At 40.9% G+C, this 288358-nt stretch overlaps 13 protein-coding genes across 74 annotated transcripts in view; 5 read left to right on the forward strand and 8 right to left on the reverse strand.

Moving 5' to 3' along the window:
• Positions 1-103, reverse strand: part of gbx1 (gastrulation brain homeobox 1) — a 2576-nt gene extending 2473 nt beyond the window's left edge. Inside the window, exon 1 of the mRNA XM_035170688.2 lies at positions 1-103. This exon is cut by the window's left edge and continues 695 nt beyond it. The gene's annotated coding sequence lies outside the window, so the exon portion shown is untranslated.
• A 1849-nt stretch (positions 104-1952) lies between these two features.
• On the reverse strand, positions 1953-7359 carry asb10 (ankyrin repeat and SOCS box containing 10). 2 transcript variants are annotated; one of them, XM_035170607.2, is made up of 5 exons: positions 6890-7359; positions 5492-5759; positions 3782-4286; positions 3142-3255; positions 1953-2669 (listed from the first exon to the last, which is right to left on the reverse strand). In XM_035170607.2, the coding sequence occupies exons 1-5, from the start codon at positions 7212-7214 to the stop codon at positions 2484-2486; spliced, it is 1398 nt and encodes a 465-aa protein (XP_035026498.1). In that variant the 5' UTR covers positions 7215-7359; the 3' UTR covers positions 1953-2483. The 2 variants fall into 2 exon arrangements, with proteins under 2 accessions (XP_035026498.1, XP_035026499.1); XM_035170608.2 differs by lacking the exon at positions 6890-7359 and adding an exon at positions 5961-6861.
• Positions 7360-12483: 5124 nt separating this feature from the next.
• On the reverse strand, positions 12484-13108 carry zgc:92591 (uncharacterized protein LOC436997 homolog). Its single transcript, XM_035171395.1, has 2 exons — positions 12883-13108; positions 12484-12805 (listed from the first exon to the last, which is right to left on the reverse strand). The coding sequence occupies exons 1-2, from the start codon at positions 12994-12996 to the stop codon at positions 12569-12571; spliced, it is 351 nt and encodes a 116-aa protein (XP_035027286.1). The 5' UTR covers positions 12997-13108; the 3' UTR covers positions 12484-12568.
• A 3415-nt stretch (positions 13109-16523) lies between these two features.
• On the forward strand, positions 16524-106135 carry asic1c (acid-sensing (proton-gated) ion channel 1c). 9 transcript variants are annotated; one of them, XM_047342062.1, is made up of 12 exons: positions 20547-20980; positions 21239-22178; positions 91691-91841; positions 96092-96219; positions 98065-98215; positions 98324-98380; positions 98814-98967; positions 99187-99278; positions 99649-99728; positions 100222-100293; positions 102733-102785; positions 103775-105265. In XM_047342062.1, the coding sequence occupies exons 2-12, from the start codon at positions 21624-21626 to the stop codon at positions 103851-103853; spliced, it is 1572 nt and encodes a 523-aa protein (XP_047198018.1). In that variant the 5' UTR covers positions 20547-20980; positions 21239-21623; the 3' UTR covers positions 103854-105265. The 9 variants fall into 9 exon arrangements, with proteins under 9 accessions (XP_035027277.1, XP_047198018.1, XP_047198017.1 ...); XM_047342061.1 differs by lacking the exon at positions 96092-96219 and adding an exon at positions 92971-93098 and having other exon boundaries at positions 20552-20980; XM_035171384.2 differs by lacking the exons at positions 96092-96219; positions 102733-102785; positions 103775-105265 and adding exons at positions 92971-93098; positions 105506-106135 and having other exon boundaries at positions 20556-20980; positions 21239-21417; positions 21504-22178.
• Positions 106136-107671: 1536 nt separating this feature from the next.
• On the reverse strand, positions 107672-114106 carry cdk5 (cyclin-dependent kinase 5). The gene is made up of 12 exons (XM_035171266.2): positions 113895-114106; positions 113483-113571; positions 113315-113382; positions 113152-113212; positions 113018-113074; positions 112757-112852; positions 112484-112558; positions 111159-111255; positions 110585-110654; positions 110379-110439; positions 110200-110280; positions 107672-109949 (listed from the first exon to the last, which is right to left on the reverse strand). The coding sequence occupies exons 1-12, from the start codon at positions 113929-113931 to the stop codon at positions 109863-109865; spliced, it is 879 nt and encodes a 292-aa protein (XP_035027157.1). The 5' UTR covers positions 113932-114106; the 3' UTR covers positions 107672-109862.
• Positions 114107-114488: 382 nt separating this feature from the next.
• abcb8 (ATP-binding cassette, sub-family B (MDR/TAP), member 8) lies at positions 114489-120409 on the reverse strand. Its single transcript, XM_035171265.2, has 16 exons — positions 119363-120409; positions 118225-118555; positions 117987-118142; positions 117753-117847; positions 117533-117638; positions 117259-117420; positions 116870-116955; positions 116648-116745; positions 116430-116535; positions 116303-116336; positions 116068-116204; positions 115873-115967; positions 115654-115787; positions 115364-115511; positions 115031-115281; positions 114489-114879 (listed from the first exon to the last, which is right to left on the reverse strand). The coding sequence occupies exons 1-16, from the start codon at positions 119464-119466 to the stop codon at positions 114796-114798; spliced, it is 2127 nt and encodes a 708-aa protein (XP_035027156.1). The 5' UTR covers positions 119467-120409; the 3' UTR covers positions 114489-114795.
• A 658-nt stretch (positions 120410-121067) lies between these two features.
• atg9b (autophagy related 9B) lies at positions 121068-131593 on the forward strand. Its single transcript, XM_035171264.2, has 14 exons — positions 121068-121781; positions 121966-122009; positions 122348-122412; positions 123119-123289; positions 124963-125104; positions 125228-125976; positions 126418-126571; positions 126762-126941; positions 127071-127316; positions 127468-127706; positions 127814-127907; positions 128116-128200; positions 128425-128597; positions 128738-131593. Exons 1-13 carry the CDS (start codon positions 121673-121675, stop codon positions 128577-128579), a joined length of 2433 nt encoding a protein of 810 aa, XP_035027155.1. The 5' UTR covers positions 121068-121672; the 3' UTR covers positions 128580-128597; positions 128738-131593.
• A 4995-nt stretch (positions 131594-136588) lies between these two features.
• Positions 136589-190695, forward strand: obscnb (obscurin, cytoskeletal calmodulin and titin-interacting RhoGEF b). 50 transcript variants are annotated; one of them, XM_035170981.2, is made up of 90 exons: positions 136589-136884; positions 138605-139688; positions 142177-142446; positions 142602-142862; positions 143196-143501; positions 143590-143856; positions 144035-144141; positions 144503-144671; positions 145159-145434; positions 145522-145803; positions 146012-146287; positions 146393-146668; positions 146775-147056; positions 147769-148062; positions 148453-148734; positions 148903-149178; positions 149261-149533; positions 149614-149880; positions 149974-150243; positions 150337-150603; positions 150785-151051; positions 151188-151300; positions 151378-151531; positions 151640-151801; positions 151885-151989; positions 152992-153258; positions 154526-154795; positions 154896-155162; positions 155584-155850; positions 156003-156269; positions 156361-156630; positions 156720-156989; positions 157221-157487; positions 158370-158636; positions 158732-158998; positions 159348-159614; positions 159814-160080; positions 160278-160544; positions 160714-160980; positions 161179-161445; positions 161643-161909; positions 162116-162382; positions 163034-163108; positions 163673-163720; positions 164161-164256; positions 164904-164975; positions 165990-166070; positions 166982-167248; positions 167357-167623; positions 168637-168903; positions 169404-169673; positions 170502-170771; positions 171139-171417; positions 171851-172108; positions 172288-172554; positions 172657-172929; positions 174820-175086; positions 175304-175579; positions 175701-175973; positions 176314-176604; positions 176733-176762; positions 177210-177239; positions 177389-178732; positions 178847-179128; positions 179390-179471; positions 179587-179708; positions 179790-179987; positions 180118-180150; positions 180247-180345; positions 180470-180688; positions 180815-180848; positions 180936-180988; positions 181095-181193; positions 182265-182321; positions 183345-183484; positions 184184-184384; positions 184487-184563; positions 184650-184820; positions 184955-185114; positions 185393-185509; positions 185630-185794; positions 185888-186046; positions 186133-186310; positions 186460-186573; positions 186667-186834; positions 187086-187188; positions 187305-187434; positions 187584-187677; positions 187833-187875; positions 188339-190695. In XM_035170981.2, the coding sequence occupies exons 2-90, from the start codon at positions 138614-138616 to the stop codon at positions 189429-189431; spliced, it is 20817 nt and encodes a 6938-aa protein (XP_035026872.2). In that variant the 5' UTR covers positions 136589-136884; positions 138605-138613; the 3' UTR covers positions 189432-190695. The 50 variants fall into 50 exon arrangements, with proteins under 50 accessions (XP_035026872.2, XP_035026873.2, XP_035026874.2 ...); XM_035170982.2 differs by having other exon boundaries at positions 170505-170771; XM_035170983.2 differs by having other exon boundaries at positions 148906-149178.
• A 49-nt stretch (positions 190696-190744) lies between these two features.
• On the reverse strand, positions 190745-196920 carry guk1a (guanylate kinase 1a). Its single transcript, XM_035171038.2, has 7 exons — positions 196781-196920; positions 193299-193412; positions 193048-193089; positions 192710-192945; positions 192430-192514; positions 192246-192331; positions 190745-191921 (listed from the first exon to the last, which is right to left on the reverse strand). Exons 1-7 carry the CDS (start codon positions 196812-196814, stop codon positions 191883-191885), a joined length of 636 nt encoding a protein of 211 aa, XP_035026929.1. The 5' UTR covers positions 196815-196920; the 3' UTR covers positions 190745-191882.
• On the forward strand, positions 196871-201086 carry c11h1orf35 (chromosome 11 C1orf35 homolog). Of its 4 annotated transcripts, none has more exons than XM_035171034.2 (9): positions 196871-197006; positions 197223-197504; positions 198456-198606; positions 198696-198741; positions 198849-198931; positions 199044-199116; positions 199289-199368; positions 199502-199627; positions 200222-201086. In XM_035171034.2, exons 2-9 carry the CDS (start codon positions 197408-197410, stop codon positions 200475-200477), a joined length of 912 nt encoding a protein of 303 aa, XP_035026925.1. In that variant the 5' UTR covers positions 196871-197006; positions 197223-197407; the 3' UTR covers positions 200478-201086. The 4 variants fall into 4 exon arrangements, with proteins under 4 accessions (XP_035026925.1, XP_035026927.1, XP_035026928.1 ...); XM_035171036.2 differs by having other exon boundaries at positions 196914-197006; positions 197210-197504; XM_035171037.2 differs by having other exon boundaries at positions 196919-197057; positions 197210-197504.
• A 1086-nt stretch (positions 201087-202172) lies between these two features.
• On the reverse strand, positions 202173-206564 carry arf1 (ADP-ribosylation factor 1). Its single transcript, XM_035171039.2, has 5 exons — positions 206415-206564; positions 204755-204931; positions 204493-204603; positions 204229-204353; positions 202173-203501 (listed from the first exon to the last, which is right to left on the reverse strand). Exons 2-5 carry the CDS (start codon positions 204894-204896, stop codon positions 203340-203342), a joined length of 540 nt encoding a protein of 179 aa, XP_035026930.1. The 5' UTR covers positions 204897-204931; positions 206415-206564; the 3' UTR covers positions 202173-203339.
• Positions 206565-219975: 13411 nt separating this feature from the next.
• On the reverse strand, positions 219976-232898 carry wnt3a (wingless-type MMTV integration site family, member 3A). The gene is given in 5 exon segments (XM_035170563.2): positions 219976-221908; positions 221994-222259; positions 227229-227470; positions 232776-232864; positions 232866-232898. Coding segments are annotated over 5 exon segments (1110 nt in total). The 3' UTR covers positions 219976-221428.
• A 10816-nt stretch (positions 232899-243714) lies between these two features.
• On the forward strand, positions 243715-263716 carry wnt9a (wingless-type MMTV integration site family, member 9A). The gene is made up of 4 exons (XM_035171065.2): positions 243715-243866; positions 255749-256008; positions 256128-256390; positions 259223-263716. The coding sequence occupies exons 1-4, from the start codon at positions 243775-243777 to the stop codon at positions 259799-259801; spliced, it is 1194 nt and encodes a 397-aa protein (XP_035026956.2). The 5' UTR covers positions 243715-243774; the 3' UTR covers positions 259802-263716.
• The last annotated feature ends 24642 nt before the right edge of the window (positions 263717-288358 follow it).

Genomic DNA, 288358 nt, shown 5'->3' on the forward strand with positions numbered 1-288358 from the left:
ACACACGCTCTCCCCTCTCTTGTCTATCTGCCTCCCACACCTCCGCCCCTCTCCGCTGCACCGCGTGTGTGCGTAATGTGTGAGCGCAGAGAGAGAGAGAGAGAGAGAGGGAGAGAGAGAGGGCGAGGGAGAGAGGGAGACAGCGCATTGGTTATAATCCGCAATACAAGAGGGATGAAAAGGGGGAGTTTCCCTGGGGGCTCATCCATCTTCCTCAAATTACGCTTCATTTCCTTATTCAGCCTCTGACTTTTTGGCCGTCTTGAGAGGCGGTAGTTTCCCAGTGGAGACCAAATAGACGGGTCGCACCCCTCCTCACCCATCCTCCTCCCCCCTTTTTTTAAAAGCCAGGTTTCACCATTGACTTGCAAAAAAAAAGAAAAGAAAGAAAACTGGTGTGAGAGACTGCTCCAGCCCTTCCCCTTCTATAATCGTTGACCACACCAACCCAATCAGCTATTATTAATTTTGATTGATGATAAGTAATTACTCTGGATGCGAGGGGACGGCGTAAAACAACGGTGGCTTTTGTTGGAATATTGGGGCCGATGGGCATCAGAGTCAGGAGAGGAGGAGAGAGGAGGAGAGAGGAGGAGAGAGGGGGTGAGAGGCAGATGTTTCTCCGCTCTCTGTCCTATGCTCCCCGGCTAAAAACAATACGTTTCGGGCCTCAGGGGAGGGGAGAGAGAAAAAAGAGAAGTTGCTGCAACAATTGTTCCCAGGAGAGAGATACTCTGCGAGAAATTAGATCCACATAAAAGGCGTTAACGCAGAGGTCAACTGCAGCGTGGACAGGGACACTGCGGGGCCAAAGTCAAATTTAAATGAATTTCCACTTTGTTTCAACTCTTTTAAAACACCCATTACCCATCAGCTGCCAATTAAACCCCGCAACAATTCAATTAACACAATTTCTCCTCTTTTTGGAGGAAGAATTATTCAAACCCCTCACGTGTAGGAAAAAGGGTAAAATCACTTTTCTCCTTTTTCTTTGAGCACTGCTTTTAATCGCAGATCATTTCACCTTTTAAATGGCCATGGGGGCTGATGATGATTGGCCCTATTGAGGCCTGGGTGCCCGAGCTCTCCAGCCGCTCGTCTGATTGCACGAGGACACAAACATATCACCAGCGGCTCTGATTAGCTCTGGAGGACCGGGCTAATTCTCATAATTGCGGGTGACTCCGGCTTCGGCAGCAGCTCCTGTCTCTGATCCACCGAAACCATTCACCCAGCTCCTCTGGCTCCAGTGTCTCATGTTGCACTGCTGATCATCTGCTGTCATTTAAACCATTTCACTCGTGGCTTTTGTCATTTTCAACTGGAATTAACACTGAAAGAGGATTCATATGTGGATAATTTTCCCTCACATGCGTAATGAGTGATGATCAATCAGAAGAATGTTCTCATAGAAACATCTTAAGTGTTAAAATATTCTAATTTAAAGGATTTATATAAACATGAGGCCTTAAAACAAACCAAATAATAAATAATTTTATAATAATCTTAATTCGTACAAAACAAATTTAAACAGATTATAATCCGAAATTCACTTTTTTCCCAAATTATGAGAGATTAGAAATATAGATGTAGATTAACTGTCTTATTTTCTCAATTAAGTTTGAAATGTTTTTTTTAAATCAAATAATATATATAGATAAGAGATTATTTGACAAAGCATCACAATCTTCCCAAGACATAACTATTTTACGATGCTCAAACTTTATATCACTTTTCTAACCGTAAATCTTGCTTTCATACAAGAGCTCATTTTCATTAATTTTTTTAAACATATTTTAATCTTGATTTCTTTTTTTTTTCCTCCATAAAAGGGATGAATGACGACCAGTGAACATTAAAGAGCAGATTACAAACAGAAGAAGCTTGAGAGACGATGGAGAGAACATATATTGCACCAGAAAAAAGAAAAGAAAAGAAGTGTGACTAGATTATTTAGTCAGGATGGAATATTTTATTTTAAACCTGCATGGCCTTCCTTACTTTGATACAAAACACCACAATCACAATCATATCGGTGGTGATAACAATAATTATTTATGCAAATATTTGATGCCAGTCCCCCATTTAAAAACACATCATTACTCTGTGTATTAGCATTAAACTATATTAATTATATGTATAAAATAAAAGCATGTTAGTCTCCTTACTATCAAGAGCAGAAGTAAAAACAAAAAAAATTGTGATCACACAATAAATAAAATATAAAACAGTTGCATGCTCGTTACAGTCAACTCAAGGCTATAGCTCCCTCTTCTGGTGCAAAGTGAAACACGTAGCTGTGCTGAAAGGCTGATCTGGAATAAAGGTGAGACAAACAAGCAGCTGCTCACATGGCACAGAAATAATTATTGAGTATTGATGCTGTAGTTTCTAGTGATGAGTGAGTTTAATGCTTTTGTGAATGCCCCCGCTCTTCTCAGCAGCCTCAGCAGCTGGAACTCTAACACAGAGCTTCTCTCCTCTCAGTGCACGTAGCCTCTGTACTCCAGGAGCAGGTAGTTCTTGATGAAGGTGGGGAGGTCAAGTTTGGGGACCACCCTGTGCACTCGGCCCTCCAGGAAGGTCCTGAGTCTGCAGCGTGCAAAGTGCTGCAGGGAGCGGGGGGTCAGCGCCAAGGAGAAGAGGGACTCATAGAAGTCCTTGTGCCCCTGATTGGAAAGGAACACAAATTAAATCAGGGTGATTATGGGCCGAACACTGATGGTATTTGTTTCAGCAAACAGTAAACCAATGTATTTCAAAAAATAAATAAGTTAGGCCGACTAATTGAATAAACATTCACTGGGCCATTCATCAATATTAGCCCTTTGCAAATGTCAAGTTATTTGGGTCGTGTGTTTACTTCCTAAAAAGTACTGTATCTTTTTTGATCATCTGCTTTTTTATATATATATATATAACTTAAATGTTATTTTTTGAACCGCTAGATGGGGGGCAACGTCAAATTTACGAGCTGTTAAATTATCAAAATAATGGAATTAGATTTTGTAGTGAAATAATTTTTTGCTTGGCCCACGAAAATCTGCAAAAAGTAGAAAACTTCAAATCGGAAAAAAATTGTCTTAAAACACACACATTGGTTAAACTCCACTGGTCACTCAGCCATTTTAAAGCATTTACCTTTAACACCTCTGTAGAAACAGACTCAACCCAGGTGTCAGTGACTTTGAGGCGGCTGTAGGCGTTCAGAAGGACCTCGATGGTGCGTGGAGATTGGCAGCAGTGCTTCAGAACCTGCACAGAAACACCAGAGCAAAGCAACACGAGCACACAACCGTCATTTAAGTTGTTGAGTGAGCTTGTGACTCCATAGAACTGAAGAAATAAAGTAATTAAACACTTGTGAAATGAACAGATTGGTCTTCCCTCCAGGGGTTTAACTGGAAATTATGCAATTAGTGCTAATTAATCTCCTATTAACACTTGCCTAATTAGGAACCATGCATTTTGTCTCGTGCACGTGGGTTCACTGATAGTTGTAGTCTGTTTCCCGCAGAGAGTGCAACACTTCATGTTGTGTCCTGAAATGGGAGGTTTGACTGTGGAGAAGTCTGGATTGTTGCAAAGGAACAGTTTAGTGTTTCAAGACTCCTACTCAAGGTGTCACATGTGCAGCACTCGCTAATTATGCAAAATGGGCCACCTTGATGAGCAGTTGGTTCAGACTGCTACAGCCCAATCTGGAACACGTTAGTACATGCGTGTGCACACATTTTATCCTCTGGTACTTTTGGATAACGTGCAGATTTTCACTTCCTACCAAGGGCAGAGCTCCAGGCCACACCCGAATAGAACCGTGGTTGAGCAGAGCGCGGACGATCCTCTCGGGCTCATGGGAAAGCTTGTAGCACACCACCTTCAGGATGTTGTGCATGGGGGCCTCACCACCGTAGTCCATGTCGTTAACGCAGGCCCCGTTGGCCAGGAGCAGATCAACTATGTCTGGATTTGCATGCTTGCAGGCCATGTGCAAAGGACTGCGTTTGTCCTGGTCCATCGTGTGGACGTCAGCCCCGGCTCCCTGCAGCATCTGGCACACCTCGAAGTAACGCTTGAGGTCCTGCTCCTCCTGGGGCTGAGAACAAGCAGCGTTCAGGGGCGTGAGACCCTCCTCGTTCTGTTTGTCCACAGCTGCTCCGTAGCGCAGGTAGAGCTCAGTGTGGTCGGAGAGGCCGAACCTGGCTGCCACATGTAAGGGAGTGTTTTCTTCTTCCAGACTGCGTCCATTGATTGCTGCACCGTACTGAAGGAGATATTTGGCACATCTGCAAGAAATACAGAACCTTGTTTGGCCATTGAGCACAAGTCGTGTTCCCACATTACGATTAGATCAGTGGCTCCCACATTTTTTATCTGACGCACCCTGGAAGAAATATCAGATGACCTCAAGTAGCCTATCCCTTCATCACCTCCCATTGTGCTCCAAATGTGCTCATTAAAATTAATTTCAAACTCATTTCACAGAATCCAATTATTATTTTTTGTCTGTAGGTTTGATTAGATTGTTTTTGTAATAAATGCACTCGAGCTCAGTCCAGGACACTGAGGAGTTCTGCTGCTACAGCCTGACTGGGCCCGATACGACCATGACTGTATGTGGGCCAAATTTTCAAGCATGTTGTGGTTCACTGACTTTAAGTTTCACAATGTCCTTTTGTAAAATAAATTTGTAATAAAAGCAAACTTGCTCAATTAAATAAACTCAGGGGTTCCACAGTTATAAGAGTCTGGTGAGGCCAGTGGCTTATAGTGGCCCCCGTTAGATAATGTAACAAAATCTTAGGATAAAATGCTATATAGTTGACATTCTATCCTCTGAGCTGTTGACTGCACATAAAGATTGACGACATGATGGCTTCCAAGAAATATGCCAAACCATATTTATCACCACCTAGTGGCTGGCTGCAATACAATTCATGAAACCCAGCCTCCTCCATGTCAGTGGATGGGACATGGACCATAGCTTGTTTTTAATTAATTTGTTAATTCTATAAAAACAGTGTGAAACGCCATCATTGACAGCTGAGACTGACCCGAGATTGGCCGTGCGTGTGTAAAGGTGGGACCTCGATACTTCAGCTCCACACCATGATCGTTACTGAGGAGACTCTGGCTCCATATGACATCACCAGCACAAGATGGCGCCACCGATATCCGGGATATTTTTGGCTTCATTTTTGTACAATGGAAGGAAGTGGAGATGTGTCGTCCATCTTTATGTACAGTCTACGATGATTTAGCATTTTCACTTTTGCCGTAATTGTCAATTGTGCCAATAGTGGTCGCTGTTGAGCAGAGGTTACACACAAAGTCTTGCTTTAAGCTGTTATACATGTCTCCTGTTGGTGGGAGGTGTTCCTGTTGTAGCTGGTAGCTATAATGGTCATTGTGTCAACATGTAGAAATTTGTCATGCTGTTCGTATCTCTCCACAAATAGTGGCCCACACTTTCTAGTTTCACTCCACTTACTCGAGAGATTCTGAGGTTGTGCAAATGTGCAGAGGCATGAGACCATCGTCGGAGACAGCGTTGGCGTTAGCGCCGTGGATGAGCAGCAGTTTGGTGCACTCCGGCTGGCAGTTTTCACAGGACTCGTGCAGAGCAGTCGTGCCGCCGGGCGCTAGGTCTACGTTGGCCCCACGCTGCAGCAGTAGTTTCAGGCAGTCAGTGAACCCTCGACCAGCTGTGATGTGAAGCGGCGTGGTCAGTTCCTGCTCGTAGGTCAGCGACCACAGTCCTGCCAGCAAGGACGACAATTTGGATAAAGTTACCGCTGAGTTGCAAGAGCTCTGGTTCTCTTAGCTGTAGAATATTCTGCACAGTCACAACGTTTCAAAGTCTTTACGATAATATAGTAGCCTATGCCCCATCAGAATGTCAACACCTCCCCCTGTGCACAGTGATCATAGCAGTGAAATCAGAACAGTGGAAATCCTACTCAGGCCTCTGTAGTTAAATCTGAAGTTCTTCCATTCCTCTATGTTGCGGGTGTCATAAACAGCATCAATGAGGTGGTCGTACTCGTCATCGTCCACGATACTGAGAATCGTCAGCTCATCGCCCACGAGTAGAGAGTTCCAGAACTGCAGGATACAACCTGTGGCTTTGGCTGTGGCGATCACGTCACTGCGGTAGGACTTAGTTTTGTGCCACTTAACCGGAGGAGCCACATAAGCCATAATGGAGCCGACCAGCTTGATTCTTTTTAAACTTGATTTCTCCAGGAGGAATAAAGCACTTGTGGAGGTTGTTTGTGTATACAGGGCTATTTCAGGGGGGTGTTATGTGATATTTCATTTGACCCCCCTGGACCTTGCCAGTGCAACGGCATGGGAGCCAATGACCGGTGCATTACGTACCACCTGCTCAGTGATTCAGCAAATCCACTGAAGTCCACTGACTTGAATGTTGAATTCAAGGAACTCAGAAGTGACACATTCCATTTACAAATAGGAAAGTATAAGTGAAATGCATGATTGTTGCATTTAATATTGATTCATGTTGTGTCCTCCATTGAATATTGCATGTGACAACAGACTCAAAGCAATGTGGATTCTATAAATACTGCCTCGTGCTCTGTTTCTATAAACATTGCATCGCTGTGTCTGTAAATTCTGCCTGAGGGTGAGCTGCACCACTGACATGTTTCATGTAGCTGCATATTAAAAATCATTTCAAAGCCTCTCTATTTCTATTAACAACACAGAAACAGTCTGTTAAAGAAGGAGTTTGAATAAAAAGTGCTTTTTACATTTCTAAATTTTGGATGCTAACCTCCAGGAGATGCAATAAAGCTATTATCTGTGCTGTGCCACATCCTATGAATTCCTTAATTAATTCCCAATGAAGACAGATGTTGTCTCCTACCTTCCCCTCTGGCGACCCAGTGCATGTCCCCTCCCTGTGGCTCAATGATGAGGTTTGCTGTGGATCCTCTGGGAAAGAGTTGCCGCATGGCCTCCAAGTCTCCTGTGTACAGAGCATTCTGAACCACCAAGTCGTGGCACATCGCCGGTGGGAGAGCAGAGCTGGACCTCAGCAGCACCCGGTCTCTGGCCTCCTTCTTCCACATGTAGCTACTGAGCTGATGGGAGGCCATCTGCCTCTTGTACTTGTGTCTCTCGAGCATGTCCTCGTCAAGTTCAAGAGAACGCAAGGCCATGGGCGTGAAGACAAAGCTGCCTCTCGACATGCTGAGTCTCTCAAACAGAGCAGACTGATGTGTGTATGATAAAGCGAGGCCTGTCTCTGTGTAGCTCTCGTTGTTTCACTCTCTCTGGTTAATGTCCACTATGTGCCTGCCGGCTGTTCGCAGGGTTGGTTCACAGAGTTGTTTTGATATTCGGTATGAGACCCTCCCTGCAGTGTGACAAGTAATGCTATTTTTATGTCTCACATGCAGCCACTGGAGCCTCGTGTGTTTGCCTCCAGCAAAGTTACAGCCATGAAGTGTCTCTGTGAGGCTGCAGGAATCAAATGAGCTGAATAAACTCCTGTTCTGCACCTTTACAGTTGTCTAAATTACACGGTGTCTTATGAGACAAAACCTTAATGTGCTGAAAGTGGGGAGTTTTCTTACTATTTTCTCTTATGTTGAAGTAGTGCTTATTCCTGATGTATTTAATGCATGCTCATTTCTCATAGTCTCAGTGTGCTGAGCAGAAATTTTCCAAATAAAGGTTCAAGTAATTGGATTTTAAAAACCTTTTCCAGCACGGCTTTAATTTTCATACTAAATAACAAAAAGTTATAGCTGACCTTAACAATTTGGATAACTTTTAATGTCAAATTTTGCCCTGACATGTTTCTTTGTGGAAAACAGGGCAAATAAAAATCCCGTATTTGTGAGCCCCATATGAGTATGGGTTTGCAAAATGTATTTTTCTGCTCAGTATCCTTAATGGATTTTATGTATCCACATGGCTCCCTGCATTAGAGCATTAGGCTGAATGACTGGCAACCGCTGTGTCACTCTGCCCCACGTGTAGCGTTCTGATGGCGGAGGGACAGCGCATAATTAAGCCTCTTAAGCCTACTTCTGATGGCATCTGACAAACATCGCTTTCTGACTGATGGGCCGCCATTTTCAAGAGCTGGTGGAAATTCTACCCAACAGGAAAACAGATCGTACAGCCCAGCATCATGGTTCACAATGATAAGCTTTGAGATTTTGGAGGAGTGAACTTGATTTGATATCGTTGTCTATTAAAATTTGATGCATCTCGTATGTTACGGCCTGAGTCCATCATGCAACCTCTGCAGAAAACAATGTGTGCACCACAGGTGGAGAAGTACATGATATTTGTGCAGAGCTTTTTTTTTTAACCTCCCATCCCATTTGGAAACACAGAAGCATCGCTGCATCTCATCTATACCTTAATGACTGTTCTGGTATGGAAATCAAGGTCATTTATTTTATGTTACAGTTTGGTAATAGATGCCACATTAAACTGAAGGCGAGTAAGAGTTTCAACTTTGAAAACACACATTACCAGAGAGAGACTAGGAATATTGTTTTTGCGGCTGGAGTACATCCTTTTAAATGATATACATAATGAGTTTATAATATGCATCTGGGCTACCTCCTCTCTACTTTGATGTCTTCCAAATGGCCCGGGTGTCATCAGCAGAACATGTAGGCACTTTCCCGCCTCATTGACTCCCAAATGTATTTTAAATATCATTCCTGGTAACGCAATTATTTAAAACGCTGAACTAAACACTTACTAATGGGGAAAAAGACAGCGACTTCGATAAATTCATTTCTCAAATGGTGGGCATTCATGTTTCTTGTTTTTTCTTTTTTCCGTCTTCTTCTCCGTGAAGCGGAGGCAACTCTGATGACAACAAAAAACATCAGCGGCAGTAACAGCCCCTGGCCTCGCAGCTCCCCGCGGACATATTGAATCAGTGGTTTCCTCACATTACCCACCAGTAGCTGTCTCTCTTAAGGTTTCCCACATTGTGGTCAACTGCCTCCGCCTCCGAAAGGCAGCGAGAGGCCGGACATCAGCAACAGCCCTGATGAGAGTGAGCCACTTCATTTATGCAATCATAGGCAATTAGTTCCCTCTGATTATGTGCCTCTTAATGCTGTTTTGAGTACTGTGGCACACAGTAATACAGAAAGAGATTAAACTATAGCCCTCCCTCCACACTGAGCAGTCGTTTAATATACTGAGAACATAATGAAATGTACACAGTAATTACAGTAATATTAAATGCTAATGGGTTCGCAATTGGATCTGCTGTTAGTTTAAGACTGAGTCAGAGCAACTCAAAGAAAGTCTAAGTTTGGAAAGAGCATCGCCGTGGCGTCAGAACATGCAATTATCCATCAGGTGTTTCTTATTCTAAAGATTTGTGTGTTATTTTATATTACTCCAATCAGAGGAAGTGAGATTATTATCTGGCATAGTGGCAGTTCTGTTCCTGAAGGAGAGCAATTAATTACACTCTTCAGCTCTCATATGTAGGGAGTAAGACAGAAATAGGGTCAAAAGTTTTTCTTCTTCAAGTGGTAGAATAACCAGGATGTCACCATGGAAACATGATGAGAAATAATCAACATGCTTTAATTGGCTGGTGACATTTTCTAAAGAGAAGATGGAGGCTGCGTTTATGCATTTGCCTTCTGGTCCTGATCGTCTACGGCTTATTCAAATGCTCTTAATGTCCCCCTGCCTGTTTGGGCCGTGCAGACACATTGAGGTAGACACACACAGTCTTTAAGTCTGCCTGGCCATTAAAGAGCCTGTGATAGCCAATCATCTCTGCTTTATTTCCCATATATGTATATGGGCTTAGAATGGTGCCATGTTTGCAAATCTTCCTCAGCTCTCATCACAATGCTCGATGCTCGGCGGAGAATCCAAATGAATTTATAGGGCCCTGAATTGAACAGTAGCTCCAAAGTATTCAGCGGAAGCATGATTACTTTTTCTCTACCATTTCAGCCCTTAGCCCACCACCTATAATGCATCGTATGGGTCTTTCCAGATTCCAATTGTCTCTCAATGCACTGATCACCACGCAAATAGCCCCCTGTTTCATCATGACAATTGAGAGGTTCATATTTCAACCTAATAGTCTTGTATAACTTTAACCATCTATCACAACCTCATTTCATTGCGGTCGCAGTTAATACGCGCTTCCCTGCCAAGTGGAACATTTTCTAATGATGCACTCTCACACGAAAACAAGGCAAAGGCAGGCCGGCTTCCGCATCACTCACTAATGCACCCATCCATAATATGTTCATAGCAGCCTGATGAAACAAGGAGACGGCGACGACTGCCAGTGTGGGCACGGGCATGAGAGGGGATACGGGGAAGGGTGCAGGATGCAAAACCTATAAATGGACGTGATAATCGAGATCAAGTCACTGCCATCAAAGACTGTATCACCCCCATAATAACATCTGTAGATTTCATATCATTACAGAGAATGCTGGGAAACATCTAAAACGGGCATCTCAACAATAACAGCCAAGGGTTGGAGTCGCATCCCAGTAGATTGTTCGAGTGATCCTGGCTTTGGAGGATGATGATACAACAGCAGGTTTTACAACTTCAAGCTATACATACATGCATTAGACTACGGCCCTAATGGTCGTATGTAAAGCTTGAAATAAACACCGTCCTAATTAGAGAGACCTTTATCAGTGCCTCCATTTTATGCAGATTGGACTGGTGCAAACGCTTGTGTCATTATCCTGTAATCACGTACTATTCAGCTGACAGTGCCATCTTTTAAAAACCTGATTAGGATCCACAACAAGGACACAATGTTGAATTATTTCCCCTGACAGTTTATAAATACGTAAATTTTAAAAGCTAACTGAATAATGGATCTTGTTGAGTTTGAATGCTTCAGAGGTGAAAGAGATTACGCTTTAAAAAACAGTGCATGCTGGTGTTTTTTAATTTAATTACAAGTGTACTAAACAACTTGTAGTCTATCTCTACATGGGATAAATGATGGTGAGTCAGAGCTCCTTCTTCTTCTTTTTCCCAAAGCACAAAAAACAAACTTTGATCAACTGGGTTTTTATTTTACAACCATTATCCACTTTGTTCTCAAGATATTTTCTAAAGTCAAATGTTGATCTCCTCCTTTCTCACTCTGCGTCAGACATAACCCCAAAAAAAGCTTTCAACCGAAAAGTAAAATGCTGCCTATATTGATTCATTAGTATTAACAATCTAATACATCCACGTGTAAAAATAATAATATGCCAGTCACTGGAACATTTAACTACAAAATTAGCATTTGGAATTAAGTGTCTTTTCAAAACGGACTCAAATAGTAAATCGAATCAAGTATTTTACTTGTAATGGAGTAATTTAAAAATGTTCTACATCTGTATTTGAGTACCATATTATATGAAGAGGATCATATTCAGGAGATGTTAAAACTCTGATCAACACTTACCCACCTGTTTAATCCCACACCTGTCAGGGTGAGGGTGGAGGATAAAGTGCACACAAGTGAGACAGGTATGATTCAAAACTATTTTCCTGCAACAGTAAGAGAGTTTGTCCCCTCACACACACGAAAAAGTGTTTTGGGTCTGTATATTATTTCAATATGGTTTATTTAGGAAGGCTTGTGATGAATATTCAGTACAGGTTGTACAATATGTAGTGATGGAGCTACAGCTATTGTGATAATTTTATGTTATGCTGGCAACTTATAGGATCAACCATTAAAATGTAAAAACATGTTAAACTAATAATTAAATATTTTTGACATATGGGAATGCATCTAAGAGGGGATAGAGGATTGATTTGAAACTAATTTTAAATCAATTTTATGAGTCATCAAAAACATTGAATTCAAGTGTTCTGGCAGTCAGAGAACATATGTTAAAGCTAGATTTTATTTCATAATAGTAATATGAATGCAACTAGAGCTGGAGGTTATGGCCAAAAATTTGTTTAAGATAAAAAATTTAATTTCAGTCAATGCTGATAATTATCACGATAAATGTTACTTTATTTCTTTTAAGTTAAGAATGTTTTTCCCCCTTAGTGAAGGTTCTAGTTTTATTCTTCCTTTGCAGAAAATGACAAACATTTGATAAACAGCAAAACATTTTACAAATCAAAACCCCATCAATAATCTCACTGTGCTTATACAAGAAATAAGACTCTTGCATGTTAACATTATTCTGCAATAATATGTCTGTGCTCAGCCCTAAATGCAGTTATGACCAAAATGTATGTTGATTATTTTAAGAAGTTAATTGAGTGTTCAGAAAAAAAATTAATTGCCAGAACATTTCCATTGAAACTACAGAGGCTACATCTGTTTGAGGTCATTTATTGTGCAAAATGATCATTTAAACTTCCTGTATTTATGAAACATGTGCAATCACCCCATCTAGCGGCCAACACCGGGCCTGATAATCACTCAAATAAAAAAACTGATCCAAAATAAATGAAAGGATGATAAACAAGTGAAGATTTTGTGCGTTTATTGAAATCAAACCATCGCAGAGTCAGTGCCGCGCGGCCCCGGAGCCTCCGCGGGGATGAACCGCGCTCACTTGGAGCTGGTGTACTTGGTGACCGCCTTGGTGCCCTCGGACACGGCGTGCTTGGCCAGCTCCCCCGGCAGCAGCAGCCGGACGGCGGTCTGCACCTCCCGGCTGGTGATGGTGGAGCGCTTGTTGTACTGGGCCAGCCGGGACGCCTCGGTGGCGATGCGCTCGAACAGGTCGTTGACGAAGGAGTTCATGATGCTCATGGCCCGGCTGGAGATGCCCGTGTCCGGGTGAACCTTGGAGGACAGGACACGGTCGTTGTTAGTTCATTTCGGGGATAAAGGAAGCGGCGGCGCCTCCTTCCTCCACCCACCTGTTTCAAAACTTTGTAGATGTACATGGCGTAAGTCTCCCGTCGTTTGGCTTTTCTCTTGGTCTTTTTCTCCCCGGTGCCTTTGCCTTTCTTCTTGGGCAAATCGTTAGTCATGTTTGGAAACTGTTTGAAATGAGGCTCGCCGTGTAAAGCGACTGTATCCGGTTGGTTTCAGGAGTGAAAATCCTTCGTCTCCGGAAACGGGCGGGTGTTTAAGTAGTGGCGCTAATCAGTGATTTCATTCACCTGCGGATTGTTAGCGGGGAGCTAACTCCATGTTAGCACGAAGCTAATACATCATCAACCACTAAGGTGAGAGTTGTATCCACGTGGGTTGTGTTGTTTCTTATACTTGTGGAACCACAACCCAACAGACATTTTAAAAGAAGGCCACAGGCCGGAAAGCTTTGTGTAGACGATAGTTATTGTGTTTGTGCGTTAATTCTGTACCTTAATACCCAAATTCACGCAATGTATCCAAGTGCTTTGATCTACCATGACCTGGATGACTGAGCATCTCCACAGACATATAATATCGTAATTTAGTGATGGTATTAGGATTTAGAATTATCAGTGTGGTAAAAATATTGATCTACGTCTGTGTATAGGCATGATTGTTATGATAATATACGTGAATATGTACCTTGCATCTTTTTTGTGTATCTCTTTTAACATGACGTCCTCCCAACCAATCATGTCGGTGGAGTGTGAAGCTTGAACTATGTTTTTTTTCTTCCACGTAGCTAAATAAGTAGACGGTGTCTTATGTATTGTTAATTTGTTTAGGTATGATTTTGGTACAAAAAACGGCCTCAGTCACGATACATCAACATTTCCTATTGGGCAAGGCTACCTATAATAGCATAAATATCAGTACGACAAAAGTTCAGTATACATCTATATATTGCTTATGCATTGTTGACAGTGAGGAGGTAACACCTAATGTCATTGTTGCCATGTCACGCAGCCCCAAGTTGGTAAACAGATTGGAACACGAGTCACAGATGTCAACCCTTATAAATCAATTAATATAATTTTACATTCAGCTCTAAATAGCAGCTTTCAATGTCAGCTTGTGTAATGTAAGACTTTTGTCACTTGTAAACTGCATGTCCACATCTCACTAAGCTCCTAACATACCTTTCGGCTAATACAGCTGTTTTTATCATTAACTGTGCTTACGTTTAAATGATTTATATGCCTCTCACACTTCAGCCGTTTTCATAGCTCTTTGCTATCATTCCAATATTTGGCTGATGAGTCAGAGTGTTATCTAAAATGTTAAAACCTAATTTAAATCACAACTCATTCTCAGCTGTTAATCATAAAATAACTAATTAAAACCAAACTTATTAGAAAATTGAGCACTCGGACAATTAACAGGGTGATAAGAATTTCCTAAAACGACCATCTTTTAAAAAATGGATTTGATGTGTACTTTGAGTTTTTAGTTTGGTCCATGTCCTGTACTGCAGTCAGCCACCAGGTGGGGATCAAGGCACTTTGTCTTCACTCTTACGGAGCAGTCATGTTGTCCATCTTATAAACAGTCAGGCACAAGGACCCTGACACTGAAGCAGCTAAAAGGATTTCAGCCATTTTGTAAATTTTTTATTTACACCTGTACTTTTCCTGATGTGACATGTCTGCCATGAAAAGGGAAATGCAATCCTGTATAGTCCAATTATAAATGGAGATTATACTTCTAGAGCTCACACCGTTGCACATAATAATGGTGCCCACTGGGGGGCACACTAGTACCAGCTTTAAATGCTGCATTAAAGGTGGAGTGGCGCACTTGCTGCAGATTCCACTTTACTTACACAGGCCACATCTCTGTAGCTTGTAGGTCACGGAATAATCTTACTTTTAAATACACTTGTGAGCAACCCTGGTAGTCACATGTAGTGTTTAGCTAAGATGTAACACTGCACTGTTTTCAGATTGATTAATTTACACTGAGGCAATATCGATTAAAAATGTATGCTACGGACTATGAGGCTGAATTAAAACAGATACATCCCCCACAATCCCAGGCACAAAGGCCCCAAAAGCCCCAGGTTCATTTAGTCTGATTTAGTGTGGAGCTGTCACAGGAAATGCAGATGGGTTTAGGGAATTTGCAATATTAATGTCTGGCCTTGAAGAACATAGACCATCACCGTGTTATATTCCTGTTTTACTTTCAACATTGCATGTACTTGGAGAACTATTTTGTGTCTAAACTAATATTTGACAGTTGTATTTAAGATTTCTGCTAATTATTGGGTTTTAGAACCATCGACAAAGTATCATTTGGGAATATTCTCAACACATCCTTGAGATTTTATACACAATTTGCAATAACTCGGTATCAATATTTGAAAAGGTGAGCCGAAGATAGGCGTTGCTCTGAGTCCAGGTGCATCTGTTCTCTTGGTGTGTTCCACACAATATATTTCAGTTTTAGTTGATGTTTTATGGCGTCCGATTGTGGAAAGGGGGCTCTTTGTTTATTTAGTAGTGGTATGTGCATCTCTTAGAACTGTGTTCGACCTTGCACTATTGTGTTTTGGAACATCCTGACCAATTTAAGATTTTCATGCTGATAATTAGGATAAACATGTTTCGGCTCTAGGCCTTTGTTATCTGATTTCAATCTAAACATCTAAGTAAATTGGCACTCAGCGTGTGATGTTGTGGTATTTTAGTATAATAGCAAATATGTTCCCCCCGTTATTTGTGTGCTAACCAATCTGTTTTACTGCTGCATAACCAATTACCCCAAGGCTTTGATGGAGTTGATTTTAAAACATGCCAGGATATACTGTTTTTGACCATATATGTTGTTTTATCTTAAAGCCAATGCTTTTACCTTTAATACTCCATTAAGTTCTTCAGACTGTATTGGGCATTAACACAGTTGTATCTGCTCTGAACATGCCACTCAGGCTCTACTTTTGCGATGCTTCCACACAATAATCTTGGGATGTGTGAATTTGAGGAAGTTGCTGCAACATCAGTCTCTAGTTGGCTGTTTAGGCTGTTGAGTGGGAAGTAGATTGACAGCAGTGATAGGACCCTAACACCTGAGAGCTTGTAGCACCGGAGCTTTGCAATAACAGCTTCATCGTGAAAATATATTTTGGTTTAAAATGACGCCGGACTTGGAATTGAAAACCTCAGCTGCTAAAATGTGTTTTTATTTTTAAAACTCAGTGTGAAGAGACACATGTCTGCCATGTATCACACACAATAGAAACACAAACAACATTTTTAATGCACAACAGGGAAGAAACACACTATTTGTTTTTGCTTCACAAACTTGGCCTGTAGCACCTTACAGACCCTCTCCTGTGCATCTTGATAAGAAATGGGAAGGTTTCTGTTGATCAATGACACAGCAGTGTTACGATTTATGTGGGTAATTGGTGCCAAATCTCCATTGCCACTTCTTTGTTCAGGGTTTCAGACTTGTTCTGTCCCTCTCAATTCCGTCCCCCATAAGTGCACAGCAGATATTGAGCAATGCATTACAAATGAATAAGCCCTTATCTCAGACAACATTTATGCAAGGTCGTTTGCAGCCACTGCCACAAACAGTGAATAGCAGCCATTGGTTGAGTGTATTGTGAAGGCCATCTTCTTCTCTGTTGTCTGGCAGATTTGTGCTGTTTGGCTGTTTCATCTGTGAAGAGAAGATGGGAAAAAAAGGTGAGTGTGTGTGCACATCTGCTACCTCGATACGTCTGTGTGACAGCCACAGAAAGAGAAAAATGTTGGCTGTTCTGTTTATCACAGCCTTTTATATTGACATATTGCTTAAGGCTATGAGGTGTGTGTGTTGTTTTTTGTGTGGGGGATTTGTGGCTTGATATAGCAAAAGCTTAGCTTGATACCTGCAGTGATTACTCCGTAGCTGGCGAATACATAAGTTGTGTCATGGGCTTGTACACAAAGTTTGTGAACGTCTATGCAAACAGGCAAATACCATTGCGAACATAAAAGCTTTTTACTAAAATGTGCCTATTTGATTATTTATTTAGTCAAACATTATCATCATTTCCCCCTGTAATTCAAAGGAACTGTTAAATCTGCTTGTGCTGAACGTTGTATATTGGAAAACACTGTGGCTGGAGGCTGGGAGAGTTATAAAGAGTCAATTCAATTCAGTTTTATTTGTATTGCGCCAAATCACAACATACATTACCTCAAAGCACTCTACAGAGTAAGGTCGAGACCTCATGATATTATAGAGCCAAACCTGACAATTTCCCCCCCCCCCAATGAGGAAGCAGGCGACTGTGGAGAGAGAAAAATCCCCATTTAACAGGAAGAGACCTCCGAAGCAGACTCAGGGTGGGCGGCCATCTGCCTCTGCTGGTTGGGGTGAAAGCAGAGAAACGCAGGAGAGAGAGAAGACAGGGAGATCAGGGACAGTTGTGTAACTGTTGTGTTGAAGCACTGTCACACTAATTTTTATAATGATGATGGTAATACCAATACCTATACCTGTGGTAGGGGTAATGGTGTAACTGTATTTATAATAATGTTGAGTGAGAGTGGATCCTGCAGAATGAGGGCAGGGAGAGAAGACAGAGGATAAACGCAAGAGAAAACACAAGTAAATGCACAAGCCCTCCAGACAGATACAAGTCCTCTGCTTCACACTTGAAGTCTGATTTGTTTATCCAGTTGTGTTTCTTGTTCCATTCATGTTGGCTCTGCTCCATCCAGCGCTGTCTGCTTCTCCTCTAACTTCATGATGTATGTGCTTATAAATGTCAATTGCTTTTCTGCTGTGTTCAGTTCCTAACAGGGTAATCTGTCCTGTCTGGCTCTTTCCAAATCTGCATAACATGGACATCACAGTTGCTTAACACTATAGTTAATGCCCAAGATCATTAAGAATCACATGTAGAGAGAGAGGCAACATTAATAAATTAAAATTACTTGTCCAATCAGGTTAGATTTTGCCAAAACATCTTTGTTGACAGCAGGAATAACAGACATTTTATAAAATTTAGGATCCCAGTTAATATTTTATACATCAGCCTTTTATCAGATTAAGTAAATTCTGTCTAAACTAAACATTTCTTTGTCAAGTGTCTCAATTATAGTTTTGTGAATTAATAGATAGCACATTTCTTTGGATCTTTAATAGCTCAAGTTTAGCAAAAATATGTTAGTGCTGTATTAGGTAGGTCGTGTTTTTAAAGGAAGCAGAAACTTCTCGCTCACGTCTCAGCTGCATTAGGATAAAAAAAATCCTATACATTTTGTTGCATAACCTATATAGTTATGTGCTTTGACAAACATATCTAGCCTGAGGCTGGTCTGCCACCATGAGTAATTGCAGAATGAAGAAGAAACGGACTATTCTAAAAGCCATATGTGTTTTAGTTGTGGAATTTCTCAGAACATTAGCTTCTAGTCAAAAATCTAATTCAAAGGCCCCAAAAAGAGAGAGTGCAGTGCTTAGCAGCGCCTCAAATGTTACCCCTCCTGATTAATATTCCCTGCATTATGCTGTGCATTCTACCATCCACTTGAAAGCCAATTACTGTTGAAAAGTCCACCACTTTCATCCTGCAATCTGCAACAACAGGCATGCCAGCCAATATGAATTTGGAATTTAAGTTTCCTAATCTTTTACACAGGATGTTACCCAAATATAAAGAGCATGCACATAATTGCTGCATGAAGAGTATTTGCATTCTATTACTGTGCACGGAAATTGAATGTGAAATGCAGATTTGTACAACGGCCGTGATAGAGATCACTATAATTTATCAAGATGTGAATAAATGTTTGTTGGAATGTTTGTTTCACTGTAGACAGTTTCAGCTATTTATCACAATCTAGTTTTTATTGAGGTTTTAAATCACTGCAGTCACAGGATTTCTGGTTTTTCCTCATTGAAATAACCTTAGTTCTCATGGGGCTCTATTATGGACACTTTAAAGGTCCAACGTGTAAGATTTAGGTAAAAGGGATCTATTGGCAGAAATGGAATAAAGAGTAATCCTAGTTATGTTTTCACTAGTGTGTGATAATCTAAATTGTTGTTTTCTTTATATTTTAAATACTTTATATTGACATCAGGAGCGGGTCCTCTCTACGGAGGCTGGCTTTTTTTCTTCAGTTGTCCAAACTGGTCAAACTAAACACCTTTTGCGTTTTTATGACAACTGAAGGCTACCACAGGTTCTCTTTCATGTTTGAAAGGGGAGGGTGAGTTGAGGGTTATTCAGCAACTTCACTACTAGATGTCAATAAATTCTACACACTGAACCGTTAAGTCAGGAAAGAATCAACATCCACCACACCCCTCAAACTCGTCTAGTCTCTGGAGATGAGACATGATTGCAGCTGTCGACTTGTATACAGTGTGTTTTTCAGGTATCCTGCGCGTGTTGTTCTCAACAACCGTCTACAACATAGCCTTAAGTGTCCCTGCACATGTTATTTACAGTAACAGTAAACCATATTGACTTATGTGGCACCATTTATGACTGAAGACATTAAAACCCGGTGAAGGTCTCATATGTTAAATGGGCACAGCATCATCCATCACTGTTGTGATGTGTATTTTTTTTTTGGCACATTAAACATTATCAGTCAAGACTGTGGATACAAAGGAGCGCAGCTGAATTTAATACATTTTAAAGTATAAGAGGGGAGAGGCCAGCCTTTAAACATCTTAATTGAATCAGACATTTTGACGAGCGGTACTGGATATAGTTAACGTGTCATGATGTCATTATAGTGACTTAAGTGACTTGTTGTTGGTGGATGAAGCAAAAAAAATGGCTCTTGACGTTTTGAAATGGCAGAACCTCGGACATTTATCTGATCGACCTGTTCCAACATTCCCTTTCAGGTAAAAATATTGTTATAGGAGGATTGAAAACCACAATAGTCACATCAGGCATCATATTGCATTTCCCCCACTGGACCTCTTTTAGATTGCCTCCTGACTGTGGCAATGTTGACATTGTGTGCTTGACATTTCTCAGATGTTTATGGATAAAACATTTCTTTTGTAATTTTGCCAATTGCAAGTCTCTATAGTGTGGTGGGTAATGGTTGCTATGGTCCCTGTGCTTGGTTACTAGGACAGAATATTGATTCAATCCTCAAGGGCTGTGGTCATATCAGTCCCCCTATTGTTATGATAATAAGATGTCCCCGGGTAGCCAATGAGTGATAATCTTGTTTGGTCCGGGGAGAAATGAAAAGGTTTCTCAGAATGGTGCGGTGAACTTTTAACCCCAATAAAATCCCAAACTCCATTAGTGGTCAAGCCTTAAACTCTCTCACACACGCAGCGAATCAAATCGTAGGAACGTGTGATCACTTGGACCCACAGAACATTTTGAATATTTCACATATGTGGTCACATGAAAATGCAAAAAATACAGGTCTGAAATCAGATGGTTTATTCATGAAATATAATAATGAATTAATATAATATATATTGGCTTTCTTTAATCTCTCTAATGAAATGGTTAAAACGTGGAAATATCTGGATCTCCTTTATGTCAGCACAATAAACACGCAACCTGTGGCATTTCTTGTATGTGAGCACACAAGACGACAGAGGCTGTAGGAGCGATTAGAGAATAATAACACAGTGAAGGTGGTGTCCAGATTGAGAGACTTCGCCTGTGAGCACAGACACACAAGCAAAGCAGCCATTCAGCAGTGGGATGGATCCTGACTACTAAAGAGGAGAGAGGGAGACTGAAAGAGCGAGAGAGAGAGCAAGAAATGGGGGAGTGGTGGGAGAGAGAGAGAGGAAGCGAAAGAGAGAGTGAAAGGCTCCACACGGCAGAATATAAATCTGTATGTTAACAGGACTAAAGCTGGAGGTCTGGAAGCGGCTTTAGTGGTTATGCTAGTAGGGGGTGGACATTAACCATCAAGAGGTGGTCTTCCCCATTAACTGAGGATCTGTGCAAATAAGGAAGTGGGACCCGTGGAAGCTGCGAACGCCGGTTGTCAAGCACAGTGGTGGGTTGGTCGGAGGTCCGTGACCCTCTCATTTTCATTTCTGGAAGAAAAGAGAAGCGCAAAAGAGACACGAGACAAAAAGGAAGGTGCCAGCAAGAGACCAGTGAGCCATTTCTCTCTTTATTACCTCCATTCACAAAACCATTGCATACCATTATCACAGCGATGTAGAGGCATTCTCTCCGATTGGAGGAGGAAGGGTCCCATTGACTGCTTAGGCTTAGCACCTCTCTCAAAACGCTAGCCCTTTTCATTGCAGTCTCCCCCCTCATCTGTCGCCTCTATCCTTACGTCTGCTGTTCCCTCTGTTCTTCTCTCTTCTCTTGTCCCTTGTATTCTTGTCCCTTTTCACACCACTCAGGAATCAGGAGGCATTGCGTTTTGGTAGAAGTGGGTGTTTCTGGAGCTGTCATTGTGTTTGGTGCTGCTACAAAGGACAGCTGAGCAGAGAGTGAGAGAGACAGCTTTGGAGATAAAAAAGCCGCCTGAAAGAAAAGAGGGGGACCTAGGACTACAGGAGCCGCTGACAACCTCTGGAAGGTGAATGGTGATGAAAAGAAAACTGTTACACAGACTGACAACCATTTTAAGGTAGCTATTTATTGACACCATTACCACCTCTTTAGGGAATAAAGAAGCAGCGTGGCAAACCAACACTGCCAGTTGGATTCTGCTATTGCTGTTGCTAAGCAAAGCCACTAACCTGAAGTTCTTGGAGAGACAGTGTTGATCATCACTCTACAGCCATGAAAGGAAGCTCAGAGGAAAGCATTGAAAGCACCAGGCCTTCAAACCTGCAAGCTTTCGCTAACATGTCCACCCTACATGGCATGAGTCACATATTCGCCTATGGACACATGACATTCCGCCGGTTCCTTTGGACTCTTTCTTTCCTGGGCTCTCTGGGCTTGTTGATGCTCGTCTGCATGGATCGAGTGTCCTATTACCTGGAGTATCCTCACGTCACCAAGCTGGACGAGGTGGCTGCGACGAACCTCACCTTCCCAGCAGTTACCTTCTGTAACCTCAACGAGTTCCGCTTCTCCAAAATCACCAGGAATGACCTCTATCATGTGGGAGAGCTGCTGGCCCTCCTCAACAATAACTACCAAATAGCCAACCCACACTTGGCTGAGCCCGAGGTTCTGGCTGCCCTTAAGGATAAAGCAAACTTTCAGAACTTCAAACCCAAGCTGTTCAACATGACTGATTTCTATAACCGCACAGGTCATGACATCGGTGAAATGCTACTGCAGTGCACCTTTCGAGGGGAGGATTGCTACCCAGTGAATTTCAGCACAGTAAGTAATCCCTCTTATCTTAACATGCTGTAATTCTGCATAGTGTGTGTGTTCACATGATCTCACACTGAGATTTAATGCTGCATGTGCAATATATTTGAAACAGCAGCCTGGCTTTAATGCAGTGGATACTCTGATGAAGTCCAGTGTTAATGCTGTGGTTATTTCTGAAGTCATAGTGTTGTCAGCAGTTAGAGCAGCTGATTGTTGGTGCTGTTGCATTGTGCGCTTTAGTCCATGCTTGTGCTGTGCTGAGAGTAAGTAGTGAACAAAACTTGTGATAAGGGTAAGGTCCTGAGATAAAATGCAGCAAAGTTTATCCCCTTTTTGCCATTACTTACTTGCTCAGTGATCTGGAGCTGCTTGACTGCCAGAAAGAAGGAAATTGTGTGTGTGTGTGTGTGTGTGTGTGTGTGTGTGTGTGTGTGTGTGTGTGTGTGTGTGTGTGTGTGTGTGTGTGTGTGTGTGTGTGTGTGTGTGTGTGTGTGTGTGTGTGTGTGTGTGTGTCCTTCTATCTAGATGGAACACTGAGGTCCAATGGATAGTTTAATCATGCACACAAGTCTTTGTTTTGGCAAATCTTTCATATGCTTCTGTAACATAGGTCAAATTGAGGTTGCTAACTGATTGTAGCTTTGTCATGATGATGGTGTCACTGCACTGTCTCTTGTCGTTACTCTCACCCATTGTTTATGCTAATCTTTTAAATATCCATCATGCTCTACATTATATTGTGGAAAATTAATTTCTTACCAAACACTAGAAACAGTGTAATGTCCGTTGTGCATTTTAAAGTCTGAACAAGACTGAAAACTCTGTGTACGCACCATGTCACTATCTAACAAGCACACAGACAGTCTTCATTGACTACACAGTATATGAATGATGCCCATCAAGCTCTAAATATTGTTTTGACATGTGTCAATCGTAAATCCTATAAAGACATTTAAAATGGTTGCTAACACATAACCAATTAATTTAAACAGACACAGCATCATGAACTCACCCCCTCGGTTATTTAATGAGTTGTTTTGAAGCAATAAAATAAATTGGATAAAGCAGAAAGGTAGTTCCAGGTGACATACCCCCTTAAAGATCACAACACAACCAATTACTGCTGCTGCATTATAATGTATACTGTGTGGCTGTATATTCTTAAAACAGGGAGTATATGTAAGCCTTAACGTAAAGGATGGTGTTAGTTTGTGTTTGGACTCAAGCAGATCCTATTAGAGTAAAATTCTTAGACCTTTAAAAATTAAGTGCCACAGTTAAATTTGCACAATAATTTCATGGCTCTTGTGATAGCATTGCTCTTGTTATCAATTGATCGTAGTTTATCTGAAATGTATGTGTATCATGACTGTGCTGCAATGGGTTTTCCTGTCAGTCCTGTGCTCTTTGTTTTCATGTAGGAACCAACTTTGATTGCTTTCATTACTCTTAACCTATTTTATTGAAGTGGAATACAGACTCTAAGAGCAGCAGGCAAAGCTCTCCTCATCTCTGTTTGTGTTGTATAACATTTTATTAAAACGAGAAGGCTGCACTTTATTACGATTGGTTAATCTCGCTGTGTCTGTGTCCTATATCCCATCTCTTTAAATGGTGGAGAAACACCTAACTTACTTACCTCTCAATTGAGTCTATCCACACTGAAAAGTCGGATTTATTATCTTTGTTGTATCTTTAATAAACTCTGAAAGAAACGCCTGCAGATGAGCAGTTTTGAGTGACTGACTCTACAATATTCAGAATTAATCAAAGCTGCCCTTTGCGTTGATTAAACACTAATTTAAGGTTTACTTTTTGATCTAATTCCTTTTCAATTTGCATCAAAAGTATTGTTACATGTTTGTTTCCAAGCAGCAGTAAAGGGCAACTAGAGAAACAAATCATTCCAGGGAAGCAATTGATGTCGCATTGCTTGGTTGCATCAAACGAGCCAGCAGCAAGGAAAATGAATGAACTTAGTGATGCTGTATGTTGTTTTCTTTTGTTGGGCAAATTTGTCGGTACAGAAAAACGGTGACCTTTCACCTGACCAAGAGTTGCTGGAGTCAGAGTTGAACATTCTTGTTCTTACTCATCCGTCACTGTGTTTAGTGGTTTGGATGGAGTGGTTAAAGCAGTGCCACACCGCACAGTGTTGTGCTCCCAGTGGGCAGAAATGTGCTTGTCAGGGCTTGGACGAGTGCCAGGACGCCAAACCCATCAGGCTGAGTGTTTGGTGCTGTATCTGATAATAATCTCATACTAACAGCAAACACTGTGGCTTGCTCACTAAAAACAGTAACTGAGTTCATAACCTGCTTCAATGGGGAAAAAATCCATCTGTGCGGCTGTTTTATTAGAAATCAAGACACGTATCTAATATACCAGGTTGTATGTGGTTGACTTTATCTACCGATACGTGCTTATGTTGTTTTCCGCTCCAAACACAGAGTCGGTATTGACCGCCAGAATACTGATATTTAGAAAACTACTGAAGGAAATGTTCAATTATTCAAATTCCCCCACAGATATGTTGAGAGGATGATTTACAATGCAAAGGACTGTGGGAGTGATGAGCTTTGACCTTGAATAAATGAAGGAAGAATTCCATTAAGTCTGGGTTATGATGCAGTTGAGAAACAAAAGCATTCAGAATGTTTTGCATTGTAATGGGTGGTTGGGCAAGGGGAGAATGGCAATTTGTGTTTTCAATGCCATTAAACATTTGAATCCATTTTAATGACTTTAAGGGGCATATGTTTATTATTAGTATCATGAAAAATACTGTTTTTTTTTGTGGCCTCTGCAAGTTCAATTTTGTACCACCAGTTGAAATTTCAAATACCCTTTTCAGACATTGGCATCTTAACATCCTGTTAGTTCTTATGTCAGTATCAGCAGCCAGTTCAGTATTTATCTTTTTATAATATTCTGGACCTTAAACCAGTTGACTGATTCCTGTGCTTAAAATACTTCCACAGTGAGCTTACTCTTCAGAATAATGAAACCCATTTAACACAGTCTCTTTGATGAAGAGTCTGAAGTGAAACAAAGTTCAAGTCTTCGGTTTCTTTCCCTCCTTATTACATTGGTAATCCTGAAACCTCCACTAAAGACTTTTCTATTTAAAGACTTGTAGTAGGATGAAACAGATTTTGATTTTGACATGTTGGCACTATATCAGCAAGTAGAAAGACAGTCCCAGCAGTCCCCTTAATTTCAATCAAGCTGCACCAAATTTGAATATCCATGAACTATTTTTTGGGAAGTTGGTAAAAGCTCAATTTAGTGGGTTCTCCCCCTGACCTATAATATCCTTCCATCATGTTTTGTGGTAATCCGTCCAGTAGTTTTTGTGTAATGCTGCTAACAGACAAACAAAAGCAGATGAAAACATTACCTCCTTGGCAAAGGTAATATGTATATGGAGGCATATCCACATGAATAGATTCATTTGACTTGGTTGTTTGTATTACTTGGTGTTCCCTGTCAGAATCCTCCACACTGGGCCTCTGATAGACAGCATGATAGCCTATGACTAACACTGTATATAAATGGCACCTCGGTCAATGATAGACCACAGCAAGTGAACAAGAGGTTGATTATCATAATCTGATAGTTCAGATACAGTGCTCCATTCTTAAGTCTTGACAGGTCACACATCCCCCTGGGCTACATTTCTGTCCATTTCTTACAGAGTGTATAAAATCAGCATTCATCATCACATTTTGCTGAACCTCTGTCTAAGATGTGAGTTGTCTTTCATCTCATCATCCAGATGACAGCAGGTGCCAAGGGGATGAGACGTAGCTACAGTCGAGACGACACAGACTGACACAATAGCCGTTATCAGACATGAACTCTGGAAAATGTCCAATTTTCTATGGAAATTTCGACAGACTTTTCCTGTTGGGTCTGGACAATGTGCCGACTTATCCTTTCATATATTCAGAATGCAGCAAGAGATTGTCTGGGTTAGATTCAAAACAACAATTTTCAAGATTATTCAGGTGAGGGGTGGCGTCTGTGGAAATCACAGGTTTTAGTTTAAAACACATCAACACCATCATTTGACCTTATCTCCAATCTCTCTCGAATCTTGTTGTCTCTAAATTGACATCTTCTTCTTCGGTGTTAATGTGCAACACCCTTTTCATCCTGAGATATTCATATTCTTTTTTGCCTTTTTGCGTCGCTTGTGGTGAATTTTTCAGTCCTAATCCTGTTGTAGTCTCACATGGGCTCACTTGGACATTCTCAGACGTTTTCACTAGGGGGCTTGCATGAAAACCTACAGAGAATGTCCACATCAGCTGAATCTGACATTTGCGTTATAACATACAGCCCCTCATGATAATATAAGGAGATTATCTGGAGTTCGGTACGTGTCTGAAAGCCGCTTGTGTAACACGCTGAATCTGAACTTTGGAGACTCTGAAGGAACTGATGCTGGACGATATATTTCTGAGGCCATGATATTGTTGGCTCGTCACAGCTACTGTATGTCAGCAGTGTTTGTATATGTTGGCTGATTTGCAATAGAGTGCATAGTGCAGTAAAACATGCTTCAGGTAATTTTATGACTCATAATTTTATTGTTTGTCAAGCAGGTCCATTTGTTTACAACACTGCAGCAACTGAGTTGGCGGAGTAAAATATCACAGTGCAGCAGATGGTGATGCAGATTCTTTTTAATAATAGGTATAATGATCAACTGCAACACAGCCTGTAAAAAAAGGATTGTGTTAGTTGATAAATATCAAACTGTCTCACCGAGGACATGTTGACTTTATTAGAGATTTAAATAATAACTGCACATGTGCATATTTGCACCAAAGTATATAAAGTAGTTTCCTTTATAAAATTGATGTATTAACATTTTTTAATAATTATAATTTCAATCTTAAATTTCATACTAGTTTTTAATTCAATTTTAAGAGTATGCTTCATTGCATTTCTAGACACATTGATTCTGTATGAAACAGACATCATTAGCATTCACTAGCAGTTGTGCGACTGGCTATTTCACTATTTGATTAAATGCTGCAATATCAAGATAAAAATGTTATATCAGTCAATATCAATAATCATCATTATAAATATCACATTATTATTTATTTTAGGTTTAAAGAGCAGAGAATAACAAAGACTTAATAAAAAGCAAAACATTTAAAAAATCTTTGGCAGAGGAATTTCCTTACTGTGCTTGCACAATGCATAAGCATTATATTGGTATGTTTATGACTTATGTTACATTGGTATCGATGAAAATTACATTGTGATAATTATTGATCCTGTTTTATCCCCCAGCCGCTCACTTTGAACTGCATAGTGGGGTGATTTTGATTTGATGTATGTTCATATACTGTGTGCATTACCTCTGTCATTACTTATTGTCATAAGACCCATCATATTATTTTTGTAGTCTGTAGCTTTTTCCTAAAAAATCTTCATCATTCATTGTTGTTAGGACCTTTTTTTTAAACCTTAATATTGGTGTTGGCTGCCAAAATCCAGCATAGGTCACGGTCTTACTGATTCACAAGCTCAGACTTCTGTTTTCATATCTTCTTACCACATTGGGAGACACACAGATGTTCTGTATGAGTGGATTAATCAAGATTACCTTTACCCCTGACACTGGAGTCTTGTGAACACTTACATCATAATTTCAGAGAGCATCTAAAAACACTTCACAAAGCTAATTACCATGAAATTTAGCAGTGTTAAAACACCAAATCCACAGACGGCTCCAACAGCTACTGTGCGAACCTATTGTTAAGTGTATTCGTAGGCTGTGGAACAATAAAACCTGTTCCCACTACCAAGTAGAGTCTTTTAATCTGCATCATTAAGCTGATCGGTTTGAGTTTAAATAATAAGTTTATATATCCACACTGTGCCACTCAACAACAGCAATTGATATGTGAACATTGTAGTGGGGAGCAACATTGGGAACTGTCAGGGACGAAGAAAATAAGATGCTCCACTGAATAATGTTACATGAGTTTTTCTAGAGGTGATAAGTTGTGAGAAGAATGTAGCAGACGTACTCTGTATAAACTTAGGAGCAGAGGGAGATGGGGAAAACAGGGAGCATGGGCAGCAAGATAAATGTATACTACAAATACAGCTCGGGTGCAATACATTTTTGTAATGACCAGTCTCAGGGGGTGCACACACGCAAATGTATTAGGAGCCATTTCTTAAATAGGAAATGTCAGCACCAATTAAATATATTCGGTAAAACGTGGTCATCATAGAGATCCTTTTGGTCAGATATTCATATATTGTTTGATGAGCCTTCTGTATAAGTCTTTACTCTCGTTTTGCTTCAATTTCCATTACTATCTTTCCTCTAGTGAAGCCATGCGAAACCAGCTAGCCCCTTACCGGTGGTCTCATCACGTTCCGATGGGGAGTCACTGTACTGTACCATCCAATCTGCCCCCAGGCCCAGTAGCACTGCTCAGAGGACGTATTCTAATCTCTTATCTTGAAAATGCATTAATGGCTGAAGCTCTTGGCAAGTGACCACCACCACCATGTGCTACTGGGGAAATGATTGCAATAGTTTAGACAGCTTTGGACAATGTTGGCAAGATAAACAGAAAAATAGTGTTTAAGCTTTTTTCAATAGGTCATTAGCCTATACCATATATGCAAATATGTTTTCTTTTTACTTTATCAGGGTTTTCACTTCACCTACAGGGAATGTGTCTTTGTAATGTGGCACAACAATAGGCAAGTTAAAATAGAGCTACAGCGAGGGGAGATCAGGATACCTAGAAACAGTCATAAATACAGAATATTTCATGAATAAAAATGCAGGCTATAATAAAAATGTAACTGGCACGCTGCCGCCAGTGAGCAAGACTTAGACGGCAACGCAAGATTGACAAGGATAAATCAGGCCTTCCTGGTTGTAAAGACAGTGATCGACAGGAAGAATACATTCCAGATAAGGGAGACACCCCAGCAGTATTAGCATCAGATGAGAGAGAGACCACAGTGCACCCCACAGCCTCACTGTCAGGTGACAGAGAGCCCAGAGTGCTCCCTGCAGTATTAGCATCAAGAAGAGCCTGGTGTGACCCAGACAGCTTCCACTGTTTGAATGTACTCAATGCAATGATCTCCATAATGTTACCAATGTTACAGTAGTGTCGTACATTTGAAATGATACGTATATGCATTATAAATTAAAAAAAAAAAGCCTGCTCTTTGCTGCAGGAAAGGGGCCCACTCTGTTATTTTTGCTTTCTGCGTCATGCATGTTAGTCGGCAGCTGCTCGCAGGATTTTTAAATTGAAACAGGGGAAACATAGCTGAGGCCCATTACTTAGAGCATGACAAAGATGTATAGAGAGAGATCTCTGCTTGTGTGGTAAACAATGGCATGAGCCTGTTTTTCTCTGCCATAGTTTCTTTTCCATGCATCAAACCTGATCTAAAAATAAATGCATGATACCTTGGAAAAAGAAAGGATCTAAGTGAAGAAAAGATGCCATTATATTTGAGGCATGGAGTTCATTAATGTTCAGCTTGAACACAGGCAGGAGTGTAGCTGCGCTTTATATATTGTATGTACCCACCACTGTGAAGGGTGATTTTTGTGTTTCAAATCCAGAGATTTATATGATTTTTCCTCTTGTAGAGAAAGGCTGCAACCAATCATGTTGGATTTTTTTGTATAACTAACCTAAGACATTCATTGATTTTAGCATTTAAGACAGTATCTCCTTCCAAGCTGAGGCAAAAGTACGTTCTTCAGGATGAAGTCAAAGACCAATGTCCATTCTTGTGCTATCGATCCATCAATTTCAATCTTTGTACAAGGTTATCACATAAATATATAACACTGCTAGCAGGCTAATCATCCAAGGCCACAAAATTAACCAGAGACTGTACCCATTTACCACGACACCACTACAATACAGACTACAGGTGAAACTAGACTCACATTCAGTAGAGTGCATACCTCACTTCAGAAGTTTTTGCATTATCCTGCTAAAACCCAACCCAACAAACAAACGTCAAAAACAAAAACTTCCTCGGCAGAGGTAATAGTTCAGGGAAATTTGTGACTGCAGCCTGAAGCACTTTGAAAGTAAAACATCAGTGTAATACAACAGAGTAGAGAAGAAATTAAAGGGCATGAGTGTAAATATTTCAGGCTTCGTTATTTTATTAATAATTATTTTGTGATCTAGGCTTATCAAGCTTGCTGGTTAGAAATATTAAGTTTGGTTTAGCATCTCCCAATCACTTTAATATTTATATCTGATAAACATAAATCTACATTATTAAACAACGTTGCAGAGACTGATAGTTCATATGAACATGACACTTTCTGTCTCATAACCCAGCAGTATTTCTTTTGCATGATTTCACATATTTGACTGAGTTAAGGTTCAATTTGCGGAAAGCTGAAACTGTTCAACTTGACTTCAGCCTTTGTCATTTTCCCTCAACCTAAAGTGACTCCTCTCGTCTACATTCCAGTCAGTGCGTCTCCAATGGGCCTAATCTCTGCCTGAGATTGCCTTACGTCACCACTCACATTTATAATCAGCAGATAACAACATTAGTCATTACAGCTGACTGCTGCCGCAGCCAAATGGTGAGGTCTCCTGGTTTATCCTTAAAGGATCCCTATAGGGACCGCTGCTGCCTTGCAGTAATCAAAAGTTAGTTTGCAAAAAGCAATTCCTGACGGGATTTATAATGTGTGTGATGAGGATCAGCTACTGCATTATAGTTTTGTGTTTATTATAATGATCATGAAAGGAAAGTTCTGTTCTGATTATTATGATTCAGACCTTGGTCAGAAATAGAGGTCTGTATTAGACAATCAACATTGCACAAATTATCACAGCAGGGGTAACTACAGCAATAGCAGCACTCTCACCATTCATAAAAACTCAAACTCATATTCGTAGCAGAGTGGATCAGGAGAAAACCAATGATGCACAGATACACAGATAAAAGGCATTTGTGGGAATGCCCAGAGCTAGTTTCAACCAGTCAATACATTTTTTATTGATTTGAATTTGGCACCAAGTAGCTGATGGAAATCGGACCCTCTGTGTATTTTGTATTGTGTATTCTTCCATTCTTCAAAAAGTCACCATTTATCTCCATTAAATCACTGGAAACGGCACAATAAGTATCTCACTGGTTCATTATCTGGAATGCGGGTCCAAGGACAGAGGGTGTTGCATGAGGTACAGACTGTAAATCTCTGAGGGGAATTTGTGATCTGTCATTACTGCTTTTTGTAAAGAAAATTCCCTTGATGTTGCTGACAGGGGTTGTGTCTTGAGGAAGACCCTGGGAGGTCAGAACTGCTTCATGCTTTAAAGCATTAATTCAGACTAATACAACATTTCTTTTTGCTCTGCCCATTCTGTGAGTTCAAACAGAATGTGAACTGAATATTAGTGGTGGCAGGATTGCTACAGATTCAGTACAAACATGATCAGTGGAGAATTCATTGAACTGATGGGAAGACTCTAATGTGGGAGTGGACAACGTTTCAGCTGAGTGATTAATTCATAAAACCCCTTGTCCCAAGGCTTAAATTATTTTAAACTGAAAACCTCATACTGGAAGAAAAGGCCAACCTAGTTTGATTTATGTTCTTGACTTGCAAGTATAGAAAAATAAACACAAGAATATGTTGCTTTTATAAAACAAGTACCTCTATATTTTTTTGGGTGTTGCTTGGACACAATAAGCATTTTACCTTCTGTTTGCATGAGCGCTTTTTCCATTAAAGTACAGCAGCACAACGAGGAAGCCCAAATGAATATGTCTCTGAATAAATGGATTCTGCCCTCCTGCATGTTCAGAATGTTTATTAATTTCCACTAAATCTGCCCCAGAGCTTGAAAACAGGCGACTCCTTTAGTCCCTTACATTTTAGTCCATCGAGCCACTAATCGCACAGACAGAGTTGGGCTGGAAAATAATTTCACTTGTCATTACCTTGATTGTGACCTGCGTCGCACCATCAAAAATAGGACTGCGGTGCTTAACTCATTTGCATTCACGCGCCACAGTGGTTCATTTATCTTCACCAAGACTTGATTAATTTATATGACGGCCAAATTGTCAACATGTCCCTCTGTGTTGTAAAAGCCCTGTTTACGACAGAAGGTAACACTGCTCTGGTTTGGTTAAAATCTTTCCACTGACACAAGTGTTGAAGTAATAATAAACAGAGAATTAGGATAAGTAGATTATTTATATTATTTATTATTAGTAATAGAGATATTAAATGTTTTTTTCTTCTTCTAATAATGATGAAAAAATTCTAAAGTGGCTTTTGCTTTGATATATTGATGATATGAGATAGCTTGCAGTTTTGAATTACTGTTCTTAATGAAATTAACCTTGAAGTGATTGGTATGTGGCTCTGAGCTTTCCTCTGGCTCATTTTTTCTTCATTATACCCACTTAGTTTGCTGTCGGTGCATAATGTGGTCTCTCGTGATTTTTCCATTCCATTTGTCCTGCAATAACCATGGTCAATACTATTATGATTCAAAATCCTTTAATTTGTGGTTCATGCTAAATCCTGAATATCCCTTTTACTTCACACATGGGCTTCATTTGAATAGCAGCATTATATCCCTTTATTCTTATTCTACATTGCACAGTGTTACATTTTGAATGGCGTCATCTGGGCTCCTTTTCACAATGTCAGCTGAAATATGTCGAGTGATGCACAGAAGGTCTATGGCCCTGAAACACTTGTGAAAATCCAATCTTACATTGCAATGGCACAAATAGGCCTTGAAACATGTTTATTTCTACACACTGTTATTGTCTGCGGTTGCAGTATATGGTGCAGTTACAGACACAAAGCTGTTAGATGATATGATAGCCTGCAGTCAGTGGCCAGACAAAAGGTCACACCTCTGCCACGAGAGAAACAAACCACCTCACCCTTCTCTCCTTCTGTGTTTGTAACCCTCTGAGCTCCATTTGATTTTTTTTCATTTGAACACTGATGCAGGGAGAGATTTTAGTCAAATGTTTGACCTGTATTTATTTATTTTAACCTGATTTATAAATGGAATGGTCCTTGCTCTTTTCCAGGAATACAGTATGTACGATCACAGCTTCAAGTGTGCATTATTTAACATTTCAGAATTTGAGTTCACCTGTTGATTTTTAGTGGTTAGTGTCATTGCTATTTTCTTAAACCCAGAGCTGAAAATACAGATTATTTGCATTATCGGCCAATCTGGAGATTAATCAATCACGTATTTGTCATATAAAAAATCATCACAATTTCCCAAAGCTCACGTTGACATACTCATTTTGCTTATTTGGTCCCATCAGCCTTTCAAAACTCAAAGGTATTAATTTTTATGTCATCGAAGACAAAAGAAACCTGGAAATAGTCACATTTGATTAGCTGTAATTTTTTCAGCTGAAAAGAAATTAGTTCAGAGATGAAGGAAGAAAAGAAAATTAAATCTTCACTTTGACATCATTGAACAAGTTTTAAGTTTTAATAATGCAGATGGAAAGGAGAGATGCGCTAACGATTATTTGAAAATTAAAATAACTCTAAAGTACCTCTTTCCCAGTTGATCCATTTTCAACAATCCATCACCTGCAAATGCAATGAATTTTCTATTTGAGTCAGTGGGCCTTGCTGATAACATTTTATCTTGGATTCATTCTTACTTAATTGATTGCAGTTTTTGTCAGGTTATGTGCTTATGTATCACAGACCCATGGTATTGAATATGGCATTCCTCAAGGAAGCGTTGGAAACATTATTAACCATCGGGCCAACTACTCTTTGTATGCTAATGTCACACAACGATTTACCTCTGATTCCCCAAAAGACCCCAGTCCAAACCAAAAGCAGCCAGGGAAAATCTACACTCTATATACTTGGACTTGATCTTAGCAAACAAGTTAAACTCAATGTCAGAACTTTTTTTCAATTCATAAACAAATCCTTAAATACTCATTCACACTTTTATCATTAGCTAATACGACTATTATAATTCCTTTTAACAGGATAACTTGTAAAAATTATTAGAAAACTAGAGTTAGGTTCAAATGCTGCAGCCAAAGTCTTAACTAAAACATAGAAATTGAATCACATTACCACATTGCACTGGCCACCTGTATCATTCAGAACTAATTTTGAAGTCCTTTTACTTGTCTATAAAGGTTTAACTGGCTTTTCTCCTGCCTACATTAGAGGTTTTATTTCATTTAATGTTAGAGCCACATCACTGAGGTCCTCCATTGTTTTTCTTTTAAATGTCCCTTGTGTGGCCTAAACAGTGGAACACGCAGAGACTTGATATTTGACAAGCTCTTTTGTTTTTTTCAAAAGGAAAATGAATCATCATCAGTCTGGCTTTGGAGTAATGTTGATTTAGAGTAATTATGGAATAATATTATAGCTTTTGCTTAAGATTTTTACTATCAATGACTTTCTTTTATTAGTTTCTGTTTTTCAACCCTACTACATGAAGCTTTTTGACTTATATTATGACTCAACTGAAGTTGTTGCTGATTTATCTTCTGTCATGTTGCCGATAAATCGACAAATTATTTCAGTGCCAAAAAGATATTGACTAAACATGAAAGCAAATACAAACTGTGAATAATTATTATTACAGCTTTCAGCAGTGTCTTTGTGAAATGTATTATCTCCTGATTCAACCCTTCCCCCTGCGTGTTTTAATCTCTCCCCATCCTGGTAACTCTAATATTTCAAAGGATGTAGCCATGGGGAAAGTTGTTGCATTGACTAGGAAGTACAGTGTCTGGCCTTTGAAAATTCATTAGATCATAATTATTTTTGTCTTCCTTTATTGGATCCAGCAAAGGTCTTATTACACACCAGTTAAACAACTGATTTTCCACATCGAATAGACCATCATGCTGCATCTGCTGCAGTGCATTAAACTATTTGAACGATTGAGTATCGGAAGTTTAGTAACAGATTATGTCTGAGTTTTCATAAGATATATTAGCAATAAATTAAAAACTGTTACATTCATATTTCCCATGCTCTCTGCAATGATATAAGTGGCCTCAAAACCTAAAATTACTCATCAAATCATTGTTTAACCACAGATGATAACCTGCATTTGTTAAACCTTATTTCTCTGACCATTATGCTAAACCTGTTTTCTCTATTTAAATCTAGCCCCTTGCTACCACGGGCCAGTCTGTTGCCATGGCAGTTGTCTGTGAGGCATGCTCCTATGCTGTTATCACGAATTGCATTACTCTATGTTCAGCACAATTACCCGACTCATCTAACCAGCTTTTAAGGTGCAGCAGCACTGCTCCTGTGGTTCACGTCCACCCAGTATCTCATGTTTTCTTTCCCCCTGTGTTTGCTCTCGAGAGCCGCTCTGTGCAGAGGACGCATCATTTGACTATGGTGACAGCAAAATGACATCTCATTTCCATGCCGATCAATGTATTGGATCAGTAAACATAACGACATACTAAAGGAGACACTCCTCACCTAAGATAATCGATATGTGAGGAAAGTTAATTAGTTTTGGCTTAGATATTTAAAGAGAATCATAAAAGTGCAGAGTCTTAAAGGGTAATTTCACTCAAATTATATGTTTCAGTAATATTTATACAATATTCAAGTATTACATGTATACATTTTTTTTATCCTACTATATAGCATTAATAAATTTCACTTTTGGAAATAAACTTGTCTTACTTAAACTCTCTTAATGATGGGGAAGACAACAATTCCCATGATCCCACGCTGCTTCACGTCATCAGACTATAGGTCTTTTGTTATTGATTTGATTTAGAGACCCCTAGGGGCAGAAGTTGCATATTATATGTATTTAAGTGGCACATCCTTTGTTTTGCCCAACTAGACACTGAAGTTGTTTGCACTGGATGAAGTTATATGCAGGGCTGTCACTTTTACCTGGATCCTGAAAGGATGAGAAAACCTGCTTAGAGAGGGTAAATGTGTTTAGGTTAGTATCCAGTATAGTTGCTCTGTAGAATTATGTCTTCTTGCACAAATGATTTTTCTCTTGCACGTTTTGTGTAGAACTTTTCAAGGGGTTACATTTATACTTCGCCACATTCAATTATGTGTTTTTACTTTTTTGAAGAAGTGACAGCCCCAGTCTGTAATTTATCACCGCTTGAGGTAACAACATAGGTTGTTGCTAAAGTTTCCTGTGTCCACTTGTTTGTTGATAGATCCAAATCATGACAGATGTAAGTTTCACCTTATTAGCCTTTCCTTTGTGGTTTGAAAGAGATGCTTGGTATTACTATACACCCTCCTGAGACTCATTATGTCTGTGGGACTGGAGGATACAAAATAATGGTTTCACTGGGGACAGGATTCTCACCAGATCCACATCTTTGGGAATGTAAAGCTTCCTTCTCTGTGTGAGTGTGTGCTTGTTTGTTGTGTTGTGTTAAGGTGCGGTTGCAGTGTGGACCCTGAAGTTGAAAGTGTGTGTTTTTATGTATGGTCACCCCCTTCACAAATTGCCAAAGCGACTGTCGTCATGGTTATCAAATGTGACTCAGGCTGGTTTTACAGTTTGGTGTAACGCTACTTTACAATGACTTTTTGAAGTCGACATGCCACCTGTGGATTTTAATGGAGGGCAGTTGAATCGGACATTGTGTTCGAACAGAGCACAGCCAGACATGCACTGTAGGTGTTGTGAATGTGCTCACTCAGTTTGCACTCCTGAGTCAGGCACTATCTGTATCACCAAACCATCGCCAATCTAAAGATGTGCTGTGGTTTTCAACAATAAATGAGGGCCATAACTTACACTAAGTGAGCTGGAGGGGTTATAGGGAGGACAAAGACAGAAACCACAAACCTGCAAGAGATAGTGGAAAACAATCACGCAGTTTGCACAGCACTGTATTGTTATCTGTACTGTAATTGTAATGACCTTACCTGAGTTGTGTTGTTCTGATTCCGGCGAGCAGGAGTGGTGACTCATCTCGTTTGCATTTTCTGTAACTTTGCTTATCTCAAAGTGTCTCAATTCCACAGCAGAGTTCATACCTTCCTCTCTCCCGCCTCTGCCTCTGCGGATTAGTAAACCTTTGCTGCTGCTGATTCATACTTTGTCCAACACAACACAATCCACAGCTCATTTGATCAGACATTTTTTTATAGAGTATAATGTCATATTAAATGACACATATATACCTGTATTGCGTTTTCTTTGTCTACTGGAAAGATCTGTGTGCGTTCTCTGTGTTTGTTTAACCTGTTGTGTCAGTATCTGCTCAAATTTACCCCAGTTGTAAATTCCTATGATTTGAATTGCATTGTTTTGAAAAGTCTTTTCATAAGAGCTGTGATTATTTAGGTGCCTCAGAATACAGTAATTACTGAGATAACATAGCACTGCACTTAGAATGGCCTCTTTGCATTTTACAAATGCAGCCGTCAGATAATTTATGTACCCGAGAAAGCCAAAGGAATCTCTGTTTCTCTCTCGCTCTGTCCTCATCTCTGCCTCATCCCCTTTTTTGTTTCATCTCCATCTTCCTCTCCGTCTCTGCCTCCCTCTCATATCTCCTGATATTAGGAGTCTATTAAAAAAAGCTCCTTTGGTAGATAAACTAGCATTCTCTAATGGCTGGTTTTAGACGACATGTTCCCCTGATGTAGTCTCTTGATGATGCCACGATTGTTGAGATTCTTTTGAATTCACGTTTTTTTCTGTTTTATGCTGCGAAACTGTGAAGTTCAGTCAGGAGCATGTTACGCTGCTGTTGCATTGATGTTAGTGTCTCCATATGTCAATGTTGCACCGCTCTCCAGAGCCAGAGGAGATGGGTTTCTCTTCCGTGGGTCGTGGGAAGGCTCTCTGCAGACAAGTCAATGTCTCACTCACTCTGCTTAGTCAGGCCTAACACGCTGGAGGCAGATCACTCTCCGCCTGCATATAAATTAAAGCAGATAGCCTTGTCCATGCTTTATTATCTGCTGTGCTGCTGAGCGCTGTTTCAAACTTCGCACTGAGAGGTGGTGCTTGTTTCACGGAGGCTAATGACGAGAGCATCGACCTTATTCACATGCTTTAAGCTGCGGATGAGTAACGACCACCGTCATGAATTTAAGGGAAGCGCAAATGAATAATCAGTGATTCTTTGCTGTTCTTTTTTTGTAACATCTGCGAAGCAAAACCTTTGTTTACAATCGCGACTTAAGGAACTGCACATGTGTGTCACATTTTGAAAAGATTGAGCAAATTGTGACTCACTGTCCTCTTACCAAAGGCTTTTGCTTTCAACAGATATTTTTTTGGGGTCTTTGCTTTACCCATTACATGATCGCTGGCTTAGTCATTTAGTAATTAGCACTCCTAGCATCCTGTGTACAGTGTGGCCCACATGTATTTGGATGGTGACACATTTTCACTTGTGTTTTTCTGTACTCCTGCATATTGGATTGGGGATAAAAACAATATGAGGTTACAGTGCTGACTGCATCTTTAAGGGCGGAGGGTATCTATCTTAATATTGTGTGAACAGTGAGAACTAGTAGACCTTTTCATACACACTACCATGATTTTAGGGTCATGAAGTCAGTTTCAGTAATCTTACCAAGAGTGAGTCTTCAGAGAGATGTCTAAATTCATCTGGTTCACACTATTGTTGTGTACAACAGATGAACACTTGACACTATTGTGATGAATTCTGGGAAAATACTTTTTTTCTTAAACCAAAAAACATGACTGACAAAGGAACTGCATCAAACCATTTCACTCTCTTTCACTCCAGCATAAAATGTTTGCCTCCTGGCACAATTCAGTTACGAGGACGTTTTACTGGGAACACAAACTTGTACCTTTAGCCGAGCTGAGATGCTGTGGCGTCTTAATCTGCCACGGCTCAGTACCTCTGCTAACTCATCAGTCAGGGTCACAGTAGTTTACTTGTACAAAACAAAAGACTGATGATGTCCTCACTGCTGTATATTTCTAACCTCTTACTGTGGCCTGTGAAAACTCATTGCTTTGAGGCATCATTGCTTTGTGAAACTGTTTCTATATTTCACAGCGAGCACCAACAGGTTTATTTTTCAAGTGTAAAATGCCCTGCTTAGTTTGGTCATAAAAAAAGAGATCCATACAGTACAACAAAAAATTGTCACCTTCGGAATAGACTTTCTTGCGTTCGTCCAAATCGTTCTTGTGCGTTTCTTTAAAATTCTCAGCAGTACGTAGTTTGGAAGTGTTCTGTAACCTCTGCATGTCCTGCAACAGCAACGTCTTATCTGCTCCATGCATTTCTTGGGTCTGTGTTTGGGTTCGCTAATCTAAATTGCTGGTGGAGAAGCTAATGCAAGGGTTTAAGATGCAGAGTAGAAAATCAGCCGTGGCTCTTTCATTATCCTGATGAACTCATTATGGCTCTGATAATTGTCCTCTGTTGAGACAACAGATTGGAAGTCTTTGGCAAGTCATATGTCACTTTCTACATTTCAGTATGTGCTAATTTATGAAACATTTTAATATTCTGCAACTGCATGGCTACCGTTTTTGCCACAGTGATTATTATTTTAATTTCCAAGCAATCTAATTGGCATTTTGTCACTGGAGATGCTGTTGTGATTACAGTTTCATTAAGGCTGGTCTCATCTGTAAGATCGTCCTCCCTTCTCTCACACATTACAACAGAAAAGAATGAATTCATTGATTAGGTAGTTGAACCAGAGAGATGGAACATGTGACAAGCTTAGCTGGATCCATGGGAATCTCGCCACATGAAGTTTTGGGAACAACAGTTGTGCCAGTGATTCGGATCAGATTGGAGATTTTCAGGACATACCACACATGGAAGGGTTAAGAGTGCTCCATGCTGGTTTGGAAAGATTCTGTCTGCTGAATAAATCCTCAAAGGAAGCAAACAGAATGTCCTCTAGCATTGAAATCACTGTCAGGAATAGAAAATGAGTTGCAGGCCGGTAGTGCATGGATACAGCTTGTTATGCACTATTATTGGCATGCATTTCTTTTGAGACCTATTCTACATGTTTTTTTCTAACATTTCATGAAAGACATTTCTGCTTGAATAGGGGTCTCAGCAGGGGTGATGCTCACTGAAACTGCTGTTCCTCCTAATTTGCCAGGTTACATCCTCCCTCATTTAGTCTTGTCACAGACTATCTTTGCTTCACTCATGTCTTCTACCTCCCTCCCCTACAGCCCAATCTCATTTTCCAGACCAATTTCCTTTCTCGACTCATGAAGGCAGTGGCTGTCTGACACCTAAACATCGCTTTGAACTTTGTATTACACTTTTCAGACCGAAAATCTGGAAATGATGTGGAAAGTTGGGTCCAGACATATCCGAAGTTTGTCTTTTCACATATGAAAAACACTCTGACATCTTCTGGAAATCTTACTGGGGGGCTGGAGGGAAAAGTTATGGAAAATGCGCAGAGCAACTGACTCAGACATTTGCGCTCTCACGTATAGTCCCTCTGGAAAATATCAAGAAAATTAGAATATTATCAGATGCTGCTGTCAGACATACACTGCAAAGAACATTTCAATCAATTCATTCTAAAAGTCTTCTGTAGGTCTCAGAACAGTGTGTTTGGTGGAGATACTTTAGCGTTGGTGCGTCTTTGATACTCTGTTGTTTTTGCTCTGCATTTCCTAGTCAGTTAGTATCCCCAATAATGTGATGTAGTTTTCCTTTTGGTTTTTCCTTGTCGCCTCTGTTTAGACATTGTTATTGCTAAGTGTTCATTCTAAGTAACACTTGCTGCTTGTAACATCTGTCACATGCTGGGGAACAGAGGTTTTTTTCCCTGGAGCACCTACTTGTTTAGAAAGCTGGGTTTTGGGACCTGTATCAACAAACTATTATCCAGGAACATTAACAGGGGAATATAATTTCAGACCCATCAACAAAATTACTAGCCATCTAAAACAAAAAAATGTAATTATGACATCTTGTTAAAATCTAAAATCAAAGGACCGAAACTTCATATTTCTGAAGTTCAGCTTCCTCCCTGCAGGCTTGGTAATAGTCCCACATGCCACAGGCATGTTCTGGCAGAATGGTGCTCGTCTTGTACAAGGGGGCGAGAAACGGCTCCCTCAGCCAGCAGGATAACATTCTCCTCCCCTCCAGTCTCACAAAACCACCTCCTGCCAAGAGCCTCCTACTGCACCGCCACCTGGTCTTGTGTTGTATGTCTAGTCCCAGCCAGCGAGCCGTCCATAAGGCAGCCAGGCTTCCTTATCAAGCTGTAGTCCCACCATCAGACCTCGGCGAGGACCCTGGCACCCACTTGTATGAATAGCCGAGCATCAGAGCCAAGTGTTCAGCTCATTCTCTTTGTTTAGCTGTGATTAAATTACAGGATTTAATAAAGCAGAAAATTGTTTGACTTTTTAATAACATCCTCACAAATGTGTTGGCCATTTCAGGTCGTCATTGATTGAAAGCTTTGTACATATTGAGATGGACAACATTTTAGATGAAAACGCTGCTACATAATTCCTAAACCTGACATCCAGTAGTTAAAAATGAATGAAATTTTGTGTTGATACAGCGACCTTCTGTTGGCTCCTGAAATCCTTTACTAAACAAAGGCATAAAAGTCAATTGCACGCTTTTGATACAGGAGGCCTGATCCACACAGGGACAAGACATTAAGTTATTCAGTATGAGGAGGGCTGGGGCTGACCTTTTTTAAATGGAATTTTCCCTAAGAGCAGTCGCCAGTGACCAAATTTAAGTCTTCAATCTTGTAAATGTAAACTCTGACATTCAGAGCCCCCACGTTTATCTCATTGATTCAGCAAACGTCAGGCACCAAGGCATTGCGACTAAATTCCCTGCTCTCCTCCCTTACGCCTAAAATTGTTCTCCTATTTTTAGGTGCGTGTGTGAATACAAATCCTATGTGATATTTAAACAGTCATAGCATTTGCCTAAATCAAACAGTAATTGCCCAAAGGAGTTTGCCTTCGATGGCAGCATGTTAAAAGCGTGCCGTTGATTAGTGTTTGTAATTTGCCCTGCTGTCTTTGGTGAGAGCAGCACATTAGCCGTATGCTCAGAGGTGACAAGTCTGCCGCCAGGTTCTTTAGCACAAACTCCTGTCCTGCCAACTGTTGCTGAATATTTAGAATTTATTTACAGAGAATCTCATTAACATTAAAAGGCTGAACCTGTTGTGACTAATGCTACTCAATGTCTAATCATTTATTAATCAAAGTTGTTATCAATTATTAAAATGAAAATTCCCATCTGCAGTCATTAGGTCACAGTAATCCAAAGTGAATGAAATAATGCCGACAGGGAAGCAGCAGTAGAAGAAATCCGTGTTAAATTCATGTCTAAATTTGATTTTGATGGTCGGAGTCATGAGTTGACTTTCCAGTTCACTGTGTGATATGATGTTTTTATTCCACTGAATAATACAAAACATAACTGGCAGTTAAGCTCACTGGAGTTGGTGAAGGTCACTGTCTAACTAATACAATAAAGCAGACATATATTTCTTTATGAATTGATGGTATATTTTTCTTTTTCATTTGCAATTGTTAGAAACTGGAAACATGTTACAGACCTTTGCCTTGCTTGAAGAAACAGATGTTGGTCTACGAGATCTGGAGCAAGAGAGCTGTGTGTGCTTACTGGTAGAAAGTACAATTTAAGTATAGATATTCCAAAAAGTATTCTACACCCACTACTTCAGTTACTAATTTGCAGATTCAGGTCATTAATACAAAATATAACGTATAAATACAGGAATTCAACATTTTCCATCCAGTCAACAAACATGATAGTGAACAAAATCAAGTTTTTGAATTATTTTTGATCACTCGCTTCGATAGATTTACATTCCCTTTTTAAAAAATCTGTAAACAGAGTTGTTGCAGGTAACTCTGCAGTCTGCATGACAGATTACAGGTTAAGCTGCCCTGCAGTATATAAGGTATACTGCTGGGTAGCTCACATTAATATAAAGTATACTGCTGGGTAATAATGTCTCTGCATGGGTTGTAATTTCTCTCAGGCAGATATGAGTGTGCAGCTGGGTGAAGACCCACATGTTACTCCATAGTTTTCACTCTACCAAGCGTCCTTGCAAGAAGGCGTGATGAGTCACACGCTTCTCCTCCCAGTCCAGACTGTGTGCTATGTTAAACGAAGTGAATCTGCACATTCATGTCAAGGCAGAAAAATGTAGGGCACACTCAGCTAATTTCTCGTGGCTTTGTGCCACTGGGGATGGGCCCTGCCCAGGGAGCACCACTCCTTACTGGGGAAACAAAGAATACACACAATCCGTCATGGAGCCACTGCATGTGATTGGCTCTCTAGCCAGCCTCAGCTGGATCTGAGCGCTGAACGCGTACGTCTTTGATTAATAGAGGTGCCGGGTGTCTAATAAAGGTCTTTATGTACCTCACATTTCAGGCAAAATCACATGAGATGCAACTGTCTTTTTTATTTCTTATTAGCTCTATGAATAGAATGACCACATGGGGTGGATTTGAAGGTGACTCATCTTATACCTTTATTAAGCTCACTAATCTATTAGTAACTGTTCTATTTTTACTCCCGATGAGCTTAAACTGCAAACACAACTGCATTGTCACAGAAATCAATATCTGGCTGAATCCATTTTGCCCTCAAGCGTCTGCCATGTATTCAGAAATCGAAGATCAGTCGTAGACCCCCACCAGTGAGAGAATCCCAGAGCACTTCACTGGATCTGCGTCCTGTTGTTCATGAACAGTGTCAGACAGAGAGCAACATGAGTGAGCAAATGACAAGGCAGCTGCATTGTCCCTTTGTTCATTACTGAAACACAAACATAGTGCACAGAGCTGCTGGAGCTTTTTTATCTCCAAGTCTCTCGCTATATTGCAGCAGTGTGGACCGGTGTTGAACATATGTTATTGCTTGAGCCGCTGCAGGTGGGATTAGGAAGAGAATTAAAATTAAAATAGCAAAGGGGATACAAGAGCAGAGAGAAAGGAAAAAAAAAAAACGAGCATTAGTGATTACATTTGGAACTGTGGTGATTGCAGCACAATTGTTTGTGTGTGTGTGTGTGTGTTTGTGTTTGTGTGTGCAGAATGATACTCATAGCGTAGTGTTGCTGAAGTGTATGATGCTACACACTCTCTCATCCTGCTGTGGTGCAGTGAAGATATTTATGAGAGGTTGTGACACACCCAGATGCAGTAATGGTTGCATCTGTTCTGTCAGCCTGACCTCGGGGTTCGCTCTGTTTACCGAGCGCCCAGACGTTCTTTAAGTCGGTGACCTGGCTGTGTCAGGAGGCTCTTTGTTTGGATTTCAGGAAGGTTCCTGTGACCGCTGCAGGGCTGCTCTGTGACTGAGGCGATTTCATGATCAAGTGCTAATATTTCATGGGTATTTGCTGGCCACTGCACTGGACGGACCTTTTGATGATTGTACAACTACCGACAGATGGCTTGAATAATATGTAAATATGGCAGCGCCTGTGCATGTTGACACCGGTTAAAAACGGAACGCTTCATTGTACAGCTGTGTTTTTTCATTACGGAACTCCACTGTGCTCCTTTTTTTCCATGCATACAGTATTTGTGTGAATGTTGTCATTTCAACTATCGCACTCCCCAAGGTGAGAGTTTCAAGGGACATAAAAGGGCAGAGTGTAGCGGCCTCTGTTGTTGATGGATGAGCAAAGGGATTTAGTTCCCCCATAAATCTTTTTTATCAATAGTATCTGTGTAACCGAATATTTCCACAGTATTTGTCACAAATTTGCACTGGGTTAAAGAGTCAAGTCCATTGCATATTAACTCACTTAATTGCTTTTTCACAGTCAAATACCGACTCTAAGTACACAGCAGTGGAGGAGGTGACCTCTCCTGTGGGGCCAATAAGTCGTCAGTGCACTTGTGCTCGCTGCTTTCCTCAAGTCAAGGTCTCAAGATTCTCAAGCAATCCTGAAAGCAGTTGATAGGCTGTTATACGAAACCCAGTCTACCTACAACATGTGTTACTCTAAAAGCTTTTCTCTGTGTGAGTCGACAGAGGTTTCTATCTGCTCCTGATTGTTGTGTTTGCAGCCGTCAGGCACTGAGACTATGGATTTGATGCCTTCAAGGACATGAAAAGACTTGCAAACCACTCAGGTGTACAGTCATGTCATATTATGGCACAGCAGTGGAATCTATTGTACCTTCAGCCAGTTGTTTTTCTGAGTTTATTACTGAGCTACAACACAGACTTCCAGAGCTTTCTTCCCTGTCTGTTTTTTGGCAGGAAACCGAAGTGACCGCCTCACCTTTTTGCAGGATGATGATGAGTTATTTTCTTTATTCTTGCTAAAATACTTTGAGCACAGACCAAGGGTGAATGAATGCTACACTGCAGAGCTACACATGTTTGAATCAATTAATTTCATAACCAGTAAGAATTATGTTCCCCTTTGAGAGCTCTAGCTTCTGTAAAGCAGATATATTACCAGCCACGGTCTTTGTTTAAGTTAATGTTTTTCACTCTGCAAAAATATTTTGTCAGCAATCTTAAAATGTGGAGTGCAGACTTGGGCAGCAGTTAGCCCAGCAGGGTGCTCGGCTAATTGCAGCCAAAGAGAATAGTGTACGAGCTCAAAGTTGTTACACTTTTGCTGACGTACAAGATGAAGTGGTAACGCATGATCACACGGGAGTGGGATAGCTCACTGCTGCTGTCACTGCATTGATGTAGATGGATGAGGAGGGAGAGAACGAGGTACAGTAAACACAGAGAGAGACAAACAGACAGGCGGAGACAGACCTATGTACAGATACTGTCTGTCACTCAGGAGGAGGTAGTTCACTGCTTGTACATGGAAAAACTAATAACTAACACTGACAGTCGATCGTGCCAGGGGAGTTCATCTAGGTCTAGTTGATGGAGGCAGTTTAAAAGAAAAATGCTTTTTTAAAACAAATCTCAGGCTGTGTGGGGGGGAAGAAATATGAGACAAGGGGTGAGGGAGCGTTCACCGTCTTGTGTTCCTGTAAAGTGAGCACTTTGTCTATACACTGATTCTGACTGCAATGATGCAGAAGGTAGATTGTCCAGCAATGTAAAACACTGTCTATCGGATAGGATACAGGGGTGGACTAATATACTCTGTAGGCGATTTGCAGGAGGATGAGGGGGGATGCCATCCCCTCTCAGTTTTACTGTCCTCGGCAGGCAAGCTGGATTCAGCTCCTGTAGATACTGCTTAGCAAATCGCTTACTGAATATACATTTGAAAAATGAATTAAAGCACTATTACTATGGAAAAACACATGCAATCAGAGTACCAAATAAAAACAACATATTTTTAATGCTGATTACATCACGTCTGTTAAATTCCCTGAATTAAAGGGAGCTCTCTTTCTGTTGACTTGAAAGTTTTGTCTTCCTTTTGTTCAGGGACATTTTTCTTTTGCTTAACCAAAATAGATTTTACTTTCAAGTTAGATGGGAATGAGATCCATGCTTGTGCAATCATGTGAGGCAAATATATATATATATATTTGCAACATATTTTGTTTTTAAAAAAGATGAAAAGAGTACAATTTGATTCACAGGCAGGTCTGTCTTTAAACAAAGCCATTCTCTAGATCATCCTTTCAGATGTCTCTGTGATATTACTGTATTTATTCTCTGCTGGTGGTTTGAAACGCATCAGGAAATCGATGTCTCTTGTGGCAGCCAATTTCATTGCCACTTGTACCTTCTTACTATTCCTCTTCAGGACAGGACTGTCTCCTGCGCTCCCAGTCAAAACTGCTGAGAGGGCTGCTTCACATTTTAGTTTAGGATGTTTCTGTGAAGTCATCGACTGCAGACCAGCAACTATGGAAATACAGAGGTTTAGTTGTTGTTTTGTTGACGTCCTGTCAGGAAATTAAAAAAGCTTAATAAGAAACGGTTTTCATTTTGTATTTATATTACTTTTCTCCTCTTAGCACCAGATTGACAGCTGACAGAGATTTGTCTGCATGTGCGTGGGGATCTATTAAGTGTGTGAGGGGTTATTTCAGCTTCTGAGAACTTTTACTTGTGTGCAGAATTTTGAGAAATAATTCTGAGGGAAATCTGGTTTTTCCGGGGCTCGTTCCCTGTCCACCCTTGAGTCCAGATTTTATGAAACTTGGAGCCTTGAATTGCTTTTAGTGGATAAAATATGACCATCAGTCAGCCCGAGGCATTCAGCAAGTTTAGATAAAGCCAAGTGGAATATTGACTGAGCCTCAGAAAACAACACAGGTATTAAAACACTTGAATCTTTTAATGTCTCCCTAGGCTGAAGTTTTCCAGCGTGGTCCCGATGAGACAGAGTGGCAGTTACTCAGCTGACAACATGCTGTAGTTTAAAAGGTCGTGTTTGTAGACTGACTGAGTTTTGTTTATCCTCTTTAACTAAATGAACAGCTGACAGGGAGGAGTAAGACTGGACTGAGCTCATTATTAATGCATACAGATTTCACAGGGGCATTATTAACAACCACGGCCAATTCACACACTAACGCTGCTGTGCCAAGGAAAAATTGACGTCAGTATATATTGTTATTTTCTGCAATGTTTTTTTTTCATGGAGATATTCCAACACATTTGACTTAACAGCATTTAAGAATTGATTGTACAATAATAAAATGCATTGCTGTTGCCTGTTGGTCTATAGCCTAACTATCAGGATCATCTAATCTGCCAATGTAAGGCTCTGTGTAAACAGCAGCGATTCTGCTAGAAAGACTGAATTCAGGCTACACCTTGGAAAAACTTTCATAACCCATTCATCTGCCAGTTATTTAATGTCCATAAGATATCAGAATATTCACATCATATGCTGCTTTCAGACAAGCAATGAACTCCGGACAATCTCCTGTAATAATCCAGAGAGGCTGGATGTGAGACACGTACATTTCAGAGTCAGTTGCTCTGGATAATCTCTCCAGTTTCTCCTCGGAGCTCAATATCCAGAGAATGTGAGAGTGAACCTATTTGAGAATCCAGCAGAAAAATGTCGGAAGAATTCACAGCGAGTGAGTGACGACGTTTCTAAAATGTCAACGAGATTTGAGAGCTTTTGACGAAAAGGGCCACCGGAGGTGTCGGTGTGCTGTAAACACAAACACTTGATATCTGCAGTGGAATTTATACTTCATGTCCTGCACAACCCAGGCGCCACCCCTCACCTGAACGCGCCGGACAGTGTCCTGCTGTGCTCCTCATATGGTGAAAGGCAAACTCCGGAGAATATCCAGAGCCAGTTGTTTGGACATTTTCTGGAGTTCACATCTAAAAACAGCTCATGTTCTGCAGCTAAAGATAGGTTTTCAAACTGATGGTCTTGTTCAACCAACAGTTTAAAACATAGACTGTATATAAAAAAGGTCTAAAACCACAAAAACATTTGGTGCACAATACAAAGTATTCTCATTTGAGAAAGTGGAACTGAGCAGTTAATTATTTCAGTTTCAGAGTTGCTGCATCATTGCTGAGTTCTCTGAGTCTGATGAACCTGTTAAAAACGGTCTGTTTGGTGCTTTATATATTTTCTATTAATAACTTGTTGGGTAGATGTCATTCTGGTGGGGGAGTGCAGCAGTGGAGAGGGGAGGAGGGTTGCAGAGTTCTGCTGCTTGCGATTTATTTACATCAGTTGTGCTGCGTTTCTACAGGACAATCACTTGCTGTTTTCCCTGGACACAATTACGAGCAGTGGAGCATGGCCGTCTTCATACAGATACAGATATGAATTGTTTACTCTGCTGTGCACTGTATTATTAACCTCGGAGGGGCTGCATTCATTAATTATCATTCACTCGAGCTGATAAGTTTCAGCAGTGAAGTTTCATGGTGCAGGAGGTCAACTCATTCGGTTGTAGCCAGAGAGAAAAGGGTCACGCCCAAAACCCAGAGGAGCATAAAAGGGGAAATGAGAAAACTGATCTCTGTGACAATTTCCAGGATCTTTTAACTGTTCTGAGGTTTGGACAATGTTGAAAGGTCAAATTCAGTCGGTGGAAGAGCAAGTAAATGTTGTGTGTACACACAGACTGACAGTGACACACAGAAACACATTCCAATGCATGCACTTATCCACCCACTCCTTTGTACACACAGCGATACACACAAATACACAATGCAACACAGCCTCCCACGCACATATGCACGTAGCATAGAAATTATAACACGCACGCACACACACTCACACCACGAACCATGTTACGTCCCGAGCATTTTAGAAAAATCCAACCTGTCTTTTAAGCCAGCGCATCAGAGAGGATTTTGAACCTTCCCTGAGTTAAAAGGAAGCTCGGCTGGTCTTAGCAAACTAAAAGAGGGAATTCATTTAGCATTCAGGCCCATTCTGTCATTATCTCCTTTAATTATTTCATGAGGCTTTGCTGCTGTGCATGCATGTGCAAGAACGACAGAGGGTAAGGGATATATGCTGTAAACCCTCTTATGGTTGAAGTTGGTTAAATTTGAGGCCAAATGTTCAACAGTATGAACTCAGACCTCCCTAGTGAGCATTTCCTTTGTTTCTTGTAGGAAGGACAAGGTTTTCCAGTTGCATAATTAAAGTATGCTGGGGAATCACAGTTATTATTGAACTGGTATTGATAAAATCTCTATGCTCAGGGGCATCACGCTCCTTCATATTCCCACATAAACCCATTATGGGTTTGAATGCACTGCTTCTAAGGCTTTTATGTAGCTTGTTAATATACAACACTAACCAAATGGCATGTCTTCATTTCCGACATAGTATTCATGCAATATTACATCCAAGCTGGCTACATTTGTACTGAACATGAAGCAACTGGCATCATATTCTGAATGTCTCCATTTATTATTTTGCTGCATGTGCTATGTATTGACTAAAAGCTGGTGCTGACCAATCAGAGATCACTGTTCCTTTTCATATCGGTGATATCATTACTGACTAAATTCTAATATTGTTAAGTTTAAAAAAAACAACAAATTAAAGTGTGACAGCCGACCATTATGGAGTTTAAACTCTCAACAGCCGGACTATCACCTGCTACATGTCCAGTTAACTCAATTGGCAGGTGGACTTTTTGCTTTTTCCTCATTATGTTGTTACCATCTCATTCAGGCCTATAGAGTCATTAGCTCCCCCTTGTGTACAGTTTCCTTCAATGCCCATAATTTAAATTTTCCATCAAAGACTTTTAGAGGACCATGTGCACAGAGAAATCCATGTAATATAATATTACTGCTGGACCTCCCAGCGTTATCTAACTCCTACATTTGGGCACTTTGTTAACTTTGGTCTGCTGAGTATAAAGTCCCTCTCCAACAAATCTTTTATTTGTCATGATTTAACCTCCAAACTTTACTTTTTTATGATATGCTATTGATATTTGTATGAAACCTAGATTGATCTAGGTGACTCTGCCCGACTGATAGAATCCTCTCCTCCGGCTTCTCTATTTTCCACTGTCACAGGTTTTCTGGTAGAGCGGGAGGATTTTCAGTCATTTAGAACAACTCTAACTGCTCGTTGAACTGAAGATTTTAATCTACACAGTACACACCTCCTTAATCTACAGACCAGCTTAATCCATGTCTGGCTTTCTTGAACAATCAACATTTGATTCTGAGTCTGCAACACATTTCACAGCTTTTCTGTCCTCTTCAGTCAACATTGACTTACATCAAGATGTTGACACAGTTTCAAAAGATTTTAATAATTCTTGTACCCAAATATTGGACAAAAATGCTCTATTTGAGCTGAAAGAACCCAGTAGAGTTTCCTTGCTAAAGATAAGCTACAGCATACATGCCCCAAAGAGGGACTGTCGTAGAGCAGAGCGGAAGTGAGAAGCCTCTAAATTGACAGTGCACCTTGATATTTTAAGACGCCGTGAAGACTTTTAAACGCAGAGGTTAAAGAAACCAGAGCATTATATGTTTCAGACCTTATCAGGAAGAACAGACAAGACTCAAGGACTTTGTTCAATGTTATTAATCGTGCCACAGAGGCTCCTCCAAATGTCAACATTGACTCCTCCCCCGAGATGTGTGAAGAATTTTTAACCTTGTTTGTCAACACAATTTCAAGAATCAGACTGAACATTGTCCCTCCTGCACAGGACACGTTTTCTTTGTTCCGCCCACTTTTAGTTCTTTGGAAAATATCTATGGATGATAACTCAGAGGCCTGTGACCACATTCCAGATAGATCCCCTTTGTAATCAATATCTCACTGTTGACTGGTTCTGTGCCTGTTTATTTTGAGAATTGAGCAATTTCATAACTGCCCGTTCTCTCCAAGGTTTTTGAAAAAAGTTGTTTTTGAAGAATTTACACCTTTTTTACAGGAATGAACTCCCTCAGATATTTCAGGGCCGACAACTATACAGTGACAGCTCTCATTGCTGCTGATGCTCTGTCAAGATTACCTATGGGGTTCTTCAGGGTCCTGTCCTCGGACCTCTCTCGTTAATATTTTACACGGTACCCCTTGGGCCTGTCATCCACAAGTATAATGTCAGTTTCCATTACTATGCAGATGACACACTATTGTATCTGTCTTGTAACTTCAATGGGCCCCAATCAGTTTAATATTCTCAAGGACTGCATCCTTGACTGATAATTCCGGATAGCTCAAAATGTCAAACCCAATAGTCTCTCTAGCATCGTCTCGTTTTTATCCAGTGAGAGTTCTATAGAGTGTCATATTCTTTCATTTTCTCTCATTTGGACTGCTGTAATTTTCTCCTCACATGTCTGAGCCAACATGACTATACATAAATTACAGCTGGGATGTCATTCCATTTGTTAGCCTTTGTTGGCATTTCCTAGAAAGTCCAGCTCTTAGTTATCAGTCAGGTGCCTCAAAGGTCCAAGGCTTAGACAGTGTTTCCACAAATATGTCCATGGTCCATGGTTTTATCCTCTTATGAGAAATATAAAAAAAAACACTTCACTATCATTTATAATTTATATTTCCTTGCACGAAAAGTAAGTCATATTTAAATAACAGTTCAACTTAAATGCTGAGGGTTGGCAAAAATAAATAATCTGAAATCACTTTGGAACAGTTTGAGCAGAGCAGATAGGCATCCTGATCTACTGTTTGGAGCCCCTCAGACATTTTGAGATTTTCAGCACAAAAGCTACAATGCTACTTCACTGTGAAACAACACTTAAAAAGCAGAGCGGTGGGCAGCAATTGCGAGTGAAAACCTGCTCTGCAGCAGTCCGAACATCAGAAAAAGGCCCCGTGTAGCCTGCTGGTTTGATTGGACTTCTTTATTTTTGGCTTCATAATTTACCTCCAGCTCTCTGCAGAACAAACAACATATGCAGCTCACGTCTCCTTAACCAATCTATCCCCCACATTTGGCATGAAGCCCTCCACTCTTCTTCACTGTGTCTTCTTTTCCCAAATGAGTGCACACACAGTAGCTGCTGTGAGCTGCATCTTTCTCAAGCTGCATTTTAGCTCAGTGTAGCTCATTTTCAATGTGCTTTGTCCTTCACATATAGACATTTTTAGTTGTGTTTTGGGTTATTTCAGCTTCGTTTGACACTGTAGACCTCAAATGTTGATGATAAAATGCTGATTAGCAGCTTCTTTTGCATCAGCTGACCCCACAGTGTCGTTCCCAGTGCTGAAGGAACAGACGGCCGCATCTATTACTTCTATTTATCAGTTTAGTTTTTTCATCAGCCATGTGTTGCAGGGATAGATCCATGCAAATCATCTCTGTCCAGCGCACTGTGGCCTGTTGCAAGCAAACCTGGACTTATTTATTTTCTAGCCATCCTCCTCACTCTATAGTTTGTTTTTCTCCTTAAGAGCGTACCTAGTTGTTTAAGCATGGTAGGGAAGTGCACCGATCGGTATTAGTAGGGAGGCTGGATGTTTTATTTATTTATTTCTGCACTCAAAATGTGTCTCACCCAAGGCTCATTTGTTGATATTCTGTTGCATTTTGACACAGTCTCCAAAGTTTTCCCCGAGGGGTTTGAAGCTTGAGCTCCCCGTTGTGCGTGGTTTGATTGATGCAGCTTCTCTCCATCTATGTGATGTGTTCAGTGATGCAGGGGTGATGGAGTGAGATACCCCTGCTGAAGCTGATCTAGTGAGCAGCTGGCCCGTGTTCTTCACTCACACATCGACTTCCCTGTCGTTTCCCCCATCACATTTTTCCTCCTCATTTTGACTCGAGGGGCTGGTTTTCGGTGGTTCGGCTTCAGGAAATAGCAGGATTGACTAAAACCCGTACAATTTTGGTGTCAATCTGTATCAGGAGGCAGGTTCAGATCCAGGATTTGTTTTTGTAAACATTTTTTTTTAACATTGTGGGCATTTTTTCAACATTTTGCTGTAAGAATGTATAGCGGGCTGATATTTCTGCAATTTATTGTCGACCGAAATAAAAGTTGGGATCTAGTTAAAGATGTGGTTTCATATGTGAACTGTTGGCCCTTGGCAGAGGTATGCGTCTTTTAGGTGCCATTCTTACACCTGGATTTGATGTGTTTGTGAATGCAGAGTTGTAGTGTGTACGTTTGCATAAGTAAAATGTAAGGTTTAAAAAGAGGTAAGCTACCCTAGTGTTGGCTTCCTATTTCAAGAGTTTATTTTATCCAATGGCATTTCGGATTTTCAGGTTGCAGCTACAGGTTGTGAACACTAATTGGGATAGTGGGATAGCTCTAAAAGCTGCACCGTTTCTGCCTTTTGAGTAAACAAAAGCTGATTGTCTGTGGTTGGCTCTAACTTTACGCACAGCAAGTGTTGAAAGCAAAACTAAATTAGATTTCAAAAGGGATTCGATAAAACACCACATCTGTGGGTGTAATTATTATTTGACATTAATGAATACGAGACCATGCAGCTTTGTGCAACAGAGCTGCACAGTGGACACACTGTGAGGCCACCGTGAGCGACCATTGTTGTGCAGCGAGAAGTAAAGGCACAAGCTTTGGACTGCTGTAGGGATGACTCATTTCATGCATAACTGACACTTGTCTACAGTAGATTCATCTTCTCACTTTAGGCAGAAACAGTCACCTTCACCCTGTTCGTGCTAGCCAACCAGAACCTGTGTCTCTGTATCACTGCTTGTTTGATGGGCCCTTTGCTGGCAGGTCAGGAATACGGCTTTACAGCATATAATGTGTTTATCCTTGGCTGTAGAGTTCATGTTTGTTTGTATGATTTCCACCTTTAATAGCAAATCCACATAATACATATTTCTCAGTCATGGAAAATAAAGGGTCCAACTTGAAATTCACTAGTGAAAACTGTATTTTCTGTCAGAATGCTTTTGTTCAGTTTTAACGCTCGAAAACGGTTCAACTCAGGAGCTCATTGACTGATACGTTTCAGTTAAACCTGACTGTGACAGTTCAGTCACTATAGTGACCAGAAACATCCTTGAAAAACAAGACTAATCTTTTATGCAATGGGGAACTGCTCCTTTGGCACCGCATGAGGCTGACTTTGAAAACTTGGCCAATGTTTATTGGAATTTGCATCCAAATGAGCTTTATGCCATGGCAGGACTATCAGCTCGAACCAGAAAATGTACTCAGAACGTTAGTAAATCATCCCAGGTACTGTAAAGCCGCCTTCTCTGTGCTTTATACTTTATTCTGTGTGCAGCTACACATCGGCATGACATTGCAAAATCTGCTTTTTCCTCGCTGTGCCATTCAACAGTTGTTAGTGTGACTGATAGAAACTCCTCCATCCTAGCACGAAAGAAAACAGAATTACAGCACAGAGCTCTTCCTTCTGAAGGAAGTTGGGTGTTTGAACTGCCACTGTTCCGTTTTGCAACCACGGTCGAGACCGTATTATTCAACTACTTTGACTAAAAGGATTTTTTTAGTATACATTTTTTTAGTGTCATTTTTTAAATTAACTTCTCAGATTGTTCTAATGTTGGAGTAATGCTTTGTGTAAAATATGTAAATATAAAAATGTGCTCAATATGTCTTGCAGAGATTCAGCTCTGCATGCTTGAATTTCTGACTCTGTTTTTCATGCTGAAACATCAGAAGCTCTGAAAAATAATGGACTCAAAACAATCAAAACCATGCAGAGAGAAGCTGCTGATTTCTATAACACATGAAGCTCTTAGTTTTATAACAGTGAGTATTCGAAAAATGAAACTTCATGTTTTGCACTCAAATACCTGGGCCCATTTCCCACTAGCTTCCCTATTGTTATACTTTGTGATCTAGAGTTTTTTCTATAACTTATATAACATGTTGTAACAACAGAACTTAAAATGTAAAATTATAAACAAAACAAAGAAAAACCTCAAACCAATTCATTGCACATTAGTGCAGCGAGAGAGAGAAAATGTATAAATAGGAATGTGACTAAAAGCATTCTTATAGTGCAACAAAATGGAGGGTGGATGCTGCAAATTGATCTTAGTAAAAATTGATTAGGAAAAACACAGGGAATTAGGAGCAAATACATCTTTTAAAACAAATGTACAATGTTTCAATTAGTAGAGAAAACAAGCAGTATAGAAAACAACTGTAGTTACATAAAAAGTTATTAAAATGAATTATTTTAGATGCATAGAACATCCATCAAAATCTCGATATTAATTAAGTTGCAGTGTGCTTTTTAAATTTGGGGTAAGGAATAACGATGAATTACGCCGTTTGTATAGTAATATACAATGACGAAGAGGTTAATGATTGAAAAAAATAAAAGAATATCAACCTTTTGTATAATTATCAGATTTTTAGTTGCTGTTTTTCCCCAGCTTCAAATATGGATGTATGTATCGACCTTACAAATCCATGATTCATCTGGCTTTAGATTGAGGCTCCTAATAAATAAACGTGTAGCTCTAAACAATACATGTGCCACTCACCCTAAATCAAAAGACGACATGTTAACTGAATATAAGGAACAGGACTTTGTTTAATACTGAATATTCTGTCGATTGTATTAAATTACATACAACACTGCAATGTAGGATTGATAGAGTTTTAGTCCGAGGTATCTGACTGACGGCCTGCTTTGTTTGCTTAAAAAAAGAAAGAATACGGAGAATCAATGACAGCACAGTGAAAAACATCAATTTATAATAACACATAATGTTCATGATCATCTTTATTCGCACGTCAAGACCTGTATTTGCGCATCAGCTTCATTATCCTGGAAGGTGCACTGAGTCATCCTCCTCCTCACTGACATATTCTCCCTCAGCATAATTCAGCTCAAAAGCCTGATCAACAGCTTTAGAGACTTTACCTTATATGCATCATGCTTTGTGATTCAGCGCTCACCAGCCCAGGAAACAAGCAGATTGACTGTGGATCCGCTCTCTGTGGACAGGCTCTTAAAAGAGTTAGTCATATGCTGTTATATGACTAACCCATGCTAGCCACCTGTAAATCTTCATTACAGCCCATGTGTTTCACATATGTCAGTTCTCATCCGTGGGGTAAACCAGACCTTCATTGTGTGTTTGCTTTCTTCAGTGATTGTGAATTGTGAGTCATACAGTTTGTTACTAAGGCAGCTGCAATATAGTACAATACCAATCAGCATCAATAGAATCTTGCTTTGGCAGTAACTTTAGACAACTGACCTTGAAGTGCCCTGTGGCGTTATCTTACACTACATGTTGCTCCAAGTTAACTTAATTAATGTGATGCCTCAAGTAATAGTAAGGTATTAGCTTACATATATTAAAAATAATTATCAATCAGTTTCCCGAATCTTAGTCTGTTGTTTTGTCAAAAAATGTTATTACTTTTAAATGAACTATAATCAAATATATAATACGTACATTTAGTTTAATAAACAACTTTAAAGTTGTACTAGTTATCTTTTTTATTCTTGACATTTGATCATATGAATATGTGCAATATGAGAAATTCTCAGAGGAACATAACCAGTTTTCCACCTCTACCCTGAGTTCTAATATTTTATCTCATTATTTTGGTTTTGCTTTCTGCACCAACGCTGTGGTTCAGTTTCACTGCTCACATTTCTTTCGTCTGGAATCGCAGGCAGCTGTTTACAGCTGATAAACCTACTAATAAACCCACTTCAAGTTTCCCACCTGGCTCCAAGTGACTGACAGATTAGTCCCAGTCACAGAGTAGCTGGTGAACAAAGTGGGCCATTTAGCTGCTAACAGCCAGATGTTTCCCTTCGAAGTTGGTGGAGACCAAAACCGAGCAAAAAGATAAGGAATATTTTACACACATTTCAATTTGGATCCACAGCGTGTGTAAATAACTTTTAACTTGATATGGGAACAATATGGTTCACAGCTTGTTATGTTGCCCTTAGTTGGTCAAAAATCTTGCAGCTTCAATAATCAAAACAGTCGTTAATTAATTCTTAGTCAATTGAGAAGACTTTTAATGGTGTAATTGTTCATTACGACAAATTGTTTCTGCACCAATTTGGTTCTTTATCTTGTTTATCAAAATGTCCTTATTTTAAGTGGAGATTTGCAGTGATTTTTGATTTCTCTGATCTTGAACCAAAATAATGCAAATAAAGGCCAAAACAAATCATTTTGTCAAATCATCTACATCATTATGTAGCATTAACTGCAGTAGAATATATTGCTGCACACACATTAGGTCCACATTTGTTGTACGGGGCAGGTCAATACTGATCATTGTTTCTAATGTCCGTGTATTAAGTCGTCATTGTACATGAAATGAAGCATTGTATTTAAATCAGAGAGTGTGGGGTAATGGAAAATTCCAGAAATGTGTTTCTGCAGCAAAGCTGACAGACGAAAAGAGCTTCCTGGCTTAAGATTTCTGCTCCACTGAAGCAGGACCTCTGCCGCTCTGTAGACACACTGCAAACCTCAACTCGTTCTGTTGAGGCCAAACGAAAGACAAATTAAATACTTTCTTTCCTTTTTTTGCACGACACTAAATGTTAAATTTCAACATTTAATTACACCAGACCTGATTAAACCGCTGCTCTATCCTTTAATACAAGGGAAGGAATTGATGCATCTTATTAGGTTGTATCAGAAAATGTCTTCCCCTTCTTTGCTGAACCTTCAATCATTAATGCTGAGGGACTCGGCGAGATGAGACGAGACCAGCCTCATAATTAGAAAGGGCTCAAAAAACTGTTTCACTGGTGGTGCTGAAATAATGATTCTAATGAGATTTAAACAACAGCAATTGCTTGCATAGTATTTTACAGAATATATATATATATATATATGCATAGTGTGTAACATGTACTCACTTTGTGTTTATTAACTATGCAAAGGCCAAATTATTGCAGTGGACGATGACATCTCATGGTACAGGAGCTGCTGACTCATTACTAAAATAATGCTCAAGGATGCTTTTGCTGGTGACAATTATTATTTTTATTTTTATTTTACCCCAATTATGTATAATTTAATATATATATTACTTGAGTCTATCTGCAGTGGGGAGAAAATTAACACAATTTCAACTGGCAGCTCCAGTGCTCTGTGGATTTAACACAGATTATCAACTGATCCTTGTTGTGTATTCATCTATATCAAGTGGATTTGCACCAGAACTTGACATCTTCCTTGCGTCCTCCTCAAACTAATCCTTTGTTGTTGAATGCTGTAATGACCTTTTTGCTCTTAGCAGCATTGATTGTAAAGAGAATTACCTCCGTCCCTCTGAGAAACAGACAACCTCCTGCAAGACGGAATAAATGTGAGAAAAAGGAGAGCGAAGCATCGTTTTGAGATACTTCAACTAAGCGGTTATGAAGCTAAATGTGATGTGTTTGTACGATACGGTGGCAATATCACAAACCTTCTAAAGCACATAAACATAATCTCATCAAGAGATGTAACGATCGGGGGGAGCAGCCAAACGTCCCTGAATCAGGTGCCAGAGCGAGGCAGAGTTCTCTGATGAAGCCTTTCAGACAGACACTCATTATTCAAAAGCCCAGTGCGGCCTGGAACACGGTCATAGGCTTAAGTGTGTACAAATATTCAAACAGCCGGCTTTATTAGCAAGCTATTCATGTTAGTGTTCATCAATCTCCTCGATATTAATTTTGCGGAATGAAGAAAAGAACAACAAGGACACAGGAGCACAAGGCAGAGATAGCTCCGTGTTTTTAAACCATAAATCATATATGTGATGGTAAACTGAGATGTCGCATTGCACAAACGTTTATATTTCAACAGAATGGATTAGTAATGATCTGTAGAGAGTGAGACAGAAAACTGTTTTATATAGTATTATTTTCCTCTACTCTGTATTAAAGTAGCCAGAGCACAGCTAGAGTGCATCGCCTTTAATGCATATGACAGCAACAATAAACTTGAACTTAAATGAAAATGCACGCACAATTACCATTATGATTCACTTCTAGAGCATAAAACCAAACATACCTACTACTTCCAGAACTAATCCAGTTTTCTAAGATACTACAGCTTTCGCAGATATTAAATGTGTATCTAGGCAAATATAAATGTATAGAATGGAAGTAGACATGCATGAATACTGTTTACAAATAGCCTGCGGTATATTCCAGCCAACCTACTGCACTCAATACAAGGAGTAGCCTGTTGTTTTTCTCCCACTGTGTCTGAGCCTGCTGTTTTTAGTTTTTTTTTAGGTCTGGTCGTGGAAAATGCTGCAGTCAGTGACGTGTGGTATTGCTGGTGTTATGATTCTGACGCCTAAACAAACGTCTTTGACTGGGCAGGACAGGTGCCGCATGACAACCCCACACAAATATTTTTTCCGCCCTGTGCTTCCTTCATTCTGAAGTTTTGTGAGGGCGAGAAATCATATTTGCCAGTAGAGCAGCAGGTAGTCGTGGCATTTCACCAGTCAGGGTTCAGCCGGTCCAACAAGAGAGAGATCCGTATGCAACAGGAGTAAATGTATTTTCCATGCTCCTTTGCACAGCAAGTGGGAGGATGTTTAGCTGGGTAGCATTGCTCTGATGTGGTGTCGGGTTTCTCTGTGTCTACCAGGGCAAAAAACTGTTCTCTGACTATGCTAAATTTTGTGCACCAGTGATTGTCCAGTGAGATATTACCAAAGTGAAAAAAAACACGCTGGGGAAGTGAGAGTTATGGGGTTCACTGAGGAGAAGATTAGTGAGATGATGGGAAATAAATCAACGCTAAGAAGTTACTTGTGCCATTTTCAGACATTGTGGTTTTATTTAGAGCACATTGACAAACCACCGGCATTTTTAAACAAAACTCTCTTGACATCTTCTACGGCACCACTTTTTAATCCTGAGATGTTTGTATTCCTTCATTTTTGTACAGTATCTGTTGCGTGTTAGAAACGGCATCAACCCGCCCACTAGCTTGCGGTTCAGGATCTTCTGCTGCTTTCTCACATGTGCTCTTTTGTACATTATCAGGAATTTTTACTAGCACGCTGGCAGGAGAAACTCCGGAGAATGTCCGGAGCCTTACACTCTGACATTTGTGTTCTCACATACAGCCCCTCCGGAGAATGTCAGCAGATTATCCAGATTTCAGTGAATGTCTGAGAGAAGCTTTGTTGACCTCACGCAACTTAATACTTTTAGAGTCAATAACTAGTCATCTACCAACATGATAAACTCCATCCACATCCAAGTGGGCATGATCATACTGTTCACAGAAATCAAGCTAATAATGAAGAGATGAGGCGCTCATTAAACGGATGCCTGGAGAAACGAGCGATAACAGCATAACGTAGATTGGTTCAGAAGATGAAGAAAGGGAGAACTGGCAGTTTATGGCAAAGACAAAGAACAATGAAAATTGTGGCGTCAATTAAATGAATCACGAAATCCACATAATCACTTAGAGACTGAAGTGTTATCAGCAAAGGGGAACATTCCTCTTCATGAATATCTAATTGACCTTATTGTAAAAATGAATAGGTCATAGAGTGAAAAAATTCCTGACAAAACCGTAAATTGTTAATTATTAAGGTTTTTCAGTTTGTGTTGAAAATGCGTAACATATTTAACACATCAAGAGGATGAGTGCCAGCAACAGATGTGTGTGGTGCATTTATAAATAACCTTCGATTGGTCTATGCAGAGAAGAGACAATTTAAAGAACTCAGGGGAATTAATTTAGTCTCCTTTTAAAAACATCTCCATGGCCACAGTTTGGCACCTTCTCCTTAAACTTCAATTACTTACCACCGCACGTAGCCGCCTCCTGCTGTAAAAAAAAAGTGGCCGTTGGTGCCAAGAAGCATCAAAGATTATCACTCATCTTTGCATCTCCTCACTTTAGTACCTTTATTCCACGCAATCATATTTTCAATTTACATCTCATTTGTCTGCACAGAAAATCCGTTAGAAACTAGCCTAGTAAATCTTGTGTGAGGGCCTGTGCACTACGCTGCTTTATATCACACAACCTGCCCATTGACTTGTTACTATAAATAGCCTGCCGGGGTTTTATAACCGTTAGCGTTACTGTAATGGCAGGATGGCAAAAAAAATACATGACATGAGTGGATGCCTCGCTGCCAATTAATAACACCAAGTACATTATGCAAATTAACTCACTGCATCATCGCCCTCTCCTGCGGAGTTTTATAGAGTCGTGCACAAATATACACAATAACAAAGAGGAGCAAAAGCTTATTCTTTAATTTCAATATCAAAAACATGTATGTTCCTTGATTTAAGGTGATATTACCCAATTCATTACTCTCCACTTCATCTTAAATCAATTTTTTCCTTCAAAGTAAAATTGATAGTATAAAGATGTTAAATGAGTACGATGCAATATTAGGGCCAAGTTGAAGAAAAATACAAATTCTGAGGATTTTGACAATAAAGTTGTAATATTATGAGAATAAAGTCATAATTTAGGCTATGTGTCATTTCACAAGGGGAATATCAGAAGATCTGCCTGTCGCCTGCGTTGAAAATGAGGAATGTGGAGCATCTTAAGTTATACTTAAGTATACGTTTCACAAATAACTTAATATTGACACCAAATCAGCACCACATGATCATAAGTATCAATGTGTTTAAGAGACTGTCTATTCCAAAGAAAGAACCACACAGACCTGGAGGAAATAGTCTCTTTAGTGGAGGAGGACATGTTTGGTAGTTATTTTCTTTATTCTTGTAAAATATGATGTCTTAGTTCTCAAAACTCAGATTTGTTTTTCTTCAACATGGCCCTAAAATTGTAAGAGATAAGAAATGATAATCTTTCTTAAACCTATGTTTATTTCTTTAGTACAGTGAGGCTCAAAAGTCTGGCATCAAAGATCATGTATTTGGTATATTTTTATGTCACTTGAAATATATCGCTTGAAATATTTCCAGCCTTTTCACTTATTAGTTTCCAGCATATATACGGTGATTATACTCAATCTTCTGGAGCAATCACATTGTAGAGTTGACACGTGTTCAATAGAATGAGTGCTTAGCCTCAGGCACTTGATTGTATTGTTTCCTTTCTATTGATTTGGGGGGAAATGAAAAAGCACCATATGAGTGGGTTTCAGCATAAAAAAAAAAACACATCCACAGCCGCAGAGCATTTATTCTTCAAAACACAGGAGGCATGAGGAATATGCTTATTCAACCTCTACTTAACCAGAGAAAACATCTCCTTGGGGTGTGACAACAGTATAAAAATGATTTTATCTGTGTCAAAGTGTGGGTTATTCTCTGAAGCGCGAGGAGAAATCACAAAAAAATATCCTGGAGATTATCATTAGCCCCTAATGTATCATGTCTGAACTTCCAGAGTGCTACTGCATCATGTGAACCTCATAGTCAAATGATACTGTATTTTATTTTGAAATGAATTTGAATGAAGCTACAATCTTTAGCCGTTTAAGTGATGGAAGAAGTAGACAACTTTCAAACATCTATTTTTACCCTGTGGGGAAATCTGAATCAGTTGTGTACACTGTTTGCATATGTGAGTCTACTTTACATAGTGATTGCAGCAGTAAGTGAGACCCTGATCCCGGCACTCCATGCCCACACACATAGCTGCGTGCGTGGGAGGGGGATTGGATGACAAGTCCAAGATATATAGTGCTTGACTCCAGCTCACTTGGTATTCCTGTGCATTTCAAAAGCCACATAATTCACACAGAAAGGTGGTTTTCATGCCGGGACCCACCGCAACGTACAGGCCCCAGTTCCTGTTGCATTGTAATGCATGAGTAATATCCTCTTTTACCAGACTTGGAGCTGCAGCAGCATCTCGATGGATCAAGAGGTGTCCTTCTTCCTTGTGCTGCATCTATTTGACTCCCCCCCGAGCAACAAGCAGGAGCCTTCTCCAGCTAATGATCCTTCACAAATTAAAAAGCTGTAGCCCTGAAACCAAAGCTATCTCCTTCCATCCGTCTGAACGTGCAGCACCATCGGACCGGTCTCTGTTGAAATTGACCTAATCCTGTGTTTGCTGGTGACACATGGTCGCACAGACTCTTTTGCGTAATTAGCGTGAGGGGACAAAGAGATCTAAAGACCAATTGATCAGTATAATTAACAGCTTTTCTATAAGTTCTCACTGAGTGTCCAATTTATGGAGAGAGGAATCTATGTACTGTATAGATACCAGTGATTATGTGAATAATTGCCTCAAACACAATTGACTGATAACACAGCTAAATCGATTCGAGGCGTGGGGGCTAACAAAGCTAATCGAGATCTCTCACCCTCTTCTCTCACAGTTCACCAGATGTGATGACAGCGTCAGAGAAAAATCCCTGTTCTTAAATGATAGACTCTTTTCATAAAGCCAAACGGCAGCACGTATAGCGCCTACTTTTCTGTCACACACAGATCTGCCTGGAGAACATTTATCATGGGTGGGCAGACGCGTGTGCCTTCCTGTACGCTGTTGGTCATGGAGCCTTGAGATTAATAGGTGGAAAGCCGGGTCCCCTTTTGCCGCCATGTTCAGTGCCTCTCCGAAGCTCCCGGAGCCACTGCAATCTGTCACACAAGTGAACTTAAATTAAATTGAAATGCAGGTGTCAGAAAGGTATTTGCCCCCAATGGCAACAGCAAGTCTAACTACTCATGGGCACCCTTTTTTAACATAACATGTTTACAGAGTGATAAAGTTTTACTTACATTAGATAACTATATTTTCTCAGGTGCCTCAGAACAAATCTTCCGACAGCCATCATTTGTTGACGTTCAGCTGCGCAGTCCTCTACATATATTTTGTTTGAATACTGCGGCTTTTAAATGACAGCGAGCGAATGTGACATTTGCGTGAATGAAAAAATCAAATTTCACAGAACACACACAGGCTTCACAAGTGTGATGTGGAGACACGCGTCTGCTGCCAGGAGCAGATCTGGACCGGGATAGATAAATAGCTTGTTTTGTCTACGCTTAGCAGAATGATCGGTGGCTCAGTAGTTGCTTGATGATGGAATACACGCTGTATCGCTGTGTTTCTCTGTGTGTGGGTGGGTGTGGGCGTGTGTGTTTATGTAGTTTGTAACACAGCCGAGTTACAGTAGGTGTGTATCAGTCAGTTCTCAGTATTGTAATTTGATCCGCCAGCCTGTATCCAGGATCCAGGAGTGTTTAGTCCTGTGTGTTTGACATGTTGGTTTTAAATGCAAATGAAAAAAGGCCACTTTATTAGGTACACCTTTCCACTCAGTCTATTTGTCATTCAGTACAGCAGCTCTCTCACATATTCTGTCTTTATGAAGCTTAAAATGTCCACATTCTATAAGAACTTTCTGCTTGCTGATTGTACTGGACTGGAATATTGTGTTGTCATTGCTGTTTGACTGTTTGGCAGGATTACGCAGAAACTAAACAACCAATTTTCTTGAATCTGGATGTAAGGGTGGGGTATGCGCCAGGGGAAAACCTTTGGAGTGGTTTTGAGGTACAGCGTTCTACATTTTTGTGAATTCTTTAAGAAATAATGCAGAGATCTTCTGAAAAAACAATCTGACATCTGTACAGCGCTAATATCTTTTTTCAGTATATATGGTATATATTCCTTTCATCTATATCAGAGACTAAATACTTTGCGTAAACATTTTGCAGTACATTTCTGTGCACATGGTAAATGTATCTGATCTCAGTACATGTATGTAATATGGTTAATCAGCCTTGGCAGAGTTTTGCATTGGAAATCTGTTTCTAATGTTCCTCAACCCTTGTGTTTGTAAATGAGATGGGCTAATTAATAGATTAATAGATATCTAGCTAAACTAATACCTCCCTGACAGTGTCGGTGAGACTATTATAAATGTAGAATGTATAGACCGACAGTTTATTGTAAGTTTTCATAGCTGTGCCTAAAAACGACTGTGTGTTCCTTAGTTATTTTCATGGTCACAGTTTCAGACACTTCCCCTTCTCCACAATACTGAATCCCTGACTAAATAAACATTGCCACCTGCTGCCGGCCTCTATTAACTGAATCAGGGCAGAGAAACATTCTTTGAAATACAGCGCCTCCTTCCACGGACTGACATTTTCATTTTGCTGCTGTAATCAAATTCATCACTTCATTAACCTGCAGAAATGTCAAACTTTGTGAGCTTTATGAGCACAATCCTTTCAACATCTGTCCTCATATACATCAACAAGCATTTAGGCTCTATCAGTAAACAGACACGAGCTGCAGCCGTTTGAATGCTACAAACCGTCAGTTGGGGAAGCAGGGATGCGTTCCTGAAGACTGTTCGACCGGGGGCGTGAAGACAGTTTTGCGGGGGACTGTGTCGGTAGCGATCGCTTGGTGTATAAACAGTGCAGATGCGTAGCAGATAGCTGTGAGGCACACAGGAGAGCTTGTTAAGGAGGCAGCTGAAAGAATAATGGAGGCTCCTCACTTCACTGTCTGCTAAAAGGCCTACACAAAAAAAAGAAAGAAAACAAATGCACCATAAACAATGTCAACTAGTCCTGTATGTGAGCCTCTCCTTCCCCTAATGCCAAAATTGGAAGACAGGGAAGTCAACAGCTCTGCAGCCGAAATGATAAGTTGGTCTTCACATAGTTTACATTACTTTACAGTCTGGTTCTGTGCACATCGCCGAGAGAGTTAAGAGCCAGAACAGGCTGTAAACACATGGATGTAATAACGGCACCACAGTACAGAGGTCAGCTGCTGCTGCTTATTTCTCCAGGACTATGACCAATTCTTTCTGTTGTGGGTAATTTGTAAACATATACAAAAACAGGTTTCAGAGGGTATTGATTAATTTTAAATTGCAGCACAGTGCATATGAAATGTTTCATATGTATAAGCCATGGTGTCCTCGCTTCTCTCCTGCTCGGTTAATCATCAGAAAGACTGATTTAGTTAATCCCGGGGGAATAGGGAACGTGGGGCTCAGCAGGGTGTAAACATGGATTAATGTCACAGGTTATAGCAGAGTGAATGTTTACTTGCCCAACTTAATTGAATTCCTCATGGTTTATACACAGCCATTACAGGCCAAAGATAGCCTGATTGGTTAGCCCAAGCCTGCAGTCCAGTGACACTTCTCCGCCACAGCAGACGATCACACGTAATAGGGGAAAGATTCTTCCAATCAGTTAAAATACGGACTTTAATACCATTGATTCCAGAGCCGACTCAACAGTATGTGCTCGTTTATTTTTGTCTCAGGTTAAAGTTGCCTGTCAGATAAACAAAAAGGATGTAATTGGTTTGAGTGTGTTGTTCACACACCATGTCCTCGTCTGCCGGGCTCGGAGCAGGACAGCGCTCATGAGCTTCTAAGCTTTATTAAACCAAACAGACAGATAATCTCAAATATGTAAATAAGGAGTTTGTGAAGTGCATGGACAAGTGGGCAAGTTTTTTTGGGATCTTCTCATCACCGAGGAGAGTAAAACAAACAGGAGATAAAATATAAATTGAAATGAGATCATATAAAAGGTAATATTGACAAGAAATAAAAGATAAAAGTTATTTTATTTCAATGCAGTAATAAATAGTCACAAGTTTAATAAGGGAAATAAAAGTGCTCAGGGGAACATAAATCAGAGGCCATTTTGTGATGAAAACACGAGCAGTGACACCCATCTACATTTTGAGGGTGTGATACATGAGTACTCACTGGTTATTACAACAACGCACATCTGTCCACACAAAGACGCACTGAACTCTGGACATTTTCCAGAGGGGCTGTATCCTGGTCAGTTGCTCCAGACATTTTCTGGAATTTTACCTGCCAGGCGACGTGCTGTAAACAAAAACTTACGATCTCTGCAGTTGAATTTATAAGTCTTGTCCTGCCTCCCTCATAACTCTCCCCGAGCGGAACCCCTTGCTTGAATTTTCTGAACGATCTCTTGTTGCTGTGAACACGTCCGACTCAGATACTCGCCCACGACAAACTCTGAAAAATGTCTAGACCCAATTTTCTGGACATTAATTTCTGAAATACGGTTTGACCGACTTACATTCAGAGATTCACAAGTTGAAAAACAGATCCAGCCTTGATGCTGTAGAAATATAAGTTTTTTACTTTACATTTAAAAGTTGAGCTGAGCTAAATAAAATCAAGTTTACCTTCACTTCACTCACTCCTTCCTAGAATGCTATAGGACCCACTGGGTTTGTGTTAAAACATCAGTTTCTGTTAATAGTGTTTTCTTTCCATTAGGTGATGTATAAAGAAGCAGTAACTTTACACAATCCATTCAATAGGGTAGGGTTTATGGACTCAGTTCCCTTTGCTCTTGGGTATTCAAAGAAATGAAACAGGAGCAGGAGCAAATATTGTAAGTTTTTTTTTCATGCATGCTCAATGTACCAGAAAAGCATTTGTTTTCCCTGCTGTACAATATTCATTCAAAGCAGCTGAAATACAGTTTGCAATTTCATGGTTATGTTTAGCAGTAAACGCACAAGGTTGAAAACAGATTTTTCTTAGTAAATATTAACGTCTATGGTGACAGAAGACAGGACTTGTTCACTCTTTATTTTGTCTTTATTTACCAAAACCAATGTGGATTATAGACACACAAACTCCATTAGACATAATCCATTCAACATGTTTTTGTAAAAATCATTCAATCCCTTTTCTATACAGCTTATTCTTTGAGGGTCCGGGGGCAGCTGCAGCCAACATAGAGACAAACAATCATTCACTCTCATACTCACACCTACGGTAAATTTAGAGTCTCCAATTAACCTAACGTCAATCTGCACGTCTTTGGACTGTGGGAGGAAGCTGTCGTATTCGGAGAAAACCAATACAGACTCTGGGAGAACATATAAACTTGGGATTCGAACCAGGGACCCTCTTGCTGTGAGGGGACACAACTCTCTAGAAGTGTGGCTTTGGAGATCAATGAAAACATTAAGATTTCTAACTCAGTCTTTACTCTTTATTGCATGGACGTTTAGTCTTTACTCTTTGTTGCCAGAGTCCTCGTTGTCTCATCTCGTCTTTATTGAACTGAACAAGATTTAGTCACGTCCACTTGTTTACTCTCCAGTCTGTAAACCCACCGAGAACAATGTCAGGTGTCAGCCATTGCTCTGCCAATCTCCCTCAGGGAGACGACAGCAGTGGAGAGGATGTCACTCCTCTCACGGTTATTCCATCTTCCTACTCTGTTTTTTTTTTGCTTTTGCTTCTAACAAAGCAATCAACCCTCCACCAGTGTATTAATTGGTCCGAAGCAGTTCCTAGCTGCTTTAATGAATGACTGTGGGAGTGAGTCTGAAGCTTCTGTTTTCAATGCAAACTTTTACACCCAGGCATAAATGAGAAGGGGAGTAATTCTGCATTGACAAAGAACTGTGTACTGCCTTCGTTCAGCTATCATTGCTAATCCGGTTAGTTGACCTTGTACGGCAGTGCAAAGTCAGGGCGGACATCAGGCTGCACAGCTGATACTCAAGATAAATACTCCAGTTTGCTCGATTATATCAGCATTCCTTGAAAACCACTTGTGTCGCCTAAAGGGATCAAACTGCTTATAGCTATGATGATGAGTGGTAAACGATGGAATGTATTCCATCAATCTTTAAAACAACAAGCACTTTTTCATCGTGATTGTCAAGCAGGAAGCGAAGGCCACTGTTTTTTTTCCAAATGAGAAGCAATGGCATGAGTTTCATATAAAAACACATCTTTACTCATTTCACAAAACAACTCAACGTCTACCTACTGGCCATTTCTGGATCGTAACACCTGTCATTATATATCCATGTTTCTAAGGTCGTGATAAACACTGAATCATCTCCATGACAACTGAGCAAATTCTATCTGCTTATGAATCTTACTGTGAGAAACAGTTAAAATGACTTATTTTTTTACAAATGACCGACAAGGTTAATGACTGAGAAGGATAAAAACATTCAAATTTAAAAAATTGAATACATTTTAAAACTGGATTACAAAAACTAATGGTTAATAAAAAAAACAATAATAATTATAAAAAGTAGAGGATAACAAAAGAGTATTTTATTACACTGATATTTCCATCGTTAATAATTATCTTCCATGCTTTTTTTCTTGTCTAATTATCTCTGTTAAGGTGAAACTTAAGCAGACTTAAGAAGAACCTCTACTTTTCTGCTCTTTTCTGTTTAATCCTGGTGTTGACTGATGATTGAGTGAAGGGGCCTTGATTCAGTCTGGGATGTTGATTTTCCGTGGCCATGATCCTTTATCATTAACAGGACAAGTAATTCAACAGGGAGTCCTGCATTTACCTCAGTGGACGTTGTTTCCTTAGAGTTCAAGTTTACTGTGAAATATATTTCAGCACTGACATTCTCATCTCAAGTGGCATCCTGTGACTCCTCTACTCAGCGAGGAAGGAGGTGGTCACTGGTCACTATGATTTCCTGGGAGCACGTCTTTGGTTTCAGTGCAACATGGACACAGCATTGATTTGGGTGTTAAAGCTCCATCAAGACCATATAGCACAAATTCCACCAAGTCAGCAGCTCACAGGGAGCAGTCTTTATTATCCGGCTGATCCTGGGGGAAAGTGTTCATCATTATCGTGAGTCAAAGGTCATCAGAGGCACCAGTAACTGTAACCACAAATTACATCTTGAGGTGGGACATTTAGTTTGAGCTCCAGCTTCAAATATCAGAATGTTAATGTGCGTCTCCAGAAAATGACGGGGGGTTAATCTTGATGTCTTTTTGAAGGTCAAGTTATCGTTTTTCTCCATCGCAGATTAGATTGTTTCTTCTTTTTCTGTAGCTTTTTTTGGGGGGGGACAAAATAATATTTGACATTGACAAATTATATGATTCCTTTGCTGGAGAGGTGCTTCAGCTCCCTGACACCAAGACAAACCTGTACAATCAGCTTCTGCAAAGTTCCCACTTTAAAGAGTCAAGGTGTCTGCAGGCTTCAAGGACACCGTGTGTGCATGTGAATGTCATTTTCGATAAGAATTTCTTCTGAAGAGAGCTGTTCTGTTTCCAAACTCTTCTTTTAAACGGACGGGAGGAGGGGGGGAGGGAGTCACCTTTTATTTCCCTTAACCGTACTTACTGCTAATTGCCGTCTTAGATGGACAGAAATTAATTTTTGAAAGGTTCTTTTGAAGTACCCACATTGAAATTTCCCTGCCTTTCATATTCAGTGTGATTACTTTGGCAGCTGTATGGAGTCTTCTGCTTGTGCATGATGAATAACTGTCTGCATGGAATTAGGCATTAAATCCAACTGGGGGTAGGATTCTTTCATTACCACCAAGCACAAAAGACATAAGAAGTCATAGAGCATGCTCCCTGTGAAGCAAACCCACAGTGTGAACCACTACTGTGCAAAACCTATAGCATCTCTCCTTTACTTTTGATGATACCCAATTTATCCAGGACTCTCGTGTGTGAGGGTCAATACTGAAATATTCAATATCCTTATTAGTCGCTGCCCATTTCCTGCTCGCTATTAGAGAAACCAGCTGCAATCTAAATGGATTTTGATAATTGTAATTTCTGTTCATCTGCTTTTTATGAAGTGGAAGTGAAGATGGACTCAGTTCCCCTTGCTCTGCCGATACTGTGCTGCTTTTAGAATGTGTTGTGGAAGTCCTGTGGTCCCCTTTCCACTTTTTTTTATTGCATAAGCAGAGAATTGCCAAACTGTCATGTTGTCAAGTTAAGTGACAGATATTTGATTAAAGAAAAAAGTGGTTTCAAGTGTTTTTGTTTCTGGAAGTAATTTGCATTTACAGACACATTTTGGCTAATTTGGGATGTTGAAAAAAAATATTTGTCACTGTTTAATGACATTTATAGAATTAAATGAAGTAATTAATCAAATAATAGATCAAATCCTCAGCAGATTAGTCATTGAGCCTTTCTTATAAACATATCTCATGGTTTTTCTCAGCTGATGGAGCTGAATGTTGTTGAAAGGTCCAAAATAGATTAGTTCACTATTCAAGTTTGCATTGAGACTTTCTTTTTGTTCAAAACAAGTCAGAGGTCAAGTATGAGTGTACATCTCACAGTGACTTTCCAGTGATTGACCTTTGAGGAGTGGGAGGAATTAAAACTTAGATGAAACTTTTAACTGTAATATGAAAGCGTTTGGGATGTGGTTGGTTTAAAACATCTTGAAGTGAATTCCAACATCCTGTCTCTGCATTTTAATGAGTATTATTTGCATATTTGTTCATCATTATCTCAGTCAGGCCTATTGATGTGAAATGTTTCATTAAACTAATATGTCAGCTCAGCACTTTCACACTTGTCTCCTTGTCCCTGGTTTGATTTGAGTACAACATGAAAGGAGATTGTGAGTTGGGAAAACATGGTTAAAATTTTGCAACTTGGAGTGTACTTGCTTACTTGGACAATGTGTCCCTCTTGACCTCTGAGCTTCCTGTCAGGAACAAGATTCGAGAGCTTTTAATGATAAGGACGGATGCTGGCGTCCATGTGCCGTCACAGGAAACTCTGTCTCTCCCGGCTGCAGGGACGGTGCAGCTACTCTTGAACTCTGACCTTCCTGTGCAGGCCAAGTTGTCTTTGTTGTCGTACAGCAGAACTAGAAAACTGACAGAGGAGAGGTAATTAAAATTTAAGGAGGAACAGGTCAAAACCTCCTTTCCTCCATAGGATTATGCCATTTTTACCCATAACTGTCCTCCACCACATCCAGCAGACTGACTCTGACAGTCAGGATATGAAGTGGATGATGAGAAAGAACATTTAGTCTCTTAAGATATCCGTAATCTCGACACGTGTGAATGCAGCTGTTGCTCCGTCTCTGTTCGGGGGAAATAACGTGTTTTAGGCCACAGTGAATCCATGATGTACTGAGTAGCTGATTTCTTGAGGCAGCACACCACCTAACGTAAAGTAGCTGGACTAACGCCACAGTGTATTGATTGAGTCGTGGCTGGCACTATGCTCAGAGTGGACCTGTTAATTACAGAAATACGCTCTGACCACTTCCCCCACTTTACTGTACTCAGAGAAAGATTACTCCATGGTGACAGAGTATTTTACTTACACTTAAGTAAGGAGAAGCACTCAAGGCCTCTTGAGAGCAGCTGAAGTTCAAAGCGCTGCATTCTTTGAAGGTTCTAAGCTTGGGAACATTCACTTGACATTGTTTTTCGCAGTTATTTGACATTTTTTGCATCTGAGGGAGATGTCACCACTGTCCCTATTTTATCCTATGTTGATTTACTTTCAAAGACAACTCAAACTTCAGCTTTATTTTGAATACTCAGCTGAAGTTTAAAGCAGCTTTAGCACTAGGTTGATGTTTTCTGAACTTGTTCTGGAAGTAACTGTCACTGCCGTAAAGTTTAGTGTATGATTTCTTTCCTGTGTGTTTTCTCTCTGGGCTTGTATGCCAGTTTATTATGTGTTTATGTTATGTCAAATAATAAACAGGATTTTATGACATTTCCTGAAAGGTCACAGTAGCACATGTTGTGGTTCAAGGAAAAGATTTATTGAAATTGTGGGATATTTCACTTTTTGAAAAAAATAAATCATTAAGCCACCAATTATATTTTGCATGTTCCCCTTGATCGTCACTACCTTATTGATACAAACCATAGACTGTATATAAAGATGAACAACTCGTATCAACTTCCTCCCACTATCTAGAAATGAAGCCAAAATATCCCATGATACTAACAATGCCATTTTACACGTTCGGAGCCAGTAACACGTGCTAGACCAATCATGAGCCAGCCGCAGCTGTCACTCATGATGTTTCAGCTCATTTTTATAGCATCAATTAACAAATTAAAATGAAATCTACTGGAAAACAGAGCACTTGATCATACACCAGTCTGATAAGAACTACCTAAAATGTCATAAACCATCTTTGAGAAAAATGTATTTGATGTGTAATTTGGTTCAAGTCCCATCAACTAACATGGAGGAGGCAGGATTTGTGATCTATACTGCATCTAGCCACCAGGTGGCGATGGAGATGCTCTGGCTTCAAATGTATGATATGACCTACCCTTTATGTTCCAATCCTTTTCTGGCTGGTATGAATTATCTGGTAGTCTGGGTTGTTTCAGTGTTTCATGCAGACACACAAACAAGCTAGACCAGCTGTTAAAGGTGCAGAAATCAATATCTTTACATCGGATGAATTGAAAGGTGAAAGCAGGTGTTCTTAGTGACAAACCCACAGAAAGTAATCGACCTGTTGTCCACCTCAGGTCTGTACGGCATTGCAGTGTCTTTCACCCAATTGTTTTGTTTGCATGACCCACAACTTTACTGCGCCGGTTCCCTCGCACAGGTCTCAGTGTTGTTCCCAGCAGCAGCAGCAGGCGGCTGTTTTCAGTGAAAGAGCTCTGATTAAAAACCCTGAACTCTTCCCGCCCAGCGCTGAACTACACACACAGTCAAAATTAGCAGCTTGCTGGTGAACATAGTGGAGCATTAAGCTAAAAGGGTTGCCCTCAAGAGATGGTGGAGAACTAAGCAGAACTAACTCAGGAGTCGATACTGGCTTGACGGAAACTTGACTCTGCTTGTCTTAATCTGCAACTGTTTGTTGTGCTTTGCCTAAGAAGATTATACTTTAATTAATGCAAGTTGAAGATTTACATATAGAATATTTCCCCTTTTGAAATGCAGTATGAAACGCACATCAATAATTCTGAAAGTACACCGTGTCCTTTATTTAGACTTAAAGTGGCTTAAGGATCAAATTTCACAAATGCAACACAACGCAGCACAAGGAAATCGGTCATCAATAAAGTACACACGCCAATTACTTGGGAGCCGCAGGCTGAAGTGAAGGAAGTAAAGCTGAGAGCTATGCACAGGATTAAAGAGGAGGGAGGACAGAGGGAGATTTGAGGAAAACAGGGTAAGGTAAAGAAACAGATTCTCTCCCAATATCAAAGGGGAGTTTCTTCTGGATCCGTCCTCAACACAATTTTGTCTCTCACTCATTCTATCTCGCTGCCGGTTTTCTTTTCCTCTGTGTCATGTGGTGTAGAGCCACATTGTCATTGGCTGAGGGAGAAAGCAAAGAAAATGCAGCATTTTAGTGGTGCTTTAGATTCTTTGGGAGAAAGTAGGAGCACTTGTTTTGATGCAGCTGATGTCCGTAATTAATCACTGTCGATCAGAAATGAGATCGAGAATCAAGATCACTATTTTTATACCATTAATTGTGCAGTCCTGGGTTGGATTAATACTGCAAACCGTCCTGATAGTGGCTGAGGTCTCTGCTTCACTCCTGACATCAGTTAACTTATTAACTACATTTGAAATGAATGGTGCTTCCAGCAGATCAATCTCAGTCGAGACAGACGCTCATCAGGATGGACTGAAATAACCTCAGGCCGGCATCCTGCGAATATACACCTCTGTCCATGAGTTGAAATGTATGCAGGAGAACGCATTAATAATTGATGCTGTTGCAAAACACATGATAGGGAGACTGCAGCAAGATAGATGATGTGCGCTCCAAACTAAAGGGATCAGCTCTGGTTGGATCGACAGGAACTCAACGTGTTTTTTGATCCTTTTGATTGATTTAAAGCTGATATTGAAGATATGTATAGTAGATGAACACCTGCTTTAACTCCTGTTACTGTCCGTGACTATAAAGTGTGCCACATTTTAATCCTGTCACCATTTGCAATAAGCCTAATGGGAAGCGTGAATGAGTAATGCTCTGGCCTTTCACCACAACATCCTTTAAGGTTTCATTAAGAAAAGCACTAAACCATTCCCTCAGTGCGGATTCTCCGTGATTAACAACAGATTACTGTGGCAGCGCCTGCTTTGTCTCTGCCGATGTTACTTAATATGATACTAATTGGTAATTACTGACATTTTCTTCCAGTTACAGGTAAACTTTTTGTAAATAAGAGTATCGGCCATGTTTCCAGCACCTGAACAAACATGTGTGATATAGCATTGAATCCTTCTAGTTGGCTTACAAGGTACAGTTTTATTCACACAATAACACAGAAGAGTGCTCAGATAACTTCCCTGGAAAAACCAATGTTCAAATAATAAAAGAATTTGGGTACGTTAGAGGTCACTGAATTGAATATGCTTCAGTTTCTCTGATGCGTTTGATGTTGATCCATGCACCACTATCCACTGCGGGATCAGGTCTTACTTCCCAAATGAAACCGGATCTCTTGAATTCAATGTGCCCTCTAGGATCTCAGCGAGGATTGGTTGACGTAACACTCCATCGCTACGTCCAAGCTCCAGATATCCAACCCATTCCCCTCCCTCGGGTGCGAAGGGGAAACTAGACCCTATCCCGTCCCGCCTCCCTTGTACATTTAGTTTGGGTGCACATCTAGTGTTCAGCAGGTCGACACTGCTGCAGGACCACATCCAGCAATCAGAGACCTTCACTAAGAAACCTTTTGGCGAAAAATGGGAGCCCCAGAGGAGGAGGCACCACGCCCGCCATCAGACATCACCGTGTTCGGGGCGAACTGTACCCTGCACGGCCTGAGCCACATCTTCCTGCCCGGTGGAGTGACCCTCCGACGGTTGCTCTGGGCTGCCGCATTCAGCTCCTCCCTTTCCATCTTCCTTTACCAAGTGGCCGACCGTGTTATTGAGTATTACCAGTATCCCCATGTCACCATCCTTGATGAAATGGACATTCCCGTCATGTACTTCCCCGCCATCACCATGTGCAACTACAACAGCTTTCGAAAGTCTCAGATACGTAGAAACGACATCTTCTGGATGGCCGGGCTCCTGGGCGTGGAGCAGAGCGACTTTGATGACTTCATGGCCGCTCTGGGGCAGCCAACGGACGACAGCAAGTTTTTCCCAAGCAAGAGCTTCAACATGCTGGAGTTTGTGCAGAGGACTAGTCACAACATTGAGGAAATGCTGCTTGACTGCAAATACAGAGGCAAGGACTGTGGCGCAGAGAACTTTACTACAGTGAGTATAGTTCCTTATGTGCTTCAAGCCTCGGGTGAAATCGGTGTAAACTACATCAGAAACATTATAGGGAAAACACGTAGAAATATTACTATATTTAAGAATATGTCTTGTGGATAAGTGGTGGTTAACTAAATATTTTAATTAAATATTTATCAAAAACATCGAAACTAATCTATTAAATTAAAGAAATGTTCATATCCACTACAGAAAAAGCTTTAATGTGAGATTTGAATAAGACTCTAGCAACAACACAAACGATCGTGAGGTGTTTAATATAATGCTGCAATTTGAATTCTGCCCATGATGAAATGAAATATGAGTCAGTTTATTGTTATGAACCCCAGGAGACGTGAAAGAACTGCTGTAAGAAGAGCGTTGTCATGATAAGATAAACACATCATCAGTTATCATTAGGGAAGAGACATCACAATTAGGCTGTCATTTCTTAATTGTCTCCTCAGTAATGGTCCTGTAATCCTACATAAAAAAAAAAAAGGTATACTATGTTTGTGGAAATATTATGTAGCTCTAGGGGGAAACAACAAGTATGGGGACGTAAGAGAGTAACAATCCCTGAGGAATACTAATAAAGCAATGTTTAATCTCTGTTAACAAGAGCTAGGATCAATAATAGCAAGATATTTCCCTTTTTAAGGTGATGTAAATTTTTATGCTGTGTCAAATTCTTCATTTTGTGACTATTTATAGTCATTTTTCCTTGAAGGAGAAATGAGAGTTACATCCTTGAAAATGTCCTCAGAAATGTGGAAACGACTGAGGTGCCATATGGTTCAGCAAATTTCTCCTGACTTCATGCATTATGAAGCAAGCATATGCTGTTTTCAGAGACCAGTAGAGATTTTAGTACAGTTTTGCTTTTCTTTGCAAAAACCTCATAAGAATGATAATTTCCAATGGCACCATATGTTCCAGTGGTATGCCTCACACGATCTCACAAAATCAAAAACACATAATGTCACATATTCTTCATTCAAAGGGTCATTTTTTCTTACCTCTTGGTTTTACATTTTAGTTAAACCCACATTCTTTTCCCCTCGATTTCCAGGCCTCTATCACAGAGATAAAATCATGTCAGCACAATTTGAATGGAACTTAATCGTCCTGCTGCACAGACAGGGGAAGGATTGTATTTCGATGAAATGGGCCATTGATTTGAATGATGAAAGCCCAGTGCCGGGTTGGGCTTGTCATGCCGCACAATTTCGTTGAAAACCAGCAGCAGGGAAACTGAGGCAAATGATTTACATTAATTACTTACTAGTTCTATAGTGGCTATGCTATTATTTTGTATAAGAAACAATGGTTTAACTTGAAAAATGAGGTTTGGCTGTTCAGTCCACACCAGACCAGACGTCTACTGTAAGAAAAGCTGCAGACTTGTTTTTGTAAATGGTGCATTGGATTTGTCTCAAATGCTCAAAAGACAAAATGGAAAATATTGGCTTATAAAGGCAGATTTTGATATCGCTGTGGTCAGTCAGGTGACCTTGGCTCCATCTCATCCCCACGCACAAAGGGCAAATTTCAGCTAAATGTCAGAAACTGGAGATGCTCTGGGGCCCTAAGTATAGAGGGGACTAATTAAAGATTCATGGAGCTGCCTGAATTTCCCCTCCTCGGCCTGCTGATCTTACTGTGGGAGGCTCAGAGGCAGCTCCTCTCACAGGAGTTGAGATGTGATGGGTTTGTGATTACCCATTATGTACTTCAGCAACATCACTGCATGATGACTCACACGACGTCTCGAAAAATACTGAATAATCACTTCCCTGGATGTGGGAAAATTGGAGAAAATATCTTCATAAAATCATTCAAATGTCTCTAGTGATACATTTTACTTTAGTTAGGCACTTGTAATTATTATGATCTAATAAATAAACTGGTATCTTTTCTATCACCATCTTTCCTTCCCTCCCAGAAATAACACGTCACCTCTAGAGCTTATTCTCTGACATATTTTTTATTTCTTTATTTATGTGTTTGTGTGTGTCAATGTGCATTTTTGTTTCAAAGTCAGACAGATAAATACTGGCTTAAGAAACTCGGCATGCCTACATTGAATAGGACAAAGCAGATGTTTGAGCTAATGAGCGGTGGGTGCGGTGGTACTGAGACAGAAGAGAGGAAATATCAGGGCCCCCACGAGCAATTATTCCCCCTGCATAAAGTAATGAAATCTACTTTGGGGGAGAGAGGACGCTGTAACTCAGTGGAGGAGAACGAGTTTCAGATATTAAAAGGTTGGCAGATGGTAGATGCTGGAAGTTTTCTACCCTGTGCTATAAATATATACAGCAGCCCTCGAATGTCCCTGTATTAATCTGTGAGTGGACCGTGCTAACAAGCTTTCCTCCAATTGTCTCTCTGCAGGACTATAAATGCATTAATGTGAGCAATTCTGTATTAAACACAATGTTATATCAAAAGAAATCATTTCAGATTTCAACATAACTGATTGGCCAGATAATCCTCTCAGTGGAGGCTTTATTTCATTATCAAAATTAAACTCATGCCCCCATGTTGTTGCCGTACACACTCTGTAAACTGGTGTGTGATTGATTGCCTCATTAATACTCCAGGCGTAAACACCTCAACTCAGCCCAAGTTGCTGGATTGAACCTGCGAGATGGGCTCTGACCGAATAAATCATTTGTCAGTGTGTATGCAGGATGCATGCTGAGCTGGGTGCAATATCATTTCAATCGATCACTGGCTCAGTGCTTTAAGTGAGTCAGTGCCAGTGCGGGGACTTGATCGCGGCACGTTTATCCATTTACTGTTAATAACACGTGTTGTGATTGAACTTCCTGTTAAGGTATCAGCTTGGGTTGAAACCAAAGCCGGGCCTTGTTAATATTACATTATGGCCTGACTGCGGCGTTCGGGGGAGATTTGTTCAGGCTCTGCCAAACCAGAACCAGGATGCTGTGTTATTCATTGCAGTGTAGTCTGCAGGCTGCATTTGGCTGTGGTGAGCAAAGAGAAGAGGAAAGGTGAGCGAAGGAAGCAGATGTCAGGATTGAGTGTCAGGCCTGTTCGGGAACAATGAGGCTGCAGAGGCAGAAAATAGGCAGTGTGTGAGATAGGGGGAAGGAAGACAGTAGCAGAAGAGAAGTGGCTTATACAAGAAAGATGGAGAGCGGCTGAAAAGCAAGAACTAGAGTTGAAGGAGAGAGCGAGGATTAAGTGGAATAAAAGGGAATGGAGGAGGGGGAGAGGTAAAGGAGCCTGTGCTGTGCTTAGATTGAGGTGGGACTCGGCCGAGGACTGACACCATCATTGTGATTCAGCCTGCTTTGGAGGCGAGCCAGCGCCGCGATGCACAACTGGAAGCATTAGGAGAGATGAAGGGAAGAGGTGTGTGAAGGAGCACAAAATTACAGCCCTGCCTCGAGCATGAAGCTGGAGGGGCGGTGAGATGAAATACAGCTCCACAGTGCAAACAATGAAATAAACAAATCTGAGGCGGCGAGCGTAGATGACAGGCCAAATAGCAAATACTTAATGTGTTTGTTCCATTACTCAGTGTCAGTAAAGGCCGGTGTGGGAGCCAGTGTTACCGTAAGTGCAGTATCGGCAGTGCGATCAATGGCGCTGAAGAGGAGTTGTAAAGGAATTCATAACCAGGATGCTGCGCGGGGATGCTTTTCGCTGACTTGCACATCGCGGAACGGATCCTGCCAAAGGCGGACATTGGAGGTGCCAGTTGACAGAACCTCTTAAGTTAATTAGCTTGTTAGGTGGAGACACCGGACAAAAGTGTGGCGCTGTCCAAAACCAATAGTGCCATTATGTTGTATATTACCAGCTTTTTGATGTGGCATTCAAACAAAACCATGTATATCCTACCTGTTAAAACCCACATTACATTGTTTGACTTGAAGATGATGAGGCTGAATGACTCGTGGTTTTATTGCACATGTCATCTGGATCTTGGATTGCCTGTCAACTTCATTTTTAGCTTTTGTTTCCACTAATGGCCTCTGGGATCTATATTCTGCTCTCTTAGCTAATAAAAGCAATGGCGTGCGTCTTCCAAAGTATTGTATTGCTCCTCATCTTTCAAGTAAACTGAGACTTCGACATCACGTATCACTGTACAGGAGAAACAAGACTTGACACATTTGTTTTAAACAGCAGAGCGGGTTTTTTTGACGACGTAATCCACTTTGAAGTGTTATTAATCTTTTGCATGTACATCCTCTGACGACATTTATTTAAATGTTGGGAGGAGAGATATAGCCTGTGTAGCCCGGCAGATATTTAAGGATGCGATTTGAATTGATAATGTGTTTACCTGACAGTGGAAAAACTCTGTATTCAAAGCTGCGGCAAGTGCTTACTTTGCTTAATTTCTGGGCAAGCATGCAAAATGGATTCAAAAGCCTCCAGCTGAGCAAACAAGATGAGAACATGCACCAAAAAAAAGATTATCCTTACAAATTAAAGTACTGGTGAGGAAATTTAAGTTGTGACTTTATCAAAGTGTGACTGCAGGCTGCAGACCGAAAGCTTGAGTGACAGCACACTTATGTTTTTTTAGTTGGATTCTGTCTGGGATGGCGCAGAGAAGACGGACGGCAGCTGTAGCCGACGGCATCTGTTTTTTTTATTGATACAGACTGCACCTGCCCTCCGCCCGCGCCGCCGTGTGTGGGGGGTGTACAGTACATGCTGTGTCAGAGATGTTCACAGCGACTGTAGATTTCAAATAAGTAACACTCCTTCCTGTCCTGCCTTTCCCATTACCGAACCTGAAAGAACACCTTGCAGCAACTCAAGAATACGTCACTTATAGGAAAGTGGGAAAAAAATTAAAAGTGTAATACCAATAGACCTTATTTTGAATGCGCTCTCCGCCAAAAACAGCTTGGGGGGTTGTTTTATTTATTTATTTTTCTCCCTTTTTGATGAATTTTATATGGCTTTTCTTCACAGTATAAGCCTCTCTTAGCTAAAAATCCATTCCTGCTTCCCTTGCATTACTCGTGCAGCATACTGAGTGGCTGTGCTGCTTTTTTTTTTTTCAAGTCAGTACGAGGTTAGTTTCATTTAGAGTCAGGCCACAAGATGTCTCCCTCTGCTAAAGAAGCTGCCTGTCCACCAGAGTGACAGACCTGTGTGGGTTTTTTTCTCCCTTCATTCTTCCAGTCTGTGAGTCTGCAGGTCATTTTAAATCAGAGTGTAACACAACACTTCCTCCCGGCCTCTTTTCCAACTTGATTTCTTTTTTTTTTAGGTCTGGGAATTCACAGGAAGTTATGTTGTAAAGTTTTCATGTGAATGTAAGTGTGCTGCATGTCAAGTATCTCCGCCAAGAATCCTGAACTCACTGTTCAGAAGTTTCAATTTAATTTATGTGGAATGTTATTTTAATATTCAACAAATCAACCCAATTTATTCAAGCTTTAAATATTACAGGGCCTCATAGATTTTTATGTAGAAAATGTAATACTAAAACCAGCCAGTGTATGAACTGTATGTCTATATATATATATAGGTGTGGACTGTTCATTTGGTCTAGACCATCAAATCTCATGAATTGCACTCACGTTACTATCAATGATTAAGAATAGAATCAAAAAACAAGCTTTTTATTAAGAGCTATAATTTAGTTGATTAATCAGTGAATAAATTATCTATTATAAAACATTAAAGTGATAATCTTTGTGGTCTGGAATTTGAATGAATTAGAAGATGCTACCCTGGGCACTGCAAAAATGATCATGGGTATTTTTTTAACTATTGATTGACATTTTAGAGACAAAACAAATGCCTGATTAAGAAAGACAGTAATTGGCAGATTATTCAATAATGAAGACAATCAGGAGCTGCAGTTCTTATGTTCATGTATGTTTAATAAGCATTTACTAATAGCTGCAACTAACGTTTTTATTAATGATATGTTTTATTCATTTTTGAATTATTATTTATCGATTCCTGTTAGTTATTCAGTATATAAATGTCATGTGAAAAATGTCTCAATTACAAGTTAATCGGGTGTAACAATCAAATTGCTTCTTTTCAGTCCAAAAGCCAAATATATTCACTTTGTCATCATGTACATGTATATACTATATATATATGTGTCATATAATACTTAGACGGTCACCATATATTTTTATAACATTTATTAAATTGTTCTGGATTAATTTTCAGTTTTTCTTCTAATTCATGAGTCGACCACTCTGCTCAGCTCTACAGGAAGTGGATGTTAACGTTAGAAACAGGTTTTATTTTATTTATTTCATTGCTTTTGTCGTCAGGGTGTGTTTCTGATGTGCATCTAATTGCTGCCAGGATTTTATTTGGTGCTGAGCAGTCTCACTGGGCCTTGAAGGATTTCTTCCCTTCTCTCAGTTAAAACTCTTCTAATGAGACCTTTGGGGCTCAGCTCAGCTTCAACATAAAAGAGGATGGTTAGTGTCACTTCCCGTCAGTCTCACGGTCCAAAGTATCGTCTCAAATGTAAAAAAAAAAACAGGTCTTTAAATAGTTCTTCTTTTCTTTTCCATCAAACTGCAATCAGCTGCTCTGTATTTCTGCTTGATAAATTTTATTGCGCCATGATTCTCTAATTACATGCTTGAATACTGAGACAAAGATGAAACGTGTTTGGAAGATAACAATGACAGCCTGGGAGCAGCAGAAATGTGTTTTCAGAAAAGGAGGCCAGTCATTTTATAGAGAAGAAAGATCATTAACTTTTGCCCCAAGCACTTTATATTCTTCCATAAATGCAACATTGTGCTTGAGTTATTTTAATTAAATTAGTGATTTTGCAAATTGATTTAGCAAATAAACAAGTTTTAGAAACGTTGGAGAGAGTAAAGTTTAAGCCAAAAGTTCAGCGTGTTACAGTGCAGAAACACAATTGCAGAGTGTTGCACCAGTTTGGGAAACTTTGCTGTTTCCCAATTTCATAGAGTGAATTGGAAAAACCTCCAACCTCCAGACTTTATACACTTGTAGAGGTTGTTTCCAATAATACAGGTGCTGGGGAAATATACAGAATTCATGTTCACACAGAAGTCGGCAGTTCACTGCCTTGTTCTTTCATCCGTACTCCAGCACGTCATTGATTCTGCTGAAGAAAAGGAAAACATGTACCAGGACATTGGTAGAACTTCATTCAAGTATTCCTCATTATTTATATTAACAATGGAGAAAATGATTATGTTCGATGTGAAAATAGTTGAAAAGAGCTATTATCAGTTTACCTCAGCTCATCAGAGCATTTAGCTTCTATCGTCAAATTTTTCTGTTGTTTACAGCAACAACAAAATTCCAACAATGTCATAGTACACTGTCTATGACATTATTCTAATTTTTCTGTTATTTACAACAACAACAAAATTCCAATAATGTCATAGTACACTGTCTATTCAGCACTAAACATAGAACACATGCAAATAGAAAAAAAACATGGGCAAATTAAGAAAACATCAATTTGATGACACGTGCGCTGGAATTAGTCACAACACATTCATTTTTTAGAACATGTGCTGCAAATAGCGAAAACAACCCTGGAAATGTTTCCAAGGGACCCAAAAAAGAGATGAACCCAGCTGTAGCTCAATTCCATTTGCAGCGTGTTGAGACTTTTTGCAGCGCACGTGTCGTCAAATTGATGAAGATGTTTTCTTAATTTGCACGTGTTTTTTCTACTTGCATGTTTTTTCTATCTGCAGGTGTTCTCTCAATTTGCAGAGTGTTGAGCTCTCTCTCTGCCAGTGTACGAATGTCATTGTGTAAGAATCAGTGTTATAAGGTGACTCCAAACTGATGTTCAGACTCATAGCCCAGTAAAAACACATTTATAAAAATGAAAAATAGTAACAGCTAGCCATGGCAACATTATGAGTTAATGATATCTCAGAGATGCAGCGTTTTCAGATAGTAGCACTGCCCCCAAGTGGCAAAAATAGTTAATGTTTGGCTATTTTATTGTTGTTATTACTATTCTTAGTAGTAGAATAATAGACCTCAACACCTCTTTTTTAGATATACAGCACATTCACTTTCTATCAAATGAATGTTCAGCATGCATCTCAAGTCCTGTTGATAATTTAGAATAATAATAAAGTAATGAATCAAGTGCAGAATATTGACAAACACATCATATTTGTTGCTGAATGCACCACACACAGTAAAATGCTGAGCCTGAGTACATATGGGTGGAGAGCTGCTGCTCCAGAGAGCACATGTTCAAAAGACTAATGGTGATTCTCATGCCTTGCCAGTATGTGACCCATGGAGCTGCAGTGTGATGAAATGCGATTTGGTTCAAACTGCTGACGAGGGACCATTCGGAGATAGAGAACCCCCCACACACACACACACACACACACACACACACACACACACACACACACACACACACACACACACACACACAGCCCCCTTAGCCTCCACTGGGCTTGTATAGGACAAATGAGCTCAAGCAATTAACTCACCACTTAAATGTGCCTCATATCTATTGACAGATTTTCCAAAGAAACCAAGAATAGAGGAAATTGATGCAGCTGGTCAATAGGAGGAGAAACCAGTTAGCCAGATAAGCTGGTATTGTTGGAGTTATTTACTCGCCTGTTGCTCATGCAGCGGTAAGATTTGTCCTCTCTTTGTGTTGCTTTATTTTGTCCTAAACTGAGTTTGTTATTTTCGATAATGCAAAAACCCAAGCTCTTTGTTCGCTTTAGTCTCTAACAGAGAGAGAGTCTGTAATCCTACAATCAACAAACCCCTATCTTAAGAATAAACAGGTTCAAACATAAAGGGCTATAAAGGCAGCCAGGAAGAAATAAGCATCTTTCAGACATGATGTACAGTAGTTGTAAGGGGCTGTGTTCAGACAATTAGGTAATTTTGTTGCCCTGAATGTGGACAGAGGGAAAACAACTGGAACTTTTACTTTGGCTTCTCTTTATTTTTCAGCATCCAGACCTTCATTAACGTTATCAGAGCGTTAACCTCTGAACACAGAGAACACTGCTCGGCATTGTTTAACTGCCTCTGTTATGAGCGGATCATTTTTCGGTTGCAATTAAATTGACTGGAAATGAATTTAAATGTTTTGATATAATCATCTTATTTAAATACATTTTTGCCAAATAGTGATTTGCAGCAAAAGAAGACGCACTGTGTTTAATCATCCCAAGTCTACAGTTTGACTTTTTAGTAATTCTATTAAAGGCTGAAAATTACATTTTATAGAATTTATCCTCCTGTGCTGAGTGACATTCACATGTGAATACTAAACGTGTGTCACAGCAGGTGATGATGGCCTTCAATTACATTTTCATATTCTAATCACAATCCTCCTTTCTCCTCTGCACACTTCTCCTCCTTTACACTAACGCATAGCTGTGTTTTTTTTTATTATATTACCCCAGTGTGATGAAAACTTGGCATTTAAGTTGCAGAGCGGTAATTTAACAGGACAAAACATGTCAATGAAAAAGGCAGCACGGATAAATCAGTGGCGATTGTTGACATTTTAAAGCAGCCCGATGGTTTTTAACAGCAGCGAAGGGAAAAGAAAGGAAAACATGTTTTCTCTCACGGAACAAAAGAGCAAAACATATTTTCAGCCAAATAATATTCAGATGAGGATTTTTAAATTCATAACCCTACCCTACTTGGTCCTAAAGTAATAATTAGTAATGTTTATTTGCTCTGCGCTTAGAATAAATGCGAAAATTGATACCTCTGTCTTGTCTGTACATGAATCTAACGACTATTAGGTCAGTTTAAAAGCCCATAAAGTGTGTAAAGAGTCAAACAGCTGGACTGGCCGGTCCCCTCCTGCACCTCTAGTGCTCACTAATTAAAACGTTATTGCTTGTGTGTTTCATCAATACATAAATAGGGATACTGCTGCTGAAAGTCATATGCTGGAAATATATTTTGGTGCAGTGCAGAGCCGTGTTAGTTGTTTTCACTTGCTTCTGGTCTATGCTAAGCTAACAGTCAGCTAGCTCTAGATTGTATATAAAGATGGGCGACGAGTCTCCACTTAAGACGTCTTTTGAAGCCATATTCTGTCATGGTGGATCCGCCGTAGCAACATCCTGCTGAGACACTTGCATTGATCAATCGAGAGTTAGTCTCATCTTTGAAAAAAAAAATTTGACGTATACTTTGACCTTTTAGTGAAGCCCATGTCCCATCAACTAACATAGAGGAGGCAAGGTTCATGACCAATACTGCAGCCCGCCATCAGGTGGCGATCAAGATGCTTTGGCTTCACTTTTGGGAGCTGTCATATCATCCATGTTTATCTACAGATTCATATTGGGTGCACACAGAAGTCATATCAACCTTATGATCCCTACAACAAAAAGTAGGGCACTATTCCATAAAACTTTTATTTGTCACCTCATTGTCAAGTCTTCATAGCTGCAGCTTTAAAGATTTAAATGTTGGACACCGACACATCAGTTCTGGCAATTCCTGACATTTGTAAATCAATCCAGTTGGTTCAATTCAGACTCCATTGCCTACAAGTCATTTCCACCCTATTTCTGCTCATATTTAAACTGGATCAAATCCACTTATTATAGTCAAATGTATGTAATTCCAAAATGATCCCCTCTCCTGGAAGTACGTTTATTCCCCCACTTTTGTGAATCAGTTTCTACAGCAATATATCACCACAGCTGTGATCAGGTTACCCAGCCAATATTCACATTACAAACTGGAGTGATTCCAGCTAACATAATAAAAAAAATCATCTCGGTATGAAGCTGAGCTCTCTGCCAAGCTGAATCCTCTGATTGCCTCACATAAATGGAGCAAAGCACCTTTAATATCAGCCAGTGCCACATCTGCATGCCGCAGAATGTCAGACTTCATTACGCTACATTCCTGAAATTATATTTGAAACTGGCAAAAAAGAACTAGAAAATGTTCTATAACGGCGTATTTCTCACACATTTTCAACTGCATTTTGCCGTGCTTTTTCTCATACGAGCTGCCTCCCCTCAGTTATCGTTTATATATATATATATATATATATATATATTGATTCATGACTGAGCTGCAGATAAAAAAAATAAAAAATTTCAGACTTCATCCTTTTTTCAGGTTGGACAATTTCTTTATCACAATTATTTCTACTTTGATTGATACCTCCCCCCGCCTCTCTTTACCATTGGAGGTCTACTTCATCACCGGAGGAAAACAATTTCATCCACTGGCTCCACCTCATTCTCCATTCGACTGTAGAGAGAGTGTGTGTAGAGGGGCAACAAGCTTTCTACTCCTTTCTGCAGGCTGCAAGTCAACAGACTAAAAAGCATCTCTTCAATCTGTGGGAAAAGGGAGGAGTTGTATTTCGGGGCAGCTACTGCACAAAGAGAGAACCCAGCGAAATCTGCAAGTATTGTCTGGCAGTGGAGAGGGAGATGGAGGAGTGAAAGATCTGAGCAACAGGGGTAAGCCTCACCGGATTTTCAAAAGTGATTGCCTCTGTGAGTGAAGCCGTCGCCTACATCTGGAATTTTCACGGCCATTTATATATTGATGAAGGACTGGTGATGGTTATGCTTGATGGTTTTTGTTAATGGAGTGATTCAGCTGTTTCTCTCATAAAGGAATCATTATGTAAATCAATTTTACCTCCCCTAAGGACCACACCTCCTTTGTTGATACCTTTTCAAGCCTGAACAGTGGGACAGCTGCATAGTAGGACTCCGCTGCTACCTGGACATTTTTTGATAAATAAGCCTGGAGATGGTTGTGGAGAAAGCCCCAGTGTGTGAATGAGGGAGGTCTGTGGTGGGCTACTGAGAAACTGCGTCTGCTAAAGAAGCACCTGCCTTGGCTCAAGCAATTATGGTCAAAGCACCCACATCCGAATCAATCGCCCTGGGGCCACAAAAACTAAATGATGCCCAGGAAAAAACTCCCCAAAACCACAACGAGGGCGGCTCGCTGAAAACAACGATGAAAGAGATCACAGTGGCTTTTATAACGAGGACCAAGATCCATGGTTTGAAGTTCATCTTCTCTCCGGACAAGTCCAAACCGCAGCGTGTCATCTGGATCATGGCCTTTTTTGTGTGTTTGAGTCTCCTCGCCACCTGGTCCTGGAATCGAATCCAATACCTGATGTCCTACCCGGCCATCACCAAGATCTACATGGTGTGGGCTCACAACATGTCCTTCCCAGCTGTTACTTTCTGCAATAAGAACGTTTTCCGTGTGTCCAATCTGACCAAGGACGACCTCTACCACAGCGGCTACTGGATGGACCTCATGTATCCCAACCACACAGTGATGGAGCGGGGCCTGTCCATTCTGAAGGACAGCCACAAACAGGGTCTCCTGAGCCTGCTGGACTTCACCAACTACACCCCGGCCCCCGATTACCGCATCGACACCACTGAGATGATGGGACGCCTCGGCCACCAGCTGCAGGACATGCTGCTGGAGTGCAGGTTTCGTGGGGAATCGTGCACCTACAAAAACTTCAGCACTGTATGTACGAGAAAGAAAGATGGTGTTTGTCAGGTGTGGATATGAATGTTGTTCACAAGGTGTATTAATAATTCATGGGAGCATTTGACAACGCTCCCTCCAGCAGGCGTTCTCTCGGCATGTTTTAAGGTGTTGATGTTTCAAAGCCGCAAACAAGCCTGTCCTGTTTTTGCCTCTCAGACATGACAGCTTGTGAATTTTTAAACCCGAAGTCTTCAAAGACTCGACAGAGGAAACAAACACAGCCTGAACTACACATTGTGGTGAAAAATCAATGTCACCATCAATGACAATCTACCTCACAGATTTTGAAGTTTCTCATTCAGCGATATTCACGCGGGGCGAGGTCTTGAGTTGCCAGGTTTATAAACCGTGACAACGACATTAAGGAGGAAAAATTAGAACATCAATTATTCAGACATCGTAAATCAATCCAAATTACAATTTTAGCTTCTCTAATTAAACATCTGGAGGGCATGTAAATAGATGGTCGTGCTTCAAAAATACAGCCGAGTTTCTCCATTTCAAACACCAGGCGGAAGAGTATTGTACCCTTTGAGTAAATGCTGCACGAAGGAAGTGGAGGACGTTATTCCAGATGGTGATTTTCCTAATATATCTAAATAAATCAACACACACTGGCAGCTTTTAGTGTCAGAATCCTCACAAGACGAAATGGTGAAACGTCTGCAGTGAGAAGCAGAGTGACAAATTTATTTCTACAGCAGGGAAAATAATTGCTGGGGGAACACGCTTGTAGATTTAAAACACAAACCTGACGCAAATCTGAACATCCACTGGAAATTCTCTAGATATCAGTGATTAAAAGCATGTAACTGTGACAGCTTCAGCTGGACTGTGACTGCTAATATCAGCCAGATTTGGATCATAATTTGTATTTAATATGTGGGTTTACATCTTAAGCACCATGTGTTGTGTCTGTGTCGTGACTGAATAAGGCTCCTCTTCTATCTACCCTTTAATAACAGTCACTGGTTAGACTCTAGGCTTCTGCTCACTCTGCAGACCTCATTATTTAGCCAGCAGGTGGAAAGGAGCAGGGCTCAGTTATCTGTCTGAGCTGTACGCAAGTCTGTCCGAGTCTGGACATGGAACACTGACTCTGATCTCAAGAGATCAGCTTTGCCATCCCCTTAGTGCTCGAGTTTTTTCCAGCAGGGCTTGAAACCACAACCTCACCAGGCTGGATACTGAAAGAGATTTAACATTAGATGGATTCCTTCCTTTTCTTATGTTGCAGCCTTATTCCAAAATGGTTTAAATTTGTATTGTCCCCTCATTGATCTCTACATTACCCCATAATGAAAACACATTGACATAAGACACTTTATATGACACCTGAAATTTGGTTTGTTGCTCTGATATTCATTGTCAGCTGTTTATTGATTGGTTTGTTTGTCTGTTAGTAAAAACTAATGGAAAGATTTCCATGAAACTTGGTGGAGTGATGTGGTACAGGTGGAAGAACCCATTCAATTTATGGTGCAGATCTCGATCAGGGGGCAGATCCAGGTTTTTTCTTTCACTCTCTAAAACATTGTACGATTCTGTGTTTTTTGACATTTAAGTGTGAGCAATTTGTTGCAGCTTAATTGAATTTAAGGGGACTATTGCACCTATAGGCAGAGGTATGTGCTCTACTGAGTGTGTCTTTCCTTATCATGTCCAAACAATTAAATACCACAGTTGTAGTCAATACACATAGCAACATATGAAAAAAGTGGAGGGGTCTGAATAGTTTCCAAGTGCAGCGTTGCTTTTTGGTAGGTAAGAATATTTAGAAGACCTGGATGATTTATGAAATGTTAGATGAAGTCAATTAAAGATCTTTTTTTTAGCAACTGGAAATGTAATTTTGAAATGTAGCTACCAATAATTAAGGTCTAGTATCTTCAATTGGTAGACTTGTATCTTGTATAAGTTTTCTTAAATTAAACTGTATTAAGAAGTATTCAGTCTGTATCCAAACCGTAGAGTGAGTTCAATTTGAAATGTCAGCATTTCTAATCATAGTACAGATTTATTTCTACTTGTTTGGCAGGAGGGATCATTTTCTAATCACAGGGAAAAAACATAAAATCGAAAAATATCTGTCAAGTCTGTCGAGTGCTGAGTGCTTGAGTGTAAAAGCTGAAAATAAATGACTCAACCCGGTTGGAGTAATTAAATCAAACAGATATTTGATGTGAGTGAAACCAACACATCAATTGTTTAGATCCAATGAGCTTCACTGGCACAGGTTCAGTCTCCTAAGATGTTTGTCAGTCAAGTGTTTTTAAACACGATTTAACTCCCACCGCCGATGTTTACTCTTTAATGGCACTAAAATAGTACGTTCACTATAAATGACTCCGGGGAAATTTAGAGTGAAATTGGGTGGAGATTGATAGCTGCTGCTGCTGCTGCTTGGAGAGCTCCCATTAATTCCTCAAATCAGAGCCAGGTGCCTGTTTAAAGCCAGTAGTGTTCCCCTCTGCAATGATTACCTGTCCTGCACAGTTACAGGCTGACATTTATACATCCTGTACTCTTACACAGTTTACCAAAGCACAATGTTAAAGGTTTGACTTCTTATTTATACTCCTGTTTTTCTCTCTGTCCTTGTTTTTTCTTTACAGATTTACACACGCTACGGAAAATGCTACACGTTCAACTCGGGATTAGACGGCAACCCTCTGTTGACCACGTTAAAAGGTGGCACCGGGAACGGCCTGGAGATCATGTTGGATATCCAGCAGGATGAATACCTCCCTGTCTGGGGAGAGACAGGTCAGTGCAGCTCTGAGTACCATTCTGAGATGTTATCTTGTGCAACAGTTATGTGGAGACTCCTCCATTTTGTTTGTTTAAGCTGTAAATCCCTATATTACTGTATGTCAATGTGTCACTTCATATAGAAAACTAGAATTACTGCCTACTACTACTACTACTCGAGTTAGATAAATCACTGAGCCTTTGAGTTATGTCTTTGGATGACCAGAAAAGTGTTTTTGGAGATGTCACAGTGAAGTTGACCTTTACATGTTATGATAAAGCAAAATAAAATATCATCAGATCATCATTTTATTCTATTTTGTCTAAAACAGCTGATTAATGTCCAGAACAACATGTTTTGTGTGGTCTGAGTGACAATGACCTTTAACCCTTTTAACCAAATTGTAATCACTTAATCCTTGACCAAAAGTGGATGTTTGTGTCAGACATAGACAGTAAATAAAGATGGACGACGAGTCTCCACTTCCTCCTGTTTTACAAAAATGAAGCCAAACTATTTTGCATACAGGGGCCGCCATCTTGCGCTTTGAGGTCCTTTGGATCCAGAGTTTTGGCAGTAAGATCATGGAGTGGAGCCACGGTAGCAAGGTCCCGCCAATAGACCATCTCAGCATCAAATAACTTATTAAGACCAAACTTACTGGGAAAATGAGCACTTGAACAAACATCAGTGTGATAAGAACAACCTAAAATGTCAGAAACCATAGTTTAGCGTACTTTGATGTTTTAGGTTTGGTCCACGTACCATCCACTAACATGGAGGAGGCAGGGTTATTGACCTACACAGCCAGCAGGGGGTAATCAAGATGATTTGGCTTCATTTGTGGGAGCTGTGATAACATCCGTCTTTATTTACAGTCTATGATGTCATATGTAATGAAAGTCCTTGCAGGCGTTCCTCCGATATTCACAAGAATGGGACGGATGTGAAGTCACAGGGAACTTTGTCAACAAACCTATAGACTATTACATTCTGTTACACTAAAATATGAGTATTTCTCTCTCATTAGCTTCTATCATGGGGTCTATAAACTCTCCCATCCATCTCAGCATCACTCCCCACAAAGCGGGTTTCCATAAGCAACCACCTTGTGTTACATGTTCTGGCGTGCTGTATCCACAGATGAGACCTCCTACGAAGCAGGCATCAAGGTTCAGATCCACAGCCAGGATGAGCCGCCCTTCATTGACCAACTGGGATTTGGTGTGGCCCCTGGTTTTCAAACTTTTGTGTCATGTCAGCAGCAACTGGTACCTAACGTTCAGCCTCCTCCCCTGCAACCTCAACCTTCTTCTTCCTCTTTTTTTTTTTCCTTTGCTCTGCTTCATTTCGTGTTTGTCGCCAAATCCTTTCCAAGCCACTGCCCATTACCTCTGTGTCACAGAGCCCGGAGCAAAGTCAGATCTGTGATTAATCTTGTGTGGGGAATGTGCAGTGAGTGAAAGTGTTAAATAAACATCCAGCGGGTCCGGGCACGATAAATGAAACTGACGAATTACAGCAGCCAAGGAACATTGGTAGAGCAGAGCCAAGTGGATGGATGCAAGCAGACGAGCATACTGTGCTTATCAGAGCCAAATAACCTCAGACCATACAGACGGCAAAATATCTGGCAGAGTGTGTGTTTGATTCTTCATACTGAGCCCGTCTGGGAGAAGTGAATGTATGAAAATATGAATACAGCTATTTAAATGCTGTGAAAATGGTCTCGAGTGGCACAGTTACAGAGGAGGCAGAGAAAAGCTGTGGTAGAGACGAAAGGATTTCACACAGCAGATATTTATGATCTAAAACATGTACAAAACGTAACTTCCACTGCTGGAGGTGTCTCAATCAAAACAATAAGGAAAGTTACTTAGTTTGATGTTGTTAAGCAGCATAGGATCATGGGAGTGGTTGTCTTTACCACTATTGCCCATAAACATTTAAACATTGTTGGATAATGTAAGTACACAAGTCACTTTAATGAAGAATTGGTACATATTATATCTTTTAGTAAATCAACCTAATTTAAAATGAACAACCTAAAAAATTATGAAGGATTTTAAAATTATATGATCTCGTGGTAACGGCTTCAGATCCTTACAATAAATAATTGACTCACTGTATCCTGAGGGAGAGATAATGGAATTATTTATATATTTTTGGTGACAAATTTGACTATTGAAAGAAGGTGCACCTGTCATCATATTATTTTATTTCTGCACCCCCTGGCTATTTTGAAGAGACATTTTGAGATGTATCATGATTTAAGGACACTGTAAAAAGGGTGTTTTAGCGCACAATATCAAGAGAAGCAGAAAGAGCCTGCGGCAGGCGGGTTGACCGTAAAATAAAATTAGCACCCGGTCCTCGACTGTCCCGTCACTGCTGCCAGGGCAGGATGGAAAGTAATAACTATAGTAGAGCCTGAATTGATCGGGAAAACCTGTGTGGAAGGTCGTAATACTGAGCAGCCATGGATTTCCTATCCAGATCTAATGAAAATGTACAGCAGTTATGTGATGTTGCCAAGACAACATTGTGTCTCTTATGCTAGAATAGTGCACGAGCCAAACACTAGTCTTTGATTTCCAAAAGGAAGCAGTGACAGAAAAGTATCCCATCAAACAGCAAAACCCAAGGAAGAAATTTCAGCAACTACCTCTGACATCACGTGTATTTATGTATGTGCTGCAGGCTTATTAATATTTATACCACATAATCAGCCCCTGGGATGTATTGAAGTAATGGATACTCCAGCAGTAAATCTTATTCATTGCTTTAAGAATCAATCAAGCCTAATTTAAATGATTTTGCTCCGAAAGTTAACGGTCTTGGTCAGTTCCCGAGCATGAGAGAAATTATGCAAATAAAAGCTCCACCCCTCTTTGAGCAGAATAACATGGGATGACGGAGGCAGCAGGTTTGGGCTCATGAAACAGACACTTGGACACCACAAAGATGACAAATTTTATTTCATGTATTTTTGAATGTACAATATGTGTGTCTCTCTCTCTCTCTCTTTTCTGTTTCTCTCTGTACAAATGCTGCAAACTGCTCCGAGTGTATCATCATTCAGCCATCTCCGAGCTGTGAATCTGGTCTGGTTAATCACCGTCGCAGAAGTTTCCTCCAGAACGCCAAAGTGCGCGAGATGTCATTTATAATCACGACACGAGCGCCCACCCCAGTGACAGCTAAGAGACGTGTTTACGGCCTGAATTAATTAAGCTGTCATAAAAGTCTGGCCAGTTGTAATTTCAGTCAGTCTCCAGTAGAAGTGCAGTGACACAGCTCTCAGAGTAATGACAGACAGCTGGAAGAAACACTTATGATTTCGAGACAATATTTTTGTGAAAGTCTGTCAAAGGAATGAATACAATTTTCAACTAGACTGCAAACCACCACCAAGGCCTACAGTCTCCCTATGAAACCACATTTCCTCATTTGGATCTGCACCAAATTGCACAATCAAACAAAATCAATGAATTATTCTCTGAGAAATCAACAGAAATGTTGAAAAACATCTCACAATGTTATAGAAAGTGAAAAGACAATTCCTGGATTTGCCCCCTGATGCTGATCTACTCCGAAATTTAACAAGTTCTTTCTTGGTGTTGCGCATCCCACCAACAATTTTATGAAAATCCATCCAGTCGTTTTTGCGTAATCCTGCTAACTAACAAACAAACACCCATTGATATCAGTTCCCTTATTATGATTGATATTTTTTAACAAGGAAATCAGTGAAAATGTATAAAACGCCTTTCACAACGTTAAAGAAAGAAAAGAAGGAAAAAAGCCCTGGATCCGCCCCCTGATATGGATCCTCAACTACATTTATTGGGTTCTTCCTTGACCCTTACCACATCTGTCCTCCATGTTTCATGGAAATCCATCCAGTTGTTTTTGTGTAACAAACAAACCAACTAACAAACTGCACAGGGGTGAAAACACAAAGTCCCTGACGCAGGTAATAACAGGCTGTGACTTGTGAGCCAGAAATGAAAACTGCACCATCAAATGTTTTCTCTAGAATCATGTGATGGTTGTGATGTGATGGAGAAAGGCTGAATGACCACCCACAACACTGCAGAGTTGTCACACGCCACTCGGCGCTGTGGCAGTGTTGTTGCTATTCTGACAACAGGCCGTCTGTGCGGACGAAGGGTTTGACCATGTTCTGTCCCGAATCTTGCTGTTGCTCCTCTCATTTATTTTGATACTGATGTGGGCTGTGTTCCCTCACCCCTCACCCTAGATGAGACGTCCTATGAGGCCGGCATAAAGGTACAGCTTCACTCTCAGTCAGAGCCTCCTTTCCTCCACGAGCTGGGCTTCGGGGTCGCCCCTGGCTTCCAAACGTTTGTTTCCACCCAACAGCAGAGGGTAGCGTATGACTGTCTGGGCTTGCTGCATGTCGACAAATGAATAAATTAACAAAAACATAAATAAATTACCATTGTTAAATGGCTACACACCCACCATCAAGTTTCATAGTTTCATCTGCTGCCCCTCTTACCCAAAAGGAATGGATCCATCCACCCCCCCTCTGTGTGGCTGAACATCTGCAGTCCCTCCTTGTGGTCATTGTCTTCTCTGTTTATCAGATATAATTAAAAAGCAGCTAATGTGTTTCATCCCAGCTTTAAGCCATTCATCCGAGTCCGTATCTCCATCAGAGCTGTTGCTTGGCTTTACCCTCTCGCTGTCATTGTACGTTTAACACTCACTGTCATCGAGTCGATCCTCTGGGCTGCTCCTTAACCTCGTTTACCAGACAATGTGATGCATTAGATTGTTATTTTCTATTACCCACGGGGACCCTGGCACCAGTTTTGGAGTCTCACATTTATTGCACGAGTGTTTTATTTCCAGTGTAACTCCAGTTATGAGAGTCTGTGGGCTAGAAATGGAATTCAATAAAGGCTTAATCATGTTTGCCACTTTTAAGTCCACCTCCTCAGTGAATTGTGCTCTGTCTCCGTCACTCCGCATCGACTAAATGACCGCTAGGCCGTCAGAGTGAGCCCGCTTAGAGCTGCCGGAGATGATTGGGAATTACGGCGAACCCTAATGTGACAATAGCAGTATCGTTTCCCTGTGAAGTTTGTCAGGAGGAGGCCGCTGGCATCGATCGCTGGCGAGCACCCGCCGCAATTAGTGCCGTTTGCTCAAATGCCCGAGCAAGCATCGGTGTCCCTCATAAATAATTGCCTCATTTCTGTCGTGAGCAATGTGTAGTCGGCATTCATTACCATAAGTTGCTGTAAACAAGACTTTTAAAGGGAGCTGAAAGTCTTGCGTGTGGTTAAATGTCACTGTGTTCAGTTTATAGCCCCTCCCCAAAAAATAGTTCCTTTAAAATGCTGAAGAGAGTTCCGAACAGATTGCGTGCAAACATGGCTGAAGCTACAAGAGGAGGGCCATGGGTTTGATATTTAGAGTGAACCAAAACCTTAAACAGTCATTAAATAGTCCTCATTAGTGGGTTCGTTTAGAATTCCCAGAGTTACTCATAAATGTGACCTGCTCTTCACCTTTTTAATGAGAGTTTCACCTCTAATGAGACTGTAAGCTGAAGATACTCTGTATATTCTCAACCCATTGTTAAATCCACAGGCCTTTCAGAGTAGTGCGGTAATGAACTCTCATGGGTGTAGACGGGGAAATTTAAATAGTAAAAAAAAACTTTAGTTAGCATTATAAGACCTATTAAATGTTCTACTTGTTAATGTTTTGCACTGTATAATGTCTGTTCAATTCATTGGATTGTTCATTTGAAAAGTGTAAACTGTTTATTTACGGTTCTGAGTTTCATTTCTCAGGATTGTAAACGATTTGTCCATTGGTTGTGGTGTCCTGTCTGAAACTACACATTTTACAGATTTCTATTAAGCCTGTCTCTACTCCCATGGTACTCTGCTTCCTACCGGGGACTAGACCTGCATTAGTGATGTTCTGCATGACGTCTGCTTGCTGCTACACATGAGCAATAATGTTGTTCTCACTGGACGTTTTTTGTGCCGATATTGTCTCAGTGCACATTTTCATTTAACTGTGTGGTTTTTGTTACGTTTCATGACATTTTTGGTTGTTTTTTTTTGTCAGCTTGTTGCACTCTCTTTTTTTTGTACTTCTGCTTTACCTGCACTATGCTATTTTTTTTTTTATCGTTTGTAATCCTGTGAGCTCATATACTGAGGGGAAACGTGTGCCGTTCGCTCTTTTCAGCTTCAGTACCTCCCTCCGCCGTGGGGCGACTGCAAGTCTACTCCCATAGACTCTGAGTACTTCTCCACGTACAGCATCACCGCCTGCCGTATTGACTGTGAGACCCGCTACCTGCTGGAGAATTGCAACTGCAGGATGGTTCACATGCCGGGTATGAATTATCGCTGACCAGTGACAAATGTGGCAGATATACGTTTTATGTCCTCCTGTGGTGTTTTTATATTTGATGCATTAACTATTTTTAATTTATTTCAAACAGGGACTTCTACAGTTTGCACACCTGAACAGTACAAAGACTGTGCTGACCCGGCTTTAGGTGAGCCCACACACACTGCTCTCTATATGTATGTCCATATTAGAGTGATAGTTGCATTAATGTCTGAATTGAGCCACAGCAGAGCCTTGAGACTATTTTAATCCTCTAGATAAAAACCTCTGCAGATTTAACTTGGAATGACTTTCATCTCAGACAGTGTAGAAGCAAAATAATGAGGTAAAATTATTGTTTAAAAAATCCCATTAGCGAGATTTGTGATTCGTCCACGCTTCGCTGATATCAAATAAATCCCACAGCGCTTTTCCCTTCTCCCTCCTCTCACAGCTTCAGTCATTATTTGCTTTCATGGAAAGTGAACGATGGCAGCGATTGTAGCTTGAAGAGATATTTTTAGCAGAGACTTTGAGAGCGTCTCGTTGTTTGATTCCTCGCAGATATCACACTGTGTTTGAATGACTTTGATCCTCCACAGATTTTTTGGTAGAGAAAGACAACGATTACTGTGTCTGTCAGACGCCCTGCAACATGACCCGCTATGGCAAGGAGCTGTCCATGGTTAAGATCCCCAGTAAGGCCTCCGCTAAGTATCTGGCTAAGAAATTCAACAAAACTGAGCAATATATCGGGTAAGTATCATTGAACAGTAGTGAGTTTCTCAGGTAATGCCCTCTTTTCTTTTTTTTCTGTTGATGTATGGATTTACTGTGGACTAGCATGACCCGAGTCTCCATCGTTCACCTTCAATTTAACAATAATGAATGACGGTTAAATCCAGGAAATGTGAGATCCGGTGTATTAACAGAAATACAATCTTGTGGGTGTGCTCTTCTCTGTCGTCCCTCCAGAGAAAACATTATGGTCTTGGACATCTTTTTCGAGGCTCTGAATTACGAGAAGATTGAGCAGAAGAAGGCCTATGAAATCGCGGGGCTCCTCGGTAAGATTCTCGCAGTTTCGCGGCTCATTGTGACAGAATGAACGTGGCCGACCTCGGTATCGGCGCTCTCAGCGGGCCGCCGCTGCACATTTCACAACGTGTCTTCACGCCTGGTGCTTTGAGGTTCTCCCTCTTTGAAGTCGTGAAACTGGCTGAGCACATTTTCATAATCTGATGCTCTCGCAAGGGCAGTCGGGTTTGGGTCTAATGAGCAGTCGGGGCTGGATGGAGCCTTTTGACTGTTCGGCACAGATTATTTAGAGAGATACTGAATTAAAAGTGACAGCGTGGGGAACAGCATCACACACACACTCCATTGTTCAGTTGTTGTACCTGCCCATACAGTTTCTGTTCTTCTGTCTCTCTGTAGGTGACATTGGAGGTCAGATGGGGCTGTTCATAGGAGCCAGTGTTTTAACAATACTGGAAATATTTGACTACCTATATGAGGTAAAAGTTGAAATACCAAGTATTACTTCTCTTTATTTATGTCTCAATGTACCAAACGTAAAGGTCCTGTGTGTAAGATTTAGGGGAAAGGGATCTATTGGCAGAAATTGAATATAAAATAAAATGTATGACATCTGAAGGTTTCCACAGGTTCTCATTTATTGTTTGGAAGGGGAGGGTGAGGTGAGGGGTATCCAGCTGCAATATGACACTTCACCACTAGATGTCCCTGAATTCTACACACTGAACCTTTAAAAGCTCATTAGCAATATTTAGATTGGGAAATATTGATGTTCTACTTCCTGCTGAGAGTTAAATGAGAGGATCATACTATTCTTTGTTGGACTGTTGCTTTATCAGCTAACAGATATTTTTTGAGTAATTATTCAGACTGCACTTAAATGTCGTTGTCCTGCATAAGTTTGATGCTAATGTCAATAACTTGTCAAATGTCATGCATCTGTAATGTGTATGTGATGTTTTCTGCATTCAGGTGTTTAAGGATAAGGTTTTGGGTTACTTCACACGCAAGAAACGACCTCAGCGTTGCCAGAGCGACAATCTGGTAATTTTCAGCTTCTCCGAATGGCTTTGACTGAATGGAATGAATGTGACGTGTTTGATGATCTCAGGAACTACGGCGACCACAAAGTGTCCGCTCGCACTCGAAATGCTTTTGATGAACAGCACCAGAGAGGAAATCATTAGTTTCAATTGGTACTGCAGAAACAATGTGTGAACGCGGCCATTAATTATACATACATATTGTTTTTATTGCACAGTATAAATGCATAACCAATTACTACACACGCACATGAACTCTATATTTAGATGGGGAAATCCTTACGATGACATAAATCTACAAGATAGTTAGAAGACAGAAAACAGATAAATATTGACTGAAGATCAAACTTCATTTTTTCTTTTGACACTTGAATGCCCTCAGGTTTTATTTATGACTCACAAAGCTCTTATGATCCCAGGATGTGGCCTTTATCTTAGTTAAACCCTCACCTGTCGAGAGTTGACCCAACTTATAGCCTCCCTTATTCCTGCCATTACAGTTAACTTAGAGCAGGAAAAGTCACGTGTCCACGTACGATTAGATTCATGAGAGGAGATGATGGAGCAGAACGCGGGACGAGATTAAGAGGTCTGGGGATTTTATTAACATTTGATGATCTACTCGTTTAAAAAGCCTTCGAGGCAATGAAACCCATTTTCCCTTCAAAACTGAGGAGAGTAATGTGAGGCATTTCTTTCCGAAACCTAAATCACAGCATTTTGTTGAGCCCAGTGGTTTCACACACGGCTTCCAGAGGCACCTCCCCTGCAGCCGGTTACATAAGGTCCCTACAAAGGAAATGAAGAAATTATTTATAACCGAAAATGCACATTTTAATCAGCAAATGTTCTGCACGTTCTGCTGAATCAAACATTCAGGAAAAGGTGGAAGAAGATTTTACTTTTCCAACTTAAGACTTAATTGTATTTTCTACGAGCTGAGGTAGGACTATAAGTTTAAAAAAAAAAAAAGGAATCAGAACCATATAAGTACAAACAACGTTTTTAGACATAACCTTTTACCAACAGCAGGAGATTCTCCGCTCAAATGTGTTCACATCAACACAGAAATCTCCGCAGTGTTCAGGTGAGGGCTGGTGCAGCTGCAGGCAGAGAAAGGATGTAACGTTCATTCTGGTGCGGATCAGGATCGGAGGGCAGATCCAGACACTTTCTTTAATATTGTAAAATAAGGTGTTTCACAGAATTTCTGTCGATTTCTCAGTGAATACTGTATGGATCTTGATAGGGGAGAAATATTTATGAGTGTGTGTAATTTGATGCAGATCCAAAATAAAAAATATTATAAATATAATAAATTTAAATGTGATTTCATAAGGGGAGTATTGGACCTTGGTGGATGTATTTGGTCTCTGAGTGACCTTCTAGCTATTTAATCATTCCAACAGTAACCAATATAAATAAAGAAAATATGTGAACTTCCCTTTTTAACCTATCGATGCCAGTCGACCTTATTTTCAAAGTCTCATCTGTAATAACCACTCAGTCCTTTTCTCCCTCGAACACTTCTCGTGTCCAAATAACAGCTAAAAGCACTAATCCACCTCTGCAGGTCACTGTCAAGGCGAAAGCAAAAACAAACACTGGAACGTTTCCTCTTCTCTGGTGCCGTTTTAATCCAAAGCATCGAAGTAGATCTTAGTTCAATGCAGACATTTTGCATTTGTCTCTTCAGTTGTTCTGTATCCAGTAGTTTGCTTCTCGACCGAGTCTCAGAAATGCAATGCTCTGTTTCTTTGTCGCGACGCACAAGCCCAAGACTTTTTCATCAGGTGTAGAAAACAAAATAGATCGTACCACATACGATTGGTGAAGAAGTTGTGGGTTTGTGTCTGCATGAGGATTGTGTTCGTGCATGCTCGGTGGCCTCAGGTTGAGAAATTGATTTGATGGCTGATGTGGAAGAAAAGGATGGAAAACACTAAGAGTTCTTTGGTTTAGACGGAGGTAGTTTTGCTGTGTTTGCAGGATCAGATTTTCGTAGACAAAGCTGTTATTTATTTAGCGGCTGACATTAAGAGAGTATGTCCTGCTTTTTTTCTGTCATCGTGTTCTTCTGACTGTGTTCTGCTCCATCCATTTCATTTGTTCACCTCCTTTTTACAAACCATCTCCTTTACCTCCTCTCTCATATTCAGTGATTATTTTTCAACTAGTCCAACGTCACATCTCCACTCAAACAACCTGACAATGAAGTTATGCTTTCAGTTCCTTTTTTACTCTTCTGGATAACAGTGATCGTCCTGTGCAAAAAAAAACTCATCATTCCTATAAACCACCAACTTTCTTTTCCTTTACGTGAGGGGGAAACACTCTCTTGCCGTCTTCCCCTCGCAGTTTCAACTTGTAGCATTTGCACTGTGTTTATTTTCATTTCAGTCACCCTCACCCATCTTTCTTTTCATCATGTCTATTCCAGGAGTTTCCAGAGAACCCAACCAGCCCTGGTGTCACGCCTAATCATGCCCCCAGGTAGCACACCCCATTGATAATAGATGCTCCCTCCCATGCTGTCCCTCTCTGTCATACATACTCAGCCATCTCATACATCGTTTCCTCAGTGACTATGAATGATTTGGTTGGCTTTAGCAGAAAAGAAAGGGGTGATTGTGTAACTGTATCATTTCCCGCCGTGTCGTAGTGTAGTTTGGTGTGTGTCTGTATTTACCGCTTCAGCAGGAGACAGGAGTTGGTTGGATTCTCTAAGTGCGTAAAAAAAACTAATAGTGCAAAACTTGCTCCTTGCACTAAAATAACGATGCTTTCTTTCCCATAGGATAAAGCTCAGTACTCGTGTGACATATCTATTGAATTATTGCAAAAAAAGCTGAACCACACGAGAGCTATTTGTTTTCCCTGCAGCACTGAGGTCCATTTATAGGCAATGCATTTCAGGCTGGTACTGGATAACATCACTAGATGCATCACTTTGTGATGTTATCACAGGTCTGCATGCAGTGAGTTTGCACAAAATATAAATGGTTCTTTGTCTGCTGGAATAGCCATTTTGTTTTGGCCAGTGAGGCTCCCAGTGTTGTTATCCACACATCAGTGGTTGTCTACTTAGCAAGTGTCCTCGCACACACACAGGGAACTGCAGACGTATGTGGGTGTTTCAGCTTCCGTGATTAAAAAGGAATTGAACATGCTAGTGTGAAAAAGACAAGACTAAAAATCTGCTGTTTTTCTCTCTCCTCTCTCTCCTTTCATTCATCTTTCCCCACCTTCCCCCAACTTTCTTTAAACTCTCTTCTCGATCTTGGAAATCCGTTGTATTTGTTCCCTCACCACATACGTGTCCGTCATTCTCCATTGTATTTGTTTCATTTGTTATCCTCTTATTTTACCTGTGCATCATTTCTTTCCTTCATCATCATCATCATCATCGTTGCTCCCTTCATCGCCCTTCCCTTAACCCGGTTGAACTCGTCTTCCCTCCCCCCCTCCCCTCTGTCCTGCAGAGCACCTGTGACACCCTCCGGAGTCACTCGGACAGTCTCGGATTCACGCCGAACATGTTACCTCGTCACCCGACTCTAGGCAACTTCGAGGAGTTTGCCTGTTGACGACATAAAGTAGGGGTCGGGGGTGGGGGTGGCACATGTGGGGGACTCGCCAGCAAACTGTGAAATAATTTATGTATTTAACAGAACAAGGGGTTGATTGTATAACTCAAAATCATATAGTAGAGTTTATCAATGCCTGAATAGAAATAGAATACTATCATCAGAAGAAAAAAAAAAAAAGAGAGAGACCACTTCCAAAACAGAACTCAGGTTTAACTGCCATGTCAAGGCGTCAGTGTTAATTTATTCATGTTTCATTTTGTGCAATTGTTTTTCTTATCCAGTCACTTTACAATATACAATCACTGAAGATAATATACGTGTCCAAAAAGGGATTCTGACGAGTTACTGTTGTGCTAGTTTTTTCTGTACATCAGTGGAAAAATAGAAGTCTACATGTGGACGGTGGTGTGTGTAACTTTGCAGTTTCTTCTCAGTGTTAACGTCTCTCCCGCATTTTAACCGATGCCGTATCCAGTGACCTTATACCCGTCACCAGTTAGAAGAGCAGAGCCTTTTTACAAATCTGCTCCACTTTGACGAGCTGATTGTCGGATATGAAAAGAGCTGCTCCCACCTGAATCAAAGCACTGCACCAGTGTTTCACGTTGCCTTTTGCTACTTGGAGGCTTCGAGTTCGAGCCTCGTGAGTTAAACAACTGTGTTTGGAAAACAGAAGAGGAACTGGATTATTTGTACATATGCAAGGATTGAGTTGAGACGACAGAAGCTACTGAGCTGGATGTGTTTTGTTAACGTTACTCACTTTTTACATAAAGTACATTTAAAAAAAGAGAGTCAGGAGGCAAAACAGGCTGTTGATTGTACCTTTATATCTTTATATAGCTGATATGTTCATTTTCATTAACGTCTCCCATTTTTTCTGGGATAGTGTCGCTGCGGCGACCGTCACAAAATGATGCTAGCGTTCAGCGCTGTAAAAGTCGGCCCTTATTTCACGTGGAACTCATCAGACCAAAAACAACAAGTCAGGCGTTCTTCTGCCTTTTCTAATAATTCTGTTGTTTTTCTCGTCGTGTCTTAAAGGTGTTGATCAGCACAATGATAGTAATCTATTCTCTATTGAACATGAGTGGGGGGTTAAATGAGGATTGTTGCTGACAGACAGATATTGGCTGATTGCAACATGACTGACAGCGGGAGAGTTTATCATGTAGAAGAGAATTGCCTCAAAGCATCAAAACCACCATGCACCTCGGTTCAGTTGATTTCTAACAGAAATGCATTGTACAATTTTACCATTGTATCCTCCTATTATTATTATTATTATTATTATTATTATTGCAGAACATGTAATGAGTCACAAATAAGAGTTTGTGATGTATAAATGATCAAGTATAATAAACTCTATATTTACCCATCTTACTCATGTACACAACTTCTCTTCTTATCTCTGTGTCCGTCCACTTCCTCCCTTCTTCTTGAAACCCTTGACACCACAGTTATGGACTTGTAGGTAGACTCACACATCCCCCGGCTATAAATACTTTATTGACTTTTCTTTTTTCTCTCTAACGATGTGAAACTTTTCAAGTATAATGCCGATCACAGTGAGTGGTGTTCATAAACATTGTAGCTTTATTACTCTGTTGTCTGTTGTATTAGATGACTGTTGATGTGAAGCACAAACCCTTGGAGATCAGCCATCACTCGAAAGCCAATGACTGGACGTCTCTGGTTGTGACTACCTTTTACGGATCGACTTTTAACTTTCTCACACTGTTGCGCACCGTGTGTGTGTGTGTTCACTGCTCCGGCGTTATCAGGGATAACGAGTGTTTTCTCCAAGAGGAGCCAGAGACTTTGTCCAAATGGGAATTTTACCTTTCAGGAAAAGAAAAACAAACAGACAAAAAAAAACAAAAGGGTGAAATCAGTGGCGTTGCGTCATGAGCAATAAATGCACTGGATGAGAAAAGCCACTGTTAAAACAAATTTGATTTGGGATTATCACGACATGGTCAACAGCCGGAGCGGATGTAGACAACAAGCAGCTGCCAACTGCAACACACTAACGTACGATACACGTGAATAACAACCATCATCATCAGCCAACAAACAAAAAGAGACACAAAAATGCCAATTCACGTTGCGCGATGAATGCTGTTCTGAAGATGCTGCATTGCCATGATGATTTTAAAGTGTGTGTGTGAGCGTGCGCGTGTGTAACGTTGAATCTACCGTGAACTGTGGGGGGGGCGTGTCGGATTTGTGACTCTAACCCCCCCCCCCTGCCTTACCAGTAGAAGAACAGCAGAGTGTACGTGAACTGGCAGAAACCCATCCGTGACCTGTGTGTGCTCATTAAGTCGACCGACATTTACTGCATAGCTATGACCAAGTAGAAACACAATATTCTATACTGTTACTATACTGTACAGAGATTTGAGCTATTTTATTCTTACAGTTCATAATAGTTCTAATAATGACCACACGGCACAGCCCCCTGTTCCCTTCCTGCATGACCACTGTGTACCCCTCTATTATCTCTGGTCTCTTAATGTAATATTAGCCAAGCTATTCACTTTGTACTGTCCAGAGTGTGTTTCTGGAGCCAGGTGAATCTGAGAGAGTTCTCCATATCGTGTGGTGCAGTTTGGGATCTTTGTGATTATAAAAAAAGAAAAGGTTTGGGATCACGCAACATTTAACTAAAGAAAGATAAGTGTGCAGATGTGGAAAATTACAATATCACATAATGCGGCTTCAAGGGATAATAGATGTGCCTTTAAGACTGGTTCTTTCAGGAAACATTAACATTTTCACCCACACACACGTGGGGAACTGGATTTGCTTCATCTGGCTCTCTGTGCATTTTATTGTAGATATGTGATTTTAACTCTGAACTGTACATTAAATAGTTCATACAATGAACCGTCCGTTTCGTTCTCAGTCTTAAACTAAACTGTGACTAAACTTGCCAACTGAGAAGATACCGTCTCAATCCCCTGCTCAATATAAGATCCCAGATAAACAGTGATCTGCTGAGGTTAGAACAGTTTGGGTTCATTCACACGAGATTTCAGTGTGTGGTTTTCTCCGAGCTCATCTTATTGGTCGAATACGTCTCGGCTGGGAAAAGATTATGTCCAGAACTTCTAGTAGATTAGCTGAGTTGTTGAGAGACAGATTGTAAACTACAAATACTAGCATCCAATTATCCGAAATCTCAACTTTGCTTATTTAGACATTAGGTGCTTTCAACAAAGATGACACAACTTTATCAATCCTGTTATAAACTGTATCTGAAGATTTAAAGTCAAATTGTTTTAGTAATTCAAACATAATCAGGACACGCCAGCAGATTTAAACATTTTCTTGAAATTCTGAGTTTTTTTACTTTATTATTAATATGCAGGCTGTGTAAATTATTGTCAAAGAGAGTCAAGCATCAAGGTTAATTTAGAAGCTGCTCTGGAGCTTTGAGTCATCCCTCATGTTCTTCCACAGCAGATGGAAGTTTGCACACTTGTCATGGATTTGACTGAAAGCTCCGGAGCAGCTGCTAAATGGACCACGACGAATGAATTGTTTGTCCAAGGTCGAAGATCCAATCTCAAAAGCAAACACGCGTTAATGTCGTCTTTACCGAATACTGAGGCTCAGAGGATCGGCTGAAATATACACAAAACGAAGAAGTTACTACTTACAAAAGCAAACATATGAGCATAGTGCGATCTCCACTCTTCATTTTAAATTCAAGCTGTGTAAAGAAACTACAGCAGTTTGAAAAGTCCTGTGACGAGAAAATGAAAAACTGACAGCAGAAGCTTTTGTGTTTTTTTTCTTGATTGTAACTTCATCCACATACAACCTTCAACATGTGAAATCCTAAAGAGGCGGCTAAACACTACAGGTGTATTATTCAAATCATTCAAAACTGAGTTTCTGTACCAAATGAAGTTGTGCTACATTTAAACAAAAAAAAAACAATAATTAAAATGAGCAGACATTCCATCATCAATAAATACATGCATCCATTATCTAGTCTTATACGTCAGCAAAATGAAAATAAGTGCTTTTCCCTATAGATTCAAACACGGCTCATCGTGTAGGCGTTGATGGGATAAGTAGCACTGTAATGATCGGAAGTCAAATAACACTGCAAGCTGTCGAGCATATTGACACGTGTAACCAGAATGGAAACGGCTAATGGGTGAAAACAATCATATGAAAATACAGATTATCATTGAGATCATCTGCCTTTTTTCTTGAATCTCTAACTGAATGATTACAAAAGCAGTTTTAGAAAAGCTCAAAGAATAATGATCGAGATGAAAATAGAAATATGTCACAAATGGTCCACTGCTCATTAACGTACATACAGATATATATTTATATTTATAATTGGCCCATTTATTGATAACCGGCTCTAATCCTGGCTGTCAGTGTTCAACAAATTTTAATATCATGGATAACTAAACGATTTAAAATAAAAACCGTCATTTACAAAGTGCACAAAAAGACAAAATGGGAAATAAAAAAGAAAATTATAAATTAGCTTCCCATGCTATTATACAATCTTGTAACGATTAGTGGGACAATGTTCTGTTGGTTTGTGAAGCATCGGAAACAGGAAGTGTGATAAAAAATATATGTATAAAAAAAAATTAAATAACAGGAACACATTTGTGTCTACGATGTTTCCAGGGAAGACGAATGTAATTTGATCCTAAACTCGATGGCGACAGTGTCAGTCAATACATTTCCAATCTGAATAACAGTTTGTGACCTAAAGGAGCAAAAAGGTGAATTCTGTGTACAGACAAAAACACAATTTAGATAATAAATAGAAAATACTTCCATTGATAAATGAATAACATTAATATTTATGCCGGAGCAGTTATTTCAAATCATTTCCTACAATTTCCCCCCCCCCACGTCTTTAGAACCAAATGACACGTTTCTAACCAGGAAACTTCTGAGGAAACAATGACAAATAAAATAAAACTAAAATATGGCCTTAAACAAACAACACGCGCATAAAAGGGGAAAAACACTGACTTAAGCATTATCAGTAAAAAAAAAATCAGCTGCTTGTGATTCTTAAACTGGGAAATCTATTTAATATAATGTAGTAAAATAGCGACTTTTTATTAGCATGAGCTGCCCCAGGAATCTGTGGTCTCCACTAGAGCCCTTCCTCAGTATGAGTGGTTATCACAGCCAATAAGCAAATACAAACTTGAGCACTGAAATTCCATGTTTTGATTTAGAAAGTGTTTTGATTATAAAATCTGTTAAGATTTTTTAAACTGTAAAATATCAAACTCTGTACAAATATAATTATTTAACAACCAAAATGAACCAATCCTCGTCAGAAAATGTTTATTATTTGTTATTTAAAAACTGAGTATTGATTTATCGTTAACAGGTTTTTTTATTAGTGTTAGGGTTAAAAATCCCATTACCCATCAGGCAACAGTCTCCACCAATTGTTAAGACTTGGGTTACTGGAAGCACACTGGCCAAACTGCTTTGAACGTTACAATGGGATCAGAAACCATTATTGTTAAACAGGTTTGTGTAACTGATGTGTTGTTTGCGAACAGCACTTTCGATTCAGATTCACCACAGATTCAAAGGGCTTTTGTTCAGGGCTTTGTTTAAAAGTCATGTGCCAATTTCATTCTCTTGGATCAGACAGGCTTCTTGTCAAGGTCCATTTCTGCGGGTGACATTTTATTCAATGCAACACGTAGCGCGACCTCCCACGTTAGCGCTAATTAACCGGGAGGCGTCTAAGTACCAAATTAAACTGGCCTGCAACGTACAAGAAACAAAAACCTTGCAGAGCCGCGAGGACTTTGTTCCACACTGAGGCACAACAGAATGAACTGCAGGGGAGTGTTTGGAGAACCGGTGAGGGATTTTGCCTTGTTGGGACTGATCCTAATGAAACCAGCAGAGTGAAGGATGATTGATTCTGGCGGCTGAGGGTCACGCAGAGGCAATGTAGCATTTAGGGAGGGCAGAAATCAGCGAAGTACGGGTGCTGCAAGGCTTCTTCTGCAGAGATCCTCTGCACAGGATTACATTTCAACAGGTTCTGGGTGAGAGCAAAAGAAACCAGTTAAAAATTTTGACAAAACTACAGATTGGCAAAATCTGGTTCGAGAGTCAAGCTCCTTCTTTTGAAAACATGACAAGAATACATTTTATTGATGTCAAGTTTAAAAGAAATGTGTCTTAGTAGTTGGAATCATGAGTTTGTGCATTACCTAGAAAAGGTGCATTTAACAGCAGATCAACTTTTGTTCTAAAAAATGACAGGATATGTGAGTTGAAAGTGAAAATACCTGGAGTAGATCTCGTCCTGTGCTACTTAGTTTAGGGACAACATTCACCAGTGAGGTGGTGGCTGGATACATGGGATATGGCTGCAGGGAGAGAAGGGGGCAGTAAAATACATTTCAATTAAAGAATTCAGTAAAACATAGTATAAGCTAAGCTCACACAGAATGAATGAATAATGTACCTTGTAATCGGGGAGTTTGGTCATAGTCTGCCACTGTTCTTCAGTCGGTGTACCCAACAATGTACCGAGTGGTTAAAGAAACATTGTCCAACTGGTTTAGACTGAAGTGTTTTTATAAGAGATCAATGTCTGAGTCTCACATAACAAACAGTATAAGCAGGAAACTCATCGAGTCAGTATCTACAACTGATGTCAATAAAAGATATCTGAAGATTCTTTTCAACTGGTCGTCCACATCATTCCCAGGGAATAAAGGCCTTCCAGCGTTAGCCAGCTCTGAACGGGACAAAGGAAAACATGGTGAAAATGATTGAGTGGTTTAGTTTTACTCTGTTAAAAACCAACCTTTAACACACAGAGTCAATCCAAGACATGTAGGTGTCCTGACCAGCCCCATTATTCTAACTGTGCATTTTTACTTGAATTAAATACATTCCCTCATCACTCTCCTTTCAATTTCATTTAATAAAACAGTTTTTCCACCTAAATGTGAAAAACATTGAGAGGAATCAGCAGCAGAGGAACCACACCTCTGAGTTTCTAATTCTAGTATTATTCTGCGCTCTTCTCAAACAGCTGCAAAAAGTCTGGTGCCTTGCTTTTTAGGCGTTTATACACAACTTGAAAGATACTGAAACTTCTTTGTAATGTCATGATTTAAAATACAATACACCTAAATGTATGCATTGTGTAATTTCATCACCAGTTCTGCCTGAATCCTAGTTCCACTAAGAATAGAGAGGCACATATCCTCATTATCGCCAACAATCACAAACAAACCTGCAAATATGCATCCAGCAGACCACATGTCGATTGAGGTAGAATAGAGTTTAGCACCGAACAGCACATCTGGAGGCCGGTACCACAAGGTCACCACCTGCACGAGTCACAAAGCACAGTGTCATGGTTACACCAGTTACATCTATTATCTCAGACAAGACGAGTGGCGACTTGGTCATGGATTCCATTTACAACTTATTGACATTTAAACAAACTGTGTATTTGTCAGGTGTCAAGTATTTTAGTTATAATCCCAGGTTTCATAAAATGTGTTCAGTGCAGCAACAGAGAAGAGAACAAATATTTTAAATATAAAATAAAATAGTTTATAGGCAGATGGAAGTGATCATGTTTAAGACTGGAAAGTTAATTCCAGTGCAGACATTAAAGCACTTGCACGTGAATAATACTATTGTTGCTACTTTACTTAAGTGTTGAATTGTCAGAGAAGGACTTTTTAGAGAAATTGTGTCACCTGAGAAAAAGTAAAAACATTGTTTAACTCCACTCTGAAGCTCTTTGTTGGATCTTTAAAGATATGACAGGGGTGTGATGAACAACAACACTGATAAACTGCTGCATGCACAACATACAGTATGTCCATGGAGTGCAGCGTCGTTCATTTCTTCTTGCTGAAACACTGCAAAGACTCTCGATGTAATACATTCTCTGAGATAAAAATGACCTTTTAAAATGACCTTCCAACGTTTTAACTGTAAAGTCACAGCAGGTCAACTGTCCCCCTAAAATGAGATTGACCCTGAGGTCAGCCCAGCAAGTCCGCAAAACTTATTCTCATTTCTCTGATAACATCAGCAGCACCACTTCAAGACCTCAGAATTATTTGAGGCCATTAAATTAGCACCCAAACAATAAGACCATAAACAGAACAACTGCATTTTAATAGCTTAGAAAACATTTGAGATTGTGAGAAGAGTTTTCATCAATACTGTTGCAGTTTGCTAGTTAGATGTTACTACTGTGCCATATCTTAATATCAATTTGTATACTGAGATATGGATTTTCGGGTCATGTTGTCCAGCTCTACAGAGCCTGGATGTTTTGTTTTATTGATGAAATACTGTTTGGTTTTAAAGATACTTTTAGCAATAGATTTGGGGCTTCTTGACCTAGAAACAACTTCTATAAAAAGGCTTGATGAAAGAGCACAAGTCTTTTCCTTTTCCTTGTTCGCCTCGGCAGATAAAACATTCAGAAATCTATCTACGACTTGGTTTATCTTTAGATATGGAATGTGACCAAATCAATGCAGCTTCACACAAGTTAGAGGCTGTAGCTTGCTGCATTAATGATGTACGACCTACCTCTGCTGAGTAACACCTCACAGGAATACCAAAGGCTCGAGCCAACCCAAAGTCAGCCAGCTTCAGCTCCCCATTCTATAGAGAGAGAGAGAGAGACACGTCACCAACTCTTTACAGATGACAGCAACACACACTCAAACTACAGAGCGTCAGAGCGAGCCATCAAGACAGAATACTCACTTTGCTTTCCTTCAACATTATGGAAACATAATTCTGACTGTTTAGCTTTTAACCAGCCTTCAAGTCAAAGTCCAAATGCATCGAGACACTCACTCTGTTGATGAGAAGATTCTGCGGCTTCAGATCTCTGTGAAGGACGTTTCGACTGTGACAGAAAGCGAGGCCTTTCAGCAGCTGGTACATGAATGACTGTAAAAAAACAAATCAATACGGGAGCCATTCATTTCACGATTCATAAGATGTAAGTGATGAGCTAATGACAGAATCACGTTACAAATGCACTATGCATTTAAGTAGTAATACTATCCCTGGTTTAACTCTATTCTTGGATTGTCCAGGTTGTTGATCTCTCACCTTCACAGTTTCAGGATCGAGATCCCCATTGCAGCTGTCAAAATACTTCTTCAAATCCTGCAGTTGATAAGAGACACGTTAGCCTCAGGGGGACACCCATCAAAATAAAACACACCGTTAGTTTCAAATCTCACCTGATCACAATATTCAAAAACCAAGGTTAACTTCTTGTCACTGTGCAAAACGTCGTGTAGTCTGGAGGAGACAGAACAGACAGAAGTTGTTGTTGTTTAGATGCTGATTCTGTTGCATTTTAAATCCCCTGACAATCGTGCAGAGTTGAAGTAGCAGACTGACCTGACTATGTTTTTATGCTTTAGCTCCTTCAGAAGGCAGATCTCTCTCAGGGCAGAGCTGGGGACCCCCTGAAATGAATGACAGCCACTGTTGTTAGCATTAGCCTCCTGCACCAACAGCCTGCTTGTGTGCACATAAGCTGCTAATAGTGTTATACTGAGCACATACCTCGTCGTCATCGTCCAGCCTCACCCGCTTCAAAGCTACGATTTCGTGGGTTTCTCTGTTTTTAGCCTTGAAGACTGTCCCGTAAGTTCCTGCGGGGGGGGGGGAATCGCAGGGTTAGATCCCAGTCAGCGTATCGATGAATGGCAAAGTCCTGACGTTAGCTAGCTAAACTAGCTGGCGTTAATATCCTCTAACACGGCGGGCGAACATCTCCGGACAGATCTGGTCACTAACACGTACTAGTGTTGGTTCCTGTCGCTCTGTGTGAGGTTAACTGGAGGATTTATTTAACTCAGGAACAACGTTTTTTAAATCCAGCTAACGCTAGCTAGCCCTGCAACTGCACAGGAGCTATGCTAGCAAACCAAGGCTAGCTAATAGTAACTTTACAGAATAAGCGCAGGAAACTTACCCTCTCCGATTTTTTCCAGCTTTTCATATTTCTGCATGTTCGACCGAAGAAGCCAGCCCGGGGCCCGCTACCGAACTAATGACTAATTAAAGCCCCACACTGGGGTTAATGGTGTTCAGGTGGCTAACGTTAGCTTGAGGCTAAGTGCACTCGGGTCTGCAGCGGTCAGGCTTGTGTTGTCGGTCCCCCACTGGCCAAAAGATGAACTGCAGCATTCCGCAACATCGATGAGCGCAGCAACTTTCAGCTCATCAGAGGAAAATGTATGTTTTTTATTTGGAGACATTTTAGAAAACACCGTGATTATACAAGTGCACGTGACACAATGTTTTATAGAAGAGACTGCAAAGATAACGTCTGTAAGATAAGATCATCATGATCACAGAGAGCAAGTGAAGTGGAGAGAATATCTCTGCTTTCTTCATCCCTTTCTTTGAGTGTAGGATTTAAACTGGATAATCACCTGAAGAAATTACACTATCCACAAATCACATACTCCTCATCATATAGGTTCAGTGTTTAGTCTCTTCAATCATGTATTTGTGGAAAAAAAACTCAATTATTTCTAATATGATCAAAAAAATCCCCAAAACAATCAGAACAATAGTTTAATTTTTTCTATACATTATAATTTATCATTCTATACAGATACAGTAAAAACAGTGTTATGAACTTCCCACTTGAGACTGTACATTAGGTTGGTTTGTTAAATCATCACAGACTGACCCAGTTGGTCCACTTGTAAAGTACATAAAACCTGAGTTGGCCTAAAAGTCGGCATGAAAATGGTAAAATTAGAATACATTTTATTTTATTCATTGTGTTCATGCAACCCTCCCCTATGCATTTAAAAATAAACTCTATTATTCAGTCGATCTAGAGTAAACATGTTTTGCAGTGTTCATTTGTGCCCCTCAGCTCTTTGCCTGCGGATCAGATCAGAATACAGTCCTCCTTTGCTCAGCAGCTCTAAGTGAGACCCAGCCTTAAAGAAAAGAGGAAACCATTAGATACAATTACCATACTACACAGTACATGAAGATGTACTGGATGAGTCAGTTATCTTCTGTGCATCTCTGAACTTTGGACATTTAACAGGATATGACATCACCTCTGTGAGTACTCTGCCCCCTCACCTCCACAATGCGTCCGTTGCTCATGACGCAGATGATGTCAGCCCCTTGAATGGTGCTCAGCCGGTGGGCTATGATGAGCACAGTGCGACCCCTTGTGGCCCTGTCCAGAGCCTCCTGTACCACCCGCTCCGACTCTGCATCCAATGCACTGGTGGCCTCATCCAGCACCAGGATGCAGGGGTTCTTGATCAAGGCGCGGGCGATGGCGATGCGCTGTTTCTGGCCGCCTGAGAGCGTCGCTCCTCGCTCACCTGGGTTTAGAAATCCAGTGCTTAGTATCTACATCTCCCAGAGTTTCTTAAGAGTAGTAAAACCTTAAATGAGAGTACCCACCAACCACAGTGTTGTAGCCGTCTGGGAAACTGGTAATGAAGCGATGAGCATTGGCTTGCTTGGCTGCATTAATGACCTCAGTATCTGTGGCCTCGGGCTTCCCAAAGCGGATGTTCTCCATGACAGATGATCCGAACAAAACCGGCTCCTGCACACAATATTGAAGGATGCAGAACAGTGAGATCTGGACAGCTACAAATGGGACTATTTAAGAATTATATGAAACAAAATATTATTCATAAACCTGTTTTTAAAAAGAATGGGACATACTCATGATGAGCAACCTTTACCTGATTGATAAATCCAATAACTTGCCCCCTGAGCCACGACAGGTCCAGTGTTCGAATGTCAAGTCCATCCACCTTGACTACACCGCTGGTCGGGTCGTAGAAACGCTCCAGCAACGACGCCACCGTGGACTTCCCTACAAAGCATCGGATTGATAAGTGAGGGCTCACCATCAGACTGTTTACATGTCACACACATTTCAATTAGAATCAATATATTACCTCCTCCAGATTCTCCAACAATGGCAACAGTTTTACTCGGAGGCAGTGTCAAGCTGAACTTCTTCAAAATCTGATGACCAGGTCTTGTTGGGTAACTATAAATATATATATAAAAAAAGAAATCAATAGACATTATCATCTGATGTTAATGTTCAGACAATGTCTACAATTGAACTGATGAGATGAGGTCCTAACCTGAATGAAATGTCCACGAAGTCCACTCTTCCCATCAGATTATGGTACGAGATGCGTCCCCCACTTGACCCAGGGATGGTTGGCTTCAAAACCAGATATTCAAAAACTCTGGCCCCGGAGCTGAGTCCTCTCACCATCTGCAGCAAATGTTCGAAATTTACAGTTTTATAAATAATTCTAAATGTTAAATGTGTATCACTCAGATAACACATACATGCAAAGAATTTTTACTCACCTGTCCAAAAAGGATAGAGATACTGGCCAATGACCTGAGCACAAAGACAACACACCAATTAAATAACACCAGATACATTTATTAGTTAATAGAGAGCAATAATTGTGGAGCGAGTTGTGTCTTTTACCTTTGAACAGTCTGGGAAGCGATCAGGAAAGACATGAGTTCTCCAGGGGTCATTTCATTTCTAGAAATTAAAGTCCCTCCAGCGAAAATAGTTCCCAGAACGATGCCTGGATCAATAGCACACAATTAAAAACATTACAATGAGAGAAGTCCTGAGACACAACAGCAGTCTGCTTAACATTATGTTGATTAGTTAAAGTTGGTAACACACACACTCACAATTCAGGGCAATGTTTGACAGTCCTTGGAAAACTGCTATTCCAGCGCCAAGATTTTCATTCATTTCACATGATTTGTCCACTTCATAAGAATATAACCTGGAGAAAGACATGATTAAAATTACATGAAATTAAAACATATTATCTAATACCTCTGAGACACAGTATACTGTGCTCTAAAAGCAGTACAGCTGTGAGTAGATCAAAATATACTCTGACTTACTGGAGCTCCCGCTCTTCCATAGCAAAAGCTTTCACTGTCCGCACATTACCGAGGGCTTCATCTGCCACTCCTGTTGCTTTTGCCACCTGAAATTGATGTTTGGACACAGTCAGACATCAAATTAACATATGTTACAAACAGCAAAGGCTTCATAATATTCAGATTTAAGTGCATCTTTTCATTATGTATAAAACACGCTGTAAGCAGGGACAGACGAAGAAGGACAGATTAAGTTTTCTGTGTAAAAGCATAATTAAGCTTTATCTTCTTAAGATAATTTAACACTGAACGATGTCTTAAGAAAACGATGTTCTGTCCAGTACAAAGAGGTAATAAAACTCAAACAATACACATATATGTATACAAGACATTGTGCAGTCCTACTCTACCTGTTCTTGAGCCAATCGGGATAGTTTGCGGAGGAACGAGCCAATGAGAGCCCCAGCTCCCACTAGACAGGGAAGGACAACTACAGTCAAACCTGTGAGTTTAGGGGACATGATGTAGAGAGAGACAAAACATCCAACTGTCTGTGTAATACTCCGTAGACCCTGAAAATATGCAAAAAGAGTCATAAAAAAAAAGGAAGTGGAAGGTTAAAACTAGCAAATAGCTTGTATATCACATGTTGATTATTTTACAACACAGGTTTTCACTTAATACCTGAGAAATGACTAATTTAAAAGACGACTTGAACTCCTGAATGTCAGCAGTCAAACGATTCACCAGCTGCCCAGTTTTATTAGCGTCAAAGAAAGCCACATCTTGCCTGAGAGGAAAAGTAACAATGACAGCGTTAGTAGCGGTTACTTCAACATGTAATCTGTCTATAAGCAGTGCATAGTTAGAGGAACCATGACAGCATGCGTTCTGTAATATGTACCTCAGTAAGGATGCGAAAAGCGTCTTTCTCATGTCCGCTGCCACTCTCTCCCCAACCCGAGAAAGCAGGATGATGTAGCCGGTCGTCAGCAGGCCCTGCACAGTGGGAGAAATGTATATCAACACTACACATACTTGCAACTACTTTATCATAATCATACGATTCTGCTGATTGTTGATGAAGCAGGGGCATTTTAAGCTGGGCAAAATAACAGATTTCTTCTTGTGCACTTACTTGGACACCATACAGGCCGAGCAGCTTCAAGGCAGGACCTCTTATCTCATACATATAATTCCCAGTCTGTTCCCTCAGGTAACGCGCCACAACATTCACCAGATCCCCGAGCATCAAGGGGATTTGAATGTTCAAGATCGCTGCAGCAAAAGCAAGCTGAGAAGAAAGATAATCAGTTTAGCTGATGAGCAATTCCATCACAGCATCGATGACATGTCACTGTCTTTAGTGGCCTTACCACAACAGCCCCCATGAGAGCGAAGAGCTGAGGTTTGACAAATTCCCACAGGATATGCCATTTGAATTCGGGTGGAGGTTTTCTGGCGACAGCTTCCACCAGGGTGTTGTTGTTCACGTCTTCCTCGCAGTACGCCACGTGGCAGAACAGCCGTGCGGAGACCGTGAGCACCGCTGGTCCCAGGATGAACCTCAGGGACACTCCCGGGGGTTTGGATGTCCGGGTGGCAGACTGGCGGACAGCTCTCTGGGTGAGGCGCCACATACGACTGACGGCATGACCCGGCTGTTGGGAGGAGCTGCACCCATTAGACCCTGGAGCTGTATACCACCTGGATTTGACAGAGAAGATTCATCCAATTAGACATAGACTATTATAACCTAAATAATTTAAAGGTTTTACAAAACTAATGTAACAAATGCAAGGCACGTATATTCTCTACTGGCATTATGGCCAGAGAGGCTTTCTGAATCAGGCAATTATCTTTATCAGATAATCTACATTTATTGTATGATTTAAAGTGTATTAACTCTAACCGTATTGTTAATAATTAATAGAGTTGCTCTTGGAAGTGTGGCTCAATCAAAACCGGATCTTTGAGGCAGATATCGATATCTTTAACTGGGCGATTACAAGATCTGATAATGATATTTAAACTAATAGCATTGTTAATCATTGCAGATGTGGATAAAGACACATTTTAGAATCAGACATTTTATTGATAGTGAAAACTTAACTGCTCTGTACTCTGTAGCAGAGAGCTCACACTTCCTGCACTGCATATACTTACATACTTAACGCTGATTATGTACTTTTAATATCTTAACCTTCTTTTATGGTTGTCTTCTCTAGTATCCATTGCTTTGGAAAGCATTAGTCTCTAAATCTGAATGTTTAACATCCTAGGTTTTTCCAATAACCTGTCAAACACTAACAAGTGCATTTTGATATAATAAAGATGGATTGCTATAGTGGCTGACACACACACATATCCACATTAAGCAGCACTAGGAAGGATCACTGTGAACAGTACTGTGAGTATAAACCTCAAACTACTTAAGAATCCTAAGTGATTCCCTTCAAAGTGATGTTAAACAACTGACATTAGCCTCAGAAGCAGCCGGTCCCATTACTTTACCGTGACAGCTTCCAGAAGTCAGCCTGTTTGTGGCAGCGCGGGTACAACGACAGTGAACGCACCGGAGCCGCGATGGTCGCTTTACTGCAAAGGATCTGAAACATGTTCGATGCTTAATTCAGGGATGACAAACTCATCAGGTCAAAATAATCAGTGCGCTAAACTGTAATCCACGGCCATCCTGCGGGCTGCCATGTTGGGTCTGACCCACAATGCATTGCTCTGTGTCTAATCTGAACCTGTGATTTCAGGTCTGTGACAACATCGAGCAGCTTCATGTCACAACAGCTGATGATCTGCAGGATTTTAAGCGATTTGTGAAACACTTGATGAACCGAGACGCGACAAAAAACACGAATTTGTCCGGTTAAACCTCAAAAACTACAATCGTTAACCGGAAATGACATCAATGTATGCCGCGTTCATGTAATTTAATTCCAATCGTAATTACGATTAAACGTCAAGATTCAGGAAGATTTATTGTCATCCCAAAACGTGAGGTATATGAGAGGTCCCGGTAAGCAGCAAATAAATGTAATGAAATAAAAACAATAAAACAATAGAATCTCTAACTAAACAAGGAGTCTGTTGTTTCTATTATATTGTATTTCTCATTCATATGTATTGAACATGTCTAATAATAATGCAGTGAAGAGAACTTTGCAGGGTAGAATTTGACGTTTATACATAAACTGAACGATAACATCATGGATTGCCACACATACACACCACAGCAAAATAGCAAAGGTTATGCTATTTGTTTGGTGTGACTAGATAGATAGATAGATAGATAGATAGATAGATAGATAGATACTTTATTGATCCCGAGGGAAATTTAGGTATCCAGTAGCACACAAAACAGTCAAACACAAAAGCATAAGGATCATAAAACGTCAAAATGAGTCAAGAATAAATTCACTGCAGTGAGATGAAAGTCTCACCACCAGAACTACTACAAAGCTGACACTGTAAAAAAGTATGTGCTAATGGAGATACTGACAATTCAGATATAAGTATTGACTAACATAGCCTGTACACTTATGGTACAGCAGATGTGTATTTAAAGAAAAAGGTGAAAACAGTGCAAGAATAAAACTTAAAATATAAAACAAAAAAAATATAAAATCAAACTAGGGCTGCGAGCAGCATTGTGCGGCCGAGCACTTGCAAACTCGGGACCTGATGCGGCCACAGGAGAGGTCGGGCACCGGGTGAAACTCCGAACCATGGCCACTAATCACGCATTATGGTCCAGACCATCAAGTGCAGACCACACGGGGAAAATCTTATGTAAATCTAATTTAAGTTGTAAAATGAGGCTTACTTCCTGTTGCCAATAGGTGGTACTATCACTGCATAAAGACTAATATATCTGTTCAGGTCAAAAACAATCTTGTTTCTCTTCAGATCGTATATAAATCTTTCACCTTTGCAACATCTGAGACATCACATGAATCTATGACCACTGACACTGACATTATACAGATACAACGACCTCATGCTTTGATGGCGTGTAATCAAACTTTGACGCCGCGCCAGGTCAAAGGACCAAAAGATGTCGTGTTACGAGAACTCAAAAATCGAGGTAGTTTTAATCTCCATATTGTTGAGATGACCCTCGCCGAATTTTAAGTTGATCTGATGAAAGCTCTAAGACGCGAGTGTTCTCCTTGTTATTCCCCGCTCTGTCCGAGCCTCCCTGAACGCGGCATTAAACCCGAAGTGACGTCAATGACGTTTTGTTGACATTTGTTTGTGAAAGACAAAAACACTGGACCCACACGGGACGGTGTGTTTTCTGGAGACAGAGCCCCGGGACATACTGAGGAGCACCGGGTCGTGATTCAAAACGCAGCCGCGTGTGTGGCAGGAGCCGCGGCCACGGGCTGAAGCGGAGACGGAGGAAGACCCAGAGCAGATGGAAGAAAACAAACCGTCGTCACCCTGACTACACGAGAGGCTGAATCATTCACAGGCTAACCAGCCACCACACAGCTTTCCGCCACACTTAGCTCGTGTACAGGCGTTTTGTGTGTATTCATCACCAGCAGAATATCCGTCTTCTTATTTTTAAACTGCTTCCAAGTATTCTGCATCCTGTCGCGGCAGTGTTGGGTTACACAAGCGTCCGTCCGTCACACTAGCAAGTTAGCAGGCTACTGTTAGCCTCGGCTAACGCTGCCCTAACTTGAAGTGCTGGAGGAACCAGCTGCAGCATGTAGCCGGGGTCCCGACACTGGATTCGTGTCAGACTGTGTTTACCACACGAGAAGCCGTCAGCTGGGACACACCTGGAGAATGTGAAGCACAATGGCCAACTTGGAAGCTTACCAGGAGTACCAGAGGATTGAGGACTTCGAGGAGGACTCTCCTCCGGGCGAGGAGGATTTACTAGTGCATGTGCCCGAAGGCCTGAAAGGTAAGCGTGTTATTACTAAATTATAACTATATCAAAAACTACAACTGCTCTTCAATGCTATCGGCCTCCCTCTCTGAGAAAAGGCACAACGATAACCTTGTTGGTTTTGAAGATAACACGATGCAACTGGGTCAAGGTTGGTGGGCGATTGTGATTTATTTAATGCCTTGCTTTTCTGTTACAGACTCATGGCACCATATCAAGAACCTGGATAACTTCTTCACCAGGATATCCTTTTAATTACAGTGCAGTTAAATAACAGGTCTGCCAAAGTGCACTGTCATTGCACATGTCACTGGGTTCAGATCGTGCTGATTCAGATGCACTGTCACTAATCATATTTAGAAACTGTTACTTCTTGACTGTGTTACTACAAGGAGCAAAGTGAAAGTGAATTTTTCTACAGAACTTCCAGTCTGATGTTTGTTTTATTTGTTATATCTTGTGTTGTGCTAAACAATATCTTTCCTTGATCAATGTACATATAGTGACTGTTCAAATACAAAGTCATGTTTGATGTTCTCTAGCTCAAATGATTTCAGATTTCCCTTAACCAGCCGGTCCACATCTATCATTTTCATCAGAAGAATGGCTTTGCTTGTATGATGTTGTCAGAGTTCTTTGAACTTGTGTAAGTATGAGAGTACAGAGTTCACATACCTAAGGGATGCACTGTGAGATATGAAGAGGGATGTGCTTTTATTCCAGTGCACTAGGTTGAGGTTGATTGATGATGCAGTTCCAACAGGATGATTGTTCCTTGTAAACCTTATTTATGACTTTTGTAACTTCATATTTATGACTTTTGTAACTTCATGTTTTGACAGTCATGTGTGCCTTAGGCTTCAGCATGAACAAGCTCAACCAGATGATTCCCCCAGCAGTTCCACATGAGCTTCCTGGGAATGTGTTTACTTTGTCTCCTAGAACTGTAATTCCATTAGCTGTAATCCATTCATTTCAGTCCAGCGTGTCAGTTGAACATTTAGTTTATTTTACCATCTTGCTGCTACCGTGTCAGTAGGTTATCTCTGTTACTGGTGTTGGCCTGAATCTGGCGAGTGGCCAGGGGGCTGCTTCAACCATTAGCTCTAGAAATCTGTCTTCATAATGACAGTTCAAAACAAACCTCAGCCTGTCTGTCGACATATTTAATAAGGGAACTGCAATTGATCTGGCCTAACCGCCAGATTAATCTACTTTGAATTGATCACTTGTCAGTATGTAAGGACATGTTTGTCTGTTTCGAAATTAAATAAAGTCACTCACACTCCCACTTAGTGTTATTAAGTATAAAGCTTGATCTATTGTTTTCTTTTCTCGTCTCATCCCAACAGTCAGCTTTTGTTTGTTGTCACATTCACAACGTTCCTTGTCAACTGTGTGGAGTACGACATCCTGTTCGCCAATCGAGCCGTCAATCACACCGGGTCGGGCCAGAATCCCTTGGACAAGAATAAAGTCACTCTCACAGATGCCATCCTACCTGGTCCGGAGTGCACTCAGAGGTAATGTTGATTAATGGAGCCGTATGGAGAGCTTTGAATTTAATTTTTTTTCTTCATGAGGGAATTAATTAAAAAAGCTTTAGTCACATAAAGTGATGTCTGATGTACTTGTCCTCTGATTTAAACCCGTTTTAATAAGATGCTTTGTTCTTAAGTAGACATGGTCCTGGATATTATTAGAACCCTTTTAGATACAGACATTCAGAGGGATTTCATTTGTCCGGCTTAATACAGTTGTAATTAGACTTTCAGACTTTCTTATTAGATTGTGCCAGATGAGTCTTCGGAGGGCAAGATAAAGTCACATTCACGGGGCAGGGATGTGGAACAGTAGCCTATTTAGCTGTTCCAAGTGGGTTTCTTGCTTGAATTATGAGAACTCTCCAATATTTCCAAGCAAGGATTTTTAAAGCTTCTGGTTATTACTGTCAGCAGCACTGTTTGCATTGATTTCAGAAGGAATAGTCTTTTCATTATTCTGTGTGAAATCACGAACAGTGAACCACTTCTTTGCTGACGTCAGTATCCACTTCTTGACATCTTAGACAAAAAAGAAGCAACATTGGACTTTTGCACATCTTTGTGAAAACATCTCTCCAGTTGAAGCTTTTCAAGTTGGACAATTGTCATAATATTAATACAATATTACTGGTTATAACAGAGTACCAGTACAGGTAGCATTACATGTTGCAATTGATTGAAAACAGTTTAAAACATAAATTGTTTAACTTATTATCAGTTTTGAATTTTGTTATTTTTAATTACAGGTGACGCCAGTTTCTAGGAAATGTCTCTCTTTCTCTGTTTTGTTGATTATGTCAACCTGAGATTAGTAGCTTCGAGTTGCAGCATTCTTGGAAGGTATTTGTGTACTGTGTTCAGACTCAGTACACTGTAAGTGATAGCTTCAGCGATGTAAAACCAGCCCACTGAGTTACTGACCACTTGGCTAGGCCGCGAAGCTGACTACCACATGACACCTCACCAGCAGGCTGAAAGGGAAACCTCCCCCACTCCTCATTTTGTCATATTTTTCTCTACTTGTTTTCCTCCAGCTCCACTAATAGGCCTCTCATTAATTTGTTCCTCGTTCTGATTGTGGCTCACAAGTCGTTTATATCAAAGTCAACATTGTTTGACTGCGTGGAGTTCTTATCTGGGAACAGCTTGTCCCACGATGTGGGAGCTCTCTGTCCTCGTGCCCCATCTCTTATTTCTATTTTAAAACCAGATGCTCATTCCCAAGAACATGCTAGCACCTTATTTATGTCTAAAAATAACTTTATATATAATGATATGGGAATTACTTCAAAGAGCATCAGAAATGGCTTGGTTAATGGCTATTGTGATCAACATGCAATTGTTTTGATATGGACACTCACTTGAGTAGCTCTTTGAGTGCTCATCAGGACTAGAAAAGCGCTTTATAAATACAGACCATTTACTCGGAAGCTTACTTAACCGTAGAGTGAAGTAAGCAGGTCACTTAATTCAAAACCTGTAAACAAGAGCTCAGTATCACTTTAATAAATTGCAACATATACTCAGAGTAATAGTTTCTCAGTCTGCATATATTTTAAATTGCATATTTATATTTATATATTTAAATTTGCCATAATAGGGGACTGACATATGTTTTCTTTATTAACTATTTGTGTACATCCTCTGTTTAGGATTCAAGACAACAGCTGGATTATATTTCTTCTCATCATGGCAGCGATTTTCTGGGTCTATCGACTTATTAAAGTCTTTTGCAATGTCCTGAGCTACTGGGAGATCAGGCAGTTCTATATCAAAGCACTGAAGATCAGAATGGTAAGTGCTACGCCTGGAGGCTTGTAAAAATAAAAAATAAAAGGTTGTCCAAATGCATAGATTTGTTGTACTCATTGTTGTGGCGTCTTGTGTTTACTTTGTGCTTATTGCATCTGTCCCCAGGATGAACTATGCAACTTCACATGGCAGGAAGTCCAGGACAGGCTCATCAGCTTGCAACGAGAGCAGCAGATGTGCATACACAAGAAGGAGCTGACGGAACTGGACATCTACCACCGCATCCTGCGATTCAAGAACTACATGGTGGCAATGATAAACAAATCACTGCTGCCAGTGCAGCTCCAGCTCCCCCTGCTGGGCAATGTGGTGTTCCTCACCCAGGGCCTCAAGTACAACTTTGAGCTCATCCTCTTCTGGGGCCCTGGCTCGCTGTTTCAGAACAAGTGGAACCTGCACCCCAAGTACAAGCGGAACGGGAACCGCCTAGAGCTCGCCCAGCAGCTGAGCAGAGTCATTCTACTGATGGGTTTGGCCAATTTGCTGCTGTGCCCCTTCATCTTAGTGTGGCAGGTGCTTTACGCTTTCTTCAGCTATACAGAAGTGATCCGCAGGGAACCTGGAAGCCTGGGTGCCCGCCGCTGGTCCCTGTACGGCCGCCTATACCTGCGTCACTTCAACGAGCTGGATCATGAGCTGCATGGACGCCTGGGTCGTGGTTACAAACCCACATCCAAATACATGAACTCCTTCACATCACCACTACTGACTGTGTTTGCAAAGAACGTGGCTTTCTTCTCAGGCTCAGTGTTGGCTGTTCTCATTGCACTGACAGTCTACGACGAGGACGTTCTGACAGTGCAGCACATTCTTACTGCTATCACAGTGCTCGGGGTGGTTATCACTATCACCAGGTGAGATTTCAGAGCCAGGTTATTTACCTGGAACCATTTCTGTATCACCCCCTGTATGTTTACACTTAATAGAAGTTGTCAGTAAATTTATTTTGTTTCTTTTGTTATTTGTAACATGCTATACAGGTGTATATGTAGTTATACATGTTTAATGTGATATAATGTGATTTTCATTTTTTTCTCCTAGTTTTATACATTTTATGGGTTTGCAGACTCTTTGAATTTGTGGTGGCAAGTTATCTGTAGACAATATATCTTATTTATTATTTATAACTATAGCCATCCTGCAAATCACTTATTTATGAATATGGGTAAAGAACACCCTTGTTACAAATCAAAGTTTACCAAACCCCCAAGTTTTATCATTTCACTTATCTCACATGTACAGGAACTGTGTAATTTTTGGTAAAATGTTCTCATTTTGTCCATGTCCGATGCCAGGTCCTTCATCCCAGATGAGCATATGGTGTGGTGTCCAGAGCAGCTGCTGCAGTGCATGCTGGCTCACATTCACTACATGCCAGACCACTGGAGGGGCACTGCTAACAAGGGCGAGACCCGTGACGAGGTGGCGCAGCTGTTCCAGTACAAAGCGGTGAGGATGCAAACATATTTATCCCATTCAAAACTGAAATCATGGATGTGTTTTAGTTGCACCTGGTCAATATGAAGAGTTCAGATAGTCAAGTCATTGTATGTATTGATAAATTCTAGTGAACTAAAAGTGTATTAAATCAATTTTTTTATTTGAGAAGATAAGATGTTTTTTGTTTCGTTCAAATCAGGTTTTCATCTTGGAGGAGTTACTCAGTCCCATCGTCACACCCTTCATCCTCATCTTTCTTTTGAGAAAGAAGTCTCTCGAAATCATTGACTTCTTCAGGAACTTTACTGTGGAGGTAGTGGGAGTTGGAGACATCTGTTCCTTTGCCCAGATGGACATCAGACGCCATGGAAACCCAACAGTGAGGCCTTTTCCTTCTCTGACACACAGTCAGCCTTTTTGATACGTGTCTGAAATCGACTCCTAATAAGCTGATCTCAGTGATAATGTTGTTTCTTGAACTTATCTGTATCTTTGAATGTGTCTGCAGTGGATGTCAGAGGGGCAGACAGAGGCTTCTGTGTACCAACAGGCTGAGAATGGCAAGACAGAATTGTCCCTCATGCATTTCACCATTAAGAACCCGCGCTGGCAGCCGCCACAGGAGAGCTCGGTCTTTATCAGCCATCTGAAGGAGAAAGTGCACCATGATGCACAGAGTGGCCCCTCCACCCAGCTACTGCTTTCTGAGGCTCCTCTCTGCACCTCACTGCAATCCAATGGGTCTTCTACTGTGGTAAGAGGCCTGAGAACCACGTAGAGCACACATGTACCAAACATGAGTAAAGATATAAGTGATGTGAATTAAATTAGTAAAAAAAAATTCTGTTGATCCATAAACTACTATTAAATTAAATAGACTGTCAATTGTGTGTTGTTGTTTCCAGCCTGATAATCTGTTGGCCAGTGTCTTGGCCCACCCCATTCTAACGGCATCTGGACTACAAGGACGCGACCATCCCTTCATCCCACCCAGCACCACCGCCTCTGCTGCTGCCAGTGTCCTGGCCTCTCTGTCCACCTCCCAGCTCGCACACACCAGCCGTGGCCGCTCACCGGGCCTCCTGCCCTCCTCCGTCCACCCTGAGAGCACCATGTACCGCAGCGAACGCAGCATCACTGACAGGTACCTATCAGCCACTGTATTTACTACGGAATTGTTTATATTCTGCAGCTGGAAACCTAATTTATAAATCCTAATTTTCATATTTCATTAACACGTTTCTTTTCCAGTATGACTAACAGTGATTCACGCATCCAGAGAAATGCACTGCATTCAGAGTTCGCCTCCGCAGAGATGAGTCTCCACGCCATCTACATGCATGAGGTGATTTACTATGTCCTACATCATTATTACAATACCTAGCTTCCCTTTAATGTCGTGTGTGGGACGATTTTAAGTTCTACTCCACAAAATAAATCTGCCTTAGTTTTCATGTTGGGAAAAATATGTCAAAACCACTTCAAGCTCCCCTTGTATACCACTACTCTGACGCTCCATTCTGCTGTATATTGACGATGACTTGTCTCTCCAGCTCCATCAGCAGACCTCTCAACCACAGAGGACTTCAGGACTGTGGCAGAACTCAGTGCCAATGAGAGATCTGCACACAAACACTAGTAAATTAAATATTGATTTTGAACTTTGGTGTAACAGAATGTGTTCTTAAGCAGAGTTGAACAACTACAGTAAATATTATTTTAGATGTCAACATTGAGTCAGTGTTCTACAACTCCTTACAACCAAAACAAATAATAGATTCACTCGTTTGATTTCTATTTTGTGCAAGTTTGTTTTTTAAATCTTATGAAATGTTTTTATTGTATTGTTATATAACACTCAGGCTTCCAGGCGCATAGTGGCCTTGGTTCCAGTATGTTCGTGCCCACCACTATCCAACTTGGAGGCTGGCAAGAAGAAGAGGAGGAGGAGAATGAAGATGATCAGGAGATTAACAGTGGATCGACTCCAAAGCAGGGCACAGGAAGTAATTGTTGAAGTGCCTTATGCCATAAGGTATATGCTCCTTTTTCAAACTCTAGAATGATGCGTGTCTGTATCTGTGACAAACTTGTTTGTTGAACTGAACAATGACCCGTCTTTCTACGAAAAGGATACTCTGCCATTATAATATTTCTCTCTTTCTTTTTTTATAGTGTTTACATTGTACTTTCTTTGATGAACATTGTGGCCTTAGATGATCGTCATGGAGAATTTAGCATGGACCTTTAAAAACATCACTCATTCATTTGTGGGAGAGGCTCGTTGAATAACCACTGTCTCTGCACCTCCACGCCTCATCCTGTCACGTCAGGCAGACTATGGCATCAGGGAAACCATACGTCTTCCGTCCGCTTCATCACGATCTTCTCATAAACTTGTACAGAAAACCACAAAGTACACAGGGCAGAGAGACGATATAGTGTATTCGTAGGATCAGTGTGTGGCGTCTGGGTCAGAGCTGCAAAGACTGCAAGCCGTATCTCAGCTGCCTGAACAATTTAAATCATCTATACAAAAAACGTCAGTATTTAAAGTTGTGCTGTTTGACCCCTGGTGATTTGTAAATACACTTTCGCATCCTACCTATCCTGTCAAAGTCCACATTTTTACTACCAGAGCTTATCCTTGAAAAAAGAATACCAAGTATTGATATGATAGAACTGACTGTATAGTAACCGTACTACTAAAACACAGTGCGTACCTGGCAAAAGCCTCATTGGTTTGATAAAATATGTTTTAAACTAGGCATACACATGCTTTGATGCTGCTGTCTGTAAAGGGGTCCCAAGATTTATTTTTCAGTATTAATGTCTAGAGCTGATCTACCAAGACATTAGGTTTCCAGGTACACTTGGCATCAAAATCTCAATGCAGAAGATAAGAGGATGTCTTTTTAATTCTCTAGGCTGGACACAAAGTCAGCTTTATGCCTTAACACCTGTCGTATCCTAGTTTGCCACAGTGGTGGTGAGGAAAAACAAATACTCGAATCAATACCTCTCGTGTAAATACACAATATATACATATGTTTTTTTTTTTGCAGTGTACCGACGCCTCTTTCAACTGCATTCAGATTTTAATTGCATGTGTAAATGGAACCTGTTTCATTTTCTGGTTGTGTTTCTTGCCCAGCAGATGTTTTGAGTTAAATGTCCCAAAATTTGTTAAGAAGAATCTTTTATTTATTTGTCTTTAAAGCAAAAACAGTGTGGTATTGCTTTAGCAAATCATTGTTGTGTCCTTTACCCCCAAAAATTATCATATAATAATGAGCTAATATAAGAGCTTGTGCAGTTTAGTCTAGCTTTAGGTTAAAAGAATTCAGAAAGAATTCAGGAGAAATTTGGCAAATTCTGAACAGGACAATTGGTCGCTGGCTTTATATTTACTCTGCCTTTACTTTTTAAAAGAGCATAAGGAGAAAAACTGCTTCCCCACAATCACCATCATTTGGTAGCTTTAAAAGTATTTATTTCCCCTTTTCCTCCAGATATTTAATTGAAATATACTTTATTTGAAGAAATTATTTTAGAAGTATTCTCAAATTGTTCACTTGTTTACATACAACCACAGTAATTACAAATGAAAAAAAACAAAAACACCCCTTCCCTAAAAGTAATTAAAAGAAAATACATTTTCCATTTGAAGAACACGCCCAGCTGCATGATGTTGAATGTTGATTTTAAAGTTTAAAATCAACTGGGACTAAATCTGCTTGTTGCTGTCATGCATCACGCAGCACTTTTTTTTATCGCACTCTACGAAGGTCACAGTAGTATAGATCTCATCCTCCTCTCCTGCAAGAGCTACAGATACGTCTTGTGTTCAGCAACTGTTCCACTTTCTTTTTGTGTGTGGGTGTGCGTTTATGTGTGGATGGAATACTTGTGGACACCTGTGTAATTATGCTAACACAAACTCCGAGTTTTGCACTGAAAAAATTAAAACAAAGCATAAAAAAAAAAAAAAAGAAATCAGATACACTTCAGAAAGGGCACGTCTCAGAAGGGACACCGAGTCAATCGCCATCCCGAATGACCTCTTCTCATCATTTGTACATAAGCATAGCATCAGCACGTATTGTAATGTCGTCGTCGTCGTCCACAGCAGACTGTCTGGAGACAGTGTGGCAAATCACAAAAAGGTCATTCTTACCTCTCGTCAATAAAAAAAATTGCCCTTTAGGGGATGATGTGTGTTTCTGTAACACTGTTTTAGTTTTTTTTTGGTTTTTTTGTGGTTCATCTTACAAATGCAGCGAGTTGAAGTTGAAGTAGAGACTCAGAGGCTCAGCTTTGTGCACAGAGTTTACACATTTACAGCTCACTGTTGTGTTTCTCATTTTCCTTTTCAGCAGTGCCTTAGTATTAAGGTTTAGTATTTACTCTTCTTTTGTTTAGAAGACATGTCATGTTACCATCAGATTTGTGTTCACGGTACACACTATGTTCAGTGTTTTTGTTTGACGAGTCATTTGTGTATAACACCTATCACGTCGTGAAACTGTGGATGTGGCTTGTAAGATGAGCTACAAACTGATCTGTTGCATCTGACTTGTTCTGATCGTGGTGTCTATGCCCGCACTGTCTTGAAAGTCCCTAACGAAGCAGGAGTATGCCTTGTTATCTGCAGCGTCATCCTGGCCAATTTACATCAAACTATGTCCACTACACACCAGTCTAAATATCACAGTGACTGGAACAAGGTGCTAAGTTTTCATCCTGAAATGTTGAATATGTTTAAAGACATGTTTTCTTTTTTTTTAGAACATTGGTTTGTCTGTTTGTGTGTGTGTGTTTGTGTGCGGGTGTGTGTGTGTTTTTTTTCTTCTGTAAATTAAGACACACTATGGAACATGCCAAAAGAACTTGTTTTCAGCACAGCTTCACGAGATGTGCTGTTTCCAGTGAGTAGAGAGGCAAATAAACCCTATTTTGAGTGTATTTAATCATTTCACTTGTGTTTGATTATGTGATGTTTATTTAAAATAAAAACGCATTTTAATTTTCTTTATGTTGCTGTTGGTAAATTGCAATGTCAGCTTGTTTAAGAATGCAAAACATTTTCTATGCCAGCCTAATGTTACCTGTAATACAATACACCTGTAATACTGAATACAGCACACGCACGCATACATGTACTCACAGTACATTGAATTATATTAGACCTAAGGATACATCGATGCCTACATGTTACTGTGGGGGAGAAGACAGGAAAGGACAATGTTTTTTTAATACTAAGACAAGTGGGAGAAATGAGATGTGCAGAAAGAGAAACGGAAGAAAAGAAACAATTATATCAAGTCTCAGATTTGGACTCACAGGACAAAACAGTATGTTGCAAAGATGAAACAGGAAGATGTGATTATTGGGCAAGAGGAAACAGTTCATGTCATAGTTGTCTGAAATATGAGTGAGAAAGAAGGCAGCTAATTATAAACCTTGGCAAGATTAAAGTTTTTTATTTATTTATGAGATATCGCACAAAATTACTAAAAAAGCAAGTATTATCGAATACTTTTTCACTATCTTAGAAAAACAAATAAAATTGAGAGAATATAATCATTTTAACTCAATGGAATAGATAATATAATTATTAGACATCCTGGTCCACACTCCATACCAGCTGGTGGCGGTAATGCAACAAAACCGCCAATTAACCGAAGAAGAACGAGAACCTTGAGGTGGGTCCAATCACAGCGTCTCACTTTAAGTCTTCATCATAGATGGATTTAATTTGAAGATGGTTCACTGGTGGAGAAAAGCTGAACTGAACAGAGCTGAATCATTAGCAGAGATCCTCTGTGGTTTTAGTTTATAAGGATATCTCACTCTGCACAAACTAGAGACACTGAGTGATTTGATCTGATATGTTTGTTGTTTGTCCCTGAAAATTGTTATTTACTTGTTTGGTTGTTGATCTCTCTGTCGATCTCTTTGTTGTTGCTGAATATCCTCCAGACTTACCTGAGAGAGACTTTTTCTTTTCTCACAGCTTTATAATGTGATTCCTTCTGTTTGCACACAGAACATGTTTGTTAATTCAACATGGAAAGTTGCTCTGTGGTTCAAGTTAATTCAACATTAAATAAACATTTCAACAGCTGTCACAGTTTAAAAAAAGAACCTCAGAATGACTAAGAGTCATATTTTTACATTTAATTAACATTTCATGAATATTGCGTGAGAAGGCCGACAGCCAGCTTTCCCTCCTGAATATTTTAAACCGAGTGAAGATTGGGGAACAGTTATTGTTGGAGACACATGTATTTTACATGAAGCATTTTTTCTCTGTGATGCATTCAGCTTCTCTGGATTCAGAAAATAACCAGATTTGAAGTAAATTGGAGGTAAACTGTAAAGAGCGAGAAGAGTCAGGCCTCAAGGCCTCACCTCTTCCAAACAGTTCAATGTTCCCAAACTACAAATTCATGGTAAGTTTAAATCCTTCTTGGTATTTTATTTTTTTAATGAAAGTAAATTTGAGTTAATTTGTTCACAGAGATTGTTCATATGTGAAATGTGGTTAAGAAAAATGAAGAAAAGGGGAAACTCAAAGTACATCTTTTTTTTCTTCTGACATTCACCACTTTATTTTAAGACGCCTTTTTCAATAGCTCTTTATTTTTTTATTTTAAATGCAAACCTTATTTTTCTTGAAACGAGAAAAGATTATTTTATTATTATTGTATTATAAGAGTACCCTCCAGTTCAATGTGAAAGTGAATAATAAACATTGTTGAAATACTATTGACTTGTACTTTCTTTATTTTGTTTGACCGTCAGTTTTTGACTTCATACAGACATTGATACAACTACTAGGCTACTTCAAATATAAGGCACTGAATCATAACGATGTTTCGGACCTATGCTTAAGGAAATTCTCTCTAACTGGACCTATTTGACTTTTAATTGAATAACCCTGCTATATAATATAACTGATGCTGCTGTTATTGCATCTCTTATTATAATTCTTACTCACTGCAAAGCCATTTTAGTTTTACTTGGGATATTAAGACTATTATATGATGATAGAAGAATATTTATTGAAGAAATTAAATTTTTAAAGTAAAGCCAAACATGGAATTATTTATCTGTGTTCTTATCATTATGTTGATGTAGTTCTTGAACAAAAATAGTGCTGTCACTTAATCCTCAGTGTAAGCAGCAAACATTAGGGCACTTACTTTTGTTCACGCTGTTTTTAATAAAAGCTGGTTGGTGGTGCAAGAGGACAGTAAATCTTGAGGAAGCCTGGACAAACTTCATCTAATGACTGGTTTCCCTCATTTGAATATGTCGGGGGAAAGGTCTGGACTTTTTTGTGTGTCTTCAGAATAGTTCAAGTGACCTTTGTTTCACTTTTCTGTGACAACCCTGCTACTTCTGGCAATACCGTCAACAGTGTCTGCATTGTAAATAAACGCCACATGGTTGTATTTTGTTACACACTATTCGGTCTCATCAAGTTTCCCTGAGTGGTGTTCGACTGACATTTGCCTCACTTGTCATCAGCTATGTAAATGTTCCTTTGAATTCACACCCATGTGTTTCAGATGTGAACATGATACAGCCGTGACCTTCTTCTTGAAATGGGCGAGAGGTCCGCTGGAATGCCAGGAGAGCAGATACTTCAGATACATTGCATCCAATTTATCTAAACCACAAAAATATGTTTTAATTTTCTGTTCTGTATTTGCTAAAAACCCAGCCAGCAGCTGTGTGCCTGTCTGCTGCCCTCTACTGTGACGTGTTCAATGTGCCAGGAGAGGGGGACCACTGGCCCAGAGGGACGTTTGGATGATTACCAAAGGTTAAATACCGTCCAGGATGTGATCCGGCGCTATTAAGTGACTGAGCATCCAGAGCTTCAGACCTCAGGAAGAATAAATGAGAGGGAGAAAAACAAATTATTGAATTCAAATTTAAGATTGTAGAAAACATTCTTCCATGTCCCCCATATGTTGCACATTAGTAATCTCAGTGGTTTGGATGAATCTCTGGTCATTTTTCTTTTAATCTGTATATATTTGGGAACTGTTTGGTTTCTCTATACATTTTAACGTCTTGACATTATGTCATGATTTGGTGCTTAAAATTGATCTGAATTGAATACCTGTTATTTAACTTCATTAATCATTTTGCCATGGATTTTTGTGAAGCACTTTGTAACCTTGTTTAGATAAGTGCTGTACAAATAAAAAAATAAAAGTTATATTTGATGTGAAAGGAAAATAACCACAGTAGCCAGAACAGGATGACGAGGTGCGGGGGGCAAACAGCAACAGCGGATTACTGTCTGCTAGAGTTTCGGGAAGTTAAAATCAGTATCCAAGCAACCTGCTGCTGTCACTCACTGGGGGGAAGCCCACACTGGGAGAGTAAGAACATACCAGGACGCTAAAGAATGAGAGAGGAAGGGCTATAACTTGCTACCCCTTGTTTCTACACACAGTAAACATTACATTCCATAAAAGTAGAGCATATGGAAAGTGACACACGGATGCTCTATACGTGCCAAAGGATTGCTATGTCATGCTAAATGATTGTTTAGGGTTCTCATCATTGTATCGTATGGCATGTGAGATGCATGTAACGCATTTACAGTATGAAGTCATCAGGTAATTATAGCCAGCTGTAATGCAGCTGTCACAATGGGGGTCGTGGAAAACAATGTGCTCTGAGGCAAGTTCACCTGATCTCCCAGCTTAACCCAATCACATTTACGTTCAGTCAAAATAAAGGCCCCGCACACTGTGCACACATACACACGGTCAACTGGGATTTTCTAGTCTTACGCAGAAGATTTGGTCCACTAGGAGGAAGAGGTCACTCAGGAAATAGACAGTGACACTGAATATACACCCTGAGCAGTGAGCAACAAGACTAAAGTGTCAGCAGGCTATGAACATATGTGCACATCAATTATTATTTTTTTATTTTCTAATACTGCATGCTACACCTAGTACAAGAGAAAAAGTCAGAAATAAAGTTTTATGACACTCACATTTTGGGATATATGCCTTTATTCCACCAGTATCTGATTGAAAGTAATAATATTTTAACTCTCTCAGAAAAGATTAAGCTTTTACATCCTCTGTTTAAGCCACCTTTACCTATGTTGCTTTAAAGTAAAGTAAAAGTTAAGTTAAGCATGGTAACGTAAACTGGTATGGTAACGAGTGAGGTTTATTCTCTCAGAGGTGTTTGGTTGCCAGTTAATATGTCACTGACTTTTGTTGTTTTTCCCCTTGTTGCAGATTTAGTGCTGGACTGCTGCTTAACCTGATTCACCAATGCTGCCTGGACAACAGTGTCTGCTGAGTTTCATTTGGACTAAACATAGATTGCTCTACACCATCCGTTGTCTTATACTGTTGATCGTAAATCTGTGTTGTTTTAATGTCCCTGTACGGCTTCCTGAATCTACCTCTGTGTATGAGATGTGCTTTATAAATCAAATAGCCTTGCATTGCCACCCTGCAGATAGTATTGACATGGTGGTAAAAGTCAAAGTAAATTTTATTGTCAAGTTGGCCGTATGTATACAGGGTGTAGACAGTATGGAAATTCAGTTATTTTTTCTTATCCCCAGTGTAAACATAAAATATAAAAGTACGCAACATATTAAGTACTCAAGTGACATAAGTACACAACATAGTAAGCAGTCAAACGGCACAGGGTAGATTAGATGTGACTAATGCAACTGGAATAGTGTATCAATACTGTTTATCCACATGATGAGTAAAACAGCTGCAGATGTGGTATAATAGTTGCATTTCCAGTAAAAGAGTGATTTGTGCATGGTTGCATTAAGAAGGAGTTCACACAATGACCATGACTTGTTGCTGAGTTGAGTGTGCAGCCTGCAGCAGCAGCCCAGGCTCCAGCAGCAGCAGCATCACCCACCAGCCCGTCTCCTATCTCAGTCCACACCAAAGGACAAGTCTATTTTGGAGCTTGGAGGCCGGAGCCAAAAAAGGCACGTCAGCTATTTGGCATCGTGAGGTACCCACCGGAGGAGGAAGAGGGGAAAGAAGTGCAGTCACCCGCCCACCGCAGGAGACCAGGGGGGGATGTTCCACAGGTTCCACAGGTTCCACCATCCTGGATTTACAGCCATTTCGAGGATATTTCAGGAGTAACGCGACTTTTTTTTTGTGTGGATTTTATTGTTTTAAAGCAGCACGTGATACTGTGGGAGTTAAGCTAACATCCGGAAAAACCCTGCTCACCACCAAGAGAAGTTCAAGCCCCTCATGATTCAACGCTATTTCCACCTGAGTGGCTGAAGATTCAAGGTGAATAAGTAACGTTAGACTTAAAACAAATATATATCAACATCGTTTATTAACTTTTTTATTAATATTTATATGGAGAAGTTGATGGAAGTTAGAGCTGCGTTTTCCTTTGAGCTCCGGTGAAATTAGCTAAACTTAAACACACCTGTTACGCTAATTAAATGCTATTTGGCTATTTGGCTAACTGTCTGCTTTTTGTTTTTAAACGTGTTCCAACACATATTAAATAAATAATATTAACTTTAATGTATTTTAGACCCAATGACGCTTTACATTTACTACAGAATAGCTTTGAAGAAGTGTTTTCGTGAGTGTGCAGAATAAAAGCTGGGGCCAGTGGGAGCCATGGTTCTGAAGTGGGAGCCATGGTTCTGAAGTGGGAGCTTTATCTTTATCAAACAGCTGATGTTCCGTCTCTTCTACAAATGGCCATGGACAGAGACGGGCTCTGACAGCTGAGGTTATTTTTGGTCGCAGGCGGTTCAGGCGACAGAGGTGACAAAGCTGCTAAATGTCAGTGTTTGAAAGGCACATATCTGCTCGGTGTGACCTTGTTCCAGGGGGAAATTCGCCTTGTTGTTCCACTACCTGCTCGTTTATAAACCGTGTGTGTGCCAGTGGACGTCTGCAGGGACAGGACCAGACAGGGGGGGCTCGGGTCTGACTGGGACTGTCATGCTATAAACATGCCAATCTGAACCGAGGGGTTATTTTCACAGCGTATTTACAGAGCACACATTGGAAACTGTCACATTTTATTATGGTTTGGGTGAAATCTTTGTGAGAAAGTCCTTTAAAATGACTGACAGGCTTTGTTTGGAGCATTCCAATCAGGGCTGGGTGATAAGATAGGATAAGATAATCCTTTGTTAGTCCCATTACTGGGGAATTTGCAATATTACAGCAGCAAGAGACAACAATAGGCATCAGTAAGTGTAAGGATGATAATACTTAAGTGAAAGGAATATAAAAAATATAGAAAAATATGAATGGAATATAAACTCATATATATCCAGTGTAAAAACAAGAAAAATATGTGCAGTGTGAGAATATATATAGTGAATGGACTGCACATGAACCTTTGTTTTGCACAGACAGAATGAATGTTGCACAGTTAAGAGAGTTTAAAAAAATAATTATAAATTTTCATCAATAACAAAAATCTAATGTATATTGTTTATGCATTTTGCAAACAAAATGAGGAGGTATAACACTAAATTGATGGACCTCAGATGACCACAACTTTCACTCAGGAGCAAAAGGAGTGTTATTATAAAATTGGCTGTTCATGATAATTATCGATATCGAAGGATTTTTTGACACCGTACAAAATTATAGAGAAATCCAACAGTTCCCACGATTCATGAGCTCACAAGTCCAATAATTATCAGAAATAAAAAAACCTTTTCCCTTTGAAAAGAAAGTCAGATATATTTTCTCAATTTAATTAATACCTAAATTCTATTTTCAGTTCACTTTACATCCCTAAATATAATTATTAATATTAATTACACTTTATCTCAATGAGATTGTTGGCACTATCACTCCACCCATATTCAAATAATGTGTTACTGTTCAGTAAACTGGAATTTCATACTTCAAATTAAAAAAAAATTTTTTGTTTAAATTAGCCAATAGGAGCGTACATTAATGAACAGAATGTATAATGTTGGCCTACAATTAATTTTATTTCCTTCCCCTATTTTGTTTTGGACTATAGGAACAAACAATGGATCCAAACCTGTATGGGGGAGTCCCCAGGTTTCTGACTCGCCCAAAGGCGTTCTCGGTGTGTGCAGGCAAAGATGCCAACCTCAGCTGCACCATCGTGGGCAGTCCCACCCCACTGATCACCTGGGAGAAGGACAAGTTGAAGCTGACGTCTGGGGGGCGCTTCAAGACGGTGGATGATGGAGATGTGTACCGCTTGACCATCTACGACTTAACGCTGGAGGATGGCGGACAGTACATGTGCCGGGCCAAAAACAGCGTTGGGGAAGCTTATGCTGCGGTAACCGTTAAAGTGGCTCTGCCTACAGAGATGGCTCAGAGGGCCCCCGTGTTCATGATGAAGCCCACCTCTGCACGTGTAGGCTTGGGAGGCGATGTTGTTTTCCACTGCCGGGTTGCAGCTCACCCTGATGCCAACTTTGACTGGGAAAAGGACGGGCGCTACCTGGGGGAGTCAAACCGCATCAAGATCGTCTCTGACACCGACGGCAGCATTTTGAAGATCCAAAGCGTACGAAACCTGGACACCGGCACCTACACCTGCAGAGCCCAGAACACTGTTGGCCGTGCACATGCTGCCGCAGCTCTCGTCGTAGATGCCCAGGATTCCCATCATCTGTCCGCAGATAAGAACACCTCCCTCCTCTCTCACCTCCAAAAGCGCAAAGAGGAAATGAATAAGGACATCTCCATCTATCGCACTGAAGAGAAGAGCTCCTCTGTTTCTTCTTCTACCACAGATGGTTTCAGTTCTCTGAGTCTGGAAAATGCGCTGAGGGCATCTGCACTGGCACAGCTGCCCAAAGGTGTATTCACCCGTACCTGCACCGTGACTGAGGGCAAACACGCCAAACTTAGCTGCTTTGTGACGGGTCACCCTAAACCCCACATTATCTGGAGGAAGGATGGGATGAACATCGGTGAAGGCCGCAGGCATGTCATTTATGAGGACCAGGCAGAGAACTTCATCCTCAAGGTCCTGTACTGCAAGCAGACTGATAATGGCCTCTACACCTGCAATGCAACCAATATGGCCGGGCAGACCTACAGTGCTGTGTTGGTGACAGTCAAAGGTAAGCCTTAAAATATCTTCGGAAAAGTGATAGCAAACCACTTTTAATAACATTTTTTTACTCAAGTGAAGTGAGTTTTCATTAGAATCATGTTTGTTAAATAAAGCAACACAACTTCTGTTGGGCCCTGTGTCCGAGCGATTAGGTAGTTTTCATGTAGAGTAAAACAAAACCTTTCAATTTCTTGACCGGAGCTCTGACTACGTTGACTCACTGAACTGAAGCACAGTTTAACACAACTGAAACATATTCTTCGTGACTCTCAGGCTGAACCAGAGGAGCTGCCGCTGTAACAAACTCACCAAACCCTGTTTTAATGATTTCTAAGTCTTATTAACTGATCTACAGTTCAGCATTACTGTTGAACCTGATTCTGGCAATTTCAGCTGCGACTGACAGTCAGCCAGATTTACACAGAGCAAGAACAGGCATTCAGGGTGAGGTGTGGGAATGACAGCGACACCATTCTCCCTATTCTAAGTTAGTGTACCCTCAAACTAATTTTGAAGGTACTATTTTAAGATGAAAAAGTTACATAACGTTGCTTTAAATGCGTCATCTTAGAGGTCAAGAACACTTAATTTCCAGTATTAACAGCATATTCCTAACAGATGCAGGGGTTAAATGATACACAATTTTTAACTAGTGAATATTTACAATAATAGGGTAGTATGATTTACTTTAAATAAATGATGGTGCCTATTTTCATTGTAATGAAGGAAGGCGTCTCCTTGTAAATCAGAGAGGCTCATTGTGTGTTTTTCATAGCATAGCATATGGAACAGAGGAAGAAGCTATATGTTATTTGTATAAACGGATTATTGGCTACACAGTCGTGCAAATTACTTCACCAAAGTCTCATTTAGACCTCTCAGAATGTGTGGATTTTCACAACAAGGTTGAATTCTGGCCCGTCCTCTGAAGGAAGGTGTTGTGTTTCATCTATTTTCTGCTGGTGATGAGTCGTTCACAGTTGCTAAGGTGGTCGCTCACTTGCTGGGGCAGACTTGCACCTCTGCTAGTATGACTTCCCTTGGGGAGAAATTGGCCCAAGGGAAGAAACTGAAGAATTATAGATTCATGTTGGCTGTTTGTCATCATTCAGTGTCGGTATTGTGCTGCTATGGTGCAGGAGAGTGGATATCTCTTATGTTTGCTGAATTTAAACAAAAAGTGTAATTTGAAAATGTCACATATTTAACTTTTGGTTGTTACACAGCCACTTAACTTTTTACATTAAATACTTTCACCACTGGTAAAAAAAATCATATAATAAAATAAATGGTAGGAGCAAATATAGTAAAACAATTACAGCCCTTTAACTGTGGCTCACTTCTAATACACATTGTGTATTTCTGATATTCTGAAATACATGAAACATTGTACTTTGGTGGATTGTTATACATCACTGAGTAATAAAAGGAGGGACCCACCTCTCCCCTGACCAGTATCTTTGTGCAAACTTGTATTCTCTGTGCAAAAATGTTTAAAAGCTAAAACAGTGCAATTGTTCCATGGAATGTGGACTATAGGAGATGTAGTAAATCTTATTATGTAGTAAATCTCCACATAAAGTAAATGTCATATTTACTTTATGTGGATAGTTGTGATGTACTTAACCCAGTGGACTTCTCCAATAACTCCAAGCGGGCGTCCACATGAGGTATTTAAAATGCTGGCTTAGATCCAAAGCTTGGATATAGATAGAGTTTGAAACTGTAACTACTTTGAAGAGTAGAGACGCACTGACCTACTTTGTCAGTTCTGATGTGATAACTGTACTTGATGTTCTTCTGATCTGCTCATACCAGGCCTCTTTTTTCTTCATAATGATGATGATATTTATTCTTATTATTCTTATGCTATTTGTCTCTGCTTGAATGAAAAACAATGCATCATCAACCTCTAGTAACTACTGTATATTAGGAGAATTGGGACTACTAGTTATCTTTGTTTATCTGTTTAATGACGCATTGATTAATGAATTAGTGCTACAGCACTTTGGGCATGGGCTTAAAATTGTATGATTACATATTTAGGAATTCATAAGAACATCCAGACATCCATTGTTTAACTATCAAGCCTTGGCCTCAACATGTGTTTCACATTTGACTGCCCAAAAGCTTTTATTGTACTTACTACTGTTGTATTGTCAGAAACTAAAAAATTAAACAAAAATTGAAAATATTAGATAGCCAAGTCTCAACTCTCAGGTGCTTGAGTTTTCTGAAACACACCACACAGAAATGACACAGATTAAATGCCCAATCTGATGGATTATCTAGCATGCAAATTTCTAGATTCTCTCACTTCATTTAGAAATTGCACTCACCTGAGCTACAATTTAAAACACAGGGAAATAAAAGCAGAAAGTTGGCAAAAAGGTTTATGGTATCATAAAATATATTCAGGATATTTTATTTGATAAAATGCAAAACCATCAGTATGGTCGTGTAAACTGAAAATTCTGTACATTTCTTTGTGTCAGAGCCCAAAGTGCCGTTCAGGAGGAAGTTGCAGGACATGGAGGTCCAGGAGAAAACATCGGCCACACTGATGTGTGAGGTGCCTGTTGTTGCCACCCATGCCCACTGGTTCATGGAGGAAACAAGGCTGGAGCAAAATACCAAATATTGCATGGAGGAGGAGGGCACCCTGCGTCGTCTCACCATTCACAATGTCACCACCAACGATGACGGTGTTTATATCTGCGAAATGAAAGAAGGCAGTCGCACCGTGGCCGAGCTCACTGTTCTGGGTATAGTAGAGAACATTTTTCTTTCTTTAGTTCCTCTTCATCATTAGGTATTTTGGATGTCAATATGCCATTATCGAGTGTAATAATGTTCCATGACATTTATTCTTATTTGTGAGTCTTTCTTTTTGTAACATCTACTTATTCTCGTATCCCAGGCAATATTACCAAGAAGCTCCCCCGGCGGACGGTGGTTCCTGTCAGCGATACGGTCATTTTCTGTGTGGAGCTGGAGCATCCCTGCCCGGATGCCTACTGGACCCGCAAAGGGGAGAAGCTGAGGGAAGATTCCCGAATTTCCATAGCCTGTGTGCTCAGGCAGTACACGCTCACCATTAGAGATTGCCAGGCTGAAGACTCAGGTGAAATCGCCTTTGTGGCTGGAGACTGCAAGACGTCCACTCGATTCACTGTCACAGGTGAGGATGACACCTGGGTCAAATGCACTTAATTCTGCTTACAAAAACCTATAATTGAGGTTTAGGATCAATTTATGTTTTAAAGTCCAAATATCTTCAGTGAACATACTTATCTTATTTAATTGTCCTTTTATACCTACCAGTATAGCACCTTTGCAGTTTTAAGGTGAATGAGACACTAAGGGAAGGGAAAGTAGTAAGATTCCACTGAAATTATTTTTTAAATAACGGGAGAAATTACAATTGTCATTTTAGGTATGATAATGGTTGTTTTCGCTTTCAAAGAAGCAGCAGTACATTGTCACAGTATGACTATCACTCTTTCTGCTCCAGCTGCAAGAAAACATCCCCCCGATCCCCCAGTCAATGCTGTGGTGCTGAACAAGACTGACTCATCCATCACCATTCAGTGGTCTCCTCCTGACAGCGATCGCCCAGTGCCCATTAAGTGCTACATTGTGGAGAGGAGGAAGGTTGGCACTCAGACATGGCAGAGGTGCAACGCTGGAGAAACCATTGTTTCCACAGAGATCACCGTCTGCAACTTCACAGAAGAATCCAGCTTCCAATTCCGTATCTCTGCCATAAATGACTTTGGCCAGAGCCCCCACCTGGAGGTGCCTGGAAGCTTCTACCTTGGTAAGGCTGATGTCCCTGTGATATTTGTTCCCATCTGCTGTTGTTGCACACATTCTTTTCTCATATGTGGTTTACGTGTTGCCTCCAGAACCCACTGCAGAGATAAGGAAAGGCCTGATGAACAGCACTGCAAACTCTGGCGAGGAGTTCTCTGTCGCCATCGAGCTGTCTGCTGTTTGTTCTGGTTTCTGGTACATAAATGGCCGCCTCCTGCGTAGTGGAGCTGACTACCTCATCACCAAGTCCAAGACCACACACACTCTGCTCTTCCGTGTTATGACCATGGAATTTAATGGAGCTGAAGTCAAGTTTGTTGGTGGAGGCTCACAAAGCAGTTGCATCTTATCTGTGAAAGGTAGGCACTTGATCATAGCCAATTCAACTATCAATGGGGAAAATGTTTTAATTTATGTTATCATAGTATTGTAGTTCATTTTCTTGTCTGTATTACATGTTAGATTGATTGGTATTCACTGTATTTGTTGTGAGGAGCCAATCACAAATTCCTTCCTTCCTGACAACTGTATTTTTAGCCCCTCGCGTTAGGTTCATAAACAAGTCCGATCTGACAGAGGTGGTGACCTGCACTGCCCAATCCACTGCTCAGCTGACTGCTGAGGTGTCGGATTACGAAACACAGGTATGCAATGGAAACATACCGAACATCATTTCTAGCTTTTACTTTTTGCTTTCATACATTAAATTAAAATACTTAAAATTTTACAAGCACTCTGGGATAGAAGATTTACGAGTGCTAGGATTTCTGTTATTGTGACTTACTGCCTACACTTAAAACCTTTTTTCGAATTGTCTTAATAAATGACGAAAGACTATCCTTTAAAGCTGTGACACTCTTATCCAAATATGTGGGATACATGTCAACTTTCCACCAAACACTCCTGCTTGTTACTACTAAAGTGACTTTTGTAGTAGTACTTTTTAAACCACAACATTTACTGGATCTGGTCTATTGTGTCAATCTGTTCTGTGTTTCTTTTCAGGTGGTTTGGATGAAGAACGGGCGAGAGGTGAAAATGGGCAAGAAGTATGAATATGTCATCATTGACCGCAAGAGGATCCTGACGGTACACAATGTTACTGAAGAGGATGTGGGCGTCTACGAGTGTGTTTTAGCTGAGGACAAGATGTCCCTGCAACTCTCTCTTAAAGGTACACTTATCAAAATGATATTTACTGATACTCACAGAGCCACAGCACATCGGTCTTCTATTGATTGATGAATTCATTAATCTATGAAGCCAATGTTTTGCCAAATTTCTTAAGTACTAAATATGTCCTGTGTGGCACAGAGATGATCTCATAAAAGGAACTGTACTCCTACATGCAGACAGTTTGTCTCAGACAATCTGATACACTGTAATGTGATCTGCACTAAAGGGCACTAGCATGTGCTTATCAGCCATCAAGCAGAGGAAAGCTATCTGTCATCATGTAGTCAACTCCAGTGTGGCCCTGCTTCTACAATTCCCACTCTTTATAAACATAGCTCCTCTAATAACAGATTTACAGTACAGATATTATAAGAGATTTAATTTAATGCCACAAAGGTTTAACATCTATTAACCAAGTTCAGAAACATCTGTATTTAAATATATGGAAGCCAAAAAATGTTATTTTCCATCTCTCTTCCTCTAAGATGAACCTGCCAAGTTCCTGAACAAGGCCAGAGGTGCCATGGGACTGTCATCGTCCCTTAAAGGAGATCTTGAGCTGAGCTGCGAGGTATCTCCTGCCAGCGCTGCCGTTGTGTGGAGAAAAGATCAGGTGGAGATCACTGAGGACCAAAGAACTGCCATGATCTCCAAAGGGACTCAAAGGAAACTCGTCATCAAGAACGCCAAGAAAAGTGACGAAGGACATTACTCCTGTGAGACGGCAGCAGACAAAGTCACATTCCAGGTCAAGATAAAAGGTGAGACTATGATTATTTTTTAGTGTGTTATTCAACATTTGACTGCACGTTACAGATATAAATTTCCTCACTGTGTTTTCTTCTCAGAAACTCAAGCCGTTGCTGCCTTCTCTGACAAAGAGTCAGTCCAGAAAGAGGTGAAGGCCACTCTCTCGCAGAAAGCAACTCTTAGTTGCAGTGTGTCTGACAGCAAGACAGAGGTCAAATGGTATAAAGATGGCAAGCAGCTGATATCCAGCAGGACCATATACTCAGAAGTAAAAGGCACTGCTCGTCAGCTGGTGTTTGAAAAGGTGGAGAAGAGTGATGCTGGAGAATATACCTGTGAAGCTGGCGGGGATAAGCTGGTCTTCAAGATATCTGTTTCAGGTAGCACAAATCAATTAATTGATATGTAGAATGTAATAAATATTTTCAGTTTGTCATATCAATTTTAAATGTCCCAAATAAGAGTTGATTATGTTCTCCTAGTATTTAGTATCATCATATTTTCACAATACTGATAAAGAATGTCAGTTATATACCTTTCAATCCTTGCCCATAGTTACTCTGTAACTCTCATTTATGTTATTCTCAGAGGCCCAGGCAGCCTTCTTCAACAAAGAGTCAGTCCAGAAGGAGGTGAAAGCTACTCTCTCACAGAAAGCTATTTTAAGCTGTGAGGTAGCAGATAGCAAGACAGAGGTGAAGTGGTACAAGGAGGCCAAGCTGCTGACCTCCAGCAAGACAATCCATGCAGAGTCGAAAGGCCAGAGTCGCCAGCTGGTTATCGACAGTGTGGAGAAGAAGGATGCTGGAGAGTACATCTGTGAAGCCGGGACAGAGAAGCTTGCTTTTAAGATTCAGGTGGAAGGTAAGCGAAGGGGGTTTTCAAAATAACAAGTAGCCTAATGCATGCTTGTTTGTCAGAAATGAAAGAGTAGCACCTCACATTTACATTGTATGGATCTTCCATCAGAGCGGAAGTCATTCTTCTCCAACAAGGAGTCGGTTCAGAAGGAGGTGAAAGCAACGTTCTCCCAGAAAACCACTCTGAGCTGTGAGGTTTCTGATTCCAAGACAGAGGTGAAGTGGTACAAGGACGGCAAACTGCTGACTTCTAGCAAGACTATTCATACAGAGTCTAAGGGCAAATGTCGCACGCTGGTGATCGACAGCGCTGAGAAGAAGGATGCTGGAGAGTACATGTGTGAGGCTGGGACTGAGAAGTTGGTCTTCAAGCTCCAGGTGCCAGGTAGGGTGCTGAGACTGAAGTGGCTTAAATATTCTCTTGATTAATTTACTCAGTAATGCAGATGCTGGTTTTTGTCGTCTACATTCATGCTTCATCTTCTCCACAGACACACAGATCCAATTGGCATTCTCTAACAAAGAGTCAGTCCAGAAGGAGGTGAAAGCCACTCTCTCACAGAAAGCCATTTTAAGCTGTGAGGTAGCTGATACGAAGACAGAAGTGAAATGGTACAAGGATGGAAAGCTCCTCACATCAAGCAAGACCATTCATGCAGAGTCAAAGGGCAAGAGTCGCCAGCTGGTGATGGACAGCGTGGAGAAGAAGGATGCTGGAGAGTACATCTGTGAGGCTGGGACTGAGAAGTTGGCCTTTAAGATTCAGGTGGCAGGTGAGGAAAATGCATTATATTTACATATTTAAATCTTGTTTGTGTTCATTGTCCGTTCAGTTAAATAATGTGCTGTGATACACACACATTTTTAAGAATTAAAATAGTAAAAGTTCTCACTGGTTTGACAAGCAAAACAATATTTAGAAAAATGTCACTCAAACCGATTTGACAATTCATATACGGTACACTGAACTTAACTTGAAGTCATGCTATCTTTTTTCATTTTGATAAAAAAACATTTATCATGTGAAACTGGTGGATATGTGTTTTGATTTGTGTTTTCTTTTTGTGGTCTACTTTTTTGGCTGCATTATGGGTTGCTTTAGTATTTAGATATTTGACAGGCTTTGCTCAAATGTCTTAAGTCCAGTATTGACTCAGATGTTTATGTTAATTAGTGATAATTGAAATGGTCATAATATCTAGAGATTTGTTACTTATATCTTGTATTTTGTGGTTCTGCCGTTCACTCAGTCAGAAAGAGTTGTTGTCAGACGTTCCTCTGTAGCCACCTTCAAATAATGAATCAGTTTTTTCTTAGTGCAGACTTTTACATTGATCGATCTCTCAACTTAATGTGCGTAATGAGTTTATGGCCCTTTGTTCCACATCTATAAAGTTTGATTTGATGTGTTCAATTCATCTAGAGCAGGGTTATAGTGGTCTAGAGTCTGTTTTTGTACTGGTAATTGTCCATACTCCTTTACAGTTACTTCTACACAAATCGGTGCTAAATCTGGTTCCCTCAAAAAAGAGTCTGTCCAGAAGGAGGTGAAATCCACTCTCCTCGAGCCAGGCACTCTGAGCTGGGAAGTAGTTGATAACACGACAGAGGTGAAATGGTACAAAGATGGCAAACTGCTGAGTCCCAGCAGTCCAGTTGCCTTGGAATCAAAGGGCAAGATTCATCAACTGGTGGTGGACAGTGTAGAGGAGAAAAATGCGGAGGAGCACATCTGTGAGGTCCGAACAGAAAGTTTGGCATTTAAAGAACAGGTGACAGGTACGAGGACATTGAAGGGGATGACACATGTTAGAAGGATTTGACTCGTGCAAAGCTGATGTCTGCTTGTCAAATTTGAGATGAATCACAACAAAGCTAAATAACAGCTGTAGCGGAGGATTTGATTTTTTGAGTTGTTTAATTTAGTTTCTTTTATTGTTGTGATGTGTTTCTGTTGTTACACACATTTGTGCATATCACTCAGACCAAAAGTCTGAGACCACTTTCCCATTTTCTGGATCACTCTGTAGCGGCACAGAACTATTTGCTGAACTCAGCTATAGTGCACATTTGTCCACTTTATTTTAAAATATTTTTTACATAAGTTGTTAAAATGAGTTCCATGGAAGGTGTTACGATACCATTACATATTATATTATATGTTTTCAGAGATTCAAGTCAAATCGGCCTTCTCCAAAAAGGAATCAGTCCAAAAGGAGGTGAAAGCCACTCTCTCACAGAAAGCAATTTTAAGCTGTGAGGTAGCTGATACCAAGACAGAAGTGAAATGGTACAGGGATGGAAAGCTGCTGACCTCCAGCAAAACAGTTCATGCAGAGTCAAAAGGCCTGAGTCGCCAGCTGGTGATCGACAGCGTGGAGAAGAAGGATGCTGGAGAGTACATCTGTGAGGCTGGGACAGAAAAGCTGGCCTTTAAGATTCAGGTGGCAGGTAGGAGGAATACAATGTTGCCAGTAAATGTGTATTGAATTTGTTTTATTTGTTATGTTATGTGTGCAGATTTGTTCATTGCAGTTGAAAAGATTTGGTTGTGTTCATGTATTGTGTTGACTGATATGTTCTTATTTGTTTACATCACATTTTTTACTTACTGTGAAGAAGCCCCGGCTGGCTTCTCCAACAAGGAGTCCGTCCAGAAGGAGGTGAAAGTTACTCTCTCCCAGAAAGCCACCTTGAGCTGTGAGGTCTCTGATTCCAAGACAGAAGTGAAGTGGTATAAGGACGGCAAGCTGCTGACTTCCAGCAAAGCAGTTCACATGGAGTCAAAGGTCAAGAGTCGTGAGCTGGTGATTGAAAAAATAGAGAAAAAAGATGCTGGAGAATACACCTGTGAGATTGGAACAGAGAAGCTGGTATATAAGCTGCATGTGACAGGTAAAATATATTTTGAATATAACTAATTTTCTTCCAATATTTATAAGAAAGCTGCTGAACAAAAGTTCTAATTTCTCTGTAGAAGAAGCTGTCAAGTTCCAGAAGAAGTCTGTCAAAGACACATGTATTGTTCAAGCAAGTGAAAACATTGTTTTGACCACTGAGCTGACCTCGGAGAGTGGAAGTGTGAAGTGGTTGAGAGATGGTGTGGAGATCAAAGAGGGCAGAAAGTATGAAATGAAAAAAGAGGGACATTGTCGTACCTTGATAGTAAATTCCACCGAAACTAAAGACAGCGGAACGTACTCCTGTCAAACTGCTCATGACAAACAGGAGTTCAAAGTTCAGGTCAAAGGTAGGTCTTTAAGTTTATAACCCTCTGATAATGCTGCATATACTTTTTTTTGATATCTAACACCCTTCATTTCATTTCAGAATCAGCTTTGAAGTTTGTTGTCCCCCTGAAGTCTGTCGATGTGGAGTTGGGTGGGACACTTAGTCTGATGTGTGAGCTCAATCATGCCTCAGGTGATGTTGTCTGGCACCATGATGGCCGTGAGATTAAACCTGGAGGAAGGAACTGTGTCAGGACAGATGGTGCTAAGCGGGTCCTCACTGTGACTGGCATGACGAAGGAAGATGAAGGAGAATATAGCTGTGAATGTCGAAATGACAAGACCTCTGCCAAAATCTCCTCTAAAGGTAATTCACCTTTTAATTCAAATTGAAATCTGTTGAATGCCGAATTTGTTTTCATATCATTTGGCTTAATTTGATGCCTCCCATTCCTTTCAGTGCCCAGAGTAGTGAGGCTGACTACTAAACTCAATAATGTGGCTGCAATGGAGGGAAAAGACGCCATCTTCAAATGCGCTGTCACTCCAGCAGACGTCAATGTCAAGTGGTTCCACAACAGCATACCCATCACTGCCGGGCCAAAGTATAAGATAGAGCACGGTGGGAACACTCACTCACTCACCATAACCTCTGTCACCCAAAAAGATGCTGGAGAGATTAGCGTTGATGCAGAAGGCAAAAGCTGCAAAGCTACTTTACAAGTGCAACGTAAGAATGTGCATCTATTGTTAATATATCTATTTTAAATTTGTTAATTAATGTAACATTCTCATTTAACATTTCTCTGTTTGCCCCAATTAGATGAGCCTGTAACCTTTAAGAAGAAGCTGGAAAACCTGACAGTGGAGGAGCAGAGTGAAGTGAAGATGGAGGTGGAGCTCAGTAAGAAATCGGATGAAGTCAGGTGGATGAAGAATAGCATTGTGTTGCAGGCTGCAGGAAACTTGGAGATTCGGGTAGATGGAGCCAAGCAGGCTCTGGTCTTCAAGAGCGTGACTCATGGTGATCGTGGCATCTACTCCTGTGAAACTCTGGATGACAAGACCCAGGCCAAGCTCACTGTAGAAAGTAAGAGTTAACCACATTCACACATGTTTTAAGATACAATATTCAGTATTTATGCACATACCTTCACCTTAAAAAGAGACTGTTCTCCAGTGATATGTGTTTGGTTATAAATGTGAAGTTACAAGCCTGAAAATCTTGCCATCATATTTACACTCCAACATTTTGTTCCTTCTTTCTTCAGTGAAGAAGATCCAGGTAATAAAGGGCCTTCCAGAAACCAAGGCACATGAGACAGAGACAGTGACACTTGAGGTAGAGCTCAGCCAGGCGGATGTTGAAGGCTCCTGGACCAGGGATGGGTCCAAGTTAAAGCCAGGGGCCAACTGTCGTATCACAGCACTGGGAAAGAAGCACGCTCTTACGCTGTCCAATCTTAAGAGAGACGATGCAGGAACTATTTCCTTCCAAGCTGAGGGTGTCCATACATCAGGCAAACTGATTGTCACAGGTAAGGGCTACTTCCTGTTTGTCTGCTCCTCTGTTGGTAGGGTCTTGGCCGACCGATCTTCTTCTGTTATAAAGTACCTCTTTATGATTGAGAGTCTACATTGTCACCTACTGCCCAATGGTTGTTGATTTTACAGAACCGCCTGCTATGATCTCCACACCCATTATCGATATGAGTGTTCCTGAGAAGGAGAAGGTTACTTTTGAATGTGAAGTGTCCAGAACAAATGCAGATGTTAAATGGTTCAAGGTGAGTCTGCAGATCAAAGACTGGAAAAACGAACTACTGAACAATTATAACATGTGTAAAAAATTATTCATTTTCAGGATGATGTGGAACTGAAACCAGGGAAAAACTATGGCATCCATTTGTTGGGCAGAAAGCGCACTTTGGTCATCAGCAAATGCACCCCTGCAGATACAGGCAGTTACGTCTGTCGAACCACTGATGATAACACGTCTGCCAAGCTCATCGTTCATGGTAAACATTACTCCTGTCATGAGGCACAGAAATCAATCAGGGACTCTCATTTAGGGTACTGTATAAAATCTATAGTTTATGAAAATGCCTTCAAATATTTCCCTACAGCCAGAGATATCAAGATAATTAAGAAACTGGAGGATGTGGAGGTGATGGAGAAGGAGAGTGCTGCATTCGTCTGTGAAATCTCACACGATGAAGTGGACTGTCAGTGGTACAAAGGAAGTACTAAAGTCAAAGTGAGTGACAACATTAAGATGAGACAAGAGGGTAAGGAAAAACTGAGTATGTATTATTATTATGATTAATTCATTACATGTTGCTACTATAATCAAATTTGTATTTTAATCCAGGCAGAACCTATGTACTGCTGTTTAAGTCTGTTTCCCCAGAGGATATGGGTGATATTAAATTTACAGCTGAGAAGACCTCTTCATCTGCAAAACTCAAAGTGAAAGGTAAACAAGTAAATATGTTATGAGCTGAAATCACTTAACAAACGCTTTATATGTTGTTGCATGGATTAGTTAACCTTTATTTTACAATGTTCAGATGTGGTTGCAAATGGGTTCTTTATTCCTTTTGGCAAATGTTGTCAGAAAGTTATAATAAATAATTAAATATTCCTGCACATTTGAAACTTAACTTTCTCCTAAAATGTAAACAATTGAGCTGCTCTAAAATGATCACTTTGCTATTTTGAAGTCAAATACTGAATTTCATGGGCAATTTTGATCTCCACATTTCAGTTGGTTTAGCGAGCCACATGTAAAGGTAAGAAGTTTAGTGCAGTGTTGTCGTGCTTTAAGAGCTCATGCAGTGCATCATTCTGATAATATTTAGTCTGATGGAAAAAAGTAAATCCAGTTGCAACTCGCATTTACATTGTTATGCCTCATTGAGGCCTGATGGCAAAGAGAACACACATCTATTAGCTGAGGTTTAGGATAATTTCCCCAGGGTTTTATCATAGCTTTCTTTCCTGACTGAATGCAGTGAAGCAAACATGTGATTTGTACATATGACCTAATTGGTCCAGTGATTTTGGAGTATTTTAATGATTGGAAATAATCTCCAAATGTTCGCAAGAACAATAATCTACCTAAAACTATTTTAAAGATACAAATTTTGTTTTATACTCATAGCAAACTTTGCTATCACAAGTTTCATCACTTAGTGTCTTGCTGGATGTTGTCAAGCAGCAAATGGCTGCCATGCACTGATTCCTTTTTAATGTGGTGTGCCATTATACATTCTTGCTGTCCGCTTTAGCTTTAATGTGCCATTACACTTCAGCCCCATTTGCTCTGGCTTGAGCGTAATTCAATTGCGAACATCGCCTGTCCTAAAGTGCGCTTAGGCAAGGGCTTTGGCAAGGCTTATGCATTCATAGCCCCCAATGTTTCTTTATGGCAGCATACGTGATAGTTGTCACTGATTCCGTGTTATTGTTACTGTAGAGCTGCCAGTCAAGTTTGTGAAGAGACTCAGGGATAAGATAGCGATGTTTAAGCATCGTGGTCATCTCGAATGCCAAGTGTCACGTGCCAGTGCAAAGGTGAAGTGGTACAAGAACAAGACAGAAATCAAACCCAGCAAGAAGCACGAGATCAGAAGTGAAGATGTGTACCGAAAACTCACCATCAATGATGTGGACTCCGTGGACGAAGACACATACACCTGTGACGCTACTGATGACCAGACGTCCTGTAAACTGCTTGTAGAAGGTAACACGATAGAAGATGACAAAGGTTAATTTTAAGCTTGGAGTCCGGTTTAGCAGTTGTAGGGTCTAAGTGTACGACTGCAACTTTATACATACTCAACAAATCAAGCCATCAGACAATGAGGTATCTGTTTGTCTGTCTACTTATCTGTCTATAACGATTAAGTATTGTATTAACGACAAATAGAAGATTATTTTTACTTTGCAACAAGTTTAATCTACTAAAGAAATTACCATAGAAATTGATATTTATAATTGTTAAAATGAAATTAACAAATTAACACCACTACAAGTGAAGTAACCTATACAGTTGTTTTCAGTTATTCTGATTGATTAGGCATCTGCTCAGGTTGAAGTTTGGTGGGAAAGGTCATTTCAGGTTTTTCAAGTTCATTGACAAAGAATAGGCCTTTTTCATGGAAGACATTTTCATATGTCACAGTAGAAGAAGTACAAGTGTAAAAGTAAACGTCATGATGAGTGAATTCGGTGCTTGGTTTTGGGTTGCTGATATTGTGCATGCTTGCTCACTGTCACCATGTCCGTGCTCACAAGGATCCTTGAATAGCCATCGTCAATGTCATGACTAACATCTGTGCTTTTCCTACTGTGACAAGTCAGCAGAGTGAGATGTCACAAATATGTGAAAACACACGTGTGATAGTACCACAAGTGTACAGAGGCTTTAGAATGTGACAAAAACCCTAGTAGATGATTTAGTTTGAGTTGCACTGCATGTACAGTAATTGTGTTTTACTTTATGATGCATTGTTTTGCTTATTTCAGTTGTATAATTTTTTTATGAGATTTGGGGACATGGTCCAAATTTTTTTTCTACTATTGTGATTTATTCTTGTAACATGTAGGCTCTGCTAAATGATCCATGGACCATTAATAGTTGCCAAGTTCGTATACTAGAACTAAGTCAAACTAGGTTCTGTACTGTATCGGTAAAAATGTCATTAAGTAATAAGAGATTTCAGTACATGTGCTCAATTTGATTTGAGGTCATTTAAAAAATAGTGTCTCCAAGTTTATTTTTCAAATCTAATTTCATATCCAGTTTCGATTCTGGGTTTGTTTAACAATACGATTGCTCAATACATTGTCAGATCTCAAGCAACATTTACAGTAAGATTTGAGATTTGATGTGTTTGAGAGTTGTAAAGTGTATGTAATCTGTCTTATAAAGGATAAACCAGTACTTTAACTGCATGAAATAACTTCAATGAATTTTAACTTAACCATTTTTTTCGTGGCCCCTCCAGAGCAGTCCATCAGCATTGTGCGGGAGCTTAGTTCAGTAGAAGTGACAGAACCTTTCGCAGCTGTCTTTGAAGTTGAAATCAGTATGGAACTGGTGAAACCTCCTATATGGACTCTGAATGGAGTTGCTGTGCAGGAGAGTGCAGATGCTGAAATGGAGAAAGAGGGCACGCTGCACCGTCTCACTTTCAAAAAGACCAAGGCATCAATGACAGGACCTGTGCAGTTTACAGCTGGGAAGAGCAAATCTCTTGCCCAACTCACAGTAAAAGGTAAAGGTGTCAATCCAGTAGTTATGATCAATAGTATTTTTTTTATTTGCACAAACGTTCTGTTCAAAATTCCTAATCAGATTCTGTTCCTCATATTTAGAGCGTCCACTTGAGATTGCAGAGCCCATTAAAGATGTCAAGGCGAAGGAGAAAAGCTCTGCCCTGTTCTGCTGCAAATTCTCCGTCGCAGCCAAAGAGGTGAACTGGTTTAAAGGTCAGGTACTTCTGGCAGCATCAGACAAGTACAACATGAAGAAAGACGGCACAAGGGCTCAGCTTACTATTCAAGGGCTAACTGGAGAAGACAGCGGAGAGTACCGCTGTCAGTCCGGACCTGCTGAGACCAGAGGCACACTCACTGTCGAAGGTACAGTGTGCACCTTTGAATACCAGTCTTACAGCTGCTGTCAGGAACACAGACACACAAAGGCAGCATGATGCAATGGAGATATAAAGAAAAACTCACTTACCGGCAGACAGGTGGATAAACAGTTTAAGGGGACAAGCAGTAATACAAACATTACTATACACACGCAGAATTAACTAATCAGTTTGAGGTTGACAATTAGATTAGCTGGAGAAACTCGAGGGCAGGATTTAAATCAACTATTGCCACTATTGACCTCAAAGTAAAAAATAACTTGGGATGGGATGTAACAATCGCAAAAGAAATACAACAGTTCGCCATTTTCTTATTGAAACATTACATATTATAGCATCTGTTTTTTAAAGGTTTTGGACTAAAGTGCTCTCTGAACTAAAACGACCATCTTTTTTCTTTTCTACAGTGCGAGAAATTAAAATCACCAAGCACTTGGTCGACACAGAGGTTGATGAAGACAGTGATGCAGTGTTCACGTGTGAGATTAACTACGCAGATGAAGAGGCACAGTGGCTTCTGAAAGACAAGGTGCTCTTGACTAATGAAGTCAACACCATCTCTCATGAGGGGAAGGTTCACAAGCTCATGCTGAAGAACATGGCTCCTCAGGACGGGGGGACCATCACCTTTCAAGTGCGCAAGGTGAAAGAGTCTGTTACACTCAAAGTGAAAGGTAAGAACAGTCATGTACACAAAAAAAATTCTCACTTAACACAATGAAGGGAACCAAGTTTCTCTCTTGAGTGACATTTCATAAAATGATTTTATTTTAACATAATATATGCACATCACACCACTCTTTACTTTCTCCCCTTTGCCCTGCAGAGAAGCTAGCTGTGTTCCTCAAGTCTCTCGATGATGTCATCGGAGAGGAGAAAGGCATGATAACTCTGACATGTGAGGCGTCCAAGCCCAGGGTTTCACCTATATGGAGAAAAGAAGGTAAAGTCTTGAAGGCTGGACCCAAGTATGAGCTCCTCCACACAGGCAAGTCTTTGGGCCTGATCATCAAGGACGCCACCAAAGACGATGCTGGGGAGTACAGTTGTGATCTCGGAACTGAAGTTTCCAAGGCAAAGGTCACTGTAAGAGGTCGGTACTGTTGTTTAAGATAAACAGTTCTGCTGTGTTAGCCTAGTTCTTCGGCATCTTTGTCATTTTATGATCTCTGTCCCAATTTTAGAGATTGGCATTGGAATTACCAAATGGCTTAAGTCTGCTGAGGTAAACGAGGGGGAGTCATGCAGCTTTGAGTGCATCTTATCTCGTGAGAACACAGATGAGTGCTCGTGGACTCTGAATGGCAAAGCCATTTCAAACGGAGGCCGTTTCAATGTCACCAATAAAGGCCGCAAGTACATGCTAACCATTAAGGATGTCACCCCTGCCGATGCTGGTGAGGTGGTCTTCAACATTAAAGACTTGAGCACTAAAACCACATTAACAGTTGAAGGTAAGCTGCATATATATCGTCGAGAAGCCTAGAAAGTTACCAAATAGACTAAGTTCTTGAAATAAACATGTCAACATCCCTGGGTGCAGGCAGAGCTTCATCTGTGTCCAAAGGACTGCAGAATGTTAGCGCTGTTCAAGGGGAAGATGCTTTATTTACCTGTGAGGTGACACAGGCTAGATCCACTGTAAAGTGGGCCAAGGAAGGCAAAGCCATCAAGAAGAGCCAGAAGTACGACATCAGCCAAGAGGATAAGGTCATGAAGCTCACCATCCATATTGTCTCTGCCCAAGACTCAGGAGAGTACAGCTGTGAAGTCGTTGGAGGTGCAACCACCAAAGCCCAACTGGAAATTAAGGGTGAGACTTCCTTTTTACATTTTTCTTTAATTCCATATTAGTACAGTTTTTTCAATCTTTGATAATATGAGCATTTAAGAGACTTACCTATGACAACACTTGTTAAAAATATCAATATCTTAAATTGGCATCAGTTCAGGGGTAATGTTATTTTCTGAAACCATGGAGCAAGATTTTCGCAAATTTCAAACTGTGCCTTCAGTTTTAGTGAGGCTGTTCTCTTTTTTACAGCGCCAATCCATAAATTCACTGAAGTGCTAAAGGACAGCCAGGCAGACGAGAAGAGCTCTGTGACCTTGCAGTGTGAGACAGCTCAAAGCCCATCCACAGTGATTTGGCTTAAAGGGCACACAGAGCTCAAGGCAGGAGGTCGATATGAGATGTCCCAGAAAGAGCGGGTCTTAACTCTCACCATCAAACAGCTGGAGGATAAAGACACAGATATCTACACCTGTGATGTGATCACTGCTAAGAACATGGCAAAGGTGACAGTCAAAGGTAAGAACTTTATACAAGTGTGTCTTGCATAGTTGATTATCTTCATATTTCTTAAAGAGTTAATTTAATAAACATGACGGGAATATCATGCTTTTAAAAATATGATAAGGATATAGTTGGGAAGAAAATGACATCTGCTAAGATATTATTACTTACCTGGTGTTAACCATTTCATTCGATTAAAGAGCATGAAAAACTAACATTCATACACTATAGTATAGTATAATTTTTTCTCAGTTCTTCCATCCAAGTTGCAGTGTTGTCATGGCTCATAGTTTGGTTAAGTTTCAATTTAAAGAGCACCTTGTGGATTTTGTGGCTTGATTGTTTTAAATGGGGATCTGCTACATATGTTTGCAGTGTCAGTTCCACTGATCTGCCTGAGTTACAGTTGTGCTAAGCTCACACCCCTCTATAGCCATCCATCCTCTCACCATCAAAGACCTGACTCCTCGAGGCTCATGCACATATACTTACTGATGCATAGCAATGACACACTTGGTGACTGTTATTGTCAGGAGGATGCCAATACCATTCCCAGGCACTTACACATCTGCCTTAGGTGTAGAGTTGGCAAAATGCAATAGATTAGAAGAATTGTTGCTACATCTTTTGTATTTTCTAATAGAAAATAGTTCTCTGTGTCCTGCTTTATATGGACTAATGCCTCCAAGTGACCTGTTCCCAAATGAATTGCCTTGTAATGTTGTTATGCTCCCTGCATAAATTAATATTTCCAATGTTGGTAATGATTTGTGCATTTAAAATGTGTGGTTTCCGAATGCTCATCTTCACCTCTAATCATGTTCCATCCTCCACCACAGCCAGACACAATGCTACAACCTTTTTAATATCATCAACCCACTGTTCGTTTTATTTTAGCCCTGCCTGCCACTTTTAAAGAAAAACTCAAGAACCAAGATAAAAAAGAAGGGGAGACTGTGACACTTTGTTGCGAGTTATCAAAACCTGCGACCGACATTCAGTGGAAGAAAGGCTCTGAAATTCTCAAAGCTGGAGAGAAGTATGAGATGAAGCAGAAGCACACTGCTGTGGAACTTCAAATCAAAGATTTGAAGGTTGAAGATAGTGGAGAGTACTCTTGTGTGTGTGTGGACCAGAAGACATCTGCAACTGTGAAAGTCAATGGTATGGATCTTTTTAGGCAAAGTTTTATACTTATATTTATTTAAAACAGTTTATTTTACCTAATTTTGACAAGTAATGAAAACTTGGTTGTGCAGCATTACCACCGACCTTCATACAGAAGTTGAAGACTCAGGAGGCAGAGGAGGGAGTGGATATAACTCTCCAGTGTGAGCTCTCCAAACCTGGAGTCTCAGTGGAGTGGAAGAAGGGAACTCAGGTGCTGAAGTCTGGAGAGAAGTACCAGATGAAGCAGAAAGCCTCTGTGAATGAACTGCTGCTCAACAGAGTGGTGCCAGAGGACAGTGGAGACTACAGCTGTGTGTGTGGAGACCAGACGACCACAGCCAGTCTCAAGATCAAGGGTAGGATGAAGATTTTCATTCAGTTGGTCCATTGAATGTTTTTCAAAAACTCTCCACGAGTTTTTAAGTACATGTTAAGTCACATTTATTGTGGAGTCTAAATGACATGGTGGATTTCACCTTGTCAGCATTTGTCTTTGTGTTTTGTGTCTGTTTTTTGTGTTAAACATGTAAATGACATTGTAGAATCCATATTGTCTTCGTTTTTTCTTTGTTTTGTTTGTGTATTTTTTAAATTACATGGTATTGTGGATTTCATCTTGTCAGTGTTTGTCTCTGTTTTATTCCTGTTTTTTTGTGTTATACAATTAAATATACATGTGATACTAACCAGCCACTAAATGCTCAGCCCAACCAGTGACCTTCAAACAGAAGTTGGAGACTCAGGAAGCTGAGGAGGGAGCCAGCGTCACTCTGCACTGTGAGCTCTCCAAACCTGGAGTCTCAGTGGAGTGGAAGAAGGGAACTCAGGTGCTAAAGTCTGGAGAGAAGTACCAGATGAAGCAGAAAGCCTCTGTGAATGAACTGCTGCTCAACAGAGCGGTGTCAGAGGACAGTGGAGACTACAGCTGTGTGTGTGGAGACCAGACGACCACAGCCAGTCTCAAGATCAAGGGTAGGAAGAATTGTTAAGCTTCAGTCCATGGAATGTTTGTCAAAAACCTTATACAGTAGTTTTTTGTGATGTCTACATGATGTTGGTTTCTCTTTGTCATTGTTTGTCTTTGTGTTTTGTCTCTGTTTTTTGTGTTTATATATTTAAAATAATACTTTATTTCATGACACTGACCACTAACCAACTAATATATGCTCAGCCCAACCAGTGACCTTCAAACAGAAGTTGGAGACTCAGGAAGCAGAGGAGGGAGTCAGCGTCACTCTGCACTGTGAGCTCTCCAAACCTGGAGTCTCAGTGGAGTGGAAGAAGGGAACTCAGGTCCTGAAGTCTGGAGAGAAGTACCAGATGAAGCAGAAAGCCTCTGTGAATGAACTGCTGCTCAACAAAGTGGTGCCAGAGGACAGTGGAGACTACAGCTGTGTGTGTGGAGACCAGAAGACCACAGCTAGTCTCAAGATCAAGGGTAGGAAGAATTGTAAAGCTGTGGTCCATGGAATGTTTGTCAAAAACCTTATACAGTAGGTTTTTGTGGTGTCTACATGATGTTGGTTTCTTCTTGTTATTGTTTGTCTTTGTGTTTTGTCTCTGTTTTTTGTGTTATATATATTTTTAATATTGTTTTTCATGACACTGATCACTAACCAACCAATACATGCTCAGCCCAACCAGTGACCTTCAAACAGAAGTTGGAGACTCAGGAAGCTGAGGAGGGAGCCAGCGTCACTCTGCACTGTGAGCTTTCCAAACCTGGAGTCTCAGTGGAGTGGAAGAAGGGAACTCAGGTGCTGAAGTCTGGAGAGAAGTACCAGATGAAGCAGAAAGCCTCTGTGAATGAACTGCTGCTCAACAAAGTGGTGCCAGAGGACAGTGGAGACTACAGCTGTGTGTGTGGAGACCAGACGACCACAGCCAGTCTCAAGATCAAGGGTAGGAAGAATTGTAAAGCTTCGGCCCATGGAATGTTTGTCAAAAACCTTATACAATAGGTTTTTGTCATTGTTTGTCTTTGTGTTTTGTCTCTGTTGTTTGTGTTTATATATTTTTAAACATATTTTATTTCATGACACTGACCACTAATCAACTAATACATGCTCAGCCCAACCAGTGACCTTCAAACAGAAGTTGGAGACTCAGGAAGCTGAGGAGGGAGCCAGCGTCACTCTCCATTGTGAGCTCTCCAAATCTGGAGTCTCAGTGGAGTGGAAGAAGGGAACTCAGGTCCTGAAGTCTGGAGAGAAGTACCAGATGAAGCAGAAAGTCTCTGTGAATGAACTGCTGCTCAACAATGTGGTGCCAGAGGACAGTGGAGACTACAGCTGTGTGTGTGGAGACCAGAAGACCACGGCTAGTCTCAAGATCAAGGGTAGGATGAATTGTAAAGCTTCGGTCCATGGAATGTTTGTCAAAAACCTTATAAAATAGTTTTTTGTGATGTCTACATGATGTTGGTTTCTCTTTGTCATTGTTTGTCTTTGTGTTTTGTCTCTGTTTTTTGTGTTAAATATTTTTTTAAATATTTTATTTCATGACACTGATCACTAACCAACCAATAAATGCTCAGCCCAACCAGTGACCTTCAAACAGAAGTTGGAGACTCAGGAAGCTGAGGAGGGAGCCAGCGTCACTCTGCGCTGTGAGCTCTCCAAACCTGGAGTCTCAGTGGAGTGGAAGAAGGGAACTCAGGTCCTGAAGTCTGGAGAGAAGTACCAGATGAAGCAGAAAGCCTCTGTGAATGAACTACTCATCAACAAAGTGGTGCCAGAGGACAGTGGAGACTACAGCTGTGTGTGTGGAGACCAGAAGACCACAGCTAGTCTCAAGATCAAGGGTAGGAAGAATTGTAAAGCTGTGGTCCATGGAATGTTTGTCAAAAACCTTATACAGTAGGTTTTTGTGGTGTCTACATGATGTTGGTTTCTTCTTGTTATTGTTTGTCTTTGTGTTTTGTCTCTGTTTTTTGTGTTATATATATTTTTAATATTGTTTTTCATGACACTGATCACTAACCAACCAATACATGCTCAGCCCAACCAGTGACCTTCAAACAGAAGTTGGAGACTCAGGAAGCTGAGGAGGGAGCCAGCGTCACTCTGCACTGTGAGCTCTCCAAACCTGGAGTCTCAGTGGAGTGGAAGAAGGGAACTCAGGTGCTGAAGTCTGGAGAGAAGTACCAGATGAAGCAGAAAGCCTCTGTGAATGAACTGCTGCTCAACAAAGTGGTGCCAGAGGACAGTGGAGACTACAGCTGTGTGTGTGGAGACCAGACGACCACAGCTAGTCTCAAGATCAAGGGTAGGAAGAAGATTTTTAAAGAGTTGGTCCATTGAAAGTTTTTAGCAATTTATAGACAGCCACTTTTTATATGCTCATATCATTCATGTTTGACCTGCAATTATGGATTGTGAATTGTTTAGGATTTTCTATTGTGTTCTATGTATATGTTTTTATATTGTAAGTTATGGCATGGCACTGATGCTAACCAACTAATACATGCTCAGCCCAACCAGTGACCTTCAAACAGAAGTTAGAGACTCAGGAAGCAGAGGAGGGAGCCAGCGTCACTCTCCATTGTGAGCTCTCCAAACCTGGAGTCTCAGTGGAGTGGAAGAAGGGAACTCAGGTGCTGAAGTCTGGAGAGAAGTACCAGATGAAGCAGAAAGCCTCTGTGAATGAACTGCTGCTCAACAAAGTGGTGCCAGAAGACAGTGGAGACTACAGCTGTGTGTGTGGAGACCAGACGACCACAGCTAGTCTCAAGATCAAGGGTAGGAAGACGAGTGATTTGAACCTTTACACTGTATTAAGAGGTGTCTATATAATGTTTGAAAACTAACAATTTTGTGCTTTAACATTTTATATTAGTATATTTAATTACTGCAGATAATATATTGTTCAGACATAATTACAGATCAGATTCTAATTCGATCAGAGCTTGTCTTTTCTGTTTATTGGCTCCAAGAATGTCAGCGTTCATTGTGGATGTTGTATGTCAACAGATATTGTCCTTGACATTGTATGTGTGGAATCTGTTGTGGTTGTTGTTGTTGTTTTTGATGTTGTTGTTGTTGTTGTTGTTGTTGGATGACAAACACTTTTCTGAAGTGTGCTCTGTGTTGCAATGTTTGAATTTTGACATTTTTTTGGAGGATTATTCATCAATTCTTTTATTTTCCTTTTGTGAATTTTAGAAAACAAACCACAGAGGATGCAGCTTTTTTGTCATCATAGTTGGGATGCTGATTGCTGTTCTTTTGTGTGTGCTATGTGATAGTTTTCTTTTTATTGCTGGTGTTGTTGACTCCTGATAATGTGTGTGTGCTGGTCCATAAACTGTATTCGTTTTCAGTCATTATGGTAAAGTTGTATCATTGATCAAGTATCTTTCAGCAATTTATGTTCAAATTGTTTTCCTTTAGCTGTGAAGCTGTCCGCTCCTCTTTCAGCTGATCAATTGGGGTCTAAAAGGCAGGAGACCAAGGAAACAATGGGAGGTATGAAAATAAGATGGCTGGCAAGACTTGAAGCTTTATGTGCTCTATCCATCTTGATAATGGTCTTTGTGTTGTCATGTGGCACTTTTCCTTTAATCGGCCTCGTACCTTTGTCACTTACACACTATGAGAAGTGCTCCTGTGGCATCATGTCTTTCTAGTTTACCAGATGTTAATGTTTGTGGCATCATATGTTGCTTTTGTCTGATATTGGGATTGACTTAGAATTTTCGTGGCAGTGTTTTATTTGCAGTGTATGTGGCAAAACCAGCAAATGTAAAATATAGAAAGAAGAAACCCTTTTATTTGTGGCTAATGAGCTGGTAGCATGTTGATAGTTTGAGAATGTCATCAGCTCAAGCTTATACTGTATAATTTACTTGTGTTTAGCATGTTTCATTGTCATTTGTGTGGTTTGAGGAGATTTAAGGTATTTAAATTTGTGGCAGTTATACAGAAAACAAACATTATTAATAATTTTGAACATATAATTTTATATAATATTGTGGTAAATACTGCAAACAGTCACTTGTTGCTGCTATTTCTATGTCATGCTTTCCATAGCTGCTAAAGACAATCAAATCAGGCAGGAGATCCGAGAAACAGTGGAAGGTAATTTTCAGATTTTCAGCTTTGCTTGTCTGTTAAGCCCATTTGTATATATAATTAATTCGTGTTTGCAATGCAAGGCTTTGTTGAATGGAAGCCAAAGAGAAATGAGAGAGATAAAGTGGCAGAGACTTCGATGGTGGTTGTTCATCAGACACAAACTTGTTATGTCATGAATTGGCTTACTTTGTGTCTTGTTGCTTCAGGGATTGCTTTTAGGCTGAATACGGTTTTCCCTCCCTTTATATCTTTATGTAAAATGGGAATTAGTTCCCTGTTAAATGATCTGTGTCTTATTTTGGTGCTTATGCTACTTGGGTGACTGTGTTGCATGGAGGCTGACATTATGGTATGGAGTAAGGCTTTGTTCCTATCAGCTGCTTTAAGATTTTTAAGACTCAATTATTGTAATATATGTAACAACGCTGTGTTCAATTTCATAGCTGTGACTGTGGTAACTACTGGGCAGACTCCTTCACTGCAGCTCCTCAAACAGGAGATTCAGAGGGATTCACAAGAGCTGAGAGTGGGAGGTGAAGGTAATGAGACCTGTTTGCATGGGGCTGGTTGGATACTTGGACATCTGTCAATACTGTCTCCTTCTTTTAGAGCGAGATGTTGTAGATAAGCACACTTAAAACCATAGAAGTGGAAAATACAGGGTCAGTATTCGAGTCCAGATTTACTGTGTGTGCAGCTTGTTGTTTTGCCCACTGAATATGAAGAAGGAGGCTTTATGTTCTTATTAGCTCTCATATATTTTGCTGTATGTTGTTGCTTTTGTCCAGTTGTATCAAGGCCGTGTTTACTGCAGGTCTGTGTTGAATGTGGAACATTTTAATGCTCTATGTTTATGGCAGCACTGTGTTGGATTGTTTCTCTGTGTTCGATTGCTGATAATGATCTGTGAGAGAATAGAGGAGAGCGGCTTTAATTGTTTCAGCTTGTAGCTTTATTGATTTCCATTGCTTTTCATTTTCAGAGATACCGCTTACCCTCCCTGTGACAGTTACTGGGTGGACACGGATATATTTAATGTAACATCACAAGTATGAGTTGTAAACAGGGACAGTAAACAGGGTTTACTGGGTGTTTTGGGACTGTGTGTGCTTTACTGGCTCTGGTGGACAGTATTCGGGGACTCATCACTGTAAGATTGTGAAATTGATGTTGTGTCTTATCCCAGTTGAGAAGACTTCTGCAGGAGTATCTGTGAAACAAGATACAGAGAAGCAGGGGACCAAAGAGCCAGTAAAAGGTATTGGATAGCTTCCTGCTCCCTCATTGTTTCCTGCCTTGAATGCTCTGTGTTACCAGATGCAGGTGTTCCGCTGATGCTGTCTACCGTCTTTCTGATTTACACTTGTTATGTGTTTGGCTTCAGCTGCGAAGAGTTGGAAACGTACAAAATAATTGAAAGTAAAAATGAGTTTTCACAGAATTTCATTGTATAAATAGGAAAATATTATATTAAATTGAGTTGTGGTAAATTAAGTTGTGCTAATATCTGGCTATAGCTGATATGTAATATTTGTCTTTGCGCTGCAGTTCCTTGTGCTTTTTTTGTGGAAGTGATGCACTAAGAAAATGAACAAGAATTTTGTAGCAGCTATTATCATTTGCAGTAGATACCTGTCATGTTACCCAAGTCACGCTGCTCTGTTAATCGTACCGTGCACAGCGGCTTGTGATGCTGTGCTTGGGCTTGGGTGTGTATACTGGTGTGTGCTGTGTAGTTCATAAATATTCATCTCATTCAAAAGCTCAATTCATAGGTTAGTGATTGAAGTTAATGATGATACAGATTCATTTCAGCAGTATGAAGGATTAAGGTGAATTTAATTATGCAAGACATATTACATGACAATAAGATTTGTTGCTGTTGGCAACAATCTTCAATGTTTCATTGCAACAGTGAAGCAATCAAACGCTCCAGTGGCTGTAGTTTTACAGACTGAAGAGCCAAGCAAAGCTGAGGAAGAAATAAACCTCATTTCTAATGTTAGCTTACTATACAAAATATTCATCCACGTGGTTTGTTGTTTGCCATTTGTCAGTATGTTGCTGTTGTCCCTTGTTGGACAGAAAGTTCTTGGTCATGGCACTGTTCCGTCTTGCTTCGAGTCTCTGAATCAAGTCCCGGTTTTGTCTCGGACTTTGTGGCTCTAAAATCTGTGGCACGTTGCTTTCGAGCTGTTGCATTGTTCAGTCTGTTCGTGAAGATTTAAGCTGATTTTGAAATCTGTTGTTTCATGTCTTCAAATAACTTCAGTTACAACAGAGAAGTCCTCAGCTTCAGCAGTGACGTCCAAAGCTGAATCTGAGAAGCAGGAATCCAAACAGAGAGTTGAAGGTATGTGGTGGTTCAATAAGTAAACCCCAAGAGTACGTTTGTAACGAGTGGAAGTTTTCTGTTATTATTCAGTACATTTTATGTTTGCTGGGTTTTTGCCAAAACACAAGCTGTGATATCAGACTTCTATGATGTGACATAACATCTTTGTGTCTTCAAAGTTTGGTCAACAGTCTGGTTCATTTGTTCTTGTTCGCTGAGGAGTTGGAAATTGCATATTGGCAGCATCCTTGAGTTTGAGTCAATCAATTACTTGCTGTTGCATTCAGTATTGTTGGTGTTGGTTGTTGTTGTTGCTTTATATTTTTAATTCCACTATCATTCTTGCGTTTATGGTGCTCAGTGTTTCTCACAGCAGATATTTAATTACATTAATCACACTACACCTGCAGAGAAACCAACTCTTGCTGTTTCTAAAGCCAGAATCAAAAAAGCTGAAAACCAAAATTGAAGTAAAATTAATATTTTTGTGACATCTGCGTATTGTTTCCTCTTTGATTTCTGTGTGGGGTTTTTGTATGTTGTATATTTAGTCTAGCTTGTTGTTGCTCTTTTGGTATTTGATTGTGAATGCCTGATATTCTGTGTTCTGGATTGTTGTTGTCTCCAGTGAGCTGGGATTCAGAGCCTTGATAAACCTTTAGTCTGCCCCCTGTTTTGAATGAGAGCAGGAATTATTGGCTGTGCATCAGTGCTGCTACGTGCACAAATGTATTTGTGTGCTTGTGTACATATCAAAACACGCATACATATGTGTTTTATTTTTCTATTTTGGTTTTGACTTAAAAGCAGGTAAGTACAACATTTTTTTTTTTTTACACAATATCCATACTGTTATCACATCTGTCCTAGAATCCTGTGGGTTACAACTGGTAAACATCGACAGCTTATTCAATGTATTCGATCCCCAGTTCTTCCAGCCACAGTCATTCAAGACCTTGAGGGCCAGGAGGCTGAAGAGGGAGCTAGTGTCACTCTGCATTGTGAGCTTTCTAAACCCGGACTCACTGTCGAATGGAAGAAGGGAAGTCAAGTCCTGACGTCTGGAGAAAAGTACCAGATGAGACAAACAGGATTCAATTATGTGCTACAGATCCATGATCTGACACCTGGAGACACAGGAAACTACTCATGCTGTTCAGAGGACGCAATAAGCTCAGCTGCTGTTGCAGTAAATGGTAGGATGGAGACTGTGTCGTCATCGTATTCTGTCCTCTAGTCTCTTGAGTCAGTCTTCTTAATTTCACTCTATTTCTTCGTCGCCATTCTTTCTTTTCATCCATCAGCTGCCCCAGTCATATTTACAAAAGAGCTGGAAAATCTGACGGCTGAAGAGGGGGACAGTGTCACACTGAACTGTGAGCTTTCTAAACCTGGTGTTTCTTTGGAGTGGCGGAAAGGAGAACTTGGTCTTTGTCGTTGTGCCAAATATGAAATTAGACAAACAGGACAAATCGCCACTCTGCTAATCCATGATGTAGATCCAGAGGATTCTGGGAGTTACACATGTGACACTGGTGGACGTCAGAGCACTGCACATCTAGCTGTGATGGGTACGCCTGAAACTGTTGTTTGCAGTGGAGATACTTGAGTTACATTTGTAACTAGTAAGACTTGAGCTTTTTATTACTGTAAATAATACACATTGAATTAGGTGCTTACGCTGTATAACAAGATAAGCCTGTACCTTATCTGATGTTTAATAATATTGCTTGTTGATACATTATTGGTTAAAATCAAACACACAGGCGAGGCTTCTTGTTTCTGATACTTAAGGTATGCTTAAAGAGTAACTAAACCCCTAAACCAATATATATGTGTATTTAGTATTTCACTGATTGATTTAGGTCCATATCATTAAGACTTAGAATTGTACATTTTGTATGGTAAATATGTATCGCAACTGCCCTCTACTGGTTGAAACGTGGCAATTGCAATTGTATTTTGCTTTTGGTTGATCTGGAGGGAGCGTCACTCGCCACCCCTCGTATAAAAACCAACCACCGACAGTAGTAGACGTAGGAGTCCGACAATCTGATTCTGCAGATTGTGGGAGAGGAGTAATATCTCCCACAATCCTTGACTGTGAGCGGATTGAGTATATTGATGAAGCAATTACTGCAAAATGACCCATCTATAGAAATATGACAGATGAAGTGTCCACCGGCTCACATTTGGACAGCTGTGGAAATCATTTTCCAAGGAATAGTGTTTCTCTCTTGATGACTGAGTTTCCCAGTTCAGAGCCTCATGATGAGCAGTTTACACAGACACACAGTCAATGCATGTAGACACTCAGACACTGCCCCACCTCCCAGAACTGCACTGTAAAGGCATATTTTTAATTGCCAGGGTTAAGGCACTTCAGCCTAAACTTCGGGGTGAAGTTACACTTTAAGCTTTGTTAGACTAACTTAAGGATTTGACTCAACATTCGGATAAAGACTTGAGACTAAAAGATTTGGATAGTTCTACCTCTGCTATTTATATTTATATAGGGTACCGGTTTTCTCTCAAATCTCTTAATTTAGTTTTCTTGTCATTTCTTTATTTTCGTCCCCTGTAGCCCAGCCTGTCCTTTTCAAAACTCAGCTGCAGAAGGTTGAAAGACAGGCAGGGGAGATCGCTATTCTTCGCTGTGAGACCACAAAACCCGGTGCAATTGTTGCCTGGAGGCATGGTGACAGAGAGCTGGCATCCAGCAGCAAGTACCACCTGAAACAGGAAGGGACTGTAGTGGAGCTTGTCATCTATAAACTGCAGGGAGCTGACTCTGGAGAATATTCCTGTGATACAGGCAGTCAAAGGACGTCAGCTGTCCTCACTGTGCAGGGTAGGCTCTATCTTTGTAAGAGTGTCTTTCTCTCTGGATTCACTTCTTTCTTCGTGTCTCTCATCACTCCCTCTTGTTGATTGTCTTCTCACAAAGCAACGCTTGAGTGTGAAATGTATCAATCTATCATCTGGAGATCACGTGTGGGGTCTTGACTGCATTTTGATATTCAAGCATTGTTTCTCATCCCACGTGTGGTTTTGTTTTGCCCGTTCACTGCTTTCAAAGCACTTGTTCACTTACAAGCACTTTTCTGTGGAGCTCGATCACTGATCTCATCTCATCACTTGCACCCATCTCTCCTTCCCCTTCACTAAAATTAACACACCCTACTCTGTTTATCTTCACTTGGTATTAAATAACAGCTTGACCGAAATCTGTATAAGTTCAATCACACTTTGATCACAGCCTGCAAAACCTCAGCTATACCTTTGTCAAGCATTTGCTGATTTCGTACGACAAATATCTAACTATTTTGCTGAAATGTATTTGCCAAACAGAGGTCGAGATTACCATACTGAAATTCTTGGAGAGCTCAGTTGTCTATGAGGGGGAAGATGTCCACTTTGAGTGTCTGGTCTCTCATGATGAGGCACCTCTGGCCCAGTGGAAACTCCAGGACGTCCCACTACAGAATAATGAAATGAACCTGATCAAGACTGAGAGGCGAGTACACAGCCTCACACTCAGAGGTGTCACCACAACCGACTCAGGATCAGTTACTTTCACTGTGGGAAACCACACTTCAACGGCTTCTCTCACAGTCAGAGGTAAGAGAAACATTTGGCCCATTAAGGCAAGAATCTTCTGCTTCTACAGCAACATCTGGACTTCTGTTCATTTCTTTTCTGTCATCTGTCTCGTTGGACGCCAACTTTCGATCTTTTCAAAAAGTTCCTACAAAAAATCCCAAGACTTGGATTCTTGTGATTTACTTGTAATGGCTTTTCTTTCACTTTTGTTTGACTGCTCAACTATCATGTTACTTTCTCATTCATACCACGTGTTGACAGCATATCCCTTCGTATTTCTACAGTATATCTTGATCAACCCTCTATCCATTGAATTTGAACTAACCACATTCCCCTTTCCTTTTACACCTTGTTTTTAAATTACAACGTACATATTGGTCATGCTGATCAATATGTTTCCCTTTCATTCTTATATTCTGCACTTGCATTACTCTTTTTAACTTTACACTTTATTGAAATAACTTAAAGTTTGATCCTGCAATGTTATTTGTTGTTAAACTCCAATAGTTTCACTCTTCCATTCTTTTTACTAAACTATAATGAAACTGACTAAACCAAATGTACTTTGCAATAGCTTTTGTGAATATTTTAGCATACGACTTAAAATGATTAATGCGCAGTAAAGTTTTACAGTACCCTTTTTTTATTTTTAGGTGTAGTTTAACTATGGACCTTTAACAGTGCTGTTCATGTTCTGTTTTAAGCTTGTCCTTTGTATGGAATTATGGAAATTGTGGGTATAAATATGGTCACTTCTGAGTACACTGTGTGTTGTGGTGGCTGTGTTTGCCTCTGAAAAGTGTTAGATAAAGCATCCTAATTAATATTAATTCAATTAATTTCTAGCAGCTGCTCCAGTGTTATTCAAGAAGGAGCTGGAAAGTCAAGAGGCCACAGAAGGAGGCAAAGTCACCCTGTCCTGCGAAACATCCAGCCCTGATTGCAAGGTAGCCTGGTGCAAGGGCTCGTCTGAACTCGCCCATGGGGAGAAGTACACCATTGAGCAGGGAGGAACCACTCACAGCCTGGTCATACACAAGCTGAAAGTGGAGGATAGTGGAGAATACACCAGCCATGCAGGGGACAAGAAGAGCACTGCTACCCTGACTGTGAAAGGTAACAGCACATCTATGTCTCTCGTCTCCTCACCTCTTCATCCCTGCCGAAGTTCATTTGCCATCCATCCATGCCATTCCCAAGTAGTGGATCACGTTTATTCTCTTGGATTTCACAGTTGTAGACTGTTTATCTTTTTTAATTTGAATGTGGTTGGAGTCATAACATTTAAGTTATGCATGCAGGAAATACAATTTGTTTTTGGTTTCATTTAAAATATTTTAACTTAGTCTTTAACTAAATATTTGACAAATATTAAGTAAATATAAAAATTAGTTTCTTAATAATAGATACACCCTCATATTTGATGCCATCTGGAAGGTTTGCAGAGGTCTGATCACTGACCATGATCCCGTTCCCCCATCAGAGCGTGTGCGCATCATCCGAGAACTCTACGATATCACTGTCACCACTGGGCAGGATGCCGTCTTTGAAGTTGAGCTGTCACACTCGGGCGTGACAAACGGAGAATGGTGGCTCGCAGACAACCTCCTCCAGAATAATGATTTGAATCAAATGAGCAGCCAGGGCAGAGTGCACCGTTTGGCCCTGAAGATGGTAACCACGGAGGAATCAGGAGATGTTGCCTTCGTAGTGGGAGAAGAGAAAAGTGTGGCCTGTCTGCTGGTGGAGGAGAAACCCAAAGGTAAAGAGGACGACATGGTCACTTGAAGAATTTAATCCTCACATCCAACTCCATCGACTACCAAACAGCTTTGTCTTGGCAAATGGAAATCTGCTTGCACCATCATCTTCCACATTCTAACTGTATTCTTAACATCAATTAATAAGATTAGCTAGTTACACTAATACAACTAAAGGAAACTAAGTACTTAACTCTTAAGTTTTTCAGTACTTTAATTATTAAATGTTTGTCTTATTATAATTTATTTAATGACACTAGATCTATTTCTGATAAATTTCGTGATTCATTTTGCTTTAAATTGAGTGGTAGCATATACTAAACAGTGCATGCTTTATTATTTGTTAATAATTAATGCAAAAGCTAAATAGAAAAAGAAGACTACATATAAATGTTTCTGATAATAAATCTCGTTACGGGTTTTCCACATTTACAGTGAAAATCATAGAGAAGCCGCACAACACTTTGGTAATCGAGGGTGAAACTGTCACTCTGGCCTGCACCATCTCTGACCCCAAGGCCACAGTCACCTGGATCAGAAACGACGTGGCCATCCAAGCGGGTCTCAAGTATGACCTGAAGAAGAATGGAGCTTTCCATCAGCTTTGTATCCTCAACGGGGTGCCTGAGGACTCAGGAGTGTACACGTGTGACACTGGAGATGCACAATGTGATGTCACGGTGACCGTGGAAGGTAAAGAATGATGCTACCTCTAAACATATTCTTGAACCTCCACTTCCCTCACCCACACAGCCAGTCTGGCATCTGTGTGCATCAGCAAGACTTTCATATTAAGGCCCTCAGAGATGTTCTTGATGATCTTGTCCTTTCGACATCTGATGCAAAACTTTACCATTTTACATTCTCACCAGGTGCCCCGGTGTTCTTCCGGAAAGAGCTAAAGAACGAGGATGCCATAGAGGGTGATGATTCTACCCTGCACTGTGAGCTGTCTAAGCCAGGTGTTTGTGTTGAGTGGAGGAAAGGAGGCATTGTCCTCGAGCCCGGTAAGAAGTATAAGATGAGGCAGGAAGGGTGCATTCAAGAGCTCTGTATAAGTAACTTGGATCCTGAAGACAGTGGCTACTACACCTGTGACGCAGGAGACCAGCTCACTACGGCTTCTTTGGCAGTGCAAGGTAGCCTTCCTACAATACTGTTGTGTTTGTCCTTTTATTTTGCATTTTCTGTTGTACGTTTTTAGGCTCAGTGTATGCATATTTGTATTTTTCACTCAACAGTGAAAGAAGTCTTCATTGTTTGTGGTCTTAAGACCACCGACGTCTTTGTTGGGGAATGGGCAACCTTCTCCTGCCAGCTGTCTGGTAGGGCACCTGGCAAGGTGGAGTGGTGGCTGGATGGCACCTTGTTGGAAAACAGCCCTTTTAGTGAGATAGGGCTGAGCCAGGGCCACATCTACACACTGACCTTAAAGAACCTGGCCACAGACGACTCTGGCACTGTCACGTTCAAAGCTGACAGTTTAACATCAAGCTCCAAGCTCTTAGTCAAAGGTATCATGTTTCAAAGAAAACCTTGAGAGACTGTGAGAAGCAGTAACTCTTTTTTTAACCCTGCAGCTTATTTTTAATCCAAGGATGTGATGTTGTAACTACAATTTACAGTTCAGGAATTGGCATTTATCATATTTTTTATTAATTAGAAGGCACACAAGACTAAAATGTACTGAATCATCTCTGTTTTGCATCAACAAAATCTGGTGTAATTCCTCTTGAAAAAGATGAGTGAATACACCATGAATTACAATTGTTTTTTGCAGGCTTGCATAGAAAGTTCAAAGTTAATGAATAACTTAATTTATGACATTTGACATTTCAGTGCTCTGTCATGCATGAGAAGCATTTTTCCTAATTTCATTAATAATGATAATGATAATATTGAGTTTCGTGCCATATGATTTGACACAACCAAAACCTACAACTGGGTTCAGCACCACAGCAAAGTTTTGTTGGAGTAGAGTAGCATCTAAACCAAGACACCAATAAGTCATTCATTTTAACAGAAACAATTATTTAGAGTTATTCATCTTTTTGGATTATCTTAGAATCCTGGCAGTGTGCTGTAATTCGGGCTGCGAAAAGTGATAATATGATAATCATGATAATGACTCTCAATTTTTTGATCTTAATCATTTCATTTAAACATTTATTCATTTTCAGGTATAGTGTGTTTAAGTTTTCAATTCTTGAACTGCCTTTACTGATGGATCGTAACACTTGCTTCACTTGTACAGATCTTTAGATATAATTAAGTGACAGAAATTCATGATATGTTATTAAAGAATATGTCATTTGCCATGACGTTTCTCATCTACAGTCAATAGTTAGTGCTGTTACCATGGATGTAGCCTACCTTTAAAATACACACCACCCACTCAACAACCTTTCCTGCTATTTTATATAACTCACAAAACTTAGATATGAAAATGAATTTTATACCTCAACAAATGTTGAGAACAAATGAGCACTGTTGACTTCATTGGTAATGTCGCTATTGTTCCTAGTGTCCCTGACAGCTTGGTTATTGTTAAGTGTTGAGGCTGCTGCCTACGTTGGATATTGTTGTTGGTTCAATGACCTCCTAGGTTTCTTGTTGAGACTTGTAAATAGAAGGGATCCTGGAAACAAGCTTCTGCAATTGGGGATTTCTTAAGTTGTTGTTCTGAGTCAGGCACTCTTAAGATTTCAAAAGCCAAATGCAGGATCATGATTATTATATGATCAACTGTGCAGCCCTAACAGAATATAAATATGCCTTGGTAATATAAATGATGAGTGAGTCTTATTTGGTGATTTGAGACGGTAAAAAACTTGTATTAGGTTTGGTTTTGGTGATGTTTACGTTTGATACATTTTTTATTTTTCAGAGTTAGTCAAACACTTAATTGCAACAACAGAAATGTTGCGTTAGTAAAGTGCTGCTCCACCAATCCATGCTGGCCGGCTGCTGTTGAATACTCATATTCCACCTCTACCGTCCCATCGCACTAAGCCGTGGACCTAACCCTCAAGCACTAAAACTGCTAACCTACCTACGCCTCCCTGATCCATGACTTCTGTCCTCCTATACCCTGACTTCTCATTTTGGCCTCTTGGTTGTGACCATTACCCTGAACCTTGACTGTTGGGCTTTTTGACCCCCTGTATACTTATACAATACAATACACTGGTCACAGTGAAAATGTAAACATATTTTCCCATGGCACATGTGGTTTGTATTGGACAATCTTTAAGTTCTTATTAATGTCATTCACATATGAACATTTTGTCAATCTACTTTTGGGGGTTATGAAGCCCATCTGTCATCCGGCATGTCCTGCATTGTATATATCGTTATATCTCACGGTCAAGGTTTGACCCTATGACCCCTGACCCCAACCTCAGATCCCACAGTTGAAGTGGTGAGCGAGATGGAGGACCTTTGTGTGGTCGAAAACCAACCGGCTGAGTTCATCTGCCAGTATTCACGGCCGGTCAAGGCTCAGTGGAAGAAAGACGGGCAGCCATTGCAGCCTGATGGCCGAAGGGTGGTGGTGGAGCAGGACTGGAATGTGGCTCGCTTGTACATTAGCAGTGTGTCCACTGAGGACAAGGGCACATACTCCTGTGAGGCAGAGGGGACCAGTGTGGTAGCTTCACTTCATGTGGAAGGTGAGCTTCCCTCCACATGGAAAGACCACCGACCTTTAGGGAATCTCCTCTGCTCCCTAAAAGCTAACATTACTTTGGCCAAATAAAATGATCATCACAAAGACTGTGCTGTGTGTTGGCAAAATCCCATTTGAGTTGATGTCTTAACACTGCAGCTGTCTGAAAATCTTTTTTGAGTGTGCTCTTTCTTTCTTCATTTTCCTGTTGTCTTCTACAGGCAAACCTATAACTATTGTTCAGGGCCTGGAGAATGCAGAAACCTTTGATGGAGGTGAAACACTATTCGAGTGTGCCCTGTCTCGTCCTGAGTCCAAAGACTGCCACTGGTTTCTCGATGGCAAACCAGTGAAGGAATCTCGTAATGTTGAGATTGTGTCATTTGAGAGTGGCCGTCGTCACCTGCTCCTGCTGAAGGAGTTGCACGTTAAAGACAGTTGCACAGTGACCTTCAAAGCTGGGACAGCATCCACATCTGCACAACTCTCTGTCAAGGGTGAGAACGCTGGAAGACTTTGAAGTTGTATTTATAAAAATCATGTATGAATCATGAATTCTTTTATTTCATTACTGTAACTTTTTCTTTTACATGCAATTCTATGGATTTCTATCATTAGGATGGCAGCTGGATGTTGTGAAGGGTCTGGAAGACAAAGTCGCTGCCGTTGGAGAGAAGGTTGAATTTTGTGTGGAGCTGACTGAACCCATCCCCGTGGCAGAAGTAGCCTGGTATGCTAACGGGGTTGAGATCAAGCCCAGCGATCTCTGGGCTATGAGGGCTGATGGCTGTTCCTATCGCCTTGTCCTGAGACATGCACCACTTCTGCCCCAGCAGGAAATTACATTTGCTGCTAGAGATGCTCTCTCTTTGGCCAAGCTCACTATCATCAGTAAGTGTTTGTCAAGTTTATACATTTATAAATTAATCTCCATTTTTGGATCATGTTTGCCTTTATTGGATATAGTACAGCTGAAATTTGATTTTATGTTACAAAGGCATTATCTTATCATCTAGACCTCTATGTCTTCATACCACGGAATAGTGGTAAAGACACATGCTGCATTTTATCAGACCTTTTTCAGTCCATATGTACTATCAATGATCAAATAAAGTCACTGTCGCCAAAAAATATATTAAAACAACTATTGAGGGCAGACATTGAAAGGCTGACATGACTTTCTGTGTATTTATTCCTCAGTGTTCATATGAGCTGCTTTTCTTCCCCACAGCTGTACCCGATCCCCCAGAGGACCCAGAAGTCCTCAGTAAGACCAAACAGTCTATAACCCTCTCTTGGTTCACTCCGCTACATGATGGAGGGAGTCCTATTCTTGGCTACAGAGTGGAGTTGCGGCTGGTAGACAGCGCCCTCTGGCTTCCGTGTCAGCCCGAACCCGTGTGTAACACAGAGTTTTTGGTTGAAAATCTTATCCCCGGGAGTGGCTACAGGTTTAGAGTGGCAGCCATCAACATAGCTGGGACTGGAGAGCCTGTAGAGCTGCCTCAGACTGTGCAGCTTGGTGAGTGGATGTGTTGTTCAGTTCATCTGGAAGTAACATTTACAATGCGCACCAAGACATTTGGCTTATTATTGCTCAAATGACTGAACTATTATATGATGTGTGTTTGTTTTCTTTATGTTACACAGAGGCACCTACACCGCCACCAACTACTCCAGGTAAGACAATGTATTTGTTATGTAGGTTTCTTATATTTATCCTACAAATTATATTGTAGTTAAACACCTCCACATTCATATCCCTCTCAAAGAACATCTTTCTTTAAAAAAGTTTAGTTTTTTTAATTTTTGAACTGCGTTTAGTGATGGATCGTAACACTTGCTTCAGTTGTACAGCTCTTAAGATATGATTATGTGACAGAAATTCATGATATGTTATTAAAGAATATGTAATTTGCCATGACGTTTCTCATCTACAGTCAATAGTTAGTGCCGTTACCATGGATGTAGCCTACCTTTAAAATACACACCACCCACTCAACAACCTTTCCTGCAATTTTATTTAACTCATAAAACTTAGAAATGAAAATGAATTTTATACCTCAACAAATGCTGAAAACATTATACTATTATATTATGTGTGTTTGTTTTCTTTATGTTACACAGAGGCACCTACACAGCCACCAACTAGTCCAGGTAAGACAATGTATTTGTTATGTAGGTTTCTTATATTTATCCTACAAATTCTATTGTAGTTAAACACCTCCACATTCATATCCCTCTCAAAGAACATTTTTCTTTAAACAATTGTCAAAGTAAGAATGAAAACTGTATTTTGTTTATAGGTACAGAGGTAAAACAGGGAGAGCAAGAGGCCCTGGGGCAGCCCAATCTGCCTCCAGAGGCTGCTGAGGAAGGTGATGTCCATGAGCTGTGGGAGGCTTCGGCTAAGAAACGTCGCATGAGTCGAGAGCCCACTTTGGACTCCATCACTGAACACCCTGAAGACGATGGTAAAGGTGGTAAAAAACAATCTGACCAGAAGGATCTAAAGTCCTCAGAGAAAGTGGAAACAAAATCTGTAGAGAAGGAGCAGGCCGTTGTGTCTAAGAAGCAGACAGAGTCCAACTTGTGCACCAGCTCTGAGGATCAATCTCTTTCAGGGGGTGCAACACTTGTGTCCTACCTCAAGACGAGCAGCACATCTTCTGTCACAGCCGTCAATGAAGGACAGACAATGACCACTGAGAGGTTCTTTGCACATTTCCAGATGGCAGATCAGAAAACAGTGCAGCAAACTGAAGTGAAAACAACCACAGTTCATCAGTCAGATAATAAACAGGTAACTACAGAGGAGACAGACATCATGGAGATCAGTAAAGAGGATGAGCCTGAGCTCAGAGATGCTGCCATCAAAATTCAAGCTGCCTTCAAGGGGTACAAGGCCCGTAAGGACATGCGTCCTGTCTTCAAAGATGTCTTCAAAGATCAGACCAAAGAACCAAATGGCACCATCCATCTGGAATGTGTGGCGGAAGGTAAACCTGAAAAGGTGCGTTGGCTGAAGGATGGTGAACCACTAACGGATGGCAAGCACCACCATATTGATATCTATAACGATGGCACTTGCTCACTGGTCATCACTGCCATCACCACAAAGGATACAGGAGTTTACACTTGTGAAGTCACCAACAAGTTTGGAGTCAACTCTCATAGCGGTAAGGTCACAGTAGGGACAGTGAGAGAATCCTCTGGGCGACGGCCACTGACGGTGGGCTACAGTGCGGACAGTGAGCCTGAGAGCTCCTCAGGTAGTGAGATGGACGAGTCCCTGAGGAAGGCGAGCAGACGTCTCCGCCGCCTGTTGCGCACATGTCTCCCACCAGATGTTGAGGAAGAACCATTTGTCAGTGCAGATGAAGGAGACCTGCGAGCCCCAGATCCTCAGTCTTACCGTGAGGATGACAATTACATCTACATTCGCTTTGATTCACGGACAGAGGCTGAAGTCGCCTCTAAGAGGTTCCAGGAGATGTTTACAATCCACGGGGTTCCTGTAGAGACAAACATCCAGGAGGCCGGGCCTCTTAGAGTGGAGTTGAGAATTAAAAAGGTGGGCTACATCCAAGATGGCACACAGACCCCCACACAAGATAGACAACCTCCTGCATTCATGGCTGGAGCCCAGGGTAAGACTTTGTACTCAAGACAAACATACCTAACGACATATACAGTTTAGTGCTGATTCATGCTTTATTCAGCCATTTTTTTAACTTTACTTTCTTCTTGGTCTTGTTATCCAGCTGCCCCAGTTTTTCTGACAGAGCTACAAAGCCAGGATGTTCCAGATGGTTATCCAGTTAGCTTTGACTGTGTTGTGATTGGCAAGCCTCCTCCAACTGTTCGCTGGTTCAAAGATGGCAAAGTGCTGGAGGAAAATGACCATTATATGATAAATGAAGATCTGGAGGGCTGCCACCAACTCATCATCACCACTGTGCTGCCCACTGACATGGGTGTCTATCGCTGCACAGCTGAAAACAGCAGCGGCATCGCAGCCACTAAGGCCGAACTCAGGGTTGACAGTAAGTGAACATGTATAATATTCACAAATGCATGTATCTTTTACAAATTATTGTGAGTCAACAGTAGTTGCAAATCCCTGTGTATTTATCTGTTTTACTTATTCGTTGCTACTTTTGTTCACAAATTTTTTTTATAATTAAAAGTCCAAAACTCAACTGTCTCTAAATAAAATTACAGAATGATATAAACACAGTGATGAACACATTGTCCCTTATGTCCCTGATGATTGTTTAATGCTGAACATCAACCCTTTCCATCAGTGTCTTGCAGCTCAGATTATGACACTGCTGCTGATGCCACTGAGACATCTTCATATGTCAGTGCCAAAGGCTACATGTCCAGGTGAATAAACTATGAACTGTTTAGTAATTTCTAGAAAGATGTTTTAATAAACGTATCTTATAATATTAGCATGACATTAATACTTAAAGTGATCTGTGCTGCTGTTCTCGTACAGGGAAACTGAGACCTTTGAGTCTGTGGCTGAAGATGATCAGTTACCACAAGTTGTGGAGGACCTTCATGATGTTCGTGTTTGTCCAGGGTCACCTATTGCTAAAATGCAACTTAAAGTAAAAGGTAAGTTTGTTTAAATGGTCTTATAAAGTCAACTAACACAAAATTGCCAATCATTTTAGAATAATATCTATTTTCTCCCAGGCTTCCCAAAACCCAGATTGTACTGGTTCAAAGATGGCCACCCTCTGCGGCCCTCAAATAGGATCCTGTTACTAACAGACAGAGATGTTCACGGCCTGGAGATTCTGGAGGTGAAGAAAGACGATATGGGGGAGTACTCTGCTTACATCACTAATTCAGCTGGTTCTGCTTACTCCTCCGCCAGACTGATCGTTCTGGGTATGTATGCAAAAGCTGAAAATGCTGACAATACAAAAAGAGCAGGAAAAATAATATTTAAAATCATTTAGAGTTTACAAATTGTAATTAAGATGTTCACAGAACCAGTAACACTTGTGTTGTGTAACAGGTCCAGGGGAGATTATGCCATTAGATAAGAAAGGTAACTTAACTTTTATCTACACATTTGGTACAGGTACGTTAGTATTTAAAATACTCTATTATATGTGACAGTGCTCTGGTTCTACACTGTTCTCAGACTTCAAAGAACCTCTGGTGCCACCACGCTTCCTTGAAAGGTTCAGCAACAGGAAGGTGAAACAAGGAGCGAGCATTACGCTGTCTGTCAAAGTAGAAGGTTTGTTCACTTCTTATCCCAGGATCAGATCTCAATGATGTGACTCAAGATTTAAATGAGTTCTTAAGTCTTCTATTGTTTTGCATTGTATTCCAAGTTCACCGTACTCACCTTTACCTTTCAGGGTCTCCCACGCCCATGGTCTCCTGGCTAAAGGAGGAGTCATTGGAGGATGTCCTGTGGATTAAGCCTGATACCAAGGGGTATAAAATAGCAGGCTCTGGACGCCAGCACAGCCTCATCTTGATGGATGTGGGCACAGAGTACACTGGCGCCTACACCTGTATCGCTACAAACAGAGCAGGACAGTCCATCTGCACGGCCCACCTCGAGGTGGATGAGAGTAAGGAAAACAAAAACATCCGAGCACTGAATGTGTAACTTATGATGGTCATGAGAGGATCTTAAATCTAGAGTTTGTTTTGGGTTTGATAGTAATCAAATGTATGTGTCCCCCTTTTTTCTGTAGCACCACAACAAAAGAAAGAGACTAAAGCCTCAGAGTAAGTTTTTCTTTGAAATTCAGAATGGAAATGTGTATAAAAATATAAAATATCGGAAAATAAAACTTACCATTTAACTCTTCTCAGGGTTCTTGGGATTACAGTCAGTCCTCCAGAGGGAGAGGCTAGCGGTGGAAAAGGTGAGACTAATTTATAATAATATCTTTGTTTGGGGAAATAAATACACCATATATATGGTGTTCTTTCCTCTTTGTTATTCACCTGTCCCCTGTTTTCCACCTTAAGAGGTAAAAGTATCGTACCTAGGTGAAGTAGGATCAGAGGAATTCCTGATGAAACTCACCTCCCAGATCACTGAAATGGTATCAGCCAAGATCACTCAAGGTAAGTCTATGTTATGGATCAATTTTATCTTTGCAATAAAACATTAGATTATAAGTTTCAGATTTAATAGAAATTTAAGTTACAGTTTACAGCAATTTCTACCAGAGAAATACTGTATATTCCAAAAGGGAAACTTTAAAAAATTGGACTCTGCGTGAAAAGCCGGAATAGAGATGATTCATGTCCAAAGCATTCCACAAACAAATCTTAGAGCTAACACAATGAGGCTACATCATGCCTGGTTTAACCCCAGATAAAACCAGTGATTTAAAGTAATTAGATGTGTTGTTGTTGAATCATAGTTGATCAAATGTATTGTCTAGTTCAGTTGAAGAAAATCTGCTTATCTTATAATATGGACACAGGAAGATATTCCAGCTCCAGAGATGATACTTAGCCAGTAAATGATAAACACTCAACCTGCATGTTCGGCTAATAATAATAATAAAGAAAGGGGGTGAGATAAAATCACTTACTCGGTGTGAAATCATTAACTCACTATACATGCAGCAAGCTAAAGGTCATATAACAGATAACAGATCTATGTAACCAAAGCCCTATACTCAAAGTTTTCATCCCAGAGGAAACTCCTCTCTTAAATTAACTCCTTCTATCTGTGGTTGGAATAAAAACCTGCAGGGCACCTATCCCTTTCCTATAATTATAACTCTGATACTGCATAAGAAACATGCAAGCGGTTGTGAATGGCTTTGCTGATGCTAACAATGCATAATCCACATATTACATGTGAATTATTATATGTTGGAAACAGTGTTCTGACAGTCAGGTTTGGTTGAATTCAGTGAATTCATTCTGATTATTCAAGAATTGATTCCTCTGAAGGTTTTAACACTTCAATTCTTGAATTTGAATTCACTCTCCAGTACATTTAGGATTGACACCAAACCTATCAGACGTCTTCTCTTGTGCTTGTTTCTTCAGCATGTTTTGCTTTATCCATGTGTTTGTGACTCAAAACCTCTAATTTATTCACACAGACATCTTTCCTTCACCACTTTTACATCCACCAAACAAATTAAATGCTTATTCAACCATTAATTTGTTATTCAGACAGCTTACAGAATCATGAAGTGCTCCAGTGGATGAAATCTTGGCCCAAAAATACCAGTATGTATCCCAAATGCATCAGCTTCATAATAATTATACTTTTTTCTACAAGGAACATGACTCAGGGAGACACTCTCATTGAACTTGGTCACAAACTGGACAGAAACACTCTTGACATAAGTTTATTATACATCCAGGAAAACAGATATGTATTAAACTACAATTTAACAGATCGCCCATTTTCCAAAAGGTTTTTCACATTTTATCTTGTCTGTGCATCAGCAGGATACTTTTCCTAATTGGTTTCATCCATAGACTGTATGTAAAGATGGACGACAAATACAGCTCATCAAAAGTGAAGCCAAAGCATTTTTATTGCCCCCTGGTGGCTGGCCATGGTATTGATCCCAAACCCCACCTCCTCTTTGTTAGTGGATGGGACATGGACCACACGTCAAATACATTTTTCTTAAAGAAGGTTCCTCTCAATTTATGTAGTTCTTATAACACTGATGTTTGTTTCTGCTAAGTTTGGTTGTTTGATACTGCCGCCTGAGACTGACTCGCGATTGTTGAGTGTGTGTATCGGCGTGACCTCGATACTGTGTTTCCACCCCCACCCCCCACCCCGAATTGCAATTGCAATATGCTCCAAATGCTGCTTTTCTATATAGATGGAGGAAGTAGAGACGTGCCATCCATCTTTATTCACAGTGTATGGTTTCAACATCTAGCTTGTATGTGAAGAGCTCGGACAATACTTTTTTGTCTCTTCTGTAGTTTTCTTTTGCATGTCCTGACAACACTAACACAGTCAATAGTGATTAGAAGTATTTCAAGTGATTTTATTGTTGTGGATTTTTTATCTATAACAATTTCTGTGAAATCTGAAATCATACAAACATTAAAATAAATACAGCACTCAGTTTTTACTTGAAATGTGGCTTTGAGCTGAGAAATTGAGTGTTTTGGATACTAATAACTTCAATGTAAGCCAAAAAAATACTAATGCCACATGTTTAAATTATCTGTGCAACTTTCCTGTGTTCCTGTGATCACCTCCCTTCATCCTCTCTGCCCCAGCTTCGTTACGCGTACCTGGCGTTGACAGTGACGATGAGACCAAGACTCCATCTCCGTCACCTCATCACGGTCGCTCTCGTCCTCCCTCCCTCATCGCTGACTCCTCCTCGGAGTCTGATGAGGGAGACGCCAGGGGGGAGGTACTATAAAGTTGACTAAGATTTGTGGACCATAACGTTATTCTATAATTCATATAATTTAATCTGATTAAGACCTGATATTACATTACCACACAATATCCCTGCAGTGTTTCAATTTGCTGAGACTAACCCTTAGTTATTTGTGTGGTGACTTAATCTGATGGCAGATTTTAAGACTTGAATTACGAATGATTTTGTATTTTGCATTTTATGAACATAAATGGAGATGAAAAGTATAATAAACAAGTAGACAACAAACTACAGCCTCAGAATGAACATAAAATACAATCAAACATAAAATACAAGCAGACCATCTCTAGAAGAGATTATTTCCTGAAGTAAAATATTTAAATGACAATGATACTAAACAGATTCAAAATTTGACTTGAAACGATCTCATTTTAGTTAATTGTAAATAAAACGCTCATACCTATACTGTCTAGTCTGTCATCTCCTTATAACAAATGGACACAAGAATCAAAAGATCTAATCTTAATATCAATATGTAATTTAAATCTTTTATTTGGGAAATTAAGGAATCATTTAAAAAATCTAAACAAATAATAAATATGGCGGGAATGTACAAATGGCAGAAAAACTAAAACTGTTCAAGAATAAGCTGCTTCAGAGAATACCAGGTTTATGTAATCTTATCACAACCTTTTTTTTTAAACCTCATGTGTACATATATTTTTACAGATGTTTGATATCTACGTGGCAACAGCAGACTATAACCCCACCATAGCAAGCAAAGAATCGATCTCTCTGAAGGAGGGACAGTACGTTGAGGTTCTGGACTCAGCTCATCCACTCAAATGGTTGGTCCGAACCAAACCGACCAAAATGACACCATCCCGCCAAGGCTGGGTCTCACCTGCCTACTTGGACAAGAAACTAAAAGTATGTCACAAGACTTCATTCACTGATCCAACAACATACACCTCATTCAGGGTTTTGAGGCCTTTGAAAGACCACGATATTAAAGGTAATTTGTTATTTCAGCTCTCAGCTGATGCGGGTGACCTTCCAGAGACAAGTTCAGAGGAGGTTTCTGAGGGTGAATACAAGAGGAAATTATTGTAAGTAAAGCTTATCTACTGTCTACACTCCCAAACCAAAGACTGGAGCCAAAGAAAGCGTCATAATTTGAATTTCATGTCTCTAGCCAACTGATCCAGGAGATGATAAATGGAGAATCAGAGTTTGTAAAGGAGGTCGACTTCTTTACCTCCCATCACATGAAGCACGCAGACATCCCTGATGCACCGCCTGACGTCAACAGTCAAAAGGAAACAATATTCAGGAACATTGATGATATCAAGTCCTTCCACAGCAGGTGAGCTCACCTCTTTATTACCCCTCATTTAAGTCAACGATTTGCTAAACAGCACAAATGTTTCTGAAAAATTTGATTAAAGAGACATTTTCTTTATCGTCCCTGCTTTAATTTCTCCGCAACTCTGTTTTTAGGGCGTTCCTCCCGAAGTTGAACGACTGTGACACAGATGATGATGTTGCCATGTGCTTCCTGAGGAGTAAGGAGGGCTTTGAGCAGTACCTCCAGTATCTTGTTGGTCAGGCTCAGGCAGAATCTGCAGTCAGTGACAAGGCTGTCCACCGCTTCTTCAAGGTGACACAACTCTGCTCATGTTTGACCAGAGCTATTATTTGCTATTTGCTTTACTGCTGATTTTGCAGTGTGTCAGGACCTTAGCCCCTTATGTTGTTACCACAGTATAAAAATTATTTAGTTATACCAATTTGCAGATCAATTGTCTTACTAGCTGTAATTTATTTTGTAATTTGCGACTCTATTCTTGCTTTTTTAAATAATACGACCCAGTCATTAGGGTGACTGAAACTTTTAAATTAAATAAATTTAATAATCTTTCTTTCATCACACTGTAGGAGTACACTGAGAAAGAGCAGGCTGGTGCAGACCCTGCAGGTCCCACTGTACGCAGCATCAACGCCTACCTGCAACAACCACTGGAGAGGATTCAGAAGTACAAGGCTTTCCTCAAGGTGACAACCCTGACTCAGCATATGCAGTTGGCCTGTTAGGATTCATGACTTGTATGTGTAAGGCATTTGGTTTTAGATCTGTATCACTATCAAGTTTCACTGCTCTTTATACATCTTCAGGAGCTCATTCGAAACAAGGCGAGAAATGGTCAGAACTGCTGCCTCCTGGAAGAAGCGTACGCAATGGTGTCTGCACTCCCTCAGCGCTCTGAGAACACCCACCATGTCACCATGATCGAGAACTATCCCGCCACACTGGAAGTACTTGGAGAGCCAATTAGACAGGTAGGATATCATTTATAATTAAGGGACTTAGTGAAAAATATAGGAGCTTGATTTTGTGTTTGACAATCTATGAATCTGTTTTTTTTGCACTAGGGACCCTTTCAAGTGTGGGAGGGAGCTCCTGGAATTAGGTCGTCCTCTAGAGGTCACCACCGGCACGTCTTCCTCTTTAAGAACTACTGTATAATCTGCAAACCCAAGAGAGACAGCAACGCTGATACACAAGCATATGTCTTTAAGAACATGATGAAGGTAAAATAATCACACCTTCTTCCCTGAGACTTTCTACTTCACTGTCATCTTTCCTAATATTGTTTATATTCTTCTTCTTGCTGCAGCTGAACAACATTGATGTGAATGAGACGGTGGAGGGTGATGACAGGGCCTTTGAGATCTGGCATGAACGGGAGGACTCAGTGAGGAAATACACTTTGCAGGCCCGAACTATCACCATCAAGAACTCATGGCTGAGAGACCTCCGAGAACTGCAGCAGCGATACAGCATGCCTGCATGGAGTGAGTGGGACACACACATACACACACACACATTCACACAAACACACACACACACACACAAATATGCATACACACACAATACAAGTTTCTTTTCCTTTCTTATTACCTTGTTTATCACATTACCTTTTATGATTAATCTGTTTTTCTAGGTCCCCCTGACTTTGATGCAATTCTGGCAAACTGCACAGCAGAGCTGGGACAGACTGTGAAACTGGCCTGCAGAGTCACTGGAGTGCCCAAACCTACAGTCACCTGGTACAAGGGTATGCAATTTACACCATAGACTAATGGAGACAAATAGTTCAGGCCTTTAATCTCTGAGTTCCTGGCTAACTTGGTTTACATGTTGGATACAGATGGACGTGCAGTGGAGGCAGATCCACATCACATCATCATTGAGGACCCTGATGGTTCCTGCACACTGATCCTGGACAACATGACAGCTGATGATTCTGGCCAGTACATGTGCTTTGCCACGAGCTCAGCTGGCAATGCCAGCACTCTTGGAAAGACCACGGTTCAGGGTAAGTGATATATGGTTTGACTGTGTCCTAAAACAGCAGATGTTTTTTTATAACCATAATGCATCATTGAAAATAGCTGTAATAAGTCAAACTGTGGTCAGACCTGTTGCAGTTAAAGATTTAGTCTGTCAATTTACTGGGGTATCAAATATTACAGTGTGGTCTTTGCTGCTGCTTCAGAGAGCATCAATCTGGACACTTTCTTCTGATGCTTAAATGTGTAATAAATTTACATGATGTGTTTCTGGCAGTACCTCCTCGTTTTGTGAATAAAATGAGGAATGCTATCTTTGTCGCTGGTGAGGACGCACAGTTCACCTGTGTCATACAGAGCGCCCCCAACCCCAAGATCAGGTATTGACACCGCACTTCTATTTGTTCCTATAAAGCTTTAATCATCTTGATTAAATGTACTATATTTTATGGAAGATCTGTTTGTCTAACTGCATATTAATCTCTGCCTGTTCAAGGTGGTTCAAAGACAGCCGCCTGCTGACTGACCAGGAAAAGTACCAGACCTACAGCGAGCTCCGTAGTGGAGTTCTGGTCTTGATAATAAAGAACCTGACAGAGAGAGACTTGGGACACTACGACTGTGAGGTTGGTACAATACTCACATTATATTTGAATCCTATCACTAATGTTCTTTTAGAATATGAAAAAAATGACTTTCAATCATGTTTATTTGCTCTTAAACCCCAGTTAGCAACAATAAGTCATCTTTAAAAACATCTCTCTTTTGTTTCCAGCTGTCCAATCGGCTGGGCAGTGCCAAGTGTGCAGCAGATTTAGTTCTTCCCTCTGCTCTGGCCCGAACTGGTGAACAGGCCATCACTATTGAAGGTACTTTATCCAAACATCAAGGGGTATAATCATCTTTTCCAGGTTCTGAAACAGTAGACAGCTGTACAGTAAATTTGTTTAAACTCTAGATGTGTTCTTTTTTTAGTTCAACTGTGTTTGTCTTTTAAATCTGTCACTTTCCACTTGTTTCATAGTTACTGAGCAGGAAACCAAAATACCAAAGAAAACCATCATCATGTAAGTGTGACTCGGTTAAAATGAGCCTCGTGCATGAAATGTGACTGTGCTGTGGGACATTTAGACAGTTGCTCTGGAGTTAGAAATTAAGCTTCATATTTTGATAGAAGACAATGTGCTAAAGTCGGGATTCTTGTTTCCTGATAGATTTCTAGAGCAGTAGTTTGCTTTTGTGATATAGACAATATTTCTATTGGTGCATAGATATCCACTTGCTAAAACATAGCAATGGCTAAGAGGACATTTGGAGCACTTGTGCATGTGTGTGCTCCTTTAACTGGCCCCATGAATGCATCGCTGTGTAGTAATTAAAGCTGGAGTGCAAAGGATTCTGACACAGTGGTGATGAAAGGAGGGGCAGGTTTCAGAGTGTTTTCTTCTTTAACCGACACAACTCTGTATTTCGCACAGAATATCTTCATCAGTAGCTCTAATATGATCTTTATTCGTCTTCTCAATCCAGCGAGGAGACGATAACCACCGTGGTGAAGAACCCTCGTATGAGGAGGCACAGATCCCCCGGCTTGACTCTTACTGCAGCCCACCGCTCTGAAACCTCCACCCCAGAGCCCCCTGTAGCCAGGCCGAGGAGGATGCCTACTCCAAGAAAGACCACTATCCCTACCCTCTACGTCACTGAGCCCGAGGGTGCTGAGGCCAGAGCCATGGAGAGCAAATCCAGGTGGGTTGAGGTGGAGGAGGTCATCGAGTACAAGGTCAATAAATCTCCCAGGCTGCCCAGGAGGAGAGGCATCTCACCTGCAGTCTCTGATCGTGCAGCCGCTCCCTCCAGACCCAGAAGGTCTCAACTGGAAAACCCAAACACCAACAACTCCAATAACAAGCTGGTGGAGCAGGCGCAGGCCGAGCTGCACGGAGACGTCAGCAGCCAGCCGCTCTCCTGGGAGGAGGTGCAGGGCAACGCTCCCTCTGCGGAGCCACATGAGCTCTCATCCGTCCTCAGTCCAGCTGAAGACGACAGCGACGACCTGGACGATCAGCAAACTGTCATCTTTGAACCTGAAGATGACGATGACGACCCCATTCTGTCCAGAGAGCAGGAGCCTCAGATCATGAAACAAGGAGATCGTGTTTTGACCCTAGAGGACTTGGAGGACTACGTTCCAGAGGAAGGAGAGTCCTATGGCTCCTCCAACGTTCCTGCCGAAAAGCCTTGTGAGATCTCTGTGCTGCAGAGGGAGATCGGCGGCTCCGCAGTGGGGCAGACGGTGCTCCTCAACGTGGGCCGGCCCGTTGTGCCGAGGCAGAGGAGCAGCTTCTTCAGTCGCTTCAAGGAGCATCTCCCCAGCAGCATTTTCTCCTCCTCCTCTGTCCCTCAAGCCAGCGGAACGAGGCCCAGGACAGAGAGGCGCGTCCCCATCCAAGTGAGCCACGCAAAGCTGGAGGTGCAGCCTTCCTACTGCTCGGAGGTGCAGAGGGTTGAGGGCGGGCAGCAGAGCTTTAAAACCAAAGTATCAACGCAGACGTACGGATACACATCAGTGGGAAACCCAGTCATTCTTCAAATTAGAGATCACCATTATCCAAACCAGTAGAAGCAATATTTTAAAATTGGTACCACGACCCTCTTAGTCTTAAATGGGGACATTTCTACTGACCTGATGAAAAAGAGCAGAGAAAAGAAGACATATATTCACTGCATTTGACAGACCATTCCATTATGAAGCTTCCCATCAGAAAATAGGCTCATCCTCTGAGTCTTTTGACCAGGTGAGTTGGAAAATGAAAGTGTGTCACTGTGAGCAGGTTCCAGTTTCCGTTACAACTGCTACATGTCATCGATGTGTTGTACAACGCACATGATGGACAGAAGCCAAGAAACTACGGTTTGACATTTTACTGACGAAAAGAACGTCTGTTGCTGAGAAAGATTTTGTAAAATACGTCATGTTTCTCTCATGAATAACTTCACAAAATCATAACTATTGACCTACTAATATCACCCGATCCTTGTATGATCTTCATCAACTTTTACCATTTTCATCAACAAATAGTTTAGATATTCATTATGCAGTTTGACTTTTGTACATTCGCGGTGCCTTGAATTCCTGGATCAGCAAACGTTGAGAGTTCTTGACTGTTTATGACGTCATGACAACGTGTCTTTCTCAGTACTAATCTATATTAAATATACAACACTGATTGTGTAAAGTTGACAGTTGAGGTCAGAGTTGTCGAAGTCAAATCATGGTCACCGTGGTAAAATCTGACCGAGGTTCTCCACTTCTTTGGGTGTGAATGATTTCTTAGCGAGCAGCTTTTACAAATATGAGATTTCTACAGGAAAATCGTTTATAACAACTTGATTCACATCAGATCTCTAACAGTGTCTCTTCAGATATTTATGAATTTAATGTTAACCTTCGCTTTTTAGACATTTTGATGCAGAGCAACGATCCCTTGAACTCACAGGATACCACAGGGATAGTAACATGTATGTGATAGATATTTAGACGAGTGGCTGCATGTTATTTGTTTTTCCAAAGAGAAATTGGTTTATGTAAAGTAACCTGACCCGTCGTAGTCATATCTGATTTCAAGTGAATGTTTGTGCGTTTGTATTAGAGCTCACTACCTTGTCAATGCAATTTCAAACGGGACTCGAGTAACTGAGGCTTTAGTGATGTGTGGTGGTGATGTTGGTTAGAGTCTTTGTCTTAGTCAGCTACAAGGACGATGGTTTATATTAAAAGGCACTAACACATTGTAACTGCTTGTTCTGTACATGTGTAGTTTTGGGAAACATGTGACATCAGTGTCAGTGTTAAATCTAAATTAAATACATATACTGAAAATAAATGACTCGTTTCTTTATTTCTTACACATACAAATAATGATTCCTCCAATGTTGGGTTTAAGAATATTTATTGGAGTTTCAACAGGTAACAGTCTCACTGCTGGACGATTAATGGACGTAATACAAAATGACATTGTATTTCCATAACAAGCACAGTATTGTTATTGCTGGTTAAATGGCAAACGATGATTAATTATATTGTACAACTGGAACGGAACTTTATCTGCACATAGGTATCTAGGTACTTTCGATATCCATGAAAAAAAAACCTGCCAATGTACAAATGTTATGTTTTAAATGTTTTCTTGGCTCTCAGGTTAATGTATCTTGTGCTTGGTTGTAAACGATAAAAAAAAATATAGATAAATACGCCATTTAATTTGTCCTCGTAGTTTAAAACCTTTCCTTTTGTTAGAAACCACATACAGTCTACTGAACGTCATTTTACCCCTCACACAGAGCAGCAAAGGGAAAATGCTACACCATAGAAAAGTTTTACAAATTTACAACACTTAAATTGTTCTATCCTCATCCCACAAACCAAACTTATATTGAGTTAGCACATAATGTGGCGATAGAGAAAAAAGCATTAACCGGCACTGGAATATTTTTATTTCAACAGTAGTGCTGACTTGCCTGTAAGTAAACAACCACCATGTTTATTCCCAGAGATCAGCTGAATTCATGATCTAGGAGCTGATGTCAAACTCTCAGTCAGTCTGTCTTCAATACATTTTACCGTCTCTGTGCATTATCAACACAGTTTGACTGGTTGCCCAAGAAAAAAAGATTCCAACAATAAGAGCAGCATAACTTGCTGCCACTAACCACGGTATCTAGATACAGGATTTTCCACGTGATGGAGTGAGTTACATCCCGTTTGTGTCTGTGTGTCTGCGTTGGTGACAATGTTCAGTAAATGTCCAACAGAGAGCGCTCTACCAGGCCAGTCACACATCAAGTAAGGATTGCTGGAGTATCTTTTTCTTTCATACAACTGAAAACCAAAAATGTAAAAAAAAAAATGCACTGTCAATTTAAAAAAAAATGTTCCACTTTACAGTATGTTTTCATATACCTCTAAACACAAATGTAAAACCTACACACAGACCATCATCTGAGGGAATGTACACAACTGGAATGGAGGTCTGGTTTTGTGAGGAGTGGCTGGACGGGACCGAGGCGTGTCCTACGAGGACATGCTGATCTTCTTCACCTTATTAATTTCCTGAAGGGAGAATAAAATATTTTACAATGCTCCAAACATACGTAGTTAATGGTGATCATGAAACAATATTACAAAGTTACAAATGACATTAAATCCAACTTTTTCTCAAATGTAGCTCTTAAACAAACATCGGTGTGATAAGAACTACTTAAAATGACAGAAACCTCTTTGAGAAAAAAGGTTCTGATGTCCATCTCCCATCCACTCACATGGAGGAGGCAGAACTTATGACCTATGCTGCAGCCAGCCACTAGGTGGTGATTATTATTAGCTAACATTAGCCAACTGTGCTTGAGTCGTATGTGTTCTGCAACAGTGACTCACCTCGAGAAGAGCCTGTTTTAAATGCCCGTAAGCATCCTCCAAATTATCGTTGACAATTATCACATCAAACAAACCAGGTTCTTTGCCTAAAGGAAGATACATTCATCATCAGTCATTATTTAAACATTTTACAGGATGTGGTTAGAAACTGTTGAGATTTTCAGAGCAAACAGGGATTACTGACCTAACTCCATATCCACCACGGCTGCATGCAGACGCCTTTGGAGGGTCTCCTCTGTCTCGGTTTTTCTGTCTCTTAGACGCTTTTCCTGAAACAATTAAAAAACACAAACAGGTTTCAATGAACAAGAAGCATTCAGAAGTCTTGACCGAGCATCTAAAAACTGTACGACAGGAACCCAGCGGAACAAAGCAAAGTCACACCCAGGAATTCTGTTTTTGATGGAGCCAATAGATGTGACCAGACTGGTTATTTGGTGAAATGCATTTCCTTGTGTTCTCACCAAGACTGCCATGGATGGGGGCTGGATGGAGATGTACATGGGATTCAGGTCGGTGCCTTTAATGTTCCTCACGCCCTGCATGTCTATGTCAAGTATACAGATGAGGTTCTTGGCCTGGACGTCTTGCACAGCCGCTTTACTCGTCCCGTACATGTTGCCGGAAAACTCTGCGTTCTCCATGAAATCGCCTTTGTCGATGCTGGCCTGCATTATCTCCCGAGTAACATAATGGTAATCTGAAGTAAGGACAAAGGAAAATGAAAAACTGCAAAACGGATACCTAGAAGTTTAGAAATTAGGTGTTAGCACTGTCGTGAAAGAGGAGGGCTTTTCTGTACCTTTGCCATTTTTTTCTCCAGGTCGAGGTTTTCGAGTTGTATCTGAGGAAAGATGAGACATTTATTCAAAGGTTGCGCTGGATTTGATGAAGTTAGTTTATTGATTGATAATAAGAATCGTCTGGCTCAAGCTTTTAAATGTGGAATAATAATCATTATTTTCTGGCCTTTTTGAATAAAAAACACCAACATGTCCTACAAAACCATCTACAGGTGGACTTTACTGATCGACAGCTGTTGTCGGCACTTACGCGATACGCTGAAGCCAAAGACGCTGTCATATTCCTTCATGAGCTTCTTCAGCAGGGTGCTCTTCCCTGCTCCTGACGGGCCGCTGAACACCACAGGCCTGGGTCCAGCCATAGCTGAAAGAGAGGCAGAGAAAGGACGAGTATGGATTATGGTAGAAAAGAGGTTGAGGTTGGAGGGATTGACGCATAACCACTAGAGTCTTGTGGAATGAGTCATCATAGGATCATCCGTCAGTGCACGAACATATGACTTCAAAAAGACGGCGGTTTCACAACATTAGAGCCGGACAACAGGTTTAGACAAGCCCCTCTCTGGTGGGATGAAAACCATGAAGTGATTAGCCAGCGGTTCTCAAAGGGAGACGGAGTAATCAGACCAAAATATCTCCCCCAGGAGCCGAGGACATCAACTGGTTAGCAAGCCATGGGGTTACCATGGAGATGTGGAGGAACGATTACTCACTAATTGGAGGGCCCTCTTGGGAAGAAATGTGGGGTTGGGCCACTTGGTGACCACGACACAAACACTCCCCTGCAACAGACATGTTCTTCCCCGACTCATACTGCATCCTTCCATCAAGTTCGGTGGAAATCTGTTCAGTTACTTTTTTGTGCTCTTGCTTTTAAACAATCAAACATACACAAACCGACCAGCAAACGCACAAGGGGTGAAAACTAAACCCCCCTGGCTGAGGAGGACAGCAGGAACTCAAAACGAGAGTCTAGCCCTTAAGGGGCCAAACAAGCAGATGAGGAGAATTTGACAAAAAGGATGCAAAATGCACCCCCCCCTTTGACAAGCCTACAGGCAGAGAACAGGTTGGTAAAACCTACATGTCTCTTAAAATCTCACCAACTTTATACTGTGACATATTCAACGCAGCTTCTTTCCCCATTATCAATGATCTTTAAGTAAGCTACTCTAGTGAATAAAGTATATCCCTCCTTACCTTCCTGAAAACACACAGAGCTCAAACAAACAGGGCATTCAACTGAGAAGGTTGTGACAAGTGTCGGATTATGAGCAGGAGGTAGGAGGGAAAGGGGCAGGGCCACACTCCCACACCACTACACTCTGTAGTCAACACAGTATAAATATATAAATAATGATCTGACGTTGCAGGCCTGTATACGTGGATAGTTTCTGGTCCAAAGACTGAGACCAGCCTCCATTCCTGTGTTTGTCACTCAGCTGGTTTTCTGTGATAATTTTCCCAACAGTCACTAGTCAAATGAAACCAGTTACATCTGTCATATTAAGCCACTAAAACCACTACGGAAAAGACACTAAAGCCTTTAACTTACACCAACAGCAAGAAACAGAGGGGTTAGGTCCAAATATGAGGGATTCCATATGACATGATGACTGAATTACAAAAAGAAAAAAAGCTTGTAAAGAAACCTACTCCATCTTTAAACACAAATGTGATCTGTACTGGTCTCTGTGGTGTTTTAATTGAAAATAATAGAATCAGAGCATCATGAGGGCTCTCGTCTCTGGGCAAATCAGATGCAGCGAGGTTGAGTTTGCAGGTGCAAATGACAAAGAGTCATTCTTGATTGCCTCTTGAATACTTCAAGAGCAGCACGGCTAAATAAAGGTGCAGTTCTTTTTTTCAGAGGTCAGTGTAAAAGCCCTAACGTTTTCAGGGTCCTGATTTAGAATTCATATATTCCTACCCAAACCCCAAAATACTTCTTCAGCATATTTCAAAAGTTATCCATGTTCCTATCAAGGCAGTAATTTCTATTTTAAAAACAATTAAGGCTGCGACAGATAAATACTTGTTTCCCACATCCTAAGATGTCCAGAAATATTTATTTTACAATTATTTTGGGAAGCACCAAAGGTTTGGAGCAAACTCCCACCACACATCAAACAACCTAATTCTGTTGATAGTTTTAAGAAACAATTCAATACATATTTCTATGATCTTGCTTTTAATTTAGTTGATTTTTTTTTTTTTACACGTCTTTTTTTACTTCTTTTTATACCTTTTACTAGTTTTATGATTTTATTTTGAAGTCTTTGTTTTATTGCTCCCACGTGAAGGTCTCTTCTTGCTTGTCATGAAAAGCTGGTTAATAAGGTCGACTTCCTGTATTAGCAGTGCTGAAAAACCACAGAGTTTTATGTCTTCCTCAAGGAAGGAATCATCCAAGATTAAATTAAATCTTTACATCAGTAAAAATTTAAAATATTTTCAATTTAAAAGCCATATTCCAGCCATATAGAAGCCATATTAACAAGATCTAATTTGCATTTCTTCCTGACTGAGCGTGTGAGACCTGCAGCTGCCACTCACTTGCACAAGAAGCAACCTCTTGTACTTAGATTAGAGCCGCGTGACAGGAAATGAGAGACGTGAGTTTATGATCAGTATTGGAAGCTGCACTGTGCTCGTGCACTCATGTGACTTACGTTTGCTTTAAGCAAAGTTTGAGTCAAATGAAATCTATTTGACAGGAGTTGATTTCTGGAGTTGAAACAATTCAAACAAAAAAGTTCCAGGTGTCTTGCTAATGCCTTTATCAAATGTATTTGATTTCCTAACCTTACTTGTCCTCTTATGCTAGTACATTAATACATTTGACAACATGATGCTACATCGGGCTCTGGCAAATTGTGTTTAGACTTTCACACAATTCTTAAAAGATGATTCTGTAATGAAAACATGTACAATAAACAGTGCGTAATGTCAGTGGTGGTGTTAGTTGAGTTTACCCTGACAAAGGGGAGTCATGTGGGCACTGGTTGAACCAGTTCTCTTCCTTATTCGGTCCAAAGCTGTGAGCTCCTCATTGGACCTCATTTAACTGCTAAAAGTCACACTTTCCATTCATCACTATAACGTGAGTGTCCCAAGTGTCTACAACCTGGAATCAGACTTCTAATCTAACTCAGGCATATCAATGTGCACTATGACTCACTGGTAGTAGCAATCAAATGTTTCTAATATTAAACTAAAGAAGGCCAAAATGTTGGAATGATTTTTCTCCACCGCTGAATTTAAAATAGTTAGTTTTCAATAAGAAACTACTCAGCTCCCTGCTAAAGACATGTCTAACAAAGACTTCCTTTCTTTTCTGTTTTATGCATGTTTTTTATTTAATGTTATCTCCTTTTCTTTTAAATGTCATTTTAACTCGTTCTTATGTTACTTAAAATCTGTTCCTTTAGATGAATGACATTTTAACATGTTTTTATTTGAATCTATATCGTATGTAAGCAGCTTTCATACATGAAAGCTGCATTTCTTGTATGAAAGGTGCTACACAAATTAAGTGTAATATTAATATATGCTGGTGAATAAACTACACAGCATCAGCTCAACTTAACTTAGCTCAGTAAAAACAACCACGGCAACCCTCAGAGACGAAGCAGGAAACCGCCTGATGGAGATGAATGGCTGTTTCTTCGCTAATGAAGCAGCTCGGACACAACGTTTCACTGACACACAAACAAACGGGCTCCTTCTTACCTGACAGCAACCTGGAGGAAAACCGCATGTACATCGGGAGACGCGTTACTTTGCGGTTTGAGGATTTTGTTTCTTCCTCCTCCGCTGAGAAAGCCTTTGAGGAAGCTGGACCGCCCACGTCATCACTGAGGGCCACAACAGCGACGCGTGACCACGTCAATGTGCGACCGAGCTAAGAAAGTTTTGCTAGCGTTACTTTGAAGGAAAGCGCGACATACTACCGCAGGTATTTGAGATACGTGAATGAATTTTGCGTTAGCTGCATTTCCCCTGAACGGTGAGACTTGTATGTGCATGTTGAGGCACTGTTAGTGGTGTAGCTTTGTTTCCAGGGCCGCTACATAGCCTAGCTTGAGTGACACGCTGCTACTCTACTATTCATCTTGTTCCCTGAAGACGCTTTAAAAACAAAAGGGAACTTATTTGCAGGTTTTCTCCCCAGAGTATTCACCACCACTACCGGGAAACACGCTCCGATCCCCGCGGGAGGTCACCGCTCAACTCCCCGGATGAGTCGACGCTGACGGCCTTGACCGATCGCGGTGCTCGTGTGCTACCGTGGCTGCCAAAAAGTTAGCGCGTTGACCGACGCCCCGGTGCTCGTCGTCGAAAAGTGACCGAATAAGGATGTTTGGAGCGTCGAGGTCCGGAGGGTCCCGCGGGGGACAGGACAACTTCAACTGGGACGACGTGAAAGTCGATAAACACAGAGAGAACTACCTGGGTAAGTGTGCTAGCGCTAACCAGAGAGCATGCTAACAGCTGCCTGCTAACTTACACACACATCTGAAGTCACACTAAACTACACGCGGTAAACGATACGCCAACTTTGCCACCTCTCAAGAGTAATATATATATTATATATCGATTTAATACAGTTGTAGGATGTATTAATGTTGGTTAGACGTTTTTCACGTTGGTTTTAAACGCACATTAAAACCCACCTATCTGCCCCATATGCTGCTTTTCATTACCTTTGATTATAGAGTCCCTCATTCCACAGTTTCTGAGCTGGTCCAGTCGCTCGGGTTTCCTCCCTTCACACAGCAGGTCCGAGCTTTCATTGCTCTGTCTCCCCTGTCCCTCCCTCCCTGTCTGTCTCCCCCTGCCTGTCTCTCCCTGAACACACGTAGCCTCTCCGTTTTCGGAGCCTGCACCGCTGGCAACATGTCAGCAACCCACAGCTGTGACATGAAAGTCACACAACAGGATAACCTGACACCATTAGTTAAAGCAAGTTAAAGTAGAAAATTCCTCCTGCCGAGAAATGTTGAATGTGTGCCTAGTGCCTGCTTCCGGTCGAGAGAGACATTTATAAAAGCTGCATGTTTATAACATGAACCAGGAGAGAGACCAATCCAATCTCTTGGGAACCAATCAAAGCTTGAATCGCAACATCTAAGACATAAAAATAATCTTTTCTAGCTAAACACACAGAGAACAAAATAGCTACATTCTAGCAAAGCCCTCAAACAACGCGTGATTATTCAAAAACTATCAGTCCTATATGTGAAATAAAAACACTGTAAGAATCCCAAGACTCTGCTGAACCTACAGATATATTGAGGGAGTGGTTAAGATGGAAAAACTGAAACTTAGAACTGGCTGCACAATACAGTAGAAATAACGTGTATAAAAAAATTCTATCTCAACCGCTGTTAATTCTTCTTTCCAGGGAACTCTTTGATGGCCCCAGTAGGACGATGGCAAAAAGGCAAAGACCTGTCGTGGTATTCAAAAGACAAAAAAACCGGCGAAGCTTTGTCCAAACAGGAAGAACTTGCTGCGGTCAAGGCTGCAGAGCATGAGGCACTGATGGCTGCCCTGTATGTATAACTTCCTGTCGTAGAAATGCATCACAAACACAGGCATCAACCCAAATATAATCTACTTATGTTTTACGTTTTCAATGTAGAGGGCACAAGAATATAAAGAGACAACCAACTGGCCTGACCAAAGAGGTATGTGACCCTTTTCAGTTTTGATTTCAGTCAAAAAAGCCTTTTTTAAAAGACTTAACCTGCATTAACATGTTAAATAATTTAAAATTTGATCTGATTTACACCAGGATCTTGTAGATGTTTGCAGGAGGGAAGAGGTTGACGGTGAGGAGAGGGATGTAGACCGTGTGTCAGGCTTGGGAAGCTCCAGGTAAGTGTTTTTTCTTGTTTTCTTAATAAGAAAACATGGTTTGCTTATTTTTTCTAAAAACATGCTTCTTTTAATGCACTGTGACTACAGAGTGTTTGTTTACAATCTACAGCATAGGGGCAAGGAAAATGGTGCTCTCCGATAAAGAAAAGGAGGCTGTTAAAATGGGCTTAGCAGTCTTTACGGTAAGTTTCTTTTTTTTTATCCACTGCCTTTTCACTAAACAAGGGATAGTTCAGGTCTTTAACATATTGATCATCTTTATAATGTGACAAGCAGTTTGATTAATTAATAGTGGTAGTTCAGAAAAGTTTGTTTCATTTGCACCCTGATGACAAAGAAACACTGTCTTTACAGCACCACAAGACTGAGGGTCGTCTAGAATCTACAACAACAACAACATCTGAGATTGTAGGAAAAGAAGAAAAAGAAGAACGGTATGTACGTTTAATATTCATTCTATATCATATTCCAGGATGAAAAAACCTACGGGGGCAGATGTCATCCTCTGTCCAGTTTTCCATGTTTACTTCAACAATAATAATCTATTGCTCTTTTGTTTTTCTTTAGTCATGAGACCAAAAAGAAAAAGAAGGAGAAAAAGAGCAAGAAGGAGAAAAAGAGCAAGAAGGAAAAGAAGAAGAAGAGGGAAAGAAGAGACTCGTCGTCCTCAGAGTCCGATGATGACAGGAAGAGGTTCGTTCAGAATGGAGTAAATATCAGGATTAATAGAAACCAATGTTTAAAAAAACAGATGCATTTGGTTTAGAAACAGAGGTTTGAATTATTATTCACCTCCTGTGAAGCGGCCACATTTGCAAACGGAAACTTTCCTCTGTCAGCACTAGAGGGCACCGAGGCGCTGTCATACACACAGCAACCTCAAGAATTACCTTTTAACATTTGAGGAGCATGTGTCCATAGATAATAGATATAATTGATGCAGCACAGATGTTAGATGTATCCCAAGATAATAGATACATTGTGTAAATCAGTTGTTACATTCATTTATTGTAAGTTATCTGCTTTAATAAGTTGTGCCAGCAAGAGAAGATTCACGATATAGAACAACCATGATAGTGATTTGCAGAGTTCATGATAAATGTTGTTGCATGGACAGAAATTTGTCAACACAATAGTCGGTTATCTTCAGCCCCAGCCGTCGTTTTGTGCTTTCTGTTGACGCCACTGTAAAGCTGATCCGGCAGTTACTTCTCCCTCAGCCTCACAGCATCTTTGATCCCCACCACAGCGACAGCCATTGATTGTTTGTTTCCTTTTACTCTTCAGGCACAGAAAGGACCACCATCATCATAATCCATCATACCACAGTCAGAGTGGAGCCAGACCCCATGACAGCCATTCAAGGGGGGGAGCAAAAGCCGAGCGAGAGCCCTCCCACCCCTATCATCGACAGCGGCGGCATGACACAGACTCCTCCGACGGGGGGTCTCCTGTCCCCCGTAACCCTGCCAGCCACAAGATGGCCCCTGCTGGTGCAACACAAAGCCACAGGCGGCGCCACGACACAGACTCGGACAACTAATGTCCCTCCCCCCAATTCAAAGACGCATAATGTGGACAGAGCGCTCTACAGCAGCTCGGCTGCCCCTGAAGACCTCATTTACCCTGGACAACCGAACAGACTGTGGATGGAGACAGGTTGACGTGTCAGACAAACAGGCGTGGGCCGTATGTTTTATCTTTTCACCCAGTGAGTTGGTCAGTTGTTCATAGGACACTGGTGTTTTTTTTTAACACATTGTATGTGATTATACAACCAATACTTTCTATTTTTTATTTCATTAGATAAAATACTTTGCAGGGTAAATAGTTAAATGGAATTTACTTTTATTCCCATATCTTGCCCTGGTAGATGTTATTACTCAAGAAATCTTAGAAATGTACTTTTTACCCAGAACATCGTTGCGGCAGGAACATTTATTGTGTGGAAACTACTCGTCCCTGATCCATTAAAGGATTTCAAAAACTGATACAGATTGATTATAATTTTCTATAAATGTGGTATACAGGTGTAATAGAGTGGATATAGCTGGTAACTTTCCACAAAAGTAGAGCTAAAACTTTTTAATGCTACAGAAAGTTGTGTAATCAGCTAAATCTATCAATAAACATCTATATAATGAAAAATCAATTGCGTGTTTGTTTGAGTTTTTTTTGTTGAACATACTCTCTGATGCCTTTTAGTCCTCGGACGTCTCCTCCATCCCACTGTGCCTCTTGCTTTACTCAGCAGCTCTGCTCCTTTTCTCTCTCTGTCATGCCAGCGCTGCTTAATCCCTCACCAACCCAGGTTGAGCTCCCTGACTGGTGCGACACCATTGGAATGCTCTCCACTGGTCATAATAGAGTGTAGTGTTTGCATTTGTCTTGAATTGGTCTGAAAGAGGGTATTCTGCTGGCTGGCACCTGGGGGGGTGCACTAAAAAAAAGAGCAAGGCATTCATAAAGAAGAGTGCAAAAAACCAGGCTGGTCCTTTTTATATGGCCGAGTACCATTAGACCGCCACACACAAACCAAGCTGATGGAGCAGCAGGAGAGGAGGCCAGACAAAGCCACCCTGTGAGGGTCCTAAGACTCCGGCTCCCTCTCCTTCCACCACCACCATACTCTCCTGCCATGTTTTATAGGCTTGGCTGCATTAACCACGGCAGCCTAATCAACCTGCAAGAATGCTGTCCGAGATTGCCACCCCTGCACAATGTGAACCAGGGTGTGCTCTCCACATTACTGCTTGAACCCAAACATTGGGTGGTTTCCATCATGTTGTGTCTTCACATTTCTTCCTGGGTCAAAGGGTGACACCCCCCCCTGCCCCCAACAGTTCACCCACTGACACCAAATACTAGTTCTGTTGTTAAATCACAGCATTATTTCCTGAAGTGTATCACTGCACTATTCGGCATACAATGGTAATTTAATATTGATTAGTCAGGAAAATGTCTCAAGTTATAAAGAAAATGTTTCCTTTTTCAATGTGACATATTTAAAGACTTTTCTCCAATAATCTTAAACTCAATTTGTATTTTAAAAAAGTTACACATACCTTCGAGAAGCTTATGTACTTTGTAAATATGTTGATGGATGAATCCAATTATTTTTCCTGATTGACTACCTGATTAATCAATGTCAGTTTGTTTAAGATAAGGAATATTTGAAGTTGTGCAATTTTTATGTAAATAATAGACAATAATGCAAAGGAAAGAGTCAACATCCACCTTAATATTCAGAAATTTTATTGCATAGATTGAAACACTGGAGATCGGCTTTAAACACATTTTCTCCTTAACTTTAATTACAGAGTAAATTACTCAGTGCTTTTTTCCCCTCACAAAACAAAAGTATCACATAAAAAACCAGACAATTAAAAAAAGATAGTTTTCCAACATTTAAAAAAACAATGTTTAATGCAACCCAGAGTAGTAAACACCAAGACTTTATTACAAAAACAGAAGCAACAAGTGTCTCGGATAAGACAACAAATGTACAACCTCCTGTTTTCCACACGAAACAATATGCTGCGACGATGGAAAACAGTAAACATTTAGTCGAAGCTGGTTTTATTTTGCCATCACAACTCCCAGGATGTGATGACTGAAAAGGCAAAGACCTCCTGGAGCCATTAGCAAAGACACTCTTAATATTGTAGTGTGCAGCTCCTCTACTTACACTTAGGTCAGCATAGGACTGTGGAGATAAGTACTCATAGTGGGGTAATACTTCCTGTGCAGTCTCGTGGTATAAACACCCTGTAAATATACAAACCCTCACACCACATCATGCAGGTTTGCTAACACGTATATTGCAAAGGCAGCATATGATCGACCTGAGACTCAGAATAACAAAAACCAAACAGGGACACAACAGAAATGAGAGCATTGCACTGTAGCCTAATCAAAACCAAGGCACTGTAAAACAAAGGCCAGTAAATAAATGTTCACAGACGAGGAGTTCTCCATTTTGGAGTGATGTCAGTTAAGACTGCTGATATTAAACCAGTGTTGACTAAATGGAAATCTGAACAGCTGGTACATGTAGTCCCTGGTTCAAGTAACTATATAGCTGCAAGTAGTGCATCAGTGTATATGTTTTTTATATAAAGTGAAAAGTCCCTCATGGATCATGTTCTACAGTAGACAATATAACAAGTCGACAGATTGCATTGAGGTACTGGGGCCAACGTGCAGTTCACCTCTTGTTTCCTGGCTTCCCTATTCTTACTCTAAACACACGCGACGGCCCGACAGCCAGAAAGAGAATAACCACAGCAGTTTAAGATAAGCTGCCCCCCCCCCCCAAAAAAAGGCAGCTCAGTTTTGCACCATCTTAAGAGTAGAGAGCAAAGTCAGGGATAGGTTTGGGTGGATCATTTTTGGAGGACTGCGATTATGAATTGTTCTTGAGCTGACTTGACAACCACTCCAGTCCTTCGAAGAGACCATCTCCGGTGGTGGCACAGGTTGCCTGGATGTACCAGCGTCTGTTTCTGAGGGAGTGAAGATTCATCTTGTCTGTGAGTTCTGCAGCGTTCATCGCATTTGGAAGGTCCTAAAAACACAAAACAGTGAGAAAACATTAAGAACATACCCCATACCACAACAGGCCATGAGAAAAAAAACATCTATAAAGATGGGTGACAGATCTCTGCAACGAGTACGTGATTTGGAGCCAGTGTCTTGTCGGGATGTCGAGCCGTGGTAGTGAGGTCCCATCGATACACAAGCTTGACCGATTCTAAGTAAGTCTCGGATGTCAATCACGTCCCCTTGTATTTATAGCATCAAATAACTTATTCAAACCAAAGTTGGCTGTAGAAATGAACATTTGAACATACTTCTCCTCTCTCTCCCCCCTCTCTTCTCCATTTTTCTCTGCTCGCCCCAATCGGTTAAAGCAGATGGCCATAGTTAATGAGCATTGTGGGAACTGTTTGGTTTCTCTATAATTTTTTTCCTTCTATGTAAAGTGACTTTAGATAATTGATATTATGATTTAGAGCTATAAAAATAATATTGAATTGAATCAGTGTGATAAGAACTACCTAAAATGACAGAAACCATCTTTGAGAAAAATAAAGACTTTAAATACAAAATATGTGTATTTTTCGTTGGCGTATGCCACATCCACTAACATGGAGAAGGTGGTGTTTATGACCTATGGCCAGTCACCAGGTGGTAATTGAGTCGCTTTGGAGTCCATCTTTATATACAGTAGAGGGAAATAACTGATTTTGCAACACAGCTGTTTATATAAGAAATGATTTAGAATTATTTACTTGTTTGTTTGCAAAGACTAAGATCACAGCATCGCGCAGGTCTTCCTCTGCCAACATTCGTAAGAGCTCTTCCCGAGCCTCCCCACATCGCTCTCTGTCGTTGCTGTCCACAACGAAGATGAGGCCTGGAACACAAGCAAATGAGAACAAATAAGTTTGTGTATATTACCACAAGAATTCATTTCTACGGATTATTCAAAAATAAGGGATTGATTTAAAGGAAACAAACGTCAAACACTGAGGCTTTGATGCAACTAAACTTACCCTGTGTGTTCTGGAAGTAATGACGCCACAGCGGTCGAATTTTGTCTTGCCCACCAACATCCCACACTGTGAAATTGATGTTCTTGTACTCCACTGTCTCTACATTAAAACCTGAGGGGGAAATAATTCAGATTATATTAAATAAAAACTCAAAGTTTTCATTTCACAGTGATAGAGTCAAATAGAAATATTTGTGTCATGTAGAACAAACAAAAGTCATAGGTCCAGGCAAGTCGTCATTATCTAACAATCTTTGACTTGCCTATCGTGGGGATGGTAGTCACAACCTCTCCAAGTTTGAGCTTGTACAGAATTGTGGTCTTTCCAGCAGCATCCAGACCCACCATGAGGATCCTCATCTCCTTCTGCCCAAACTTAGCAAATAGCTTAAAAATATTCCCCATGGTTGCTGGTGATGGGAAGTGACTTTGGTAAAAGCCTGCGGAGAAACAAGAGATCAATTGATGAAATGGGGGGACCCGATGGGAGAGATGTTAAAAGTCAGATTGATCATCAGTCGACATGATTAATCAGTTATCAACTTTTCTAATAACTGATTAATCGTTGGAGTTATTTTTAAGGCTAAAATGCCAAACAACTTGCTACCGCTTCTCAATTGTGAGGATTTGCTTCTCATTTTGGGGTTTGTGTGATAGTAAACAGAATATATTTGAGTTTTTTTTTTAGGAGTCAACTGTGGGCTTTATGAAACCCTGATGGGCACTTTCAGAATTTTCTGACAGATTAATGATAAATGAAGTTGCAGCCATAACTGCAACCGCACACTGCATTTGTGTTTCAGTGTGCTGAAATATGACCACAAACAAATTGCCTTTTAACAAATAACCATTAAAGCCTAAATAAACTTAGGTTTCTCCATCCATCAAATACAATGTGCCAACAACGACACACCTCCTACTAACGCTGCTGACTTTAAGAACCAGCCATCATCATCTAGTCCTATTTTAGCCTCAGCTTCTGCCTCTGCTCCTGTATTGAAAGTTAATTTGAGTCACATACCTAAGTTTCAGTTTTTCCTGAAAATATATACCCAGCTGTCTTTACCCACCTGAATCCTAAAAGATGAAAAAATAGACCCCAGGTTTAAGATTCTTCATAAACCTGGATGCTGATTATACTACGTTCACATGAGCCATGTAATTGAGAGTATCTATGTGTTTGAGACAGTGGTTTAACTACAGCTGGTCATGTGAAGTTTAACATACTGACAATATAGCATAATCATAACATTTGTGTTTAATCTCCTTAAGATATGGGATCTGCTGATGTGAGGCGTCCATGCTTGTCTGAATCAAATCTCCCAGTAGACGTGAACATTGTTTATAAAACTGGTCATTACTGTAACTCTGATCTGCTCTGAAAGCAAAGTAAACATGCGAGAGGTCAAACTGAGACTAGCATCTTATAAACAATGTAATTTCACTCCTGCGGAACAGTAGAAAAACGATATAATGATAAAATATATCTTGCTTGAGTGAATTGTGACCGACTCCGGGTAAACAGTGTACATTATTAGCTGTTTCAACAAGTAAAATAATAGTTTGCTCATCACAAGTTAAACTTACTGAGGTGCGATGCTAAAAGTAAACAAACGACGTTAGCTCGCTAGCTGCCCGAAAGTCCTCTGACTAGTTCAGATTCTTGACGGTTGTTGTAAAACTACTTTCCAGTAGTTATTAAAGTCAAAATAAAACACTACACACACGACACGAGTTACAAAGTAAGATAATATCAAAACAAAGTCAGATTCAAGCGAACTGACGTAATCTGGTAGCGTCGCACTTTCTCCTCTCGGTTTCGTCGCCGCTGTCTTACACAACATTTCACCCGCTAACGAGCCGGTTTGTTCCTATTCATTTAAAACAAGGTGACTTCATTCATGTTTTCTCTTCTTCACTTACACAGCTGATGTGTTTGCTTCCGTCTTCAAGGCGTTTTCCTTCCTCAGAGAAATGGCGACAGCTTGACACGTCCGCTTCTTCTTCTTCTTCTTCCTCCTCCCTTTGCTTCTTCTTCTTCTTCTGGGTTTTCGGCAGACTGGATGCCTCGCGGGCACTCTGCTGCCCCCCTCAGGCTGGGACTGAACTGCAGCTCCAAGTGAGTTGGTTCCTCATCATGTTGGGAGATGTCGCTCCCTGTGGCTAAGTGTGGAACTACAGGCATTATTGAAGTTTTAATCATTAAACATAGCATAATTGTTAAATTAGTCCGATTTGACATGACATCACAGTGGCTTCAGATTAAATAAATTGAGTATGACGGACTGTAGTGTAGTTGTAAAGCGATGTAAGGACATTTATTGTGTTTATTAATGTATTTGGCAATAATAATAATAATAATAATTTCTTTATTTGTAAAGCACTTATCTAAACAAGGTTACAAAGTGCTTCACTAGGAAATCCATGTCGAAAAGATGAATGAACTAAAATAAAAGATATTTAATTCGGTTCAATTATAAGGGCCAAATCATGTGAAGAGAGAGACCAGGAGGTGATAGCATCCACAACTTGTGTACGAACAGTTCATAAATGTCTTATAACAAAGTTTAACTCAATTATAGCCATATTCAATAATATATGATGACATCAAACAAAAAGAAAAAAGTGATTTGTTAAAAAAACACGCAGCATGATTTTATTAATACAAAAGGGGCGGCAAACCAAATATATCAAACTTCTGATCTGTACTGTACCAAATCTATTGATACATTTCTTTTAAAACTCACCCAATTTCCACTTGTTTTAGATGTACTACCAGGTCATTGAGAAAAAAGTCAGACTGCGCTGTTGTTGGGCCAGTTCAATTTTAACCAGGGTCAAACTATGCCTGCCACCCCCAGTGAGGTGGCAGCAGGAAGTAAGAAGTGCAGGGGAGAACAGCTGGAGGGGAGAGGGCTGGATGCTCGGTGATGGACCACACAGTGAAGGCTCATAATGCCGTCTCACTCTGCTGCCGTAATTTGTGTTTTTTACCTATCAAACGCTTAAGAGATCTTATTCCTATCTTATTCCTACTGAAACATCTTGTTTGCGTGTTTAAGGTGTTTACTGTGATCTTTACAAAACGGTTTAGCTTCATTCAGTCATTCTGTAAAGTGATGTTCTCTTTTTAGTTAGTTACATTTTCCTTAAGCAACTGTTTAGTCCATGTTGCAATAAAAAATTGAAATCTTTCAAAAACCTGTTTTATTGTCACAGAATAATTGGCATGTAAAAACTTAAAGATAGAAAATATTATCTCTGGTGTTTCTCTCTCCTGCTTTGTTGAACCCAGACACTTTGTTCAAACAATTCAGGAAGCAACTCTTGAGGGATATTAACTAGAATGTCTTCTATATTATTTCAAAATATGCAGCTATGACATGTAATAAATTCTGCAGCCAGTGGTTTGATCAAACCTTCAAAAGACCAAGTCAAATATAAAATGCAAAAACTTAAACATGAGGGTAAATCTGAAGACAATACTGTTTTTCTTCATTCTAGCACAGTTTGAATTTTGGAAAACGCATGTGTTATAATTGCTGACATTTGTGATCACAGCCCCAACACATGTTTTATTTCTCTCTTTCAAAGAATGAAGACTAAAACTTACAAACTGTTTTTACCCTTGGTTAGTAGAGTTTAGTAAATGAGAAGTTCAGGTCCAAGTCTGTGCAGCACCAACAACTTTAGAAAGTCACATTTGCATAACAAAGCATTTCATTCACTCCAGTGTAAGTCTCAAAATCTGAAGCACATATATTTTCTATCATGTTGATATCTCATGTTCTACGGGATGCTTCTACACATCATCTTAAAAACATGTTTATGAGAGTAAAACCTTTAAGATGGAACTGTTGAGCATCTTTACTTTTTTGTGAAAAACTTCAATTCTTTATTCTACCAGAATATGTCTCACCTAACTCAACCACCACACACCTGAAATTACAGTCAAACCATGAGCATGAGCAAACAAGAGCTTGAATTCTGCACTTTTCTGTTACTCCCACATGAAAAACACAACTCAGACAAAAAATATATATATTTTCCTTTAACATGTAGTACAATACAACAACAAAATTGCTCAACCACCAAAATCCCCCAACCCCCATCCTCCTTTTTGCACAGTCAGAGTACAGGTGCAGGTGTAGAGGTGTGACAGCACAGACCAGGCAAACACAAGCAATGCAACCTGCCAAAATGATATTTAACACCTCTATATCCTCTGATGCACTCCTGAACCAATTCATATATCTGGACTCTGAGATAATCCCCTGATAGAAAATTACACCTGCAGGCTAAGAGCAGCAGCGTCTGTGAACCCCTGTAGAGGAATATTTTGAGTTCAAATGAGACACATGAGGGAAAAATAGTGCTAGATACTCTCACCATTTAAGAATCTAATACCTGACATGACTGAGGTCATGAAGGTTTTAACTAAACAAAAAAAAATCTGGCTTTATTGAGTTGACATTAATACAATATGTATTTGCAACATACCATGCAGTGGGTCGAAGGTACAGTAAAGATCCTGGAGTCTGAGTCCACCTGTCCATGCTTCACGGCCAAACACAGCAGTAACATCCAACTGAAGGGCTCTTCTGCTTCCTCCTTTTCCTCCTCATATCTCACTACATACTGACAGTTGTGATGTGTGGACAGAGGACTAGAAATAGGACAGTAGGGGGTGTTTATATCACACACACACACACACACACTCACACGCACACACTTGTTTACACTCTACAACTTTCTCCCTCACGTGCACAAACATGCGCATGCACAGACACATGTGTGCACCCTCTCTCTCTCTCGCTCTCTCGCTCTCTCTCTCTCCCCCCTCATTTTTCTTTTTTTCTTTAAGATCTCCCATCCCCAAACGACCACCTGGAGGCCACGGCCTCAGAGGGGGCAGCAGCAGTAGCACCCTGGGGATTATAAAGTAAGTTATCTCTCTCTGCAGATAAATATGCTTTTGGTACATTTCTGGCCAATGTACACACACCTGTGAGGTGTTTTCCAAGTCGCTGTATCCGTCTCGCCAGAAATGAAGTAGATTTACGGCTGGTGAGGCAGAGTGAGGCTTGTCTGCAGTTTGTGAATGGACGAGAGCTGCCAAGGGGCCAAACAGGCTTTGCAGTGGAATAGGGTAAGGATCTCAGTAGGGGCCTTACTCCCCTCTGAGACAAGGCCTAGCAAGGATAAAAACGCTCAGTAAGGGGCTTGGGAATGCTGATCTGGTGTGTGTGTGTGTGTGTGTGTGTGTGTGTGTGTGTGTGTGTGTGTGTGTGTGTGTGTGTGTGTGTGTGTGTGTGTGTGTGTGTGTGTGTGTGTGTGTGCGTGCCTGTGTGTCTGTGTGTACCCACAAGTGTGTATGCATAAGAGAAAGTGTTATCTGCAGTTTCATGAGCCTTCCCATTCCGTTAAAGAACGTATTTTTTTGAGTTTGTGCACTTCAATAATTATAATAATCATAATAATAGACGCTCATTATGAAATGTGCCTTGGGCAAGCAATAGACTGCTGTGTGAGTCGTACAAAGGAGCCGGTTTGGTCTAAGCAGCGCTGGAACTCAGATGGACAGGCATGGGATGCCTCCCTCTGCGTCTCATGTACTGGATTATAGGTCGGGCAAAATCCCAAAGGAGGTGTGAAGCAAGAAACAAACCGAACATTATTACAACGACCCGCATCGTTGCCATGAGAGGATCCACGCTGGCTTCATCCATTGGCAACAAGTGCCACTGGGCACCCAACCCCACGCCTCTCACAGTAGGGGGCGCTACAGAGAGAGACAGGCCGGGGCAAAAGGATAAATGTGCACCAGTGCCGCCTGCCAGTCACCTTTGTATGGTGATTGTTGGCAGCCTGAAAAGTTCGTTAAGGGGATTTACATAACATTTTGCACTCCGCCCCAGGTACATACGGAAATGTTCGATTCCATATTGAGTTATGACTGCAAAAAAAAAATGTCTTATGTATTTTGACAGCACTTTATGGAAACAACTGAAATGAGGTGATCTGGTGGGATGGCAGTTTGAAGAAATATGAAATGCGTAACACCGCAAGTAAGGACATGCCAGAGTTCACAAGCCTTGGCATTCATTCATTGGACTTTTCCAAAAATATATTTGTGCCATGCAAATGTTTCCATTCTTGGTTCTTCATAGGATCCTTCAGAGTTTTTTTATTTCAAATTTGGGCTCTGAAGTGAGTTATCGTGCTACCATACATACAGAATACATATGCCGACGTCCATTTCCCAACAGCTAGTCCAGTGAATCTGGGAGTCGCTGGCGTTGATGGGAGATGTCCTCGGACATCCGTGACAGATGGTTGCGACAAGCTCTTCGCTGACGCAACTACTCAGAAAGAACATGGGGGCCTCTGCCGTGGGGCGGGGGATGGAGGGTGGGAAAGGAGTGGAAGTGGGAATTGAATGGGAATTGCTGGCTTGCAGGATGCGGGTATACTGGCGAGGTGTAAGGACCCACATAGAACACGCCGTCCATGCCAGAGAACTGGATTTCCGGGTAAAGGATGACTTGGTTGGACGAGAGGTTACCATGGTCTATCTCTTCAAATTCTCAGCCCCGTTTAAACGACCTACATTTCACAGGACATTCAGTCACCTTCCGTGAACTCAAGGACATTTTGACTGGTGCAATGTCTTCATCTGCCGCTTTCTCTTTGATACTCGCTTCAAGCATCCACATGGGCTATGACGAGTCATTGCAAGATGAAACAATAGTGAGGATAAAGGTATTTCTTTGAAAGACTTTTGTTTCTCTCAGTGGGTTGGTTTGAAGTTGATTCATGTTTGCTATGTATACAGGTTTTTAAGGGTTGTCCCACCCCTTCTCCCTGCTTTAATCCAACTATATCCCATCGGAGGAGGCATCAAAGATTAAATTGTGAACCTGTTGCACCTTGGGGTAGATAATTGGTTGGAATGCACGGCGTGTCGAAGCAACGCCTTGAGGACAGCCAGCACCAACCAAAAAACCCATGGCATCAAAACCAGATAGATGTCCAGATTTGGCATTTGGAATTTTTCACTTGTCATGTTGATGCCAAATGATTTGTAACATGGTCTCATCTTATTTTCCCAACATCCAGGCATGTGTGACATTGACAGGTTGATGGTGAGTGGCCCTGTGGGCCCTTTAGAGAGGCCTCCTGGTGACAGGCCTAACCTGCACCCAAGGTGGTCCAGGTAGGGTGTTTTTTATTGCTACTGACAACTGATCTCTTTCAAACAAGCCCCTCAAAGATAATCCTTAACTGATTGAATAATGAATTTGAGGGTAATTTTAACGTTGCATGCAAGCACAGGCATCACAGACCAAAAATATGATTGAAAGTTTTGGAATACAATTACTCTCCACAAAATATCAATTATTTTTGATGTGAACTCTCCTTAGCGATTTTATTGTTTGTGTGTGTGTGTGTGTGTGTGTGTGTGTGTGTGTGTGTGTGTGTGTGTGTGTGTGTGTGTGTTGCTCGTCTGCGCACCTGTCTGCCTTGAGGCTGGAGAAGCTGCAGCCTCTCATTTCTGGCTGGCACTCGTGTAGTAATGTATTAGAGGGCTTGTCATTGTACTTTATTGAAGACCTCTGACAAGCTATTTGACACTCCTGACAGGGTCAGAGGTGTCAACCTGCTCAGGCTGACAGGGAGATGGACACATTGGGGCACAGACGAATTAGGCTGCTACACGAGTCAATTGCCGGTTGTAGCCTGAGGCCCTTTGTTGCTCCGCTGGTGCAGCCCGGACGTAACATTTGATGGCCCGACAGAAACCAAGATAAACCAATTTCAGCGTTTAAACCTTGTTTGCATTATGTTTTCTCGACTGTTTCCCTTTGATTTTGTGATCTACAATTCAAGGCTGACAGATATTTTACATTCAAGGAGCAAATATGGAAACAGACGTGGGAAACAAACGTCAGGAAGCTGAATAAAGTTAGAATTAGCACATTATGTGACCGTAATTTAAAAAAATTGTGCCTAAACTTTCATTAAATATATGTGAAGAACTATAGGCTGGGAAAGTGGACAAAAGGACAACTTAGCTGAGACTGCAGTGGATGCAAATAATGGCAGAAAGAATTCTAAAGTCTCAAATCCTTGTTAAGACCCTCCATCTTTCAAACTAAACTGGATCACACCAAGAATCTCCTATCCCTTTATCCCGTTTAGATCCTCTAATCCCTCAGCCATTTTCCAGTCTGTCTCTTTTTCTCATTTCAAATGGCGACTGTTTGGTTGTCCGGCAGTGGAACGTTGAGAATTTGTCCTTTCGGTGAAAGGAAAGTAACTATACTGAAGAAAGGAAGAACAGCTTGACGGAGCCAAGAATGCTCCAGATCTCTTTAAGTCCCGTAATGAGATGTTTTCTCTGCTCGGCGCTTGTATTGACATGGAGACTAATGATTTCCACAAAGTAATAGATTGAGACAGTAATGCACAGGGGTGGGAAAGACAACACCAAGTGATTTAAGTCGTGGAGTAGCCAAGATGCTCAGTGGCTCTCTTTGTACGGGACGTGAAGAGCCTTGATGATATGAGCTCTCTGGAGCAAAGACACAGAGGAGCCTTATTTGTTTGCATGTATCTTCAGAACAAATAAAAAATTTAGATAAAATGCTCTTGAGATCTAATATATCATAAAAACTAAGTTATATTAGTTCAAGAAAAACGTACAGATTACTTAAAATGTTGTTGCACCAAACTTTCCTGCACTTCGAGACCTTCCAATTAGGGACTAATGCTGTCTATATTAACCCTCACCCCCCTCACACTGACTTAACTTTATTGAGCGAAGGGCGAGGGGGTTGGGGGTTGCCTCAATAAAAACAGCACTAAAAAGCAATTACAGTGCTGTGAAGAATGGGACTTGTCAGTAATTTGCTGTCTAAAACTGAGGAGATTGCAGGTCTGGGGCCGATTGGAATTCTGAACCTGCAGTGCAGTGTGGGAAAAGCAGTGGGAAGGCAAGCACCACCCTTTGTGAGGTAATTACTGGAACTACCAGAGGCCAGCGCCAGTCCCTGCTAATGATAACCCCTGTTCTCCCCTGCCAGTCACCTTGTAACTGATAAACCCAATCTCACTTATCACCGCATGTCCACTGCAATACGGATGAATTTGGGCATGCATCTTTTTTTTCCAATTTCTGGCTCCCAGACACACAAAATCGATGCTTTTCTTCAACAGCTACTAAATATTTATTTGGTTTCCATTTACTTTAACAAAAATATCAATATATTTTGGATTGAGTTGATTTTCTCAGATGTTTGATGGTTAAACTGCTTTAGGGGAAGATGCATTCAGGCCAAATAGGATGATGATAGTGACATGGAGGCTATTTAGTTTTTTTGGTTATTTTAATGTTTTCCTGCTCAACATGACAGACATGCAGTTTTCCCAGTCTTTGAGGTGCACACAACCACAACACAGAACCAAACCAATCTGTAACGCCTACATGCTGAGAGTAATTTAAAGTTACTTGATTTGATAATTGAGAGATGCCTATGGCAATCATAACAAAGAGAAAAATAACATGACTAATTGCGATAATTAGCTGTTTGATGGTTTTCCTCTTCATGGTTGGTGTAAATTGTTACATATTGTAAAAAGTAGTATAAGTACATATAATTAACTTCTGGAAGGAAAATAATAACATGAAGTAAAAAAAAAGAAAGTTATCAGATGATATCTATCATATTATTATTTTATATGTGTTCTCTCATTGTACAATTTAAAAAGATGTATGGATGACAATGCATTTTCTGTGATTGGCTATTTTGATATTGGAGAAATATGCTGGAAGAAAACTGAAGGCCTATTTTCTCCTGTTACTAAACTTAAATCCATAAATAGCTCTTTAAATAGCCTAATGTTATAAATTGTCATAAAATAAATAAAAAGTATCAAATTGTGAATCTCTTAGTGTTTATCACAATGATGAGAGGCTCTTTGAGAGTTTAGTCATGTGACTCTGCATAATAGCCTGACATTTCAATTCAATGTATTTAATGCAACAAGGATGTGATGAGCCTGAAACAACAGCACAGGGTGCGGTGGTTCTCTCTGGGCAAGGCAGTGGATGCCCTATTAAACCATGACTGGCCCCAGCTCCTGCAGCTGAATGAAAGAAGCTGCTGGTGCCAAAGCTCAAGGTCATGAACTCAATAGATTGTATAGTTGAAGGATGCCCTATTCACTTCAGACGTCCTGCCCATAGAGTTGGGAATAAAGACCGTCGACGTGTCTCCACTTCCTGCCATCGCACAAAAATAGCATTTTTATAGCATTGAATCTCTGAGTAAAACCAAACTTACTGTAAAAATGAACATTTGAACATACGTCCCATTGTGAGATGGTCTCTGGTACATCTGTGGTAATTAAGTCAAACAAATCTTTTTGGGGATAATTGGACCTGATGTGATTCTCATGCTCGTCTCTCAACCTCTTTGAGCGACAGACGTGAAAAGGTGACTAATGAGTGATCATGTCTGCCTCCTCCTCCTCCTCCTCCTCCTCCTCCTCCTCCTCCTCCTCCTTCCCTTCACAACCTCAGCGCTCATTGATCTGGATGACCTCTCTCCAACCTCCAGGCTGTGCACCCCACCACCTCCACCAGACCACATCTTACAGAGGCACATACACGAGAGTCCCCTGAGAAAAACCACGATGCACCTCTTTAAAGCATTCCTTGTGGTAATCAAGTGCACGTACAACTCCGCGGTGCATCTCTTCAGTTTGACTAATGTTCTCCTGGGGCTGCAGAGGTAGAAACATTCCTTTGTTGGCTTCAACAATACAAACAGGCACTTCAAAAGAGCACGATGCTGCTCTACAGGTGTCGCGTCTCTTCTCATGACGGCCTCCCTCCTTAGAAATCTCCCAGATAACCCATCATCCTCATTCAAGGCAGGTGACATACTTCACACGTCCCCCCCCCCTCCTCGGCTATAAAACAGAAAATATACCGCAGTGATTGCAGCAGATGTTGAGATGCCTCATTCATTCATGGAGAGGAAGGTGCATGGAATCTGATTATTCTGCTTCTCTTCTGTGTCTAAAAGCGGCTAAGAAGAGATTAGTGTTGTGTGATAAACAACACGTTGGAGAATCTTAAGTTAGAATTTAGGGGCTGAAGTGTTGGATACAAGTGTGAGAGCTGTTAAGGTCTATTCATTTACAGAAATAAAGGTGAGAAAGACCACAAATACAGCAAAAACAATAATTTTAACTCTTTTTTATTTGGAAGCTACATAAAAAAGTCAGTTTTCCACTTTATTGGATGTTTTCCATTTGAATAATTTCCATATTCATTAATCTTCCCATCTGGATGCTGTGATGTGTTTAACGTGGTAAATAGAAGTATTAAATCCAAGGGAGTGATCTGATTTCACACAGAGGGACACACAGACATCAGAAGTAGCAGCTTCAAAGTCAGTTACATCATGAAATGCCCACACACTGCTCTCCCCTCTGTAGCTCAGCTTCACCTTCACCGTGTGTGACCTGCAAACAAGAAGAGCTTTGAGAATCCGATTCTTTAAAGTCATACAGATGTGAACAGCTGTGTCCCTCTTGGAAACATTACTCCTGCAACGTTTCTCCCCTTAAACATTGAATCGATCGCCCCAGGCATCAACAACCATCCTCTCCGACATGGTTGTTAACGGTGTGAAGAGATTTTAATGTTTGAGCGGACATCAAAAGGCTTCAGTGAAACAGAAGCTCGCTGTGACCAAAGTGTGACTTCAGTGGGAGTATTTGCATCATGTCAGTGGAGTGGGGGCCTTTGCACCACTCCTCTGTCTATATGTCGCTGTGCTCTGTCCCCACAACAACGCAGCTTTATGGAAATGCATGCTGTTGTCTCCTGTGAAAGTCAGGGTGAAACTCGGCACATGAAATAAAAAGAGGACACACCGATTGCAATTAGGCCCATTGTCTCCCATTTATATGGTTATTGGGTGGTGCCACTTGTGGTCTGGTCGCGTCAAAGTTCTCACAGTCAGGACGCCATCTCTCTCACTGGGGCCGCCGCAGCCTCCTCTGGCAACTATCTGCTAACAATGTGCATCTCACTTGGGTGACAAAGCTGCTGTAGGTGGGTCTGGTGGAAGGGAAGGGCCCATTTCCTTCAGCCGAAATGGAGCGTCGCTGCAGGGCCGGAGTCTCTGCCCATCCTGTGATCTGTTTCATGTTCCGTACTTGTTTTCTCCTCATTCAGATGGTGTGAAAAGTGTCAAAGGTCGAGAATGAGCCGCTGACAGCCTCCCGGTCACTGAACCAAACCTGAGGCGTGGGCCGATTCCCAGGAGTTCATACGCAGCCGAGTTTCCCATCGCGAGGCAGGGTTTAAAAACACCACAGCATTTTTATGCATGCCTGGGAAGTACACTCAAGTAATGAGTTTCAGTCACAGGGCAAACTGTGAGAGACGGCTTAAAATATAGTTTGATGTGGGGGTGGCCAGAGTAATGAATCCACATGAATGAGAACGGAAGGCTATCACTTTTTCTGTGGTGCTTCCACTCTGGAGGGGGTGTGTATCAATCTTTCTGGGTGATAATGGGGTTAGATAGCAGTGAGACCTGGCCTCTGGTTGTGGCTTTGTTGCAGGGCTCAGAGACTATCAGGGGTCCAGGGGCTGAGCCGGAGCACTGGTGGGCTCTATTCACATCCAGCCGCTAATCTATCTTGAGATCAGGTCTTTCTCTTCAACCAGGCTCCATCTGTTTTCTCATCACTGACATTTTTCTGTTATTATTGTTTCTCCAAAAAGCACAGCCGGCCTCTGCAGCCTCTCAAAGGAATCAAATTATTAGTCCAGCTTCACCTTTTTCTCCTTTTCTTCCTCTTCCAAATCCACAGCCCATGTTTGGGCATTATGGCCGAGAATCTATGGGTGTTTGTGACTGACAGCTCGGCCATACTTTTTCATTTTGTGCTTAAACAGGAACCAGTATTTTACCTGTGGTAGGTTCCAGTACTGTGGCTTATCACCTCCACCAAGGAGGTTATGTTTTCACCCATTTCTGTTTGTGTTTATTTGTCAGCAGGTTAATGCAAAGAGCACTAAACTGATTAGCACCAAACTTCTTAGAGTGATGGGGTATGAGCCAAGAACCCATTCATTTTGGTGCAGATCCAGTTAAAGGGACTGATCAGAACTTTCTATCGTTTTTGTCAGCGTTACTAGATATTTTCATTGATGTCCTTTTTGGGACAGTGTAGATTAGTGTGACTTGTGTATTTGTTTGTATTTTATTACCTCCGCTAAGGAAGTTATGTTTGTCTGTTAGTTAACTAACAGTTACTACAAAGCTTGGTGTAAGGATGTGGCACGGGTCAGCGAAGCAATCAGTACATTTTGGTGCAGCTTCAGATCAGGAGGCTGATCCAGGATTTAGTTTTACTTTATTTAACTTTATTTTTTACATTTTCACCAATTTCCGAGAGAATAATTCATGGATCTAGATTAAAGGCATATTTAGGTGACTGATATCTATGAGTGTGTGAAATTTGGTGCAGCTTGATTGAAGAAGACTGTTGGGTCTTGGCTGAGGTGGTGTTTGTTCTTCTGTTTGTTAGTTAGCAGCATTACGCAAAGCTCCCAAACCGATTTTCATGAAATATTGTGGAAAGGTGGATCCTGACCCAAGGTACAACTCATTACGGTTTGGGCCGGATCTTGATAAACGGGCAGATGTTTTCCCCACTCTCTTTAACATGGCAAGATGGGGGCGTTAGAGGTATTTACTGTCCAAACACCCTTCAATTCAATTTACTATGGACATTTCAAGATTAGAAAATGGGCATTACTGCACTACCCACCACCACTTTTTTTTTTATTACAAAAGCATTGTTTTCCCCTTTAGACCAGATCAAGCACTCACACTAAAGTCATACTTGATAAAAATAAAGATTTTTTGTTTGTTATTTTAAAAGATTTTGACTTCCTTGTTTAAATTATGCATTATAATAATAAAAATGTTAATAACAGTATTACTACATATTTCACATTGTAAAATCAGCTTAACGTTGAACTGGTACATTCATACACACATTTCACATATATAATGGTCCTGTATCTCACATTAGCCCAGTCAGTGTCAGTGTACCATGGACACAGGCCATTGATTTGTTTTATTTTTTATTGATTACATGTAACGTCCAGTCAAAGATAATAAGAACAACAGTATATTTGTTTATGTTGTTTTATTTCAGTGTTAAAGAGTTAACTTTAGAAATCTACTACAGGCAGAAGGACAAATGATACCTGTGTGGAGTCAGTGAAAAAACAGATATGAGGTAAAAAGGCTACAGTGTTACACGTCAAAACACTGTTTAAAAAAAAGATTTTTCTGCAAATATATATTTTTACTTACTAATATGTACATAGCATGAAATAAATAATTATAAAAAAACATCCAATTTTAGGAACCCATGAAACAGAAAGAAACAACTAGTTTATACAAAACTTTGGATTTAAAAACAAAAAAAATTAGAACACACAAGCAATCAATCACATGTGAAGTGAACAGTAATTAACGCAAGATAGTAGATCTTGAACTGACAATGTTGGCTGTGTAGTTTATTAAGAATGACTTACGTGTGTTATGGCTGTTCTTTAATATTTTCAGTCATGATGGGCAGTTTTGATTAGAGCCTGAAAACTATACATGCCTGAGACATACCATTACAATGGCTAAGAACAATAATTCATCAGTGACTTGATGCACAAACGTTGTCAAGAACATTACTTTACTTGTAACAAAGTTTTTTCTGTCTCAGCTTTCTGTATTTTTTCACTTTGCGAATAAATAAATACTGCGTTGTGTTGCATTTCATCTTAGGGAAAGAAACGTGAATCATTTTTGCCCTGACGTTTGGCCCGACTACGACAACTAAAATAACATAAACTCTATTTTGGTCTATTTGGTTAAATGGAAATTACTGTATGTAAAAAAAATTAGTCAAAACTTCACATTTTTTCCAAACTATATATATATATATAATTTTTCTTTCACAGAAAGAATCAGTACATGCAAGAATATACAAATAACACACATAGACGTACTGAGGACCTACACACACACATACGCACACACACGCACACACATACTATCTTTAATTAGCAGCATTACAAGAAGGAAAGAATTGATAGTTTCAGTGATGCTGCTTGTTGATTAGTTTGGGGAACAATAAGCCACAGCTGAGAATCATCACATGCACAGGTTTTGGTCATCACTTTACTGCAACTGTAAATTATACTGCATTAAACTGAGCTCAAAAGACACAGCTCAACTTATCCATCGTTAGTGTGTTTGTTTTGTGTTTGTTCCTCGGGGAGCACGGACTTTACTTCTATTTGATCGAATATTTGAATATTATATTTGTATTGATGAAACAAAAAAGTGGAACTATCCCTTTCATAAATAACAGTCCCCCTCCCCATATCCAGTCACATGACACAATGCTAATACTGATAAAAAAACAAGGAGAACATGCTTCATATTTCTCAACAGGACACAAGTGCTGACCTTTTCGATTCGCTTACAGCTCTCTGACCACGGCAGGCGAACATTTCTTTTCTTTGGTCATTCAAAGCATTGTTGCTCTTAAGGAAAAGCTTCCAGTGTTTTCAGGTGTGTCATGAAATGCGTAGAAGGTTGCTATGTCCCAATTCAGGGGGCGGCCATCGAAGGAGGACGTGGTCTATGCAGCCCACAAGGCAGGAGGTCTTCCTGGGCCAAGTGGGTCGTGTACCAAAGCCAAAAGGAAAATGAGTCGGTCTGGCCGACAGAAGATTTCTGAACAAGAAGGTTTGAATGCTCGTTTTTTTTTACCATTTGCTGATCTGTTGAGTTGAAGATTGATACTTGCATCGGTCGTCTTGTCCCTTGCTCCGTTACCTGTTTGAAAAGTGGTGATCATAGCGCAATTAATTATGGGATAGGTTGGTCCGAGAAGGATCCACCCATTGGAGCCTTTGTTTCTCTGGGATTTAAGGATTAATTTTTCAACCATATTTGGCGGAGCCTCCGAAATGGGACAGTCACGCCGCTGTGACGTAATGGATCTTAAAACGCAGCCTCTGTAGGATGCAGCTCCTGAACTGAGACACAGCTTGTGTATATTTTTGCTTTTCCAATGTTCGGTGGTTGTGGCTCATGTCTACATCTCAGAGGAAATTAGTCATTTAAAGCAGATATTAACTCATTAGCTTTAGAGTTTGTGAACATGTAAACACGTTACAGCATAAAATCTACATTCACTCAGGTGCAAGTGCATTCTTACCCAAACATCAGTTACACACTAAGACGATGAAACAAAATACTCACTCACACAATGACAATGTTAGTGTTCAGATAAACACACATATACTAATAATGTTGAGGAGGAGAATGCATGCTGTTGAGTGGCTGTCGTCACTTTTTGTGTGGCAGAAACATATGATTATTAAACATGTGACATTTTCATCGTTTGCCCTATAGACTTGAAACATTGGCAGGGCTGTACCATTCTCAACAAACTACTTGGAACACAGAAGAAAACAAAAATCACCAATATGGTGTTCGTCAATTAGGCGACAGTTCTCCTTTTCCTACGTCAGTACATGAAAACCTTTTTCGTCATGGCTATAGATATCAACATTGTTGTCATGGTCACCACCATCACAGTTCCTATGGGTGATGCTTTGTGATCAACTGTCATCTATCAGTTGATTATGACAGAGATTGGCTCTTTCTTAGCATCGCAGCACAAAACACGAGGCCGTTATCTCTGCCGCTGGAGTCCACGCACAGGCAAGACAAGTTCACAGTCTCTCGTGTCTTGTAGCAAAGTCAGTGTAGTTTTTTTCTTCTGCCTTTAAAGTTTGGCGAGAAAATACCAGAACCTTGTCACCCCTATTTGCAGGTGTGCACGTCGTAGACTCTCACACACTCCTGACAGCTGACGTAGCAGCACCAGTGAAAAATACAGTTGCACTTCTCCTTTCGCTTCTCAGTCCGGGTGTTGTGGCCTCTCCCGCAGCACAGAAGGTCGCACCCGTCTATGCCGTGGGACGTCAGGTTGCAGATGCGATCGCGGGTGCCAAAGGAGCCGGTCTCGGGATTAGGGTCACAGAAATTGGGTGAGCTCTCATAATAAACCAGGTCACGCTCTGTGGGGGGCTTGAAGTAGTTGTACTTGGGTCTCAGGGTCTCCACCCATCCGCGGGACTCCTTGTGTTTCTCTACGACCATCTCGGATGCGCTGTCGTACTTATCCTTCATGTAGTCACCAATAACTCGGAAGTCAGGCTGAGACCACCAGCAAGTCTTGACCTCACAGCTACCCGAAAGACCATGGCACTTACATTTCAGGAACATGTTGTCATTGAGGGACTAAGGATGAAAAAAAAAGAACGTGTTAATTAAGTAGAAAAGCTGCCACAACACCTTCTGCAAAATGAGCAGTTAGAAAACGTACCATTCTTCCTGCCTCATTGTTGTGGCGGTTCATGGCTGAACGTGCATCCGGGCGATTCTCTCTCGCATCAGCAAACTCTCGGGAAACCATGCTTCCAAACTCCACATCCTCGCTGCAGCCGCCCCACTTCCATCCCTCACCGGGGGGGCCCTTGTGGCGCGTGTCACACCCGCAGATGGTGGCTGTACCATCGGCGCAGGCACGGGTCACTGCAAATGCCACTCCGGCTGAGGCGATGGCATGAACGAATGCTGACTCTCGAGTGGCTGGAAGCAGAAGTACACAAATTTGTTAGAAACTCACCATTTGGAAAACTTCTGAATGACACTAACCTGCAGAGAAACACCTCTGTAGAAGTTCAAGGTAAATGTAAGCACGTAGGTCACCACCTCTCATCTGTTTCTGTTTGGTCTTGTGTAATTGCATGACTCTCAACCCAACAACACAAACAAACTATACACACTAAAGAGTAGATCCCATTACTATGATGAGCTACATGTCTTTAGGTCATATCCACCAAGGTGTACCAGTGTGTGGGTTCAGTCAGCCCAGACATCAATCGTGCTGTCTCTGAATAAGACCCGAAAAGGCCTCTGTGTCTCTGTCTGACATAGCTAAGCGATGACTCAGAGGGATCAGGATCTTCCAGAGAGATGAGAGGAAGAGACGGGTCTGACAGGCCTATAATTAAGAGACTCAATTAAGCTTTTGAAAGGTTAGGAAACGGCCTCACACTCGGGGGACAAGTCATAGACACAACACAGAGATGGGACTGTAGTGTCCAGATATACAATCCCAAACAACAGTTACAGAAGGGAAGACATGCATGCTTCAGCATTTGTTGCTTTAACAGGACTCATTATTACAGGGAGGTTGCCTCGAATATATGCACATGTACGGTCTTGCTCAAAATAATAAGAAAGGAGACCGAGATCAAGAAAGTGGAAACACCGCGGGTAAACAATTAACAATGCGAGAGAGTCAGGAGATAAACTGATGTGGTTAAAGATCAATAATTAGGGAGTGTGAGTAATTTGTGTGTGTGGGACAGAAAGAAAAGAGGCAGTGTGTATGCAAGTGCATGTTTCTGTCCAAAAGACAAGAATGAAGAGAAACAAGGGAGGAGTATAGAGCTAAAGGGAGTAGGAGCACCTCCCTTGCAGCAGGTTCCAACCAGTTTGAGGACTAAAGGGCATTAGAAACAATGATGCAAGAGAAAAGGTCAACTGGCATCCTCCACCACCCACTTAACACTACTCACAAGTTTATTAATGTTTACACTAATGGTACATATAAACCTCTGCTCTCCTTGCACCCACCACTGATCATTTTACATAGATAGTGTATTTTCTTTGCAACCATGGTAATGGAAAGCTACAGCATGAAGTAATTGTTTAGAGTGATTAATCACATATCATCATGCATCATCTAAAACCAACCAAGTATGAGCTTCAAGTAATTAAGTTTTGAGCTGCGAATGATTTGATGTATTCGCTTGAACTATTTGCCCCAAGATTGTGGTGTGAGTTTATTTAGATTCTTCTCTGCAATACAAGATTAGATCGTGAGTATGGAAATATAATAAAATTTAGTGCATCGCAGAGTGATGATCATGATTATTAACAATAGGAACTATAGTGGACCAATAAAAGAACCTTGGGGAACGCCGCTGGAAATGTAACCTCACGGATGACTGGCAATGATGCTTCACAGTGCAAGAGGGGATTGGTGAAAACAGGAGAGGAAAAGAGGATTATCTCGGGATGCGATGGACAAAGGAAAAGGTTCGGGGCAAATTAAATATGTCCTGATTATTTAAGTAGGTTTCTTAGGAGGTTGTGGTTTTCTTGTGATTATCCCACACTTACAATTGTGCACTGATTTCCATTCTAGTGAATAATAACAGTTATGACAGTGCAGAAGTTTTGAGTTGATGATAACAAATGCTTTTTTTTTCAAATGCTAAATGCTTCCAAAAATATTTTGCACAATGCAGACCATTAGTTTTCTCTGCATTTACCTTGGTAGCTTAATGGTGCCAAGTTCTATTTTCAACCAAGCTTGATGTACATAGACATACTGTACTTCATTAAACAACTAGTGACATTATACTCTTGGTTTTTCATATAACATGCTGTCACCATTTGGAGTTAAATACACCTATGGCATACTTCACCTGGAAACACCAGCTTTTACATCAGTGTCATGGCTTTGCTTAGTTTTATGACCAATTTAAGGTATTTAGGGACACTTGTCCTCCAACAATACTCCTCCGCCAAACTTAGCCAGATCCGGGCAGGCCAAGTGGTCCCTACAACCTGCTGGGGGGTTGAATCCCCTATTGTGCGGCCACTGTCACGCTGTGTTAGTCCCACAATGGCCCCAGATATTTTATATGAAATTTGCCCTGGCCAGTGATTAGTGGAGACCAAGTTAAGTCATAGCAACAGAGAACTATGCATTGGCTGGACCCCGCTTGTCGGCAGACGGGGAAATCCCTATTCAAATGGTTTAATAAAACAATCTAAAGGGCGTGTGAATGGGGAAAAGCACTTTTTCTCCTGCTTAATCTCATGGTTGCGAAGATATTGTGCTCTGAGCAGTGCCCAGCAGGGAGCGGAGCTAAGGTCCCCCCATCAACTCCATTTACCACACCCCTTCTTTCTTTCTTGCCCAGAGTTAATGATAAACAGGAGTGCTAGTTTCCCTCCCCCAGCATGGTGAGACATACGTCTCATGAAAAGCAGAGACCTCTTAGCTCATCCTAAATAGTTACACTTTCTCATCCTCAGGTCGTAGGTCGTAACCCACACCCCCTGACCTTTTTTTTTTAGTTTAGATGGGACTTAATGATTTAGGTTGATGTTTAGGTTTCCCTAAAGGAAATGAAAGTTAGATAAGTCAGGGTGACCACGGTTTCAAACCTTTGCAGTTCCCCTTACATGCTTTACATATTACGTAATAGCAGTTTTCTTTGACCTTCATTTTAATTTAATGGTTTCAGGTAGAGCAGTGACGGTGCATGTCTGTGCCTGTTTGGGTGGCAACACCTGTGAAGCTGTGACCGTCCACTTTTTATAGCAATGTTGACCTTAATAATTCCATCATATGACTCATAAACTGGAGACTGATTACACCCATATAGTAGGTAGTTGTTCAGCAAATACCAAGAATGCCGAAACAGCGCTGGGATCGGCTCTTCGGACCGAGAACACCTGTGCAGATTTTTACTTTTCATCACGGGCAGATTCCAGCAGAGCATGTTTTGACACTTTACTTAATGTAAATTAATGAGTGCTGACGCAGACATAGCCTGGAGGTAGGGCTCGTGATTTGGGGTGTGGAGTGAGAGAGAAACACAGGGAGAGGATTGCACCATGTGGAAGGGAGCGAGAACATGCTGAAGAGAAAGAAGAAGTCTGCTTTACAGGGAGGAGTAAGCATTTCCACAAGCAGTAACTGGAAAAGGTTTTTAAGTTCTCAGTTCAGGATTGCCTTAAACGTTTTTTTATTCTTCGACTATGACCACCTTTTTTTAATTCTCCCAGTGCATAATCCACGTCTGTAAAACCAACTAATGCCCCCGGTGAAGGTGAGGAGGACAGTGATGGGCTAAATGATAGGAACTAAGCTGCCGAAGCCAATAAAGGCACCTACTTTTCCTTTCAGCTTCGCCCCCCCTCCCAAAAAAAGGCAGGAGGAAACTGACACACACCGGTCTGAATCGCAGACAAACAGACACCAGTGAGGACAATGGCCCCGTAGCACAGACAAACACCAGCATCAATCAAATCCAATGAAATGGAAGCCCTCTCCTACTAAGCCCTATCAAAGGCCTGTGAGCCCCTGAGTCACTCTCCTCGGCCCCTGACAAAGGCACTTAATCCAGCCACTTTGACCTCTCACATTATTAAGGGCCTCAGTGACCTTAATCCAATCAAAATGATTTACTAAAGCCCAGTAGCTGCCTCCTCTTTCCTCTCAGTACCCCTGCAATTTAGGCCTGGGAGGGGAGGCAATGGGAGAGATGCGGTGGCATTTTGCACCACAAAAGGGGCTCGGATTGAGAACCCCCATCGTTAGCCACCTAGCCTTTTCTATCAACTGGCTCAGGGAGTTTATTAAAAGCAATTGCCCCAGCTAACCTCCAACACCCCGCGTTAATAGCAGTCGTCTGCAAAGTGGGTGACAGGCTTGGATTCCTCCCCACACAGCTCAAATTCTGCACTCATTTTCAAACAGGAAGTGTTTTACGTTTTTTGCTGAAGGCATAAAAAGCCTTATGCTTATGTAGAAAGGTCACTTTGGAGCAGGGCGATCCGACTGCAGGGAATCTTCTGATCCAACTCTGTGGAGGAATTTCTCAAAATGTCAATTTTTTTCTTAAAAATTTATGACATTGAAATTCTCCGATTGTTTCCACCTCTAAAAAACCTCCCAACTCCTGAATACAGTTAAATGTCTCCAATTCTTTTGCTTAGTTTTATGTGTCTGTGTCTGTGCATGTGTGTTTTTTTTCTCTCCAGAATTTTGTATCGCACGGTGGGGATTTCTACAGTCTGATCCCACGATTAGACAATGAATTGATGTACATCATGGAATATGTCTACACTCGTAATCAGAAAATCTAGTGGGGAACATGTATTTGGGAAAAGTGTGTAACTCAGTTTAAAATCTTTTATAAGAGTTTGCTTTTTTGCTGCTTCAGGGGAAAGTACAGAGGAACAATCAAAGGGGATTTCCTTTGAAAGAAAATGGCAACAAGACAGAACTCACTCGTCTTAACTGTGTACATTATTTCATGTGTACAGCTCATTTCAGCCCAAAGTCTGTTTAAAAAAGGATTTGATTGAGTGTAACGGAGGATACGCACATAATGCAGCTTTTCTATTGGAAATGTACGACAATAAGAATATTGGATTTTAAATAGAAGAGTTAACCTGCATTAAGATGTGATAAGTCACTTATATATTCTTCTTTACAGAAAGGAAATAAGGAAATAAGGAAAATTCGGAGGCGGTATAACATCCAGACACATTGAGCCAGAGACATTGGGAGCAGCGGGTTCAGACATCATCAAGTTACTACTGAAGTCACCGAAAGCATGATACTTTTCCTCTCAGAGATAATTCATGAACAGGATTCCGTCGAATTCTGACAAGTTATTTACATGATAGAAAAAAGTAGGAAATACAGGTTTATATGTGTCAGAACTTGCAGGAAAAACAACTTTACCTTTATCTAACACTGGCCCAAAGATGGCCAGATTGTCAGTGACTGTGGTGCAGTTCCAGCGTCGGCCTCGGAACTGGTGCTGGCACTCCTGGATGCCAATCTTCACCCCCTCGGCCACACTGGGCATTATCTCCACATAGTTCCGGCAGAACCGCAGCTGTTTGGGCACCAGACCAGGGATGCTGCCACACAGAATTGGTTGGGTGCCCAGCGATGAGTACTGGTGGCCCACTGCTAGTGACCTAAAGGAGAAGCAGAAGTCACAACATCAGTGCTTTTCCATAGCGGGAGCTTATTTTACCACACGTCTGTGTCTGCGTCTATTGATTTACCTCCAACTAAGTCAAAGTCTCCTGAGGCGCGTGGTAATTTTATGTCTGTTTGATTGTGTTTGTTTATTTGCTGTATCTTGATACTGCCATTAGGGTCCAGCCTTTATCCCTTCAACTACCCTCTCTGCAGACACCTGGCCTTTGTGTGCATTGAAATTGCAGCCCTGCCACCGCTGAGGCAGCCAGTGTTTCTGTCTAAGATGAAAGTCCACAATGCATCTCGAGGTCTTCATAGACCTTAAGCTGACAACTCTGAAAACTACACCTTGTTATTAACTGTCCGCACACTTAACAGGCCTTCAGCTTAGGGTAATAAGAGTGCAAACCCTACACTGAAACTTCAGAGAGTGTATTAAGTGTTACACTGAGTCCCCCCACACCCTGCCCCTTTCCTTTGAGGAAGGTATTCTGGGATACAACAAGTGCAAACTTGGTTCACTGATTACATCTCTCTGTCTCACTGCTTTTATTGCTTTCTCTCTGTCTTTGTCTTTATTTTCTCTGTTCTCTCAATTAGGACTTTTAGTAACCAGTAATCATAGAAATTGAGATATAGGTCTATCCATTGTATCACTGGATCGCATGTACTTGGTGGATCCTCAGACTTTTCTTTTCACTTTCTTTAACATTGCAACATTGTAACCTTGATTTCTCACAGAACAATTCATGGATCTTGATGATAAGAGGGACTCTATCTATCTATCTATCTATCTATCTATCTATCTATCTATCTATCTATCTATCTATCTATCTATCTATCTATCTATCTATCTATCTATCTACACATAATACTTTTACTATAAATACGTGACCTGTTGACCTGAGATGTTCAGTTTTTATTGAAATGTATTTTGACGACTTGATTATTTAATAGCACAGTTCCTATTATCTTTGGCAGTGTCCTGCCGAGTGGTTACAAAGTAGCTTGTTGGCAATGCAGACAGGTCCTCACTTCACATCAACTGTCAATTAAATAACAAACACTGTGAGCGGTCGTCTGATGCTCCTTCCCTCAGTAGTACGTGCTCGACAGCAGCTACTGTAGCTGTTGCACAAAGTCGGAGCCAGAGCAGGTGTGCAGCCTTTTTAGCTCACTATCTGTTGACCTGTTCACCGTCGTTCAAAGACTAATCGCTGATCACAACAAGATTAACTAAACCCCCTGACACTGGCCTCGGGCTGCTTTCTCTAAAACATCACAGCCCAAGAAATGAGCTCCTCAGCAACATGACCCTTGTCAGATGGTTTCTGATGCCTTCCAACATGCTGACCCCGAATACCTCAATTATGTTCCGAAATTGAAAGGCTGATTTCCGTCCATTTTTAAGCTTACACTTTAATTATTCTCTGTCAGGTGTCAAAGTGAGTGCAAGCCACCATCTGACCTTGTAAGTGACCTGGTCACACTGGTTTTAACGGAACTTCTCGCCTAATTTCCACAGACTAGACGACACTAGTTAATCATAAATGAGACATCCTGTATGCAAGTAAAGGCAGGTTGAAAATGCCTCCAGAGGAAATCACATTTGTCTGTAGTTTGTCCACAACATCCATGAGTAAACAAGGGCACCGCTGTTACAAATTGACCTCTCTGTGGCCCTTGTCAGTCCGTACTCTCTGAAGCACATCACTACCAGAGGAAAACACAACCCAGACTGGTGAAGACTTTTGTTTCGAGCCAAATACACTCAACAGACACAATGTACAACAACTTTTTACGGATTATCATTCGCCGTTTTCAGACTAAAAGAAGACCCGATTTCTGAATATTTTCCAGTCTTTCACATATTAACAACGCGGCAGGTGAATTTCTGGGTCAGACACATTCACAACAGCAAGGAAATGACTGGAACATTTAGGGGTGGCACATGGGTAGAGCAACCAGGAGGCAGCACATGACGTAAACGCTGCTGTAGAAATCTCTTTTTTGTTTACAGCACATCAAGGTCGGCGTCAGCCCTTGGGTCTTGACATTTTCCAGACATTTTACCAGAGGGCTGGCAGGAAAACTTCCGTAAAACCCCGTAAAATGTCCAGAGCATGTCACACATTTGCGTTCTCACAAACAACCATTTTGGAAAATTTCAGGGAAATATCCAGAGTTCGGTGAATGTCTGAAAATAGCTCTAGTGAGAGGTTTATTGAGCCTGATGGGAAGTGAAAACACTTGCTGGAGGCCTGCAGATTTTAAGTACTAGTGCCTTGTCAGTCTAGTCTTGAAAACTCCTCCGCTTCCTTTTTGCTCCACAGAAGAATGTGGCGCCTCTGAGTTTTCATCGCACACTCATCAACTTCATTTTTTGGCATCTCAACAGTTGAAATCAGCTCCGATCGAGGCAGCTGAAGAACTCTTGATCTGTCGTGTGATTTGCTCGATTGGAAACGCAGGAGTTCACTCTTGGCCGTGGGTCTAATGCGGTCCTACAGCAGGACTACACTTGTGAGGATCTTTTTTGCGTGCTTCACTACCTGGTCATCCTTTTGGATTTTGTGACACAAACCCATCATGAGTCAAGGAGCTTCGGTTGCTTCACACATGCGTGTCTCTGTCTCTGTCTCAGTGGGGCTGAGTAATCCATGCCACGTCTTCCTGTGTTAGGAAATGTCCTACGAGAGGAGGCCGGGCATGTTCCAGGGATGATTTATGATTTTTTAAGGAGCTATTGCAGTCAGAACAGTGTTGTTAGATACCTGCTCCAACAAATATTTAAACATAGCTGCAAGTATTTTGTGTGTTGTCTGGATTTCAGGCATCCAGTGAGCTCTCTTCCCCTCAATCTCTCTAATTCCTTCTGAAAAACCCATTTATCTCCTCAGCTGCCCTCCAGAGAAACTGATGTTCAGTGTAATTGGTGAACAAACAGGATTATCTAATGTTGCTTAAGACTTATTTCTGCACTTTGGTGAAACTGTGACAAATAAATACTTAAGCAAAACATACATCACATAAATTTTTTGTCTCAGTACAGACTTTCCCCCTCTCATCTAAGTGTATCTAGTGCAGGTTTAATGCATATTTCAGCAAGCCCAAGCAGGGTACCTTAGAATTACCACTTTACTTGTGGGCCCTGGGGCCTTGGAGCCGACTTTGACATCAAGAGAATATGTTTGGGAGAAGGAATGTGCGGCAAGCTTTCACCTCCAGGTATTTATCTTCTAAGGTGGGGTGGACTGGGGAAGGGGGTGGCGGGGTGGCGTCTGCAGCCCGGCTATGTCATGGCAGGTCGAAAAAGAGACAGACATGAACCTGTCTTGGTGCAGAGCTGTGCCCCCTCAGACTGCCGTGGCGCAGGGGTTGTGTGTGATGCAGCTCCAATGGCCACTCGAAGCCAAGTTCAGCAGCTTCTGTCAGCAAAGCCTCCCCCCCGGTAGCTTTTCACATGAAGCGATAGCTCTCAGATAACTGACATGCTGTTTGCAAACGGAGCGACAATGCAGGCTCATTGAGTGCAATCCAGAGGGAACCACGTTGTTTGACTTGGGATGAGTTGCCATGAAACACAAAATACATCAGCAGTCTTGCATGAAGCAAAAAGAAAAAAAAACTGCAGTAGCCTATTACCTCAAAACGTCAGAACTCAAAGGTGACTTCATGTGCTACTTTCTCGACGAAGGTGGACACAGCCGACTTACTCCTGTCATGTTTACTCGCCTCTTTAACTTTTGTCCTCAACATTGTTCAATCACTGACCTGACCCACCCTCCAAAATCTAACCATCAACACACAGGTTCATTCTGGACTTGCTGCAGGGTTTTGGTTATGACAGAATGGAAACCTGCCTTCCATTGTGTCATTCATAACTCGCTGCACAAAAGAGAAAATAAGAAAAGTTCCTATGGAGACTGAAATTCAACATGGACGTCTACGGACATCCAACAAAAAGGCGTATAACCAGCTTGAATCAGATGAAAGCAAACACTTTCAACACATGTACTGAAGTTTAAATCAGTTGGAGAGTTCACTTTGTGCGTGAACCGACATCTAGAACCAGAGGACGACTGATTTGGGTCATTTTTTTTCTTCCATCTCTTGGACCAGAGGACCTGCTGTTACATCAGGATTTCCTTCCAGCTGAGCATGTAATTAGTTTCAAATCAGTAATACCACCAGGGGACCCATTAAGGGAAGCACATTAGGGTACACACAAAAATCGGAGCCAAATAGTGAATGGTTCATTGAAAAAAAAGAGGACATCACGTGTTTGTTTAGGGCAAAAAGAATAAATAAACGACAGTCATGTTCGCTGATGAAGCATGAAGAGTGTAGAACCAAACAAAAGCTCCTCCAGAGGATGTGATGAAATATTTATTGCAAAAAGAAAATTGTGCAAACCAGTGACAATATTTTGAAGTTATGTTTAAACATGAGTGATGATTAGGCTGCATGCTCTGTATGGACTTGTTGCTTCCAGAGAGAAAGGAAAATGCAACAAAAACACAACTCAGTGTCATGAAGGTTAAATTCTTCAATAATGGGCGAGCGTGAATGATCAATAGTTCTTTAATTCTGAGGAGTTTTGGTCAGAAAACTGATGGGGGGAAAAAATCAATGGTGGACTGAGACGTCCATGTGCAAATGCTGCTGCTTGTTCTCCAGCTGTGTCTGGTTTAAGTGAAAGAAGTGTTTAAAGAAAAATGTAAGTAATAATGTAATAATTCCATGTCACATGTTATATGTACGGTGTTGCTGTGCATGTATGTGCACGTACAGCATCTAACCATTAAGGATAAAGTGAGGTGCAAATTTCCCATTTCATCCCTGTTCTGCCCCCTTGAACCCCACATCCCACCATAGACACCTACATGTATGTGCACACACATACACACAAAAACTTTGCACCTGCTGCAACTCTGAATAAGAACATTTCTCCAATTAAAACTTCATTGTTCATGCTGCAAATGTCTTTGTCCTCTGTGAGCTTTAGGGATAATCACTCTAGTAAAATTTTTACGAGAGCTCGATTCTCTACCAGAGTTTTAGAATTAATCACATATATTTTTACAGTCAGGAAGTTAATACACATATTTAAGGTTTTGAAAATCCACTTCAGCATCAGTGCACCTCAACGTTCCGCTGCTGTCACAGACCAAATTAAAAAACCTCTACACAGCAGCGGATCCTCGTGGTTCCTTCCCAACATTTCAAAATAACAACAATAATGGCAACGTGTCGCTGTTCGTCCGGGGGACATGAAGTAAAAAACAAAGTACTTACCACCAGATGGGATAACTTGCCATGACATGCGAGAGCCCACAGAGCAACAGGAAACATCCCGGGTATATCATCCTTAAAGTTTCGCAAAAACCTCTCCAGCAGAATGCCTTCATGCGCGCTCATAGAGGCGCGCACGGTGGGGTTTGAAGTGAGGAGCGAGCAAAACGAAAAAGAAGAACAAGAACAAACAGAAACAAAAAGAAAATTTAAAAAAAGCCTGGATCTGAACTGATGCTTTTTCTTCTTCTTTTTTTTATTCCTGTCTAACAGTCGCGACTACTCGTGGCAGGACGCGGGAGGCAAATATTAAAAGTTAAAGGCTGCTTGCTGCGTTAGGACCCAATCAGCAGGTATTGCCACAGGGGGAATTCTGATGATATGTTCCCTCTGTAGTCGAGTCGGGCGGCTTCAACTCAACACTCAATTTAAAGATGTGTTTTAGGGCTCATTGGGAATCGCTCGCATTAGCATGCAGTGTGTGTGATATATAATGTTGTTTAAAGGGGAGAGAGGGAGGGTCCGCGAGGTTTTAAATAGACATCGGGACCCCTGTGGATCGCGTAGCTATAACAACCTGTCCGGATTTCACTCCCTGGCTTGAAGCTTCTAAAATGCAAGAAATAAATATGTGTGAAGTGCTCGAGACCATTATGGAGGTCTGCGGTGCTTTATTTGTGCCATGGACGTAAAACCTCGGGCTTTTCTCTGCAGAATAGAAGGAAATAAGATCAAATAAAGAAAGACAATGATTTGGCAGCTCAGTGCGTTTATTTGTTCTTTAATATATGGAATAAAAAAAAAAACTAAATCAGTAGCTTTGCTTCAAAATGTGTTATTTTACTTTTTGTAATGCTAAAAGTTATTAATGTTCTTCTTATATAATAAATAAAAGTATCCCAAGGCCATATTTTGAGCATTAATTAAAGTATGTATCTATCTATCTATCTATCTATCTATCTATCTATCTATCTATCTATCTATCTATCTATCTATCTATCTATCATTCATCTATCTATCTATCTATCTATCTATCTATCTATCTATCTATCTATCTATCTATCTATCTATCTATCTATCTATCTATCTATCTATCTATCTATCTATCTATCTATCTATCTATCTATCCAGCCATCTATCTATCTATCTATCTATCTATCTATCTATCTATCTATCTATCTATCTATCTATCTATCTATCTATCTATCTATCTATCTATCTATCTATCTATCTATCTATCTATCCATCCATCCATCCATCCATCCATCCATCCATCCATCCATCTTTATTTATTTTTGTCTTTCTGCATATATGTTCAGATTGCGTCTGAATGGAAAAGCTCTGTCTGTTTCCTCTTCTCAAAGTCAAGTGACTGTTGATGGCTGATTCAACAGGAGGTGAACCTCTCGCTTCGTTTACAGCCACTGACGCTTATCTGAAGTTTAAAAAAAGAAAACTAGTCCTAGTTGTGTAACATCAGTGACTAATGTGTTTGTACAGGAGGGAACAAAAGGAGCTTTACTAAATTAAACATAAGTGATTCACTCAGGTGGATTCCTTTTGCTTGGCAACACTGATTTCTTCTTCTTTGCATCAGCTTGTATTGTTTAATAGGCGATAAAACATAGAATACGTATTTGATCATATAAATAGTGATAATAAATAAAGATTTTATTACTTACAGGTTTGGCTTGGACGAATCTTAGAACATTTATAAATAATCCCCCAAAATTGACAATCACATTGAAGAAGCTTTTCACATGTTTAGGTTGTGATCATAATAACAGACAGTGACTAATTGAAAAGCCCATGTGACTGTGTGTTAGTTGGCAACTGTTTTTTGTAATTTTTACAACAGAGACAAATTTTCTATTCCATTAGCTTTTTATTTTCTTTGGCTCATTTTTTTCCTGTTTTTTTTTTTTATTCAAAATTTACTTTTATTTAAAAGTTTCCTCTACTATTCTGAACATTTCCATCTGTTTAGTAACCAAGTGCAGGAACTAAGTTAAAATGAGCTTATTCGTATTTTGGGTTTTGATTTCCTTGTCCCTGAACCGTTCATTCCAGATGTTCACTTTTTCCAGTGATATGTCCTGCAGTCATAATTGTTCAGTCAAGTCAGTCACTGTCATCTCATTTCCAAAACGTGTTCAGGTGCTAAACTTTATTGACTCGCCTTGAGGAGGCCGAGACATGGAGCACACGTCCCACAGCCCCTGAAGGCAGCGTGAAGACGAGATGTTAGCACCATCTAGTGGTGACAGTTATGCACTTTGCTTGAGTATCTCAAACTTCTGTTACTTAATCTTAATTCCATCTCATAGGGATTTTTTCATTATTAATCTTTATTCATAAATTTCCAAATGAGCCACTCACTCTGCCTTAGTTTACTTGCTTTGTTTGTCTCAGTTTGCCTGTTTGATCATGAGTATGTTATCAGATCCCACTCAGCAAAGATAGCCATGTTGTTGTAAACATAACTAAACTAAACCAAAATCTGACAATGTCTGTCTTGAGGAATTCATTCGTTTCCGACTCAAAAATATGGCTGCCCTAAAGGTGCTTGGAGCCCTGAAGAGGCCACTTTGAAAACCAGTAGGCTTTGCTATACTGTGGCCATCTGTTATAATAGTGCCACAAATACAGCTTTTGTTTCAAAATGAACCCTTCAGTTCACACCTGTCACGCTGCTCCCTTCTTCTGACGTGATACTACTGCATCCATCTCGAGTACTACTTTAAAGGTTCAGTGTGTAGAATTTAGTGACATCTAGTGGTGAAGTTGCATGTTGCAGCTGAAAACCCCTCACCTCACCCTCCCAAACATGAAAGAGAACCTGTAACAACCTACAGTTGTCAAGTGAGAGGTTAGATTATTCGTATAGTGCGCCCTCTTTGCACACAGACCACCAAGGCGGTTAAATTCATGACAACAATTTGATGCTTGTCCATCTTATGGCACTTGGCAGCAGAAAGTGAAACTAGTGTGGTTTATAACTGTATAACTGCACATAAAATGTTAACTCCTACATACAATTAAATTAAGTATGTTTAAATAAGTTAAGGTTAATTGATTATCAACACAAAATCATCAGTTTAGTAATAAATTGTTGCTGTTTTATGTTCATTTCATGCACCAGCACTGCTCTGTCTCTGCAGTACATCCAATCCGTTTTTCACTCTAAACAAACAGAAGGGCATCATGGCACCTCTGTGTGCCCACGGTGACCTCACTGCGATGATGATGTCACTCAGCGAAATGTCGTTAGCACCGAGTCACACTCGACAAGTGAGCCTTGACATTGCTCTTCAACACAGGCCTCAGTCAGACTCCCTGTGTTTGATACAACGCAGCCCCACTAACATCATGCTGTACACAAATATTGAACCAATCACATTCTCATTACTTCACTCGGCTTTCCACGAATATTTTCCCCATGTGCCACGCAGCTGTTAAAGCTCATTCATGCATTTGCTGTAGGTGTCTTAATAAGTTGCAACAAATCGTATGAAAGACTTGATCAAAGCAGCTATACAGAACTGAACAGTGACAGATTTGTGTTGTGTACAACTGAGGCAGCACCACTAGATGTCAGCATTGCCATGGATTCATAATATATATTTTCACTGCTGGAAAATAGAACAAAAAACATATGGTTTATACAAGATAGGGAAATGCTGATTTATTAATACAGGAATACAATAATACAAAGTGTAAAACTACAAATCACTTTTATATGCATATTTCTTTAGAATACATGCAGCTTTTGCTCAAAGTCATGTGCAATACTACTACTACACCTCCTGTAAAACTGAATACCTATCTGGTCAATAGCCTGCTGCTGCTGTAATAATACACATTTCTCTCAGTGGGATTATTAAAGTTCATCTTATCTTATCGTCTTCAATGTTGAACTGTAATTAGTCCTGTAAATCATTTATTGTTTATGAGATTTTTAGTAACTGACATTTAAGACTTCATATCCCTGATAGGGTTTTCATCATGACCTTATATCAACACTTTGGGAGAAAAATGATCATAGGGTTGTGAGAATCTAAAATCTTGCTCACACTTTCCCACTTGATCTATTCGGCTGTATTGTCACTGTAAATGTTATTTTCTGTAAATGACAACTGAAAACAATCACGTATTCAGTGAGAAACAGGAGCAGGACTTATAAACGATGACGGTTCCCTTTGTGTTGCCAACTCTATCGGAGCTATTATCTGCCCAAGAGAAAAGGGAGGACAGTTGTGCCTGAATAAGACGCAACCCACCCCACAAGCTCACACCTTGAAATAAGTCATCACTTCCCCCCTTTTACTTGTCCGTCAGTTTCCAGACATGGGAAACAAAGCAATGGGTCTGCCTCTGCTTTGACTTTATCATCAGGATGGGCATTACCCCAAGCGTTGACGTCCCTATCTCGCTTACTCGCCTCTTGGTAATACAGGGTGTAAAAAGGCTTCTGATAAGAGAAATAATGGGAGACAACTTCCAAATCGTAATGTAAACAGTCCGAGGTCTTACTTATTGTGTTTGAGCTCACATCATGTCTATGACACATCACTGCAGAGCACTTTAGCTGAGAATGAGGCTAGATGTTTGGCAGAGTTGCAATCAGCGTTTGATGAAAGTTATGTGAATCATGCAGAGAGAAAAGACCCTTTTTTTCGAAATAATTGGAAGCAAGGATTGGACAGCAGTTTTTGAATAAAGTTCAGAGTAAACTTTGTTGTCAAGTGATATTCCTGCGATGAGGCTTATTTAAGACAAAGATAATCTGTACATTTGATAAAAAAGTCTGATATATTTGAGTTTAATTGAAATACGTTATGAGATAATTTGAATTAAAAAAGCGGTGGGTGTGAGAATTATATAAATAAAGAAATTGTAGATAGATAGATAGATAGACAATAGTAAAGGACCGAGTACAGATCCCTGTGGTACTCCACACGTAAGATGGATACTGATAGGTTTATAGTTCCTTTTAGCCACACAAATGTACTCTAAAGCAGTATCCACTTAATCTGTTCAAATAAAGGTGGTTGGCCAAAAGCTATGATAATATCTGAAAGGAGTAAAAGAGAAAAGAATGATAACTAATATCTAATAGCAGGGGAAGCTAGTAGATACACCCAAAGACCTAAAGTCCTGTGTATTCTGTAAAGTCTCATTTTCTCTACAACTGAGGTCTTAAACCATCTGTGGCGGGACTCTCTGGTCACAAGGTTTTTCCTTGGAGGGACTCAGATAGTCGTGTTAGTTCTGAGGTCACTCAGTTTACCAGCGGGGTGAAGCCAGAAAACAAGAAGAAGCAATGCAGCATTAATCACAGGAACAGCCCTGCATGTCAGATCAGGGAGCTGTGTTTTTTATCAACCGCTGAGACAGAGAGAAAGTCTCCACTTCTCCACCTTCCTCCGGCCTCCTCTTCTTCTCTGGACTCTTCCTCACAATGACACGTTCCTCTAGGTCATCCCAGGTCGCGATTGGCTGAGAGGGAGGCTGCGCTGACCACAGCTGCTCAGCTGGACTCTGTCTTGTTTCATTAACGCTAAGCAAAGCAGATCATACCATTCCATCATCACCACCTGTTGGTCAAGACCATGACCCATTCTATATACAGTACATCTACCATATCTTCCCTCTGCGTAAAGCAACCTGTACTTTCCTGGCCCCGACTCCTTTGCATGTCACTACTTTCACTGTTGAGACTGCGTTGTCATTGCAGATGCTTTCTCCAATGAAATGAAGCCAACCTGGATGAACTGCCATGTTTGTTCAAGGGAAAATAGAAAATTGCGATTCTGTAAACACCATTCACGCTGGGTGTTTCACAGGTTGCCGGGAAACTAAAGACTGCATTGTATCATGAGGCTATGGAAATAAAAGACCCGTGGTAGTAGTCTGTGGATTGAAATTAATGTCATATGTTGATATAATTTTTGCAAGACATGAAATGTAATGAATGCACGAATGAGCAAAGCTATTGGCTGCCAATGGGATGAAAACGTTGACGAAATAAACTTAAATAAAATAAATTACCTCAGGAAACATATTTTCTCCAATGCCTAGTTTAAAGTTTGACCTTTTTCAAGACTTTTTCAAGAATTTCGCTCCAGCAAACATTTCACCTTGCATTGAGGGTATTACGTGTTTCCTCCCATAGTTATACAGCAGCAGCTTAGATGTGCCTCCTTAAACACTCAAGAACAGACAAGCCACCACATGCTCACATGCAATTTGGCTCAAGTGTGTCATAACACTTCACTAGAAAATGTGTGCGGACTATAGGTTACATGCCACAAATAAAGCACTGGGATTAAGTTCCTCTGTATTTTTGATAGCAAGGTGCTTCTACGTTAAACTGCAACTACTGTTTTGGTTTCTGCACACGAGGTAAATGAAAGAGACACGTTTAGGCAAGAGCTTTTTGTATTGTATCTTAATTTAGTTACTTTCTTGTTGGGATTTCATTTCTGAAAAGTTTTTTTTGCACCTTGCCCTCCTCCTTTCATCTCCTTTAATCTCCATCTACTTTTTGTCTCCCTTTTAAAGACGTGGTAAAACCAGGGCAGGAGGCTGACGGTGCTTGTAGTGAGGTTTTTTAAAAAACAACAGCTACCTCTCCTGCCCCTGAGGACAGACTTTTCCTGAGCAGTCCTGAGAAACGCTGCACATGTTGCACCCCGACGCCTGAAACAGCAGAGTGGCGCAGACGCACCGTCAGCCTCCAAACCTAAGCCACAAATTATGTCTGGTACATGGAAAAGATCATGTGGCCCTGCAGCGGAGTAGGGGTGATGAGAACCTGGAGTTTGGTGGTAACTGGGTTGGGATTGGACGGATACGATTTACATTCCTCTCCAGGGATATGATATCAAGACAAGGTCAGACCAAGGCTAATACATAAGACTCTGAGAAGATTGAAGGAGGAATCTAATCTTTGCTCTTTATTCAAAATTTATAAAATACAACCCCATTTTTTTGCTTCACATTCATTGAGATAAAATCTGTCTCATTTTAAATTAATCACACATCTTTGTGGATCTCTTATTCACTGAAACGTTTTAAAATGCATTTTAGGAGATTGCTCCTTTTAAGGAAAATACCTTCAACTCCATCAACGTCCTACAGCACATTCCACCTCATTTAAATAGTCAGTGCACAGACTAACCTCAATGCCCAGAGGAACCTCATTGTAATTGCGAAGAAATGTAACACTGCAGGCTAACGCTCTAATCTGAGCTGGGTATTCCAGTCACACATGGAGCAGAAACAAGTTGACTTTCCTTAAGGGGGACTTTCTCATGGATACCTGATATGTCTGTGTTCAGGACGATCTGTCATATTTACATCTAAAATGCTTTATTTTTCACTTGTATTTGCATGGTAGAGAATCTGAGAGGCACAAAATGGTAGCTGAAGGTAAGGTATCTCCAACAGCAGGGAAAGAAGCACTCCTGACAGCCTAAAGAGATTAGTGTCCATTACCAAACAAATTTCTACTACCACCTACAACACTCATGACAGCCCTTACTCCAACCCTCACAGGAGTAAAAAACACGCTTTTGTTCCCATTCCCTCGACACCAGAATGAACAAGCTCTGTTTTCTCAGTTGCCGGGTCTGAGGAGAGGGGGCGAGAGTGTTTCAAGAAGGGTGTGGGAATCAATTATCCCACTCAAGAGACATACAGGACCAGTGGGTATTGCATGGGATTAGCGTCCATTCTTGTCATGTACTGACAAAACCCTCCCGCTGATCTCCTTAAAACCAGGTGTTATTAAGAAGCAAGGCCCTTACTGGGGGCCGATAAGCTTTTGAATAACTGCCCTTTGGGAATGACTGACAAGCTTATAATGTTGAAAAAGCACATTCCTGGGCTTTCATGTGCTCACCTGTGTTCATGCTAAAATGATATCAGGCACCAAAAGGGAAATCATGCAAAGAGAAAATGTGTAAGACTTGCAAACTCAGCTGTGACGGCTTTGCCTAATCCTTTACGCAAATATGTATCTATGATTCTGCCTGGAAACAGTTGAGCAGCATTTTGTTTACATATGAAATTTAAAAGGAAGAGTTTGACATTTTTGGGAAATTCACTAAATTGCCTTCTGGCAGAGAGTTCGAAGAAAGGACCGGCTCTATATAAGTATGTCGAATATGAAGCTACAGCCAGAAGCATTTTAGCTAAGCTTAACATAAAAACTAGAAAAACAGGGAGACAGCCCAAGTAGTTAAGTTTCGAAGATAACGGAGAAACACCAGCAGCTCTACAGCTAAAGAAATAGCTTGTTTGTTTAATCCATAGAAAACATCAGGTCGGTATATTACCTAACATTACATGCTGGACAATTTTCTTTTTTACTTCCTTCAGTTAGTTGCCGAGCAGCTGCAGAGCCAAAGAGTAAAGTTGTGCGTATCACAATTCTTGTATAGATTTAAAGAAACAATGTACAAAGTATTAATTAGTGAGTTTTAGATCTATACGGTGGATCTTCTCACAATCTGACAGCACCAGTCAAGCTGTTTACCCTTTAGAATTGATCAAAATATGGATGACGTGTCTCTCTTTAGTTTGGTCCATGTCCCATCTGCTAACATGGAGGAGACAGGATTGTTGACCTATACGGCAGCCAGCCACTAGGGGGTGACCAATACGATTTGGCTTTACTTTTGGGGAACGCTCATGTTGTCCATCTTTATATATAGTTTATTGTTTACCCCTGTGTCCAGTCTTAGTGCTAAGCTGAGCTAATTGGCTACTGGCTGATTTCTGCTTGAGCTACAAGCCATTCATCCATTTTCAAGGAACTGGCTGGGGAGATGTTTATGGGAACGATCATCAGAGATCCATTTTCATGTGAAACATGCCACTGTAATCATCACGCCTGCACACTTTAATCTCCTATTGTGTGTTGCTGTATTGTTTACACACAGTAAGTAGAAACTTGGCTGCGTGTGAAGCCACTTGGCCCGTCTGTGGCTGTTTGTGATCTGCGGTAAACGGCCTGGATATTGTTTGAGATCGGGAATGAATAGACTTCATCCTGAATCCTGGCAGGGGAGCACTCTCCAGGTACAGCTGAGAAAACCTGGACTCTTCCCAACTTCAGATACCTCTCCCTCCGCATGTGCCAGAAATCTAGGTGTGTACGGACACAAAAGATGTCACGTACGAGCGTAGCCACTGAGTTTACACAGGAGTTAAGTCGGGTTGTCCCCGACTACAGACGTTCTGAGCTGGCAAACAGTTTGTAGGTATTCATTACAAACAGGAGATCAACTTTTGTCAACAAATCTATTGACCGAAATCTGGAAATATTACTGTCAAGCAGTGCAATTTTAACATCTGCTGAGTCTTAAAATAATAAATTAAAATGGAAAAAACTTAGAATTCGCCAGAGTTGAATCCAACAAAGTGCTAGAATGTGCGATTTACAATTTGTATTTTACAAACATGCATCTTCATAAAACAAGTAAATCAATACTTTTTTCAGGTGGCACATTAGAAAAGATTTTTATTTGACAATAACTGAACTTTTTAGTAAACTCAAAATCTTACGCAATGGATATGCGTAGGATGAGTAAATATCTTTTCAAGAACAGACCTGCCAAAAGGTTCAGATTTCTCTGCCAGTTTGCCAATTGATTTATGTTGCTCAATATGATATTTTGCAAAGTGATTAAAGGTTTTTGTCTTCAGTTCTCATTCTTGTGGAATCGCCTCAAGTTATATTGGTGGACTAATTTTCTTTCTTCCATGTGAACTGCAGATGAACTCATCTCAGCGCATGTGGTTTGGAAGAACTCTCGCAGGAGGCAAGACCAGACTGATATTTCACTTAACAGACAATCTCTGACCAGAATCTTCGACACTGCAGCTTGTGATGTATTGTTGACAGATGAAGTCAACACAGACGCAGGTTGAACTTTATATATTTCCATTTATTGCACAAGTGGTGGAAGAATTATCCAGATACTTTATCTAAGTGAAAGTGGAGATATAAAATAACATATATTCAAATTCGTACTTACTGTAAGTAAAATGTAGGAGCAAAACTTTTTTCTACTTGTGGTATTAAAAGTACTGGTCATGCAGAAAAATGGCCCACATGAGTCCTTTATGTCATTGGCTTGTTATTACTGATGCAATCTGCACATTTTACTTTTGCAGATTGAGTTTAGTTCATTCTAAAACAATGCATCATATTCTATTAATTCATCAAAGTTTTTCTACGTGAAAATTGAACTTGGAATGTCGAAGAAATACAGTATTTCTTTGACTTACATGGAAATCCATTTTACTAACTTTATTGAGATATTAAGTACAGGACTGTCAAAAGTTAAGTTTCAAAATAAAATGTTCACCTTAGAAAAAAACAATCTCACCACAAGTGTCCAGTTCTTTTGAAGCTTTTGAGCGAATCACAAATCAATTTATGTTGTTTTTTCAGCTGAACTGTCCTCGAATGCAACACTCTGGTTCTTAAATACAACACCTTTAGAAGATGTGCAGAGTTATTATCCTCCATTACATTAACATATATACACACAAAAAGTTTCAGCCAGTTACTGAAACTTAGCTACATTCCTAAAGGGCAAACTATGTAGACTGGTGTTGCTGCATCATGCTACTTGGCCAATCAATCAAGCCGAATGAATGAAAGCTGGATTTTCTTGAAATAAACTCTATCAAACAGTAAAAGGCCTCACATTGACCTCAGTCTGGTGTCGTGCTCGAAAACACCCACATGCCAATCATATATCACAGATGATTTATATTTATCTGAAAGTGAATTGTGAATCAGTTCAGCTCTCTACCCCCTCCCCTCTCTCTCTCTCTCTCTCTCTCTCCCTCTCCCTCTCTCTCTCTGTGCTGATGGGAGGAGCAGTGCAGCGCCTCTCTCTATAAGAAGTGTTGAACATAGAGCACAGGATTTTACACAGCTACTCAGGAGAAACGAAATGATCTGCCCTGGAGCCGCAGCAAAATGCTGGATGGACACCTACTCCTGGGATGGTTATCATTCACAGTTATAGTGCATCTTCTCCACTTGCCTGGACCAGCCGCAGCATATTTCGGGTAAGGACTGACATTAAGACACAGATGATGCATGTGATTGGTTGATTGGTTCCTTGAATTACAAAGCCGGTAACAACTTTTTTCCTTTTAACTCTTTAAACGTTCCAAAATGTGATGAATCTTCTTAAATCGTCTCTTTCTTCGCGAAAGACAAGCGACGGGCATTTATTTAAGGCACGTTTTAACTTCTCTAATCCCTGCGGGTCAGTGCGGTGTCACTTGGCGGCGGTTTCGCAGCGTGCAGCGGCCTCACAGCTGGTCGCTGCAGCAGGTTGTCTGCACATGACTTGGCCTCACTGAAGCTGCTGACTGTTCCTTTTTCTGTGAAAGGCAGTGCCAGAAAGTATCTATAACTGTAGCCTATTGACACAACATATATTAAAGGTAGATGGTTCCAATTCTTTCCCCTTGACAATTGAGCCAGCGTGCACCGTGGAACAGCCCTGGCACGTTTGACTGGCAGGTAGCGGGTCGTCTGATTATTGTGCACAGAGTAAAATCCTATCCTTAAGTCGACTCTGAAAACAGCCGTGCAGAAAAAGGTGAGTGTATTTGCCCCAGACTCCACAGCTGGTAACAATAAAGCGATCTGACTGAACTGAACTGGTGGTGGCCGAAACGTCTGCTCAGCTTGCACAGAAAATTCCCCCATCCAGCATAAACATATCATACAACTCCGGCGGGGGTTTTTCTGCTGCCTCCATCAAGTTTAAAAAACACTTTGGAACACGTGTCGGGAAATTAATCTTAAGGTTTTTTTTTTTTCTTTCAGCTTTTCATGAATCATGTCATATAACATAATAGTGTTTAATTTAGAAATAGCACCGGGGTGTAGATTTCTAAAAGTAATTCCCAGGAAACGCCTTGGATTCTAGGTGTAGCCCACTATGACCTCCTCCTCTTCAGAGTGGCACTGAACTCCAGTCTGTCTGCCCACATGAGGTGCTCCCTTCAGTTTTCCTTTCTGTCTGAGAACATTCTCAGCACAGGGAGGCCAAGGTCACTCAGATGAGGTCAGATGTGAAAACAGCCATGTTTCACCTGGGGGGGGGGGGGACTGTACATTTAAAACTGTCAAAGTGGCATCTTGTACTTAACAGAAGCAGCCTCTTTCCCCAGTGCATCTGTGTTGATGGGTGTTGTTAGTGAAGCGCGAGGAGACAAATGGCTGTATGCGGAGTGATGACACTCGAGGACTTTCCAGCGGAGTCAGATTTATAGGTATGGGTGTTGTGCAGGATCCAGGAGTGTTAGGTGATCTGGGAACCTGTTGTGAACCTGTAAGAGAGCACTGTCCCCCGAGGGCCCCTTGCACCGGTGTGTCAGACCTGCCAACCTGTTGACAAGGGTCCAACTTTCTTCAGGTTATCCTCAAGAAGGTATAAAAGTAAATAAAAAAAGGGTGCTCAAAACACACAAGGACTCTAGACATCAAACTGTGTGAATAAACCAGATCATTCGTAGCTACACCCAGTTTTTCACATCTCTGGGTAAATGTTGTTCTCTTGGGTGTTGCACCAAAGTGTTGGCACTCATCTTTGGAAACTGGGTGATGCAAACATGCTGTGTGGCACCTGTAATAGCTCTGCATGCTGGAAATATCACAGCCCTTCACAGCGAAACGTCATCATCTGTAATGCTCATGCATATATGAAGTTCTTTCTCCGTCCCTGACTCTGTCTTTGGCTTCAATGCAGCTCTAAAGTTGCGTTAGAGGAACAAATGTGCCCCCACATCCTCAATCTCTGTTTCTGTCTCCCTCCCTGCTGCACTGTCAACCTTGGCAGGCAGTGTGTATTACAGTTGTTGTGCCAAATTGGCGCTCACACTGGCCTTAATGGTCCTAATGGTAATGCATATTTACTTATTCAGTTAGCACTTGTTGTCACTTCCCGCTGTCAGTCTGGTCTCTATCTGCGGGCCTGTGCAGCGCAGGGAGACATGTGGAATTACGATACTCCCGACTTGCTGTTCCGCAGAGAGGGGAATATGAATGAGTGTCAGTGAATGATTTGCAGTTGAGGAGCACGGAGCGTTTACTGAAAGAGCCTGCACAGGTGACACAGACACAAAATGCGACTGCCCTGCGGCCAACTTCCCAGAAACTCGACACCGGTGACTCTCCGGCACAGTCCTGCTCAGCTTTGACTGCGGCGCATACGAACATAAACCTGTTCAAATAAATATTCCATGAGCACAAGGCATCCTAGGGCCTCCTGGGTACTGATTTACTCAAAATAGAGGGTCAATGTTGCATACCCAATTTCCAAAGTGCGGTGGAGCGTAAGTGTAACATAAACACAATCTCTCCTGCCCATAGTCTGCGCAGGCCGAGGGTGGGGTGGGATTCCTGGCGTAGTCGAGCACTCGCTTAAATTGTCATCCTTTGCCACAAGAATGTGAGCGCTCATTTTCTCTCCCTCAGCCTGTTGTGGCAGGTGCTGGTTCTGCTAAATCCGTTATCATTAGAGTTTAAACGGGAGATGTTCGTCCAGCTTTCTTTACCTGACTTCAGGGCTGAGCCGGAGCACCTTGAGGAGATCTGGGGAAAAACTGGAAGGAGGAAGGAAATGATTTGTTTGCTCAGTTGACCCCATCAGAGCTGAGAGTGCAGTCTGACAACTCTTGTTGAAATTTTGGTTTCGGTAAAAGGCATGTCATTCTGTGGTCTAGTAAACTGAGACGAATGTTAGTCCTAACACTGAGTCAAGAGTTTTTTTTATTTTGTTAATTTGCGACATATACAGGAAGGTTGCCCACAGACACGCAACTAGAACTGACCAATCACTGAGGCACCACAGCATCCGGAGGAAGCTCATATAGAGGTTATTTTTTTATGACAAATATCCTGAAACACTGTGTGACCAGTTTGATCCTGAGTAGCTGGGGTCCTTTCAGATGCTTTTCTTGTTTTCAGCGCTCCATTAAGTGAGGCAGCGCGCCAAAAACAACAGGATAACAAATGGGATGTGTGTAAATTTACTGATGAGGGCTGATTTCTTTTTTCAGTACGCAGCTGTAAAAGGATTTTATCACTGTGCTGAATTAGTTCCTGGTGTGTATCAAACAGCAGAGTGTTTTAAAGTTTTTAAAGCAGCCTCGTTTCTTCAGCGCAGCCCTGAAATGTTACAAGTTGTTTTTTAAGCGGCTCTCTGTAAACATGTCCTTTGGTTCCCTCCTCTCGCTCTCTCCCCTCCTGTCTTCTGGTTTGCTTGCCTCATGTGCGTGCCGGCATCCCTACAGTGGTTTGTGGGGAGCTGCTGGGTGATTACCACTCATTAGGAGCAGCAGAGTTAGCGCGGACTCAGGCTGGCGTTGCCTGGCAGACAGTGGTGGCGGGCGTCTCATTACCAGGCCTTAAGGACTGATTAGCCCTGACGTGCAGCAGGGCGGGGAGCGCCATTGATAGAGGGATTTCCCAACTTCATAGGATATCCTGTGGCCCCAGCCACACCTCATAGGGTATCACTTTACCAAGAGCCCAGAAGATAGGATTCTCTCAGCAATGGTGCTGCGACCTTGCGGCGTGGTGAGATCATGCAAACCTGCAGGCTTAGATAACAGACCTATGAAAAGACGGAGCCTTGTTTTCTTTATATTTCTGTTTGATATATCCGGATTTTGAGCTAAGCCGAGCTTTGCTTTGAGTGCTGTGCTCACTGACATGTCTGGAGAGGCCTGCTGTTCCCATGGATGCCACCGGGTGGTGCAGTGTCTTCTGGGTGTGCAGGATGATCCTCAATCAGCACTTTTCAACCTTTATGTGTAACAGAAGGAGAGTGGGAAATGAAATGTGAAAACATCAAATCCAAAGGCAGCCAAGTATGCTTATTTGTGGTCAACCCACCTGACATGTACAAAGTGTGTTCGCTTACAGAGCAAAAATTCATCTCTGTGCACAGAACAGTATAAAACACTGAGTGATGCATAGTGTTACGGTTTATTTTACACATTAAATCATCAGAAACCTTTGTGATGAAGGTTAGAGTCTCTGTAGAGGGTTGTCGTGGACTCAAATTGTCTAATAAAATGATTGCACTGAATAACTGTGAAGAGTAGAGGTTTTTTAAAAATGTGTTTGGCCTGCTCACATCACAACACACTGCTTGTAGTTCTGGTCTCATCAGTTTGCCGACATTATAGATTATTTTAAAGGACAACAGACTCAGTCCCCCCAGTCAGCTGTGAACATGGTTGGTGAATAGTGAGAGATATGGGAGGGAAACTCCCATTAAAGGAAACTTGTGTTGGCCAAACTGCACGCATGATGATCTTTGCAGATGGAGCTGGAGACATGGGTAATTTGCAAAAACAGGAAAACGAATATAGACTCACGATACTTTCAGCGGTCGGACATCGATGAGATGATGCTCGTTAGCCAGACCGCCATGTCCTGTGTTTTCCATTCTTGACCACAGCCGAGTTCTCTCTGCCTGGTTTTGTTGGGACAGGAGAGACATGGTACGGGACATTTCCATATGTCGAGAAACTCAAGGAGATGTTTGCAATTGAATAAGTTCAATTTTGCAGCAGCCAACATTAAATATAGGTCTTCAGTCCCATGCACCTGTTTGCAGAGATGTTTGATTTAAAAAAGGATGAATGAAAGTTGACCATGATTGCACCTATAATACACTTAATCTTACATAAACATGATGTAATGGGAGCCTCGACTGACACACACTTAAATAAGAGGGCAACCGCTATATGGTAATCAGGTAAAGGATGTTTGATATGTGCTGATATGAATAGAACATAATGCAGAAAAAATACTTGGGGTAATATAGAAATTATGAATCTCAAACAAAGAGAAAAATATAAAATGTATCTATCTATTATCTATTACAAATTCACAGACAACCATCAACCAAATCCAGTATCAGTCACGCTCTAGGTTTGCCCTTAAAGGCCCAATTATCCATAAGCCCTGAGTAATAGTTTGAGATTGGACAGAGTCAGACTGACATGGATGTGTCTGGACATGACGTTCTCTGCTGCAATCGACCCTGGGGGAGTTTCATGTCAAAAATTAACCATTTGCATGACTTTGGTTACTGCTGCTTTAATCGTGACTTGTCAAGAGTCAAAATTCTTTCACTCTAGGCGATAAATGAGCAGCGTGTATGTGCATAGAAAGTCATGCTACTGTGAAATATGATAGGTTTTTAACTGTCATGAGCGGTTCAAAAACAGCCACTGTTTTGTTTTGGAATTTGTGGTTTGACTTTGTGTGCTTGGTTTATTTAGAGAAGTGCTTCTCCCCCCCAAGTGCTACAGGACAAACCTGGCCTTTCCAGTCTCTGAACACATGCAAATATCTGCTGTTTAGAATTGCACAAAGTTTACAGCTCACCCCCCAAACAGCCGTAGTCTGGGTCTTGTGTCAACATGTGCGAAATCGGTGAGAGTGGAGTACAGTATGTGTGCCTGAACGTGTTTGGTGCGTCGGTGCGCTGGTACAGGGCTGCTCTGTGCCATGGTGTAGGCTAGAACAGGGGAGTCATGCGGACACCGCTGCGCGCCCAATCTGTGCCAGTCACAAAGTGACTATAACTGAGCTGCTGACCTTAGAAGCCTTGAGTTCTCACATAGCAGTTAAACCTCTTACCTTGCACCACACTCACTTTCCCAAACCCAGGTCCCGTAGTCCCTGCTGCTCAGCTACCAGCGCTCGCTTTCATGGCTATGGATTAAAAAATTAGGTTGAACAGTAACTTTCTCGCCTGCTTTTGTTATGAGTCGAAAAAGCAAGAGGTTTCTCTCTGTTGAGTGAGAAAACACTGATTTATAAGAAACTGTGTCTAATGCATCATATCATTCTCAAGAGAGGACATGTCCAGGAACTTGACCCCATCAGTCAATTAGTGGGAGTAGTCTGACGCAGGCTACGTGGGTTGTAAGTGACCAGAAGGGACGGCAGATGACACAACTCTGGGTCATATCCTGTTAAGTCATACACGATAGCGGACTTTCCCCCTTCACAGTGCTTCTAAACATTGCTTGACATTCCCACTGTGCAGAAAGGCTCATTAGTCAACTAATAATGACTTACTAAGTCCCCGGGCCCGTACCACTTTGTTTTCAAAGTCGTTTTGTCATGTTACTGTACTGTGTCAGTCACAGCTTGTAGGAGTAGTCACAACACCCAGTGCTTTCAACCAGTCTCTAATCTTATCTTAGCCTCATACATAATCGTTTACTCTTTGCCCTATTTCTGGCTTTAATGAGTTGAAGAATGAACAGTGTCACTATGGAGAAAACGTCTGATTTCTGAGCAGGGTTTTTAATGTGTTCCCCTGGATAAACTTCTCGGAGGTGTGCAATAGCCTGGAGGCCTTGTGTACCAGAGAGCCGCTGGACACTGATTCATGGTTTCTTCAAATATTAAAGCTGCGGAGAACATTGTCAGCCATAGTTAGAGTGGGCCAGAGGGAAAACACCACACAGACTCGCATTCCTACAACCTCTGGCATGGCCTGGGCCGTGGTACACCAGATGGGACCATGGCAGGGTGGTCTGAAGTTCATCCAACATTTCTTAGAAAAACAAAAGACACTTCCCCCCCCTCCCCAAAAATGAGCATTTTAAGTGCTGTGAAGGCAGGACGAAAAGATTGAAGGAGAGAACAGGAGAGTTTGATTTCCTACAAAAACTCCACGTTTCACCTAATGCATAATACTACGATGTTTTCCACTAAACCTTCAGGTGAGCACAGTAGTTTGTCTTCTTGTCAGTGGAACTGTTCCAGGACACATGCTCATGTCCGTCACTGTCTCGTGTAGGTTACATTCACAGAGCGGTGGTTTTGTCTAGAGGAGCCTTTGTTTTGAGCCAACAGCTGGGTGGAATGATTGGCATTCGTTTAGAGTAATTGACCAGTGGGAATAGGGGCTGTTCGGAGAAGAAGAGGAGGAGGGGGAAAAGAAGGAGAGAGAGAGGGAGGAGGAGGAGGGGGGGTGGTGGTTGCGATCTAGGAGACACCAGACCACACAACCTGCAAGTTCAGGCTCATGGAGAAACTGTGGCTTTTGTTGCTCTTTCTGCTCGGGCGCGTTCAGCCACGACTGACTCTCGTAGGTGTTGACTTAAGGTTGTAAGTGCTCATATGCACATGCATGCACCCTCACACAGACACACACATGCACATGCACACATGTGTATACGGTAACTGCATACACAAACGTAGCCAGCACCTGTTAAGTCTGGTGGGGTGGAAATGATAAACAGACACTGGCTGAAAAACATGAAAACATTTGCTGCTTTGCTGTGTTCATGACTTTCTGCCTGTTTGAAAACGAACGAGTCCAAGAGGTAATGTCGGCTTTGGCTACACATTGTAGTATTATACCATAAAATTATATTTTAACGACTGGAACATCAAAAAGAGATTTTGCCTTGGAAACGTCAAATTATTGATTTTGATATCATATTGGACTTTTTGCTTTCTTGTATGAATAGTTGAAAATCAAAACCACCAACATATCATCCATTATCATTATTTCAGGGTCAGGTCACGTTTACAGTTTTCTAGAGTCCAAGTTGACAGTTTCAGCCTCCCAAAGAAAAACCCTAACTCCAACCCTAACCCCAACCTGCAGAAAAAACTATTTTACAAAGATATAAAACACAAGCACAAGTACTTATTTCTTTGTTGGTAAGGTTTAGTGCTTGGAGAACTTATAAATATATGACTGTGAGTGTATGAATATCAACACTCACAGTCATATATAAGAACAACATCTAGGCCAAGAAAGTTAAAGCAAGAGCGATCATGTGTTTTTTCGACTGTTATTTCACTTCTTTAACTCTTTGCACAGAAATCAGTGGCGAACAATGAGATTTGGCAGCTAAGTGTAACTTCCAGGACAGTAATGTAAAGCCAGAGAAGGACTGATGACGGCCAAGTTAAGTGCTAGTCAATGATTCTCTTGAGAGACTGACCCCATGGCCCTGCTATGTGAAATGAGGCATTTTCACTCAACCTGCCGCATTGGAAAATGTATATAAAGTAAATATCGCAGGTGATGGGAGGTGCTGACAGGTCGAGAGAAAGGACTAAACAAACGTCGGCGTTACTAAGTGAAAGACAGTGGAGGAGGCGCAGCATGCAAGTGGGTTAGTGATATCTGCGAGAGCATGTGTGTGGAGGCAAGTGTGTGAATGGAAGGCAAAGCTGAGCAAACATCAGCAAGAATCCCACCTCACGTAGGATAATAAGGAGTTTTTATATGTTGGTGCTGGTGTCCACGTGTAACTGGGGTTGCTGTGCCAACACCTCAAACAAAAACACCCACAGAAAATGGTCCATGATATGAAAACACAAAGTTACATGGTTTTACTTTCTAATTCTGCGTGGTCGAGATACTGCGGAGATACTCTGTGCTTCAGTTTATTGTTGTAACAAGTGGTTATTTTATAGTTTATATAATTTCTTAATGCTTTATAGATCAGTTAGGAGTTGCCAGGTTGAGGAAATCCCTTTGGATTGTGTTTATTCTTTGTATATATCAAGGTGTTCTTAATGTTGAAGCTGTTTGTGTAATAATGGAGGAGTCAACTGACAGACAATTCATCAAAGTGGCAAGCCCAATGTTTTTCTGATTAATAACTTATAACTGATCCAACAAATCCTTTAGTCACGGATTATATTTCCTTGTAACATGTTTTTCCTTGTTAGAAAGTGGGGCTTCGCATTTTTAAAAATCATTGCGCATCACTGGTTTGTCAGAAATGACATTTGGCCATTTTTTCCATTTTACCACATAAAAGCGTTTATGTTCAAACACAATAATAATAACTTCCATTTGACCAAAGATTTCAAGTTCAGATTTGCGATGATTTTTCAGATTCAACCACTGCTGTGTTTTTCAGCTCTGTTTTCCTCTAAGTGAAGTTGAATGAGTTCATTGTTCTGCAAACAGCACAGTGATATTTTTTTGTTTTTTTTCGCGGATCACCATAATGGAATGTGTGACCCTCTGTGACAACAGGGCTCACAGTCGTACATCCACTGAAAATAGTATCTTTAATCGTCTGCAGATTTGAATTAAAGAGGCAGGATTTACATCCAAACCTACACTTAGTGGAGAGAAGAGAAGAAATACCATCACACTGTGTATCTGTGATAGTTTGTGACTGGCTCTGCCACAACAGTGGAAACATGAACGAGAGCAAATAGTGTCTCCTCAGAAGGCGTGAAGAAGTGTTTCTCCGCTCTCAAATCTCTCCCCCTCCACACTTGGCCCTCGGGCTTTCGGTGTAACCAGCCAGAAATATGCCTTTGTGCAAAAAAAAAGCTGCATAGACAGTAGCAGAGAGATCAGTGTCGTGTCATCTTTGGCCTCGCTCCAGCTCCGCTCAGACCATCTTTTTGTCTCCGACAGGCAGACGTCACACACACAGTTGAGGCCTGTCACTCTAACCTGCCTTTGTTTTGGCAGGCATGTGGGCTTTTAGCAGATTTGACGCTGATACGTGCCACTAACCATGTCTGACTGAGGACTGTGTGCGTCATGTTGGTGGTGTTGAGTGAAAACACATATTAGATTAATATTTGTAGATCTACAGATGCCCACATTAGTGAACTGTTTCCTGGTTTGGTGCAGATTTGAAAAGTACCTTGAATTTTTCTTGGAGTCTGTTGTTTCAAATGGATTTTAGGCGGGTTCTCCACGCGGCGCCATTATTCATTCCCCCGGTTGCTTGCTTACCATAGAAATGTTGTGGAACGACTGTCAGTCATATGTAACCTACTGGGTCAGCTGGAATTGTTTGCTTTGGCACTTTGCACGCGTTTCCTTGGCGTTGTTAGCACAGCGGGTTTTAACAAAGCATGAAACAATTAAATGGAAAATTATTCAGAGGGAGACATTTTGCATTGTGTATGCGTTGCTCTCTACACCTCAAACCATACATTTTATTTTTTTTAAGTGTTTTGGGAGAACAATCTCCGTCAAGACACGGCTTGCCAGGTTTCCATTTGGAAATTCATAGCTGTCAGATGAGTTAAAGAAAGGCAAACACGCTTTGTAAAGAGGAAACCATTTGACCCAATCTGAAAGCAAATCCCGACGCCTCCTCTTTGATTCGAGCGCTCAGATTCTCGAACCGGGCGGCGAGCGCACTGCAAAGACAATATTGCGTCGCATATGTGAACTATTAGGTCCATTGGTATGAAACTGAAGACTCAAAGGGAAACATTTCAGTCAGTTATTGGACTTAATAAAACAAATCTCTTGTTGGAGAACTCCCGCGACCTTCTGCGAGCGGCTGAAGTGAACGTGAGTGGTGACAGAATCTCCTGCGAAAAAGCAGTCATGAAGTAATGTAATGTAAGTAAAGTAGATCACCGATCAACACTTCTGGTGCATTTACTAAACCGGTGTGGGAATTCAGCAGCTGCTCCACACCTTTACAAAAATACCATGGAATCACTTCCATGGTAGAGTACGAGCCAGGTTTGCTGTCACAGTTGTGTTTTTTATTTAGTTGGCTATATAAACACTTCTCACACTCATGAAGGGATGGACCGCAGTCCCATGTTAATGAATTTTTTATATTATAATACACAGGACTTTTTGTATTCATTTCAAATAGTTAACATAAGACGTATGCAAACTCGAAATGTTTCTGAAGTATTTTCATGTTCTGTATTAGTGAGACATTAGTGAGGCTTTGATCCAGGTTTGAACCTTTGTTTTACAAGGATGAAAATCACTACAACCCAGGACAGATGTAAAAGGTCAACATGCTGCATTTCATCCATGTGGCATTAAGCCAGGAGTCAATCCGTGCACCAAAGTGTCCTTTAAATGTCCAGAGTCCGTCTGCAGAGACACGTTGGCCCGAGGACTTTTGTGACTTCTGTAAATCCATTTATTCTTCAGTTTCACTTTAAGGGTGTAAAGGAGGCCAGAAATTACACATAATGAACAACTACGGTGCCAATCCTGTCAGTTGGTGCGACCAAAATGGTCACAGGCTGACAGTCGTGTCCCCTGTGTGTGTTTATGAAAGTAATGCTCTGTTTTCCCCATCACGACCTCAGAACACTGGTCGTCTATTTTGCCAGCAAAGTGGCAGTTCCCGCTTTGTGTGTTATATGTGCTTCCCTTAAATAAACTGACGAAAGGAGCGCACGTCCACCACATGTTCTCTATACCATGTTTAGAAGTGAAGCTTCTGCTTGTTATATTTCAAATGGATTCCAGCTTTAAGATCCTGAATACTGGACTTTTGTTATGGGGATTCTATAATGAGCGTGTAAATCCCGCTGTGTGATCCATGTTTAAATCTACACAACTGAGTGACATTCCCCCCCACGGGATATGATGTAAATATTAAACCAAGTATCCGGTGGCTACTGTTTCACATGCACGTGGTGTGACTGTCACGTTCACTGCATGCCATTGTTTGAAATATGCCCCCATACCAGCAGAAAGCGGTATTAGTCATAATATACAAATCATAATCTTCACAACAGTGTGGGCAGTGAGCCGCTGGTTCTGTGACTTGATCCAGAGACAAAACAGTGTCGGTAATATCATGGAAAGAAAGAACTCTTCCCCCTCTGCAGAGAATTTGCTCTATACACAGACACACCTGTGCTGGTGGTTGATCTCAATCTCAAATGTTGAATTCCCCTGAACATTAACCACTGAACAGCTGAATTCATTCGAACATTAACCAAACTTTGGAGCATTAATGCCCCAGCTGTGCCTCCTGAGCTGTTTATGTAGTATATCTTTGCAACGCTTTGTAAGTTGTTTATCCAGGAAGCTCAGCATCCTGAACTTTATTAGATACTTTATCAAGATGGATCCACTCCCTCCCTGTGGGCTGTTTGAACTGACCGGACTCTGTCTGTGTTCTCTTTCCTCCAGGTTGACAGGTAATGAACCATTGTCTATCCTGCCACTGAACTCTCTACCAGAGGAGAGCATGGGCAGGGCCCACTACAAGCTGTGCGACCGGCTCAAACTGGAAAAGAAGCAGCGCAGGATGTGCAGACGAGACCCGGGCGTGGCGGAGACCTTGAGAGAGGCCATCACCATGAGCGCCCTAGAATGCCAGTATCAATTCCGCTTTGAGAGGTGGAACTGCACCTTAGAGGGGCGCCACCGTGCCAATATACTAAAGAGAGGTATGGGCAGATGAAAATGTAATTTCAGAGTTAATGCATCAACGTCACTCCAAACGTAAAGCTCATACTTCTTCCTAATTTCTCCTTTGTCTCTCTCTGCTCTCTAACCCTAACCCTAGGATTTAAAGAGACAGGCTTCCTGTATGCTATCTCCTCAGCGGGTCTAACCCATGCGATGGCCAAAGCTTGCAGCGCAGGACGCATGGAGCGCTGCACGTGTGATGAGGCCCCGGACTTGGAAAACCGCAAGGCATGGCAGTGGGGGGGCTGCGGAGACAACCTTAAATACGCCAACAAGTTTGTCAAGGACTTCCTTGGCAAACGCTCCAATAAGGACCTGCGTGCACGCGTGGACATGCATAACACAAATGTGGGCATGAAGGTAAGGTTGATTTTATTTAATATTAAGCCAAAGCATTTTTAAACAAACACATGAACGTGATTTAACTGAAACTAACCACAGCCTTTTCTTTAACTTTATAGTTCTAGATTCATAACTGTGGTTTTAAAGTAAAAGAGGCGGAAGAGGAAAGAATAGACAAAAAGGCAAACAAACCTTCTTGGATGTTGGGTGGTTTTTACGGGAAAGCAGGTGGTGTGGAGCTGGGAGGGGGAGTGGAATTTGGCACCATCCACTGATTGGATGCATTAGGGAGACGGAAGGTATTTTCTTTTGTTACAGTGCACAGATACAGGGTTTTGGCTTTGTGGCACATGTGTTGTTGGCAATGGTGTGTGCTACCTTCCTAGTACTCAATCACAGACAAAGTTAAAGACTTGCTGATGACCTCAGAGTACTTTGTTGCTAAAGAGATTTCTGTTTGGATTTGAGAGAAGCTAAAACTAAAGTGAATATTGGACTTGCACTCATAGGAACCGATGGCTTGATCTATACCAGGGACAGAAAGTCAGAATATCTCTTGATTATGTCCATTGCTGCTTCAATCTGTCTCTTATGAAGTCCACCAACTTACGGACGTGAATAAATAAATAACAAATTGTTGGTGCACCCCTTTGATATTTCTATAAATGCTCCATTCACCCCTTCATTGATTGTCATAGCTCGTCTGTAACTTTGACTGCATGAGTATTTCTTCCTCTTCTTTTAAACTATTACTTAATTTAAGTGGGGCAGACAAATATTATCAGTGATGTTTTAGAGAGTCCTAGAGAAAGAAAAATTATTACTCAATAATTATTACCAATACTTCATATTATCACTGTAGTATTATATTTACCCCGACCGTCACCTTATTCTGCCTTTGAGTAATAGTTTTCACAAGTGAAACCAACCATGCACACCCGAGTCTAACCAGGACACACTAATAAAGAAACCAATTCAAACAGGGCCAGAGGTCACTTAGAGTCACAGACAATATTTGAACAGAAATGTCGTTCACATGAATCGGCTGCACTGTGGGAAAACTGCGATAATACAATACTGTCTGCACACTGTGCAATTATGTGGACAAACAGCAGCATGAAGTGCCAATTCATTGTGAGCCCTGTCCCGGATATAAAGTGCTACCGTATCTGTGATTCTGCTTTTGTAGTGCTGGACTTTAAACATCACAGTGCTATTAAATGTCCGCTGTCCAAGACAAAACACTGTCCAAGAACGTAGTCAGTCGAAAGACCGCAGAAGAATTTAAAATGCCCACAGCAGAACAATTCTGATAGAATTACACAATTGGCATCTCAGGAGAGTGAAACTCCTGAAGAAATACTATTCAGTTCTGAATCATCGTCATTAAAGCTGTGGAAAAAAGAAACAGATTAAAGTTAATTGCTAGTGTAAATTTGACAAAATGTAAAAGTGTTCATTTGTCAATATTTGGTTTTGTCTTTCTGATTAGATAGGCACCTACTCTAGCCTGTGCTCTGGCACAATTCAGCCATTGTTTGTGGTGAGCAAATATGTTTTTTTTTTCATCTTGCAAGTAAAATAAAAAAGAGGGAATGGTCTTAATCCGTCAAGCCAAAACAAACGAAAGGTCTGGAAGCTTTTACTTTTACTCGGCTTTTCTCAGAGTGTAGCCATTTTCATGTTGGCTTTCAATGTGAATTATAGCAGAGGCACACTTCCCAAATGTTAGCAGACACAAAACTCTCCCTAAAGAGCAATGCAGGCTCTTCCTTTTTGACTTGGCTCTCCAAAATCCAATCTATCTGGAGAGTTCTATTTCTGATATAAGACATTTTTAGGGTTAGGGCTAATTTTTGTGGTGATTTACAAATGAAGTGAGGTGTACCACATTCATTTAGGATGATTTCCCACATGGAGGACAAAACTGGAATGTGCTGGGCTCTGCATCCCCAATATTTAAAAAGCTGACCTACCCAATTTTCTTAACCTGCTGGAGTGATGAATATGCACGGTGTAAGAAAAGAACTGTCGGTGCTATCCAAGTCCCTTCAAAGACAATATGTTATTGAGATTGATTTTTTTGAACGCCCTCTGCTTTTCACATTGTGGTTGATGCTTTAGTGAAACTTAAGAGGTCAAGAAGCTTTAAAAAAACGTGTAGTGGTCTTTTTACGCTGATAATCTTCATGTTTCGTTTGCAATTATATATGATTTTCAATAAGAGAAGACTTTCTTTGCTATTATTTTCTCGTTCAGAATGTTGGCACGGCTTATTCTCTGTTATTATGTAAATACCAGACTAAGAAAATGGGTTGATCAACTTACCCTAACCTTAACTGCTAATCCCTAACCCTGGGTTTAGAAAACAAATGAACAGTCAAAGCACAAGAACAGTGCCCAGCACTTGGCTGCCTGAATGTTTCGTCTATATGTGGTTGCTTTCAAGCTATTTCCTCCCCTCACTTATCATAATAACAGTAATTGAGTTTAATCAAAATGACATCCATGGTTCATCATAACACAATCATTCCTCCCACCAGCTATTATTCACTGACTTTTATATATGAAGCCTCAGACAAAGTGTTGTATTGTTCTCTTTTAGTTCAAAAGCAATAAGCTTTAGGGCCTAAGATTCTCCCCTTTTATTATGATATTAAAAATGACATTATATCTATTTTCTTCCTCAACTAGTGCTTTATACCCCTTATGATCTACTTATGAGCATATTTGGGTAATTTGGCTCTTTGAACTGCTGCTTACTAAACAAAAGCTCATTAAACTATAGCTTTCATTATATACCTTCAGTGATTCTTTGCGTTTAATGTCATTGCTTTGCCTCTGAACCAGGTAATCAAGGCTGGAGTGGAGACCACCTGCAAATGCCACGGCGTCTCTGGCTCCTGCACCGTCCAGACCTGCTGGCGACAGCTCCTGCCCTTCCACGAGATCGGCAAGCAGCTGAAGCAGCGCTACGAGACGTCTGTCAAAGTTGGCAGCTCCACCAACGAGGCCACAGGGGAGGGAGAGATCTCCACAGGACGGAGCCAGCAGCAGCAGCAGCAGCAACAGCAGCAGCAACAACAGCAGCAGCAGCAGCAGCCACAGCAGCAGCAGCAGCAGCAGCCACAGCAGCAGCCGCAGCAGCCCCTGCCCCTGCCTGGCCTAAACGATCAGATCCCTCGCACTATGGACCTGCTCCACATCGAGGACTCGCCCAGTTTCTGTAGACCCAGCAAGTACTCGTCGGGTACAGCAGCCCGCAAGTGCTACAAGGATAAGAACTGCGAAGCAATCTGCTGCGGGCGAGGCCACAACACTCAAAGTAGGGAGGTGACCAGGCCCTGCCAGTGCCAGGTGCGCTGGTGCTGCTACGTCGAATGCAAGCAGTGCACACAGAGAGAAGAAGTGTATACCTGCAAAGGGTAAACCAGTAGCCTGTCAGTCCCAGTGGAGCAAGTCAGAGATGGTCACATTGAAGAGGAGTGTTTGTTTTGTTCTCAAACAAGGTTTTGCTTCCACTGTCAGAACAGTGTCCGAACAAACAAATAGGAGCGAGCCGATGGAGAAGCAATAAGCACTTTGAGGGATTTCTGTGGGTTGGGGTTCAGAGGTCCTGTGTCCCCTGTGTCTGGGGTTTGCAAAATTAAAAACCTCCTCAGACAACTGGGTCAACATCTCAAGCTTTTTGTCACGGTGTTGCCTTGAAGAGATATAGCTTTTATTTTCCTAATAAAAAAAATCCATTGCAATTTCACTCGAGAAAACAGACTGAAAAAATACAAAGTAGCAATCCAGTTCAAGGACAGTAACACCAACAGACTTATTCCTGGGGCCCAGTCCCAAGAAGAATGGTGTGTATGTGTGTCTGTGTGTTTGTCAATTTTTACATTTGTGTGTATGTGAGCATGTGATAGATAACAAAAGGGGTGGGGGGTTGGAATGACGACTTTTATGGCAATGAAAACCATATTCAGAGACTGCGAAAAGAAGACAGGGTGTAAGATGTACTCTACACGCACATATCTACACTAACACATATTTTGTGTTTGCATATGTATGTACATAAATTCAGTTTTATTATACAAGCCACTTATCTAACTATGTTAAAACAAACCACTAACCACACAAATGTATGTTGTTTGTGTGCTTTCACTCGTTTTTATTTTCTTGATTCATGTTGACAAGGCCCTTTGGAAAGCAGCACACCTCTGTTTTCTTGCTGTGGATAATTTATAGATCCTTTGGGACTACTCCTTCACAGGGAGAATAAGAAAAATCTATTTTTTTGTAAAATAATATGAAGTTGTTAGTAAATTCATTAAAAGAAAAAAACTAAACCAGCCAGTTTAGGCTAATCTTGGCCTTGAGCAAACCAGTGTCCAGGGAATTACTTAAACCACTATGACTATTTGGATAAAATAGAGAGAAATAGTGCAAATACGAACAATTTCCAAGTTGGAGATGACAATGGCCTTCTTATTATAGCCAACACCATTGCAGCAGGTGATCACTTGACCAGCGAGCGGTCCATGTGTGACTTAGATCAAAAGTTGTGGAGCTCTGCAGAGCTTAAATCTACTTAAAAGGACTTTTTTTTTTTTGTGTTAAACTTTGAATACTTTGAAGTTGTAAAGAAAACTGTGGAAAACTGGAGGAATGTAGCCCCCCTCCCATTTCACATCCTTCTTTCTTCTTTAGCTGCCACAGATTGATTGAGCCATATTCAACATGTAGATGTGTCGTATGTACAGCAGGACCTGCTCGGGCCAGTCCAAACAGTATGGGGCAAATGCAGAATTGCTCAACACAATACTGAACCATGTCGTGCAACTACAGAGACATTTCAAAGTTGATATGTTGGCAAACAAACTTGTGTCTTTCTTACTATGTTAGATGATTGATACCACTTTCATGTCTGCTTGGTGAATATAAAGCTATAGGTAGCAGCCAGTTAGCTTAGTTTAACATTAAGGAACATAGAAAAAACAACCCATACACATGAAAAGACATATGGCTGTTGCAAACGATGTAATTCTCACCGCCCACATACTTCCATGCGTCCTATACATTGGCATGGTTATTTAGCAATACATCCACTAGAGGGCAATGCAGAGTCGAGTTTAGCACAACAACAACAAGCATGTCGCAGGTGGAGGAGGTTGTGATAATATACATTTATACTGTTCTTCCCTCTGCATACGCCATAGTTTCGTACCAACTCGCAAATTCCCTTCTAAAAAAGTTCTGCCATTGTGAAAATGTCTTTCTGTGTAATGCTCATCTTGTTTAAACTATTGGCTGCAGAAGCCTTTGTCTGTACTCATATATGAATCTACATTGAGCATAACTGAGCCTTATAAGGCAATGTCCTGTAAAACTACAACGTATTACTTAAGTTTAGTTTATTTACAATTTAAACAAATGTGTGAGCTCTACAAGATGTTTCCCGCCATTTCCACTCTTTATGCTAGGCTAAGCTAACTGGCTGCTAGCTGTATTTTCATAATAACCTGACGAATGCAATAGTGGCACTTCTTTTTCATATAAATCTTAGGAACAAAGGAAATAGGATTATTTCCCCCAAAGTTTCCAAGAATTACAAAGACATTACCATCAAGTCGAAGGTTTAATTTTTACCAGAAAGGCCTCTGTACTCACAAATGCTGACAATGTTTCATTATTTTCTCAGAAAATGATGTTATATGCTATAAGATATAGGACCTTAGATGCCTTGTTTTCAATGGGTGTGAATTAACTACTGAGTGAGGGACCCAGCTTTGTATTATAGCGCCATTCACGCACTGAAGCCCTTTTAAAGTATTTAAAGGTCTGTATTTATAGATACAGTGCAGTGCAGAATTGTTTTTTGGAAATTGTAAATAAAAAAAGTTTTTTTCTCCTGTGGTATAGAGACAAAAGTGAGGCACATGTTCATCTCTCACAAGCAATTGAAACAGAAATTGAGAAACTTCAGGGCAAGGCTCTGTGACAAGAAGTTTACAGATTGTACAGCAATCTAGCATCATGCCAAACATCCTTAAAAATGACTAAACAGATGGTTTAGTGTTTAAAGATGATTATCACGATATCTGAAATCAAACCATCATCCCCTACGGCAAAATAATGCTTCAGGAAACAAGCCTCGCTTGGCTTATTTGTCCTGAAGAGGTGAATTCCAAGCATTTTGATATGAGGAGGCATGCCAAATAAAGACTGGTCAAAACATATACATAGAACTTTGCACGCTAAATGGAAACCATAATAGCTATGCTGAGGCTCGAAGCATAAATGCCTGCTTCCCACAGCTTCTGGTGTGTGCACTCTCCACATGCACGCACACACACACACACACACACACACACACACACACACACACACACACACACACACACACAGACTCCTCACTCTACTATTGAATGGATTCAAAACAGGCATGACAGGAATACCAATTGCACACTGAGTGCATTTTTGTTTGTTTATAGATTGTACATAGGACAAATTTCTCCTGGGGAGCATGATGCAGCAGCCAGTTGGTTTTTAGTCGTCACAGTCGTCCATATTCTCAAATCCAAAACTCTGCACTGTTTAGTCGTCAGTGGATCATGTACAAAATTCTATTTTGTAGAGAAAAAAAAAAAAGATAAATTATTTTTAAATATATTATGAGCATGTGTTTAGTGTAAATAACGTCAAAGTCTAAATTGATTTTATATCCTGTATTTTTTACTCTGTTTTCCTTTTGGGTGTTTGTTCTTTTTGGGGTGGAGGCTTCAAGAAGCAGTGTAACTTTGAACATATTTCCTTTCATATCTCAACGTTTGCTGTTATCTAAGCACTAACAAATCCTGACAAATTCACAATCAACTCCCCTCAAGTTTTCTTTCATTCACACAATCATGAGACATTACTGTAAGTATTCAAACTAATTCACACTCACCAACAATATTTTATTTTGTGAGAAGACTGGCTCTGTAATGTTGGCCATGTCATATAGCATCACCTGATCATGTTGACGATCACATCAGTGTGGACTGGTTTATACTCACCTTTGGATCCCTTTACGTGTACATGTACTTTTTGTTAGGATTTGTGCTGTGCTGGTAAAGGAAAGATACAAACACAGGTATCACCCTTCGTGGTGATACTACACCAACAAAGCTTTGTCCATGTTCACTTATTCATGTCTTATGGGAACCCTAAATTATTTTCCTCTACCTCATGTGTATAGCTTGTAGGTATAAACAGATCACAAATGACTGGTAAGAATGTATTTAAGTTATTTAACATCTTTGTATAACAAAGGCGAAAAATCTCTGAAATAATAAATGAATTTTTAAATTATTTGATGTGTGGTTTCATTCTTCAGTGGCGCAATGGTCTTTCGTTAGCCTATAACGTTTTTAATGAGACTTGTGTATTGCTTGAATAATTATCGAGTTATTATAGTTGAAAGTCAATTGAATAAACGTTCACTGCGTTCTGCTTCTAGGTTTCTTGGCAAGGTGATTACTAGAGGGTTTTAAATATATGTAGGAATATGATTATTCAAAACATAATCAGCCGATGCATACTTTAAGATCATGCATATTTCCTTAAAAATGAACACTTGGAATAAATAGAACACATTTTCTACCATAACTTATGAATTGCACCGATTGTGTGGGTAGGTGTGACTCAGTAGTTGGGGTATGCATGTATCGCATTGTTTTCTCAATTTGATCCCAGGGTCCTGTCACCTGTCAAGGTTTTGGTGGATAAGACAATGTCATTGAATCCATTTTGTGAAACCCATAATAGATTGCTCCTATAGGTTAGCCAGAATATTGCACCTATAGGTCATTGTGAGTGTGAATCAGAGGCAAAATATAAATAAAATAATAATAATAACTCAGTTTCCTCTCTACGATTATGTATATGCACATGTTAGACCAAAAAATAAAACCCAAACAGTTTCACTGAGAGACAAAATAAACTTCTAAAACACAGTCACTGAGGGTTTTCCCCTTTGCTACAGCAGCAGATGGGATGGGAAGGAAATGGAAACTGACCAGAAGGTCTTCAGTTCATATCCCTGGTCTGCTGGGAGGGTGTCTGAGGCCCACCTTTTGATAGAAGAGCAGTGACTGAAGCACAAAGGCCTTCCTGCTATGTAATCAGATATCATTGTTGAGGTTAAGTGTTTACAGGAATCTGATCCAGACATTGTTGGATTTAACAGTTTCAGGCAGGATCACCCTCAGGTTGCTATGACATTTTATATTGATTTAGTGTAAAGTGATTAGCCAGGCCTCAGTCAGAGTACACACCGCGCTGCAATGGCAGTGATGTTTTTGCTTCAATGTCAAACAAAGTTACCATGAAACTAATTAGTGCGAGATATAAACATTTCTGTTTTGGATTTACACTGTTGAGACACACGTAGGTGCCGGAAAATTACCCTCGCGAAACTCAACAGGCTCTATTCCCTCGCGAGACGAGCGCAGATTTCAGGGAGTTTTCTCTCTCAACAATCTTGCAAATATCTTGCGGCCTCATCATACAAGCCTTGACGCTCAACTAATCCAGGAGAGAGGAGGTTTGTGATCTCAGGCGGAGAATGGGAGCTTCATGTCCGGTTCGCGAAAACAAAACAATTACAGCGTGTATCTGTTCTTATACCTAAAACATCAGTCAGAAAGCCCATGATATCCCTGACACGTGTAGCTAAATCAGCAGTGCAGGAGTAGCACCCTCCTGGTGTTAGCTATTCCTCCCCTGGGTCCGAGCTGCTTTGCTCTGAGAAACTGAGAGGCTTTAATGGACCGCGCTTGCTGGACTCCTAACTTCCTGCCCTGTACCAGGCCCTAATACGAGCTGTAACTTTGTGGTGCGCTGTAATCCGACAACGTTTTGACAGCTGTTGCCATGAAGGAAGTGGGTGCAACTAAAGCACAAGCACAAAAAAATCTGGTTCGCTTCATCTCTCCAAACACCTCCTGACTACCTTTCATTCCCACTCTCATCCTGCTGGTCTGCTTGGACAGCCTGTCAAGCAGGAGTGGACAGATAGATCGATGGTTCACGAACTGTTGAACGTGGCAGACGATTTGTTATTCCAGAATCACCCACTGCACAGGATGCATGTATGCTGCCCTGTGGAGGATTTACTGAGGAGTGTTGATTGTGGTCTAGATTTGCTGGATCGTGTAGCTGGATGCAGACTTCATGTCATCGAATGCAAAGATGCACTGTAACACAGAAACTTATGTCAAAAAGATCACTGAACTGACTTTTAAAGAAAGATATGGATGAGAAGATCAATACCACTGTGAAGAACAGGTGTTTAGCCCAACTTAGCTTAGCATAAAGACCCATGAGGAAACAGTGATGGTGCAGAGTCTCCAACAAGGTCCTGAACCTGGACAATAAATGGTCCAGAACTAAATACTTCTAAAGAATCGGATCTATGCATTTATATATTTCACGAATTAAGCTTTAATGTTTGTTGATGACGTGAAGAGAGACAAGCACATTTGCTGAGTGGCCACAAGTGCTAATTCTGGGATAGTGGAAAATATTAAAATGCACAGGAAATGAAGCTTGCAAAAAAGTTAACAAAGTGACTCAGTACGGCCAGTTTGACAACAATATCTCAAGTAAATCTTGATTTATTAAAGTATAAGCAGCATTTACTTCAATTGTATTGGATTTGGCTGCAACACTGTTTCCCCTTGAAACTCCAAAAATGTTTTGTGGACTCAAACACTTCACCCACCACTCCATCGGCATGCGTAGATAAAGAGTGAATTTTCATTTTTGGGTGAACTATCCCTTTAAGGGTTATTAATGTGAATGTAAGCATTAGTAGAGTCATCTGGTGAAACATATGTGCCGAGCCCTATATAAACACCTTAGCTCATGCAACAGGTCTGTGGAACTTACAGATTTATGTTTTTTTTTCAGCTTGTTGGGGGAAAAAGCGAGTTCCTCTCTGGAAAGTGTGATAGGGGTCTGAAGGGTATGTGCCTTCCTTGCCTCCTTCCTGCGCCCTGCCCAAGAGCCTACCCTGTTTATAACTGTTTTTGATTGTTGTTAAGTACCTGTCAGAGCTCCTGCTTGTCCCTGGAAAAACAGATGATCTCAGCATCCCTCAAAACAGGAGCAAATGAAGAAAACGCAGCGCATTACGGAAAAATTATTAGTGTACTGTATATATCTAGTGGTGCGAATCTGCTGTTCCAACAAGGATGACTTTGTTTGAATCAGCATGACAGTGAAGTTTGAGTAAAGTGTATTTTTAGAGCATTTAGCCTTTAGTTTCATGTGCTCCTATGGTAACAATAATATTAACTCAACAATCACTTTAATTAGGTTTACAGGACAGGCTGCTAAAATAACCAGGAAGAGCATTTAAGTGTAATTTATCTAGAATGTGATGCATTCCCTGTAAAATCTATTAGTGTTTTTTTTTAACTGGAAGTAAACTGCTCCATACTCCGTCCCCTCTCCACTGGGGAGAAGCTCATTGACCACGTCTGAGGCCTCCCCACAAGAAGCGATGGATAATGATGATAACTGGCTCGGGAGGTTTTCAACACTTGCTCACAATCATAAAAATGTCAGCTTCACATGACCAAGCTCATTTTTCAAAACCCCCTCCGTCGGTTACAACATGCTCCACGTCAACCAAAGTCCAAACGGAGAATTCAATACAGCGGACCTGAGTCCACATCCGCCTTTTGGAAAAACAGGATAATAAACAAACAAATTATTCTATAAATAATAACGGAGCATGTGTTTCTTTCATTGGCGAACATGCTTGGGGAGAGGGGAAAGCCCCAGAGACCCCATAGCAGGGTTTCTAGGGGGATGGGATAAACATAGATCTGCGTAGACGCCTGGGTTTTTTGGCAAGCGTGCTGTGCTTGCAAATTGCACCAGGAGATTTGGAGTGCTCACCGGGAGAGGTGCGGGGTTAGAAACATTTTATTCTTGAGGAAATTCCTCCTATTACTCCATTATTCATCAGGATCTCAGAGGAGATGGATGCTCTAACTGCTCTAGCAGAGGCTGTTTTCAGGAAAACAGTTCATCATGGTCGAGCTCCTAGACAAGAGAGTGTTCTGATGTATCACCCGTAGGACGTGTGCGATGGATATATACTCCTCAGTCCATCAATTTACTTGGACAGTAAGTACTTCGGAGATCACTGAATGGATATTCAATATCATAACTACACAGCATTAAATGTCAGAGTGGAGCAGCCATTTACAATTGTGAAGGAGAGACTTCCTTCTACCAGGTCACCACCTGTTTTCTGCATTAGTGATGCATAAAATATGAACTACTGGGACAAATTTTGGGTTTTTATTTTCTCCCAAAAAGTTGATGTTATATAAGCACAGACGGGAAAGTTGTTCAGCTGAGAATCGAGGAAGACCTGGAAGCTTCAATCAGCAGCTGTTCTGACCTCTGCCAACTCATTCTTGTCTGCATATTGGGTGATGGTGCAGAAATTAGTTGTAGTTGTGGTGACCGCAAGTGTCTGTTGGTGAGGGAGGAAGGGGGGGGTTACAATACCAGGCTGATGAAAGCGAGGGGGTTTACAAAGATGGGTTATGACGCTGCTGTCCAGCTCATGCTTCAATTGTGCAGTAAAGATTCTCCAGCTGTCCTGAGGATTAGCCCGTGTGCTTATGTGATTAGGATACATGGCACCACGGCTAGACCAGGCGTCTCTCACCCGGAGAATGCAGAATGAGATGAGAAGCGAGGGAAACAGGATGAACGGATGATGCCAGGATGGGATGGTAGAGGCCACTAACACCGAGCGCCCACCATAAGTCCACAGGAGACCAAATAAGCTTGTTGCCGCCAGTGAAAAACCAGAGTAAATATTTTGAAAATCAGTGTTCACTCCTAAAGCTCGATTTTTATTTGTGTGATTTATAGTGGATTCCTCCCTTTCACTGTCGGCTCGTTAGTTGCTGTGTTGGTGATATTGAAAAACAATTCTTTGTCTTGTGGAAATTTCTGAGAAGGAGATTGTGGACTGGCATTCATTAATAGTTGAGAAGTTCACATTATTTCATTTTTTTAATGGTACATAGCAAAAACCATATGTAGTGAAACTGACATAGTGAAAAAAACATGAAATAAAATGCTAATTAAAAGTACTTGGCTGTGAGTTTCATTAGCTTGATGTCCTCCTGCCTATTAACAGAAAAAAAGCTGTTTGGAAGAAGTTTGGAAAGAACTATGTAACTTGGGACTGGGGGAATTACAGGGTAAATAGAGACAGTGTTCATTTTGTAAACTTTAAATTCATTAATTACAATTAATTGCTCGGGCAGTTTGGAGCCTTTAACAACATGTGCTTACCTTTGAGGTAAACATACAATTCAACAAATACTGTATGACGAAATAAGTTTCCATTAATTAATTAATAATAAATGCATATTTCAGAGGTTTTATTGTGGAGCTGCTCTGTTAATGTGTTATTTTCCCTGCAATTACCAACTTAAATAATTGCTCTACGGAAGTAACTCAGAGTGGAGTGTGTACACATTGTAGCACTGATGTAGTTAAATACTTAGGAGCTAGTGTCTAGCCGATTATTTTCTTAGGCCTTAATACGCAATTATAATTAAAGTTTTGTGTAATTTATTTGTCACACATCATATAAGCTGATACATTGGTGTTTATGTTGTCAAATTGTAGGTATTGAAAGTATTTGCAATAGGCTACAAATTATTTGTCAGCGTAAATATATTCTACATTTTTTTTGTGTTCTTAATGCTTCTGTTTTCTGACAAAACGTTTAATTTATTTTACATTTTACAACATTTAAATGTTTTATATCTTATGTCACATTCTTGAAATCCCATTGCCACCAACATTGACATGTGATCAATTGTGACCATGAAAAACTAGATACAGGCTTAAACACGTCATGAGAGGCAGCTCTTGGAACTCTGCACAGTGGGCCGCATGGGAAAGGTTTAAAATAAGGGAAACACTGATACGAGCACAGGAAGTGTCTGTACTTTTCCTCCTGCATCCTCTCACTGAAAAGTGCTCGTATTGGCTTGGGAGAACAGCACAGTGACGGACATGCGGACTGACAGACAGCGGAACAACATAGTGTGTGTGAGCGACCCTGCAGCTCCAGAGTCCGGCACAGCTGCACATTGCCCACGTGACGGAACCAGACGCTGTGGCACAGGTACAACAGTAACGCTGATCTCACAGGTCACAGCCAGCGCTGCCTGCTAACTGGGGGTAGTTGCTACTGGCGATAGATTTAAGACAGCGCAACACGAACAGCTTAAAGTTGTGCTGCATACAAAAAGGCAACTCATTCATTCACTCACCACTTCTCCCATTACACCAACGGCAAATTTGGGTGTGGGAATAGAAACCAAGGATATTATAATCCCATCTATGAATGCAAGATAGTTTGCTTTAACTTAATTTCCCACCCTCGCTGTTTTTGTGACAAGCATTTGCAAACTAAATTGGATCCCAAAGGATAGCGGGGTTTCGTTTAACAGAGAGGTACTCGAAGATCTGTCACCGCGATCTCAACAAGTGTGGCTGGCCGCCTCAGTAGGCGCCTCTCAAAGACAGAATAAAGGAGAGAGCACATTGTCGGAGGGGGCGGGTTTCCATTTTGTGTGAATTTGGCCATTTGTTGGCTGAGGTCAGCTCCTTAAGATTAGTGTTGGTGGTGGCAGTGGTGGTGGTGGTGGTGTGTGTGTGTGTGGTGTGTGTGTGTGTGTGTGTGTGTGTGTGTGTGTGTGTGTGTGTGGTGGGGTTGGGCTAAATTGTTAATCCATTGATTTAAATGGAGTTAACACGCTGGCCGGGGTCCAACAGGGACTTAAGTCACAATTGGAGTGAGGGAGATATATTGAGGGGAGATGGTGGGAAAGTTGAAATGCTGCTTTTATTCGACAAAAAGGGGAATTTGAAGAGGAAACAGTCTGCGGTAGGTTTGACGTAAAGTCCTGACCTCCTGTCCGCACTACACCGTGATTTGTTGTTGCTAATATTATTGACTGAGACTGTAAAACATAGGAAATGCATAAATAAATATTGGCATGAAGAAAACAGGCTCCATTGGCAGAGTATCTTCATATTCTACGCCGACTTATTGAAAAGACAAATTACATAAACACCATAATCATGCCCCAAATCTTAAACACATGTTTTCCTTTGTAGCACATTGACAGAACAGTATTTCCTTGGCAATGTAAACACGAGCGTACATGAAAAACAGCGATGAATAATTTCATTTTAAAGATAATAGAACAAGGGGCACATTGTCGAACACGTTGACCTGCAGACAGATGCGGAGATTCTTGGAACGTGTTAAAACAGGACAGTGAAAGCGTAACCATCCAGGACAAAGAAACATTCCTTGTGTCAGTGATACTTGTGTTTTTTTCCCGTCCGTGTTTTCAATTATGTTTGCAGGCCTGTTGAGAGAGACAAGCAAGATTACCACGGGAAAAAAACGGGGGGGAAAAAAACCCACTCATCATTCTAGACAGCTATTTATGGAGCTGCTTCAGCCTCGCAGGAATGGTCCTCCACCTTGACTTATTGAATTATGGAGAAGCTGTTGACAGGTTGAGCAACTGTCTCCTTCTCTCTGTGTTTCCTTACATTCACTTTACTCAACACAGCGCCGCAGCTGTCAGTGTGCGCTCATTCCTCGGCTGCAGCCAGCCAGGGTAGATGAGTGCACCTTGCAGTCTCAAATCACAGTGACCTCAGGTTGTTATCGTTCCTCCAGCTCCTCGCAGCACCAGTCAAACGGTCACAAGAAACTCCCCCGGCAACAGCACGTTTTGCATTTTTGGATAGATGGATGCCTCAGGTCACCACACATCGGGCTCCGGCTGCCTCCCATGATGAAACTGGAGTGTGAAGATCAGCCTCTGTCAAATCATTTCTCTGTTTATTCATATTCTTCTTATTCGTTTATTTCCCACTGGGTTATCAGACCACACCGGGGCTGGAGCTTATCACTATTTTCATTATTGCTTAATCTTCTGATTATTTCCCAACTAATACAGTCATCATTTAGTCTTTATATGTCAACAATGGCAATCAGAATGTTCCCAGAGTCTAATATGACATTATCAGAAAGCTTGTTTTGTCTTGTCTGTCCAAAGATATACCATCAAAAACACTAAGACAAGCATTGAAGTTGTCTGTCATTAACAGACCATTAATTTGGTCTTCTTAAAGTTATAATACAAAACAATTCTTGGTTAAAATGTCTAAAAACAATTAAACATGTTTTTCCTACAATCTTCAAATCCAAAAAATCCACAATTTTAGTTAATAATGGAATGTTTTATTTCCGTTGCCTTTAAATTCACTGAATCTGCTTTAACTCTGGCTTTGCCTTTCTCTGCTGTCACTTCTGGGGCAAACAATGCACAAAGAAGTAAGAACACACCGCTTAGCCAGTTAGCCAGCCACTTTTCCTTCCACTGTAATGCATCACGATTCTTCACTGCCATTTGTTGCAACATGAATAACATTTTTGCTGTTAATAACTCCGGTTTGGAGACAGGGTTAAGATGCATCTCACCATTTTAACCTTGCATCACAATAGGAGCATCTTTCTTCTTCTATTCATCTAGATGTCAGTGCAGTTGTTCAGACTGTACTGCTGAGATTCACTGTGTGGACCCTGCCCGTGGTTTAAAACTCAGTAAATACAGTGCTGACGCTGCAGTCCATGGTCCGGCCAAAAAATACAATTCATTATAGGGCAGGTGTGTTTTCAGAAAAATCACCTATGTCATTAGAGCTAAATGTACATACCAGTCACATGCTAGTATTAGTAATGTGTTGACTCCTGTGAGAGAGCACAGCTGTCTGCTGAGATGTTGCTGAGTTTTCCTTTCTAGAGCAGTTTGTTGTTGGAAAAAATATAACATTTTTACACTGTTTTCCCGTAGAACTTAAATACCATGAAAATACTGAAGTGTTTTAGTGAAAAGGCATGTTACCTCAATGTGCTTTCACAGACTGGTGATTTTTTTTCATATTACAGCTCATTTTAAGACTCTCAGTTTCAGTTGACTGACCAGAACATTTGGGTGGCTAATATGTGGTATGTGTGCAAAAGCAGGATACATGCTGAGTTTAGTGTGTAAAAATTGGAGGTCATTAAACTGTGAGCATGCAGTTCAAATTGTGATGCTTTTCGTTTATAGCCAGCTGTGAGGTGTGACAGGAACGTCACCGTGTGGCTCTCGCACAGGGTGGCTGGCGAGAGCCGAGTCCGTGGAACACGTCCAGAAACGCTGCAACCGTCCCGTGTTGCTGTGCTGAGGTGTTCGGTTACATTCAGGTCGACGGTCGCCCTGCCAAAAAGGAAAACTCATGTGAAGCGGATATGCCACCTTCCTGGCTTTCCCCTCCAAGCCCCAAACCACACACTCTGTGGCAGGTATCAATTAGTTGAATGTAAAGCCGAGCATGGCAGCCTCCGCAGAGCAGGCTGAGGAGTGTGGCGCTGCTTGGCAGGACAGAAAGGTGTGCCAATCAGATGTTGCTGTGTTAACTGGGAATATCCGGCAGCAGAGTACATTACAGATTAATGTGCAGCAGGTGTTGAGTGTCTAGACTTGCGTAGAGAAGGACACTCGCTGAGTAATTGAAAGTGCAGGTGCATCTTGGGCTACCGCCAGCATGGGCTGCTGAACAGTTTTTTAAACATCGTACTTTTAGGTCTATTACATGAAATGCTCAGATGAAAAACACGATGCCTGAGGAATGTCAGATTTGCTTGTAAAACATCTCTCGGCCATTATGGACTTTTGTTTCTTCCACTTTGACAGCTATTAATGTAATTTCATAAGTTCGGGTAGTTTGGTTTATTGAAGTGATATAAAATTACTTGGCAAGCTGTTTGGAATAAAGCCTCCTGACTTTGTCCCCTTAATCATAAAAACCTGGTGGGTTTGGCTTTCCCTGCTGACGCAGAGTGGGCTGAGCCAAGATATACAATCAAATGTTCTTGAAAAAGGTCTGTCGTCGTGGGCAACACGAGCAGGATAATGTCACCTGATATTCAGTGATATATTGCATTCTTAGCATAACCTTGTAATAAACAGGGAGAGGCTAATTTCTTCAAATATACCAAGAGTTTAACACTAAAATATATTTTTGCAATGACAAATAATATATACTTGTGTTGATTATGGTTCCAAAGATAATTGATTCACATATTTGCTGTTTTTATAGATGCAAAACAAATATTATTAAATACAAGACTCAATGTAGGAACCATTTATATATGACTACTATACATGAAAATCTGATTAGTCAAATTTTATTTTTTAAAAAAAGATCTTTGCAAAAAGGGAAAATTAAGTGGGCACTTTGCAACAGATCAATAAGTGAGCAGATCTGTGTTCAGTTTACTGTCGCTGTAGCTGTGATGTTGGTTTTCTGCTCGGAGCTGTATGGCTGCTCCTGGCTCGAGGCCCTTGCTGGCTATCAGTCTCCGGGGCTAAGAGGATAATGTGTTAGCTGATATCTTAGCTCAGTGTGGTGCTGAAATGGGAAAAGGGGGAGTTTAGCAGAGGTAATGATGGACCACTTTGCTTTCTCCTGAGAAAGATGGATTCAGGATTCAGGGTACACTTTACACACCAGCATATGCACTAGTTTCCTGAATATATATGTGTATTGTTTATGCCATATTTCTGAAAGTTTGCTGTTCAGAAGCATCGTTCCAGTTTCTTTTTCTTCCCCGTACCATCACATCAAGAAACAAATTCGCTGTAAATTGTTTGCTTTGGGCTTCAGATGTAAAATGTGACAAGGAAGTCATATGGGCAGTCTTTCTAAGGCTGAGACGAGACCACTAAACATGACTTCATCACTGCCGGCAGGGTGAAATCAGGGTGGATGTGGTGCCAGGCAAGAGTCCTCTTTCTCTCCTCACACTGAGCCTCTCCAGTCATGGATCACAGAGCTGGAGAAGCAGCTAATAGCCCTCTCTAGCTGGGCCTGTGCTAAATACTCCCTCCACTAAAATTATTCCTCTGGGAATCAATGGGCCCATTCTTTTGTGAGCAGTAGTTTGCTTGATGGTCCCAACCTCAATGTGAAACATTAGACAGCAATGGGGAAAACATAAAACATAATACTTGTGTGACCAGCTTGTCATTGGCTCTTCGCTGCCTGTGTTAAGAATTTCGCCCAAGATAGTAGATTCAGTGAGAGAGAGTGCAGTGAGGGTAACAGGCTCTCTGCAGATCGAATCCCAGCACTGCAGCAGAGGAGGGGCTCCTGATGGGTATCACTGTAAATATTTTGGTTGCCTTTCACAGAAATACGTGGCAGGTTCGCTCTGTCCACCACTTTAATTCGCTGTGAAATATCTCAACAACTGTTCGATGGATTGCAGAACTATTTGGTACCAAAATCTAGCTGCCTATTTCTTTAAGCACAAGAAGCAGGACAAAGTTTTCACATGGTAAAACCACCATTATTAGGGCAAACTGTTTCAATATAGTTTTGATTTAGAAAAAAAAAATCTTTAGATAATCTAGGACACAAACCTCCACCAAGGCTCACGTTTGCCCTCTGATTCAGTCAAGCAGCACCACATTACACACACTGATATCAGTCCCCTCAATATATACATTTGTCCACATCTGTGCCAAAATCCAATAGGTTCTTTCTCGGACCATATCCCATCCTTTCACCAAATTTTGTGGAAATCTGTTCACTGCTTTTTGCATAATCCTCCTGAAAAACCAAATAAGACAAACAAACAAACAGACAGAGTATCCCACTCCCTCAGCTGTACTTTGTGTTTATTACTAATGAGAAACTTTTAGCATGCTAACAAAATAAACAGAGATAATAAACATGATTAACATTTTAAATAACAAATATCTGCATCCGAGCATTAGCATCTGCATGGGAATCCTCCCACAGTTCAAGGACATGCATCTAAGGTTAATTGGAGAGTATAACTTGCCCATAGCATGCATGTGAAAGTTTGTTTGTCTCTATGTCAGTGCTGAAGCGGACTGGTGGCTTATCCAGATTGTACCCCACCTTCTGGGATTGGCTCCAGCCTTCCTAGTGACCCTTACAGGATAAGCAGTATTAATGATGGATGTTAGCATTTAGCCCAACACACATCTGCACCGAAGCACAGCATCACAGTTTAATGGAATGGTCATTGATATTTTTTCCTTACAAATTGTTCAGTTTATGGTATGAAACACGCCTATTTGGGTTAATTATCATAGCAGAATTTTCCTGTTTTGCAGTGTGGTCAGAACAGCACCTTGAGACCAGCGATCAAACGGGAACCACAGTCTTTTCGTCTGCATCCCCTTTTCTGATTGAGCTCCACAAAAATGTCGAACATCTAAAGCGAAGCAAAGCATTTAGTGGAAAAACAAACATCTCTATTTCAGCTCTTTATAATCCTCATCATGTTCACTCTTGAAGCCTCTTTTGCTCTTCCAGTAATTGTTCTTTCAGTCAACCACAGGGATCACTGCCCTTCACCCAGAGAAATTAGCCGAGCCTTGGACCACAACATCTCCGCTGTCTTGCCACAATAACCTGGTATTGGATACTTGCTTGCCCATAATTCACAGATGCCAGGATTTCTAAGGTCTTTGCTTCCCAAATCAATCATTGCAGATCTGCTGAGAGTTTCCCAGCTGATGACAGCAGCCTTCTGTGTCCTCAAAGGCTTCAAAAACACCACATTAACTTAAAAAAAGAGGTAGAAGCCGCACAGCATCCACAAATTGCTTATTAAATATAAAGAAATATGTGGTGATATAACTGCAAAATCAGGCATTTTTATTATCTCTGTAGAATGCAAAACTCGCGCGGAGTGGCACAGTACAAATTAAGCAGATTTAGACTCAAGTGTTAGCGGCAGACCAGCAGAGTAAAGTACCCAAATCAGCTTAATGTGGCTAAGACTTAATATTTAATACAATAATAGTTGTAATGGGCTTCTCCCCTGGCAGTACCATCCTCTCCAGTGTCACTGTAAAAAATGATGTTTGATGATGACCATTTAATGATTGAATTTATGCTTTTTATCGACCACTTGTCCACAAATACTGGACATGGAAACCCTCTTTAAACTGCTATTTATTGCTTTTGGTCACAATAAGTGTCGAAATGTAGTCTGGTCCTGCCCCGTGTTCATAATGTTCCCCTGCCTATGCCAGACCTCAGCCCTGCTTGTCAATTTGGTTACTATTACGAGCCTTTGTTTGCACTTCAATGGAAGCTGATATGAGTTGTAAGGGGAGCCTGTTGCTACAAGAGTCTCTGCAAAGGTCAAACATGGTGGTTTGTTTTTTCTAGGATTCCTTGGGGACACAGAGGGAGTAACTTTTAGGCTTTTTACCTGTAGGCAATAAGGAGCAACAGCACCCCTGCCAGTTGGTCACTTAGAGACAAACATTTCTTTATGGACCCGGCAGGTTAAGTAAACATTGAGTGAAATGAAGGAGAAAACTTTGAGGAAAAATCTGGATGACCAGACTTTTATCACTTGAGAGTTCTGTCTACTAGATAACAGTGGTAATAACAGCTTTACTCTTTTTACTTTACTATAGTCACACTTAAATGAAAATCAATATTTGTTGGGAAATCAGTGTATTTTTGTGGTGTTCATTTGGACTTTAAGTCATTTGAACAGAACAACTCATTTGACATCATGACAACTTCACCCATGGGGAGATTAAAGCTAGTAAGATCCCCTTGTATAACTTGGGACACATTTTTGGGCTGGACCCAAAGGTGCTGAACACAGTACACAGGATCAGACAAAGGTTTAAAACACAACAATAACAATAATGAATGTTCAAAGGAGGTCTTGCTGAGAATCAGGCCCAGAAGTCACTCCAAAAGAGCCTAGCTTGCTGTTTTCCCTATTTGAGTGGAAAACAAAGTTGGTCACTAAATTAGTAATCAATGGACAAAAAGTCCTCCAAAGTGGCATAAAAGGTGCAACACATGTGGTCTATGTTTTGCTCTAGTTCAAAGCACACTATCAAAAAATGCTGACTTACAGACTCAAAACGTATTGCTACGTTATCATGAGTTACATTTAAAAATTCAGGTTGAATTTAAATGTATTTAAAGTTATTCATGTATCAGGTTCCTATTTGAAACTTTGTGGCCACCATGATTTGTTTGCCACAGAGTGAGGGGATACCTTGAACAGCAGAACCAATATTGATTGGATCACTGTATTCTGTAGGTGAGGCTGCATGTGTGATGCAAGAAGTCAAGGGTACATTGATCCGACCGAGTTGAACCTCATACCTCAACCCAAATCGTTAAATTAACACGTTATCTCTGCTGTGCTGTGAAATGGAAAAAACAAATACCTCATCCTTATTTTCCTCAGTGTGTTGCATGCAATATAACTTATTTATCAGTTACAACAGGCCGGAGAGTGATGAGAAGTACAAGGGGAATGTTAAGTGCAGTATATCTGAAAACATCAAAGAGTACAAAGAGCATTGGGAAGCCTGTAAAATGAATGATCCAAATTGACTTCTGCACAAAACAAAGAGAGGAGAGAATAGGCTACTGTATTAAGAAGGTTACAGTTTTAGTTCCTGTGGACTTTATGGTCCGCTGATTTTGAAAATGGGCAGGCCTCACACCCTGGATGTGGCATCAGCCTCGGAGCAATCTGGGCACCTGCCAATAGAACGGAAACAGCTTTGATTCCATAGTGACTCAACAAGAAAGTTATAAAAGGACATGTTGCAAACCCATGTACTAGAAACTTAATTTTTTTCCTGTACCGGCTCAATGAGGAACGAGTATTAAAAATGGGGTCGTGATTTAAGATTACAAAAATTAAATTACAATAACCAGACCAGAATAAATTTGGGGAAATATGTGACACAATGACCATTGCGACAAAAGAATAAAAACCGCAACACTTTTTTGGGGTTATTATTCTGATGAGATTTCTTTTTTTTTTAAGTAATGGAAGGTGTTAGCGATAATCTGGAAATCATCCAAATCCAACCAGCTGGCAAGGTGCTTTTGGGGCCTGAGCACTTCTCACGTCCATGGTGACAATCTATGCCGACCTAGCAAGAGAGAAAAGCCAGAAAAGCTGCTTCCTGGGTGAGCTGTAGTGCCACTGGCGCCTGCATGAGTGTGATATAAATCCTGGCTGCTTTGAAAATAATTAGCGCAGGGATCAAAGCTAGCAGGGCAGTCTTCTCGATTTGGCGCAGGAGAGGAGACAGGTGCTACCAGTGGCCTAAGCCACCGGAGCTGCACCCTTGTAGCACAGAGCAGGTCCAGGCCAGGAGAAGGAATGCCAACCTCGATTAGACAAAGGAAAGAACCCCACCGGTCAGGCAGCTCTAGTTCCTTTTTTTGTGCTCCTGCATCACACAGTTTTGGATTGTGGGAGGCTGCTGGGTGTGGGATTTATATGGGTCTTGGAAGAGAAAGCGGCAGGAGAATAAGGTTTGAGGGGTGGGATGTTTGTGTTCACCCCTGTGACCTGACCGTTGAACTGACCCCCTGGTATGATGAAAGCTGTGTTTATATTTGGCCAATATCTACAGACAGCGGCAGAGTCCAATGCAAATAGATGAGGAGGAGATAGGAGGAAAGGAAGACTTTCCAAATAACAAAGAAAGATCCTGAGTTCAGGGCTCAGATGGAGATTAGTCTGATAGGTGATAAGAAAACCCAAAGAACTCACCAGTAGGTCAGACGACTGTATTTTCCATTAACAAAATTGGAGATGATATTAAAGTATGCCTACAACAATGTGTGTGTTGGATTACCTAACCATGTCCGAGTGACCCCCAACAACATAGAAATCAGGAGGAGCTGTGTCCAATATTTTTTGAAACTTTCCAAAGCAAAGAGCATGAGAGTGGCTTACTTCAGAGGTGTGAAGATAAGGCAGGATTTGAACTTCTCTCTCAAGCTCTCATTTAATATTCTTTACATAACTACTTCTGTCATTCTTTGAGCATATGATTGAATACATATGACCTAAGTCCCGATCTCCTTCTGCAGTCAAAGATGATCAACTTCACTTGTTCTACCTCATTATTTTTAGCATCAAAATAACTAAAACCAAACTAACAAAAAATTTTAACTTGTGCATACACCAGTGAGATGTAACGTATACTGGACTTTTTTGGGGGGGTTAATGTTCCGTTCACTGACTTGGAGGAGAGAGGGTTTATGCAATCTATGCACAATTTACTGTGTCAAGACTTAAAAAGACAGTGATGCAATGGGGAAGAGGCCGTAACTGAGCTACGACTGTTTTGTAATGAGTCAGCACCTCAAAAGTGACCACGTCACCCCAGTTTTGTTCCGACTTGAAACTGAGACCTTCCATGTCAGATTACATTTGTGGAAACTCCTTTTCCTTTCAGTCATTGTCCCGACAAATGACATAGGACCTTCATTTTCCACTTTGAAGAAGCCTGGGGATCCCTGGTTGTGGTCGACTGGAGGATAGGAAAAAGACAAACAGGATGAGAGGCAGTTCCCCTTAACTAAGCCAATAAGTTGGAAGTGGGGATCCCCTCACTGATCTGACTCATGGTGTTTAGTGTTGGAGAACCAGACAGTTGAGACGTTCCCATGTCACATTTTCTATTGTCTTTTGCACTTGGGTCAGGGATTCTCTTTCCGTGGCTGTGATACTGCTGCTGCCGCAGCTAATGTCAGTCGGACGCTTGCAGAATGAGCTGTGGGACATCTGCCTTTTAAGTGGAGAAGCAGGTTCAAGACCTGGTTTTGAAAAAATACTCATCCTGCTGCAGAATCCTTGAGGATTACACTCAGTTGCTGACTCTGCACATGATGAAAAGGGGCAAGATCATGGAAAACTGAGACGAGTGAGCTTCTGATTTGTCTATTTGTTGTGACTTTCACCTGGTTACAGTATGACTTAATAACAGCCACAGCAGTGGAAAGTGAACAGTAAACTATATTTGCTCAAGCACTGTGCTTAAGCATAATTTAGAGGCACCTCTAATTTCATTTTATGCTACTTTGCTTCATTCCATCCAAAAATGTCATAGTAAAATTATATATAATTTTCTCCAACACAATTATCTTACATTTGCAGTTACTTGTTACCCTGATCCATTTTAAATAACTAGAATGGTACTGAGTAGAGTGCATACCTCCAAACAAGGCCCGACAGTCCCCTTAAATCCAATTAACCCTTAAATTACACACATTTCTACATATCTGTTCCCTAAATGGGCGAGATTTAATCAAGGGCTATGAATTTTTCACTGGAAAATTGGTGAAAAGTCTCTCTGACATTTTTAAAGAAAGAGATGAACATTTCCTGCATCGGCCCCATGCCAGAATTCAATGGGTTCTTTCGTGAACCATGTCCCAGCCTTTCACCAAATCTTGTGGAAATTGTTTTCGCAGATTTAGTGTAATCCTGCTAACAAACAAACAAACAAACAGACGAGTGACAACATAACCTCCTTGGTGGAGGCAATAAGGATAAGTATATAAAGTAATACAAATAGTTCCACTTTGATTACCACAGTATTAAAATGCTGCTGTCGGGGGGTTAGGGCTAACCCTAAGCCAATCACATTATTCCAGTAAATATACAAAATAACTCGATATTTTGGACGTGCGATATGCTGGCATCTGCCCAGAGTGTACCCTGCTTCTTGGCTTCAGTTCCCCCCATGACCATCAAAAAGACAAGTGGTATATATAATGGATGTACGGTCTGTCCCATCATCCTTATTGCCCAGTGTAGTCCGTCTTACTTTTCTTAGAGGTGGGAAGTTTAATCGCTCAGACACCTGCATGTGTAACAAGAACCAGAATAGCTGTATTTAGCCTGTGGAGGTGACACCAGTCACAGGGACATGAAAGGTATTTCAATCCCTCATGCCAACAGGCTCATACTTTCTGTGTTGTCAGGTTCAACCTACCTCGCTCCAGGCCTGCAAAGCCATGGCTGCAGGTGAGTGATGGCGTACAGAGATGAGCAGGAACAATTGGACCTATGACGTGTGCTTCAAGCTCGACATTTCTTTACCTCATGCTCCAACGAGGAGCGTGACGCCAGATTGATGATCGCAAGGTCAGCTCCCATTATAACCCAGAAAAAAAAGACTCTCACGCTTACATGCTAAGTGTCAAGTAAAATTATGACTGCCTTGGTTTATGCCAAGAAACAGTCTTTGCCAGACCGTCTCAATAACAGAATAGCAGCACCTGGCATATCACTGTTACACGCAAGGGCCAAACACTTTTCTCTCATTAGCTGTTGAGGGATAGTAGTACATTTTGTTTATTGAAGTAGTGAGTTTGGATTTATTATTTCCTCCTACAGAGGAAATGTGTACACTTATTAAACTCCTCACACTCAGGACTCTTGTGCAACGAGGAAAAGAAGCCGGAAAAAGCAATAGAGAGGGAAACCCAGAGAAGAATGGGAAGAGTAAGTGTGCCAGCTTTTTAGGAAGTTTGATCTGGAAACAACACCCTGCATTTGTCAAAGGCTTTGCCCAGGGTCATGAAGCAGACTTGATGAGGTGACAAAGTGCTCAGGTACTTCTCATGCTCAGCAGAGGCAGGAAGCCACTCTGTCCTCTATGAGGCAGAGACATAGCAAACTGTATTAATTGCATTATTGAGCTAAGGCTGAAACGACAGAGGAAGACAATTGTGTATATTTCAAAAACAAAAAGGACATTGTTGGGCATTTCATTTTAAATCGAATGCCTGTATGCGCATTCGATTTGTCTGTGGCACTGGTCATGGGAAAATCTGAGCTTTATGTAAATAAATTGTGGTGAGGATAAAATCGGATAGTCTGAGCAGACATTGATTTCCAGTCAAGAAGAAAAAAGTTCTTCTGTGAAAGTAACAGTGATTGTTTGCCCAATTTGTCCACGACCACAATTTGTCAGGACAAATCATATGACTGAGATACTTCCTTTCAAAACAGTGTTTAAGCAACCGCTGAAATATGAAAATCAGCCCTTATTTTCAAATTAAAGGGCAAGCACGTTACGAGTCCACATTACAGAGATTCCTGATAAATTTTGAGCTTTCAAGTTATTTCATATCATTGCAACCACATATGTTTAATTTTTCGGCAGTTTAAACTGCTCCAGGCTTTCGGATAATGATTGAACATTGTGTGTACTGGACGGGTTCCACATTTTTTTATTGTGGGATATCTGCAGTAGCAGCCTTTCACTGGTTTCCCTCAGTGAATTTAAGAGTAGGAAAGAGGATGGCTGTTAACTTTGTGTGTGTACTGACATCAGCCGCTGACCAACGCTGTCGAACAGACATCAAAACATGCACTTAGGCAAACTGCACACTCCCTTTTCCCACATCCCATCCCAGAGCCCTTTATGTTGTCCACACAATGGAAATCCAAACACACAAGAAAGATTTTTCCATGCAAATGTGAAATCCATACAGGAAAAAGAAAAAATATGCAGTTCAAGATTCACCATGCGCCCAAAGAAAACAACACTCTGTAAAGTGCCTGTGCCGCCAGTCCGACAACGTCCTGCCTTTCAATTATGCTGCCAGTAGTACATCAACTTGACAAATACTGAAGGATGTGACCTCTTGATCTGCGCTGAACCCAACCTTACCTCAAAATTATGGTCAGCGGTAGTTGACGAACAAAACAGTAATCCCTTTTTTTAAAAAAAGAAAAAGAGTTAGGTTATCACAAGTACATTCACATGCTCTGATTAAGAGGATCATTTTTTACACTTGTCTTTTTAAATATTACTCGGTCAAAATCTGATGAAAACTGCGCTCTAGTAAATGAGATGTCACGGAAGGCCATCTGTAATTATATTCAATCACAGGGCGGGTCAGTGTTTGGATTAGCTCCACTTGTTAGTTTGTAGATAATATGAACTTGTGTGGCATCTAACCATTAACTCTTATGACTCGGAAAAACCTATAAAATCAACTGATGGTTGACAGATAATAAACGACAGCTTCACTGTGGTGTAGTCCCATATTTCTTCTTTTTAAGTGGTGCACATTAGTTAATTCTTCTTGATGTCTTTCCTTTAACATTTTGGGTAAACACTCGACAGCAGATAGCATCGGGGGTCCCAGCGGGCAGGGGACAGGCTGTGGGAAAGTATGTAAAAGTGCCACTGAAATGATGATCACTCTTCAGATGGGACTCTAATTGATGCTGTCTGAACACCTCCTCCCCAGTCTTAGAGACACTGATGTCTGAAACCAATGCTGGTAAAGTTCCTCTGCTGATGCACACCACGGTCCCTCAGCTCCAGAGAGCCGAGGAGCCAGCGTCACAGTGAGATCCTCAGGAACAGTCACATCTCTCAGCCCGCAAGCAGATGCAGACAGATAAATGTGGCTCGGTTGATGAGAGAGTCAGAATGACAACGATAAGAAGCCATGACTCCATTTAAAGATGTGCACAGTTATTATCCGTCGCTAAAGTTGCAAACATGTGCATTTGTGCACATTTGCTTATAAAGCACGTTTCTAGTCTTGCTTTACAGAACAGTTTCTCCCATTTACCCTTTCACACGCACATTCACAGAGTGCTTCTATGTCCTGCTCTATCACACATTGACGCACTGCCAACACAACCATCAGGAGAAGTTTGGTTTTCAGGATGTCTGAAGTGCTCAGACACGGCTTGCGGAATGGAGGAGCCAGGGATCTAACCACCGACATTCTGGTTAGTGGACGACCGGCTGTATCTCCTGAGCCAGAGTTACCCAATATGGAATTACAAAGATTACTACATGTATGATCATTATCATTAGTTTTGTGTGTCCGTATGCTAATATATGGATTTGCTTTAAAGTACAACAGAGTTTAAAACATTTGAATTTTTAATTATAGAACTAAAGAGAAATTCGGGGAATCACCAACGCTTCTACAATGTCTCCTTTAGTCTGAACAAAGTTTAAAGGCCCTCATCCCAACATTGCCGACATATTTCTGTCTGGTCCACAGAGGTGGGCTGAAAGTCCTGTACTGCAACCCTGACATGCTACTGGTACCCAGCTACAGTGTACAGATAGTAATTGTGCATCAATTACAGAATTTAAACTTGAAAGAGAGAGTGGGGAAGACGTGCAGCAAAGGGCCGGATCGGAATCAAACCTGCAGCCTATTGTTTTATAGTGACTTGGTTTCCAATGCTTGTGGCCCCACCTCTGCCGTCGACAGTGCAGAGCAATTATAACAAACCTCTCAGGACAGATAGAGATGTCATCAGATTTTAAGTCTGACTAAGTGTTCAGAGGTCCTTCCTGTAAATTAGATTGGCACCGCCATAAAACTTGAAAGAAGGAATTGGCAGGGGCACCTCGGACAAATTGTAAACCAGCTGAGTTCCTCAAACTTAACATGTAACACTTGAATGTGAATGAGTCACAGAACTACATTATGGATCTGCCAAACACATTTATGTGCTCAGCCAACGTGCCAAATACAACACATGGATCCAAAAGAGCTGCAAGTTGGACCCAGCACATCAATATGGAAACCGCAGAGAAATTCTAGTTTTATTTTTAAATTTTAAGAAAAAAAACTCCCACTAAGATGTATAAAATATATTCTGTTGGATGAATTATTAATGCAAACCTGCTTTTCTTCTGGAATATATGGACGAGTGTGGAAATAACTGTTAGTGTGGATTATTTTCCATCCATTTACAACCATCTGGAGTAAAACATCCAAAATATAATGTCAAAGTCTCTAATGCTGCTCCTGAGTCTTTAACATTTCTCTCTTTTTATGTTTTTATATTACATGGATAATGTGTCTATTATGTTGTTTTTAAATGTGACCTGCACACTGATCTGTGGAGAACAGCATTTCACTCCCATGTATATGGAGCTGAATCTGAATCGTCCCTAAAAAGTGTTAATTATGTGTCACATTAATTAACATTTTCCTTCTGCTACACATCTGTCAGAGCAGATCTCGACCGTGCATCAGATGTAATTGAGCTAATTATCAGTTACTCTCATAAAAAGCTTTTTTTTAGCCCTAACAAGCTGCTGGGTTGTGTTTTTTTTTTATCAACAACACATCCATATTCTTTTTCGTTTATCAGGTTTAGTTGTGTTGTTGTTGTCGGAACATAAGCCAAGATTGACATTTTAGTGGACATCATCTTGTATTTCTCAACTGTTTGGGAAACTGTGCGCGGTTGAGAAGGAATCCACAAAATGGATAAGATAAGTCAAAGTGATGGTGCACCACGCAGACACAAATGCAAGGAGAAGCACCCAGAAACAGATGAAGGTACACAAAGTCTGATCCTGGTTCAGTAGGCCTGTTCCCAAATTCTCAGGAGATTCTACAAAACACTGGCAAAAGAATATGTATTTACTTATCTTTGTGTATTTCCATTGTGTCCCGTGTGAATACATTGGCACCAAATAAAAAGTTTTCAAAACCAATTAAATAATTCCCATAAAAATGAGAATATTTTTACTGGAAGGAGAAGAATCTTTTACTGGAAGGAGAAGAATCCAAAACCTGGCAGTCTTCTAAGGTTTCTTATCCTTTATGCGACACACTGGGTTCAGTATTGTATTTATATAACATACATGTCCCGGAACACGTACAGTAATGTGGACGTGGAATCGACCAGAAGAATCTAGGGGGAGAAAAACAAGTCACTTTCTCTACCAGCAAATTGGACAGATTTCGGGAACGTGGCCTCAGACTTGGCACTGATACGGAAGACAGTCACGAAGCTGAATGTGGGCAATAAACAACAAGTCACGCAAATGTACACTTCACATGCAACACAGTCGGTGATTCACTTTAACGTCTGGCTGAAATTCTATTCCCCTTTGGCCTCGGTTACATATGGCATCATTTCTTATTGCAGCAGACAAACACAAAGTGAGGCTGAATGCAGGTTATCAATATTATACTCACAAATTACTCCATGCAGGGAGAATCCAAGCAAACCTCTCTCACTGCCAACTTCATTTGAGACAATGGAAACCTTTTGGTCTCCCCTCCCTTTGGAGCAGAGAACACTGCTCCCTCCTGACGTCAGCTCCGCTCCTCTATTAAAACAATATACGAAAGACTTTTGTGTAAAGGCCATTAATGACTGCAGGAATTAATACTGAGCCACGGCCATGTCTCAAAGGGTCATGTCGACTTCCCCACACTGTCAGAGTCTGTGTCCGTGCAGCGGGCCCCTGCGACCACCAGGGTTGTCGGAGCACAGACGTTCACATGAGCACCTACATGTCTCCTCCTAATTGGACGGCTTTCATCAAACAATTACAAGCCGGCCTCTGCCAACCAGCTGAGAAAGGAAGGGTTCCACAGAGATAACACAATCACATGCAGCAGACGAAAGCAAGTAGTATCAGATATGCTGAAGAGAGATATGAAAGAGGAGTTGGCCCAACATTGCGATGGCTGTCAGCCATAGTCGATGCCCAACCCTCCCTGCCAGGCTTCTACTGTAAAGTAGAAGCCTGGGCGATAAAACGATGAAGATAATTATACCGAAATAACTTTTCCTTGACAGAAATATAAAACATGGTCGATACAACGTCGATAGAATTCATTCTGTCCATGTTTTGACGGACAACACGAACAGCCAATGATTACACGTGCTACTGTTTGGGCTACTGCAGCCGTGCACACCAGTACGCCAGGAGAGGGAACGAGATAAAGAAGAAAATGTTAATGAAAAAGCTCAAAAGACGAGGACACTGTTGAGAAGAAGGGTCCAAGGAATTTGGCACAGAAAGACCCTAGCCAAACTTGGATTCAAACCAAAAACCTTCTTGCTGTGAGGCAGGAGTGCTAACAGAACACTATGGTCCTATAGAGTACATTTTTGTAGATACAGACTGCTAAATAATTCAAAAAGCTATTTTGCCAGTTAAATAAAATCAGATTTGCTTGCAGTGATCGAAGTATCACCAGCAGCCTTGCAAAAATGTAACACATCTGGTGGAAGTAGCCGGTGAAGGACAGAAACATCATTAGACTAAGAAAACGAAGCCAGGCTTCTGAAAACGCTATATTTTCAAATTCCTTCAGTTTCACCACTTCTTACAATCTTAATTTAGTTCTGCAGGATTTGAATTCGATTAGCAGACGTGTGTTATTCATCTCAGTGAGAATCAAGTCTGCATTAGTCTACATTACTGTGGCTTAGGCGGATTCTTAAGGAACTGCAAAGCTTTGTGCAAGATGAGACAGATTCAAGAGAAAATGGTCCGGATTTTTCTATGTTGCAGCATTTTGATATACAACAACTTCTACTGACATTTTTGAGTCACAGGTGTGCTGATTTACAGCATCTTGGGTTAGAGTAACATCTTCTAACATTACAAATCCGAGTGTATCGACCATTGAAATGTTCTGGCCAAATACCGCAATGGCTTGAAAGATTCATGTCGTGTTTATGATGGAGTTAGCAGGCTTCTGGCCCCTGGGTTCAAAGAACCATCCTGAAACAAAGGAAGATGGAGAATGACCTGACCTGGCTCTGCAGTGTGAAATCACTCCCAGGTCACATGTGTTTTTATTCATCCTCCTCACCTTGAGGTTTTAGGAGATGGAGCAGATAGCACGCAATGGTGCACCAGACCTGCTAAAGGCCACCTCGCCGCTCCAGATGCAGTCTTTCATCTTTTTTTAGACGTGCAGTTGTGGTAATGATTTCTGCACTGACAGAAAGCCTGTGTATGATCACAGCGAGCTTTTGCTCGGGGACAGAGCAGGCATGCGGTTTATTACTCTGAATCTGGAGGATATTTCATGGAAATATCCTCCGCTAGTCGTGGGGTGAAAACCTTTCACGCTGTTATTGACAACTTCTCCGCAGCGAGCCAAGTGACTCCTCCACTCCAGCCTGTCATCTCCACAGTCGGGCCTGTACGTGCGTATTGCAAAATAACACTGGTTCAATCCACCACATTT

Source organism: Hippoglossus stenolepis, chromosome 11 (genome assembly GCF_022539355.2).
Source record: "Hippoglossus stenolepis isolate QCI-W04-F060 chromosome 11, HSTE1.2, whole genome shotgun sequence".
NCBI lineage: Eukaryota > Metazoa > Chordata > Actinopteri > Pleuronectiformes > Pleuronectidae > Hippoglossus > Hippoglossus stenolepis.

Excerpts from the sequence above, each read along its gene's own strand:
- atg9b (XM_035171264.2), top strand. The coding sequence starts at position 121,673 with ATGGCCAACTTGGAAGCTTACCAGGAGTACCAGAGGATTGAGGACTTC. Across the intron at positions 125,977-126,417 it reads GTGGTTATCACTATCACCAG|GTCCTTCATCCCAGATGAGC; the intron begins GTGAGATTTCAG and ends GTCCGATGCCAG. Across the intron at positions 126,572-126,761 it reads AGCTGTTCCAGTACAAAGCG|GTTTTCATCTTGGAGGAGTT; the intron begins GTGAGGATGCAA and ends CGTTCAAATCAG.
- asb10 (XM_035170607.2), bottom strand. The coding sequence starts at position 7,214 with ATGTCGAGAGGCAGCTTTGTCTTCACGCCCATGGCCTTGCGTTCTCTT. Across the intron at positions 4,287-5,491 it reads ACAACCTCAGAATCTCTCGA|ATGTGCCAAATATCTCCTTC; the intron begins GTAAGTGGAGTG and ends TATTTCTTGCAG. Across the intron at positions 2,670-3,141 it reads TTTCTACAGAGGTGTTAAAG|GGGCACAAGGACTTCTATGA; the intron begins GTAAATGCTTTA and ends CTTTCCAATCAG.
- zgc:92591 (XM_035171395.1), bottom strand. The coding sequence starts at position 12,996 with ATGACTAACGATTTGCCCAAGAAGAAAGGCAAAGGCACCGGGGAGAAA. Across the intron at positions 12,806-12,882 it reads TCTACAAAGTTTTGAAACAG|GTTCACCCGGACACGGGCAT; the intron begins GTGGGTGGAGGA and ends CTGTCCTCCAAG.
- guk1a (XM_035171038.2), bottom strand. The coding sequence starts at position 196,814 with ATGTACATGCGGTTTTCCTCCAGGTTGCTGTCAG. Across the intron at positions 193,413-196,780 it reads TTCCTCCAGGTTGCTGTCAG|CTATGGCTGGACCCAGGCCT; the intron begins GTAAGAAGGAGC and ends CCTCTCTTTCAG. Across the intron at positions 192,332-192,429 it reads CGTGGTGGATATGGAGTTAG|GCAAAGAACCTGGTTTGTTT; the intron begins GTCAGTAATCCC and ends ATCTTCCTTTAG.
- arf1 (XM_035171039.2), bottom strand. The coding sequence starts at position 204,896 with ATGGGGAATATTTTTAAGCTATTTGCTAAGTTTGGGCAGAAGGAGATG. Across the intron at positions 204,604-204,754 it reads GACTACCATCCCCACGATAG|GTTTTAATGTAGAGACAGTG; the intron begins GCAAGTCAAAGA and ends TTTCCCCCTCAG. Across the intron at positions 204,354-204,492 it reads TTACTTCCAGAACACACAGG|GCCTCATCTTCGTTGTGGAC; the intron begins GTAAGTTTAGTT and ends CTTGTGTTCCAG.
- c11h1orf35 (XM_035171034.2), top strand. The coding sequence starts at position 197,408 with ATGTTTGGAGCGTCGAGGTCCGGAGGGTCCCGCGGGGGACAGGACAAC. Across the intron at positions 198,607-198,695 it reads GAGGCACTGATGGCTGCCCT|AGGGCACAAGAATATAAAGA; the intron begins GTATGTATAACT and ends TTTTCAATGTAG. Across the intron at positions 199,628-200,221 it reads TCCGATGATGACAGGAAGAG|GCACAGAAAGGACCACCATC; the intron begins GTTCGTTCAGAA and ends TTTACTCTTCAG.
- asic1c (XM_035171386.2), top strand. The coding sequence starts at position 21,624 with ATGAAAGGAAGCTCAGAGGAAAGCATTGAAAGCACCAGGCCTTCAAAC. Across the intron at positions 98,216-98,323 it reads CAGGATGGTTCACATGCCGG|GGACTTCTACAGTTTGCACA; the intron begins GTATGAATTATC and ends TATTTCAAACAG. Across the intron at positions 98,381-98,813 it reads CTGTGCTGACCCGGCTTTAG|ATTTTTTGGTAGAGAAAGAC; the intron begins GTGAGCCCACAC and ends GATCCTCCACAG.
- abcb8 (XM_035171265.2), bottom strand. The coding sequence starts at position 119,466 with ATGTTTCAGATCCTTTGCAGTAAAGCGACCATCGCGGCTCCGGTGCGT. Across the intron at positions 118,143-118,224 it reads CTCTCATGGGGGCTGTTGTG|CTTGCTTTTGCTGCAGCGAT; the intron begins GTAAGGCCACTA and ends CTTTCTTCTCAG. Across the intron at positions 116,956-117,258 it reads CCCGATTGGCTCAAGAACAG|GTGGCAAAAGCAACAGGAGT; the intron begins GTAGAGTAGGAC and ends CATCAATTTCAG.
- obscnb (XM_035170981.2), top strand. The coding sequence starts at position 138,614 with ATGGATCCAAACCTGTATGGGGGAGTCCCCAGGTTTCTGACTCGCCCA. Across the intron at positions 156,990-157,220 it reads AGCCCAACTGGAAATTAAGG|CGCCAATCCATAAATTCACT; the intron begins GTGAGACTTCCT and ends TCTTTTTTACAG. Across the intron at positions 160,981-161,178 it reads GGCTAGTCTCAAGATCAAGG|CCCAACCAGTGACCTTCAAA; the intron begins GTAGGATGAATT and ends ATAAATGCTCAG.
- cdk5 (XM_035171266.2), bottom strand. The coding sequence starts at position 113,931 with ATGCAGAAATATGAAAAGCTGGAAAAAATCGGAGAGG. Across the intron at positions 113,572-113,894 it reads GCTGGAAAAAATCGGAGAGG|GAACTTACGGGACAGTCTTC; the intron begins GTAAGTTTCCTG and ends CCCCCCCCGCAG. Across the intron at positions 113,213-113,314 it reads AAGCATAAAAACATAGTCAG|ACTACACGACGTTTTGCACA; the intron begins GTCAGTCTGCTA and ends TGTCTCCTCCAG.
- wnt9a (XM_035171065.2), top strand. The coding sequence starts at position 243,775 with ATGCTGGATGGACACCTACTCCTGGGATGGTTATCATTCACAGTTATA. Across the intron at positions 243,867-255,748 it reads CCAGCCGCAGCATATTTCGG|GTTGACAGGTAATGAACCAT; the intron begins GTAAGGACTGAC and ends TCTTTCCTCCAG. Across the intron at positions 256,391-259,222 it reads ACACAAATGTGGGCATGAAG|GTAATCAAGGCTGGAGTGGA; the intron begins GTAAGGTTGATT and ends CCTCTGAACCAG.